Source organism: Simochromis diagramma, unplaced genomic scaffold, assembly GCF_900408965.1.
Source record: "Simochromis diagramma unplaced genomic scaffold, fSimDia1.1 OVJJ01000216.1, whole genome shotgun sequence".
In the NCBI taxonomy this organism is placed as follows: Eukaryota; Metazoa; Chordata; class Actinopteri; order Cichliformes; family Cichlidae; genus Simochromis; species Simochromis diagramma.
Window position 1 is genome coordinate 6,538,666 of NW_024386883.1, and position 288,358 is coordinate 6,827,023.

General features: G+C 40.1%; 8 protein-coding genes and 4 long non-coding RNA genes across 20 annotated transcripts in view; 4 read left to right on the forward strand and 8 right to left on the reverse strand.

Annotated features, from left to right (window-relative positions):
* Window positions 1-26,066: 26,066 nt before the first annotated feature.
* LOC120733627 (reticulon-4 receptor-like 1) lies at window positions 26,067-138,121 on the reverse strand. Its single transcript, XM_040031924.1, has 3 exons — window positions 137,411-138,121; window positions 31,351-31,805; window positions 26,067-29,566 (listed from the first exon to the last, which is right to left on the reverse strand). The coding sequence occupies exons 1-3, from the start codon at window positions 137,421-137,423 to the stop codon at window positions 28,667-28,669; spliced, it is 1,368 nt and encodes a 455-aa protein (XP_039887858.1). The 5' UTR covers window positions 137,424-138,121; the 3' UTR covers window positions 26,067-28,666.
* On the reverse strand, window positions 73,116-94,095 carry LOC120733629. The gene is made up of 2 exons (XR_005695887.1): window positions 92,391-94,095; window positions 73,116-92,302 (listed from the first exon to the last, which is right to left on the reverse strand). It is a non-coding gene; the product is annotated as an uncharacterized LOC120733629 (long non-coding RNA).
* On the reverse strand, window positions 108,229-125,050 carry LOC120733628. Its single transcript, XR_005695886.1, has 2 exons — window positions 113,676-125,050; window positions 108,229-112,399 (listed from the first exon to the last, which is right to left on the reverse strand). It is a non-coding gene; the product is annotated as an uncharacterized LOC120733628 (long non-coding RNA).
* Window positions 138,122-178,135: 40,014 nt separating the features above from the next.
* ovca2 (OVCA2 serine hydrolase domain containing) lies at window positions 178,136-181,170 on the forward strand. Its single transcript, XM_040031928.1, has 2 exons — window positions 178,136-178,558; window positions 180,405-181,170. Exons 1-2 carry the CDS (start codon window positions 178,405-178,407, stop codon window positions 180,926-180,928), a joined length of 678 nt encoding a protein of 225 aa, XP_039887862.1. The 5' UTR covers window positions 178,136-178,404; the 3' UTR covers window positions 180,929-181,170.
* Window positions 181,171-188,927: 7,757 nt separating this feature from the next.
* On the reverse strand, window positions 188,928-194,760 carry LOC120733634. Its single transcript, XR_005695888.1, has 2 exons — window positions 192,471-194,760; window positions 188,928-189,123 (listed from the first exon to the last, which is right to left on the reverse strand). It is a non-coding gene; the product is annotated as an uncharacterized LOC120733634 (long non-coding RNA).
* Window positions 194,761-200,098: 5,338 nt separating this feature from the next.
* Window positions 200,099-220,863, forward strand: smg6 (SMG6 nonsense mediated mRNA decay factor). 2 transcript variants are annotated; one of them, XM_040031926.1, is made up of 19 exons: window positions 200,099-200,227; window positions 202,358-204,737; window positions 204,878-205,070; window positions 205,454-205,564; window positions 205,744-205,868; window positions 206,318-206,396; window positions 208,965-209,075; window positions 209,361-209,576; window positions 211,410-211,471; window positions 213,749-213,894; window positions 214,295-214,408; window positions 216,074-216,248; window positions 216,813-217,032; window positions 217,209-217,388; window positions 217,590-217,754; window positions 217,844-217,988; window positions 218,159-218,403; window positions 218,519-218,600; window positions 218,720-220,863. In XM_040031926.1, the coding sequence occupies exons 1-19, from the start codon at window positions 200,137-200,139 to the stop codon at window positions 218,848-218,850; spliced, it is 4,971 nt and encodes a 1,656-aa protein (XP_039887860.1). In that variant the 5' UTR covers window positions 200,099-200,136; the 3' UTR covers window positions 218,851-220,863. The 2 variants fall into 2 exon arrangements, with proteins under 2 accessions (XP_039887860.1, XP_039887861.1); XM_040031927.1 differs by having other exon boundaries at window positions 205,762-205,868.
* A 1,755-nt stretch (window positions 220,864-222,618) lies between these two features.
* On the forward strand, window positions 222,619-245,568 carry LOC120733635 (serine/threonine-protein kinase TAO1-like). Of its 3 annotated transcripts, none has more exons than XM_040031930.1 (21): window positions 222,619-223,269; window positions 232,109-232,367; window positions 232,724-232,795; window positions 233,045-233,146; window positions 233,223-233,268; window positions 233,355-233,451; window positions 233,588-233,701; window positions 234,019-234,110; window positions 234,566-234,659; window positions 234,856-234,937; window positions 238,316-238,483; window positions 238,703-238,909; window positions 239,142-239,276; window positions 239,491-239,727; window positions 239,846-239,974; window positions 240,878-240,961; window positions 241,131-241,250; window positions 241,342-241,581; window positions 241,690-241,902; window positions 242,102-242,284; window positions 242,500-245,568. In XM_040031930.1, exons 2-21 carry the CDS (start codon window positions 232,236-232,238, stop codon window positions 242,992-242,994), a joined length of 3,042 nt encoding a protein of 1,013 aa, XP_039887864.1. In that variant the 5' UTR covers window positions 222,619-223,269; window positions 232,109-232,235; the 3' UTR covers window positions 242,995-245,568. The 3 variants fall into 3 exon arrangements, with proteins under 3 accessions (XP_039887864.1, XP_039887865.1, XP_039887866.1); XM_040031931.1 differs by lacking the exon at window positions 222,619-223,269 and adding an exon at window positions 223,285-223,854; XM_040031932.1 differs by lacking the exon at window positions 222,619-223,269 and having other exon boundaries at window positions 232,260-232,367; window positions 232,692-232,795.
* Window positions 235,327-236,175, reverse strand: LOC120733637. Its single transcript, XR_005695891.1, has 2 exons — window positions 235,861-236,175; window positions 235,327-235,370 (listed from the first exon to the last, which is right to left on the reverse strand). It is a non-coding gene; the product is annotated as an uncharacterized LOC120733637 (long non-coding RNA).
* LOC120733636 (protein ABHD15) lies at window positions 236,388-252,449 on the reverse strand. Of its 3 annotated transcripts, none has more exons than XR_005695889.1 (3): window positions 247,225-247,235; window positions 237,364-237,369; window positions 236,388-236,779 (listed from the first exon to the last, which is right to left on the reverse strand). XR_005695889.1 is itself a non-coding variant. In XM_040031933.1 (3 exons), exons 1-3 carry the CDS (start codon window positions 252,018-252,020, stop codon window positions 248,233-248,235), a joined length of 1,656 nt encoding a protein of 551 aa, XP_039887867.1. In that variant the 5' UTR covers window positions 252,021-252,449; the 3' UTR covers window positions 246,461-248,232. The 3 variants fall into 3 exon arrangements, 1 of the variants encoding a protein (XP_039887867.1); XR_005695890.1 differs by having other exon boundaries at window positions 236,388-236,676; window positions 237,359-237,369; XM_040031933.1 differs by lacking the exons at window positions 236,388-236,779; window positions 237,364-237,369 and adding exons at window positions 248,986-249,215; window positions 251,271-252,449 and having other exon boundaries at window positions 246,461-248,908.
* Window positions 252,450-254,052: 1,603 nt separating this feature from the next.
* On the forward strand, window positions 254,053-268,520 carry LOC120733638 (von Willebrand factor A domain-containing protein 7-like). The gene is made up of 16 exons (XM_040031934.1): window positions 254,053-254,179; window positions 255,945-256,135; window positions 256,223-256,495; window positions 256,592-256,685; window positions 256,816-256,950; window positions 258,574-258,760; window positions 258,843-259,018; window positions 259,152-259,264; window positions 259,357-259,473; window positions 259,696-259,890; window positions 259,979-260,111; window positions 260,516-260,665; window positions 263,162-263,254; window positions 263,342-263,613; window positions 263,726-264,019; window positions 266,850-268,520. Exons 1-16 carry the CDS (start codon window positions 254,068-254,070, stop codon window positions 267,255-267,257), a joined length of 2,943 nt encoding a protein of 980 aa, XP_039887868.1. The 5' UTR covers window positions 254,053-254,067; the 3' UTR covers window positions 267,258-268,520.
* A 23-nt stretch (window positions 268,521-268,543) lies between these two features.
* Window positions 268,544-282,987, reverse strand: coro6 (coronin 6). Of its 3 annotated transcripts, none has more exons than XM_040031938.1 (11): window positions 282,751-282,987; window positions 279,800-279,999; window positions 277,197-277,319; window positions 273,685-273,814; window positions 273,358-273,536; window positions 272,650-272,769; window positions 272,434-272,538; window positions 272,176-272,321; window positions 271,072-271,129; window positions 270,386-270,613; window positions 268,544-269,891 (listed from the first exon to the last, which is right to left on the reverse strand). In XM_040031938.1, the coding sequence occupies exons 2-11, from the start codon at window positions 279,995-279,997 to the stop codon at window positions 269,769-269,771; spliced, it is 1,410 nt and encodes a 469-aa protein (XP_039887872.1). In that variant the 5' UTR covers window positions 279,998-279,999; window positions 282,751-282,987; the 3' UTR covers window positions 268,544-269,768. The 3 variants fall into 3 exon arrangements, with proteins under 3 accessions (XP_039887872.1, XP_039887869.1, XP_039887870.1); XM_040031935.1 differs by lacking the exon at window positions 282,751-282,987 and adding an exon at window positions 282,328-282,699; XM_040031936.1 differs by lacking the exons at window positions 268,544-269,891; window positions 282,751-282,987 and adding exons at window positions 269,898-270,049; window positions 282,328-282,702.
* Window positions 282,988-286,403: 3,416 nt separating this feature from the next.
* ssh2b (slingshot protein phosphatase 2b) overlaps window positions 286,404-288,358 on the reverse strand; it is a 20,301-nt gene continuing 18,346 nt past the window's right edge. For both annotated transcript variants that reach the window (XM_040031940.1, XM_040031939.1), the window contains one exon: window positions 286,404-288,358. This exon is cut by the window's right edge and continues 797 nt beyond it. In XM_040031940.1, coding sequence (XP_039887874.1) covers window positions 287,860-288,358 — 499 coding nt within the window. In that variant the 3' untranslated portion in view covers window positions 286,404-287,859.

Below are 288,358 nucleotides of genomic sequence, written 5' to 3' on the forward strand. Positions count from 1 at the left end.
TTACTTCTTTGAATTTAATTAGAAGTTGAACATATGCTACACAGCAGTCCCACTGAACAAAAAGCCTATTCACGCCTGTCTATTCAATATACTAGGGGCATTTTTGCTGTGTTGCATATGAATTTCTTATTACAAGAACTACAACCTATGCATGTATTTTGTGTCTTCTTGGCCATCTTGGATCCACACACATTGCAGCTTCTTTTTGTTGCTACTAGATCAGGGAACTTCTGATATGAAGAAGTGCCACGCTGACAGCCATGTGGGGTGACTTGTTCTTTGGGCAAGAGTTTCATAATTTTTTCACATCCATATTTTGGCTCTTGCTGGCTGCTGATGAGCTTGTTTTGGAGCTGCCTGATCTTCAAACTCACTGTCAGAGTCTGATGATTATTGATGATGGTGCTATAGCTCACCTGGCTGAGCAGGTGACCCATGTGTTGAAGGCCAGAGTGCACGCTGCGAGGGTCTGCGTGTGACCCAGACAGTTTGCTGTGTGTCATTCCTCCTCACTCTTCCCCTGCCCTCCTATCCAATGAAGGGGAAAGCCCTAATTTTCTGAAAACTATTCCTATTCATCATCTCCCATGTCTTGTCTCTCTTCAAAAAGCACTAAGGTTCTCTGAGCAGAGAATTTCACCATATTGATCGAGAAGGAGCGAGAAAGGCAAAGCTATTTATTTGTTGTGTTCCACCCCTGATTTTCAGCTAGGCTAAAGTATGAGAAAATACAGAGTAGTTCCTGAAAGTCAGTGGTTATAATATGAAGGAATGAGGGAACAGCCAGGTGTAGGTGCTTGAAGTGTAATGATGTCTGAACCTTGTGTGGGGAAAAAACAGGCGCAAAAAGACAAAACACACTCCGGCTGACACATATATACAGGAGCACAGAAACACACTGACAGCAGGCTACATTGGAGGAGGATGGAGGTGAGGGACATAGCATGTTCACACTTTTATGACACACAGGACACAAACAACAAATGTGTAAATGTGTGTTTCTTATGCTCTTCAAAGAAAATGGGCCATAGGCAAGAAGGCTTCAGTTGAAATAATAATAAATCCCAGAAGTTTTCCTTTTGGTAAACACTGAAAACCCAAATGCCACACGAGGGCTAAAGTAGTCAGTTCATAGTCAACTTGAGTTGATGAGTTAAAGACCGGTGGTTCAATCCCTGCCCCAGTTTGCACACCAGAGTATCTTTGGGCAAGATACTAAATCCCAAGTTGCTTTCTGATAGAGTGTGTGTCCGTTAGGAGAAAAAATGGGTGAATGAGGCATGTTGTATAAAGTATTTTGAGTGCTTAAGTAGATTTTAAAAGCACTATAGAAGAACCAGTCCATTTATCATTTACCAATGACTACAAAGTGCTCAGGTCCTATGGCTGCAAAACATGCCTAAATCACTATTTGTGGAGTGGCTGTAGCTCAGGGGGTAAAGTAGGGGTAAAGTCAACTAATCGGAAGGCTGGTGGTCCGATCACTGGCTGCTCCAGTCTGTGTGCCAAATATCCTCGGGCAACTGAACCTTCTCCAATGCATTCACTGGCATATGAATTAAATAGTGTGTTAGCTAGAAGAGTGCTCGGGTGAATATGGTAAAAAAAAGTCGCGTGAATGCTTGAGTAGAGGATTAAAGTGCCATATAAGAACTATTCCATGTTGACATTTGCTATGGGGGGTTTGTCTGGGTTTCTCCAAATTCAGCACTGTGAATTATGGCCAAATATCTCCAGTCTGGTCTCACCTGTGCAAAGAAATTTGTTCCAGAAGTCTTGTAGTTTGTCCAGTTGGAACTTTCCAAACTTAAGCTATGCTGTCTGTCTGTGTTTTTAGAGAAACAAGGATTTCTTTTGACAACTCTTCCAACAAAGGCGTACTTGTTCCGGTTTTTTTTCTAAACGTACTGTCATGAACTTTAACATTTAACATGTTAACTGATGCCTGTAGACTCTGAGACATATCTTTTGGGTATTTTACAGTTTCTCTGAGCATTGCACAGTCTGACCTTTCAGTGGATTTGCAGGAAGACCATTCTGGGAAGATTGCCTTGACTGTTTTCCATTTGTGAATAAGCTTTCTCACTGCAGAATGATGGACTTCAAATAGTTTGGAAATGTCCTTACAACTTTTACAGATTAATGAGCAATAATAATTGTTTCTCACTGATACTTGCTGCATTGTGTTAACACATACCAGAATGCTCAAAACGTCTTTACTAGATTGCAGACTGATGATCATTTAATCAAATGCATTTGACTAGCAGCACTTGGCACCTACTTATTTTCTTGATTCCTATGGAACCAGCACGAGTGTAGTTTTTCACAAACTGCACGCATCCTGTATGCTTGAAACTTTCTTTTTCACGTGACTAAGGGTGTTTTCACACCTGCTGACTTTAGTGCATTTAAATCGAACTCTAGTTTGATTTCCTGTTTGGTGCGGTTTGTTTATGCAGATGAGAACACAGCAAACCCACCCGGGTGCGGAACAAAACTCCAGAGCGGCTCGTCTGTGGTGTGAATGTGAACCAACCTCAATCCCACCCAAACACCAGGTATGCTTGTTAGTTCGAGCTAAAAAAAACAAAAAAAAACACGTCCTCTAGCAATGTATGCTTTGTATTCTACAGGGAGTGCAGAATTATTAGGCAAATGAGTATTTTGTCCACATCATCCTCTTCATGCATGTTGTCTTACTCCAAGCTGTATAGGCTCCAAAGCCTACTACCAATTAAGCATATTAGGTGATGTGCATCTCTGTAATGAGAAGGGGTGTGGTCTAATGACATCAACACCCTATATCAGGTGTGCATAATTATTAGGCAACGTCCTTTCCTTCGGCAAAATGGGTCAAAAGAAGGACTTGACAGGCTCAGAAAAGTCAAAAATAGTGAGATATCTTGCAGAGGGATGCAGCAGTCTCAAAATTGCAAAGCTTCTGAAGCGTGATCATCGAACAATCAAGCGTTTCATTCAAAATAGTCAACAGGGTCGCAAGAAGCGTGTGGAAAAACCAAGGCACAAAATAACTGCCCATGAACTGAGAAAAGTCAAGCGTGCAGCTGCCAAGATGCCACTTGCCACCAGTTTGGCCATATTTCAGAGCTGCAACATCACTGGAGTGCCCAAAAGCACAAGGTGTGCAATACTCAGAGACATGGCCAAGGTAAGAAAGGCTGAAAGACGACCACCACTGAACAAGACACATAAGCTGAAACGTCAAGACTGGGCCAAGAAATATCTCAAGACTGCTTTTTCTAAGGTTTTATGGACTGATGAAATGAGAGTGAGTCTTGATGGGCCAGATGGATGGGCCCGTGGCCGGATTGGTAAAGGGCAGAGAGCTCCAGTCCTGTTGAGGATGGAGTCAAGCTCAATTCCCAGTCCTACTGCCAGTTTCTGGAAGACACCTTCTTCAAGCAGTGCTACAGGAAGAAGTCTGCATCCTTCAAGAAAAACATGATTTTCATGCAGGACAATGCTCCATCACACGCGTCCAAGTACTCCACAGCGTGGCTGGCAAGAAAGGGTATAAAAGAAGAAAAACTAATGACATGGCCTCCTTGTTCACCTGATCTGAACCCCATTGAGAACCTGTGGTCCATCATCAAATGTGAGATTTACAAGGAGGGAAAACAGTACACCTCTCTGAACAGTGTCTGGGAGGCTGTGGTTGCTGCTGCACGCAATGTTGATGGTGAACAGATCAAAACACTGACAGAATCCATGGATGGCAGGCTTTTGAGTGTCCTTGCAAAGAAAGGTGGCTATACTGGTCGCTGATTTGTTTTTGTTTTGTTTTTGAATGTCAGAAATGTATATTTGTGAATGTGGAGATGTTATATTGGTTTCACTGGTAAAAATAAATAATTGAAATGGGTATATATTTGTTTTTTGTTAGGTTGCCTAATAATTATGCACAGTAATAGTCACCTGCACACACAGATATCCCCCTAAAATAGCTAAAACTAAAAACTACTTCCAAAAACATTCAGCTTTGATATTAATGAGTTTTTTGGGTTCATTGAGAACATGGTTGTTGTTCAATAATAAAATTATTCCTCAAAAATACAACTTGCCTAATAATTCTGCACTCCCTGTAGAGTGAACTAAGGTATTATAGATGTGCAAAGGTCTGTAAGAGCTAGCACCTAGATGTGAAATGAGCATAAATGCTTTCTCAAAAAGACCAGATAACAGCACCCTCTACCTGTATTTACTTTTGTTACTTGCACCCCAGACACATTTGGTCAGTCTGCACACTGACTAGTCATATGTAGTTTGTAGTGATGTGTCTTGATTCGATTAGACCTCACTTGTTTTCTTTGGTGAAAACAAACCAAAACACAGGGAAATGCTACAAGTTATCAAACTTATCGACTGATTTGGATCAGAGTAAATGCACTATAGGTGTGAAAACGCACTAAGACTATCTGCAGATATGCTAACCTTCTTATTTGAATCTTTGGCCATGGTTAATAAGAGCAGCAACCTCAACCTCAGCATATATATGACAGAAAATAAGAAAAAGCATGATAGGTCCAGTTTAACTTAGCTGTGATGTTTTATCTGTAATGAATTTAAACTGAGTGCACAAATACTTTGTCTTTGTGATTTATAAATAAAATTGAAAGTAAAAAAATAGGTTACTGGCACCAGGGATTTGCAATGTTACATGTTTTATATCCAAAAGTTAGATGTACAGTATTATTTTCGGTGTGTTATTTAGGTGGGTGGTGGTAGCAGGGAGTTATGCAGACTATCATGAAGAAGTAGGACGCACAAATAATGTAGGTTAGCATTTATGAGGCAGCAGGACTATCTGTCTCGAACAACTCGCCAGAGACAATGTCTGCATTTGTGTGTATTTCTTTTTGTGTGTGTGCATAACCTAAAGAGTAATCCCTCTGAGGCATATATGTGGATGTATGTGTGTGACCCTGCTACCCAGAAGAGAAAACACAAGCCAAAGTTTGCCAGCCTGTGCAGTAAGTTAGTTGTCATCAGTAAATAGCTGCCTGTGTGGTACTGGGCCAGTGGGCAGGCAAAAATAATGAGGACTGAAGATGGAGCCAGATGGAGCTTCACTTCACACAGCATGATTCTGGTCGACTTTCTAATAGACAGCTTTTTGTAATGTGAAAGAAAAAAACTGAGGGCTTTGGGTCAGTTTTCCCTCAGTTGTCCCTTATGCCCAAAATAGGGGACTTTCATTAGTGCTAAAAATGCTGATCTGGAACAACAGAATATCTTTGCAAAGGGATGGTTTAGCAGCCAGCACAAAGGGACAGCTTTGCACCTGGTCATTTTGGCAGTTTTATCACTCTTGACAGAAAAAAAGTAAAAAAAAAAAAAAAAAAAAAAGAATAACAAAGGGCTGTCGATTCAAATACCTGTCTGACCTTGACTCTACTTTATTTTAGCTCTTATCTAATATGAACTAAAAAAAACCCCAAAACATTCTAATACCCTTGAAAGATGTTATGTAACTGATTGTGACCCGGCTGTATTTTTTTGTTTTTGAGAAAACTTGGTCCTATGTGAGCATCTTCACGTGCATGTGGGCATGTGTGGATGTGCGCCTTTGTTTTTGTGTCTGCAGCACTGACGTGTGTGCTTGCAGAACAAATGGTTTAGTGGAGTGTGCAAGCATGGCCAGCTGTATTTGTCTGCTGTAAACCCTCCAATCTGGTATCACCAGAGCACATTGTCTGAGTCACCCAAGTGTGTGTATGTGTGCTTGTGTGTGCTCGTTTGTGTGACTTAAGCCTGAACTCACTGTGAATTGCAGGAAATAGTATGAAAAGCAAGCTCTCTGTAAAATGTGAGCTAAAGCCACACCACAGTCGCATAGCATGAAGCGATTGTGGAGACGCTGAATGCGGCTATTGAATGCTGTAATACGTTGCCTGCTGTGAGGCCAAACATTACATCAGACTGAAGAGCTTAAAAACAAAGAGTGTTAGCGAGAACAACTATTTTTACTCTGAAAAGAATCATTCGAAAGAGAAGACATTGTGTTAAAAGACGGTATTTGGTTGGTTTGAATTTTAGGGTGGGGAAAATATGGCTGATAACCCTTAGTACTCAATGTAAACAATACAAAATAAATTACCGTTAGTCCATGACATGATACAAGGCAACAACTGGTATCAAAAAATCATAAAATTAAATATACCTTCTTTTAAAAAAATTTAAATCAGTGACAAATACACAGACCTCAGCGTCGTACTCAGCATCTGTTCATAACCATGAAGGTAATAAATCAGGGGAGGTTTCAGAGGATGGGAGAAAAAGTAGAGCACAAATCACAGAAAGTGGCTTTCTCTTGTCATCATTATGGACCCATGTTTCCTAAAAGCTCCTTGTGTTCCCTTACTTCACAATACTGGTAGACTGATTATATGAGCCTCAATTTTAATCTAAAACATCCATGGGAAAGTCATACTATTAGCAGCTGGAAATTGTACTTTGAATAAAACCTCAAACATGAAAGGTTTTTTTTCTTTTAGGAAAAGGTTTCTTGATTTCTTTTCGTCAAATCTTGAACAGAAGTGCAAAAGAAGAGAAGCTCCAACTGTGGGTTGATAATTCAAAATGAAGACATGTTGCAAAATAAGAGTTGGCTGCCTAACCTTTCAAATCGAATCATTTCATATCGAATACAATGTGTGTGCAAAAGTCTTGAGCCACTCTTCATTTCTTTATACCAGCAAAATCCGACCATAGGGCATGTTTTTAAATGATCCATTCTTTACAAAATTCTGTCACAGATACAAATTTTGGTGTCTGTTATATATGACGTGACATGTGAACAAACAAGCAAAAAGGTGCCTGAAGAAACAATTTAAAATGGGTTCTTTGCCAAGTTAACTTTTACCTGCAAACACATGAAAAAGCTTGAATAATTCATGACAGTGAATTTTATTCTACTGAAAAGGTACATGCGCTGAACTGAAATGAGAGAAAAAGCAGCCAATATCCAAAGAAAAACTTTGAAAGAGCTTCAGAACACCTGAAAAATGTTTGCTCAAAAGGACTTTAAAAATGTACAAGTTTGGCTCCTCTGAAGCAAAATATAAAAAATGAGGGGTGTCTCAAGACTTTTAACTCCATAAAATGACACACAAAGATTTAAAATGTTTAGACATGGCATGTGCCTGAAGTAGCATGCTATTTATACGCAATCACATTGGTACCTTGCAACTTGAGACTAGTTTATAGTGACTTTGTCCCAGCAGAACAAAGAAAAAGTCTCACAAAGTAACAGGGAGGGGAGGAGGTGATTAACTTGACAACGATGGGGGAAGTGATGGATCTCAGAAAGCAGCTCTGTGGAAGAAAATATGGGGGGAATCCACAAGGAGGGATGAAGAAGGACTGACAGGGTGATATGGATGGGTGTTGCACCCTCCTCCATTTCTATTGGTCTCAGAGTGATGAAAGTGTCAACAGCGAAGACAGTTATCTAAGAGGCACAGGGGGAGGCAGAAAACAGTGGGAGAAGAAGAAGAAGAAGAAGAAGACATAAGTGACTGAAAGAGAAGGAAAAACCATGAGAATGAGGTGCAAGTGTGAAGGTGGGAGGAAAAAGAGGAGCAGCAGGAGGTATAAACACTTCGAATGTGAATCATAGGCATCTGGCAGAAAAGGAGAGGGAGGTGGAGACTGAGACGTGAGACATAAGGAGATGTGACAGAGTTGGAGAGTGGATGAGTAAGACAAAAGTAGACAGAATGATGGAGAAACTGAGAAGCAGAGACACTTTGATGGAGAGAGCAAAAAGCCACAATTGAGTGGGGATGATGGGGAAGGACCGAGAAGTAAATAGAGTGTAATACATGCAAATAAGTATGTTTATCCTTATGTCTTCCTTCATGGCTTTTTTATGCATTCGGTTAGCGCTTCTAAGTGAAGTAGGCTTCCCCTGCTTGTGTGGGAGCGAGCGTGCGTATGTGTTTGTGTGTGTGTGAGAGACAGAAAGCGAGCAAGAGGAGGGGGAGGGAGAAAAAGAGTGAAAACTGACAAATCTTGTCAACTCGCTGTCCTCCCACATAATTTCCTGACAGCTTCTCTGTCCAGTGGAGGAAAAAAAAGGGAAAAAATTCATTTCTATTCCCCTCCTCAGATATTCAAGGGCTGGAAGCAGTTTTTAGAAAGAAACAGTGACAATCAACACTGGATGCCTTTTTTTTGGAGGGGGGAGTTTTTAAGAGCACTTTACAGCTTCCATTTGTTTCTGATGATATACAAGAAAGTTATGGAGCAATTCCTGCTATTTTTGGAAAAAATCTTTCTCTGTGATTAAGTCAGTCTTTTGCTCACAGTACAGGAAGAATGTAATTGTGCATGACTCACATTTAAATTCATACAGAAGGAGCACGGGGGAGCTTAAACTGTGAGGTTCCCCTTGAATGTACTGTTGCTGGGAGCATAACTGTTTGAATGAAGGTTGAACTCAAGTTCAGCTTCATTTAGAATTTAATGTTTTGTTAACATAATGACCATTAACTATTATGAGTTCATACAGATTTTAAGTACTAGTTTGGTCATGCATAATATTTGTCTTAATATTACAGGGCATATTTACCAAGAGAGAAACAAACCATTGCAATGGACTGTATGATGCAGTGTAATTTTCCATGGTTCCTGCTGATGTAATGTTTATCATTTGCAGAAAACAAGACAGAATAATTCTGTTTTACCAAAAGGTCAAACTAGACCGCCTTGTGACGAGATCACAGCACCTGATATGCCAGTGAGTTGTTGGACTACTCCCAGATTTGAGCTCAGCTTTCATTTGGATGTTAGCTGCACACCTGAATTTCTGTCACAGCATCTTGCACAGTTGTGCCACCAGCAGCTGACAAAATCTGTTCACAGTCATTTAAACACCTGCCAGACTCCTATAAACCACCTTTGTGGTACTTCACACGCCAGTAGACCAAATTTTGCCGTGACAAACACACACACGCAGACTCAGACGATGAGCTGTCAAGGCTGGAAACAAGTTAACCCATTTTTGTGTCTGAATTGCTCTATCGAACCAACCACCCAGTTGGTTTTGACCCTGCGCTTTTCAGTGTGCAGATGTCAACTGACAAAATGGATAATTTGTCACTGTTCTGAAAATGCTTCGTTGGAGCATTTCCAGATGTCATCTCCCTTTTAGCTGTCTTCCAAGCCGTCATAAATCACTCTCACAACAACTAATCAGTTGGCTGTGTGACAAAATAATCCCAACTCACAATGCACTTACTAGCTGGGGAAATAATGAAAACACAAAATAAGACCAAAGGTTGAGATTAGTCACGTGCCGATACCAAGGTCAAGACTGAACTCTGTATGCTTAAGATTCAGTCACTGTTCATCACTTCCGGGGCTTTATGTGCTATATTTGGTTTATGTTCCACTAAAGGCAAAGTTCAAACTTGTTATGCTTTTATTTCCTCCTCAGCTCCTTGAAAGCTTGGTCTTCAATGCAGGAAGCAGCAGCCTCACTCACAGTCTTACATCACAGACAGAAAGAATTTTAATTTGGTTTTAATTTCTCTATCTGAGTCTTTCTCTGTCATCCTTACAATATATTTTACACCAAGTGTACATGTTGTAGTTTTGTATTTATAGTGTATTATGATTTTATGTGATCGAATGTTGTAAAGTTTGTTTGTCCAGTGTGAATGTAAAAGCAAAGAAAGCGAAAGGGATGGAAATTAGTAACAGCTATAATCTCAGTGTGCAGCATGTAAGTTTCATGCTCTGTATTGGAAATATGTTAAACCGCATTGTCCTGTTTAAATAAATTAATTTTAATTTAAAAAAGATATTCACTCAAAAGGACAACGCATGCATATAAGTTATTTTAAGTTATTTTATATAAATATTTTATATGTATTTATATGATTTATATAAATAGAATTACATTTCAGTCTATTTAAATATTGTTTCTATAATATTATTGCAATTCTTCTTATTGTTGTTCTTGTGTAATTTATATTTTACTCTTTTTGTCATTTATGAACAAACACTAACGGCTGGGAGAAACAGTTGATGAGCCAAGTGTGAATCTTGTGAGTGTTGCATAACTACCACCACGTCTCACACCTACACACCAACAAACAAAACAAACAAACAAACAAAAAAAAAAACAGTTATGGAGTAAAAGGATTGTGTTAAATAATAGAAACTATTTGTGTTAACCTAAATTAAATACTCTGCATAGTTTAAAAATGCACAACATTAATCACTGGTGGGAAACTGATTGTAAACACTGGTTAAAATTAAATGTAATATTGTGTGAGCTAATAGTTTCTTTATTTGTTTTTTACTTTGTTTTCACTCACTGATTAGTTTTCTCCTTGATTATCACTATAATCTATAATATTTGTTATATTAAAAAATAAATGCTCTGCTTTATGAGGTGTGAACTATGTGCATAGTTAGATTAAAGTGGATAAATACACTGTTCCCTTGACCTGGAAAAGTACACAAGACCCTAATATTCTTAGAGTTGATCACTTTTTAAGAATTACTTTCTTCTCTAAATGTCTCCACCAAAAGCGACTGAGTCTCAATTTAATTGCCTGAAAAATTATATAACCATAAAGTTATGTGTGAACTGCAGCTTTTGGACAATGACCCATACTTTTTTGCCTCTGTTAGTCACTACAATGAACATTTTCAGAGGATTAAAAGTTTTTGGACAATTAACAGATGAACAGTTTTGTGGCCAATTTAAGCCAATCTGGCATTAAGCACTGAATTTGTGTTTAAAATGTGGGTTTTATCTAACCAAGTCAAAACACTCTATAAGCAGCAGAAGTATCACTGTAAAGGTCTCGAGTCAAGAGACATTATAATGATTGGACATGGGGTTGCCTGTAGCTCGGGAGGTAGAGCAGGTCATCTTCTAATCGGTGGTTCGATCCCTGCCTGCTCCTATTCTGCATGCCAAATATCCTTGGGCAAGATAATAACCCCAAGTAGCATCCATTGGAGTGTGAATGTTAGATAGAAAGCACCTACTTAGAAAAGCAGGTTGTGCAGTAGCAGGATGAACTGTGTAGCATGCAGGGCTACACTGTCTGTTAAGATACAGCCAAATGCTGCAAAACTGATCAGACAGCGCTTCACAGTGCAAAGGGATAATGACCCAAAGCAAACTGCAACAGTTCTCAAAGCAAAGAAATTGGATATTTTTCAATATCAGCCAAAGTAGTTATCTGATCTCAAGCCAACAGAGCATGCTCTTGACTTACTGAAGACAAATTGTAGGTAGGGAGACCGACAAACAAGCAACCACTTGAAGGCCTGGAAGAGTCGTCCATGTGTTTCACACTTCAGGTAGTTATTAAATGCAAAATATTTTCATTAAAGTGTTAAAAACATTCTTTATATTTAGATTTGTGAAAATTTAAAACAAATGGCTGTAAATCATAAATACTTTATGTAATAACACGTTTTAATCCTCTTGAGATAAAGCTAAAAATCTGCATTTCAGTCACAGCTGAATTTAAAATCGTGGTGGAGAGATTAAATATATACAAAAGCTCACTTTCCAAAAACCTGTGGACCTATCTGTGTTGTGTGCCCAATCAGCTTTGCTCTGCAACACATCAAAAGTTCTTTTTCTTTACAGATCTAATCCATATAGAGTAAATGCTGGAGCCAGTCATGATCTCTCTGATTTCTTACATCCAGTAGTCTCTGAAGCTTTTTCTTTTGGCCTACAAGCTGCCCACTGGACAAAATTCATATCTGTAATGATGATAAATACTGCGGAGACCCTCCCTGTGAAAGATTTGTCAATAAATACCATGGCAACATGTTGTCAGTTGAATTCCTGCCTCAAAGATTTACATTATAGCGCTGCATCAGCCCTGCTCTCTAAGGATATAGTGAGTATTCTTGTGACTCGGAATCGATGACACCCAAATACACAGCATTCTTTGTTGTAACCAGCCACCTGCTATGCACAGACAGACAGACTGACACACACACACACACACACACACACACAGGGCTTAGGCAGACTCATAAAAACACATTAAACCATGATGGATCAGGGAATCAGCAGCAGAAGTCAGATAAACACAGCGAGGTTATGAAAAGGAGAAGAAGATAAGGACAAGAATGGCAAGAAGCTCTTGTGTTTCCCCTTTAATTTTTCCCCCCATGTGGCCTGTTTTCTTCCTCATCCTGACAGTTTTGCCAGCCATAATGTGAACAAAAATGCATGCATACACACTGACAAACACACACACATAGCTCAAGGCACAAGCCACCTACACTTAAGTCATTGTTCTTTCTTCCTTGCTCTCTCTCTCTCTGTGCGGTTTTAATTTTCCAAATACTTAGGCTTTAATTAATAAGGAAAACAGAGAAGCCTTTAATTGAAAGCATTCCTGAGAATACCAACTACTACTCCGGAGGACTGCCCCAATTTCTCCCTCTCAACAGCATAATGCCCAACCAAAGCCTCACGCTCGTGCCAGTGAATTCTTTCATCATGAATACTCACTCAGATCCTGAATCTGCGCAGGCACTGATATTAAAAATGTCACTCATGTTAGAGAGGGCTGTAGTTGTAGAAGCAGATTACCTCTCTCTAAACTGCTCTGACTTTACTCATCAAAAGATAATTATATAAAAGTCTTGCCAGTGGTCAGCCATACATTACAAACTACAAAATTTATGTCACGATGAAAATAAAATGCCTCAATCATTGATTTCCATGACACAATAAGTTGCTGAGAGAAGCTGTGTAAGCATTGTCAGAGGCAGTTTCTGAGGCAACTGATCAAAATGAAGCAGCACAGAGTTAAAACCTGCACTCCAGGCTAAGAGGATTACAGCTGAGCATCATCTGCTGTCCACGGCCAGACGAAAGTCATTTTTGACCTTAAGAAGGACAGTCTCAGTATTGTGTGCTCTGAGAGCTTGATTGGACCTATTGTGCATTAGCCTAATGCACTTTGAAATACTCACTGCTCACTACTGTTACAGTAACAGATGTGCCAAAGATCAGATCCTGCATTAGCTGGACTAAAACTCTTTGTTGTCATTGTGTTTGTTCCACTATAATGTAGTCATTTTCTCTGTAATATTGTTATGGAAGCAGTTCGACACTTGCCATCGTGATTAAGGAGATTGAAACTGGTGTCTGCCTGGGGTCTGCTGACTAATGTTCATTATCTTATTTTTTGGAGGAGGATGTGGTCACGTTGGCCACTTAGTGCACGACAACTGGGCTTCTACAGTTACTCCACTCTCTGCTGTTCTCTTTGCTGTGAAGCTGCTGTGTGAATGAAGTCTGATTTAGGCGAACTTGGTTTTAAGAAGTTTTTATTTTACCTTTTACCTGATAAGCACTTTGATGAATCTGCAATACTTACTCAAAACCAGTAGCCGATGGCTTACATGGCTTTATCTGTGCAGAAATTAATATTATTGGATTTGTCAGTGTGTTACACATTACTCGTAACTTAAAGATGCATTGTGTTATTAAATCAGTCCCTGCAGAAAGTAATTTGTTATGCTATTACATTTTGCTTTGCTTTATAATGTGACACAAGATGGATTGTCACAGTACTAAAGTCAATTTTTTGGGTTACAAACGTTCTTCAGTTGCTAATGGGTAGAAAGAAAGAATTTAAAATTAAACATATAGTTTTCATCCTGAAAAGAACATTATGTATATTTTTTTTTAAATGAAAGATGTGTGACGATAAAGTGCAAATCTTATCTAGGAAAGTAACAACTGCATTATACTGTTAACAGTGCAGTTTAATTCAGTCATTTCTATAGCACCAACTCACAACAACAGTCACCTCAAGGCACTTTATATTTTACAGTAAAGATCCTACTGTACAATAATAGAAAGAAAACCCCAACAATCAAAACAACCCCCTTTTGAGCACTTGGTGACAGTGGGAAGGACAAACTCCCTTTTAACAGGAAGACGTCTCAGACAGAACCAGGCTTAGGTAGCCAGGGGCGCCAGCCATCTGCCACGACCGGTTGGGGGTCAGGGGACAACACATGCCCTAACACAATGTCAACTCTTTGCAACCATCTGCACAGATAGCATGCTAACACAAAGCTAATGAAGAACCCAGTGTGTGCTGACATTTTTGGGTACAAAATGGCTTTATAGCATACATGAGAGATGTATTTGCGAGGTTATAGGTCAGCAAGGCATTCGAACAGTTTAAATATTTTTTGGGGCAAATAGTAGAAATCACTTTTTGGCAGATGATCACTTTTGTTGGCATGCCATCACTATGCAGACTCCAGCCAAGCAGTCAGAGCTTGATCATAAACAGGTAACAAAACAGTCACGAACAGACACCTGTAGGATCATAGCTGCTGTTTCTACCTACACTCATGCTTCTAAGAAAAATTCTGCTTGGTTGATTATTTCTCTGTTTCAGCTGTGCTCCTTGGCAATAATTCTATATCACATTTTAAAGGAAAATCAATCGTGGGTCGAGCAACAGACTTGAGCGTATAGGTTATACCCATGGAAAACTTCAAATCTTCTCTGTCAGTCCCAAACAGCTTATTCTGCTATTGACACTTGTTTGGTGTTGTTTATTGGATTGGGTGATTGGAGTCTGAGGAAACAAGACATATTGGCAATTTAACAGTTTAATAATTTAACAAACAGGGGCTTTGGAAGCATGTGGAAGAACCATATATAACTACAATACCCTTGCACCTCTTCATCATGCTGGTCGCCAATTTGGTCACACACTACTGTGAGATGGCATCACATTCATTAACCAGGATGTGTCACAAGTCAATCAATGTGGTTGTGTTGGTCACACTAGCATAAACAGCACGCCCAAGCTCATCCCACAAGTGTTCAATGGGATTCAGGTCAGGTCTGCAGACAGGGATTGCAGAATCTCATCTTGATGTCTCTCTCCATTGAGATTGCTTTCAGTGATAACAAGCCTTGTTTTTCAAGTAAGGGAGATGCCGGCCCACTTCATCATACTGCCCCCACCAAAAGCTGTTACCCTACTGATGCAGCAATCAGTGTGCTCCACGTTTTCAGCACACGATCCAGCTGCTACAGGCAGATTCTGGACTCATCATTGAACATAAGGCTTTTTCACGCTTTTTTTGTTGTTGTTGTTAAAAAAAACCTAGTTCAGAGCCTATACTGTTCTTTTTGCTCCACTATCTTTATGTCTCAACTATAGTTTATTATTATTATCTTAAAACCTGAATAGAAAAACTATAATCACCAGCAACATGTACAGCTGTTACAACCTGCTCCATCACCACCAACTATAAAATGTCATTGTTTTTTATGTGTTGATGAACATTTGGATGGATTGGCAATAGGTGAATTAATAAAGAACCAGATCTATAGGCAGGCTTCCTAATGGCATTTAAATCAATAAAATCTTTAAAATATATTTCCCTGCATTACAAATCAATATGCAGTAATGTTTTAATGCATTTTAATGTACTGACACTTTTAATACAAATCGCTCTTGTGCACTTTTACTTGGGTAAAATGTTACATATTTCCTAATGTCCATTTTTTAATTAATGGTGCTCCCGCTTTCACTTAAGCCAGCTATAGTACATTTGTAATAATACTATAACAAATAAAAGTGTCAAATGTGATAGAGTTAAAGGAATGATTTATGGGGCTTTATAACTAGTCTCATTTCATTGTTTAGCTGTCTATCTGTCCTTTAATTGTTTTGAGTCACTCTCTTGGCTCTCACTGAACTATTTTTATAGCCATCAAATATTTTAGCTTAAAAACCCACTTTTACCTGATGAACAACACACAGCAGAGTAACTAACCACTGAACACATGGAGCACTTGGCAGATGTAGAGACCAAAAACAGAAGTAAAGGAGAGTGAGTACAGGGCTTAGGTTACGTCCACCAGATGGTCCAAAACACAACTCCAAATCAATGATAATACTTTCCAAAACATTTGTCTAAGTAAATAGCCAAGAAACTGCTTGCGATCAGGTTTACTGTGTCAACTTGAAAATACAATAATGTCAGTGGTTCTACTGCTGCAAAGTGAGGAGAGAAACAGAAAACTCGAAAAACATTAACAAACCCGTGCCTGTAAAAGATTTTTACTCATGCTCAATGACTAAGACCATGTGTTTTTAATGTTAATCACATTATTCATTTTATGGCATTTTATTGAAAGCATATAATACAACATATTGTATTTGTCAACCTAATGACAGTGATGATAAACTGTGATCCATGCACGATCTCATTAATAAATAACTGCAGTGTCAGCTCTGCTGCTCTGCATAATTTCAAGAGTTCGATTTTTGGGATGTGAAAAAAAAATTTAACCAGATAACTTTTTGCCAGGATTTCTTTTTTTTTTCTTTTTACACAGAAACTGTCACTATGGTTGTTTCTGTTCTAGTGGTATTGGAGTATTATTTTGCAGCAGGTGGATTTTGAAATGAGAAAACAGAGACCAGAAAATGGACACTGTCTACTATTTAGTTTTTCTCTGTTCTTGGTGCCAAACTCTGCTCTATATAGCATGGGAGCTATCCCACTAGCAATGCAATCATGTCGTTGTAAGTGCTATACCTCATCTTGGTCATGTTAACTTTTCTCAGTCTGCGGGTCCACTGCTCTGCACTGCTGTTATCAGGCACTAGGCATGTAATAATTCATTCACTGTACAGTGATAAGAATCCTCTGCCTTTGAAACTGTGATTCATGGCCCAAAATTGCATTGTACAGCTCTATACATTCATCATGGACTAATCGAAGGTTTGGCAGATGGATTCCTTCCCCCAGATATTCATGACCAACACACTGAAACCTAATAGCGCTTGATGACTAGTTAGTGTATTGTGTGGTAGCTTACCTCCAAGGGGTGTTTTGTGTGAGTAGAGGTGAGTGAAGGGTCAATTGTAAAGTGCTTTGGCTGAAAGCAGGGCACAGAGAGTATTTGTCAGTTTATTTAACAAAACTGCATGCTGGCCTTTAAGTTACAAAAACTACTGTAACAGAAAAGCCACAAATTGTGTTTGAGGTTGTTCAGAATCACCTCCAGAATTACATTTGCCAGTGTAAGTCAAGTCAAAATGTATTTCTATAGCAAATCTTAAACAACCTAAGATGACCAAAGTGATATGTTATACAAAAGATAGACTATACATAGCAATCACTAAATCAACAATAAACATACATTATAAATCATCTAATGAAAGAAAAATGAATAACACTATGTTTGAATAACAAAGGGCAGGGTACCCTGCTCAACTAAAACTAAAAGCAAGTGAAAATGAATAGGTGTTTAACAGTGTTTTAAAATGATTTAGAGAATCTGCATCTCTTTTGTGAAAATGTAGGTTATTCCAAAGATTAGGAGCCACCACTGAAAAGGCTCTATCACCTCTGCTTTTAAGTCTGGATCTAGGAAGTCTTCACTAATCCAAAAATAAGCTACTTTTGGCTGCTCCCTCATTCACAAGGGGTTGCCACACTAGGTAGCTGTGGCAACCCCTATCAAATCAAACTACTAGCGGGTAGTCTGATTTGGTAGATTTCTATGCATTGAGAAGGATCGCCTCACCAAAGAGATTTGTTAGGTGAATGTGTGAACAGCTTTAAATTCAAAATCTGTATCTCTTAGGGTCAGAGACAGTGTCTGCGGCCAGTTTAGGTGATTATTGGTTCATGCCTGTCAAAATAAATCCCCCTATTTAGACATAGAAAGCAGAACTTTCATTTTTATTTGTCTTTATCCGCCTCATTTATTGGTGTTGCTGACCCCTGTCACTGTGCCATGTGCCCCTGTATTGATCTGTGGTGCCGCAGTAAAGTCTCAGCTTTGAGTTTTGAGAAGTTCACTGTCAGTGAATTAGCTTGTTTGATAGGAATTGAAATAAACACCTTTTCCATTTATTCCACAAAGTCAAAGCAACACCTTTTAACCCGAAATACAAGCGGAGGTGCCGTTCTTGCAGGCGTGTCAGTAACGGTGGCGTGCACATGGTGCAAATCTGCAGATTGTCTCTCTCTGCAGTCTTTCAAAACTGAGGTTGCACAAAGTGACTATTGAGTTACAGAGAGGTCACTCACCCCTTTGCTGAAATGAAAAATGATTGATAAACTTTAAAGGCTAGAAACTGGAACTGGTGTTGGAGATGACACAGATGCTCCCAAACTATATGGGAATACTATGTGTTTTTTCTATTCATGTAAATGATTTGAACAAAATGTGTTTCAGTGTCTTTGCTGTTTACTGTGTCATAATTAGATCTTAATGCTCATTGTGAGCATTATGTATGATTCTATGCCTAACATCACAGTATATCCGGGCATCTGGTTGTTATCCCTGTCTGATCAAATTATCAGAGTGACATTGATAGTGTTCTCATATGAAGTGAAGGATACATTTATGTGCATCAAAGGTGGCTTAGACTGATGCTTTATTTCAGGTGACTTGCTGGGTTATGCCTTATCTGTATCAGTTCACTAAACATCAGTTCCCTGCACTGCTTGGAGTTTCCGTGTTGGTGGATAGACACATGTATATAGCTTGTGTTGGGCTCTCTATCTAATTTTGGAGGAAGTTTATCATTGCTGCTGAGACCGTGAGGTTACTGAAAAAGATAAAGTCTTGCAAAGTCTCAGCTCTGTAGATCTTCATGTGTATTGTACATTTGAAATGCCACAGCTTAAAAAGAAAAGGTCTTTTACTGATCAAAAGTAAGAAAGTATGTCTAAAATAGAATCTTTCGAAGTAAGTAAACTAACTGCAAGCATTTAGCTCGATACATGGGTGACCTTGAAAAACAAAATGATTGTGAAAACTCAAATTCTTAGTTCAGACTCATCAGTCGCATAGTTCACACGAATGGTTAGATTTACAGGTTCATAAATTGATAAGTAACAACTCTTAAAAGAATTCTGGTAACCACAAGCAGTTGAGATAGTCGAGCCTTTTACCTTCCGGCTTACCGAGAGAATATAAGAAATACTCTCGATGGTAAAATGTCCCCAAACTGCAAAAGCCAAGTGTGGTGGTTTGAAAGGATGTGAGTTCAGAAGCCAGGACACTGTGATGAGATCAAAACCCAAGACAAGCCTTTATTGATGTAGGGGGTAATCCCGAGTGTCTGGGACTAAAAAGAGAATGGCTCACTGCCAAAAAAAGGCAAATAATTAATCATTTAGAAGGACTTGTGGCATAGGAATTAATTTGGGACAGCATCTAGATGACAGGTAGAGGACTAAAAGTGACATGCTGTCTCCACCAGAAGTGGTTTCAAACCACCCAGTACAGCAGAGCCCTCAGAAATAATACATAGGACCACATTAGTAACGGAGGTCTTGGTGATGTTCCTAACTTTTTTTTTGTTGGAAAAAGTAGAGTTGAAGAATTTTCCCTAACTTCCAGGAAAAACTAAGAAAGTGACATGGCTTCACATTGAAAAGTACTTTCCATGGGTAGGAGATGAGCGCATTTTAGGGCTATGGGCCCTGACATGCATTTACAACTATAAGTAAAATGGAGCCATATAGATTAGAATCAGAACCAGAATCAGAAAGGGTTTTATTGCCAAATGTTGAGCAGGTTTACAACATTAGGAAATTGCTGCAGTACTTAGTGCAAAACATACTGTAAGACAAAACTTAAATAAATATAAAAATAAGAATTAAAAGTGCTAAACAGATTAATATATACATGTGTGCAGGTGATGATCAGTGCAAAAATGAAACAGTAATAAAGAGTCAACTTCCCACATTTGCAATAACTAAACGTCTTTAATAGCCACACAACATCTGGAGCAATAGAGGTTAAGAAGTGAAGAACCCAGTGATTCTGGAGAGGATGGACAGAAGTACCAATCACATCTCTGTGGAACTAAAAACAGGCCATTAAACCTACGCAGCTGTCTTTTAAGAACGATGTGATCTGAAAATTGCAAAACAAAAACTTTGAGAAGATTATGCAGTCACAGCGGCCAACTCTAGCTGTCCTAATGCATTGTGGGTGCACTACACAGCTTGTGCACCTTGATAAAAACATTTCTCCTGCATTGCTCACTATGTTGTCTTAGCAATGTATTACGTACACTTTTGTAAATGTGTCCACATTTCTCAGTATGCAGTATATGCACAATTATACACACTGGTTCTTAACAAGGTTTAATGTACATTTTGTTCATCCAGGAATTTGTTGTGTAGCCTGTAAATATGCCAACTGCATAAATCTGTTAATTATGAGTGTCTCTACATTTTACATCTAAATTGCCCGGTTTCCCACTGTGTAATAATTTCTGTTTCGTGGACACCCACCTCTCCATTACATTCAAGTTGGCTCCCATCCAGTCTCTATGCTCTGGCTGACCCTGTTTACATATGTTGAACACAAATATTTACCCAAACAATATAAGTGCCATAAATTGCCAGCTAAGGGATCCAAACGCAGGCTCTTGAGGCAAACTGGACGAACTGAAAATACACCTTTAATTCAACCAGTGGAAAAGCCAACACAAAAACCCAAATGACAGCACAAAACCATATCCAGGCAGGGAACACATAAGTAAGGGTAACAGACAGAAATTAAGACTGAGGGGAAGACAGCACTATTTATACACCAAAGGGTAATCAGGGAATTGGACAGAGGAGAGTAAGGAGACACAGGTAATGTAATCAAAGACAATGAGCTGGGAGGGGAAGTAAAACTAAACGCAAAACACAGGAGACCAATAACTACCAAAACAAAACAGGAAACGACAGTTAATAACTAAACGCGGAAGCACAGACACAGGAAAAAACTTAACACAGGAGACCCTGAGGGAACATTTTAGCTTTAATACAAACAAAACTGTAACTAATAGCAAAAGGTTCAAAATGCTAAAGAACACAATGAGGATGAAAAAGTGTACACTGTAGCAAACAGAATCAAATAGAGAGCACCTGACAAACTAGCATTTAATGATCCAAACAACACAGGACTTTGACATTTGGACATTGAAAAAGACTGACATTCAGTTACATGTTTACTTAGAGTAGTGGCATTGCTGGAGGATGGCAATGCCAGTCTGTCACTTTGTCACTCAGCCAACTGCTTTGGTCCACACAGAAATATTTAAATAATTAGTGGAGCTTTCATGGTCGTTTTGAGTTTTGGGATCTTTGGAGTTTTTCTGATTTTGAATCTTTCGTTATTTTTGTTTTATAGTTCTGTTGTGTGTATTGGTTAGTTTTTAAATCTCTCCTATTTCTTGTTCATTATTTTTTCTTTGCCTCTGAGATCCTTAGGTTGATCTCCTCTTGTGTTCCTGTTCTGTTCGCTCGGCCTTTTCTTCTGGTTTTTACTTATGTGAAAATTTGTATGCTGTTAGTCTGTCTTATCTCACTTCCTGTTTTACTTTGGTAGTCTTTAGTCTCTTGTGTTTCATGGCTGCATTCCCACCTGTTTCAAATCTGCTTATTATCATGGGTTTGTATTTATTGTCTGTCTCCCTTTGGTCTCTGTCTTCATTCTGCCTTCCTCATAGTGTGTTTTTTTTCCTGGAAGATTCTTGTTGTGAAATATTAGGTCTTGTTTTGTTTTGTATTCAGTGAGTGTTCAACTATAAAGCTGCTTTTAAGTTTATTCTTTGTCTGCCAACACAACACAGCCTCTCCTTAACAAAAACAACCTTTTAATAATGAGAGATCATTGAAAAGAACTAAACATTAAACTATTTTTACGATTAGAGTCTGATTGGAGCCTATAATGTAGGAAAAATAGTGGTGGCGCAGAAGGAAGTGGAGATGAGGTGGAGGTGTTTCACATGAATGAAAGTCTGAAAGGCAAAATGACAGAAGAGCAGTGCAATTTAAAGCCAGGAATGCAGGCAGATGAGTGAATATAGACCCTCCTAAACAAACATGCATAAGCTTCACTTAAAAAGCGCTCAAAAATGTAAGAATATCAGAGAACTTGTATTATGTAACATAATACAAGTTCTCAGATATTCTTTCACACTGTTGCACACTGAGATACCAATTGTGGCGAACTTTAAGTGACAGCATATTAGGATACCTACATACATACAATGTGCTGAAGTGGGTCTCACCGGGCTGTAGCTACAGGCTCTAGTTAAGGTATCCAAAACACATTTTGCCCAACTCTTGGATTGTTTTGCTCTCCACAGCATTTATTATTTATGCCCACAAATAGTTTCTAAGCTATACTCTTGTGCAGCCATGCTTTGTCAGTGAGATTAATTTCTCAGATGGGAACTAGCATGGTGACAAAAACGCCTGCCTACTGTCACTTCCTTTCCGATGTGTTTCAATTAATTTCGACCTCAGTTTCCAGATTGCTTAGTAAAAAAAAAAAAGAACAGTGCATTAAAAATGGAGATAACACTAATATTGTTTCTGCGAGTGCATATGCTGCCACGTTATGGCACAGATACAGATTTTACTTATTTATAACATAAATCCAGGATGATGAAACATTTAATAAAACTGCAGCAAGACTCTAAAATTTAGGAAATCACTCTGACATATGTTTGATTTATAACACATTTACAAGAGGTAATGAAAACTTCAGCTGCATTTTCAAATGTCATTTCTCACGTTTCCTTGTGTAAGTCTCTGCTGCTAAAAGGCTGAAAACGCCTCAAACTGTGTGTGAGTCTTGCTGATTTTTCATATGCACATGAACTTTTATTGCCTTTTTATGAGGCTTGTCAAGTGGCAATAATATGTAGACGCACTTCATAAAGAAGCAACCCAGTACAGGAAGATTACACTGGCCATCAGCAAGTAAGTGCCATGCAAGTGTTAACTTCAAACTTGAAACTTTTGAAAAAGTTTCACATCTAGAAATGTACAGGCTCACAGTTTCCACTAGCTCAGTCACAGTTCAATACTTTGACCTTCTCTCTAATTAGAACCATATATTTGCTGATAATGAGAGTAATGTAGCCTGATGGTTATGGCCATGGAAAGATGGCTGGTGTTAAATGGTGCTTACAGCCAGCAACTGTAAGGCATGTGAGCTGGTGTGCGAGAGATGCAATGCACTCGGATGGTGATGGGAATGAAAATCAAGTAAGATAGTGTGAATTATATTCTTGCAGTCTTACTGGTATGGATTGTATGCGAGACGAACATTTGCATCAGTGTGGTGCAGTTGTACACTTGCGTTTAGCCGAAGGTGTCTCTCATTTCTTCGTTTTTGACTCATTTCACAAAAATCCTCCTCTGTTCTTTCTAGAATAGCTTTATTTCTTTCGCTTTACTCTCCCTTGCTCTTTGCTGCTTTTCTTTTGCTGAGTCTCAACTCTTCGGGGATTCACACAGAGAAATCAATTTTGCCTGGCCTCTTTGCCGATGGAATATATATAAATATTCACATGCGGCTATTTTAGATCCTCAGCTTAGGGACTGAACTAGTGGATGAGCTGTTCTACTGTTTGATCATGAAGCTTGCATACATCTGTCTCTGAATGTTTTCTCTTTCTCCCCCATGCATCCTTCTCTTCTTTAATTTCCTCCTTCCATTCTTCTGATTAACTTTAACGGCATCTGTTACGTCTGTTGATTGCTTTTTTTCTTCTCTCTCTTCTCCAAACTCTTCCTACACTTGAAGCGTGATAAATAATAGGAAGGATCCTATTATTTATCACGCTTCTCTTCCTCACTTTTACCTTTCTTGTTTTATTTTTCCATATGTACTTATTAAAATCTCTAATTTCTACCCAAATTTTCCTGTTTGTTCAGAGATTCCTAACTCTGACATTTGCCAACTTGGTCATTTTTATTAATTCATCATGTTCTTGTCTGTTATGTAGTGCTGAGAAATTATTTTGCATATATGTCACCATGACATATTTCAGATCATCAAACAAATTTTAATATTAGTCAAAGATAAGCTGAATAAATACAAAATGCAGTTTTTAATTCATTCAATTATTTCAGTCATTCAATGGAGAAAAAGACGTAATCTGAACCTGCCTGGACCTGTGTGAAAAAGGGATTTCCTTCCTAAATCTAATAACTGGCAGTAAGAACTACAATACCAGCATTTGCATTGACTGGGGAGGAGTCTTTCACATCACTGTGGAGGAATTTTGGCTCACTGTTCTTTGCAGAATTGTTTTAATTCAGCCACAGTGGAGGATTTTCACGTATGAATGGCCTGTTTAAGGTCAAGCCAAAACATCTCAGGTGAATTTCTTTTTTGAGGTATTCAGAGGTAGACTTGCTGGTGTTTCCCATCATTCCTTTGCTGAATAATCCGAGTGCCAGTCATCAAGAAATTTTTTATCTAATGTAAAAATGCCCCTCTCCCATGGATGCCATTTTTTCTCATTTCTGCTCATTCTCTTACTGTTGAATCATGAACTCTGACCTCAACTGATGCTCTTCTGGAATAGTTTTGGTTGACCAGCCTCTCCTGGGAAGGTTCACCACTGTCCCAAGTTTTCTCCATTTGTGGATAATTACTCTCACTGTGGTTCACCAGGCTGGGTTCACTCAAGGCCTTAGAAATGGCTTTGTAACCCTTTCTAGACTAATGATGTTGTTTCTCAGCTGTTCTTGAGTTATTTTAGATCCTTTGGACGATTTGTTGAGGGATTTCTTAATTCAATAGGCTTTGACGTAATCAGGTGTGAGTTGTGGGGGGTAACTTTTTAAAATTTGCATCATTAGAAAAAACGCACTTTATATTTTCTCACCTTATCTTAGTCTAATATCTTTTTTCATCATCTGAAATTAGTATTCAGTCTTCTTTCCTTCGCATCTTCCATACATCTCACCTCCTGCAGTTTCACTGGCCATTCTTTATTGTGCTCATAAACCTTTTACTTCAACTACCTTTATAATTAATACCCTTTGAACCATTTGACTTCAATTTTAGAAACAGATTCATATTTCATAAATCTCCCCGAACTCACGGATGCAGAACCTTTCTGCTTAATTTAAATGCTGGCTTCTAGTGGTTTGCGTAGTGCCTCTACATGAATGAACACATGTAAGCTGCAACCCAGGCTTCATTTGGGACGCACGCAGCGACCGACTGTACACCAGCAGCCGCTGATGCTGGAGCCACCTGTGTTATGCCGACTTCCTGTCCTCTGGCCGCTGGTCTGTCTGGCGCTGATAACTACTTCATGGACATCCACCCTTCTGCCTTAAATCCTTGTGTCTAATTCACTCTCTCTCTCTCTCTCCCAATTGTCAGCTTTGTTTTACAAACAGAGCAGTGATATTGTCTCTCAGAGGCACACCTCTCTCTGCCCTAGCCGGCTGTCAGGCTAGATCTGAGCCAGTGTGGATACAAGGTACAGCGGTGAGCATGCATATTTAGTGCACAAACACACACGCCTGCATCAATACAACAATTCACATGCGGACACACGCATGAGCATGAACACATTTAAAGCAGGCACAGCGCATGCCAACGCTCTAGCTGACCTCGCCTTGACCCGACGCAAGACAACTCACTGGCACCCTCGCAGCTAATAGAGCTCGACAGGTGAGTGTATTTGACAGTTTGTGCGCGCGCATGTGCTTAGACTCACTCTGATACATATTTAATATGAGGCTGCAGCGTAGTGAGTGAAACTAGGACACGAAGCAGGCCAAAATATATCCTGGCTAAATGTGAGTGTTTCTCTCCGAGCAGTAGATGATGTGCATACTTATTCATTAGCTTTTTTTTTCTTTTTTTAAAAAAAAACTTTTTAACCATTTTCCTCTCCTTTCACTCGCTTATCATTCAGCCCCAGGGCTCATTTTAGACGTATGTCTATTAGCCACACACAGACAGATGCGCATATGCGCTGACAAAAGGGAGGCAAACAAACACAAGACCACCTCAGCTATTTGAGGACACTTTCTGTTTAATGTTATTTATAAACAGCTTTTGAGTCTGGCATTGTTTGATAACCACATACAAAACATTTGGGTTGCACAAAGGAAGAGAGTAAAGGAAAAGAGTTTAGAGATAGAGCTGTGTGTGTGTGTGTGTGTGTGTGTGTGTGTGTGTGTGTGTGTGTGTGTGTGTGTGTGTGTGTGTGTGTGTGTGTGTGTGTGTGTGTGTGTGTGTGTGTTGGGAGTAGCAAGGAAAGGAGCAGAGAAGGAGGAGAAGGAAAAGAGAATAGACAGACAGACAAGGAGAGAGAAAGGATGCAAGTTTTGGAGGGGTGAGGAGAAGGGGAGGGGAGGGAGAAAAGGGGATGAATAGGAAAGCTGGAGGAGCGGTAAGGGGAGGGGTTGGGGGTGGAGCAGTGCAGTGTACCGTTTATCTTCAGTGAGTCAGCGAAAACAAAACAGGAAAGCAAAAAAAAAAAAAGACTGAAAGGGAAAATGATATAATGATAAAAATCATATTTAAAAAATAATAATAAAAGTTCCAGCCTCAAGCTCCCTGTTTTTAGTCTCTCTCTTTTTTTTGAGGGAACTACTGAGACACATCAGAGAATCAGTTTATCCAATTTTTTTTCTCTTTTTTTTTAATATATATATAAAAGTCATCCTCACAGGAATAAACAGACACAATTTACATCACCTCTGGGTTAACAGCAGCACAAACAAGTTCACCAGTAGGGATTTCTAAATCCTACATGTCAGGAGAATGACTCAAGTGACAGGCTTCCCGACATCTAGATAGAGAGACATGAAAAGGCGGGGCTCAGCGGGAAACACACCCAAGCAGGGTACAAATGCGGGCCCTGCTCATGAATTCCCATCAAAACCAGGTATTTTTAGGATGCCAGCAAAACTAAACTCATTATTCTTTGTGCTTTTTGTTAGCGTGCCAATTATTTAGCTTGTTTTTTTTAAGCTTATAGTTCATTTTTTGCATAAAAGGGTATTTTTCTTTTTCAAAATAAGATTTATAACTTTGTAATTGTAAAAGAAACAAAGAGATCTTTAGCATTACTGGCTTGCCAAGGTACCCGGGTGGCCCATGAGTATCTGTACAGGTTTTGTCATTGAGCACTTTGGCTGAGTGACTGAGTCAAAATCTCGGCATTATCTGTGGTGCTCTGTTTGTGATTCAAAAACCTTGGACTCATGGGGTGTTTATAGTGGGACAGGAAGGCTGTGAAGGTGATAGATTGGGCTGTTTTGGGAGGGTTAGAGGGTGTGTGCTTGAACCTCTCAAAGGGCGCCATGTCACACAGTCCTTTCTGTGCTTTTTTTATTTTCTTGAAGATGAGTCCCGAGCCAACAAAAGGCCAATGGGATTCTCTCTCCTCAAACGTAGCAGCATTAAAATCCAAGTCTCCAGTCAGGGCTTGCACATCGATGAGTCCGTCTGTTTCGGAGCACACTAAACAAAGAAAGAAAACCAGGAGTTTGTCAGTCGTCCGGTGATCATCACAGGTTTTGAGCTACTTCTCTGCTCTCCTTTTGATGAACGATTGGATCTTTGCAGAAGATGTCGTGACTTGTGGTGATCATCATCTGATTGAAAGCTTCCGAAGAATATTTGGATTGGATCATCTCTCTTTAGAAGATGTATTTATAGCCTCTGTGGTATGAAAGAGGAAAGTGCATATCTGTTTCTTGGAATTGTGAGTCTGGCTCAGGCCTCAGCTTTTCCTTGACCTGCATAAGCTGAGCCTCTGTTTTGTAGCCACAGAGGTCAAAGGCTGAATGAAATTCCAAAGTTTTGCCCATATTGGAAACTGGCTCTCGATAGGCACTCTTGCTTTCTAACTTCATTCTACCCGCATGGCTTTAGCGTTTTTTAATTTAATTTTTTAGAGGACACACACACACATACACACACATATACATACAAACATTAATACAAAAAAATCGGAATTTTTTTCAGTCACTCGTTCCCATTCATTTACACGGACTGTGACCAGCTGGCTCCTCGAACGATTGGTTAGTTCTGAATGGCTTTTTGAAGTTTCGATGTGAGGGCACAGACAGATTATAGTTTTCAACAGTTTGAAGACCTGAATGGCGAATAGTTGAGTGACAATTTCTGTGGTACTTTCAGAATTTAGACTAAAAAGTTAAAAGTTAAGCATACAGATTCACATTAAACTTGTCCTGATACGTGAAAGAAAACCACTTTATTTGCAGGTATATAATGGTTATAGCTATTACTGCTAAAACGTTTCACAATGACTCATTTTCCTGCCACTTGTGTCAGCGGTATTTTCTTTCTTGATCTTAAGGTGTTGCTGAGTGAGTACGGTGACAGCTACAAATGAGTATGTCTTCCTCTCGGCTTGACTGACAGATGGAGGTTGCGGTTGAGAGCGCTATCGTGTCACGGGGGCTAAACGCAGAGACCGAGCCATGAACTGTTTTGATACTTACTGTGTGTTCCTGTTGCTGAATTATTGGCTTGTTATTTTATGTGGCTGTACATAAATTCAGTGAAGCAGTTGATGCCAGAGACACAAAAGTTTTCCTGTTGTTTCCCTTGGTGACATCATCAAAGCAAGTGGGCAAAATAGTTTTCCCTGACTAACATGTATTGATTATGACTCAGAATGACCCCTGCATTAATACCACAGGGATTTTCAGTGATGTCCTTTGTACACAGTCATTTACACACACATTTATGTGCACATGCCTCATTTAAAGAGCCAGAACAAGGTGGTTCAGGAGAATGAATCATATGGTTGCATCACCAGCACAACAGTGTCCGTTTCCTGTCTCAACGTAGGATCACAAAGTAGAGTGACAGCAGCAGAGCTGATGACAAACACGAAACTAAACCTGCATGATGTGACCCTGCTTTGTTATTAGCTCTCTGGACCCCAATTGGTGGGCCAACGGAAGTTCTGGGGATGCACTTGTTCTTCCTCCTTGTTGTGGCAGACAGGTCATATTTATCACCATCTGGAGTGTAGTCTTTTTCACCCCCCTCCTGAAGTACCTGCACCTCATTGAGCCCCCCCTTTGCCTTGCGGCCACGGCGAGTACAGTTTCGGCGGCCTCCTTTAGGTGGCCGTGGTAGGGGTGAGGGTGAAGGCAAGCTGTACTGGTCCCCGTGGGGCAAGTATGGCCGCTGATGGTGGTTGTGATGGTTTCTGTGACGATTCAGGTGGTTTAAAGACTCCCCGTGCTCAATCTCTCTGCCTGGGGCGCCATGCGCATGACTCTCGCCTGATATGCAACTGGGCAGCTCCTCTTTCTTGAGCGTTTTCAGGTCCCTCCCCGCCAGCTCAGGCGGCGAAACACACATCAGAGAGGAGGTGGAGCCTCTGAACCTCCGCAGCCAATCCCAAAGTGACAGGGCCTTGCAGTCACACTCCCAGGGGTTGTCGTTGAGTCGCAGGTACTCCAGGGCCGGCAGAAGAGTCAGGGTGGCACCAGACAGCTCAGTGAGGGAGTTATTAAACAGGTACAAAGTAGTGAGACGCCGAAGGTCATGGAAGGCCTGACGATCAACCCACTGGATTCGATTCTGGTGGAGAAGGAGCCGGTCTAAGACTCCTAGACCTCGAAAAGTGTTCTGGCGAAGACTCCATAGACGATTGCCATGTAGGAAGAGATGACTGAGGTTCAGAAGGTCGATGAACAAATCATCCTCTAGGAATTCTAACTGGTTATCCTGCCAGGATGTAGGAATAAAAAGGAAAGATAAAAAGAGAAGCTTAAAATGGGTTGCAAGACATCAAGCATAGATTTTATTACCTGAGTATGAGTAATCCATTGCATTTGCCTTTTTTCTGTTTGTTTTAGAATCATACAAGATACAGATAATATGTTAATTTTAATCATTAAATAAACTATACATGTGTGTTTGGTGTGTGTGTGTGTGTGTGTGTTATAGAGAACACATGCATAAACTAACTGAACTGGCTAAATAAAGTGGATTCAGGAGCTCAAAAGTGGACCCTTTGAATTAAAAACTATGTTTTGAGTTTTTGACTAAGTTTGGAGATTACTATATCAAATAAATAATAAGTGGTAATCTACTCTCATTCTACCAACTGATTTCTCTCTATTTTTTTCCCTTTGGGGTTTCTTTGAAAAAACAAACAAACAAACATTTGACGTAAAAGTGCTTCCAAACTTGTCAGTCTGTAGCTGTTGCCTCAGTTACTAAGTAGGTTTGAAACAATGAAAAAAACATTTGCTCATAATGAACCTTTGGACAGTTTTGAACTCACTCATGGTTCCGTACATTTTCAGTTCAGTGAAAAAAGAAAAGAAAAACTTTTTCATTTATTAAAATAATAACTGAATAAATACTCAATTAGCCATAATTCAAATTGCAACAGTTACAGCGCTTAAAAGCTACAAACAGTAAGTACTGTAAGAAAGTAAGAAAAAAGGCTATGAGCTGTTAACTCTCAATATAACAAAAACATAAATCAAATAAAACATATCCATTAAGGAGAAAAACACTCACACAGTCAGCTGTGTAATTTCAGCTTCAAAAAAATTGCCCATAGTAACAATGATTTTCTCTCTGTCAACATTGAGAATGCAGCTCATGATCTGATGAGGCTTTTATCATGAATTTATTCCCTTTGTGAAAGTAAAGTGTGTTGTAGGAACACTTTTAGTGCCAATAAACTGTCCTTTCGAAAATATGATTTGAAAACAGAATTTTCTAACCCCTTCATATAATGTTATGAATTCCACTTTTATTTGGCCCAATATAGTATATAAGTTTTCTCCAGAGCAGTGTATTTGAACACAAATAGGTAAAAAACAGTCTCTTTCATATCTAAACCTGTTAGACTGCTATAGCTCACTGACAACATCTAGCAAGCAAGTCAAAACTACTAGACATCTGACATTTGCACTTAACAGACCCAAAGATATTTGATAAATGGGCTGGCACTTACATAGTGCTTTTGTACTCAATTCAAGCACTCAAAGAACTTTCTTACTACAAGCTTCATTCAATCATCCACACGACACTGAAGTCCTCTTTTTCTATCCAAACCACTTTTAACCTTTACTGTTCACATACTCACACTCTGCATTGCGGGCCACTGAGGGTTCAACATCTTGCTCAAAGATACTTTGCAGTAAATGCACCACTATCATTCACTGCCAATCTTAGCAATTTTTCCATCGTGATATAAATAGATCATCCTTCTCTCTTCATAAACCTACTGTGTAATTAATGAAATCATATATTCAGGCATGGATTCGGATTACATAGTTCTCTTGCAGGGGTTAGCCACAGAAGTTGTACTATAGGAGTATTGTTGTTTCAGGAAAGCTCGTGGTATTTTCATTACACTCAGTTATTTGATCAGGGACCAATTCATGGGGCGTAAGTGCTGAACCAACTTGATTGACAGATTACACCATAATGCGATTGTGGTGGCAGATGCAGTACACAATAGAGATAAAAGGCAGCTGTTATCCGTGTACCTGTAGATAGAGATACTGGAGATTATGTAAGCCTGAAAAGATCCCAGGAGGGAGGGTGATCAGGCCACAGTGGTATAGATGAAGGGCATGTAGCCGACCAAGGCCCAGGAAGGTGTCCGAGGCAATGGCCTTCAGGTGCCGGTTGTCCCCAAGATCAAGCTCCTCTAGGCGGTCAAAGCCATGGAAGGTGGATGGTTGTATATAGGAGATGTTATTGGAGTAAAGCCACAGCATAGTGGTAGTGGGCGAGAAATGCCCTCGAAGTAGCCGCTGGATCTTGTTGTTTTGCAAGAAAACGCGCTCGCTCTGAGCGGGGATGCCCTCAGGCACAGCATGGAAGTTGTGGGCCTGGCAGGAGACAGTGCTAGGTGAAGTGTAGCAGATACAGTGGCGAGGGCAGGGTGAAGAGAGATCCAGGCCCCACAACACCAACAGTAGCTCCACCCCACCGTAACCTGAGAGGGGAGGAGGAGAGGAGGATGGGGATGAAAAAAAGAGAAGGATGGAAAGAGAGAGAGAGAGAGAGAAGCTTTATTAATTTAATTCATACGGCAGAGATTCTGTTATCAGACGCATCTTGAATGAAACACTCATTGCTCTCAGTTTACAAGGGCAACAATAGGCATGGTTCAGTGCAGACGAATTACAACGCTGACACAAATGTCTCTCTCTCTCGCACACACACACACACACACACACACACACACACTTGTGTATGGTTGTGTGAGCTCATTCTTCCTACATATTTTTCAACTGTTTGCTCTCAAACCTTTTCTACACCCACTGCTACCTTCACAATAAACACAATAAACTAGTTCAAACCCCCAATTTTAAAGTCATGGGATCATTTTCTACCAAAGCCTCAGAAAGGCTCTATATACAATGTGCAAAACATGGAAAAATACTGCTCAGGTGTGCAAGCATTTTGTTAAGAGGGGAGAGTGTGTGGTGTTTTTTATCATGCGCTAGTATTGCTGTCAGTGAGGTAAATACATATATATTTTTCTCTTCCTTCCACTAATCTTGACAATATGGCACACACACACACACACACAGCATCCCATCATGCAGTGTTATATCCTTTGGTTATCTTCTAAAGGCGACACAAAATCGATGTTTCTGCTGCTTACAAGTGAACACACACCACACCTGTAATACGTTCCCACAATAAAGGAAACCAAGAAAGGAGGATATTGGGAGAGGGAGGAGGTGGAGGATGAATAGGGGAATCATCTGCAGTGTGGCTGTGAAGTGGATATTACTTTTTGTTTTCAGATTCCCTTCATCTCACTCACATTTATTTGACTTTTTTCCCTGCTCTGGATCATTCTAGTGTTTGATGTGTTTGTAAGGCTGGGGAGACAAAAATGAAGTCAAGCAGAAAGAGATGAGGGTGCAGATCTCGGGAATAACTGCTAAATGAAGAGAACGATGACCTGTGTGTAACTTTTGGTGTGTCAGTGTATATGTCTGCCTTTCAATGTCAATTTTATTTATATAGCATAACTTTAGAACCACAGTCTGTTTAAGGCACTTCAGATTGAAGACCCTACAATATTATAATTATTATTCATTTAAATTTGATTTAGACAAGTCATATACAATACAGACAAAGATGACACAAGCAAGTAAGATTCCTTTTATTTGAAATGAAATGTGTGTGTGTGAATAACTTGTGCTTTTGCACCAGCTTAAGTCTCAGATTGTATGATTAGAAGGGAGAGCTAAGAGGGGTATTGAAATTAAACCAATAAATAAATAAATAAAGAAAGAAAGAAAGAAAGAAAGAAAGAAAGAAAGAAAGAAAGAAAGAAAGAAAGAAAAATAAAGAATAAATAGATTAAGTAGTTAAATGAATGGTTCCTATAATATTAGAAAGAAACTCCAACAGTCACATGACCCCTTAATAGAAAGCATGTGGTGACAATGGGAAGTAAGCACACTTTTTTTTAACAAGAAGAAACCTCAGACAGGAAAGGGCTCAATCTACTCGGTTTTGTTTTTTTTTCCATTACAATTGAGTATCATCTAATTTGCATGTGGTCGTTGTAACAACGTGGCCAAAAGTTCGGTGACGTCATTTGTATGCAACACAAAGACAACACATCAAAGTCGAGGTGACGGTATACCTGCTATAGTGAGTTTAATTTCTTGCGGTTCTGAGTTTTTGAAATCTGTTTTTACTCCATGTCTTTCTAACTGATGGTTTGTAATACTGTGCTCTCTTTGTTTTGTGATTTATTAGATTTCGGTTCATAACTTGTATATTATTTCTAGTATTAGTTGTACAAGTTGTAATAATCATCTTCCCTGTGTTTCTGCCTCATCTCTTCTTTTTCCAAATTTAGGCCTGTTTGTGTTTCCTTGTCTCGTGTATCTTGTTAAGTTTTTGTATATGTGACAATAAAAACAATAAAAAAACCAATGAACAATATTTAACAATATAGAGGGGGAGCAAATTAAGAATGGAATAGAAAGAAAATAACACAAAGACAATCACGCCAAAATAGAAACATGTTTTTGTGTTAGCAGGCCCATGACCAGGGTTTAGAGATTAATGAGGTCCTATCATGTTTCTTATAAAGCACCTTTTTACTCGACCTGAGCACTCAAAGCAATTTATGCAGTATGCCACATTCACCCATTCACTTATCCCATTTGTTTTTATACTTAGGTGCTTTCTATCAGTCACACACATTCACTCTCCAATGAATGCATCAAAAGGCAATTTAGGGTTAGTATCTTGCCCAGGAAAATTTGGGATGCAGATTGGAGCAACCAGGGAATGAATCATCAACCACCGACACTACCTCTGAAGCTACATTTAAACCACACAAGTCATGCTTCCACCTAAACCCCCTAAATACAACCCAATGACAGGGAAATTAGAATTCCTGTCTTTTCAAAGTAAAAGCCATCTAGAGTGTCACACATTGATTCGTGCCAATTTTTATTGTCTTATTTTGAAAAAAGTTTCAGGTTCAGTACTCAGTAATCTAATAGCTATTAACTGGCATGTGTGCGTGATATGGACAGATGTGATGGACAGATGTCATCCTGACCAGGACATCGCTGCTCTGTAAAGAACAACATGTTCTAAAATGTAAGCAGAGGATAGCAGAGTTTTATCCACACACTGCACGATTCTGTATTACTCTAAGCGGGACTGCAGCATTCTGTCCTGCTGTAACATAATGTGTGTTTGTCAGTATATCTAAATTCCTTGTAATAGTTCATAAAGCTCTCAGTGGTTTTTACTTCTTAATTACATCTCTTACTTGCTCACTGTCTGTAACCCAGTGAATGCTCTGAGGTCATCAGTTGCAAACAGTAGTTGCCTCGAAGCCCTTAATGTTTTAAGGTAAAGACCCTATAATAAAACAAAGAAAACAGAGAAAACCCCCAAAATCACATGAATCCCTTTGAGTAAAAGCTTTGGCGACAGTGGAAAGGAAAATATTCCTTTTAACAGGAAGAAACCTCCAGCAGAACCAGGCTCAGGGAGGGGTGGCTATGTGCTACAAGCTACCCTGTTGATTTTTAACTCATTTTCATTAATATACATTATAGTTAACAAAAGTATTTAGGATTAAGTTTAGAGGTTTTATTAATTTTACAAATTATTTAGATAATTTCAGTTCATATCTTAAAGGTAAATTACGCAGAACCTACAAATGCACTAATAAACAAAGACTACAACAAACAACACAATCTAAAAGATTGAACCAGCAAAACTTAGCAAACTTACTCATGGGCAAATAAATAAATAAATCGGCCTTGTAAAACGATCGCCGATAGGGGATAGTCGATATAGCCGTCCAATCGCCGAACCCTGCTTTGTACAGGAAACAATGAAATACTAACATAGAATTTAATTAAGTAATTTTAAGGGGTTATTTCATGGTAAATTTTAAGTGTACTTAAGGGTGTACAGTATACTTGATTAATTGTTTCTTGCAAAAACCACACGTGCTGCCTGCAAATTGCACGTAAGTACAGGGTACTTGCACCTTAGTCACTCCATAACACTACACGCACCCCAGACAGTATACTTACAGTGTACTTGTTTCATTGTTTCCTGCAAAAACCTGACTTGTTGCCCGCAAATTGCATCCAAATACAGGGTACTTGTAGTGTACTTGTTACATGAAATTACACGTAATTACAGGGTACTTGCGGTCTAACAGTGTAATTATTTCAATGTTCCTTGCAAAAATCTTTTAGTCTTACTTATAGCAGATATTTGGGTTTTTGTGTTTTAATCTTTTATGTTAAGCAAATTTGAGATTGCACATGACAAAATCCTGGATTTCTGGATTGATTACTTATAAAAGTAATCAGATATTTCACACAATCTGGCTAAACCAATTGTATACAGACACGCACACTTTTAATGTCTTTATTGCACACACTAAGTAAAAAGTTGCGTTTCCCACCAACCAAGAAAGTGCAGACTATGCCCGTCAAGACTTTTTATGCCTTTATTTATAGGGAAGGAAATCTCTACAACCCACACATCCAATCTCATCTCCCCAGGAACACAGTGGTTCATTTATTTTTTTCCTGCCTTAACTGTGATCGATTGCTTAGTGTGTTCACAAAAAAAGGCATGGAAAGCACAGCAGCTTGTTTCCTTTAAGTTTAATCAGCTTGTTTTTTAGATAGAGATCACATTAGTTCACTTTTATAAAAACCTGAAACTCCAAGGCTTCACAAACTTTTTCTTGCAGAAGTATGTGACATTTCTTCTGAAGGATATACTGAGAGCGCTGTCTGCTCTGTTGGACAAGTCTGACCTTTTTGTCAAAAAAAAAAAGTTGGCACACAGCCTCCGTTATCACAGCAGCCCATCTTCTGTCTTCTCTCATAACAACAACAAATCAATGCTGTGTACTTTAATATTGTATAATGAATATTAATAAATATGGATGGTTAAGCAATAACTACTTAATTATTTGTGGATTTGTCCATGTTTTTACTATTTATCTGGAAATAAAAATACATAATTTATTAAGAATTGAAAGAAAATTATTATGCGTGGTTTGAAAAGTTAAACATGTTTTCTAAGTCATTAGATGCGTGGCAACCTTTAGCAGAAATTAAAGTAGCACCCCCCCACCCCAACCCCAGGTAGTGATTCCACCTGTATGTGCTGGTTCGTGCATGTGACTGTTGGCTCTCTCCGAGAAGGAAGGAAAGTAAGAATGAAAGGAAAACCTTTTTAGAATATTTCATTCATGTTATTTTATGTATATTTATGTTATTTTATTGTTTATTTTATTCCAGCTCAGTGTGAGAATTTTTATTGCTGTTTTGCTGCTCTGCATCGTGACTGACCACGTTCAACACACGAGAGGGGAGCGCAGAGCAGAGGAAGACACACGGAGAAAGAGAATCTGACAAAAAGCAACAAAACAGCAGTAGAGATCTTTATCACAGCGGTGGCCCCGACACAAGTTGCCTTAAAGCGCAGCACAGCCATTCAGTGCAATCCAAGAGTTTGGATTTTCTCACTGCAGAATAAAAGGGAAATGTTTCAATTTGTTTCAGTTTGAGATGGTCTCTGGTCTCGTGCAACATCAGGTAGACCTCAATGTCATTTAACAGTTTTATGTTTATGTTTTATAAATTTTCATATTGAGAATCATAACTAACTTACTAGCAGTTTTTCTTGTCAGTCACTGTCAGTCAAGTATCTATACAACTAATGAATCACAGAACAAGCAAAACTTCTCTTCTTCTGTGATCACTATATAGCCATATAGCATCGTTCCCCAACTTAAATCAATATCAAACTTACATGGTATTTTTTCAGATCAAATATGTGCAACTGCCAATGACTGCAAAACACTGGCAGTGGAAATGTGCTAAAGTGAGATGAAGCAGATATGAAAGGGGTTTTTTTTGCCACTGAGGTAAGGTATAATAGTAATGCAGTAAAAGAAGCAACTCATTTTAAAATGCGTTGTTATACAGCAAATAAGTAAGCCATCGTAAACTAGCCGTTGCTGTTTGTTACTGTGTTGCGGTGCTTTTTGCAGCACCAACAAATAAGATCATAGCTTGGTTTGTGAGCTGTACTAATGTATCTAAATTTGAATATATACATTGCACTGACAGACCCACTCTAGGGTTGAATAATAAATATAAAAACTGATCAATTTTACATTAAATATTAATGTTAGAGTTCCCTTCACATGTGCAGCCCCCAGCTTCCCTAGTTGTCCTTGTCTGTCTCGTTTTTCCCTGTCCTCTTTTCCTTTTCTTTTTTTATCTGTTCCACACATTTTCTTCCCCCCAGTCTGTGTATAGGCTTGACTGGTCATTCGTTATTGCTATAAATGGTAACACATATAGTGGATATTCAGTGTTGCGGGGTATAGAAATGATTTTATCTTAACTTTTCTCTACTCCTTTGCTTTATTGGTCCATCTGTGTTGCCCGTTTTCTTCATGCTTTTCTGCCTTCTTTCTACCGAACATTTACACATGCCTTCCTCCCCAGCTTATCTTCATGTGCTGCTCTGCCCCACCTGCTGTTTCTGTTAATTAGGGATAAAGCTGCTGTTTGTTACTTTGTGTGCATGAGCATGGGAAATAAATACTGTGCATGTACGTCTTTCTGCGTTTGCGTCCTTGTCTCTTTGTGGTTCTTACTGAACAGCATTGCTTGACGGGACTTGACTGAACTCTATTGTCTTTGCTTGAATAGAAGCTCATCTTAATCTTTTGCCTCGAGATGCTTTCAGCTGATGAATTTGTTGTTAAAGCTGACGTGGCAGTGACATTCAGCTCCTCATTGCATAACTTAAGGTCTTCATATCTTGGTAAAGTACACTCAACATTCTACTGGGAACGTCTCCAACCTCAGTTGCATCCCAAATCACATTTAAGATTTCTCAGCTGTTAGTATACTTTAAATTTGCAATGGTAAACTCACCAGTAGCGTGTTCCCACTGGTCCCATTATGTGTATTTTTTCATCCAAATTGTCTTTGGTTCAAGACTCCTTGACACACACTTGCGATAATGCTGTTAGCGTTTAAGTTTGCATTTCCAATTGCTTTTCCTCCCTCGTTGCCTTTTGTTTACCCCTGCAGTCTTTCATTTCTTTTTTTCCTTTTGGTATTTTCATCATTTCTTTATATCTGACACCCTTCTCTTTACCCTTTACCCCCTTCAGTCTTTCCAATTATATCTTCCATCTTTCTGCTTTTCATTGTTCAATATAGTGTGTGCATGTGTTTCCCATTTGAGGGCAATGTCTGCTGATTTATGCTTATCTTTGCTTGCAGATTAACTGTGGGTGTTCAAAGTTTACAGATTGAGAGATGAAGCTGATGATATAAGATAAAAAGATTGCTGACTGCCATATGGCTTTGACACCGGGGGCAGTATAACTCCCACCAGCATCCATCCATCCAGAAGCTTTATTTATTCATCATTTGCCTTGTAAAACACGAAATTTTCTCTGTTCACTTATGATGTTAGACAGCTTTTAAGAGTAAGATAGAAACAGAGAAAAAAGGGCTTGTGAGTCAAGGATTGAGCCACGTAGGCATTTTTAATGATGCATAAGCTGTTGACATTTCTCAAAATGTACGCTACTGTTCTCAGCACCTTTGAGGGAAAATCTCCAATCCTGCATCAACAACAGGACCTTGTTTCCAAGCATGTTTCGAAACATCGTAATTTGAAGTCAGCAGTTCTTTGGACTCGCCACTGCCTTTAGCTTCACAGTACTAGTGCTGAAATACATAAACATGATTGCAAATCAGCAAGTAGCCGAGGTATCAAACTGGAATTGGGCCAAATCTGAAACCCCTAAAAACTCCCAGTATGGAGCTTCAAAGTAAAAAAACAAAAGTCTTTTTCACTGGTAACTGTTTATGATGCATTTCCCCCGTGTGCTGCAGTTAAATAAGAAAATGAATTATGGGTACTTTCATTAAAGTGATTCATACCTGGCTTGAATCTTTCTTGATTAAATATTTTAAAGCTTATTTGATTTGATACCTGCTGCCTTAAGACATTTTTAGAGCTATATAGAGCAGTAGTTGGACAACAGCATATGTTTGCTTGCCCTTGATCCCTAATCACTTACCTTTCACTGGAAGTGCAAAAAACAATGTAAAGAGAGCTTCAGAGGAGTTTTTGTTGCCCCAAATAGATGTTTGTCAAAGAAAAATGTCTTCTATTGAGATTTACGGTATATTGAACCAGGAAGCATCTTGCAAGTAAGGCAGTAAAATGAACGACACAGTCATTAGATGCACAAATTACAGTAGCTTTGACACCAGGACATCACATGTACAAATTACCTTGAGTGATGAGTAACTGTTCAGCTCACCACTTACGATGAACCACAGGTTCTGCTGTGTCCATCCAAAGACCTTTCTTGCATGTTTCTCTGCCTGTCGTCTCTCCACTGTCTGTAATAAAGGCTTAAAATGCCCCATGATACTGAAAAATAATCTGCTGCCATAATAGCCTCCACTCTTCTGAGAAAGCCTTTGATAAGAATTTAGAGCCTGGCTGCAGGGATTTGTATTAGTGAGGATGGATGCTGTTGTTGGGTGATCAGATCTGGGTCCCTGTCATGTTCCCATTTCATCCAGAAGGTGCTGGATGGTGTTGAGGTTGGGATGGAAAGCTGTGTTCAGGTTTACGTATCTCTACACCAAATTGATAAAAAACTAATTTTTAATCTCTTTGTGTGTCATATCATCAAGTTGAAAGTTCAAAGTCTGTATATTTAGCATTCCTGTTTATTTGTTTTAACCAAAATGTATTGCTTTTCTTTTTTGTTTTTTTTTTGTAAGCCCCCGACATAACTATTCTCCACTGACTATTGTAATTTGTTTGCTCACTATTCTGCCGGCTTCAACACTGATAGTTAGCCAGCAGTGGGTAAACACTTAGCCCAGCTGAACTATGCACAGTAGGGACTCCGTTATAATTGGAGTCCAAGGATGTCTTATAGAGGGACCAAACCACAGACTTAGATTTCAGACTTATTATTTGGAATTTTCACAATGGGATCCTCAAAAGACAGCTCATGCTAAAGTGTTCTCCACGTTTCTCTTTTCCAGGACAGTGCAGTATGTGAGAGCTTCCAATGACTAAGCCTGTGTTTAAATAGTACAGGGAGTGCAGAATTATTAGGCAAGTTGTATTTTTGAGGAATAATTTTATTATTGAACAACAACCATGTTCTCAATGAACCCAAAAAACTCATTAATATCAAAGCTGAATGTTTTTGGAAGTAGTTTTTAGTTTGTTTTTAGTTTTAGCTATTTTAGGGGGATATCTGTGTGTGCAGGTGACTATTACTGTGCATAATTATTAGGCAACTTAACAAAAAACAAATATATACCCATTTCAATTATTTATTTTTACCAGTGAAACCAATATAACATCTCCACATTCACAAATATACATTTCTGACATTCAAAAACAAAACAAAAACAAATCAGTGACCAATATAGCCACCTTTCTTTGCAAGGACACTCAAAAGCCTGCCATCCATGGATTCTGTCAGTGTTTTGATCTGTTCACCATCAACATTGCGTGCAGCAGCAACCACAGCCTCCCAGACACTGTTCAGGGAGGTGTACTGTTTTCCCTCCTTGTAAATCTCACATTTGATGATGGACCACAGGTTCTCAATGGGGTTCAGATCAGGTGAACAAGGAGGCCATGTCATTAGTTTTTCTTCTTTTATACCCTTTCTTGCCAGCCACGCTGTGGGGTACTTGGACGCGTGTGATGGAGCATTGTCCTGCATGAAAATCATGTTTTTCTTGAAGGATGCAGACTTCTTCCTGTACCACTGCTTGAAGAAGGTGTCTTCCAGAAACTGGCAGTAGGACTGGGAGTTGAGCTTGACTCCATCCTCAACCCGAAAAGGCCCCACAAGCTCATCTTTGATGATACCAGCCCAAACCAGTACTCCACCTCCACCTTGCTGGCGTCTGAGTCGGACTGGAGCTCTCTGCCCTTTACCAATCCAGCCACGGGCCCATCCATCTGGCCCATCAAGACTCACTCTCATTTCATCAGTCCATAAAACCTTAGAAAAAGCAGTCTTGAGATATTTCTTGGCCCAGTCTTGACGTTTCAGCTTGTGTGTCTTGTTCAGTGGTGGTCGTCTTTCAGCCTTTCTTACCTTGGCCATGTCTCTGAGTATTGCACACCTTGTGCTTTTGGGCACTCCAGTGATGTTGCAGCTCTGAAATATGGCCAAACTGGTGGCAAGTGGCATCTTGGCAGCTGCACGCTTGACTTTTCTCAGTTCATGGGCAGTTATTTTGCGCCTTGGTTTTTCCACACGCTTCTTGCGACCCTGTGGACTATTTTGAATGAAACGCTTGATTGTTCGATGATCACGCTTCAGAAGCTTTGCAATTTTGAGACTGCTGCATCCCTCTGCAAGATATCTCACTATTTTTGACTTTTCTGAGCCTGTCAAGTCCTTCTTTTGACCCATTTTGCCAAAGGAAAGGACGTTGCCTAATAATTATGCACACCTGATATAGGGTGTTGATGTCATTAGACCACACCCCTTCTCATTACAGAGATGCACATCACCTAATATGCTTAATTGGTAGTAGGCTTTCGAGCCTATACAGCTTGGAGTAAGACAACATGCATGAAGAGGATGATGTGGACAAAATACTCATTTGCCTAATAATTCTGCACTCCCTGTATGTATGAAAAACAAAGTCAGGTAGTGGCTGCTTTAATCAGTTACTGAGAATTTGCAGACAGGTGACCACTAATGATGTGATGTTAAAGTAAAGCCCCGGTAACAAAGGCCTAGAGACTAAGCTACAACCACTGGCTGTGAGGAAAAAATGAGCATTCACCCACTGATTGTGGGTGGCTGCTGGAAGCTAATGAAAATTATTGCTAAAGCCCCGAACATATAGACAGGCCTATAGACAGTCTGCCTCTCACCCTATGACTGCTGGGATAGGAATATTGGATAGATGGATAAAGTTATATAAACATTTGCCCGATGCTGCTGTCACAAGAGGAAAATTGCCTATGAAGACAACAACAACAAAAAAAAGAAAAACATTTTGGGGACGGACCATTTAGGGAGCTACATTTTTGATTTTTGTTTTCTCCTCCCTGTCCCATCCGGTAGCTTTAACCCTGTTGTTCTTTTTATTTTATTAGTTTTCATAATGCCATGGTCCTGCAGTTTTAGAAAGCTGTGCTTTGGCTTGATTTTCACCCCCTATTGGTCAAGATCTTTTTTTGGAGTTGGGTGTCAACACACTTTTGGTCATTTCATACTGTAATTCGTGCCTTTCTGAAGTGGTAAAGTTTTGTCTCCAGTGGTTTGCTGTTCAAATTCCAGCTTGACTGCCTCATTAACACACAGGTGACGATGTCCTTTTGTCCTCTGGTGTAGCGTACACAATGTGGTGTTCACTTTACACCAGTAATTGTCTGGTTCGGCAAGTGATGCCTTTTTAATCAAAACTCTTTCTCTCTCATTCTTTTCCCTCTCTGTGTCTGCATCCATTTCCCGCTGGTTGTTTGTCTAAATTCTCATCTTAGCTTCCCTGGTTAGATATTTGCTGAAAGCTTCATCAAGCACAGCCAGGGTTCAATTACAAGATCTGTCTTCCTCTTCTCTCTCATTCTCATTCCTCCATATCAGTAATAATGTACGTACAACACACAGAGAAAGAAGAAGAAGGAGGAAAAAAAAAAACTGCAAGCGCACATGCTGCTTGTCAGGTCGTCGTCAAAACTGCCTCCCAACAACAACTTGGCATCTGGAAGAGACACCTGCCACTCATTCTGGCAAACACAAGGAGAAGGTAACAGAATGTGGAATGTAAGAGCGGGAGGGAAAAGGAGAGGAAGGGATCTGGAGAGGGGAGGAATGGGCAATGTCATGCTCAAAGGGAATGTGGAGCTCTTATAACATGAAAGCAGAGGCAGGAGGAGAGAGGCACAGCGTGGTGGTGTGGGAGGGAAAGAGAGCATAGCAAGTGAGACTGTAGCTAAAAAAAGGATGATGGGGATGACAGGGATCCACTTCGAAGTGTAAACCATTATATAGGTAGGAGTGTAAATGTCTGTCTGCTCAGCACAGAGCACAACTGTGACTTCCCGAATTGCCACCCGATTCAATGACCTTCTGCGTGATGAGTCAGATAAACACTTACCAATAAATTATACATACCACACTTGTATAGTCACTGGCCTAAAAACTGCGAAAAAATAATTTAGTCACAATGAACCACATGTGTGCAATGCACAGGTGAACCACGTTCACATGCAGACAAGCAAAATCAACTCCAATTAGGCAGCAACAGCTGGATTTGAACAGGAAAATAGCACAAGAAAAGCAGAGAGCAAAACACATACTAAAACATAAAGGCAAAGGCAGGGCAAACAAGGCCAATGCCCTGGTTTTCACTTTTAAAGAAACTTGACATTTGGCTCAGTTGATTGTACTGACAAACAGAAAAGAAACAGGAATGATCACGCAGAACAAAAGTCCAGTTTACAAAAATGCAGAAATGCAGGGGGCGAGGAGGGGTGCAGGAGGAAAGATGGCTAGCTCAGACACTCGATATAGATGCTGCTCCCCTCTTGTTAGTGGTTGATTTAGCTTAGCATAATCCCGAAGATCATTTAGTGTTGCTCATTCAAACGGTGATAAATCTCTGGCAGAGTTAATAGGAGATTTAAATGGCGTCATTGCCTCAAAGACACAGCTGAAATATCTCTGCACTATATAATCCTCTCCTCTCATGTAATATAGTACATAACATCCATCTTCATATTGCAGACAAATCAGGTCAATACTGCCGGCTCTGCACCACTGCTTCCCTGTGGCCTAGGAATTATTATTTTGTAGTTTTGAAAGTTTTGTTCATTCAAAGTCCAAGTCTTGTGACCCCAAACAAAAAAATTCAAACAATACTTAAAAGCAAATAACTGGCTATCCGAGTCTGAGTAGGAGTAACAATTGATTTCTTGAAACAGACGCAGCAGTAGCTACGCCCTTGTTTTGATCCTTGATGCGCTGTCTAACTGTTTAAAGAGAATCTTATGAGGAAAAGTAGAAGTGCCTTTGGGACATGACGTAACAAGAAAAGTGCTGCAGATCTTAAAACATTTTACACATCAGAATATTTTTCATTTCTTACACAGTTTGAGGCAAGTTTTACTTTTGAAAACAAAAAAGACAAATAAAACCACCGAAACAATGTTTTTGTTTGAGGGCCAGACAAGTTAAGCGCTCTTATTGTACTGATCAATCATTACAAGCGATAAATCAGACTTTTTTTTCTTTTTGATTGAACCGGGCCATCCATCTATCCATCCGTCTCCATCAAGCTGAGTCCTGTGTAACAACTAACAACCAAAGTGACATGGCTGCCATCTCCATTCTGTTCAGCGAAAACATAATAATTAAATGTGGAGTTTTTCTACAGGTGACTCTCAAGTTTTTGATAATAAAGTGTCCTTGAACACACCACCGATGACACCTTTCAGAAGAGTCCTTGCTTGTGAATATGTGATTACTCCCAGTGTATTTGACACATAAAGTGCTCAGGTTGATAAACTACTCCTTTGGTGTTCACACAGAATTTTCCACATCAAGACTGCCTGGAAGGGAAAGATTACAGAATTGTGTTGTATGACGTGTAGCTACTGTTAATGCACCAAAACATGCATATCCATTTTGTAATCACATTAGACTAAAAACTAGACTCTTTAATCAGAACAGCAATGCTGTGCACCTTTGTCCAGCAGGAAAGCAAAATGTTTAAAGCTGAAATAAAAAATCGATGTTCATTAGCATGAAAGAAGTTCACAGGCTCCTTGCTTGTATAACAAAATCACGAAGGCCTGCTTGAAAGCTATTTTCAAGGTATCTAGGTATCTTATAATTAGTGCTGGTCCTATGAGGTCTATTTTCCACTGCCTGACAGTCTCGGCAGTCTGATTCTCTGCTGTGGCCCCCATGGCCACTGGCCTGGTGTTGTGACATCTGTTCAGCACACAACATACTGGCCCATTAAAAATACACGCGCTCTTCTCCGATCGGTGAGGGTGCGTGCATGGACAACGGCAGAGATGGAGAGACCAAACGCAAATATAACCTCTACCCCTCTTTGCATGCAGTAATTGGGTCATTTGAAAGGCTAAGCTTATCTCAACACTAATCAGACTCTAATTATACTCCGAAAAACTTTGCTCACCCCTCCCTCCTCCCCATATATGCACACACCCACAGTCTTCAGATGCATAATCAGATGATGCAGGTCACAGCTTTCCCTATTTAAATCATGCCTATTAGCGGTAAGATGTGAGCGAGCTCACGGCGCTGCTTCTGCTGCTGCTCTTCATCTTGTCCTGTCTCACTCAAAACCGCGACGATAACACAGAGCGACAGGGTGACGTGTGTCAATGGGAAACAGGGGGTATGTTCAGATTTCAAAGAGGAGGTGTGGCCCTTGCTCCCCAGGCACCCAAAACAAATTCATTAAGGACACAGGAAGGCCATGCACTTGTTAGCACAATGAATGCTTCTCAACAAATAGATTAAAAATGGAACAACGAGGCCATCTTAAAGTACTGAATGTAATATCACCCAAGTATCAGCCCGCCTGGACTTATCTTGTAATTTTGGCTGTAAAATTAGAAAATAATCATTTTTCAGAAACCATTTTAATTTTCTCTCTACCCCAAAGTGGTTGAGAGTTATGGTAGTTACAGTGAAGCGCACATGGTGAAATCTAGCTGGATCGGATTTTTCTATCTGTGTTTAGACACCAGTACCTTGTGAATGCTTTGTGCCATCATAACACACTAAAGTCTAAGAAGCTTGGAAATCTACCTAATCACATGAGCCAAGGTGTGAAGACAGGTGTGGGTTCCACTCAGTCAGGGTTTCGGGTGAGCTCACTGTGAAAATGACATGAAAATTCACTGTGAAAATTCACAATGAGCTCACCCGAAACCCTGACTGAGTGGGACCCACACCCGTCTTCACACCTTGGCTCATGTGATTAGGTAGAGGGGGTCCTTTTGTCCCTATTTGAGGGGATACTCCCACTGGGTTTAAATCTGGGACTCTCCACCATTTGACCCTTAGAACTGAAGAAGCTTCTCGGATGAGAGGTGAAACGTCTTCAAGCAACTTAAAGAAGTCCAGATGCTTTTCTTTCCAAGCTTCTTAGACTACGATGACCTGGATAACTGAGAACCTTCACAGACATAACACACTAAAGCTCATCTTAATACTCAAAATTATTTAAAAAACAAAATTATCAACCTTTAACATGCTGCCTGTTATTTCAATTCAATTTAAAGTCTTAATAATTTGCAAATTGTTCTGTTTTAATTTCGATTTGACACACTTCGCTCTTTCAAATGATAACACACAGGCTTACAGGCATAAATGCAGATGCAAAGTGACACATACAAACAGCGATGTATACCCACAGTGAAGTAAATACACACCAATCACAGGAATTTCACAGCTGACTGACCCTGATCTGGCAGCAGGCATCTGTGTCTGCTGAGATGGTGTGCATGAACAGTTTTAACATCTTTGTGTGTCTGTGTGTGTGCCCATTGATGCACACTTCACATGAATTGTGTGTTAAGGTGCTGGTGCCCCCCTGCCCCGTGTCGCCCCATCGCTGGATCCGGACGTCTCTTTGGCAGATATCCTCAGTGGAAAGTGGCAAGAAATGAGCTTGTCCAACAGCCCAAAGAGAAGAGGATGAGAAAGTGCAGCATGGGGGCGAGGTGGTTCTTCTCTTAATAGCTGTTTGTCCAATTCTCCCAGCACAAGGAAAATCTCTCTTCCTCTTGTGACTAAATCATTCCCTGCTCCCCTCTCTACACTGCCGGGATGAATCACCCTTTGTCACCCTCCTCCGCTTTCCTCCCTCTTGTTCCTTTAGTTTCCCATCTGTCTCTATTACAAAGACTGTTAAAAGTACATCAGGAGTTATTATTGCATACATCTTTCTAGCAATGAGTGTCTGTGCTCTTGCACCTTATTTCCAAAGTATTTGTTTTTGAGGCTCCCGGAGAGAAATTTCTGTCGAGCTCTGGGATTACACTTGTAAATCAGCCACGTGCAGACTCAAGAAAAGACAGAAGAAAAAGAGGAAGGCGACAGAAGGCGAGCGAGATGAAGGGTTACAAATCCAAATATCCAGAATGACAAGTGAAGTGTGCGATTTTAGTGCAGTGACATGTCTGAGGGATCATCTGTCGACGGGCTGTTTTATGCGCTAGCACACTGCTATTGCACATTTGCTGTTGACAGAGCCAATCACAGGCAGGCACTGACCATTTTTCAGCCTGATTGGACGAACAAGAGGGGGAAATCGGCATCAAGCCTCTCATCAAATAAGCTCCCCGTGGAGCACAACTTTAAGTCGCATTGATGTAAACAGTTTTGTTCCAAATGGCTTATGCAGGAGCTGACAAGTGAGACCCAGAGCAACAAAATGATTAATGACTTGAAAGCACAGCTACATATACTGTATTACTGCGCTGGACTGAAACTGATGGATCAACCATCTCAATGTAAACCCAGAATGTCACACTGTTTCTAATAGTTTTCAACTGATCACAATATAACTGCTCTCACAACACTATTGGCATGATATTAGAGTTGCAAAGTGCTACATTTTCCCTTCGGCCTGCTTTTCATGTTGACATTTTTCACACCATAGTGCTTGTGGAAAAATGCATTCAGGTGGAATGACAGAGAAATGGCATAGAGGAGACATCAGTCAGGAAATATGAGACGGGAAGTGGAAGGAAGAGGAAGGATGTATGAGGGGGAAACAGGGAGAGGTGTCACAGATTTTCTCCATCAGCTAAAGGGAGATGGATGAAACGAGAAGAGGATGTCAGTTAAACTTCCCTAATCAGTCATTGGATGTAGCTAATCTGAAGGTTGCCGGTTAAACTCTGCCATTAGTCACAGAGTTTGGCTGCTGTGAAGGTTAGAATAATCTAGAAATGTCTCATCATGCTCGTCTTCTGCGCTTTCTTATAATGATCCCTTCTGTTATTAGTATAAGGGCTGTGCTCTGCTTATAACAGCTATCTGGTGATCCTGATCGTGTTTCCCATTTTAGGGGCTTTTTTAAAATAAAGAAAAATGTGATGCACTGGAAATCTACCAAGAGTATAAAATACTCACCATCTGTAAAGATGGCTTTAAAAAGCCTGAAACTCATTCATTCAGGGTGAGGGTAAGTATGCAGGATTCAGAGGAGCTGTATTCCAGTGATGACTCAGTCACAACATCAAAAATGTCTCTAAACATACCAAGTATTAACAGAAACCTTTGAAATTCCTGCAATGCAACAGTTTTTCTTTGTTGCTTAGCTTTATGCTGGCTGTGCATCAGTGTCAATATACCACTTCACCATGTGGTAAGTATGAGAAGGAGTATGACTATTAGCAATGTTGTGAAAACTATGAGCGTTCCTCTTCAGTGGCATTGTAATGAAGGATTCAAACCTACAGTATTATAAAAAACACAGGAACTGAGATTCACTGCACTGAAAATGCCGAGACCTGGTTCTGTGTCTATGCTCTGAGGTCTTATTACAGCTCAGTGTGTACAGACACAGCACTGTGCAGGTGGTTTTGATGACAGATAGGGGAAAATATCATTTCTGATATGGTTAAACATGACTTTTGTTTGACTTTTCAGGTTATTCATATACTGAAAGAAAGAACATGCTAAAAAATCACAATAACTTCTAATCAGTTTTTCATACTTCTTGTATGTACTGATTTTAAAACAAAATATGTCTTTGTTTGTCTGTTTGACCTTGTTAAGATTGTAGACACAAACACTGTGTGGAACTTATATTCTCCACATATTCTTTCCAGTAAATCTCCAAATTTGGGGATTTTTGTGCATTGTACAATCTGACATTCCAAGCTGTGATTAGCAGGATGAGGTTTAAACTTTTTCAAAAGAAAATGGTCTAAACTTGGATTGTTATTGTATGACTAAAAAAATAAAAACCTGTTCCTCCAATAAATGAATTACATTATTCTTATTTGTTTTTATTTTGTTTGCTTTATTCTCCTTGTCTTAATTGGACGAAAGTGCAGCAGAAAGCTCTGGCTAAATACAGTTCACACCAGAAACAGTATGTTGGGGCTTCAGTTTGCATAATTCAGGTTACGCAGGGGCAACCGTGGCTCAGGAGGTTGGGAATCTGTAACCGTAAGGTTGCCGGTTCGATCCCCGGGCTCTCTGCCCTGGTCGTTGTGTCCTTGGCCAAGACACTTTACCCTACTGGTGTTGGCCAGAGGGGCTGATGGCGCGATATAGCAGCCTCACTTCTGTCAGTCTGTCCCAGGGCAGCTGTGGCTACAACTGTAGCTCGCCTCCACCAGTGTGTGAATGTGAGAGTGAATGAATAGTTGAATTGTAAAGTGCTTTAGGTGCCTTGAAAAGTGCTATATAAATGCAATCCATTATTATTATGCTTGAGAATTTTAAGACTAAATATTCTCACAGTCATCTCACATACACTATATGGACAAAAATACTCCTACATATCACACCTATAGATGATGCTTAACCATGGAAACCTATGCCGTGAAACTCCTGGTGAACCACTCTGTAAGTTTATGCGGTTGCTGAGGTTTCTAAACACTTCAGGTTTATAATAGTACCATTTAGAGCGGAGTGGAGTATAAAGGAGGGAAGAAAGAAAGTTTCATGGCAACTGTTATTGTGATTTGGTGATAAATAAAATTGAACTGAATTGCCTGTGCTCTTTCGAATGACCTGTTCTTTTTTTCATTTTTTAAACCCTGCAGCAGCGAGACTGAAAATATGAATTCTCAGATTAAGCGGTATGGCCTAATAATCTTGTCCGTACGGTATATAATCACTGGGTTTTTCCATTTTTCACATTTAAATGTCAGTGCTCGATATAATTCTTTTCATTTACCTTCAGTTTTCTTTTCACTCTTTGTACATTTTCTGACTTAGTTTTCTTTTTGTTTACTGTTACTCTACCATTTTTATTCCCCTTTCATTGATTGCAGTGACTCTTAGTTTATTGCCACTGTTTATTTTGGTAAAAACTTTTGAAAAGGGTTCACAGAGAGGTGTACGGATTATCCAGGATAACCGGGACACTGTTTCTGGAAAAAAAAAAGACGCATGTGACCGTTTTTTCAGATGTAATTTTAAGCTCTCTGAACATCACAAAACTAAATTTGATTCACCTCCACTGTATTGGGGTGGCAGCAGAGGATTTAGAGATGGATCAGCCACAACATTAAAACCAGTGGCGTGTGGTGACTTTTAGACAAAGGCAAGCAGAGAGGAATGCAATATACACACAAAGAAAAACATCTCGCTCTACAATTTACCAATTTAACAGGATAATTTGGATGAGAGTAAGACATACCATTTGTGCTGTCTGTCTGTCTGCAGCACCTTTCTGTACTACAATTCTGGCTGTAGAATTATACAAACATTGCTTCTACTTTAAACACATTATCATCAAAATGATTTATAATTAGCTGAAAATGACAAGGTGTGGAGGAATTTTTTCAAACCATTCCTTTAGGAAAAGAAGCAATACAGCACCATGAAAACACACCAGAACACATAAAACTATTACTGGAAAACTGTGCATAAAGTATAAAGAGTAAAATTTATTAGTTTTCAGAAAAACGTCCTCTACCAGTGTTAAATAGAAATATTATTAGTACTGCATGTCTTTAAGACTAAGCTCATTTTAGACACTGTATTTCTGTTCAATGCTCAGCATGATATTCTATATATAATCACGCGATCATTAGCACAGAAACACAGACCTACATCTTGTTAATGTACTAAAGTAATTATTAACACCTTTTTCATGCTCCATCTTCTCTACATCACACATGCTGGCCAAGTTGGTTATCAAGAGGAAACTCATCTGCTACGTTGCTACAATGCTAGCTGAATGTAACCAATCTCAGAATAGTAAAAGCTGACCAGCAGCACCTTGCCTCTCATTGTGACCTCCCTTCACTTTACATTCACTGAGCAGCAGTTTATCCACAATGTGGAGGTACAAACCTCTCAGCTTGCCCGGCACCAACCATTGTTAACAGGAGGCAGAAGCGCCCTTGCTATGAGATTGAAAAAAGCTTTCAGCAACCATAAGCTGGGTTATGTAAAGGGTGGATACACATATTAATTGACAGGCAAAGAGCTTTCTGAGATAAAAGCAGAGAGGTGGCTTTGTTTTGGTGCATTTTAAATTATTTCTGTTTTGGAATTGTCAAAGTAAGCACTGCCTGCCTTGCTTGTCCTGATGGAGTGCCACTGACAGGTGATGTGAATAAGAATCATATTGCAATACAGTCTTCTAATGGGAAACCTTCAGACCTACGATTTCCTACGTTGATGCATATTACCTACCTATATGTTGTTGTAGAACAATCACACCCCTCCTTATGGCAATAGTATGGTCTCCTCTAGTACGATAACTTGATCCCCCACACTCCAGAAACTGCACAGACCCAGACCTCCAGTCTCCAATTCCACATATACCAAAACAAGGCATCAAAGGATCTGCTCCCAAAGTCGTGGTGGCAACACAGGACACGCTCAGACGAATTGTGTCCATACCTTCACAGGTCAGAGCTACGATGGTGGGATATACACACCACCAATATTGTGGCTGATAGGAGAAAATATGTTGTCTTAGGCTACGTCCACACGTACCCGGGTATTTTTGAAAACGCAGATTTTTCTATGCGTTTGCACCTTTTGTCCACACGTAAACGGCGTTTTTGGTCACTGAAAACAGAGATTTTTAAAAACTCCGGCCAGGGTGGATATTTTTGAAAACTCAGTTTTTGCATTTATGTGTGGACGAGGAAAACGCAGAAAACGCAGCGTCAAAGGTGTGCGCCTTTTTTGACGTCACACTGTGCGCCACGTTATTGTTTCGGTGAAATGAATTTCTACAGTACTATTACTGTTAATTGTACTCTCTGCAGTGTTTGATTATGCTCCACATTTAATTTATTTAACATACTGAAAGCATGTGCTGTCTGAGACGCTGAACTCAGGGCAGAAATTTCAATTGAATATCTTTTTACATACTCTCCCACTCTCACAGACACGCACACACATACACACACAAAGACAAGGGTTCTTCAACAAAACACACCTTTGCAATTCAGGACTGTGAATTAAACTGAAACATATTATTTCAGGCCGTACGACTCCACTCTACTTCACCTGAGGCGAGAAAAGGAAAGAGAAGCACACCCACAGTGCAGTGTGTCCCTGATCTTTTTCAGCACGAGGGCCAAACCACTCATCACGACTTCATAAATGTTCTGATTTTTCTTCCTGAAGGCCACAGTCATTCTACACAAACACCTCCAAATGCACACACATGTGAGCACACACTAACCAAAATTTTTTTTAAATGCAGAAACACAAAAACATGCAGTCAAGGGTGTGTGTCAACACACCCAGATTATGGTTGAGATGAATGAGTGCAATTGCTGCGGCATGTGCACGCATACGTACAAGCTAAAAAAGCAAACGCGCACTACTTGCATAGTCTTAAGCACTATGCAAGTTCCATCCCACTCACACACATATCGTACATACTGTGCCAGAAACTCACACACAAACACAAATGCACACGCCAGCTGGAGATGAATTATGAATGCATGTCTCCAGCTCAGTCCTCCTTCCCAACTTACTCACCGTTTGCTCAATCCAATCCTTCACCTTGGCTACATAATCCTCAATTTCTCACCGGCTTTGTACCACCTTCCCATGACCCCGTCACTTCGCTCAGTTTCTACTCCTCTATTCCTTCTCTTCCTCCTCCCTGTGTCTGAATTAGAGTTGACCCACGCAGTTTGACTCTGAATTCTTTTGATCCTAGAGAGAGCTGGTCCTGGCTTTTCCCTTGTTTTTACTCCAGCTTAGGGCTGTTGGGCAATGCCAGTAATATATGTGTGTGTGTGTGTGTGTGTCTTTGTGTACATGTGCGTTTTTATAAATGCCACTTTGTACTGCCAGCTTATGGCAGCCCTGAAGACAAACACACAACAATCGTTCTCAGCTGCAGAGTTCTGGTGGTAAAATGTCTCACACTGAGGAAAACTATATGCCAGCACACACCCTCAACCCCCACACACCCAAACTCACGCACTCCTGAATTTCTCTCTCTCTTTATCTCTCTTTCTGTCTTTCCTTCAATTAGAGTCCATATGCTAGAAGGCCCCCAGCTCTCCATGTGCCCCTTTGAAGTGAAGTAGATTTAAAAAACAAACGTTTCGAAAAACCCTAAATGAGCACTTGCAGAGCTGTGAATGGGGGGAGCACACACACAAATTCCCAGAATGCATTTATTAGCATGCATAGACTTACAGTATCACACACATGTGCAGAAACATCCAGATCTCAGATGAGACCGGAATAAATCTGCATAAATACGCACATGCAGAGTCACCGTATTTTCAATATTCCATGTGACCTCTGCCTGTTTCATAAATGTACGATATGAGGCATGTGCTGAGAGATGGGTGGAAAGAGAGAAAAGGGAAGCCTGCATCCAAGTTATGTTGGATTGAAATTATTCTCTCCTGAATGTAAAGCAGGTTTGGAAAATTGGATTTTGAAGCCATTTTGTTCTCATGTTTAAACTCTGGTCAGTGCATTCTCTGCACAGGGATTTGTCACCTGTAGTGTAGCATATTATCTGTTCCTTTTTACAAAACATATACAGCGATTACTCTCTGCCTTTGCATATGAACACACTTGAGTGTGCACACGCACATACGACTCACACGTGCACATACACTTCCTGCTGTGTTCAGCCGATATTTACATTTCATCCCATATGGCCTTAGGATTGTTCTCACGAAGCTCAACAGCAATTAACAAGTCATTCTCAGTAGGGACTGCAACACAATCCACAAATAAACACAAGCATAAAGTAGAGAAAAAATAAACAAAAGATATGAGTCAATAAGTTTTAATTGTCTGAAATGACAGCTGTCACAAGCTAAACTAATCAAAATACCATAATTTGTCTTTTACTTACTACACTATAAAAAATGTGATTATTATGGTCAAAACTGAACAGCAAATGTGGAGATAAACAGGCATGTTTTATGCGTCACGTACAATCAAAAAACAAGTAAAACATGTAATTTTACTGGGTTAAGTTAATCATATGGTTCAGGTTCAGTTTAAAGTTTGGGTATTATTAGTTGTACCGTATTTACCGCACTATAAGGCGCACGTAAAATCCTTAAATCTTCACAAAAATCGACAGTGCGCCTTATGTATGAATTTTGGTTTGTGCTTACTGACCTCAAACCGGTTTTATGTGGCACACTATGCTCAAAAATCTGTCAAAAAAAGATTTTTAGTGCCACTTTTTGGAGCATTACGGTTACCGTTGCCAGGAGCCTCGCGGAGTAATACATACTGTGCTTCAACACAACATTACCGTGTTGTGTGTGTATAACGACTCCAAAATGGCACCCGCGAAGAGACACGCTTACGAAGCTGATTTTAAACTTCGAGCAATTAGTTATGCAGAAGAGAATGGAAATAGAGCAGCTGCCAGACAATTCAGCATTAATGAGTCCATGGTGCGCAAGTGGAGGAAGCAAAAAGATGACCTAAAACAAGTAAAGAAGACCAAAAGGAGTTTCCGAGGGAACAAGGCGCGATGGCCGCAGTTAGAGGACAAAATTGAACAGTGGGTTATTGAACAGAGAACAGCAGGTAGAAGTGTCTCTACAATCTCTATTCGACTCAAGGCAACAGCGGTAGCACGTGACATGCAGATCAACGACTTTCGAGGGGGACATTCTTGGTGCTTCCGTTTTATGAAAAGGCATAATCTCTCAATCCGCACAAGAACTACTGTCTCACAGCAACTGCCAAACGATTACAAAGAAAAGTTGGCCATTTTCCGCACGTACTGCCAGAATAAGATCACTGAAAAGAAGATCCGGCCAGAACACATCACTAACATGGACGAGGTCCCCCTCACCTTTGACATCCCCGTGAACCGTACTGTCGAGAAAACAGGGACTAGTACGGTATCTATACGCACCACAGGGAATGAGAAGTCATCCTTCACTGTAGTTCTGGGCTGCCAAGCTAATGGCCAGAAACTACCACCCATGGTCATTTTCAAGAGGAAGACTTTGCCAAAAGAAAAGTTTCCGGCCGGCGTCATCGTCAAGGCTAACTCAAAGGGCTGGATGGACGAAGAGAAAATGAGCGAGTGGCTGAGGGAAGTTTATGTCAAGAGACCAGATGGCTTTTTCCACAAATCTCCGTCTCTTTTGATCTACGACTCCATGCGCGCCCATCTCACCGAGGCTGTCAAAACCCAAGTGAAGCAAACTAATTCGAAGCTTGCCGTCATTCCGGGTGGATTAACCAAAGAACTCCAACCACTAGATATTGGTATGAACAGGTCGTTCAAAGTTAAATTACGAGCTGCGTGGGAGCATTGGATGACAGAAGGCGAACACACATTCACCAAGACAGGGAGGCAACGCCGAGCGAGTTACGCCACTATCTGCCAATGGATCGTGGCTGCTTGGGCTAAGGTATCAGTCTCAAGTGTCGTCCGAGCTTTCACGAAGGCTGGAATAATCACTGAACAGCTAAGTAACAGCAACGAGACTGATTCGGATAATGATGAGAGGGATCCGGGCATGCTTGATGCCGAAATTGCCCAGCTGTTTAACTCAGACACTGAAGGTGAAGAGTTTGATGGATTTGTGGAAGTTGAATGAACTGGAAATGTAAGTGTATTGTTCAATATTTGATGTTTAACAGCTCAACAATGTTAATAGTTACTGTGAATGAGTTGGTTAAATTTTAACTCATCCGATTGTTTTATTCTGCTGAATGCACTTTAAACGCCTTTTAATCCGGTGTGAGAGGGATCCGGGCATGCTTGATGCCGAAATTGCCCAGCTGTTTACCGTAACTCGGACACGGAAGGTGAAGAGTTTGAGGGAATTGTGGAAGTTGAATGTACCGTACTGGAAAAAGTGTGTATTTTTCAATATTTAATGTGTTACAGCTTAACAGTGTTAAGAGTTACTGTGAATGAGCTTAATAAAGGTCGAGTTATTTTTTGTTTGTCTTAATGCGTCTTATAATATGATGCGCCTTATGTATGAAAACAGAGCCAGTCTTCAACAGTGCGCCTTATAACCTGGTGAGCCTTATAGTGCGGTAAATACGGTAATTACTGAACTACCACTTGAATAGGAAAAAAAAGGAATACTGACCAATTCTTGATAACCCTGAGGTATGTATAGACAGGTAGATACAGAGAAACGCCTGTTTAATATTATAGTAATGCACACTTTCTGATAAAGAGTAGTTTCAAAAACATAATCTTGCAAAGGCACTTCCTAGCAGGGAAGTAACGTCTTCATAGTTAAAAATACTTTTCCATAAAGGCAAAAAGTCAGCCAGCTTGTGATTTGTGTATGGCAGACTTTAGATGGCACTATAGATGACAAGTTAATCATCCACACAAAAGACATGCATTGTTCTTGTATTGTAGGTTGGAGCTAATTAGCACCATAATTCTACAGTAATGCACTACATAAAAAAAATAACCCTTGACGTTGAATATTTATACTTTCAAACTCAATGCTTTACTTGAGCCCAAGAAAGAATTTGATGGGAAGTGACGCAAATAACTGATGTGTATTATTCTACCTTTCTTTCTTTGTTTCTATGATCTATTACAATCAGTAAAATTTGTTTGTGTCTGGGCTGACGTAGCACACATACTGTATCTTAAGCTGAGCGAAGTGTTAAGTATTAAGTCAAGCCAAGATATGAAGGTTCCCAAATAAATGTCGTGTTAGACAAAGGATTGCTGTAAATAATATGTTTAACTTGTTCCAGTGAGGTATAATACTACAGAAGCTATACCTTCACAATATAAATACGGCAAATAGCTAATAGCATGCACATTCTTCTGGAAATCATACATTCTTGGTATTCTTTGTTTCTTTGACCTATTACATTTAATCAGTAAAATTATGGCCAGCAGTACAGAATTACAGAAATTATGTTAATGAACCAGACCTGCTGCTCTATGACTTTGAACAAATCTGAAACTGTTAGTCTAAAGTGCCACAACCAAACCTTTTACACCAGTAAAAAGCAACCTGGATGACATTTCTGAATTTAAAAACAACTCTTCCCCTGCGATAAAGCGTGACAGCACGTTTAGGACAGAGAGAGTGTTTTCTCTTGTTTCTTCCTCAGCCTCCTGGGGTTAAACAATTTGTTGGCCTTCAGTCGCATCTCGGTCACGGCATAATGACTGCAAGAGTGACAAAGAGGTGAGAAGAGGGCGGTGGGAAATGCTTTGAGCATGTATGGCCAAGGTGTGTCTTTATGCATGTGTGTGTTGCGACTTAGTATATGCAGGCTTGTGTCTGCGTGGGCTACACGTGTCAGCAGGCCTCAAATCCAGTTGTGTTTTCTGTCCTTCTGTGTAATTAACTGTCGTCACCTTTCGGCTCAGGTGTAAATCTGACCGTAATGAGACTGCTACTACGAAGGCGACCTGACAGAATAGGAATCCTGAATGAGAGGATTTGGGGGAATTGTGGTGCATATATTCAAACTGACACAACAGAGCAATGAGTCATGCACAGTTAGCTGACAAGATTGGCTTCTCTTCAGTGACAACACATACATGTACATAAGGAACTGGATTGCTGTGAGATGCCAGTTTTATCAAGTAGTGGTTTACAAGTGGTGTAAATACTGCAAAAACTGTAACAATAGTAGAGATTTTTCCTCTAAGAGTATACTGTGCTCTGGTTCTCCTTATGCAAACTGTTAAATTGACACTTAATTAATCTTTTTCAGACTGGTTCAAATTATATTTATGTCAGGATCTATTTGTGTCTGTGTCTAGTTTTTGCACTTGGTCTGTTTTGTTGTTATACTAATCTGTTTATAATTATAATTATAATTATAATTATAATTATCCATCCATTTCTTCTGCTTATCCAACTCAGGGTCCCAATAATAATTATAGTAAGACCGATCATTTCAATTACAGATATAAAAGGTAGCAAAAGCCAGTAATCATCAATGTATTTAAGCTTTGCTCAGGTTGTATTGGAATTTCTCTTCTCATTTTAAGGTACAGCGGCTAAATGTTAAATATCTGTCTCAAACAGTCATGCTAACAGTTGGCGTCTTTGAAGCTCATTCCTGGACATACCCGTGTTTACTTTTTGTATATTGGAAAAGAAGCTTTTAATCTCGCACCGCTTTGACTGCATTAACATAAAAGGTTTAGAAAACAAATGTAGTGCAATGTAGGTAGGTGAGATGCAGACTTCATTTACATTTTTGGCCAATGTAGTGTTATTTTACACCTAAGTACTATGTACTCCATTAAACCCACGCTGCATATGTCTTTATACGTGAGACCATGTGTTCTTGTATATAAAGTTATTCATCTGTAAGATGGTAATGTTTCTCATAAGGTTAAATACTCAGTCGGGGAATTAACCAGTTGTGAAAATTCAGGGTCAGCTTTGAGTTAATAGTTCAGCCAACGCCTTCTGATCTCAAACCAACAATTTTTTCTTTTGTTGTTGCTATTTTTCCCTGACCCAACACCCCTGCATTATTTCCTATGGAAATAAAGAAATCCAAAATTGTGTGCGTGTTTTTTGTTTGTTTGTTTTATTTTCTTTTTCAGATCTTTATCACCACATTCGTGAGTATCACTCTTTGCTAAATGGTAGATATGCTTTCAGAGCATCCAAACCACCACTGCCAGAAACTGCAATAGCTCCTTTCCCCAGGCAAAAAGGCTTTGCCGCACCTTCAGGCCTCTTCCCCCGGATCAAGAGACAGCATGGTATGTCTGCACTGTACAGACTAACTTACTGCAGTATGTTTACATTTGGACACACTGGTAACCGTAGATTTTTACACTCTCATCTCATAATGATGTATGTTATATTCCACTAGCTATCCTATACTATATACAGAAACTTCATATCTACTGTCTAAAAGCTACTGGTACTAATACTGGCAAGTTTGTTTCTACTATTGTGAATACAACTGTCTATATCTGCACTTTAGGGTTGTCATGTGCTGTTAATTGTTGCAACATGAGCTGACAATAAATCCTGCTTTAACTTTTACTGTGTATTTGTATATAAACAGGCTCATAATAAGCCTCTCTTCAATCTTTTAAATAACTTTATAGATCTGTGTCATTACAGTATGTGGGATTGTACATTTATTGCCTTTAGGACAATAGGAGAAATCCTCCTGTAAATGGTGCATCTTCAAACTTCAAACTGTGATTTTTCTTTTAATCCATTTATAAAAACCTAACAAGTCTTAACAATACTTCTAAAAGATTTGGAAATATGTTTTGGAGGAATAAAAAACATATCAGTGTTGGTTTATATATGAATAGCAATGCAAATGTAGGGTGCATGAGCGCATATGTGAAAATGAACAGGAAGACAACACTCGGTGATTTTCACACCAGAAACCCAGATGTGAGTAAATGTGACATTTACACTTTGAGCACACAAACGAGAAGAAAGAGAATAAATCTGTTGCGCTTTCTTTCTCTCAGCAGTTGTTTAAGTTTTTAACATTATTACCAGCTCTATGTTCTGACCTCCTGCAGCCGTTTTTCTGGCTTCTACACAGCAGCAGATGGTGTAATGAGCATCTTCCAAGTACAATAAAATGAATAATAAGATGCCTAATGTATATTTTCTGTATAGAGTAAAGATTACACTTAAAACACAAAGTCTATTTCTAAACTGAAGATCCTCATTTTTTAATTGTTTGTTTGTGTCTGTACTGATGCGATGCACATACTGTGTGCTTGGAGCCCCTTAAGCTGAGCCAAGTGTAGTCAGTCATCAGAACCCACTTATTATTTCATTTATGTTAGCTACGTTAAGTCAAGCCAAGATATGAAGATTCCTCAAAAATTCCATGTCACGCTAAGGGTCTGCTCTAAAAATATTACATTTAAGTTGTTCTAGTGTGCAGATGATATGACCATGACATAACTCTACTGCTCCCAAAATCTAATTTTTTAAATTATTTTTTGCTTTTTTGTACCACCTCCGTGTTCCTCCTCATCCAACATGTACACTTAAATTACAAATAATGAGAAGACATGTTTAGCTAAATTTATAATGGGAGCTTTTTTCCATGCCCAGTTGTTATGTTGTTTCTTCTGTTCTTGTGTTTTGTTGTCTAATGCACTGCCAATGTGAGTATTGTAGGAAACACACTAAACTTTAACTCTACATGGTGGAGCTGCCGTTATGGAGCTCCCAAAATACTGCACAGTGAGTTTTCTGCCTAGAGACAGATACAGTCACACAGAAAGATTGAGTAACCGACTAAAGATGAAAGAGGGAGAACAGCACAAGGCGGGATGGGCCTGAATGAATAATAGGCAATCTATAATGGATGACAAGTTGACCAAGTTCCCCCTCTCTGCCTCTCTCTCTCTGTCTTTCTCTTATATTTCTTATATTCACTTTCTTACTGTATTCTCCCTCCCTTTGTTTTTTTTGTTTTTTTTTAACTTTTCTCCTCTTTCTCTGTGCTCTTCTCTCACTGTGACACCATGTCACTGCTTTGAGGCACATGTTCTGGAAGAAGACGGTGGCTGCCATCCTCCCTTGAGCCTCTTAGCTGCCTTTGGAAGAGAGCCGCTTTACTTTATGGGCTTCTCAAATCTCCTGGAGACGTTCTCTCTTCTCTCTGCTTCTCAGAAAAGTCCGATTAGAGGACAGGCAATGTAAAACAGGGAAAGAGGAAAGGAAGGGCGGGGTGAGAAAGGAGGAAAAATCACTGGTATAAAAAAAACTGTATACTCTTTTAACAAGGATATAAAATGGGGAACTGTGTAAATAGGGACAGACACTCATAATTCAAACATTTGCCACCAGTTTCTTGATCTTTTGCTCTTTCTGCTATGTAATTTGCACATCAAAATCATATTATTGTATTTGCCTCCACTCTTGGTATGTTTAATATTACCGCAGGAACAGACGTGACTCTCATAGACAAACAGTGTGTACACATAAATCTGTGTGCTCATAAACGTTGCACACAAAAATCTTGGATTTGTTTGAATTTGTTCATACTGCTTCCTGTTTTTGCTTCAGAGTCTTTCTTTTTGCAACAACTTCACAGCTTTCTTCACAATCTGCCTCAGGTTAATGTGTTTCCTTAATGTAGAGAAAAAGGACAGAATTCTATTTGGAGATTGCAGATAGCAAGAATCCACCTATCAAGGTATAATTCTGACCCTATATGCATGTCATTAAAAAGAAATTTGGCCAGTGCCCCCATTCCATGACTCCCAATGGCAATTTTGCATGTGCACTTATACCGTATTGCCAAGAGAATTCACTCAGCCGTTTAAAATCGGTGAATTCAGCTGCTCTAGTCTCTTCCATGGTCACAGGTGTACAAATTCAAGCCCCTATGCATGCAGACTGCGTCTACAAAGATTTGTCAAAGAATGGGTCGCTCTCAGGAGCTCAGTGAACTCTAGCGTGGTAGGATGACACTTCTGCAGTCATGAAATTTCCTCACTACTAAATATTCCACAGTCAACTGTTAGTGGTATAATAACAAAGTGCAAGTGACCGGGAACAGCAACTTGGCCACGCTGTGTAAAATCATAGAGTGGATTCAGTCAGTCAATGCTGAGGCGAATAGTGAGCACAGGTCACCGACTTTCTGCAGACCCAGTCGCTACAGACTTTGAAACTTCAGGTGGCCTTCAGATTAGCTCACGAGCAGTGTTTATAGAGCTTCACAGAATGTGTTTCCATAGCTGAAAAGCTGCACCCAGGCCTTACATCACCCAACACAATGAAACGCCTTGGATGTACAGCACACCACTGGACTCTAGAGCAGTGGAGACGTCTGGGTTTGCTAAGTGTAAAGTTTGTTGTAGGGGGAATTATGGTCTGAGGTTGCGTTTGAGGAGTTGGGCTTGGCCCCCTATAGCTTTAGTGAAAGGAACTCTTAATACTTCAGCATACCAGCATAAGATTACTGCACACCAGTGCACAAAGCAAGGTACATAAAGACATGGATGTGCGCGTTTGGTGTGGAAGAACTTGACTGGCCTGCACAGAGTCCTGACCTTAACCCCATAGAACATCTTTGGGATGAATTAGAGTGGACACTGTGAGCCAGGCCTTCTTGTCCAGCATCAGTGTTTGACCTCACAAATGTGCTACTGGAAGAATGGTCAAAAATTCCCATAGACACATTCCTAACCCTTGCGAAAAGTCTTCCCAGAACAGTTAAAGCCGGTATAGCTGCAATGGAGTGGGCTGACATCATTTTAAACCCGGCATGAAGAATGGAATGGCACTCAAGTTCATATGAGAATACTTTTAGCAATATTGCATGTGTTTTGCCCCAGGTGGGACAGTTTCTTGACATTCATCAGTGAATGAGGCACAATAAGAGAGAAAGAGTCAAGTGTGTCAGCAATGTTCATCTTCAGTTTCTTTATTTCTTCCTTCAGTCACACTGTCACTAATACATATTTGCACCTGTTATGAGAAAGCGGCGCGGCATGGTTTTCTATCCTTGGCAGCATGCAGGTAGCAGAGTCGCGAGGCTCCGTGATGTTTTGTCTACAGCAGCTGTGTTGCTTGTCCATAAGCTCCTAAGCTCCCTTCCCTACTGCGCCACTCCCTGTGTTGCTAAGACCTCCCGTGGTTTTCCTCTGGTAAGTTTATTATACATATCAAAACAGAGCACTGAGCGTATTACGACATGGAGTGAGGTGGAAATAATAGCCCGGGCATCTATAGCCTCTCTCTGCTTTATGTGATGGTATTTCAGGCTGAATCCACTTTGTTGTTGAAACAGAGACAGGAAAGAGGTAGGCAGAGGTGGAAAAGCCTCTTTCTTCGTAGATCAGATTTGTGCTTGTTATTGGATTTAAATCCTAGAATTGAATAAGCATGTTTGTTGCAGGTGAAAGGGAGAGCAAGCAGCATTAAGCGACAAAAGGATTAGATAACAGCAACGATAAGAAGAAAACACGGAAAAAAGGAGAGTTGAAAACAAACAACTGCCGAGGTGATTCCTGCATTGACTCTTGTGCAGTAGTCAGCTGGGACCCACAGCACTCAGCTCCCTGGGACCTGCTCATTTTTTCCATGCCCTCTGTTTTGAGTCCAAAACAGTTGAGCCTTTCCATTTCACACAACACTGTGAAAAACAGAGTTTAGAAACGGTTGTTGCCTCATTTTTATTGCTATTTTGGTTTAGTTTGATCTATCCTCATCCATCTTTTAGCCGTTAACCACATCAATAGTCTCTCGCTTTCTCAGTAAGACAAACGCCTGCGAGGACATGAGCTGAAATATTTAACACGGCTCTCCCTGACTCCACAGTCAGCATACGAGCGGCTGTATGCGAGCAACATTAACCCCGCTCCAAACAAATTTGTTGTTGTCTCCACTGTACCGAGCTCAGTGCTCAGCGCTAATTGGCATCCTTCCAGGTTTACAAGGCCAAAACCTGATTTTAAAAACAAATCTGACTTTGTTTTTATTATTATTTATTTATAATTATTGCACCGCGAATGGATAAGCTGAGACCCGCAAATATAATACCCATTTGACACATGAGGCACATTCAGGCTTAATACATTCAATGCATTCTTTTTTGTTTTGTTTTGTTTTGGGGGTTGGTTTTTTGTTTTGTTTTTTTTGGGGGGGGGTAGCAAAAAACAAAAAAATTGAGGCACTTGTCACAGCTGGAGAGTGTTGTTGGATGAGAAAAATAATTGCTTATTGTTTTGCTTTGCACTCGTGTGCAGTGACAATGGAAATTGCGTGTTTTTATTTATATGGCAAACAACACGGAAATGACATTTTAACAATTCAGCACTTAGTGTGATGGATGTTTCTGATGACTGATGGGATATTTTCACAATCTGTTTATAAATGGGACTGTCGGGTTTTTACTTCAATGCATATTTTCCCATTTACTACTGCCATACCCCAAAGATGTCTGTCTGTGTAAAATCATGTACTCCATTAAGTTAATACCAAATCTTTGGCCTACAGATATATTTGCTTTATGCCGTAGTACGCCCACTGCTGTGCCTGTACAACCTCGTGGAAGAATTTCTTCAAAAATGTCATCCAAACCCTTAATTAGTGCAGCATTTTTTTGATGTCTGGCCGTTTTTCATCAAGCGACATCGTCACGTGCAGGACGTGAACGCAAAAAGATTCCCTTGTACAAGTCAGCTCAGACAAAACTGCCCCACAGAGATACTGTGCAGACAAATGCACACAGACAAACAAGAATGCAAATATTAACATTCATTTACAGATTTGCAGCTTTTCTTGGCGCGTAAAATCACACATGGGGGTGTTTCGGGCAAAAGTAGCAACAGAAGTAATTTTTTATGTAATGCAGACGATCCGAAGAAGCAGTGAGTTCACAAGAGTGTGTGTATGTGTGTGCATGTGTGGATGTGTGGACACACTCCTGTTTGACTGACAGCTGAGGTAATTATAGTTCCACAGTGGCAGTAACCCCCGTGCAACCTCTCAGGCTGAGTCCTTGCACTCAAGCACTGATGAACCCCGGCACAGAGGCTAATGCCACAACGTATGCTTCCTCAGCTGAAAACATACCTGCTAAGTAGCTGAGGAAGGAGAACCAGGCGGAGAAGGAAGATAAACAAAGGAAACACACCAGCACTGGCCAACCAGGAGGGGGTGAAAAAGTGATCAAAATGGAGAAATGATGTGAGCGAGTACAAAGAGAAGGGAGGGAAATAGTGAGGGGCTGTCTGCAAAGCAGTGACAACCATCTTATGCTGCTGTGCTAACAGGCAAAGGACTAAAATAAACCTGTATGACTGAGCAGAGGTGAGAAGACGCAACCATTTTTAATAGAGAACGGGGATGGGAAGATGGGAAAGGAGGTGAAGAGAGAGAGCGACTGGGGGGAAGGAAAAACTTGTTAGAATAGAGTGACTGTGAAAGTTGGTGTGGTGGAAAAACAAGAAGAAGAAGATATACTGAGAGAGAGGGAGGGAAAGACAGGGGGAGTATGCCGATTTGGGTTGTACCAGCTATTTCTAAAATCATGCAGCTTCAGGCTTTTTTCAGTGAAACAGCTCTGATAAACAATCTTTATTCTACCCTCTATCTTCTGTTATTCTATCCATATTCAGGGAGGTGGAGGTTTTAGCCACTAAACAATAATTTGAAAACCAAAACGTGGATAGAGAAATGTCAGACGCAGTCGTTACTGGTTCCTAATAATATCAGAGGTTTAAGGGTTTTTTCTTCATATTTTAACATTTTTGTAGGATCATAATAAATCTAGTTAATAGTGTCATATATGACATTCAGAACCACTATATGTCTGACTAGGGCTCAAACTAGTACAAAGCAACATCTCCACTTTTCAGATCATTTTCACTCGGAGAGAATATTTATATATATATAAAAAAGAGGAACAATTATATTCCCACAGCAAAAGAAAACACAGTGAATGATCATATGATGCCACAGAAGGGCTACTTGCCAGTAACAGGGATTTTCTATATTTTGGTCTGGCCTATAGATTTTGGTTGCTGACATCTTAGGTCAACAGTTGCTCAACAACATTTATTGGCCTTTCATCAATGGGACAAGTTGTCCTCAATTTTAAGAACACATCTTCAAGCTGCTTCTCTGCTCTGGAGTGCATGTGTCACAATGACACAGGCACGCAGCTGAGCAGGAGATGGACACACACACACACACACACACACTTGTTTACATGTCTTAGTGAGGATATCGAATTGACACAATGCTTTTCCTAGCCCCTTACTCTAACCATCAAATTTGTGAGGACTAGCATTTTGTCCCCAAAAGTACAGTGATGCACCAAAGATGTTTAAACAAGTGCACACACACATGTATGCAAACACATTTCAGGGAAACTAGTGGAGGAGAGCTGCAAAAAAGACAGACACATGCTAAGCGTAAATGAAACAGGTGGACCTTAATTAGGCAAATAACACAAATAAAAAACATTTTTATGAAACCCTTTAAGGAGCTCTGCTTTCTCCCTCGCTTTTACAGCATAGTGTGGGAGGTCACTCTCTTAGTCTATTTATAAAAGCAGGAAAGTCCACCACACAGATCCCCTGGATGAAATGTTATAGTGAGGAGAAATTGCCCTTTTCTGAACTCATGTAACCCTCTCCAGAATCTTTCCTCAGCCTTAGCATCGTTTACCTTGAGAAACCAAACTCTGACCGTCGCTGCTGTTTGTTTGTTTCAGGTTATGTTTGGATAAAACTGGTTTGTGCATCAGCTTTTTTGTTTCATTTAATTGTTGCAAAAGTCCCCACTTAATGTATAATCTAGAAGTCGAGGCTATAAATCACGCTATACATAAGTTTAAGTGAGAACCCATCAACAGCTGACTTTTTTTTTCTCCACACTCTCTTCACCTTACCTCTCTCGCTCTCTGTCTCGCTGTTCCAGGATTTCACAAGTTTCATTAAATATTCATGTTTTCCTTACGTAGCCCCGCTCTCTTTCCCTCCCTTCCCTCCACCTCTTTGCCACTGCCTCATCTGTCATGAAAATCCAAATTGTTTTTTGCTTTCCTCCTCCCGAACCCATCTGTGCCCCCTCTTTCCATCCGTTCCTGCCTCTCGCTGATGTACAACTAAAATCGTCCCCTTTTTTATTTAGCGATGCTAAAATAATGTGTGGATTTGCTCTGTGGGGTGGCTGTACTGGAAGTGTTTAATGTAAAGAGTTAATGTGACGTACAGTAACAGAACAGCTCTTAGGAGCTTTGTTAGTGATATCTGATATACAGTGGAGTGAAACATGCTCTGCTAAGCCTCGCGGCACTCTGTTGATAGATAAGGAGAAAAATTCAATACAGCAACTTATCAGGGGTTAGAAATAATTTATCATTTCACACTTCATATATTCTGTTTCCAAGCTGCTGACCCACCGTACACACTCTTTGCGCTTAACATGTGTAAGCCACGAGTCAGCTGAAATGAGGCACATGCATCTCATCATTTCATTTGACATATCAAGGTCACATTGTATTATGTTTTGGGATGTGTGCTCCTGATCTTATACAACTGAATTCTGTTTGCCTAGGCTCCTGCTCATTTTCCAGCATGCTGCATCTGTAACTTTTACTAAATGGTGCTAAACCAGCATCAAATATTGTAAAACCTTAAAAAGGCACTGCATTTCCCTGCCAGCACCATACAATCACCCGAGGGTGTTTAAAAAGCAGCAAATGTAAAAAAAAAATAAATAATAAAAAATAACATTAAGACACATATAACAAGGAAAGAGAAGGAGTTTATGAGCTAATTAAAAATCTAATCACCCGGTAAAGAAGAGTTAATAGTTTCTTAAATAATTTGATTGGATTTCTTGCTGAGTTCCAGACTGCATACAAACATGTCTTGGAAATGGCCACCGCCATCTTGTGCAGGTAATGTCACTGCAGCCGGAGTCTGCAAACAGCTTCTTATCCCAGCTTGTCAAATGTTACCATTCTGTCAGAAGCTGCAGGTGTTACAGAGATAATTACAAGGTGTCCTTTTGAGTTTGTGCCTTGACATCAGCTACAGCAATGCTGAACATAGAGAGCTAATAGTTACACTTTAAAGGGCAAGTCCAGAGAAGAAGGTAGGAAGTATAGTGGTGGCAAAAATCACAAAATTCTTATCTAGGAGACAGTTATGGATGCGCTGTTTGGAAACATTGTGTTTTTATTTAAGTTTTGTTTAGTTTTCACTCAATTTATATGTTTATTTTCACTTGTGGTTTGGTTTAGGAAATGATTGTAGTTTAAGTTCCTCTCCAGAATATTAACCCTCCATAGTGAAAAATGATGCTTACATAGTGTAGTGAAATGTCATGGGTCTTCATCGATGTGATGAGCTGGCAGTGAAAGCCAGCAGTGTGTCACAGCACTTATGCCAAAGAACACCTTGAGTGTATACTACTGTGCAAAGGTCTTGAGCCACCACTCATTTTATCTTTACATTTTGCTTCCAAGGAGCCAGACTTTCATGTAAAAGTTATTTTAAAAGCACATTGGTTTCATTTTCAGTCATTTTGACAAACATAAATTAAACAGTATTTTGCACCATGTTGAAAACTTGGTATATCTCAACATGCTGAGCAATGTGTCATTAAAAAATTCTCTGTGACCTGCTGGAGCGGGGGGGGCTAGGAGGAGGAGTTGGCCGTCCGACTGCGGTCTGGAGTGTGGGGCCTCCCTGCTGCTGGGGAGTCGGGGCGGTTTGCCTCCCCCCACCGCAGGGAAAAGGGTAACACCACCTGGGTCTGGGTGCAGTTCCCCCCTCCAGGGGCAAGGGTACCTAGACCCGGTTTGTAGAGTATGCTTGGGGAGTGTGATTGTGTGTACAGCGTCTCTTTATGTCTGTCTCCACGTTGGTTGAGTGTGGAGTAAGTGCATATGAGAGCATGAGGGTGGGAATGGATGTTTGTATATGTGTGTGCCTGTATTTCTGTGTCTATATGTCAGGTTGGGTATCAGGCGCCACCTCTCTGGGGACATCTTAGGCCCTCCAAGGTTTGGAGGCCTATCTCCCCCAACCACCACTTCCCCTGCCAGTGGCGGACTCCCTCAGACATCGGTGCGTTGGTGGTTCTTTGTGTCTGGGGATGGGCGTCCAGGTACACACCGGCTCACTCCTTGGCGGCCGCTTATCGGGGCCTGGAGCCTGGGGCTCGCTCGGGCCACTTCGGAGGCGGGGTGCCCCCGGCCTCTCGGCCTGGGGCTCGGTCACTCAGGCACGGCTGGCTGCCGGCGGAGCTCACGGGCGCGTCACTGCAACTCCCCCTGGCTTCTGCTCTGCGGCTGCTGAGTGAGCCCTCATCTGGGACTCTCCTCAGCTCTTTCTGGCACAGTGGCGCGGCTGCCCCTCTGTTGGTCTTCCTTGGTCTCTTGTGTTCTGGGGGCCTCTAGATGTCTGGAGTTTTGATCTCCTCCATACCTGCTTCATGCCCTGGAGGACGGGGCAGTGGCCCCCCCACACACTCTAGCAGATCATTACATGAAGGAACCTTTTAAAAAAACAAGCGCGTCCATGCTCACAGGTGTACACACAGGTGATCACACCCACAAACTACACCCTTTTTGGCTCCTACCTCAAAGCACACTGTGTTCTGTTGATCTTATGTGCTGCACAATAATGTTTAATATTTAGTATTTACTGTCATATTCCCATATATCATTGTGATGTTGTTTATTCTATTACTCTTGTTCTCTTCTGCTTGTTTTCTTTTTTCTTTCTCAGCAGGTGACCCAGGTGATTGATATATGCATTTTTTTTCTTTTTTTTCCTGCTCATTCTGTTGGTTCTTGTTTTTTGCCCTTCTCCCCCGTCCCTCTTCTCAGCTGTTTCTCTTTCCCTCTTTCTTTCTCCCCTTCTTTCCCCCAGTCAAGTCTGTCCCGTATTCAGTAAGTGAAAATAAAATAAACAATAAAAGGTGAATCAAATGGACCATTACGGCAAGGCTGGGATGGTCAATTTGGTAAAGTAAATCCGTTGGGCATCTTTCTTTGCCTTTAGACAATAATTCTGATGGCAAAAGAGCCAAACGGGACAGGCGCAAAAAAAAAAAAAAAAAAAAAAAAAAATTGAAGAAAATGGACAAATGGAAAACAAAAAAAGCAGACCTTCAGTTTATTAATCTACCTAAACACAGGAAAAAGTGGCCTGTAATAGTCTCGACTCATTTGACCCACTGTTTTTGAATTTCTGCTGTCTCCACTTCTCCAGTTACCCTTCTGTGAGTATATATTGTCTGAGTCTCGCCTTGTCCTTTGTGATGTCGTCCCTCATGGTTGTGTGTCCCCCTGTTTAATGCTTCCCTGAAAATGTCTAGTTTTTGGATTCCTTTGCTCCTTCCCACCCAGTTATTGGTTTGTTCTTTTACAGCTGCATTTTGACTTTTGGATTTTGGTCCACATCCTTCCTGCCACACAGCCAATACATGACACAGACAGATTGTGATCACCATGCAATACCATTTGGAAAGCCTCTGATTGACAATGGCTTCATTTTACAGCATTACAATAAACACAAACACACAGCTTATGTAAAAAAAAAAACAAGCATATAATGGGACACAATCAATCATGGATTGGCCAATTACTGAAGCAGTGTGGGATCATCTTGACAGAGAACAGAACAAAAGGTAGTAAAAATCCAAAGAAGAGGTCTGAATCTCCTACATGGAGCCTAGAGAATTATTCCTGAAGACTACTTAAAAAAATTACAAGAAGGTTGCCCAAGTGAGTCCAGACTGTGTTTAAGATTAAGGTGAACATGCCAAATATTGACTTTCAAGCTCATTCGAATTGTACAAACTCTCCCTGTCACTTATATGCTGGATGATATTATATCCATGTATCTTTGCGCATGTTTCACATTTTACCAGCAAAATGTATAGAAATGATGGGTGACTCAAGACTTTTGCACAGCACCATATTGCTGCCTTGACAGAACAGCAGTATTGGACACCCGAAGAATGAAAAGAGGCTGAGGTTGCACTGTGGTGATCAGGAGTGAAACATTAATGCAATGTTTCGATCCTTCAGTCACTACTGAACAGACTCTGGTTTCAAATGACATCACCAGCTCAAGATGACAATGCTCATTTCCAAGATATTTTGGCTTCACTTTGGTACACTGGGGAGAAGCTAGCGAGGTGTCTATTTTTATAAATTAAATGAGAATCTTGATACCACTCTCAACTCTAAGCAATAATAAATCTGCTCTTTCAGAGGAGAAAATCATAACCAGAGTGTGGCCATACAAACCCTCCATTCTGCACTCAACACAGCTACAGACACTGTTAAATTATGAACAATAACAATGGAAGAGGAGCACAGATTGACTGTATTCCAACTGGGATTTTTTTTTTTTTTTTGCAGCCAAAAAAAAAATCAAATAATTCTTCCACAAAGACATTTCATGCCTCCCCGTGTATTTTTTTTTCCTAGTAAATGAATTCCAAAAGTATCCCAACATTATTGCGAAATGATCCAAGAGACTAAATAGTGTCTTCACTTGGATATTTGCCTTGCTGAGGGATTGCATCACATGTACCATTTTATTGCTTGCAGGAAATCAAATGAGATGAACAAGATGACTGCCATGATGACATGATGGACCTGATGCACATCTCTGCTTCACATAATTAGTTTGGGGAACGGAGTGACTCCATTTCAGTTATTTAGATTCGATATCATAACAGTGGAGTGCGTGGGCAGAATGAGTAGGAAAATGAGCCTGCATGCATGCATTGTACTCCTGAATGTACTTAAGTGTGTCCACCATTGTTCATCTCATCGACTGCATGAAACAGACTCCACAGCTTTTGTCTCCGTATGACACAGAAACTGCATAACGATGCACTCTGAGCGTCTCAGCCAATCAAAATCTCCAGTAAGGGAGGTGGTCCAACGAGGGTAGGAGGTAGAGAGAAAAGCAAGTTGAGATGCAATGAGAGGAGGCAAAGGAAAGAGAGGACGCCATGAGGCTAAATGCTTACATATTTTCTGTTAAAATAATCTCTTCTCATTAAAGCACTGAGACATTTGAAAAACCAAAAGAAATGTACCCATATTTCAACCCTAATAACTGCGGATAATAATTATAATCTCCAGTTGTTTATTAGTTGTTCCCAGCCACTAACTCTGTATTGTAATTGGCTGTTTTCTTGCTGATTGCATTGTTTGTACTCTACTGTCTGACTTATTTTGCTGCCTGCTCATGCTGCAGAAGTTTCAGATACGCAAGTGTGCAATATGATGTGTAAATAAACCATTAGCACCACCGTGAACTGAAACTTTTCCGATTCACTTTCAAAGTGGAGAACATCAGATAGTCCACTTTTTTCCTGATGAATAAATGTATTGACTTCTTTTTTTTTTAAACAGGATGTCAGTTTTCCAGCCCCTCGGCAGAGCTCACAATCTCCCTGTGTCCCACGTGATGTGATGTGCGTCTCCCTAATAGAAATAACTTACATGTATGTCTTTAAATTAAACATGTGCATCTTTCTCTCTCTGTCCCTCCCACTCTCTCTCTCTCAGACACACACACATTGAGGCAGAACTGCTGACAACAGTCTCTGGATTATCTCTGAGCTTCTCCATCCTTCTTTACTATTCACACAACCATCACTCCTCTCTCTGTCCATTCCTCCTTTTGTGGTTTTCTTGTCTCCCTCCTTTTTTCCCCCCATTCAGCCTCTTTTTTGTACATCTTATGCGTGCACGAGGGTACATTATGAGCGATAAGCATAAAAGACCAACATATACGCACAGTACAAAATTAGCAAAGGTCATCTGTTTTTCATGAATCCAAGCAGGACTCATGGAGCAGAATATCTTCACCCTTGCATTGGCAGCAGGGCTGAAATATGTGTGTCATTGCCGTAACTGTCAGGTGCATTTGTCTTGCTGTTGACTAGGGGCTCGGGCTGCACTGGAAAAAGCCAAACTGCTGCAACCAGTGGTTAATGAGGTGTGTTCAGCACACTGGCATCTCTAACCATTATCTAGCGTGCAGGGGAACAAAGCCACGAGAGGCTATTGATTATGTATTTGACATGCTGCTGAAGCCAGGAGGGAGGGGGTCAGGCCGATAAATCAGGTATGCACTAACAGTGATTGTGTTTAAGAAAATCAGATATGAAAAATGAAAGCACTTGACAGATTACTGTAATTTCCTTCTTTTTTGTAATGATGATTTTGAAGATGAGTTTACCTTTATTGAAACTAGATTTGTACCTTCCTCGACAGTTATAAAACCAAGGTGGTGTTTAAAAGGATTGTGAAGCGTGACGAGCAGTGAAAGAATGAAATTGCAGATCTGTCATTTTTATATGTATTATTTTGAATTGGTACCACACGAGGAGCCTCGTAATTGCACAAGGCGGCACCGAAGTAATTTCGCATTGCCACATGGTAACTCATCAAACGGATCAATTACAAACATTTCAAACACTAAGCAGTTTGTTTGGTTGCTGTTATTTGTCTTTTAATTTGGAATTCGTGTCAGACTAACAGTCCCAAAACACAAATCAATTATCAAAATAAATTCTGGTTAATTATCCATTCTGTGAGTCTTCTTAGAGTGACTCTAGACTCAGGCTTTGGTGTCAAACATGACGGCCCTTGGCGTGTAAGAGTGCACCTCTGTGTAACCTTTGGTCCCTCTGTGAATTCCTCAGTCACTGATGATGCTTAATAAAAAGGCGCCTGGTGAAATTTTAAAGCAGAAGCAAAGATTTGACTCTTAGGCATTTTTTTCATCAACTTCCAGCAAATGTTGTTACCTTCATAAAGGACTCACAGACACAGTTCTTGCCCAGCATTGATTATTAATACTGCATCGTTCATGTTGCTGGCTACTCAGGGCAGAAATCAAGGCATTTCAATAACAGGGTAATGATCAAAGCCATCCTCAGTGTGGATGTGAGAACAATAACAACAAAAAAGGCTCTGCAACAAATCTAAATCTACAAAATAACTATAATGATCAAACAAATGTCATTTCAAAGCTACCAATACTCATTCAGTCAGGGTGGAATTTTTTTATTTTTTATTTTTTTATGTTTCTTAAGTAGGACATTAGCATGAGTTGTTATTTGTATCTTTCTCCCACAGCTGGAAACCAGAAAATCAAGACTTTAGTCTGTGATGTTATGCTGATTTCCACCCTGGTGCTGCACGGTTCACAGTTAATCAAGGAGTAAATTTGAGGATTTGTGATTATTTGAAATACATATTCGATTGATTAAAGATGCGTCCTAATAATCCGTTCAGAATCAAGGCTGCCGGCTCTGAAAACTGATATGAAGTTCATTTAAAAACGTGTCGACATCTAGCTGACACCTCTGCCACAGTCTGCCATACAGGACAGTTTCAACATGTGACTGAGAGGTGAGAGAATTTGATTTTACCAGCATAATACTGAATAAATGAAGGAGCAACAAGAGTAGGAATGAGGTTGTGGTGGATGATGGACGAGGATTTTGTAATGTCACGTGTTTTTCTGACAGTGGAAGCTGAGGTGATGCATATCTGTTCATGTGAGATAGACCCCTCAGCCACATAACTGAAACCAGCATAGCAAATAACATTCCCTCCTCATTACGGTGTGATATTCTGCTGGGAAACATTGGAGCCTGGTAGCCAAGGACCCGTACAGACAATGGTACACCAAAACAACTGCAACAACTCCACATAACATCTCAGGAACTATTTGAGGGTTGCAACAAAGAGCCAAAGGTAGCCTAGCTTTCAGTTTCCCCACACTGCAATGTGACTGAGTGCAAGCATGATACATTTATAGTACTGTGAAAAAGTCTGGAGCCAGCTCTAATTTCTTTGGGATTTGCTTTTGAGCCAGACTTTCTTGTAACTTTCTATTCTCTTCTCTGGGCTTCTGAAGGTCTGTCAAAGTTTTCCTTTGGACATTGGCTGCTTTTACACTGATGTTCAGTCCAGTCCTCCTACTTTTATGAGGAATGATCTTTTGCTTCTTAAGCCACTTAACACTGACCTATGAATCATTCAAACATCTAAAGGAACATAACTCAAGGTATAAATCAATGCTGTGTCTTCACATAACAGATGACTTAGCAAAGAATCAATTTTGCAGTTTTAAACTGTATCTTAAGCACTTTGTTATTAGCAGCCAATATGTTTCCATGTCTTTAGCTGAATGTGTGAAAATGCCAAAGTCACCACAGTTTGACAGGCATAAAATAAATAGCATTTTACAAATAGAATAGACCAAAGCAAAGACCTAAGAGATGCAGCTGACCCTTCAATTGATCTACTCTTCACTGAAACCTCATCAGAAAAGGTTTCAGTGGAAGGGTGGCTATCAGGAAGCCATTCTTAAGGAAGGGAAACAGAGAGAGGTTGAGGTATGCTAAATTACAGAAGAACCGGACTGAAAGTCAGTGGCAACACTTGTTATGGAGTGATGAATCCAAATTTGACAGTTCGAAATGTCATCAATATATACAAAGAAGGTCAGGAGAAAGGTACAGCAGTGAATGTCCAGAGCTGTAAACACAGTGGAGGCTCTGTCATGGTGCAGGGCTGCATTTCAGTCAGAGGTGTTGGTGATCTTGTCACAGCTGGTGGAATTTGGAATGCAGAAAAGGTTTTGATTCACCAGTACTATCTGGAAATCATCTAACTGGCATTAAGAACATGATTGGATAGTGTGATTGGGAACATGACACTTCCCAATCATCTTGCCAATGCATGTAAAAGCATACCTGGATAGGAAGTATCAGATCTTGACAGAGAACAGAACAAAAGGCAGCCAACATCCAAAGAGGAGCATTAAGAAGCCTGGAGAACTATTCCTGAAGAGTTATTAAAGAAATGACAACAAAGCTGCCTAAGACAGTTCATACTGTGTCGTGGTATGAAGGTGATCACACCAAATATTGACTTTCAAGCTCATTAGAATTGTATAAACTCAGTTTTTGTCTTACATACTGTATTTTCATGTATTTTTGCACATGTTTCAATTAATCTCTACACCTAGTGTAGTTTCTATTTTGCAAGCAAAATATGAAGGAATTAATAGTGACTCAAGACATTTGCATAACACTAAGTCTCGTACCACTACCCACAGGGCCCATAAGATCCACAGCCTAATGCCAGACAACACAGGAGAGCCCCAGAGGTCCTGTGTCTGTGTCCTGACAGTTTAGAGCTGTTTTGATGGCAGGGGGTTGCTGATCAGTGTCCCTGAGTTCGAAGATATTTTATTGCTTAACAACAACATGAGAGATATTTTCACATCTAGTTGGAAGGGTAAAGCTCCTATTCAATCACCATGTATTTTACTGTCACAGCATTTGCAACTACAGCTGTTTTGTCACTTTGGCCAATGTCAGGTAGCAAATAGATATGGCGCTATGAAATATTACCTGGTATGGTTTGACTTTGCTTACAAAACTTTGTCAACTTTAGATAACCCAACTTTTATTTCACATTTCTATTTCTATTTCCTATACTGTCACACACACTTTCAGTAATTCCAGAAGCAAAAACCTGGAGTCCACCTGTTTCTCTAATGTTTAAATTAAAGTGTGAAATTTCACACTTTCAATTGGGGTTTCATTAATAACCACGCGTGAAAACCATGGACTGCTCCTAAAATAGGGGGGAAAGCCAGTATCACTGCCCTGCACCAAATGTTGTGAAAAATCTAATACTGCTCAGCATTTTGGGAGTGCTGAGGCAGGGCTGTGATAGGAGATGGCCGTTCTTCGTTCTTATCTGGCACCAATTTTGTGGGCCAGAAGCCAACGCTACATGAACCAGCAGCAGTTCGCATGCTTATCTGCCTGACATCAAATCTACACACGATTTAGACGTAGGTACACAAAACATTAGCGCACAGGAGCAGAACAGAGCCTGGATGTGTATAAAAAAAAAAACACCTGTGCATGTTCTGACCAGTCCTGTTATATGAGATACTGACAGCAAAAGAAATTCAGCTGCAGTAACCAGTGGAAATCCGCACTCAGTTAAAAAGTACACATGTTGGATGTTGGAACAGGAACAGGGGGGTCAAGCATTAGTGGAAAGGTCAGTGGCATTCCATTACTGAAACTGTTGTATTTCTGCCCAACACAGCACAATGTGACACACCATCCATTCCTCCTAGCCCCTCAGGGATGAGGTCTCTCCCACTAAGTCTTCTTCACACAGACCTTCCATTATCAAAGTCATCAGATAAAGGCCGACATCAATACGTACAACTGACCGGTGGTGCCAAAGACTGGCTGTGATACTTCAGGGTTATGGGATCATCTTTATGTTAAATGGTCAGTTCCACAGTCACTCAGGTGTAGAGGTCAGTGCTTATCAGACCGTGTGCATCTTTGTAAGTGTGTCGCTGAGACCCAATGAATGTTAGTGTGCAGAGATCTGTAAAAAAAACGTCAAATAACTGGCTTCGCGTTTCATTTCCCAGAGGGTTTTTTTCTCAGGCTTAGCCAAGGTGAGAGGTTATCGTGGATAAAGAAAAATAGGATTTAGTACTGGATGTTATTCTACCTTCAGCCAGGTAGAGACAGAAATTAGAGCAGGATAAAAATAGAGAAGGCGGTGAGAGGAATCCTCAGAAGTGCAGATTATAACACAAAGTGAAACAAAACTAAACAGAACCATCAGGAAAGTAGCTAATTTCGTGTTCCTTCAACGCTACATATGCAGACATTCACAAAATTATTCCTACTTTCAAACACTGCTCCAAAATACATCTTATCTGCTCCCCTCTAATCTAATAACAGCTAGCTCATCTAACTGTGAGCAGTTTGATTCACAGCCTTGCTGCATCATGAGAGTGCAGTGTGTTACCTGAACTTTAAACTGTACAAACTGAGTTCTCAGCACAGAGAAGCATTTAAATACCTACTTCATGCAATCAAAGGCTAATTCAGTACTGGTGTTTGTAAACCGAGAATAGAAAGGAGAGGGAAAAAAGGCTTTGATAAAGCCATAAGCCTTAAATACAGTAGGATATAATAGATGATGCATGTGGGCATTAGTGGAGTAAGATTAGCTAGTGTGATAAAGATATTAGATAATAAAGAGGCCTGCCTGCCAACGTGGAAAGTTCCCATTATGACAGCACAGAACAGAGCAGCTAAATCACATCATGTTCTGTTTCAGAGATTAAAAATTCTACCAGTGTGTTCTTTGAAAGCATACATTGGACATCAGCAGTTTATCCCTAAATCTCTGGATGTTCAGAGAGTTAGAAAGTCTTTGAAAACATAACAGAATCGTGCATCTGTGAAAAATGTGTTCTTAGAAACCTCATGGGATTGAATCTCTTAGCTGTAGCAGAGGTGACAACTAAGGCTTGCCTAGAAGAATCAGAGATGTTTCTGCACACACTCAAACGATTACCTAATGAAGTGCGACATTTGTTATTGGATAGTCGTACAGGAAAAAATGAGAGGTGAAGCGAGACACGGGAAGGCTGAGAGTGAAAAATGGTATCGCTGTAAGGAGGAGGGAGGAACTGAGGTCAGAGTAATGACCTGATGGTGGAGCAAAAGAAAAGGAAAACCAGAAAAATGTAGATAAATGTGATATGGAGGGTGAGACATGTAGAATTTTATTCACTCTAGAGAGTAAAATTTAGTAACATGTTTCTTACTTAACAACTGATGTCATGAAAAGTGCAGCAAACAACTAAATGATGAAGATGAGGACAGTCCTTTATGGTGTTGTTGTAATCAGGTGCCTGTCTAACGGTAGCCTACTGCATGATGGACAAAAATCTAAACACTGCATGTACCTACACTTTTGCACAGTATTGCAAATGAAACATCTTGCAAAGTATTTTATCTCCATGCGTCACAGCACATTTGCGAGCATTAAATAAACTTCATACACGCTGTATTGCATATCCGCATAGTCTCCACAAGAAATCAACCTTTGTACACGCAAGGGCTTAGAGGGAGCTGGTGCTTCTTATTGCCTTAAGAAAAAATGTGCTGCAATGAGCATGTAAGTAATTACACATGATGCAGTGAGCTGCAAAATGCATATACAGTACCAGCATAATTATAAGTTTCAGTTTACATCCAGTGACATGAAAAGAGATGATGATAATTGTGCTGCGCTGTAGGGGTTTAAGGACCATGTGTTTTATAGTGGCACCACTTAACTTAAAGCTCATCTTCACACCACAGGCCTCACATGTTCAGGTTGCTCTAGATGAACTGCATCCACGTGCCGGACATTTTTATGTTACATATGCTAAGAATTAATAGTAACTGCATTATTCATCCATCTAAGCACTGGCAGGTCTTTGAAGCTACTAACGGAGCATTAATATAAATCCAAAGTCATGACGTAATGTCCAGCCTAGCCTGCGCACTTCACTGAAATCTCACACTGTCTCTTTCTTTCTTTTCCTGGAAGAAAAAGCTTGTTAAATTATATATTCTAAAACAACTTGGTATCCACTCTGAGAAACTTTAAAAAGCCAAGAGCTTACTTTTGCTGACAATAAATAAATTTGGCACCCATGAAACTTTACCAGCTGTATAATCCAAATCCATGAAGTTAGCAATTCTCTCTTGAAATTTACTGAAGTTTTTAGGTGTAATTTTTACTTAAAGAAAACTAGAGCATTCTATTCTGCCCTTCCTCCTGTTACAGTACCTGCAACAAATGGGGAGACCAGACGTTCACCACAGAGAAAACGAACAGGTGGCTTTGGATAAGAGGACAGGCCAGTGACTCACTGCTGCTGGGATGCAAGCCAGGACTTCATCAACTCTGGCTGGGTAACCTGGGTGAAGGGTTCTGATGCTGAAACCCTCCCCACCTTTCCCACGATCACACCAGGGACATCTATGTCAATGCATCAGAGAACATCCAAATGCATCGTGCAGCCAATCTAAACTAGCATTGATCGCTCGATCCATGCATGGGCTCGCCTCTTTTGTCAAGCTATGACATTTAATTAGCAACGACCTGGTGATCATAAGAAATGGGGTTCATTAAAGATGATTAAAAAGAAAAATATTGGCTCAAATACAAATATTAAACACACCGCAATTTTCTAGGCATATAAGGAAAGCCACATAGTATACTACTGACTACATTTTTGTTGTTGGCATTGTTACAAAAATAAACAAGACTTTCAATGAAATTTTCTCATTTCAGGTGTACAGTAACATTGTTACAGTCTTACTTCTTTTGTCTATATGCTACTGTTTTACAGACGCTTTCAAAAATGGTTCATATGTCATGTTGTGCTGCTAACATTGCTGACATTTTGCCAACTAGAAAATCGAGAACCTGCTGAAATTATTACAGTTTATCCAGTGAGGAACTTAAAGGCCTGCAACAAGCTTTTCCAAAAGTTCACTCGGCAACCGCTGCAAAGCATTTTACTCAAAACCACATCATAATCATCGAGATGCTAGAGGAAAACCTGTGGGAAATAACGAAATCTGAAACCTGAAACTTCAACATACCAAAAGAAAAGCAGAGAAAAATAAATATTTTCTGAGCCACGACTTTATAGCACAACTCATTCGTGCAAAGGCTGAGGTGAAGATGCTAACAGCGACAGACATGCAGCGGCAGTGATGTGACTCATTTACACCAGGCATCAAACTTCCTGAACAATAATCTCTCCTGAACGTACATCATAGAAATGTACAGCACAAACCAATCTGGATATATATTCACACTGGCTCTGCACGACGTGTGATACATATGGAATAGTGCAGTGGAGCATGTGCCTAATTACACTACGCACCCATAAAAACTGCACGCAAACACAAATATACACATCCTGTTGGGGGATACAAGTGTCCGCTTAGGATACTTAAAGAGCCTACTGCAGTGCTGGAGGCAGATGACAATGGCATGAATATTGACAAGGGAAAATGCTTCTGTATTTTCATAATTGTAGAAATGTGAAAATAAAATGGCTGATATGAATATGGAAATAATCGTGGAAAACAACGCAAACATGTCACAGTAAAAGTTGAAGAATGGCTGCGCTCAGGCTGGAGACAGGTTGTGGGGGGGAAATTAATTCATGTACAAGCACAAAATGAAGGCAGTCTTGGACCAGAATAAGCATGTTTTTTTTTATGCAGGAAACAGCACTTAATTCCCAGAAGAACATTTGCATTCCGGTTTAAGCTGAGAGACAGCAGCAGTACAGCTGGAAGTTAAGGCATGAAGGCAGTTAGAAGAATCAAAGCACTGACTCTTGCATTATGCAACAGCGCATGTTCTGAACAATAATAATTCTATAATATCCCTTTCTTAACAATTCCCTGCTCTGTCTCTTCTCTCCTACAGCCCTCGCTTCAAATGCACATACTGAGGCTTTATTCTGCTAATGTCACTTTACTGTCACACAGTCAGATCACAGGCTCATTCCTCATGAAATATTTTCATTTCATCTGGAAGTGCACCGAATCATTTCATTTACTCAGGACCATGATCACATATTATGAAGCGCAAACAAATCCTGGCACAATAACAAAACACTGGCATCGCAAAAGCCCGAGAAATGCTGAAGAAAAGCGCTCACATGTCGCACAATAGGATTCGTGATGCTATTTACTTCGTTCGTTATCTGGGTTTGTTTTGGGGCTAGGTGACACAGCGTGCTCTCGCCTACTTTGTAAACTGAACAATTACTTAATAAAGAGATTTTCAGCTGTGCCACACAACGATGGCTGAAGTTAAGAAAGCCCAATCATTGCACTAGCAAGATGAAACGGACGTAAGGGTTCAAAAATGCCCGAGCTTATTGCTAAATAACAGTGTGAGAATACCCAGAACAAATGAGGGAAATTGTTCATAAAACCATCTGTTTATGAATAACTTTTGGTGTATCTTCCAATAATTATAAATGTAATTCAAATACTATTGCTCTCTATATTTCATTACTCTCAAATAAAATAGTTGCAGATCTAACGGCTTCTATCCACTGAGGACCTTGGGCAAGTGCAGACTCATGTTGTTGAAGTTCCACAACAGTTTATTCACCTTGTCCAGCTTTGTATTTCCCTATAAAACCATTTATTTCTACCTTTTTTGTTCAAGTGTTTGTAACTGTGATGTGATCCATTGCTTGATGATCTGCCGGTGAGTTTCTTCCACAAAAGTTCTTCAGCAATCCTTACAAGAAAGCAAATAATCAAACTAGTACGCAGAAGTTTCTCACATTATTAAAAGCAAATGATGACCCTGCCACTTTAAGCTATTATCATGTGGAGTTGTTTTGCTGCTATTTGTATCATCACCACATTTCCAAATCAATACGCAAAGCTTTCACACATCCTGTAATTAGCACATCAGTTGAATTTTTCTTTAATGGCACATTAATTCTATGTCATGTTTTCATTTAGGGTGTAGACATTCATGTCACCACACTGTGTAATATTGTGCTTTTAATTACCAAAATTAATAGCTAACACATTTTAAACTGTTGGAGGTCTGTTAGTAACAATTATCTCAAAACTCCATCACTTTTAAATATGCCCATTATCTCCTGCGCATGTTTATCATCTTATCCATATTTTGTTTACAATCATTTTTGTTCACATCTTTCAATAAAAACTAAATTTAAAAAAAATCTATAAAAACTTGTAGTAACTCATGATCTGCTCTCATGATGATCTGCTCTTTGGTCAACAGTAGATTGCCATAGTTGCCAGCGGTTTGCCGGGAACAAACTAAATTTTCTTTAAACGTCACACCAGTCAGTGGTGTAAACCGGAAATGGAAACTGTTCACTTTCAAAGTAAAAGTTCTGCCTTCTGAAATGCCCTGGCTGCAGCGGTAAGCCACAAGGCAAGCATGCTAAATTTCCCATTAGGGCTGTATTTTTTCATGTGTCACTACAGCTTAGAGGTATGGTGAGTGTTTGCAGACTAGTTAGCGTATTCCATCGAATTATAGGCGATCGCAGCAATCTGCTAGCAACATAAGCAATCACAAAGATTGTTTTAGTGTGGTACTTTGCAACCAATTTCACCTGGTACCAGCCACCACCCCTCCAGCATCCGCTCACTAACTGGTCAGGGAATACGCATTTTTCCACAACAACCATAGATCACCAGAGGGTTGCTGATAGATCTCTTGGCCTCTGTGACATAAGTTTTACTGAAAACTGCCTCCTTTATCTGCACTTCTTTTAAATTGATGCAGAGAGATTTACTGTGGTCCTCACTGCTATATCCAGTGTATGCCTTTATATAAATACAGTGTCTGTACCTCAACTTTGTGAGGTCCTCACTGATGAGAAGACTGATTTGAAACGCACATTTTCTTAATAGTATTATATAAATCATCAAGTCAGCAATTTCCTCATGCTCAAAAGTCATGATCATGCACCACTAAACTTATTTATTGTAGAAACTTTGATTCACAGCCATCTACACATTAACACATCATCTCCACCACCTTTGCCAGTCCAATTCTTTTAAAAAGAAATCTTGCTAGAGCCTTTTTTTTCAATTTGGCTGTGTTTCTTTCAATTCATCATCTCTGTATTTTTTCTTCTATTTATTAATTTTGTTTCAATCCACAGAGTGGAGCACACTTGTATCTGCACCACTCTGATTACTGCAGAAACTGATTCTGTCTGGTTTGTGGCGTGGCCTTTTGGTTCAATTCCCCTCACTGAGAATATCCTGTCTGTGAAAGTGAATGAGTAATTTTCATAAATGAGTAGCCTCCCCTTTAATTCTCCCATCCTGCAGAAAGCTGTTTTGGCTATATTGTAGCAGCACATAAGCATGCAATATGAGCCTATAGCTACTATTCTATGCCTCTTTCAGAGGACCTTCTGGGAATTAAAAATGCAGCAGCAGGAGCTCAGCAGGCAGCTATTTGAAGGGAGAACTTTTGATATTTTGAGAGAATAAAGTCAGAAAATTGGAAGATTTTGCAATGCAATGGTGAGCTGCATGAATCACTACTTTCTTCTTTTTTTAACTTAAGATGTTGGGAAGCAAAAAAAAAAAAATGTGTATGAATCTGAAATGAAGCCTCTGGATGTATTGAGCTTTCTTTTTTCTTTTTTTCTTTCTTTTTTTTTTTACACTGAAGAGCATATTGTATCAAGTACCACTATTCCCAAACTGGGGTAAGTGTACCTCCAGGAGAGTTTTGGAGCTCTCCAGAGGGGTATATGAGGCAAGGCTAAATTTGGCATCAAATTATTAACGATGAACCTCATTAACTTTGAGAGGCTTCTGCTTATAATGGCCTCCTTTTAATTGAGCGCTTGTTACTAGAATCTTTAAAATATGTTTTGTTAATAATGAAAAAGTTGAAAATACTGAGCACAACTTTGTGTTTTTTTTCCTTTAACCTGTATTTTGGGCCTTTTGACATAAAGTAAACATCCCGTTCAAGCCCTTTCCAGATGAATCTGTATTTTCCACTCCAATGCTTGTCATGATCCTGGGTTTTGTACCCAAATATTACCTTTTCTTAAGTTAGGTTGTGTTCGCTTTGGTCTGTCAAGTTTATGTGTTTAGTCTCAGTCTGTGTTAGTTTCCTGTTTTATTTTGATAGTCCCTTGTCCTTGTTGCTGTGCATTTCCAAGTGTTCAATTCAGTTTCCATCATTTTTTCCTTGTTCTAAGTTCCTAGTTTCCAGTTTCTCATTTTCCGAGTTTCGTGCTTTTGTATTTCTTTTGAGTCTAATAGTTGCAGCAAATAAAGCTGCCCCCTTTAGTTACCCCTTTGCTTCCCAGTCCTGCGTTTGGGCCCTACCTCTGCCTGCCACACAGCACTACCATGACAATGGTTGTGCCTTGGAAGCAATGTGTTTTAAGTCAAACAGATAGTGGAGGAATCAATTCTTTTTTATGGTGAGACAATTAATATGGAAAAATTTTGAACAGCAGGTTCTAAGATCTAAGCAGCTCTTACATCTAAAAAGGATATATTCCAGCTATATTCCAAACCTGTTTCACTTTATTTTCATGTCTCTTCTATTTTAGTCCTGGACCTACCATGTCAGTCACATTTCCCAACTTTCTCACAGTATAGCAGTCTGCTCAGGCTTATTGTTCGCCTCTATTTTTGGTTCTCCTTCTGTCATAAGATGATGGTATTTCATCAAATGAGAAGTCGTGAAGAATCTTGTTTAAAATCTTGTTGCAACATTGCCTGCTGCTCTGCATCCTTCTGTTGCCTTGGGCACACACAGAAACAGTGCAGATCAAAGAGCAACCTAATGTGCAAACAGTATATCAGTCAGGCACACGCAAGAGATTTGATATTCCTGAATTTCATCTGCTAGTAATCCAGCCTGCAATGACATAGAGATGCTTCCATATTGTTATGCAGCTTGTCTTTTCTATCTGTTCTCAGGAGCTTAATGTATTCCAGGCTGGACTGAGTAACTTGGACTTCGCAGCAAAAACTCCCGCAACTGCCAGGTCGTCACAAAACAAGTCAAAGTGTGTACCGTGAAGAAAAGAAAAAGCGCCCCAGAGAAAGCTCATTCAAGCTCTTTCACTAAAAACTAATGGAGATGAAAGTGAAGTTGAGCAGAAAGAATCAGCTAAACCGAGCTGTGAATCACTTCAAGTCAAGAAATTTCACTAAGTCAGGAAACCACATCTGAACTGCATCACTGGAAATATCTGGCCGTGTCTTCACTTGGATTATTGTCAGCGTCTGGACAAATTCCAGAACACTGGGATGAAGCCAGCTTCAAATAAAAATGCCGGGAGAAAAAAAAAAAAACATGAATACCCGCAAGATGTTTATATAGAGAATTCAGCAAGGCTGTGAAGATTAAGTCTTTTTAAGTGGTGCATTATTTCCAGATCGCAAATTTAATCAACAGTTTCGTCCACTCAAGGTTTATTAGTCCACCAAGGTTAATGGAAGTCTAATTAAAAGTTTTCTACATAGTCCCTTTGTTTAGACCAACACAATAAAAGTGACACTGCTGATAATGCTTCTAGTACTCCTCTTCCTACTTAGAAAGAGCCACTAAACCAACAGTGGCTTATGTGGTTGAGGGAGATGTCCAAATGCGGTAGTTTTAATGGTCCTGTGTGACAAATGACATGGTCACCGTGTGTCAGTCCTACTAACAAATCACCCAAGAGGTCTGTTCTCTAGTTTGATAGAATTCTGCTATTGTATTTGTATGTTATGCAACACTGATTAACAGCTATATGTATCTGTGCAATGGACACCTTTCTAGCCAAGATTTGTAACTGTTTTCTGATTTCACAATCTTGACCAAATATGGTCTCTTCAAGCTCTGAAAAAAAGCCCAAAAATATGGTTTTGGCCAAAGTGCTGACTTTGAAGTCTCAAAATGAGGCTTGGCAAATCAGTCAATAGTGGGATGTGCAGCCAGAAGCATAAAGTTCTCTGCAGAGTCACAACTATACAGAGTTTAAACATGTATCAACACAAAAGCATAGCTATAAGTAAATATAATAAAATATTCTTTTATCTGAATATCTAGTTTTGTAACTCTCATTCACTGAAGGACAAGCCTGATTTCCACTATCAAGAAGCCACAAATCAATACTTGCACGTTATTTCCACTTATTTCTTTGTATTCATGAGCCGGGTTGCCTGTCTATTTGTTTTGTTTTGTCTGTTTTGTTTCGTTCTGCTATGTTGTTGTTGTTGTTGTTGTTGTTTGTTCTTTTTGTTGTTGTTTTGGTTATTTGTTTGTTTGTTTAATTTTGGTGTCAGTGTAAAGTTTAAAACTCAATAAACACACAGTTATAAAAAAAAATACTTGCACGTCTGTCTGCATACTGAAACCTTTGTCTGGCATCAGTCAAGTTGCATCAGCGAGATTCTACAAACTGCAGATGTCAGCAGCAATGTCTGCAGCTTTTTTTAGCCCCTATGTCTTGCACTATATATGGATTTCATCACAAATTCTTGGTAGCAGTTATCATTCAGTCATCATTACTAAATGGCCCACTATTTGTTGCCAGTTCCAACAAAACACTAAATCCCTCATCTTCGGTCTTGGCTGCACTGCTTGCACAATTTTCCTGCACTTGTCTTTCGATGGTTTACAGGATTTTTTCCTATCAGTGGGGCAGAAAAACAAAAACACATCATACAGTCTATCCACATGACACTTCCTTGACAAAAAGCATAAAGGAAGCCACCAAAAAGTAGCAAATTGCTCACATAAAAAACTGAATGCTAAGACCTCAACATTAAATTGATTTTTGCTTGATTTTGAATCTAGCTATGCATTTCAAAGACATCCACGCATTTTATTTGCCTGAGGTATGGAATCTGTTGCTTTTGTGAGCTGCTTAGTATTGTGCGCTATTATTAAATAAAACTGGGGTTGGAATATCAAAGGTTCGGTTTTCGTTTGATTTTCTTTGTGAGAAATCTGTCTCCGTGTGATGGAAATTGATCAAATACACCTCCATTAATCTTACTCTCAGCTGTGTGAGAAAAATCATGTTTTTTAAAAAAACTGCTTCTCTTCACTTTCTGCCTCTCTTGGCTCCTCGGAGTGGTGCTCAGTGGGCAGCCTGTGCTAACACATACATACGCATTGACCGTGTACGCCGTAAAACACACATACACACTCTGCTCCGCGCTCTCATAAACACAGAGGCACACACACAGAACGGGTAATCTGTCTGATTGAAAGAGCTTTCAGACGGGTAATTAAATTTCCCAATGATCCGCTGCGGTGGCTACACACGAATCCGGCTTTCAGAGGTGAGCGGACGACCGAGACCCACAGCAATAACACACGGCTACTGCCACAGACAGAGAGAGAGGGAGGGGGACAGGGAGAGGGGGGAGAGGTTATATTTCATGTTGACAAGGACAAGATAAACACAGGGGCCTTTAACAACCATTAGCTCAACCCTAACCTTCATCTTCTGCGCTTCTGCCATCCTGGCAAAATGCGAAAAATACAAAGAACAACATGCACAGATATACACACGAATACAAACACATGTGCGCACATATTGGTACCAGTGCCTCCCACAACCAGTAATGATAGTACAACCATAGACATCCACAAAGAATAAATAAAATGCTTTAAAAGCATTACAGATATAAAATTGGTCCCTGACCAATAGTGGGTATACTGGTTACTGGAGTGTATATTCACTGACTTTTTGTGTGTACATATAGATTTAAATACATTGTTGTATTGAAAAATGTCAGCAACTTCCAGTACTACCTTTCAAACTCCTAGTAGACAAACCTGTCGTATCATTTGGAATCGCCTTGTTCTCAAGTTATCACATTCACAAGAATTTCAGAAAACTTGACCTTGACCTTCAGATTGAGGTCACCTAGATTCAAACTCCTCTGATATTTTTAGTCGATACACCTATGGTATCAGTTTGAAGCCCGTACATCGTCTCACTGTCGAGTTATCCCAAACTAGTGTGTTTACGGTGCCTGACCTCCTGCCCATCAGCCCTCCCCGCACAGTAGTTGTATCATTTTTTTTTTTAATTTGTAACATTTTTTTTATCTAAAGTTAATCAACAGCTTACAGTTAGGACTCCACTTGACCTTTATCCTAACCAACACCTGCTCTAGCCATGAAATACAATGGGTGCCACTGTAGGGTTGAGCTGACCTATGTACAAGTCTCTCGTAGAGCATTTTTCTATGTCATTCCCCCACTATTCTTGATTTCCTGTCTAATCTTTCTCAGCTGTCGAATCTAATAAAATGTAAAATGCCAAAAAACGCTTTCATGTGCTGTAGAGTGAAAGTGTGGAGACAGAGCTGGACAAACAATGTGATAGCAACATATCCATCTACATATAAATTCAAATATCTGTCACGCACATATTATGATGTGCACATGAGTAATGGAGGTATCTAAGAAGAAAAGTATTCAGCTATTTTAAAAATCTGTGGAAGGTTGAGTTAAAAAATAGGGGTTTATTATATTCTTATTTACTTATTAGGTAAGCACAAAGAAGGTTAAATGTCACTGAGGTGTTGCCAGGTTTGTAGAAGTGTACCAATATTTTTTGGTTGACAACAAAACAACATTTTGTCATTCAGATGTAATGAAGACAAAGATCCGACACAAATTTGCACAAATTCCTCTCACATCTATGACAAGTAGCTAGGTCCTCTTTCTAAAATGCCCAAACAGATGTTTAAACTATATGTCGCCAGTATTCAATCAGTTGCCTTTTTATAAAAAACACCTCACTAGAACTAATGCAGTATAACACGAGTCCTGCAATAGACTCCAATCATCCTGAAGATAGAATTTATTGAAGGGCTAATTTTAGCATTAATTATATACCTCCAAGTGCAAGTTTCCATGCTTCTAATGATTTCAAGCAGTGTAGTGCTCCCTAACCCTAAGCCATGGTACACAATGTTGCTATTCCCAAGCCTTGTAAACATTCATATTTGTTCATTTTTCTCAACTTAAGATTTTGACCTTGATATTTTAGGTTTGATCAGCTGTATTGTTTTTTTCTGAAGTGTTTACTTGAAAATACTATTTTCTTTGAAATAAATAGGATCTGTACCTTGCAGTATAAAGCACATTGACATCACTGTTGTGTGATTATGTGCTATATAAATAAAACTGAAATTGAAATTGTAATATTTAGATTTTAAAAATGTTGCAATTTCTGTTGTTTTGTTAAACACTTAAACTTCTGTCCAATTTCTTTTCTTCTTGTAAATTAAAGAACACACTTTTTTTAAATGCACCGTATGTTCATCAGTGAATACAGCAATGGTTTAAGGGGGGAAAATAATTTGTTTCCATCTTGCCTCTTCCTTCCTAGCAGGTGGCTGGTTTCACTTACAGTATTCATCCTGCCTGGTTAAAATAAATGAGCAGCGTTACTGCAAGAACATGTTACCTCTTCGTGGCAAATGGAGGCTGAGAAAAACAATAACAGCCGTCCATTGGACTAAATGTAGCGTATCGGCGGGAATGAGAAGAACAGAGGTTATAAAAGCCACGGTGTGATTTGATCACCAATTGGCATGGCAACCAGCCCTGGCCAAGCAGCCTAAATTAATTGGGGTCTGCCATGTGAAACAAAGGCCAAGCTAATCGAGCTGTTCGGGGCCAGTCTGTTAAACTCAAAAGGTAATAAGGGCAGGTTGGACACACATCTGGACGTGTCATCAAACACAAAAAGCTCTGGAGTAACTTGGTTGGTGTTTAGATTTAAGTGTGTGGGTTTTCTTCATTCCTGCAGGGAAGCCCTGTAGTTCTCCTCTGCAAAGGAAGGTCAAAGTGGAGATCTCAGAACAGCAGAGGATCCCTGGAGCTGATAGAGATATGGTGTGCTGCTCCAGGACACTTCAAAAGAAGTGTATATGTGTGTGTGTGTGTGTGTGGGAGAAGAAGAGAACATTTATCTCCATAAATGTTTTAGATGATTTTGCTTTATTTTACAAGTTTGCTTCAAGTTTACAAAAAGGTAGGTGATCAGTGTGCCAGACTCTCTCTCTCTCTCACTCACACACAGACACATATAAACACACATACACGTGCACACACACACACACACACACACACGCGCGCACGCACGCACGCACGCACGCACACACACACACACACACACACACACACACGCACACGCACACACACACAGTCTAATACAGGCCCACTTTGAGTTGTGCGCTGTGCACACATTGTCCAGATGGGCGAAGGAGCCAATAATGTGAGCTGTTGTCATTAGCAGATTTGAGTAACTGCGCATGGGAAAAAAAGAAAGGAAAAGAGGTGATGAGAGCATCACTCATTTAGGTGTCATATGTGTGTTTAGGTGTGTGTGTGTTAAAGATGAGAGGTAACAAGAGTTTAAAGGAAGCTCTCTGAGAGAACAAGGGAAGGGCGGCTTGGAGGGGTGGAGAGAGGCCTGTGTCTTGTTCTTTCTTGTTCCATCTCTTCTTCTTTTTTCCCCGTTCCACTGTAATTAGACAGGTCTGTGTGAGGCGCATAGCAAGCAGAATGATAGAGGAGCCACAGGGAGGTGTGGGGGGGAATTAGTCAAGGGAGACATGATGAAGCCAAATACCAGAGCGTTGCAGGGTGCTTAGAATAAGATTGAAAAAGAAAAGTGTCAGGACATCAAATAAACAGTGCTGAGTGGCTCTGATGAGACAAACAAGAAAGCGATGCAATGTGATAGCGTGGTTGCGATGAAAATTCCCTCTTCTGTTTTTAATTGCAGATGCACAAAAGTAGCTTGATAATTGAACAATCAGAAGAGGACGTGGGGCACTGAGGCTCAGCCACTACAGCTACTCCATCTGTGATATACATCTGAGATCTGATTTCACTTGTAGCACAAAATTGGGACAGTAGGAAGGCAGAGAGGCTGGGACAAGAGAAAGACGATAGCTGAAGGGGAGATAGGTGTGAGACTGTGAGAGAAAAAGAGAGGTGAAGAGGGGTGGGACTGGGAGCAATTCACAAGCTTGTTAAAATACCACTAATTACCAGCTGGCCTTGTGATATAATGAGTCTACCTGAGTGCTAAGAGCTGAGGGGCCATAGTGACAGATATAATAGGATAAAAGCAGAGAGAAAAGATATGATAGGAGAGAATGATGAAAAACAAAGAGGGAACAAGGAGGGGTCAATGAGGTACTGTGTTCATGTAAACACAGTGACTGTCACAGAAACAAAAGCGGGAAAGATTAAAACTGTGTATGTGACTGCTGAACACACACCGTTAGAACGGGGAAGACAGATCTGAGACAGATTGAGGAAGGTGGTCAGTGGGAAAAACTGATCAAGTTTAGCAAAACTCGAAGTGGACCTAATTAGGGATGTCTTTATCAGGGCTGCCATGATACTTGAAACCAATACCCAGGTAACTATTAGATACTCAATACCATTTTAGATATCATGAGGGGGAGTTAAAAACTAAAAGACATATTTTTCTTTTAGATTTACAGTTGTGGCTCATCCAAATGTATTCAGCTATAGCCCTCTTTTTGTCTTAGGCTTCTGATCAGTTGGAAAGGTAGGCTGCTACTGTTTCTGACTAGTTTCTGGTGGACTTTTCTCAGCTTTAATCTGGCCATGTTAACATTTGTGATAATTGTTTAATACTTGGGTGTTGTTGCAATAGGAGCTTTACTGACAAAATGCTTTATAATCGCCAGAGTGTAAGTCTTTAAAATGTTTCACAAAGTTTCTTGTGCTACCGCTGATGTGTTCAGCTGCTACCATTGATGTGTTCAGCTGCCACCGCTCATGTGTTCAGCTGCTACCTCTCATGTGTTCAGCTGCTAGCGTTGATGTGTTCAGCTGCTAGCGTTGATGTGTTCAGCTTCTACCTTTGGTGTGTTCAGCTGCTACCATTGATGTGTTCAGCTGCTAGCGTTGATGTGTTCAGCTTCTACCTTTGATGTGTTCAGCTGCTAGCGTTGATGTGTTCAGCTTCTACCTTTGATGTGTTCAGCTGCTACTGTTGATGTGTTCAGCTGCTACCATTGGTGTGTTCAGCTGCTAGTGAAGGAGGGACTGTGTGTCTGCCAGTTTGCAGCAGTGCTGAGTTTCATTATTAAAATGGCACTGTTGGTATTAATATTGCAGCCAATTAGTATCTAATGGAGTCATTTCTTTTAATATAAAAGTGTCAATTAGTATCCGAGTGTTTGAGTTTTTGACAACCCCATACCGCCTACAGTATCTCTGGAACTAAAAAAAAACCAAACAAACAAAAAAAGTACTGTTACAATTTCAGATTTTGGTAATAGGTAGTAATAAAGAGCAGCACTTCACCTATCCTTAATACTCTGAGCTAAATGTTGCTTATAATGACATGCCTGCACGCAGGTTATAGTTAGATCATGTTTTAGCTAAATGCCATAAAAAGCCTCATGTGAGAAGAAATGCCAGTGGATAAATAAAGTTAGAACTCTCGCTTTCAATTCTCAGTGAAAGGGTGTTAAAAAGTGTTACAAATTATCCTCAGTAAATATGGAGATATGTCGCTCTGTACTATAAATGTCCACCTCAGGGTGGTGCTAGAAGGAAAAATCATGAATAGAATTCCTCCTCTTAGGATCATAAAGGTGCATTTATTTATATCGATTAAATAAATGCACCGGGTTATTCTACGTATTGCGCTCTCTTTCAGTTTATTATATATTCAGAAATTTTCTACAGATGTGACCAGGCACTTTGTGGAAAAATTTAGAGCGCACCAAAGTGATCATGCATCATGTGAAGTGTCCAACTGTTTACAACAACAGATTCTAAAGTGAACAGCAGACATAAGCATGAGGTGACTGTTGTGTCATTTCTCTGCTTTATTGGGGAAAACAGTTTCTGCTCCACGGGGCGTGCACACTAACCACTGAACATACAGATTCAGTGGATGGAAATAGACTTAAAAAGGTCAGCGCTTACAGCAGCATTGGCAATGCTAAATGCAGTGTCCTTGAGGAGCATGACAGCAACAGAGAGGGAAACAAAAAAGACTGCAGTACCTTGTTGGAAGCACAGGTTTGAAGTTTAGGAAGTTGTGAGTATTAACACTGACGTTGCAGCGAAGTATGTAAATGAACAACATATTTATTGACCACACAAAAAGAATTTTTGACTTTTTTTCCTTTTTTTTCTTTCATGATCCTCTACAGTAGAGAAAGAGAACCAAATGGGATGACTCTTGACATAAAACAAATGTCACAGACCAGACATGAGATACGGACATGACTATTACATCATAGCTGCTGAGCCAAGTGAGCCACCAGAATGCCCTGAGGACTAAATGTGTGACAGTTTTTACAATGGAAGAAAAACAAAGATGTTGCATACAGTACATTTTCTCTGTAATTTACTTCACATATCACAGGGAGGACAGTTACTTTACATTATACTCAGGGGTGCACATAAGTGGTTCGCAGGTGCGCATGTGCTGTCGAAATAAAAAACGCACAGCAGATAAAAAGTTGCAAAGCGCGTTTGCGTACTTAAGATTTTCTGGAGGAGGACAGACATTTGTTTAGGACTCTTAAAGATGTCGAAGAAGCTAGCTCCTTTAAGCAATTACTTTGGTGTTCCTCCACCTCCAAAGAAATGTCAGAAGGAGTCCGAACTGCAAAAAAAGTGCATATTCTCGGAAAAGTGGTTGCAGCTGGCTTCAAACAAATGATGAATGCACAGAGATGTGGTGCAGAATATGCCGTGAAAATCCCACTTTAGCGGACAACTTCTTATCTGGTGCGCGTCTTTTATTTTGACAGCGCATGTGCACCTGCAGACCACTTATGTGCACCCCTGATTATAATCAGACAAGCAAAGCAACTGCATATGTTTAAATGTACAAAAAAACCAATAAGCATTTTATTAGTGAGCAAACATGCACTGCAGGATCATGTTGACACCAACAAGAACAGCAGTGTTATAAAACTACAGGCAAAATGTTACTTAGAAATGTTAGGGTCCATTTTGATAACTAAGCTCATGATAATTTTAACAGGTTATGAAGTTTTAAAACTGTAACTACTAAATTTCAGCTGGCAAGTAGTACTAACAAGTCAGCCGCTGTTGTCCCGGCTGATTCCCAACTATGTGCACTTGTTCAGCAATCCTAGTAGAGCTGAACATATGAGGCTGCTTTGCTAGCTAATTTAACTTATTTTAATGTGGTGCAGATGGATTGTACAATAATCTAGTGTCCACCAAAATCAAGGCTAGACTAGCAGCATTTAATTATTTAACTATTCTTCTCTGTTATTGTCTTGCTTCACTTTTCTCAACATCCAGTAGGACCACTCCTCTTCATTTTCATCAGGTGGCTTTCAGTTGATTTAAGCACACATGAACATCAGTTGAAAGGAGAGTGAGTCAAGTGGGGCCCCTTCAGGGAGTTTTTTTCTATACTGTCACTTCAAACTTCCCACACTGGTATATTGCTTCTGCTGTAGTTTAAAGTTCATCAGCCATTGGGAGCCTCCCAGTGGCCTAGGAGCCCCAAGCAGTTCTCTGCCTTGCCTGATGGCAACCAGCCTCTTTATAAGGCTGCCCATACACATTTTAGCTTTGACATTTTGCTCTAAACTATAATAATTCATGCCGTATGTTTGTTTTCTTTTTTTCCACAAATAATTGCCATGTTAATGCTTCAAATTACCTCTGCTTCTACTCCCTTGTTGAGAAATCCATAATCTATGAATATGCAAATTCTGTTGATTTCATGTGTTGTGTTTGAGCACTGGGAGCTTCAAGTTTCCACATCACGCTTGTGTAAATTGCATATTGGATTAAGATTGGTTTCCAGAGAGTTGTGTTGTCAAAAACCTGCTTGTATGCACAAGTTAAATTGAGATTTAAGGTGAGCCTGGAGACACATTCCCCCTCAGAAGGTGAATGTAAAAACAGCCTTCCGCTATCAAACTCACTCGCATACATCACTCTGCACAGTGAAGGTGAACCAAGCCACTGAAGTAACAATGAACAAAACACATTTTGGAATGGAGAAGGAATTTTGAGAATAAATTGCAATGTGTTACAAATATACATTATATAATTATGCAGGGGGGTTGAAAGGAAAGAGGCTTTAAAAATTCACCCTCACCTAGAAACACAGAGGGCAAGAAAAGCACAGCGGAGTTAGACCACACTTATCCCTGAACTGAATGTATGAAGAGGCCTGTGGGAATGTATGACACCAGGATATTTGGAAAAAGAACATGTTGCCTCACATTTGTTGGGGAAAAAAAAGTGGTCACGATGTATGTTAATGACTGGCTCAACAAAAAGAGCAAGTTACAAAACGCATGTGATTCATAAGCAACATTCTGCTGCCATGTTGATGAGTAATGGTGGTTCTGCTTTCATAAGTAGAATATGCATAATGAATTCTGGATTATTTTAGTGCATGCGGTTCACGTTGTGCCAAAACACAATGTGAAATAAGCACGTACAACCCTAATGAAGACGTTTAAGACTTTTCAAGCCACAAATTTAAGGTATCACGTTTTTATTGTATGGCTTGTGGATGTTATTTTGCACCAGATTTATCAAAAAAACGAAGGCCAACTGAAACTGAAGTAACGGCAGCTGAATAATGCATAGAAATAAAAATGAATTCAGATATATCAGGTGAGAAATAACAAATCCTTTCTTTTTAATCATATCACAGAACATATCTACATGTTGTCCATGCAAGTAGCCAAGAATCTCTGCTTTTAAAATTAAACAGTATGTATGATTTCAAAAGGCCATTGAGACATACACACCACTTTTGCACCGTTCAATCATCCACCACAGCGGGGAAAGCTGCAAACATAACAGAACACTGTTTTGTAGTTTGTAAAAATTTCTGCCACAGAGGGTTTGTATTCAGCAAGGTTTTTCCATGCTGGGAACCAAGTCAATACTTTAGGGTTAAGTAGAATCCATAGGGTGTTCTCCAACTGTTTGGCATGCTGCACCATGAACACAGGATCAAGGGAGCTCATGCATCTGACAGCCGCACACATCAGAGGGCCTCTCAATCAACTTTTCAGTGATGGTGGCAGTGGAAGAGAAGCACTCCGTGTTCATCTGCTTTAAACTCTGCTGGTTTTCCAGTTTGTTACATGATGCTCCCTCTGTAGCTTTTTTATGCAAACAAAGCAATTTTATTGCACTGTTGTGTCAATGTGGCCTAACTTCAAGATTTAGAATTGGTTTCCACTCTAAGCGTTCCAGTTCCTTTCACTAACAGCTAACACTGGATATCAATTTTCAAATCCAGAACTGTTTTAGCTGCACTGCATTAAAATACCGAACTGTGGCTCAGCCTCAAAAGAGGTGTGAAAAAGGGCTGCCTGCTGCCATGCCACTCATGTGCATAAGCAGCGGTGGCCTTTTCCAAAGTATTGTAGGATGCTGATGAGATAGATGAGGGGCCTTTGACATCCTTTGCTTTGCAAGTCTTTTTTTCTCTCCCTTGCTGTGAATGTAGACCTGAATGCTCCTCGGCTGTTCAATTTTTCAACCATGCATTGACAGAGAACTTTGAAGGAAATCTGAAAGAAAAAGCAATGTGCAAAAACAGCTAGTGGAAAAAGTTGCCAAGTGGCTCTCACTGTCTCTGCTTCTTTGAACGGTCTTAAAGTGTTTCCGTCATCCATCTGATCTGCCTTACATCTTGAGTTCTAATTTAAGTCCCACTGCGCAGTGGCATGCACAGACTGAATTTCAATTTAACAGTAAAAAAAAATCTGGTAGTGTGACCTGATAATAAACTGTGTCTTCAAGTTTACTTTCAGTGTTCTTTGATTTGTTGACAGTAGTGGTGGTAACTTGACCTCATTACATGTAGAATTTACCCAGTCTCTTAGTCTGTTATGTTAGTAGTCTGTTAAGTGTGTTATAATTGATGTTTCATCCTATAAGATGGACAAGAAAAAAACCCGAAGCCAACATTAAGTAAAAATGGTAATTTATTTTTTTCCAACTGTGAAAATATTTCTGAATCATATATTTAGGTATGACTTGCTGCTTTTAATCATTAGTAATTTGTTTTGTTTAAAAAAAAGGTAGTTTTGAGTCGATGAGTATGTTTTGTTGGCAGAGCATACTGTATATATTTATTACATGGGAACCTCTTAAAATAAGACATCTGAATGGCAGCTTTGAAATAATGCATAGGCAAGTCAGTGGTAAAGGTATCTTTAGCTCACTTAGTTCCTTTCTCAAGTCCCCAAATATAGGGATGAGAATATTTAAATCAAGTGGGCAAACTCATTTATTAATGTTTGCCGAATGCGCTTTATTTAATTAAGCCAATATTTATTGCACTTGATATGGCTGTTGGTGTGCAGAGGAGGCATCACAGAAATTTCAGAGCAGATACTAAAATAATTTCTCCATTGTTTAAGTTATATGGCAAATGGAAAAAATTTGTGTCAATTTATTTGAAATGCTAGAACAAGATGTAATATGAATATGTAGGTTAGCAAGCCACCTAACTCACTAACTTGTTGCAAGTCTTCAAATTTTGGCATCGGGTAGTTTTTAAGGCTTCGTGTTCTGTGGCAGGAATTTCACAGCCTGTGCAATGGGGTTCAAAGCGAAATGATTTGAACGAATCTCTCCGAAGAACAGAGAGAACAGAGGGATGACGACGCTGACTTTGGAAACTATCCTTCGATGGCATGGTTGGTTTGAATTGGTTTGATAATTTGAAGTTGCTGCTTGTTTTTGTTGTTGTAATCATTTACATTAATACATTTTAAAAACACATTTTTCCTTAAATAAAATTAAATAAGATGAAATATTGTTGCAATTTCAGCACCATGGATAGTGATTTTCACTGTGATCTCATTAGCTTTGCTCTAACACAAAACTGTTTTCCCACAAAGTTAGTACCTTGCACACACACACACACACACATACACATATGATTTCCCCAAAAAATCTGCTAATCTTTTTTTAAAAAAATTCTCAAAACAATAGAAAAATTGTGGTGATACTGTTAAAGCTACCAGTTGCAGTATAAAAATATACAGTCAGACATATTGGGCTTGTTTTATTGCTTTCAGGGATGTAACCTGTCCTCATACGAGAACATAATGCCTAAATACTGTCACATGGCTTACAGTCCTTTCATTGAAGCCTATCATTTACTGAAGCTTCTTTCCATTATAACACATCTCTCTGCCAGACTGCCATCTTAGGCCTACATTTTTACCAAGTATGACCTACAGTTATACGCTTTTTTAATTACAATTAACAAACTGTACCTATCCTGTTAGTTAAAGCAGCCAAATATCATCTCTAGTTTGTCTCTTGGAAGATTGGACATGTTATACTGAAATGAAGAGACTCTTTGTTCGAAAAACAGTACAACTTTTGTAAATCACTTGAAAAAACTAACCACACCTGTCACCACTATTTGGGGATTACATTCACATGTAATACTTAGTGAATCTGATCCTTAATCATCAGTAATTTGTTTTGGTAATTTTTATCACTTTTTCTACCTTCAAGCACCAATGAATACAACAGGAAGTTTGTTTTGTAAATTATGAAGGCCATTAAGAGTCAAAAAGGTTAAGGTCTTCCTAATGATTGACAAGTTGCTACCACATGAACAGACAATAGTTTCTCAGTAAGATTACCCACTTATCAAATCCATAAAGCACTTTGCCAACCAATGGATGATATTGTTGTGGCTACAATCATCTTTCGTATGCAGCCTATAGAAAAGCCAGCCTTTAAGCTATCTCCCCTCACCCACAACTTAATAATAAAACAGATGCAGGTTTTGTCACAAATATAAAAAAAAGACCTGCTATGATATCTAATTACAGTGCAGCCAAACAGAATCCCCTGTTGTTTTGTTACTATAGAGTTTGTTTCCATGCTGAGGAGTTGGAGTTGTGCACCTGCAACTACTCATCTAACAGCTATTTGCAGGGGGCATCTTATTCATCCATTACATCCTGCAATATTTAAAAAATGTGTCTGCTCAGATAAAATGCATGAAATGCCTTTTGTCTTGTAGGAAATTTTTCATAAACAGTTAAAGTCAGAACTTACTGCAGTGACCAGACACAATAACTAGGTGAGTGTTTGTAATTGTAATGCAATGGCTGCAGGGAATGTTCCATTCGGATTAGCACTAATTAGCTGTATTATTGCTAATCAATGATGGAGCCTGTTATTGATATAAATATATGCATATATACAGTTTGAAATATATGCATTATTGTGTCATGTGAATCCTTTGTCCAGATTTAACTAAATGCAGATTAATTGCTGCAACAGGCTGAGAAAATTTCGATATTGTATCGTCCAGCGTCTATTCTTCAGGACTTCTGTGTGTCGAGAAAAGAAAAAAAACTTTAAAAACTTCTTGTTATAGGAACATTTTAAAGGTAAACTTTACTGCAAATTTACAAGCTCTGAATCCAGGACACAACCTTTCGTTCTTTTAACACTGAGGTGCTGCAAAACCATCTTTTCAGACGGTGTCACTTTGCTTAAGCCTTTTTCAAATGATATGACATCACGCTTGACAACTTTGTATAGCTGAGTCGCTGTCCTCTAAAATAAGATGACAGACCAAAACATGAAAGGGAAGCTGTTTTTGTTCCACAACATGAATAAAACTTTGCAAGTCCAGCGTCTGGAAACATTTGCACCCGAATGCTAGACAAGGCTGAGCATGAGCTGAATAGGAAGCTGATGATCTGAATGCATGAAACGAGTGCTGTATAGCAGCTGCACTTTTGCGCCGAGTCAATACTACTTTCGTTTGTGTTGCAAACAAATTGTGGTAATTATCCCCTTTTGTTTACACCAAGGGTGTCATGTATTGAGCACCACTGATCTACAGTTGACTATTTTACATTGTCTACTTTAGACTTCGTGCTTCATTGGCTTTCAATTTTCCCAACAGATGAAACTCTCCTTGTGTGATGTAAAGGTCATTTTGAAGTAGTCTGAGACCCAAGATGGGTTTGGCCTTGTGCATAACCCTTGAATGCTGAAAGATGTATCATCTTGATTATCATCATCAAAGAGGTTTCTCCAGTGTTTGCAATATGCGCTTTTGTAACCCGAAGGCTCATCCATCCATATTCTTAATGTTAACTCTTTGTTCCTTTATTCGAACTATTTTTCAGACACAGTCAACGTGAAATATCCAATTAGTATGTGTCTTACATTTTTAGCAGCCCTATAATAGACTGATTCTACAGGGTCCTCCTCTTGCTCTGCAACAGAACCCCAACCCAAAAGGATCAGGGATCCAGGTGGATGGATAGCAGAGGTAAACAGCAGCATTTCAATTGACAGCTTTGTAAAGCTGAATTTGAGGTTGTCGGTCACCTCAGTTAAGTCTTTTTGGAGCCATTGTAGGGAAGTGAGATATTTATTAGCTCTAAAGGTTTAGTTTTCTAGCTTTCTTAAGTGTGAAAAAAGTTTAATCAGCTACTTAACACCTCCCACACTTCAGGCGGCCACTGCCAAACACAGCTGCTGCACTATTGTTTGTGCCTGAAACTCATTTTTCCTCCCCAGCACACAAAGTATTCTAATATTACTAATGTTGTTATTGTTGTTGTATATCTGACTTTTTCTCCAAGCGATTTAAATCCCAGGAGAACCAGTGAACATGGTAAAAATGCAAGGTTCTGTTGTCTTGTGTGTTTAACCTGTGTTCAAAGAGGAACTCAATCTCTAAGTAAGTGGTGGTTGATGTAGTCAACCATTTTGGAAATGGGTCACTGTTTACTGAGGGCACAGATGCGTGACAGACAGCAGAAGCTGAATTGAGGGACTTGGCCAGTCACTTCAAGGTTGAATTTTCAATTTCTTTGCTCTTTCTTTTCAGAGGTGCTGGTAGTAGGTATGTGACTCATGTGTTTGAGGGCACAACTGTATTTCACACATTCCTCACATTCACTGCAGCCAGTGTATCCTGGTCAGTGGGTGAACTCTCACAGATTTGAGAAAAGGAGAGGTCTGTCAGCGACATAAATCGAACAGATGAATAAAGGCAAAAAGCCAGTGGGCAAAATTTACATTTTAGTTACATTTATCAATAATAACCAAGAGAACTTCTCAAGTATGATTTTACCAGCATGCTTTGGGTCACGTTGGCAGGATCATTGCAACTCAGTAAAATGCTGATATGAGTTATCACTTTTGTTTTAGTGGCAGTGTTTCAAATTCATTTTTTTTTTATTCTGTGTGTTTTCCAGGAGTTTAGAAGTCATCAGTGGTCATCAATATTTGGTTGATCCTATAGAAGGAGTGGGGGAAAAAAAAGGACATAAAGTGAGAGTCTTTCTTAAATGTACACCGTAGGTATGTTTATGTAACCATAAACCCCTCTGAAACCCTGCAATTTAACCTGATGCACACCTTCCTGGAAATGTAACTACACGTCACAATAACGCAGCTCGCAACATTTGTGCATTTCTGTGAATTTATCAATAAGAAAATACCAATCAAATCCTCTATATAAGGACTCATAGATTTCAGCAAATACCTGGAGGGAGACTGACAAAACTGACTGCAATGAATGTGATGGAATTTACAAAGCAGTGGAAAAATGTGAGGCAGAAATATGTTTGCTTTCAAAATTTAAAAAGAAAATCTAAACTGACCACAACAAAGAGAAGAAAGTCCCAGCATTTTATTTTATTTTTTTCTATCATGGCTAGCACCACATGTCAAACACAGAGATACAGCTATAAGGTAAATAACACATAAAAAAACATTCAAAAGCATGAATGCTGATAATGGAGTCAGTCACTCGTGTGGGCTCTATAAAGATTCACCACAGAAGTCTAAATCACCCATCAGTCCGTTCCAAAATGATGCAAGCAGAGATCGAGAGGAAGACAAGAGCTGAGGTAACAACATGGGACATTCTTACCTTGGAGTCTCATTTTAACATAACTGAAGTTAAAGATGACATTTGGCTCAACTGCATTATAAGTACTTTTCTTTAGGGCCCAACTTTGGCTGTATTTGATGGTGTCAGATGTAACAATGTTCATGACGCTTTTATATTTAGGCCGTTTTTTTTTTTTTTTAAGAAATTCACAACATGGCAAAATGTGATGCGATACCTTATTTTGAATCTTATTGTGAAGTTTGATCATACAGTTGACCAGGTTAATTAACTGACCATTAGAGAAAAAAATTGTTTCCCTCCTGCCATGATTTATATATTCCAGTTATGTATCACACCTCTTGTATGCACTAAAGGTAAAAATACCTATGTAAAGCATACACTTGTGTATCCATTATTATAGCTCCATCTTGTCTCCTCCCTCCGCTGTGCTCCAGATGTGTTTTAGGAATTGAGACATCCTTCAAAATGATGTACTGAGAGTGATTTTCACAGACAGGAGCACAGAGGACACTAGAGACTAGGAGGCACAAATTAGAGAGATGCAAAAAACCTTCTGTCTCTGTGATTGTTGCATATGGCTGACACTTTGAATTTGTTTTTTTAAGTATTTTCTTATTCTCTCAACCATTATCATCCTCTCGCCCTTTCACCACCAATGAATGTAAAGGTGCATTTCTTAATCAGTTGTTATTTATAGTTTAATAAGCATGTGTCATTTGTGTGGCAGCTTTCTCATTTGTTCAATTCATTACTTGGGGGCTTATCCGGGATTCAGACCTTGGACTTCCCAAAAACCAGGCAAAACGAACATTGTTTTTAACAGATGTCATGGAACATTTTGATCTCAAGCTGCCCAACACCTTTCAGGGACAGTGTTAGGTTATAATTAACTAACTGGCAGTCACAGAGTTAAAAAAAAAACATGCAAACACTTGATGAACAAAGCAGAGTGACAGAAACTACCTCAATAATTATTATGGCTCTACAGCTCTGAATTTAGAGATTTCCCTGCTCTTTTGTACTTTCAGATTTGTTATTCATCTGTGGAGGGAAATTTTAATAGTGAGAAAATTGTAAAAAGAATTTCTGATGCTAAAATTACATTTGATTGTATCTGATTGCACACTGTCATTTCCTCATTAATTGCCTTGTTTCCAACCCTTGAAAAGTGCTTTGTGTTCCAAACCATTTCTGCCTGTTGCAATAAATTTCAACCATGAACATTTGTCTCCTATCAAGCCCCAAAACACACCTGTGTGCATGCATATTCTATGTCCACGCTGATCCCACGCATTTTTGAGCGTCTCTGCAGGCTACTTGAGTGTGCTGCAGTGCTGTGATGTGCTGCCATGGCTGTCTTATCATTTTTTAGTTTAGACAGTTGTTTTTTACTGCTGCTACCTCTCATCATTTGTCACTGCTGACGCACTTGCATGCTTGAGGTTTTCTGATTGTGGAGCCCAGTGCGTGTGACAAAATAGGGAGAGAGGTAGAGTAGGTAAGCAAATAATTTTATGATGGGAAAGGCACTTAGCCCTGTAAAGCCCTGAAATAATTGCCAGAAAAATCCAAATTTTTGAAAATTGAATGTTTATTAAACCTTCTGACAATTTTCACAAAAATAATTCTATATTAATTTGCATGTTGCATGAGTTTTAGTCTGTATCATATTTGCTACATCTGTTTTTGGTTTTTTGGTTTTTGCTATTTATTGCTTAAAACATTATTGTGAACATTTTTAAGAGATAACACTAATGTTGAAGAAGCACCCAGAACTCATGTATTACATGTGTTACACTAGGCGTTAGGGGTTACATTTGGAATTTGCATACATACATGTAAAACTGCTTTAATAATTGACACCTTACTATCTGAAACACAATGGGGGGAGAAAAAGTTTGCAAGCACAGACTTTAATGCATTTGTCTCTGTGTCTCCACGTTGGTGCGCTGAGCCTGTTTTGCATAAATGCCTTCCTCCTGCGGCCCTTCCGAAAGGAGATGTGGATTGGGACAATAAAGGAGGATTAGATTGTGTCTGATTTTGTGTGTATGTGTGTGTGCTGGTTCCTAAGGCATATGGGAAAACGATTTAATGTGAAGCTCCAGGCGATAGACCTTAAAAGATGATGAGAAAGCATCTCACACAAAAGGCATTAAATAGCCAATATTACAGTATTTGAGAAGTGCTATTGTGATTAGGGAATGGAGACTAACATGTGAAATAAAATGTAAGGCCCTTCTGTTGTATTACAAAAAAAAAAAAATACTATTTATGAATGCTGGGATACTTGTGTTTATAAACAGAGAGATTATTGTGAGATTATGTTCCTGGGGTGTTGATCCTCACAAATGGGATCACATTCTGACGAATATGACAGCTGAACAATATTCACTGAGGGTTTGAATGTTACGCCTCTTCCTGCTTGTGTCTTTATAGGATTACAGGCAAGATGTCACATCATATAGAAAACTTTGGCACTTAAAATGCCTGAAGACCTGGGACAAATCAGCCTTCTGCATGGTAATACCAGCATTCGCTTTAACCTCACCAACTGTTTGGGGTTTAAAATGTCGGGTCAGATCAGGTGAGTAGTCAGTCATAGTGAAATGGCTTTCAAATGCTTTCCTCTGAGTGGAAAAAACCCTAAATTTGGCATCTCAGAAAGTCACAGCAAACTATGAAAAGTTTCTGTAAATGTGGTTTGACCCAGGTTTGTGTGTACGCCTGAGTATTGCATTTAGTCACTTCAGCCCACTCCCATGTCTGCCGACTGCTTCTTCCTCCCCCTTCCTCCCCCTTCTTCCCGCTCAACATGTCTGTCACAGCTCTGGCATTTCTTCATCCTCTATCTCCGAAGCATCTAATGTCAAGCGCACAGAGCTGAAATAGAAGACTATGAAATATGAAACGGGGTTACATAAGGAGGATTCAGTCAGCTGCAGAAAGCTGAGCTCTGTTAAGCATCTGTGTACAAGAAAACATGCTCCCGCATCCACACAAATACGAATTCAAGCACTATAAAGAATATGCTGTCAGCCAATGAAGTACGCCTTTCAGCGGCACAGTAACCACCAGTCTTTTTCCAAGAAATGTTGTGAACAAAAGGATGATTATTAAAATTTCCTATTTTCCCAAATTATCTTCAACTGCATAAGCTGAGCAGAAAGAAGGCAATTGGCAAGTTTATATCCCCCAAAATACTGGCTGGCATCTCAATGGCAGACAGGATTTTAGGGTAAATGCACCATCAGTAGGGTTTTTGTGGAGCTCCAATTATTTTGTTATCACTCAAAGAAATTTGTTATCTAACCAAAGGGTGGCCAGGATGGCTAAAATGTGCAATCTTTCTTCTATAATGTCATATTTAGGCATGAATCTACATTGTCATATATATACATAAGTTCCTGGAAATTCAACTATGAATGTACACTTAGACAAGTTTAAAAATTCACTATTCGAAAAATCCCTCTTGCCTTCTTCTTACCTGCATCTATCACTGTGCTGCTGTGACGTTACCACCACCTGTTCATTACTGGAGCATGTGAAACTGTTGGCAGCAATGTTCATCACGCCATGTGCATGTGTGTGCACAGGGCCTGCGAAATGATTCATTAAAATGTCTTTCATGTAAAAATGAGTACATTCATTACTGGTCAAAATCTCCACAGGATGCCTTTAAGCTCACAGGCACGCAAGAATCGTGGTCATCTAGTACCAGCACAAACACAATATGATAATTAGTAATTAAATAAAGCAGTCAGCTGCCCTTTAGCATTGTGAAACAATGTATTTGACCAAATTCATTTTTTTACAAATTTAATCATGTAACTAAAAACTAAGGTTATAATGATAATGACAATGCACACTTTTGTGGGTTGTTGTTCTTCCTTTTTGATGACAACAAAGTATATATACAGTATAATGAAGGTACAGCTTCAGTACTGTGCAAAAGTTTTAGCCACCCCTCATTTAATTATATATTGTCTCCAACGAGCCTGACTTTCTTGTAACTATTGCTTAAGTGGTCTTGGAAAATAGTTCTCCAGGCTCTGTGAAGATCTCTCAGTGTTTTTGGACATTGGCTGCTTTCTCCCTCATTTTATTTTCAGTCCCTTCAGTATTTTCCAAAGCATTGTTTGTCCTGTCAAGATGTATCGAATTATGAACCCAGAAAAGTACCATTAGATTTTAATCCGCCATGCAGTACCATGCATGTAGCAAGCATCTGATTGGAAACAGCATGACAATGGTCCCAAACACACTACCAATGCAGTAAAAGCTTACATGGATAGAAAAACACAAAGGAACACAGTAAGTCATGGATTGGCCTCCCCAGAGCCTGGACCTCAAATTATTGAAGTAGCGTGGGATCATCTTCACAAGAGAACAGAACAAACGGCAGCCAACATCCAAAGAAGAGCTTTAAATCTCTTTCAAGAAGCCCGGAGAACTATTCCTGAAGCCCAGTTAAAGAAAGTTCAGGCTGTTTTGAAGAATAAATGTGGTCATACCAAATATAAGTTTTCTGGCTCATCATATCAGAAAAATGTCAAAAATTTAAGATTAAGATATGCTAAACATGGTTAGAGAATTCATTAAAAGCAACAAAAGCCATTTGCCAGGTGTTTAAACTGTATTATAATCAAGCTTTGCAATATAGTTTAAACTATCAAGCTGCCAAGTTATTTAAAGAGTCCAGATCAGCTGTATAATAAACACATGCATGACATTTTTAAGTTTTCTGGTGGCATTTATTTTAGTGCCACTGTGTTATTATCTTTTAATCTGTTTACACAGCAGCATGTTGTTAAATAGATATAAAATCTCCTCACTTCACTCTGTTCTCCCTGCTTTTGTTAGGATGCCTGGGTCGTTGACCCAGGGTTTTGAGTTTATTATATTATTTATCATTTCTAGTCTTTGGTTTCTTTGTTAGAGTTCTATCTTATGGTTTATGTCTCTGTGTCTGCCCTGGTCCCACGTCTCTGTTCCCTCTGTTGTAGTTTTAAGGACGTGGCAGTGTAGACTTCATGGCCCAATATATCCCAGAATGCATAGCGGCTATGGGTATGGATAATTTTGCCGAAAAAACCGGCGGATGAGGGGCGCCCGAAGAGTAAACTTTAAGTAAGTACTGAATATTATGTCACTTATTTATGTGCATTACTGTTGGCTACATGTCGGCAAAGTTATGTGACATAGTGACGTTTGTACTAACTTGGTTTTAAAGCCTTTACTTTAAAATATACGCCGTTCAATAGTTGAGCTTAATCTTACAGAGAATGATTAAAGCTCTTGTAGAAACAAACAAACAAATGAACAAAAGATTTTCTCTTTCATTTCTGTCAAACAAAGCTGTATGAAACGTTTCCAGCTGTTAGTATCATGGTTGCTAGGCAACCTGGGCAGCGCAACGGAGGCTAGTCCATCCCATTTCACAAGCCTCGCACTTCCGGCCTTAGCGGTCTTTAAGTACGCGGCCCTTGAGGATCGTTGAGACTGCGTACTTTAAGGCTGCAGACCCTGAATTGGGATACAGCCTTCGTCTGTAAGCTCAGTCTGTGTTATGTTTCCTGTTTTACTTTGAAAGCCCGTGTCTCATGTAAATGCGTCTGGTTGTGCTTCCTTTGTCTCGTTAGGCCTGATTTGCCCCAGCTGTGTTTCCCTCCTCTTACCCATTCCCTGATTGCTCCCTCTGTGTATTTAAGCCCTGTGTTTCTGTTTGTCCGTGTCGTGATCTAACGTTTACGATGCTGTGTGTTCTGTCTGTTTGCCTGAGTTTTTTTTTTTTTTTTTGGAGTCTCAGTTTTGTTACCTTTTTTGAGTTCAGCATTAAAGCTGTTTTGAGTTCACGTCTGTCTCCGGAGTCTGCACTTTGGGTCCTTTTCCTGCCTGCACACAGCCATTCCATAACAGCTTTGAGTGCAGCATGACTTGTTTGACATGTTACTTCTTACTGTTGTGGAAAGGGAAATGTTTGTTGAGCCACTGGTTAAAATTGATTAAACAAATATAATGCAATGCTAGTGCAACTGTACTCTAAACACTCTAAGGTGTACACAGATTTAATAAAGCAGATGTGATACTCTCCAAATGAACAATAATTTTTTTTTAAAAAGACAAAAAACTAAGCTCACACTGAATTCTGCTCAATTTTACATGGTTATTTTCTGGTTCCTTCCATGTTAACTAGGTAGAGTCTCTACTTTGATAGACATTTATAGCTTAAATAAAGGGAACATTTCTGAGTCCCATAGCAGCATGGCTGTCAGGGATGCTGTGCGAAAAACATCAAAGCTACCGCAGCCCCATTTTCTTTTTACACCTCATCAATTCTGCTCCAAATTCCTCTTTTCACTCTTTCTTGCAGCGTTTTTTAATTCACCCTCCACTTAGCCTCAGTGACAGACACTACTAGACTCGAATATCGCTGCACTTAAAAGTACAAGCATTGTGTGCACAATGGATAATAGCTTAAATGTGACATGAACACAATACAATCAGCATATATAATCATATATGTGCTAAAAAAAAAATAAATAAAAAAAAGAAAGAAATATTGGCTGAAAGTATTTTAATGCCCTTTTAAAATCACATTTTTTATGATTTTTACTCATTCTTTCAGTTCACTAACAACTGCTTTCAAAACATACATAAAGTTGTAAGGTGGGTATAATTATAAACAGAAGTGTCCATTTCAGAACATGTGCAGTAGTGATGTTAGATATTTAATGATATAGTCGACATTCTGCAACACTTTACCTTTGACCGTCTGGAAAGTACTTACAGCCAATCGCATAACCTTGTGGTGAGTGGGTATATGAAAGCCTACCTAAGTGTTCTTGTGTGTAAGTTCAAAGGCATGAGACAAATGGAAGAGGATCATGAACTGTCTCTGAACCAGTTCTAAAACGAACTGCTGTAGAAACCTGTTCGCCCACTGTTCCTTCCTTCTGGTACTGATACTGATATACACAGTTTAACAGAAAGTCCTTGGTTTCTCTGAAACATGAAATCTTCAGTATGCCAAGTATTTCTGCATTTTGATATTTAATTACTGGGATTTCGTTGTTGTTTTTCTTTTCTAATTGTGGCATTTAATAACAAATGTGCAATGACTGAAATAATTAATCTTTTTTTTAATATGCATTTATCCTGGGAAAACATCATTATCAACAAAAGAATTTCCTCTGAATCCCTTTTGCTTTTCCACCTGCTTAAAAGATTTTGTACAGCCAAGGCTACGTGAATGGCCGTGCACATATAAGTGAGCCCATTAACTTTGTATTTCTTTGATGTCCTTCTCTTGCAGTCTTTTTTAGAAACTAGCCTTCAATCTGACTTCAATCCCCCCCCCCCACTTCAAGCTTCCTTTTAGCTCCCTCTTGATCCTCCCTTTCACAGTAGCATCGCCCAGTCCTACCCAAACAAGCTCCTAATGAGGCCAAACCTTCATTTTCACAGTCAGACATTCACATGCATTTTTAGGGTGGTGTTGCAGGCCCCTTATTGGCTTAGGTTCAAAATCTCCTTTCCATCTGTCTGTATTTTACTCTCTCTCCTACTCCCTCATCTCCACCACTCTCTGGGGATACCAGCAAAGAAGTCCCTGTTGAGATTTAAAGCCTTAGGAAAGTGGGACGACACAGATCACAAGTTTAGGTGACACAGATAGGATGGACACGGTGACACAGCGTAAAGAACCCCTGCCCTGCACCTACCCTTTTTAATTCCTCTCTCTAAGGTATTTTCTGGCGACCAGCTTTCCCTGGCCAGGGAGCAGCAGATGTTATGGAGTTAAGCTGTAATCGTTCTGCTTTAGCTGTCGGCGACAGCTGTGCTTATAGATTCTAAAACAGCAGCATCCCCCTTCACTCCACCACCTCCCACCTACTGGAAGAGTTATGGTTATTGGACCAAGCTTATATCACTGCAAAAACCCACTCTCTGCTTCAATACGCTCTTGACTTGAAAGTTGTTCATTTGCATCGATCTCTTTCAGTTTGCTTGATAGGTTGCCTTCTTTTTCATCTATTCAAATCATTCTTTTTCCATTTCTACTTTGTTCAGTGCCATCAGTCTGACTTTATGTGTAGTCTCTGTGCAGACGCTTGCCCATATTTCAGTCTTTTGCTTCAGTGTCTCATTCCCATCCGGGGCTCTGTCTCCGACTCTTAATTGGTCTGTCCATAATGCATAATGCCATAGACAGGCTTAGAGCCTCTCCAGCTTCCTAGCAGATGAAGGAGAGTTGATTGGTTTATTCCAGATACCATGGTGACACAGTCAATGAACATACTTAGTGGAATGAACTTCATTAAGTATAGCCATGGTTTTGTTGTGTGTGTGTGTGTGTGTGTGTGTGTGTGTGTGAGAGAGAGGCAGAGGCTGACGCAGACTCTCAGACAGTTTGGGAGACTAAAAATAGCGCTGTACTTTTTTGGGTTCTGCCTGTTCTATAATAGAAAGTAGCACAGTGAACTGCTCTTTCCTGAGAATACTTCAGCACATTTTATATTTACTAAGTCCTCGCACTTAGCAATTAGCACTATGGTTGACTGGACTCCTCAATGGCACTTTGCTGTCATAAGCACATGTGGGTTGTCAAACATTGGAGTGACGTGACCTGTTTTCGCTCCGTTCACTGTGATCTATTTTGCCTTTTAACTCTCTGGTGATCGAATGACCATCAGGACAGTCAGTTATGTCAGAACCTATAAGCTCATTTGAAATCCTCTTCAGCCTCTGTCATTCAGTTCTAACTGTGCAATTGCACTGCCTCATATCTTCTCAGTTTTATGATGCTAAGCGTGTCATACATTTGCATAATGTCAATGTAACTGCTACGCTAGCATAGAGAGGAAGTTTAAAAACCGCTATAAAATGAAATCCTACTGATATTTAGTGTAATTAAGGAATGGAATGCTTTATATAGCCTATAAACAATTAAAAAATTGGTTTTCCATCACAGTATTTTATGAAGACTAGCAGACAACTGACAGTCTTCTTTTCTCTTTTCAGCTGCTTTCTTTAGGAATCGCCAGAGCGGATCATCTGCCTCCATCTCACTCTATCTCATCTTTCTCTGTCACACCAGCCCTCTACATATCCTCCTTCACAACATCCATGAATCCTCTCTGTGGTCGTCCTCTCTTCCTCCTCCCTGGCAGCTCTATCTTTGTCCAGTATACCCACGATTCTTCCTCTGCACATGTCCAAACCATCTCAACCTTGCCTCTCGTACATCTATCTCCAGTCCACTGAAACTGAGCTTTTTCTCTCATATATTCATTTCTAACCCTGTCTGTCTCGGTTCCCTCCTAACAAAAATCTTAGCGTCTGCCACCTCCATCCAGCACAGCCTGTGTTTTTGTGAGTGCTACCATTTCCAACCATTCAGGTCTCACTACCGCCTTGTAAATCTTCCCTTTCACTCTTGTTGCTTTCCCTCTGTCACTCCTTACAACTCGTCTGCACCCGCTCCACCCTGTCTGCACTACATTTCCCCCTGCTTCCCTCCCATTCACACATGTGTTGCTTCTACTGACCTTCATTCCTCTTCTCTCCAAAGCATACCTCCACCTCTCCAGACTCTCTTCCATCTGCTCGCTACTCTCACTACACAACTTTCACAATGTCATTTGCAAACTTCATGAAATTAAGATATATAATAACTTATTTACAGGGTAATCTTTGTAAACAGGCAGCTTTCTGGTTGTAGTCTGACACTACTTAACAATCACAATTGAGCGGCTTTAGTAGCATGAAAGTTTACAGTCCATATGAAGAGCACAAACTGCACTAAATAACTGTGAAGTGTTATCTGACAGTAATTAAGCTTATTAGCCTTTAGTTACACTGGAATCCTGTACACCCACGCACTGTTTTGAAAAAGAAAGAAAGAAAAAACACAGAACAAAATTGAAAAAGATGTTGCAAAGACTTTTAAGATGACTTTGCCTTTTGTATGAATGAGTGAAAAGTGAAAAGCTTTCTTTCAATTCATTGAAAATACCTCATTTATTTCTTCTTTTTTTATTTGGTATAAAAAGTGAAAAGACACTCTTCCACTTCAGTACCTCTGCATACTGCTCAAACAACAAGCAACTCTTCTTGCTGTGAGACAGCAACACTGTGCAAACTACCGTGCCGCCCTAGCGTGTGGGAACAATGGGCTTTGATTGTGCAGAGGCCCTCAATGATGGGCTCACCACGCAACACACAATGAGACATAACCTGCGGAAAAACATAATTTACATATATAAAATTGATACACACATACTAACAAATTACTGACTGCTAAGATTAGTCTGCATGCGTGAAGTGGATGTTGTTTGGTGGTCTGATCACCACAATTTTACGTACCAATCAAATGTCAATCACATGTGGTAAAAAAAAAAACGGAGACACGTGAATTTGCATTTATGAAATATTAGAGGAATATAATGTAGTTGTCTGCAAATCCTTTGCTTTTATCGAACAAGTTTAAATTCATTATATTATAAATCAGTTTACATAGTATTGTGTTTTTCAGTAAGAAGAGGATGTTTATCCTGGGACTGGATGTTGATGTGGTGGATGAGTTCAAGGACCTGGGCAAACACATCAAAAACAGACTGAACTGGGAGATCAACACAAGGTTGTGTACAAGATGGGATGAGCAGGCTATATCGCCTAAAGAAGCTGAGATCTTTCAATGTGTGCAGAAAAACGATGGAGATTTTCCATCACTCAGGGGTGATGAGCGCAGAGTACATTGTTGTGTTGTGCAGCTGGTGACACCAAGAGACTGGATGAACTGATCAGGAAGGCCAACAATGTGATTGGCAGCTTCAGACTGGGTGCTTTTGAAACTGTGGTGGAAAGAAGGTCCCTGAAGAAATTGTTATCCATCAGGGCCACTTACAGGACAAGTAGAAGAGCATCTTTCATATCACATGCACCATATAGCTGTTTATATGGTGGGTATTTGAATGATGCTATTATTATTATTTTGTTTATATTAATCATCATTTCAACTGATGTAACAAAAGATTTTTCCCAAATATGGCATAAATAGACAATCTCTCAGTCTCATATGTGAAGCAGACACAATTTTAAAGACAAACCAACCAGAATTCTTAATGGGATACATTCAGAGCCGAGCTAATGCTAGCCTACACTTTGAATTGTAGTACTGAATTTCAGAAGTGGAGCCACACCTCATGCACTCCCCTTCCAGTTCTCTGTCTATATATACCTCCTGCAATACAAGCTGCCCCCCAACCCACTTTTCAATTCATTCACCTCTCATTAGTACATAGGGATCTGCCTGGCCCAGAGCTGCTGCCAGTCCCCTCTGAGGACCCTCCCGAAATCATAGCCTCAGTTTATGCTTACTCCATCTGCCATTACCTCCTAGAAATCAAATCTAAATGAGGATGTGGTCCCAGCTAGTGAAATATTGTTTATCATGAGGGGAAAGACATAACAGCGCTATAAGGACTCAAAACAATGTTGTGTTTATGACTGCAAACATTTCAGCGAGCACATTGTGTCTCCGTGTGACTACCTGTCTATCGGGCAGTCCCTTCTCCCAGCCACTCATCTCCTTGTCTCTTCGCATTGAGTCTGCATGAACATTTATGCAGAATTTCTGGAAGTGGTGTTAAAGATTTTTGATTTTTTTTTTTTTTATGTACACAAAAAGAATGTGTTTTGCATATTTTTTGTTAAGATATTAAAATCAATCTGCTGCCATGTTTCTTTCCTGGAAACGAGAAAAAAAAATACATCTTCAAATCTTCTCAGAGGGCATTTCTGTACAACATTAAATACACGACTAAATGAGAAAGAATCAAAGCTAAACTTCAATTAAAACAAATGGTTATTATTTATTAAGCGCTTAAGCTCCATCAGGGCTGCGAGTCTGCAGTTTGATCAGATTTGACTGACAGCGGCTGGCAACATGAGCAAACTAAAATCTAACCACAATCTGATGGGTGTTCAGAAATACGTAACACTGTTAAACTGTGCCCTACAGTCAGTAAACAAATTAGAGACATGAGGACAAAAACACAAATAGAGAAATCTGCCCATGAGATAAGAACTTACTCATTGCATGAAGCTGAAAGAGAAAATAGGTTTTCAGGGTTGCCAAAGTATTTAAAAATAATTGTGTTTCTCAAGAGATTCCGCTGCATTAGGTGCTCTGTGTGCATGTGTGCACCCAGTCCATTTGGGTCTGCTTTTAGGAACCGATATCTGTGGACACACACATGACGCGGATATCAGTGGCTCATTTGGAAATAAACCGATGCACACAGATCAGATAAGGAGCTTATCGTGTCGTGAGGCCATCTAGTAATTAAAACAATGTTTGAATAATCTCTAGAGAACACTTTTTGTCATTAATGCAGTGTGTTTTTTGGTCACATAATGACATCTGTGTCATGCTGATATGATATCTGTGTCAGTCTCCTGAGCACACAGTCTGATAACCCATTCACACAAAGCTCACAAATTCATCCTGAAAGCAATACCTTTGCCAAAGGTGCGCCTATTAAAGTGACACAGCATATATCCACGAAAAGAGAAACAACCCGAAACACGACTTTGTCCCCCAGAATGAATTGATTAATTGATCCTTTTTTTTTTCCCCTGCCCTCCTGGAGAAGCATTCAATTAAAAATGCAGGTCTGAGTGGAAGGCAACAGCAGTGCATGAATCAGCTCGTAACAAAGCGGGATTGATAAACAATAAGCTGTCAGGATGATAAAATATGCCTTTAAAGTAAAGAAAGGTGAGTCTGGCACAAACTCAAAAAACACAACTGCGCGCGCACACACACACAGATGCTACACACACTCCTGTGGAACAGATGAGACAGCTCTGCTTTTGAATTGAAGCTGCCCATCTTTGGTCAGCCCATAAAATTCCCCTCAGAATCACAAGTCTGAACCGTAAAATTCCCCGTGATAAAGGGAATATATGACAGCCTCCCTCCTTTCTACCTCCCCCCCTCTATCCCCTCTCTCTCTCTGAGGCTGCTGTGGATGGGCCATCCCCTTTGAAGTGAGAATAGAGCAAGGGTTTAACTCTACTCTGGCCTGGCTGACTGACTCCGATTCCAGGAGGTATTACCATGCCAACTCTTTAAGGTGAGTCCGTGCTCCATCACCTCTGGACCACAGGGGGCTTCTGGGTTAACGCGCAGAAATTGAAGTCGGAAAGAGAAACCCGTCTGTAGATGGTGTTTTGGATGTACAAACAAGCCTAAGTGGGGAAAATATAACGAACCAAACACAGAGTTTGTGCGCACATTGTGTATTTTAGTATCCATAGTGCACATTTAATCCAATTTATCTACCTTTCCTGAGGTGCCCTTTATATTATTAAAACACCAAACAAGCCTCCAAACAAGCAGCAGTAGTAGGAGGGGATTGAAGGAGTGGATTACATGTTATTACCCTCTTTTCTGGTGACATCTCAGGATGATTAAGGAGGAATTAAGTCCATCCATCTCTGACTCCACCATTTAAACAACACAATACTTTATTTACCCCACATCCCACTTCCCTTCTCGGCATGAAAACACATGTAATCTATTAGGCACGCTTATGACATACACACGAGACTTAATTGGTTAATACCCCAGCTGATCCAGACAAAAATGTGACATCTCTGGAAGCAGACTCAACTCCCACTCGGTGTACAACCAGACGCACACATGCACATGTGACTACATGAAAAACCTCTTCCATAAACGTGTCAAGGGAAATGCCTGTGAAATGACATTTGGAGATGATGTAGCTGTCTCGATCTGTTGCTGAGACGAGCCTGTAAGGTCCCTCACACTAGCAGAGGAGACAGATGGGAAGAGACGGGGCAGGTAGGGGTAGGCAGAGGGAAATGCAGACCAAAACACGTTCTGAGAGGTAGGCAGGGACACTGGCACTCTGCATTAAAGTCATATTCATAAAGGTTTGATATATTTTACACCTGTGATTGGCTACAGAAATCTGTTATTAGCTTTCATTACATTTTTCATGCTTCGTGTTATTTCACTGTTCATTTGTTCTGTTCTCTGCTTTTTTTCCCCCACTCCTGCGTTTCATAATAGTGACTAAAAACAGATTAGTCTTTTGTTTTCCGATACAAAAAATTGCTTTTTACTTATTTTCATTCCCATTATAAGCAAAGACAGCAATATTATTTGTTGTATTTCATGCAGCGAGTAAATAAATAAAATTAAATTTTGCAGCACTACATTAATTCCTTGGAGTTGCCCATATCTATTAAATCTTGTGAGTTCTGAGTCAATGAATGCAAGAGTCGCTGGCTGTGTTCAATACAAACAAAGGGTTTTGCAGGACTGAATGTTGTCAGATCAATGCCTGCTGACTGATTAGCTTAGCCATAAGACTTCATTTAATTGATGAGACATGCTTATCTTGCCAATAAAGCATGTTTATGTTAATATGTAACTTTAATATTCATGCATCAGTGATTCCCCTTTAGCAAAGATTCATAGTCACGCAATGTGAACATAAAGGATAACCTGTCTTTTTACAATATAGACAAACGTACTCATCTCGGTTGCCCTAAATCTTGAGCAGTGCGGCACAAATCTGCCCTGGGGATGAATGATTTGCTCTGAGAGTCGTTGCCTGACATGGTGTTAGTCACACATATTCACAGAGCGAGGAGAGAGGGAGGAAGGCATAAGAGGAATATGATAGATTGTTAGATACAGTCATATGGAAAAAAAAAAAAAAGTACATCCCATCAAAATTGTTTTCTGACATATCTGGACAAATAAAATCATTTGATCCTTTCTGAAATGCCGCTGGTTGACAAAAAGTGTAATGTCAAACAAATGACACATGTAACTGACATTTCTTTATTATTTGTTATAGTAAAAGCCAATGAGAAAAAGGATAGCGAGATCAGTCACATGGAAAAAAAATACTTGAATAATTTCACTGTAAGAACAATTATCTACAAGCTAAAGCAGATTTTAAATGATGGCTGAGCTTTTGCTGTCCAAAGGGAACATTAAATTAAAACTACAGTTTTCCAATTATCAGACCAGACCATTTGGAATAACTTGCCCTGGACTAAAGCCTGATTGATTTATCAATTTGTCGATATTATCAGCTGATATTAACTATTTGTAAACTATCTGCTTCTGCATTTATAAATGATAAATGACAAATGATGATATATAAAAATCAAATAGTAAAGAAGAGAATGGAGAAACACCCTTCAAACATGTTATGAGTGTTAGTGTTGCATAGTTTCTCCACCAGAGGTCACACTTCTCTGGTTTGGACTCCACAAACAACAACCAGTGGATCTGAGCAGAGTCGGGCTTAGCATAAACAAGTAAATAAGTAACTATATATAGCAAATTAATATTGGATTTTTAAATCAGCAAAAATTAGTATCAGTCTCTATCCTGAACAGACTAATCTAATATAGCTTGGTTGTACGTGTTTTGCAGAAAGGACCGTCTTTGTTCCCTTTCTTTCTTTTTTGGAAGACCCTTATACATATATATATATTTGTGTTCAACACAAAGTTGTGTTATCAGACCAGTGCCTGTTGACTGATTAGGTTAGGCAAAGGGCTCCCTTGAACTGATGAGACATGCTTATCTTGCCAAAAAAAACATGCTTATGTTAATACCTAACTTTCATTCATGCTTCAGTGGGAAACGCTACGTCCAGATAAACAGAATCAACCTTTTGGGATTTACTTACCTGGATGATTGAGCATACATCAAGACATGCTTATGTTTAACTTTAATATTCATGAATTTGTTATTTTCCCTTAGCACAGATTCATAATCAGGCAGTGTCAAGGTAAAGCACAGACTGTCTCAGACAAACATTGTGGTGGAAATGTTACGGTTTGGTATCGCTTCACCATCTCAAGGACTGGTCAGATTGCAGTCACTCATTCCGCTATGATATGCTTCAGATCAAAGAGTGCTTGAAGATGATGTGAGGCCATCTGTGAGAAGGCTAAAGTTGAACCAGAAGTGAACCTTTCAACAGGATAATTGGTCATAAGAACACTATCATATCCGTAAAACAATGACTCAATAAGAAGAAATGGAGGAGCTGTGGCTGGGTAAAGCCACTGACATGTTCAGGGAAAAAGTCAATCCATGCATAAAAAATTATAGACATTGTTAAACTCCAGGAATTCTCCATGAAAAACTGCAAGGAGTTGATATTCAGTGGGAACTGATGAAAATCTGCAAAACACCAACAAGAATTCAGTTTTAGTTTTAGCTATGTAGTCAACCAAAAAACCTCTATCTATCCACAACTGACTGGCAAATAGTTACAAGAAAACTGGTGACAGCAAGGTGGTTGCAGCTACCAGGAGTCTGCACAGAAGAAAAATACTGGTCTGCAAATACTTGCCATTTAATGTCTGAGCATTGGAAAAAGGTTTATGCAAACTGGAAACAGAAACTTCAAAGCAAATGTGTCTTACTGCTGTAACAAAAACATTTCAAAACGCACAGATGATCCGGCACCTTCCATGTAAACTATCGGCTCTACATTTTTCCCTGGAAGTCATCGACTGGTATCTAGGCCTGTGTAACTGAGGCTTAACAAAGTGTCAGTTATTTGAGTGAAAGTTCAGTAAATGTAAACATTAGGGCTAATAGGGCCTAGTTAACTTTGCTAAAGAGAGAAACACAAACAATTTCAATAATTGAAAACGTTTTTTTTCTTTGCGGTGGTGTTTAAACATACCACCTATAATAATTGAAAAAACCAAAACATTTCCATGCGATTAATTATTTATAATTTTCACATAGCTTACATGGGTCAGTAGGTAGCAGAGACAGAGAGACTTATGTTTGCTTTAGATTAAAGGTTGCAGTTTAATATTTTCTGGGATTTGTTCAAACAGAGGGATTTGTTCACTGCAGTCCAGCCTTGGTGTTTGTACCGATGCGAGTGCTTGAGTCTCTCAGAAGTTTCTGTCTGCTAAATACAGTGGAATGTGGTTGCCTACTGCTCTTGCTATTACAAGACTGATTGCAGCTGTATTGATCTAGTCGGCTGAGAAATCGACCTAAAATATGTTTGACATCATCTTCCCCTCCTCCCCAGTTTATCTCTTTCACACTTCGCCCTTCATGCTTTTTGTCATTCTACAGTGTAGGCCATTTTCCTTCACCTCAGTTCTTTATTTCCTTTTACAAATCACTCTCTCACCTTTCCTCTTCGCTCTTGCTGCCATCACTCTTTTCACAAGACTCACCTCCCGCCCCATCTTCATCTATCTAGCCTTCGCCTCGGTTTACTTCTGGTACCACATCCTCTTGCATCTCATAAATTTTTGTCTTCCTCAGCCACCCATTCCCCCTTCGTTGAATTGCTTGATTTTTACATCTGCAAGCCCTGCTCGGTCCTCTCTATCCCCCCTTACAAAAAAACCCCAAAACTTGTCTTCTTCTTTATCCCTTTGAGCTTTTGCAGTTTCCCTTTGGCAATTTGTTTTTGACTGCAACATTCTCACCTTCACCGCTTCCTCCTCTCCTCCCTCCCCCTCTGTCCCTACTTTCCTGCTTCCCTCCCAGGGTGATTAAGTGATGGTTGGGCTGGCACAGCTGGTGTAGTTGGGCAGGCAGCCCATCTTCATGACAGCTGTGCTGCAGTGTAGTTGCCAAATTCTTATTGGGGCAGTAGCACTGTAGTAATCATAACAACAACACGGGTCATACAGGCTTTCTGGGACTCACTGTATTATTATGTAGGCATCTGCTGTGCTGCGATTATCTCCTGGGTCATTATATGGCTAAATAACGGGTGCAAGCCAAGGTGTAAAAATTCTTTCCTGTGAAGATCACGAGAATAAATGCTTCTGTTGCTGGCTACCCTTTTCATCCTCTGTGTCATTTTCCTTTCCTTATTCATTCACACTTCCTTTCAGTGTTACAGCATTTGCTTCACACTGCTCTGGCATGCGTACCTTTCATTAGCTCGCACCTGCATGATAACCACATGGATGCCTGGTGTCGTGCGGGGGCGCGCTGACATTAACTTTTTAGGCAGTGGAGCCATCTGGTAAATTGCACATGTGGACGAAAAAAAAAGTCTCAAAAGGTGACGTTCTCTTGGCTGCCCCGATGCACCGAGAGGTCACGCTTTCCAGGTGAAGAGCTTGAATCACTCATGAGTGAGCAGAAACAACTGAGGCAAGCACCTTTCTGAAAGCAAACTTGTGCCAAGATGATGGTGCTACAACTCAGTTATGAACTTGGTGAGCTGTGCTAAACTCACTATTAGTCACAATCTGTTGTCTATTTGGCAGGATTTTTCTTCCCCCTCTCCTCAGCGTGTTTGTGCATCATCAGTTTTAGGTCATGTTGACAGCTTAAGAAGATTAATGCAGTGTTGGTTAAAGGGGAGGCAGTTCAAATTGTGTACTCTCGATGTCTTCACCCATTCTTCCTCTAACCACTGTAATATTATGTGGGCCTGTGGGCCAAACTAACATTGGTGTATGTTTTGTGATAATCACCCCCTAACAGACCCTAACCCTCAACGCTAACTGTGCTGATACTCATGAACACAGATGCTGCAGGGATAAGTCTCCCATAAGCATCACTTACACAGGACAGCAGCACTCCCATGAACCAGCTCTAGCAACAACAGGCACTTTTATTTAAAGCTCACTACATTAAATGTTGTCTCTCTCTCTCAGCATGTAACGCAGCTCTGTGCAAAGACTCAGGTCCATCCGCATGATGATATGAACCTGTAATGATCTCCCTATAATTTAAAAAGCAAATGTACTGTGCCACTGTTAACATATCATAAATTAGATCTTTCATTTTCAGCCACAATCCACCATTTGAATGATGACTGACATAAAATCAAAGCTCGCTACATAAAACAAAATTCACTATGGATTATTACAGCCACTACCTTGAGCCCATCATGTACAAATCATTTCTAATTTGCTGGAAATAAAGCTGACAGCAGCAGGTTCAGTTTGGCATTTTCAATTGAATCCCCTGAAATATTAGTTCCTAACATATTTCTTCTACTTTAATCAAACCAGTGTGACTCTGATTTGGTGACTCATTGTAACAATTTTTTTATTCATCCAGGAGAATGCTATTTTAGAGAATGCCATCCATCATTTTGCTGCTTCTCCAGTGAGGCTTATGTCTCAAACAGATTCAAAGTCCTCTGGACGGCAGCTGGCAATATTACTCCTTGTTCTGCTCTGGATCCACAAGCTGGAGAGCAGCTCTATCCAGATCCTGCAGCAGGTGTAGAGCTGCTTTACATGCTGCTATGCTCCACTCCAGTGCCACTGCAAAGCAGAACAAGGAATTGGAAATGGACTCTGAGTTTATCATTCTTGGACTTTGAATTCACGTTTATTAACCTCTTAAGCCCCAAGCCTACCTGATCTCCTGCCTTTTACCCCCGTATCAGGGGGCGTTGGGGCTTAAGAGGTTAATATCTCTGTCCAGTTATGGGTCTTAAGGTTCATCATTTAAAATCTTTAGCTTAGCTATAGTCCAGGTTTTCCTTACTTTTATAATAAGTCACTCTGTTTAGCCTTCAGTGTTTACAGTTGCTTATATTTGGTTCAGTCTAGCCTCTCTGGCTTCTTGTATCTTGCTGTTGAGTCTTTATCCTGGTCTTGCTTGTCTCCAGTTTTATTTTGATCATCTGTTATCATTAGTTGTACTTTCCCTTGTATCGTCATTTCGATTGGTTTGAGCATTGTTGTGTTACCCCCACACACTTTGCTTTTAGATTGTGCCATTTCATGCCTGTTTGGCATTCGAACTTTTCCACTCAACCTTATTAAAGGCTAGTTTTGTGTTCTTCAAGCCCGCCTTGTGAGTGCTGCATTTGTGTCCTTTTGTCCTGAAAACACAACAAGCTGCAGTCCAAGGCCTGGGAGTCCAGAAAACGGCCACAAATAGAATCCAGATTTTTTGGGAGCGCTAAAAATGTCCAAATGACATGTAGTGCTTTAGTAGATATATTTAATTAAAAAATTATAAATATACAACTACTAAAAAAAATTCCACACCTGAATTCAATATGTCAAGAAAAAAACTTGCTAGACAAAAAATGTATAAAAGCCTATCTGACATTCTCATTCTGGAAAAATAGCACCAGTGATGCCTAAAATATGAATGCAATGTCATGAAAATGACTGCAGGTTTGTGCAGCGATGTCTGCAGTGATGCTGATTTACTTGAATATTAGCGTGAGTGCACATTTATGACTTTTCCGGCTCCGTAAAAGTTCACCACTGATTACTTTTTTTTTAGCTGTGTTCCAGACGGCCTCCTCACTCAGTCCAATAAAAAGGCATCCTGGGATTTATCTGTACAGTGTCCCCAGCTGAGCAACTGATTGTTATGTAAGACTAAGTGTGACACACACACACGTACAAACACCATGCTTCAGTTTTATAATGAGACTCAGACTGAAGACACAAACAAGCTGTGGCAGCCGACAAACAACACTTTCTCACACGTCCCTCATCTCCTGTTCTCTCACATCACTCCATCTTTACTTCCTCCCGTCACTCTGAAGTACATGTCAAACACAGACTCCCACAAAATATTTTGTCTAATTTCACCCATTAAATGTGTGTCTTTGTGTGCTCCTGGCTTTCTCGTCTGAAGTCACGTTTGACTTTTCACTACTTGCTGTCCTAAAGGCTAATTTATTCAAGACTTGGACTGAGCATTACTCATATGGATCACAACAAACCACTGGGGGGGTCTTGGTAAATGACTTTGTATGCATATGTATGATGAGAGTAGAGGACTTTGCTATGGAGTTCAAATCTAGGACACAGGTTTCTGCAATTAAAACAAACAAACAAAACAAAAACATTCGGTATTTAGCAAAATGTGTTGCTATTTTTGACTATTCAACCACTGATTGGGTTTTGCCTCCTATCATAATTTCAAATTTGCATTAAACTGGCAGTCGGGCACTACAGAAACCTACATCCCTAACCGTTAAAACATTTCCAGAATAAACTGTGCTCATTAAAAAAAAATCAGTGGAGGAAGTTGGACATCTTTAGCCTGTTTTCACCTGGTCAGTCTGCTTAAAAGGACAGCTAAGGCGGTCACGCTGGTGTCTGTTCACATATATTCATAATGTGTCATTTAAACAGCCCCCTAACAGTAAGTCTAAGCACCAGTCAGAGGCAGATGGGCTCGTTAATGCAGTGATGTAGTTATGTAAGACTTGCTACTGCTGCCGCTGCTCTCTTTCTATGCTGCAGTAGAAAGAGAGAGGCAGAAGATGTAAAACAGAGCTTATAAGTCGGCGAGCGTCTGAGCAATTACCGCCACACACATGTTTGTGTGCGTGCCTGTGTGTGTGTGGGACAGATTGATGTGGTAAATCAAGAGGAATTGACTTGTTGTCCTGGGTTTGATTAACTTTTCTCCCTCTTTAACCCATCTTCTGCAATTCCTCACATTCTGGGTAACAGCCAATACAGGCACTTAACATTTTCTGCACTCTTGTATCAGCAGGGATGACAGACCAGAGCAGAGAGCTTAGAAGGGGAAAAGTAAAAAGAAAGAAAAATCGCAAGAGAATTTCAGTATATACATATTAATGCGCTAAATATGTTTTGGGATATGCATGCACTCTGAGATTTGTTTTTAGGTGTATAGACAAAACAACATAAATAATATATGAAAAACGACTATGAAGTAAATTAAGGAAAAGATTTTGCTTCAGCATGAGTGGAGTATACAGAATGAGGTCCAATGTGCAGCATATGTTAACCATAAAAAAAAAAATATTAGACTGTTAAATTTGAAATCAAAACATGGCAATTTTTAATGTATGACACAGGCTGAGTATAAAACATAAAACAACTAAGCAATGGCACAATTAAGAACAACCGTAAATTTCCACTGCTCCCAGTGTTTGTTATCTTGATGTCACTGTCTGCAAATATCTGTCAAAACTATGTCTGAGAAATGAGATGTACTGAGCAGCTCCTGATGTAAAAACTGCCTCTGCCAGCAAAATTTAGCCCATATATTGGTGCTTTAGCCTGTGGCAATCTAGTCATATGGGTTGTGGCTGGTCAACAGGTTCCTGTAAATCTAGTGGAGTTTTAATTGTTTAAAAACATGCTACAAGTGAGTATTTATCTATTTGCATTAGGGCTGGGCCTAAAATCCATATCGCGGTATAATTTGAAGCACGTGCGGTAACGACATATATCGCGATATATTCTTTTCTTCTGTAAAATGTATTTTCCACACTATAAGGCACACTTAAAATCCTTCAATTTTCTCAAAAATCGACAGTGCGCCTTATGTTGGAATTATGGTTGTGCTTACTAACCTCAAACCGATTTTATGTGGTACACTGCACGCAGAAATCTGTCAAAAAATGTTTTAGTACGACTTTGGTAAGCTATGAAGGCGCACCGCTTGATGGATTGTCGGAGCATTACGGCCACCGTAGTCAGGAGCCTCGCGGAGGAATCTGTGTCCAAAACTCTGTCCTCTTCAGTCCCAAAGTCAAACGAACACTGCGGCATCACTGAGAGTTAAAAACGGTCTAAATTCTTTCATCTTTAATAAAATGATCAGCATTGCTGATTTCCCAGGTGTAACAATTAAGTTTAACATCCAGGCATCCATGAAAACAGAATTTATTAAATTTAATGGAGTTGGAAGTTAGCAGGAAGTTAGCTCGCTAGTTTCCACCTAAACATGACATACCATGTTCTGACTGAGAGATTTTTGAAACAAATTAAAGCGTACAGCTCTACTATCACTTCCAACATAAATGAAGACAGAAAACTAAACAGCAGTGACTTTTTGTAGGGTCACTGAAGTTGGACTAGCTGGTATAAAATGTTGTGCTACGTGACCGCTAGTGACACAGCTATATCAGCATAACATTAGCACAGTGAAGCTGTAGGATGAACGCTAACTTTTTTCCACTCGATAAAAGTTAACGTGAGGGTTTCTGGCGGTCAGGGACAAATGCAATCGCATGGCAGGATGCTATACACGGACCAAACTTCAGTCAGGAGAACAACTGAGATAATCCATCCACAATATGAGGTTAGCTATTAATATACTGAAACAACATGGGAATAGAGCAGCTGTGAGAGAATTCAGCATTAATGAATCAATGGTACGGAAGTGGAAGAAGCACAGTTTTTGGCTTTCAACATATTCCAAAAGTGCTTCGTCTCTTTGCTATGACTGTCGCCCGGCATAATTTGCAGATGATATTGCTTGCAGCCACTGCCATGCTTTCAATAAAAACAGGCGCAGCTTGATGACACCATCAACATGCGCTATCACGGTAGAGCGGTATAGTCAAAATCTGTACCGTTGGCCAAATTTTAGTGTTTCTACTGTATACCGTTTATACCGCCCACCCCTAATTTGCATTGTTACTAAACCGCAAGAAGTCAAAGAACTGACACAGTTTGACATCTTGAAGTAAAAACTAAGTAGAAAACTAACAAAGATAGATACATAAAATCTGGGGTTTTTTTTAATTTTTTCTTTTTTGTATGTTGCTCTAGAACAGGGCTGCCCAATCCCAGTCCTCGAGAGCTACTATCCTGCAGCTTTTAGATGCATCCCTACTCCAACACAGCTGAATCAAATGGTTTGATTACCTCTTCAGCATGCCATCATGTTTGGCAAAGGCCTGATAACAAGCCATTCATTTGATTCGGGTGTGTGGGAACAAGGATGCATCTAAAAGCTGCAGGACGGTAGCTCTCGAGGACCGGGATTGGGCAGCCCTGTTCTAGAAGTTTTCAGATTTTTAGGGAACCTAAAAAAGCCAGAAATGGCTTTTAGGTTGCTGCATCAAGTCGTAAAAATGGTAAAACTCTGTTGTAATGAAGAGCTGGTGTGCTTCTCATTTGTCACTACTACATCACTGAGTGGTAAAATGGTCACAGATCCAAATTTTTACATCAATTTTATTATGTTTTCAGGACAATGCTTATTAAAAAAAGAACACCTTTTGTCTGCCAGGACTTAACAATAAAAATATTCTGCATGAAAACTGAAAAAAGAAAACATCTTATGCTGACCATCCTTGACCTTGACCCGTTTTACAAGGTTTTCTCTTGTCTTTCAAATTGAGAGCAGTTTGTGAAAGACCGAGAAGTTGTCTTTTCATTGTGCTCAAGGACATCAATTACAGTTTTTCCATACTGGCTGAGCAGCAAACTCCATATTAGGAGGTAGAAGGCTGAGGTAACACCACAAGTTACTATCATTCACTCAAGATACTCTACTTTGTACCCTAGACCAGGATGTTTTTACACTTTCTCTGGTATAACGTTAAAAGTGGAGCTGTGTTTGCACTGACTGTTTGCATAGTCAAAAAAAAAGAAAGAAAAAACTTCTTGGTGAGGTTTACATAAAGACAGTGGATTAGGTTAAAATACAGAATCACCGCCTTGGTGACACGTCCCCACGGAGGAGAATCAAAGACATATGTGCTGAAGCCGTGAAATGTTCTCACTGTCAAAGCAACAATGCATTTCGGCACTTATCTTTTTCTTTGCCATGCGACCAGACTGTGTGACAACACCACAATGCTTCCCTGTGTGGATGCAATGGTGGCCTATGCTGGGCCTTGTTGGATTGTTTTGTATTCTGGCAAATGCTGAGCAACGTTTTCTTGCCAGAGCCCTCTGCGTTTGCACCCCCACTGCACAGCCCCATTCAAATGAACAGAGAACACGACCTGAGGGAAATGAATACACAACTAAACCTACTGTTTACTCACAAGGACAGTCTCAGGACACTACTAATTATAGTGTCATCTTGAAACTAAGAGGGATTGACAGTATAGGAGACGTCCTTAAATTCTGTCACTGGGCATGAAGCCTGCTTTACGCACATTTCCGTGCTTGCTTTGATGAATCAGCCACCTAAGTTGAAACTTTTCCAAAGAGTGTTTCTGTTAATTTGACTACCCTCTGTAAACAGTAGGGTGTACCTTGGATCCCATGCAACAACCAGCATATGATGGCAGGGCTGCTGCACTGTGAGCTGCTTCATGCAAGCATATTTTAAATAGCTTATCCTTCCTATACTTGTTTTTTTGGATCTACTACTTCTGTTTCCATGGTAATATCCCGAGTATTACATTTATTTATGTTCACATGCTCCTTTGTAATCAGAAGAAGATGAATATCAAGGCCTTATCAAAAATAAAACCTGGAACTTGAGCTGTTGGCTACGACATGCACGCCAGCATGTTATCAGAATAACTGCGACGTGGAATAAGAGAAGACACGGAGGGGGAAAAAAGAGGGAGGCAGTGAAGAAGAGGAAGAGAGAGGGAGTAAAAGGACGGACTGAGCTGTGTGATCTACCGTGAGGAAAGCAGCAAGCCCATACTGCTGAGAGCTGTGGACCCCAAACGCCTTATCAGAAACCAAAACAGCTATCAATTATTCAACAGGTACAGAGTGAACCAGCTACAGAGGAGAAGACATGGGAGGCGAGGAGATTTGAAGGGAGAGAGGAGGGATGGAGGAGATACAGCCTGGGAGTTAGACACAAAGGATTTAAATTTTTTATTTTATGTCAGTGTGTTCAGAAATACACTATGTGGTGTACTCGTATTGATAATGCAGCTGTCATATTTTGCACTTTTTGACTAATTCATCAGCAACAGTGAACGAATGCAGGAAGTCACTTAGTTGGAAACTGTGAGAAAGTTTATGGCTTCAGCTTAAAGAATTGTTTGTTTCTTAACTTTTTATAAGCCTGGAAGCTTTACCTCTAAAGTTTTCTATTTGTCTTCCTGCTTCCATAAACTATATGTAAAAAACAGATGCAGTCACCAAAACATCGCCCATTGTTTTGTTTATTTTGTTTTGAAACCAGATATCACGATTAAGGGATGGATCTGACTAAGAAGCTGAGGGACACTGTGTGCTCATGTGGTACAACTTGTCAATCATAACAATTTCCCAAACACACCTTGCTTAATGGTCTGTTTTCCTCTAACCCACAATTTATGTAATGACCATCATTCCACATTCAAAAAGTCCTCAAACTAGTCGTCAAGACATTCAGGGAAGTGTTTACTTAGGTGGGTAATAGTAAAGCATCATAGGTTCAAATTTCTCATAGATTTCTATACAACTATGAGAAATTTTAAAGTAAAAGTTCCATAAAGACATGGATGAGCCAGTTTGGCATGGAAGAACTTCACTGACGTGCATAGAGTCCTGACCTCAACCTGATAGAGCACCTTTGGGATGAATTAGAGCAGAGCTGTTATAGCTGCAAAGGTTGGCCGACATCATTTGGATTAAGAGTGGGATGTTAGTCAAGTTCAGATCCCAGGAACGAAATCCGAGATCTTTGTCGAGAAGACCGCAGTCCTGGAAACAGCAAAGATACTGCTTCCTTTTTTTTTTTACTTTGTCTATCAATTTGTTCCTAATGATGTCACACTTTTGCAGTCTCAGGGGACCACAGTAAAAGGAACTCAATATTGTTTATGTAGTTTTAATAAATTCAACGATTGGGTCACTTACTATTTACCATAAAGAAGAAAAACTGTTGCCATCGCTGCCTTCATCAGCTTGATGGGTACCTTCCCAGACTGGAAGGTGTGATATCGTTGTAGAGGTCGCTGGATCTGATGTACCTGAGAGAGATGATGATGCTGCAGTGTTACAAGCCCTGATCTGAGCAGCAATGACCCTCCTGGGAATGAGCAAAGCTCCCACTGATGACTGCCTAGTCCTCAGGTTGAAGACTGATTCCACAAAGCTGTTACATTTGTTCCTGAATCACAGACATGAAGGTAGCAGCTGCTTGCTCTTCCTGTCACAGGACCTGAGCACAGCATGAAAGAATTTGGGTGCTATAGCTGCCTATTGTGTCTGTTTAGCTTTTTTTATGTTTAGCTGCTTCTGGTCCACTCATACTCATTCTTTTAATAACATTTATGAGCAGAAATTCTAGGTGCAGCCCAGGTGTGGACGGTTTTATGGTTTCAGGATCTCATATCTGTTTTTTGTAGATGATGTGATTCCATTAGTTTTATCGAGGGTTAAGGGGAGAGCTAATCGAGGGATAAGGATCAGCACCTCTAAGTCTGAGGCCATGGTTCTCGGCTGAAAAAGAGTGGAGTGGCCTCTTCAATTGGAGCAGGAGATTGACAGAGACACTGCTTCTGCAGACGCTCGGCTGTGGTGACAAGAGAGCTGGCCCTCAATCTGTCAGTTCATAGGTCACGATCTCTGGGTAATGACTGAAAAAATGACATTGTGGATACAAGCTGAAATTAGCTTCTTCTAAAGGTTGTCTGGACTCTACCTTAGAGGTAGTGAGATAGAAAAGTTTGGTCATTTGGGAGGGATTCAGAGTAGAGTAGTCCTCTGCATAGAAAGGAAAGCCACTGAGGTGTTTCAGGAATCTGACCAGGATGCCTCCTGGGCATCTCCTTGGTGAGGTGTTTTGGGCATGTCCTAGGAGGAAGACGTGAGGAGGCCCCAGGGCAGAGCTGGAAAGAGTACATCTCATGATACTAGGGATTTATGTCTATTTGAGTTTTTCATATTGGGGTCAAAATGGATTCATCATAAAAATTTAACACAAATAATGTTTGTTTAAAACTACTGAAAAATAAGTGACACCAGAGCAAAGGTATGGTAAATACAGTAAACTTTTAGCTTAACTTAAAAGTTGTAGGTTGTATCAAAGAAAAGTATAGAATTTCACAAAATGTGCAAATAATTATAACTTTGCAAAAATAATAACAATGATTTTTTTTTTTTTTGTTTGGGTTGGGTTAGGATGCTTCTCACAGTAAATTATTCTTGGGGTCCCCAGTTGGTAGTCTATATATTTCAAAATGTCGATAGGATTGGGGTTAAGACACTTCTGTGTTGGCTTATAGTATGTGTTCAAGTGTATGTTTGCAAATGCATGACAAATGCTTGATGAGATGTAGAAAAACAACAACTTTTTAGCGGGAGTAAAATGATGGATCTGTTTGTTGGCCTTGCTTCCTGAATAAGTTGGAACACTTTGTATCACTGTGCCTGTATAGGGCCAAAAACAGTCCTCATAAATCTGGCAACCTGCATTAAAGCCAGATGGATGAGCTGCTGTTTGTTAAGAAATACCTCAGACACACACACACAACTCCCCCATACAGTCCCCTTTTTTTTTTTATACATTTCTGTTGGTGCACAAGATAAACAAACAAGATGCAACCTGTTATTTAGTAAGCTTTAGAGATTTTGGTTGGTGTACTTTTTTCTTTATCTCTGAACAGAGCCAAGCTTCATGTTTCCCCCTGCTTCCAGCTTTACTGCTAAGCCAAGGTTCTCCTTCACTGTACTTAATGCACAGACATGAGATGTACATCCTTCCTTTCATGTCAGTCTCAGAAAGAAATGTCTCACAAATGTTTCCAAAATGTCTACGTCTCATTCGCTTTCAGTAAGAAAAGGAGAGGGCTGCTTCATCCAACTGTCTCTCCCTCTGAAGACGAGAAAATACCAAAGTTACTTCATCAAAGCGGGTGACACCCGTAGCACACATCCGCGCAGTAAGCTCATATCAGCTCCACTACCTTTACCTGCCACTGGCTCGCTCTGTGTGTATCCCATGTAAATTCTTTTTCCTGATAACCACTCCTTTTCACGTGGTGTCTGTTCTCTCTGCCGCATCAGCACAGTATAACTCCCCTCTCATGCATCAGCTCTGACATTTACAATAATGATTCCTGAGGCTCGAACACACTTAAAAATCTGTATGAGCACCATGCTCTGACTATGTGATCACTGGCATTTGCATCACTTTCATCTGAAAACTTTCTCACACTCACATATGCAGCCACATCCATGTGCATGCTCATTCACACACAAACATATTCACAGAGAGAGAGAGTACATGCAGTAAATGCACAGCTAGCCCCAGCTGTTGCTAAGTGAACCTGCAATCAGAGGCCTTCACAGGACTCCTGATAGGGAGTAATGTCTTCTTTGATTGGACACTTAATTCACACAGGACCTTCCTGCTGTGTGTGCCGCCAGCTCTCAAGGTAAACCGTGGAGATCCATAAGCAAATTAGTGCACTGTATTTACCAACAATCAGCAGCCACTTCACTGCACTGCCAATTAAAGAAGTAGTATGAATCTAATTCGAGGGAACTGAGGAATAAACCACTTCAGCTTTGTTCATTCTGCTTGGCAGCCTTATGGGTTTTTTAAGGCAGAAAAATGGCTCCTTTCTTATAGCTGTCTTAACTTGCACTTTACCCCGGTGAAAAATACAGAAGATGCAAAAAGGGGTATGTTTGGTATAAAAACAAATGTGTAATAAAGCTTTACTTGGCAAGAAAGTTGGAATAAAACACCACAGGGCCATTGTGAAATGCCATTTCATGCTCTGTACTGCATAATTTGTAGCACTCTGTGTTTGTTTATTTAGCATCAAAACAATTTCTGCTCATTAAAGGTTTTTTGTGGGTTGTTTTTTTTTTTTTTGCATTGTGTTTGTGAGAGTTTGCCACTTTAGAAGCTCGGAGCTGTAAAACACCAGCCCGTGTAATTATTTCTACGCATTTCTACGAGGCACGTCGATTGTAAATGCCGTGCACGTTCCAGAAAATTGTGGCGAGACGTAATGATAAAATAGAATTCAGCAGGCGGACCACACTGAGCTCAGGATAAAGCAGAAGAAAGGAAGGAGTCCGTGAGTGACCTTGAGATCAGGCAGGAGGAGCGGTGCAAAGATGTGCAAAGGTCATTGATATGCACAGCCATCACATGGACACTCGCTGCGTGGCGGTGTGTGTGGCGATGCGTTTCATCCTGCTCTCCACTGTGGCTTGCATTAGGGATGTAATTGATTATGATATGACTTCCATTCCTGTAATCAAATCCCAAGATGATTTAGTTCTCTAATATAATATATCCACAAAATCCGCACAAAGCATAATGTTCCCTATATTGTCCTAATCTGTAAAATCTGTCTGCTGCCTCAGGATGTCGGTGCAGCAAGAGCAAATTTGGATCAATCTCAGCTCTCAATTACTCCACCATTTGGTGCTTCACGACCCGAATAAACATTTTGTCACCAATCCATATGTTATTATCATCTACCACAGCACTCATCTACAAAACACACACACACACGCATGCATAACAAAGCAAACGGGCAACAGCAGCTTCTAATTGTGTGACTGTGGACTTGACAGTGGCCTGCAGGCAAAATGTATGCGTGCCAGTGCAACTGTCATCTCACAGAGAAAGTAAGGATGTGGCATTAGTCTTTTGTCACAATGCCATCAGATGTACTTCATGATACTGTGCTTTATCCGAAGAGAAAGCAGGCTCGGAGGTGACAAATGACAGTCAGCAATCCGTAGTATAGTATGCAAATAAAAACTGGAGGTTTAATCAGGAATGACTTAAATTTCATAACGCTGCTAAAAAGTCTGTTAATCAAATGAGGGCTTTATTCACACTGGGGCCCAGAGAGAGCCTGGAGCGAGTCTGAGGCTATAGCCTGTATGAACAGTGACTTGCAATTTTAACATCATATATTGGTATTGATCAGTGAAATTCAGTACAGAGCTGACGTTCGTTATAGATTATCATGGCTGAATGTAGAAACACAGAACATTTCAGTATTTCAAATACTGCTAATTTTTTTCTTTCTGGATCACAGGGTGTATCCAACGGCAGGAATGATGACGAAAAGTGAGAGGATGAAATCGTATTGCAAATGATGAGAAGCAAGGAAGACGTTGTCATGTTTTTAAAGGCTGGAGTTCACAGCTTGAGTAGGAGCTGCACAACCGTGCTCTCTTCCATATAGATTGAACTTGTCCATCCAATCCAGGCAGCAACTTTTAGTCTTCAAGAGTTGCGTAGGAAGAAGGCCACTGAGGAAGGCACGTGAGGCAAAGATATTGCATCAGGTGAAAGGAGCGCATCGACATGTTTACTCCTCTGAACCATTACTCATTTAAATCTCACGCAGAGTAATGTTACACACAGATGAAGACTTAGCTTTGCCGATCATATCATTATGTTTGATGTGCACTTGGAAAAAATGGGAATAAATCAGCACAGAAATCATAAAAAGAAGATGCTCATGAAAATTTGTTGGGGAACGTTTGTAGTTTTCTTCTGTCTATGACTGATAGTTGTCTGTACATCACTGGGTACTTCCAAGAAAGTACTTTTAATAGTTACTTATGCAAGCCTCTCATCTTTTCGTGGTACCAAGTAGGAACACAACAGTATTGTTTGTTTGGTTTTTCGTACCATAGGCAATGTGGGCATGTTTTTGTCCATGCTCACATATTTAGAAAAAGAAGACTGCCCACAAAGACAGCAAATACTACATGATTGACACGGCAGCTAGTGCAGCTGCAGCAGCTCGTTGCTAAGAAAGTCAGTAAGCATGTGGAAGTACTTTGGATTTAAGGGAAATGACCAATGGATTATACTGATTCACAAAAGGCAAAATGCAAATAATGCAAATGATATCATTTTGCCTTTCTCCAGAAATACAGAGTTAGGGCTACTGCCAGTGATGTCTTAACCCTCATAGGGTTAATCAGATGTGCTTAATCCATTTTTTCCTCAAAGGATAAAGAAAAGAATATGTCTTAGGATTTGCTAAGTGGTTACCCAAACAACACCAATGGGGAAATCCTTCCAATTCCTTCTTATGTTATCCTGAATTACACGGTATTATTTTGTTTGAGGAAGCTAGCATTACCGAACGTTAGAAGTGGCTAACATTATTTAAATGTCTAAGCCATCGTAATGTATTTAACGTGAGGCCATTTCAGTCTGTGTCCCTTAAACAAAGTATAATCCAGCCTTTTAAATAAATCTTCTGCCCACACCAGGTCAGTGACTTTAAATTAATTTTTAATGATTTGATGATTTTTTATTTTATTGTCATGTCAAATCAGTTTTGAGAGTTGTGTAATTCTACTAATATTGATTTGGGCTGTAAGGTTTATAATGGTATAATGGCATAGCTAGCACCAAGGTGCAGCAAAGAGGTTTCATTTAACAGAAAATAATAGCTTCTGATGGGCTAACAACAATTCTTGAAACAGCACTGCACTGTTTGGCAAACTGTACTCTACACCTGAGAAATTTATATGTATTTCTCACTCCAGTTAAGCCACCAGCAGGAATTTTCTTCTACAGCTCACTGACTGTAAATGTTGGCAGGTTGTTTTTTTGTTTTGTTTTTTCAAGAAAACAGCATGAAAGTTTCTTTCTTCAACACAATGTTTTCAAATTCGTGAACATTTTAGTGCCAAATTATATGGTTGGCCCCCTGATATTCAGGATTTGAGATACAAATTGCTTCCTAAAGTACTTACTTGTGCTTAGCTGTGCTAAACATTGAATGGGCTTACCTGTGCTTTATGGGTATAATTGCTTATTAGGTGGACAAACACTTAACCCTTTGGGGTCTAAGTCATCATCTACAAGTATCCTAGCCCTAACTTTAACCCTAGAGTTCCCAGAGTAATGAATTTGCCTTTCTCCAGAAATACAGGGTTAGGTCTACCGCCTATCGTGTTTTAAACCTGAGAGGGTTAATCCGATGTGCTTTAATCCAATTTTTCTCAGAGGGAAAACAAAAAAAGAATATGTCTTCGAATTTGCTAAATGGTTATCCAAACAAGTCTCCATTGGTTAGCAACATTAGCACCGGTTCTGAAATAGTCTAAATTTCAAAATGTGATGAATCAGCTGATAAAAATATTATCTGTAGCTGATAATTGACCAATCATTTTAGGTTTTAGTTAAAATACCAACTGTTAACTAATGTACCCACTAAAATGTAAGAATTTAACATATTTCCTAGCTGCGTGTGAGAAAAAGGTCTTTCAGTTTGTGGGGTTTTATTTTATTACAATGATCTGATATATGAATAATTCACTGATTGTTTGTTTTATTCAGAAGCCATGAGCATCCATTAAATAGCTGACAATAAAAACCGGTCCGCACTTTTGCAGAACATAGCAAAGCCTTTTTTTCTCTTTTTTGTTAAGTGGCCATTATTCTTTTTGTGACTAATTTTAAGGTTTGTTTTGGTTTGTTCAGTGCCTGCATACATCTTACTGCAGGAAAAAAAATGTAGATAAATAGGGAAATTGACAAGTTGGGTAACAGAGGCAAAGTCAAGTAAGGGAGACAAATCCAGCTTCAAACACGCTGGGAAACAAAGCTTCGGCAGCCACCCAAACCAGCAAGCTAGTAGCCAATCAGCCTGCCAGGCCGCTCTCAGTTTGAGGCTGGCAGCAGGAGCTGGTTGGCCAAGCAGAGAGAAAGAATGAGAGACAGACACGGAGAGAAAGAGAGAGGGAGTTTTCATTACACAAAAACACTTATCCTCTTTCTCCTCACTCTCTCACTCTTGTTTTATCCCACTGCAGAGAGATACTGTGGGTAAAGGTGACAGACAAAGATAACTGTATCTCAGGCAGACTGCACAATTACTCTGGATTTTATTATTGCGACTGACAGTCACATATTTGTAGGAGGAGATACAAAGCAGCGCATCAGCCATCACCACTGTGTGTTTTTTGCTGTGTGTGCGGGTAGGTGGGTGGGTGGATGCTATCCATCTGAAATTACAGGAAGATTAAAATTAAAGCTTGTCTCCCTCTAGCCAGCAAACTCTTTTCTCCCTCTCTCTTGTGCTCTGTCTCTCTCTCACACACACACACACAGTGACAGCACTAATCAGCCCTCTGTCAAGCCCATTAGGTCCCACCCTTAATGAGGAGATCGCCCAGCTTGTGCCCTGACTCAGGCCAACCAAGTGAGCTAATAGATTATGATGTGCATGGATGTATGTGTGTTGTTTCCCCACTCTGCGCTGAGCTGCATGGAAATGACAAATGACAGACATCCAGTGTCTCTATTAAAGAATGTTTTTCCATTATGTTCTCGGGGTTCAGTCAGCCGCGGACTGCATTCATTTCCAAACAGTTCTCAGACAAGCTGTCTTTCACTGGAGCCCAACATGCATACATGTTTTGGGGGGGCAATTGGCAGATGAGTCACCACTCCACACCACAAATACTCTTCTTTAAAATGTGTGTGTGTGTAAGTGTGCGTGTACTTTCCGTACACTTTGCATCACAGTACTATTTAATAATTTCAGAAAGGTTGATATGTTGTTTAATACGAATATGAATTTGTGAAATTGCTTTTTTTTTTCACTGGATTTGTCAGTCGTGATTTTTAATTGTCAATGCGCGTGCACGCACGGAGAAAGAGGTGGCGGGAGGGAAATGGAGCTCTCCTTTATCAACACATGAGCAGGCAAGGTCATCGTGGTAAAACTTAATACCTTTTCTCACCGTAACACGGAAGCGTGTGAGTGTCAGAGTAAACAGCGCACAGCTATTCTCTGGGAGACACTTTTACACCTGTTTTTAGTCTCCCTGGGCCCGCGGAACCCGTGGGGAGACCCACCGTCTCCCTCCCTTCAGCGACAAGTAGAAATACACGGGCTGAGCGCCTCTTTCTGTCACGCGGATTAACACAAAGCGCCAAAAAACGGGGTAAACTTTTGTAGAAAACCAGTCAAATTGTAAACTTTTTTTCAATTTCACTCTCACGTGCTCTCTACCCGTTTCTCGCTCGCGCGTAGCAACAAGCCACCCTCGTGCAGACAGGTTCTACAAACTGCAGTGCGGCAGCGGTTCGCTATTTTAAGAATAATTTTTACATGAAGTGAATAAATATTTAATCTGCTTCCCAGTCGCGGCCACCACGGCGGATAAGAGACGACTGGGAAGTTTGAGAAACACCGAGAGCCTCGTCTGTGACTCAATTTGCCCAAAATTGAACTAAATTAATTTCTCAAAAGAACAAACAAAAAATGTATCGCTCGCACACACCGACTGCGCGCGCTCCACATCCTCGTCAGCAACAAAAACAAGTGGAGCCCTCTTTCCTTACCTGGCCTGAACATATTGGCAAAGGCTGTTTGGACCGTCTAGTAGCCTCTGTGCTGGAGTAGCATCCTTGTCAGGGTCCAGTCCTGTGCTGATGTTGATTAGATTGTTTTGATTCCCTTTGAACGCTGGCGGGTAGAGTGTAGTCGTGTCTCCTTGGTGGCTTTCTTTTTTCTTTTCTTTTTGTTTTTTTAAACCAAGTGAAGACGGTTGGAGGAGGAACGGGAGGAGGAGGACGAGGCGGTAGTGGAGGAGGGAGAAGAAGGGGGTCGGATAATGTCTGACAAAATTAAGGACAAAAATAGCCTAGAAGGTCCGCCACTAGTGGAAAACAAGTTCTGTGTAATAAAAGACAAGGAGGGGAGAAGAATAACACCGTGTCCCGTCCCAACACACTCAGATGTGTTTTAGTGATTTTTCAGCTCACCGCCATCTGGTGTTTATAAATCACTGATGTACATTCTGACTTTATTTGATGTCCGAATTTACGGGAAAGATGGTGAAACAGCCTCCCCCCCCTAAAAAAATCTGAGGAAAGTTCTCTTATGCCTTCATAATCGCCCTCCTGTCGGATCTTCAACTGCAGGTCAGGTAGAGTCTAAAATGTGCTGTCCGTGGATCGTCAGCGTGAGTCAGTGCCGTCTACTGTCTCTGTTACCGGAGAGCTCCGAGGCAGCCGCTTCAATCCCCCTCCCACAGCGAGATGTGACTGATGAAACCCAGAGCATCTCTCTCTCTCTCTCCCTCTCTCCCTATCTCTCTGTAGGATGTGCTTTATTGGCATGACAGAGGAGTGTGTGTTTGTGAAACAGTTATAGGTTATCATATTAAAATCCTCCTTGTATCAGTCACCCTCTCGTTCTTTCACTTATGTCTGCACTGCTTCTTTATCTCCCCCAATTCAATTTCCTTTTAGCAATCCAACACGCTGCATAAACATTATTACAAAAGCTTCCATTACAATTCATTTTCTCCTTTTCTGATTTCTCTCCTCTTTGTAGCACTGCCACTCAAATTTGAAATTCCTTTATTGGCCAAGCCATAATGGAATTGGGTACAAGTAGTTTAAAATGAGTATTTGAACATTCTGAATTAGTGGGTTGGAAAATAAAAAGTCATGAATTAGTTTGGTACTTAGAAAAGAAGAAAAACATTGCAAGGAAATTATCACATGAAGAAGACAAAGGGCTATGGACATTTGAGATATAGTCTTACAAGACTTTTTATTAGGTCCACCTTGCTAGATAGCATCATACAGTTGCTGCTATTGGCAGCACATCCATGTTGCGAATCTCCAGTTCCTCCACATCCTAAAGGTCCTCTACTGAAGTGAGGCAGTTTAAGTACAATGAACTGATTGTCAAGTACAATAAACTAGCTTGAAATACTTAAAAACAGCTATAGAAGAACAGTGCACTGATCAGAAAGACATGGACATGGTCAGCAGCAATCCTCAGGTAGGCTGTGGCGATTGAGTGATGCACAGCTGGTAGTAAGGGACCTAAAGTCTGACAAGAAAACATTCCCCACACCACACCAAACCTGCAGCAGAAGCCTGCACAATAGATAGAAGACAGGATGGATCCATTCTTTCATGTCGTGTATGACAAATTCTGAACCTACTGTCCAAATATCACAGCAGAAATTGAGACTCATCGGCAACGTTTTTTCCAATATTTTTTTGTTCAATTTAGTTGAGCCCATGCTTCTATAAAGTTCTTTACAGATATTCTAGGTATGCGGTAATAGCAATTTCAATATTTATGTGAGAGAATCAGTTATGTTGAGGCAGTTTTAAGCCAAATTCATTTAATATTAAAATCCACTTTGGCAAGAACTGCACAACATAGTAAAGATGCAGTTTGTTATTACTTTAAGACATAAGCAGACACTAAGTTTGTCCAAAAATTTCAAGAATTTTTGTGTGCAAACAATTAAAGAGTGAACACATGCTTACAGGTATTAGGGATTTCTCTTTTGAACGACTATAGGTTAACTCATAATAATACAAATAGTACAGTAACTAATTAGCTATATAATAATAGCAATAACGTAATGGCACAATAACAAATTAGTCATTGTACATCAGTTATTGACATCTATATCACACATGTTAATAAGTGCAAAAGGTGAATCCACTTGCTTTCATTACCCTTTGGTTGGTCCACTTTGTACAAGGCCTGTGCTCTTACTATAGTTCTCATTTTCACCAGTTTTCACCTCTGGTTCGAAATTTAATGATCCTTACTATTAACCTGTCAAAGCAATAACCCACAGCTAACTCTTATATGAATGATGTTGATAACTTGTATGGGTGAATGTCCCCGAATGTTTATTTGAATGTGTAACAGATCAGTATAATAGAATCATTACATTTATGTAAATCACACAAATGGACAAAACGTTGATGAAAGTAATTACAGTTTCCCTGCATTTCTTAAGTGATATTTCTCTTTGGTTGTAGTGTGTACTGATCTTTGGGGAGCATTTCTCTCACAGGAGGCATTGCATTTTGATTTGATCAGAGGATTTACTAGTCTATATAATTTTCCTGTATTCTGACCATGCTAGCATTAACATGAATAATTAGTATGAGAGTTCATGTATAGGTATGAATTCGATGTAGTCTTTAGTTTTGTTGCAACCATTATCTGGACATGCAAGATTGTATTTCCTTCTCTGAACCTCTTTAAAAATAAATGCAAGTTTTGTCATTGCTTAGTGTTATTTGTGTGCATTAGAAACAGGAAGGCATTCACCGAAGACTACAAACTGCTTTCCCCCCCTACTTGATAGAAAAAAAGCTGAAAAAAAAGAAAAAGGTTGTTACTGTTAACATGTAAGTTTACAGGTTACAGACCCAGCAGACATAAACATTTCCTTTGAATCAGAATCAGAATCAGAAACTTTATTGTCATTGTCACAGGTACAACGAAATTAAGAATGGTCCCCGATCATTGCATCATGATTAGTGTTTCTATCCTTGTGGTAAAATCGAGTATCGGCTCTCTTGTAAAGACTGTGATGGTCTCACCTTATGAACTCCAGTGAAAAATATCTAGCTCCTTAGATGCTTAACAGTTTACTGTGTTCACCATCTAGTCACTAATTGAATCTTGATCATAAGCTTCCAGCTGTGGCTGGTACAAATGTGACTCATTTGCTAATTTGACAACTGACATGGGTCTGGTTCCAGCCAAGTGTAGGATCAAAGAGGTCGCCTCATCCTATATAGTATGATTATTGGAAACGTACATCCACAGAACAATGGTGCAATAAGTAGTCCTGTAAATATGCCCACTGACCTTCAATTAATACAAAAATATGAAGAAAAAATCCCATGAAAAATATTTTTGCTCTGATGGACAATGATCAGTGTGTAACAAATCATTTAAACTAGTATATGTGAATACTTGTTAGCCCTGTTGTGCTACATGCATAAATGTCTGCAACGCTCTTGCTTTGGAGACTCTCATCACAAATCCTGATGCTAAAGGGAAGCTAGTGAAAATGCATTTGTTTAATGAACGCAGAAGAAGACTCCTACAAACAGCTGCAAGCCAAATACACAACCTTAGCTTCTGTTAATGTTTTATCAGACTTATGTTGTATTCATTATTGGTGTCTCGTTAAATGACATACTACAGACAGGTCTGTCTGTGGGCATCAGGGCCACGGGGAGATTCATTACATTAAATCCTAAACTAACATGGTGAGCATGGTAAACATTATGATCAGCATCTTATTATCTATTTTTGAATCTTGCTTGTGAATATTTTCACATATTTTTAGCGTGGATTATTAAAAAAAAACAAGATGTAAATTTCTATGTAATTGGCAATAATGTACATGATCAAAAATGATAGATACACTCACCAATATCATAAGGACAAAAGAGAACTTGAGTGATCAAAATGGCATTATTTTGTTAAATGAATGTCTAGACTATGAGTTGATTTTTTTACATAAAACAAATCCCTGACCTTCACAGGTCACACACACACACACACACACACACACACACACACACACACACACACACACACACACACACACACACACACACACAGGTGTTTTCAATTACCCTGGCTGATTAGACCTTTAGTTGTGTGGAGGTTGCGTGCAGCTCAAAGATTAAATAAGGATTACTGTATTATAGTTCAGTGGGGATTTGTACTAGCATAAAAGTCTAAGTTGTCTCACACTAACAGGTGAAACAAAAGTAAGAGGCTAGTGAGGCTGATTTATGTATTTAAACTGTGATTCTGTGCTCTAGCTTAGCTAGCAATTTATGCTAGAAATGTGAAATGAACTCCTCTTGTGTATCTCTTTTATCAATGCACTGGACTATCTGCCCGTTTTTTTTTTTTTCTCCATTTATGAAATTAGATTATTCACATTTGGAGTAATTTGGTTGAAATTCAATGTGCACAGATTTCATTCATGAGAGCAAAGTAAATGGTCAAAGCTGTAATATTGTACAATCAGTCTATACACATGTGGGATATCTTGCTCACCATTGGGCTCTGACTCCAGCAGCCAGGCCAAGCCTGAGCTGGTTTACAGGTTTACAAAAACCTGTGGTCTGGTACTGCCCAGCTCACAACTCTTTACTGGTGCTTTACTGGTGCATTCCAGTACTTAATAACATAGCCCTCCACTCCACATTTTTCACAGTTTCATCAGTTTTCCACAACAAACCACTCAATGTTAATGATTATTGATATCAGATTTGTAGACTGAGGTGGACTGAGCTTGGAAAAGGTCAGGTCTTTAGAAATGATTTCTCACAGAGCATCACTTCTGTGTCGTAAATGTCTAAATTGTCAGTTGACTCCTGTGGTATCATATAACATGGTTTTCCATTTGATGAGAGAAAGCCAGCGTGATGACAGTTTCATTCACCGAAGAAGTAAGGAACCAGCGGATTACTTGACGACAGGATATTTAGTCCAAGTTAAGGAATGGTGTGCAGGTTAGTTTTTAAGTCAACGCCTAGATCCATCACAGAGATATTACATGAGTGTTAAGATCCCAGACACAAAGACATAAAGCTAGTGACTAAACTAATAGAAATATAAAGCCAACACTAAAATATGAAAACTTTTCCTACTTTTAACTGCCTGAAAGGTAATTGCTTTCACTATCTGCTCTACTGTCCATCAAAAACACCAGTTTTTCCTTGTTTAGATGCTGTTTGAAGAAATGGTTGTTTAAATCATATCGAATCTGTTGTATTAAGGCACAACTTTTACTTTTAAGGCAGAGCTTGTCCAGTTCACTTTTCCATGTTTCACTAAGTAGTTGGTGAGGTTTTGCAGACAAATCTCAACCAATTTCACCCAGCAACATCCAGCTCCCACTTGCCTACATGCCAGGAAATCCATATTTTTCCTAAGGAACAAGTCACTGACTCAGCTGAGGCCTGTGTGACTGTTGCCTTAGTTTGTCAATATCTTACTGCTGAATATAGTAAATACAGCAGGATCACATCATGGAAATAATATCAGTATTTCTCTGTTTTTTTCTTTATAATTTTGTTATGTTCTCCAATATCTATTTATTTCTAATCATCTTTTCCTTCTCTCAACAATACTTTTAAAAAAGCTGCCTGATTTATACTGATTTTCTACATTGCAATATGATTTTTTTTAAAAAGCAACTCTAAAGCATATACACTGTTCTAAACAGCAGCAGCTTTTTCAAAGATGTTCCTCCTGAGTGAACTGGCACGGGAATATTATGGGACGCAAATCATGAGTGTTAATTTTACCCCGAGATGTGAAAGTAAACACTTCAGTTAATTTAACTTTTACAGTGTTTTTAAATTGCTGGACCAGAACCAAATCAACTCTGAGTGATTGAGTAACACAACAATCACAAAAAAGGAAGGAAGGAAGAAATGGAAACGGCCATGGCAATAAAATACAGATAAATGTGCTTTTTAAGAGCATAACAATGTTTTGTTTTGTTAATATTCAAAATGAGAAATGGAAAAATTGATTGCCCTTTATGAAACAACCAGAAAATTTGAAGGAAGATTAATCTCAAGACCAGGTCAAAGATTTTATTTTAAGCTTGAAATATCACACAAACAAGTATTTATTAGTATACAAGAAAGGGAATATATATATATATATATATATATATATATATATATATATATATATATATATATATATATATATATATATATATATATATATATAGCTTTTGTCTAGCACTATTGTAAATAGCAGTCCAAAGAACCGTATTAATTTGCACAGAGTATTAAAAGCACTTGTGTATATGACATGGCTCCATGTAAGGAAAACATCAACATGATGCATTTATTCTGATTATGTTATACTTAGACAAATATGCATGTTGTCCTAGAAATATATATGTTCTGTATTTCTCAAAAATCTCCATGCATCAATGGATTCATTTTCAGCAAGAAAAATAATAGTAGTAGTATTTATATAGGATATTTTAAAGAACCCAATATACTACACAAGAAAAGAGTCGAAGCCCAAAGGCTAGAGTGAATAGGTGACATTTCAGCTGCTTTTTGAAAATGTCCAGAGATGGGGAATTGCAGATCTTAGAGGTAAGCATGTTTCAAGAGTGGGAGCAGCAGCCTCTGTCCCATGGAGAACGCCGTGTCTGAGATGGGGTGTAGAGGAGAAGAAGGTCCAGTAGGTACTGTGCAGCAAGGGCATTAAAGAATTTGTTGGTGAGGAGCAGGATTTTATAGGAAATATGGGACTTTACCAGGAGCCAGTGGAGGTGCATAAGGGCCAGGGGTGATGTGTTGTCAGGACTTAGTTCAGGTACGAATACAAGCAGCTGAGTTCTGAACAGACTCCAGCTTGTAGCAAAGGACTATAAGCCACGGAGAAGCTGTGGTGTGTGTTGCCATAAACTTAGTTGTGTTTCTTCATTCTTACATTTCACTTTCACTTCTGAAAGTGGTACCTGCAAGGTACAGGCACCAAAAACTACTTGGTTAGGTAGTAGAAACACACACGCTGCAGTTTTTACTTGCAAGGGCAGTCACAGAGCGCTCAACCGAGAGTGGGGTCCTGTGATGTGCGCTCTGAGATTGCTCCTGTCTTTATTTATATACAAGGGTAATACAATAATGAATACGTCTGTTCACAGACAGAGGAATGTTGGTGCGTATGTAGGTGTGTGTGTGTGTGCGTGTGTGTGTGATTCTGAAGGACGCAGCCCCTCTTCTTGTTAGGGAGCGAAGATAAAAGTGTTCAGCTTTCCTCTTCCTGGTAGGGAGTGAAGATAAGAGTATTCAGCTCTTATTATTGCTATGGAAAGACACTGATAAAAGAGAACAGAACAAGTCTTGTAGTGAACAACAGTCTAAGTCATCAAAAGGTCATCATGCAGTATTCTATCATATGTAAACTTATATCATTAAAAGTTTATACTGACTACTAAGTACAATTCTCCATTGACACTGCAGAATGAAAGAAAATCACACTTAAATATTGCGTATAATATCACACCAAGTGGCCCTTAAGGTTAAAGTTGACACAATCATCTCAACGTTGCTTAAACCTGGGGTGTCAGTTGGTGCGAAGTTGGACACCTTGTGCATGATATGGTGACTTTGACAAAACAGCAGTATTTATGGCTCTGGGAACTAGATCAGGTTGTGTCACTAAGACATCAATAATGTTTATGGAGCCAAAAGTCAAATCAGATACAAAACTGCTTAAAAATAATATCTAAGAACCTTTTTCTTTTCTCCCAGAGGTTGTAATTTTGGAAAAGAAGTTTATTGCGATTATTCATGTTGGTATAAAAAAGCCATCAGATTCAGCTTCTTTACCACATCCCACCTGAGCACTGTACAAACACCATGCTTATTTGGGAAGAAAATTATGTATTATAATTATAATTACATATTAACTACATATTTATTGTTATAATCAGTAAATAAAGCTGCTACTGCACAGCTAAAACTTTAACTTAACACGGTTACCAAGTACCATGTGCGTGCGTGCATATAACTCCATTCTTAACAATCCATTCAAATTTGGCTTACATCCATCAAGGTCTTCAAAATCAGCTTAATGATTAGTTGGTTAAAAATTGACAAAAGGCCTTATAACTTAGAAACTATGATTTTTACAAGTGTGGTATGCATTACCAACATGTAAAAAGTACATGTACAGTATAAAGAGTATAAAGATATTATGTCACACTTGACCTCTGACCTCTCCTTAAAGGTCAATAGATTGATCTGAAAGTCAAAGTGGTGATAATGCTTAAAAAAACATTGTAAAACTGTTTCTTACTACCATTGTTTGTACTGACAACATATAGGCACATAGGGAATTATGGAATTATTTGTGTATTCTAAATACACGTTACTGTCAAGACTTTGTTTTATACATTACAATAACAGAGTATAACATTTGAATAGTGTGGATCAGGGAAATTATTTTACTGCTATTGTTAAATAATCATCATCATTACCATTGCATTAATAATATAATCTACAGCATTGATAGTGCATTCAGATGTTTAAACATTTTGGTACCCAATTAGCCTTTATTACAGGTGCAGTTATAACCACTTTAAATTGTTGAGTTGAATCTATGATCTTAAATGTTTTGAATGCTTGTTATAATCTTAAGTGTGTATGTGCTGATTTTGTTGATTTTGAGTACATCCTGTACAGAGTCAGAGTGACCTTGGCACTTGTGCAGGTGAAACCAAAGGGAAGATATGCTTCATCATATTTTATAGTCTTTGGCTTGAAGGAAGTTGGTTTGGAAACATATTCAGCGATGCTTCATCTCCTGCTTTGCGTTTGTGTGGGAGCCCCATCAAAAACCTGTCCATTATGCTACCAGTGTCCAAGTGTTTTTTTTCCCCTTTTTATACCCAAAGTACCCATTACTTTTAAGATTGGCCTAAATGGTTTTTTTTTTAAATCAAAATTATAGTTAGTGCTGGATCAGGTCACCCTGATCCAGCACTTAGCTGTGCTACTGTTTTTGTTCTGTTCTTCCAGTACAACCTGTCAATAAAATTTTGTCTTCTCTTTGTGTTTGTGTTTTGTCCTCATGTCTCTATGCTCTTCTCTTCTATTTTCCATAACAGCACAACCTTTTGCTGCAGATGGCTGCACTTCTCTGAGCATGGTCGTAATGAAAGGGAGTTATTTTGTCCCCAAGTACTGGTCACAGAGGATCGTGTAAGTGCTGGAGTCAATTATCATATGGCTTTTACCTATAAAGCGTCTTGAGGCAACTTTTGTTGGGACTGGTCGCTAGTAAATTTAGTAAAGTTAACTTAATTTGATTTATAAAGCCCATTAAAGCAACAGATGTTAACTCAAAGTAATTTCCTGACACACTCCTATTTCAACCCTGGTCTCCAAAACCCAATTACAAAATACAAAACTCCCATAAACAGACAATATAACAGCATTTATAATTAGAAGGAAAAAGAAGAAAATGTCAAAAAATACAAATTAAATATAACTAAAATCTGACAAACAGTCAAATAAAAAGAACAATAAAAAAACATTTACAGTGAGTTCAACCAAACTATGAGAGCTACAGTTGAAGCAACTGAAAATAGGTAGGCCTTCAGAGCCAATTTCAAATTGTTAAAACAGTTTCTCACATGGGAAGCCAGACTATAGCAGAGCCTGGGGGCAATAAGAGCAAAGTCCTGCTGACCTTTAGATTTTAGGTGAGAAGAATGGACTAAGAGAAGTTGTGATGATAAGCTCAGAGACCTGGAGGCAAAATACACCATTAAAAAAATCTGTAATACCTTGCAAGCTAATCCATGGAGTATTTAAAAAGAATCTTTTCCAAACTTAATAGTTATCCAGTGCAGCTGAGCTAAAATAAGAGTGATTTAGTGTCATTTCTATCTTTCTTCTATGGAAGATGCTTTGCTGTGCCATGCTCCAGCCTCTTACAGAAGCTGTGTGAAATCTCAGACATAACATGGTAAATGGACGTATATAGCACTTTTCTACACTAACTGAGTGATCAAAGCACTTTTTACTACAAGCCTCATTCACATGAGAACTTTATCTGTGCCTAAGCATTTTGTTTTATGCATTATTCAGTCTGGATGTCAAAGGATAGTTTGACATGAAAAGTAGCCAGGCAATCGATCCACTGACCGTGTGGCCTTAGACGACCTGCTCTACCTCCTGAGCCACAGCCACCCCAATATGTAGAAAAAACTTATAAAGAGACTGTGAAAAAGCATCAATCAGAGAAGTCACATCCTATTTAACCTCTCCTACACTCATAACAGCTTCCTGTGCAAGATGATGTTTGCGCAGTTTGCCATTAGAAGATCATTATGTTGTCACAAGTGTGTTTTTGATTTGTTGTTGGGAGAAAAGCCTGAGAGTTAACCTGTATTAAAACCCAGTGCTTGCCCAATAATGTGTATACTTAGAACAGCAAAGAAACTAAATATTCAGAATACTTTTTCATAAGGAACAATTTGCTTCCTTTGATAATTTTTTTAATGGGTTGATTCCATTTTTTAAAATTCACATCAGACGCTAATTGTGATTCACAGCCAAATAATTTTTAAATATCTTAAAACATGTCTAGAGGGGATTTTTAAACATCCACTTCTCTGTACCTGATATGAGCGTCAGAGAGTCAAAAAGGGGCTTCTCACATAAAACAAACAGAGCGTCTCATCCATAATTCATGGCTTCCACATCTCCTGTCAACTGCTATTTGCTATCAAAATAAGATCTGTAGTTATGTAACATGAAAAAGTGAATAAATTATCGCCATATCAGGTTTGACTCCTGTGAAATCTCCTAGCCAAATATGGTCTTTTCCCCTGCTTTAGATGTCAACACCAGTCAGCCACCATCTGTCTGCCCATTCACTCATCTGCCAAATGTTGTTTAGTATCTACTTACTGGTAAGTCTGGCAGGTGACCAGTCATTGTTTGCCGATTTTATTCCATGATTAAAACCGACTGCTGGGTAAAACAATCACAGTCTTGAGTAAATACTAGGAAATGTCAAAGTCTGCACTCTGACCTAGTACACGGCTTTTTTTGGAAAAATGTGACTTTTCCTTATAATTCATAGAAGTTGCTTGCATCAGTAAAAAGGTGATGTGGGATTTTATTCAAAAGATTTAAATATTTAAATATCATATAAGGTTCTTATGTCTTGTGAGGTTTTTTTTTCTAATAGGCAGTCTGTTATTGTTTCTGTTAATCTTTTCAGAGAAATACATATTGCCGCATGTTATCCAGAGAGGGAGTCTTCTGGGTTGCTTTAATTGCAAACATATTTTTTCCATCTCGCTTCCATCTGTCTTTCCTGCAGTCCTGCGTTGCTGCTATAAATTACTTTCTTCCTTTCTTGTTATCTCCTCTTATGAGGCTAATTTCTATCCTGGCCAGATGAGCTGTGCCTATTTTGAGTAAATACTGTGCAAGCCTCACCCAAGAGAAATGTGTTCGACACTGAGGCATTAACAGCTCTCCTCCGTCTCACTCTCTCACTCACCTTGCAAGGATAGGTCATCTACAGGGATGATGGACAGGTGATCTGTTCTGGGTTACCATGACCTTTATAACCTTTCAGTGACCTTTCACAACCTTCTGACCAGCCGATTAGTGTCCACCACGTCCCTCTCTGATTAGCCTGAAAATTGGAGCTATTTGGATGACCTTTTCAGCTGAAAGGTCTGCTCCCTCTTCTGCTTTCCCTCTACATACACTCATATGTCTTTTACACTGCCTTCATTTGCAGTACTGCACAACTACACACATGCACGCACACTTCGGCACTCAATCTCAAAGGCCCATCTTCTATCTCCCCTTTTTGCTTCTGAAGGGTAACATGATGAGGCTTATCGACCACCGTGTTGTTAACCACAGCAAATTTGTAGCTGCGTTCTCCTACATTTCACTGTGTCCTCACTGTGGACTCTATCCTGAGTATGTTCTTCAATTACTCTTCACTTCCTCCTGCTGTTTTCATTTGCAAGATTCCAATCACTCTTTTTTTCACTTTTCTTGTTACTTTCAAACGGCAAAGAGTGACAGTTTCAGCTCACGGGTTACTCAAGAAAACACAAACATGCAGGGAGCTGGACTGTGAGGAAACTAAAGAAACCAGAGCATAGGTAGCAAGACATTATCCAAAGACCACCAACGGAGCTCTCAATGCAACTTCATCCTGTGTGGTCAATCAACAGTTCGGCTAGACTCAATTTCAGGTGGGAACAATAGCACAGTTGCAGATGGAAATATTCAATAGATTATATAAAGTGGTTACCATTGGCTAGATTGTACACTGTCAGCAAAGTCTGCCCACACACTGCCTTTATTCTTCCAAGACTACCCCCAAATGAGTTATTTTATCTCCTAAATCCATATCTTTCACTTGTCCTCTCGTTTATCTTTTTCTCCCTGTTGTACTTTATCCCTGTCGATCTTGTTTTACGGGGTTTGGGGAAATGAGATACAGAGAAAGAGAGCGAGAGTGAGGGTAAGAGGAAGACAAAGTGATATGTTTACTGTGAAGCTTCACAGCAATATGCACTCGCTGGTCCCTGTGGGGTAGCCTGCTGGCCTCCACCTTGGTTTGTGCACATACTAATAAACATGCTCCGGCTCAAACATTGAAGTTGATGTTAGTGGACACTAAAAAAACAGTTTGGGTTATAGACACTGTAAACCTGAATCTCAAAAGACTTAAAAATGTCTTTTTCTTTTTCAGTTAACATGGAATTGCTTCCTAAAATGGCGATAACAATGATGTATCAAACGATAATGGAAAACAATTTGAAAATCTAAAAGAGGCTGTTTCAAGTGGATGCCCCACAGATAATTATACTGAATCTCCAGTTTTATCTCATTGTTCGGTTATCTTTTCCCTCACTTAACCGATTAGGTTCCCTCTTATAGGACTCATTGTAAATATTTTGAAAGGAATGAGCTTGAAAGTCAACTGTAAACTACCTGCACTGAACTAAACAATGATGTCCTTGTGAACAGAGAGTAGCATTTACCATCTATTTACCATCTACTCACATCAGCTCAATTTTGTTTATAAAGCACCAATTCACAACAACACTCGCCTAAAAATGCTTTATATTTTAAGGTGAAGGCTTTAAAACATAAAAGAGCTTCTTCTTCTTCTTACAGCTGCCTTCTTTAGGGGTTGCCACAGCAGTGTCTGTCTACTTCTCACCTTATCCTTAGCATCTTTCTCTGTCACACCAACCCCTCTGAATCCTTCTTCACTATATCCATGAACGTCCTCTGGGGTCTTCCTCTTCTTCTCCTACCTGGCAACTCAATATTCAGGTTATCCACTTATATCCACTACCTGTCTTCTGCACATGTCCAAAATATCTCATAACTTTGTCTCCAGACTGTTCCTTCTGAGCTTTACCTCTGATGTAGTTTTTTCTAAACTTATTCATTCTGGTCAAATGGTCAATCTGGTCAGTCAAAATCAGAGCATCTTCAATTGTGTCTCCTGTATTTTAGTTAGTGCCACAGCCTCCAACCATACATAATAGCAGGTCTCACTACCAGTCTTTGGTGTAACACATTACAATGTAATGTATAACTCTAACTGCTCACTGCTCAGCATCTTTGGACTTTTCCAGTCTCCTGTGTTATCTTGATGACCTACTGGTATTTGCATCTTCAGAGGAGGAGGCCCATAAAAGGACTGGAAATTGTTTTCTCTTGCCTGGGAACCAGCAATCTGAAACTGGTGCAGAAAAAATGTCATTTTCTCATGCATGCTGTTTGGTTTCTGGGTCATGTATTGGGTGCTGGTGGTGTTTCGGTTGATCAGGATAAAGGGAGGGTTATGGCCAGTTTTCAGAAGGCTGACCTCATGAATGTTATGGTTGCGGAGGAGAGGAGAGTGAGATCCTTCCTTGGCATGGTAACATTTTACCGGCATTTTAAAGCCACTCTTTGCTCTAACAGCTGGTCAGAAGAGGAGGAATAAGGGCTGCCATAGTCGCGGGAAAGCTGGAACCTTTTGTGAGCTGACCCCTCATGACTGCTTGCGAGAAGGCATTTAAAGGAACACAAAGGTGCACTCCTGATCTACATGGTGCTGGCACATCCTGATTTTGAGAGGCCCTTTATCCTTTCTACTGATACTTCCACAGATGGACGATGGACTGGGTGCTGTCTTATCCCTGGTGCCAGCTGCTGAGGAGAGAACAAGACCTATAGCCTTCGCTGGTAAGCCTCTCAGTCAGGATTGCAGCCTGTTTCTACCTGTTCATGTTTCTACAGTATCACTGTGGTGATTGCTTTGAAGTGTCTTTGGGCTGGTTTTCAACTTTACTTTATGCTTTCAGCTTTGGGTTTGTACCTAAATACTTAAAGAAAGATCCTATGTGTGTCCTGTAGGATAGGAGGAGAGATATTATACCCCTTATGCCAAACAAGTCATTTAATAAATATGGTTTATGACCTAGGAAGTAATAAAGGGAGTAATAAAACAAATGGCGGCCATAAAAATATGTTATTAATAAAATAATTATATTAATAAAATCATGATATTTCACAACTCATTAATTTAAAAAAAATATTTGATTATTAAAAATAAACAATTTTTATCATCAATAGCATTTTTCTCATTTTAAGCCAAAAGTTTATTACATTTTATTTGCATTTGTTTCATCCGAACTAGGAAATCCAGAGTCCGAGTCACAAACATCTCCTACAATCCCGGGAAAAAAAAACCCAAGCATAAACTCACCACGTATCCCCTCTATCCCCAAAACCTTAGATAAGTTAACAGGGAAAGCAAAGTGTTCACAAAACCAGTTTTAGAGAACTTACACACCTTTTTCCACAGTGCTTGTATGCCTCTTGCAAAACTGTACTTTTCACCATAAGACACAATAACTCACAATTATCTAAGACCAGCCATGAATTGTCCATCGCTTCTTCACAATCATTTGTCCCAGCTGCTGCCCTCAGATCCAAATGCAGTCTTCTGTACTGGGGGGTAAAATGGCTCTTTTGGTGGTTTATAAAAAATATCTCAAAAAGTGATGTTGGTGAGGAGCAGTTGGTAAGGACTTGTATATTTCTGGAGAGTCTGAAAAATCTCAAAAGCTGTTTTGGTTGTTTTCAAAAACTCTGATGCTCTTCACTCGTGAGAAGGCTGTAAATTCGGTCCTGCTCCTGATTGGATGTGTGGAGCCCGGCTCTGATATCTCACTGGTAGCAGCTAAAGGTAGGCACGCCTTGGAGGCGGAGTTCGTCTCTGGCGCAATCTTTCGAATGAGCCTCACGGCATTTCAGGCAAACTCAGACCGGAAACAAGATCTGGTCACTCGGGGTCAAAATCCACGCAGAGCTGGTGTTTCGCAGGGATCAGGTTAACACGTTTGGCTTAAATCAGAGTCTAAAATATAAAGAAAAACAAAAAGAGTAAAATATCAAAGGAGCATAACATAACATGAAAAAGATGGTATGAGATACCTGATAAGGCCATGATAGGTGATGTAGACATGTAATGTATAAACTTTGACGGGAGTTAAACTAGAGTTTTTATATATTTTTTAAAAAGTGTATTGTATGTGTTACAACCCATTGTGATGTCTTTTGAAATGAAAGGATTGACAGAATGGTCAAAAGGAAAATGCAAAAATGTAGTTAGACAGGAAGATTAACACTTACTTAGCAAGGGTTTTTTTCCTGTTAACTTATCTAAGGTTTTGGGGATAGAGGGGAGACGTGGTGAGCTTATGGTTGGGGGTTTTTTCCGGGATCGTAGGAGATGTTTGTGACTCGGACTCTGAATTTCCTAGTTCGGATTAAACAAATGCAAATAAAATGTAATAAACTTTTCCCTCGGGGCATGCAGCCCCTACCTCTTGCCATCCTCACTGTTACAAAAGCACAATTTCAAAAAAGCACTTTTACTATGGTTTAACACATTTTCACACACACACAAGCATGGGCCCAGACACAGGCGCGCACATATGCACTGGCCCAGGAATAGATGGCATTTTTGCCCATAAAAAAAGTAAACTTTTATTTTTGGCTTAAAATGAGAAAAATGCTATTGATGATAAAAATTGTATCTTTTTAATGATCAAATATTTTTTTGAAAATTAATGAGTTATGAAATATAAAAAAATTATTAATATAATATTGTTATTATTAACATATTTTTATGGCTACCATTTGTTTAATTACTTCCTTTATTACTCCCTAGGTCATAAATCATTTTATTGGGAGTCATAAATCACTCGTTTGACATAAGGGGTATAATATCCCTCCTGATAGGGATTTGTGTTGGTGTGTGGAACGTAAGATAACGTAAGGTTCTAAGATAATGTAAGATTTATCTTGTTAACTCGTAATTATGAGAAATGTGTTCCAGGTCATTTTAAGGAGTAACAATAATATAATGTAATGAGTAACATAACATATTACTGTCCTTGGCAAGTAATTAAGTAACATACTGCAATATTAATATTAATAATATATATTAATATATATATTATTGTAGGGCCTTAACCTTTTCATATAAAGCACCTTGAGGCAACGGTTGTAATTTGGCATTATATAAATAAGTTCAACTAAACTGAACTGAATTACTTTAAAGAAAAGTAACAAGCAATGCATAATACACTGCTGTTCACTGCCATCTTGTAAAGCTTGCCCTTCATGTTTGCTGCCATCCTTCAGTCATAAATCATACGATATTAAAAAGCAAATCACAATGAGGAAACACTTGGTGACTATGGGAAGAGAGGAAGCTAACAGACTTAACAGCTAAATATAGCAGCAGTGGAAGAATATGCAGTGTTTTATAATAATAGTGCCTGAGAGAAGCAGGTACAATATAATGTAGTCCCAGTACAGAACCTTGTGGGACTCCTTTGTGTGTAAAGAAGATTTCTTGTTTGTATAAACAAACTGGAATCTATCAAATAAATACAATTCCATCCAGCGCAGCACTAGCCTTTCATACAGTTCTCCTGCAGATGGATTCTACTCTCTTTTGTTAAATGCTGTATCACATACTGCATTGGAGTCTACCAGGGCAAGTACAGAGACAAGTCTACTGTCAGGGGCCATAAGAAGATCATTACTAACCTTCACTAGGGCTGTTTTTCTGCTATGATGAACTGTTGAAACAAACCAGTCCTGTCCAAATGATCACACAGCCAATTTATAAAAACATTTTTGAGAATTTTTGAAATAAGAGGAAGGTCAGAAATCAGTCTATAATTAGTTAAAATAGCTGTTTAAATTACAGCAACTTCAAAAACCATCTAAGAAAGATGTTTCCTCACATGGTAGCAAGTAACTTTTCATTTCATTTCACATGAATAAATTCGAGGTGCATAGTCTATTATGAATATCACGTAGTACTACACTGTGACATATACATGCGGGACAAGGGAAGTTTATAGAATAGGTTTCTCATTTATTAAAGTAATTACAGTAATTTATTTTAATCCAGCTTGGAAGCCTATTTTGGATTCTTATGTAAAGTTCCAGTTAAATTCCACTCATGTAATGGCAGTTCTCAACAACAGTCATCTCAATGTACTTCACATTCTGAGGCACAAACCCAACAATATTACTGGGAGAAACCGAATAATCTAACGATTCCCTGTGAGCAAGAACTTGGCAATCTCTCGTTTAAAACAGGAAACCTCCGGCAGAACAAGGCACAGGAAGGGGCAACCATCTGCTGTGACTGATTGGGAGATGATCAGAAAGAGAAGGCAGGAGAGAGAGAAGCACAGACAGACCACAAGCAACAGACACAAGAAAACAAAAGTTAATGACATGCAAGAGTGGTGTATAAATACATGTGGACTGGAGAAGAGGGGAGTGGAGGAGAAGTGCTCAGTGCATCACGGGAGGTCCCCTGCAGCCTGAGCCTAAAGCAGCATAACTAAATGATGATTCCAAGTCACGCCAACTATAAACATTACCAAAAAGGAAAGTTTGAAGCTAATCTACAGGGAGCGTATCTGCGTATCTGAAGGCCGTGAATCCCATTGGACCTCTCTGTAGGGACCACAAGCAAGCCTGTAGTCTCTATTGAGATAATGTTATACTACAAGGTCTTTAGGGTGTGATGTGTTATGATCATTTGTAATTTTTATGCAAGGAGAGGGGATGAGGAATCTTAAGTTCATGCTCGTAATGTCACCACATTTACTCTGTTACTACATGTTGTTTTCATTTGTTGTGGCTTTTCCGCAAGACTTGTAAAAACAGTGTTCACAGGGCAACAGTGTCACCATTACAGGGGAAGCTGAAGAAAGACTGCTGGACGACGCAATTATCTTACTGGTATGAAAACTGCAAGGAAACATTTGCAAGCCGAGTCCATCACCCACCACGGAGCGCAGTGCTTCTTTGCCAGGAGACCATTTGGCCCCTTACAGCTCCACACATTTATTCTACTCGTAAACAGCTAAATATCACAGACCAGAGCAAACAACTATAATTCACATAACTCCCATCTCCCTCCAGTAATTAGCCTCCCCCACCATTCCCTCCTCTGCAAGTACTTAATATTTCCAGAATGCAGCGCTGTCTCACTAATTGTTTTAAACAGCGCGTCTCTTAACATCTTAATGTTTAGCTTTAATTTAATGTAAAAACTTCCTACATAATAAGATAATAGTCTTGACTCAAACATTTTAGCAATAATAGGCTTCATGAATAATTCAACAGTACAAAGATATATAAATAATGTTTAATTAAATACCACGGGGAAATTAGAAGCCAGCAGTACCAAACAAAACACATAACAACATCCCTGATAACAGTTCTGTTTTTTATGGCCTATTGTTTTATTATTTTGGAACTACTGATTTTTAGTACAGGTTTTAGTGGGAGAACTTGAAGCTCTTATGAACACATTTACAGTAACAGCTTATTTTTAAGAGTACACATTTTGAGAGAATAGTCATAATAATAAAACCTTTAAAAGAATCTGCAATTTGCATGTTACTATGTGAATGTTAACTTTTGTTAATCTGCTCTTAACCTGCTCTTTTTGATGCGTGCCTCCTATCAGCTTTTATCCCTAATTTCTGTTTAGTGTTCGGGCGTTTTGGAGTAGATTGTTGGCAAGGCTGCCTGAAATCTCTTCTTTATGCAGAGAGGATGATGCGTAGCTGCCATTTCAAATCTTTTCTTTCCTGAGCAGCAATCCTCTTTCTGCAGCACACCACTTTTAAGGTAATTTGAACATTAATGTTAATGTTTAAGGATTTTACTTTGCATTGTTTGCATTGCAAATACTGAACCTATCCACTCCACCCATTGACAGCCCGCTCCTCCCCCTATTTAGAAAAAATAAATGTAGGGCTCTTTAAACAAACACATTTGACTTATATTTAACACATGCTTCATAGATGTTATCATTGTGACTCTAAAGTGCCTTCACCCATGTATTTGGTTTGTATTTCAAACCTCTGGTAAAAATCTGTTATCTATTATTAGGTTGCATGTCTGTTGCATAATTTGTGCAGCCTTGCGATGCCGTGCTTTCTCAGTCAGGCCTTCCTTGAAAAAGAGATTTAAATCTTAAGGGACGTTCTGGTTTAATAAAGGTTTAATGGAGAAAGGCCGGGGGAAGGTTGTGTGGAAGAAGGGATGCTCGGTCAGGGTGGACTGAGAGGGAAGAGAGGTGAGAGAGGGGGAGGGCAGAGACTTTAATAGAGTGTGGGTGGAGCATCAAGGAGACGGAGAACTCACTGATTTTCAACTTGAGCTTGTCTCTCTTTTTTTTTTACAAAACTAAAAAAAAGCTTTATATTTAAGCTGCAGTTCTTTACACATTCTCCACTCTCTCATTCTTCTGTGTATTTATACTTTTACTTTAATTCTTTATACTTCTGCTCTTTGTTCTTTTTCCTGTTCTTCAGTTATATGAATGTCTTTGTCATTTTTCCTTCACTTCACCCAGCTGTTTATACAGTTCCTCCTCTATTTTCATTCTCCTGTTCTTTTCTGATAGTTCCTTATACCTTTTCTCCATTTCTTTGTCCTCCTGCAGATCTTGCTTTTGATTATCAATTTCTTTCTTCAAGTCTGCAAGTTCTTCCTTGTGACTAATGTTTTTTTTTGTTGTTGTTGTTTGTTTCTTTGTTTTTTTATTCAACAGACCACCGGGGAAACAATTAATACACAATGAAAAGAACAGGCAACAGTAAAAGCTAAGGGTTAAGCCAGCATCACAAAACTCTAATGAAACTAAGTTCAGCTGTATACCAGGTTTAAACAAAGAGCAACACAGCAAACAGGTTTAACAAACAAGCTTCACATGCAAAGCAGATGAGGAGGGCACTGCATGTTCACTTCAGAGCAGCAGTTCCCCCATTTTTATCCAGAGGTCCTTTGGCTTATTTACTCGCTCATTTAGTATCCACATTCTCCGAGGATGAGGTTATCTTTAGATGTTTTCCACAATCCAGTGATTTTGTTTGGAACATCTTGGTGAAGACTCGAGTGCGGAGTGCCAACAAATCCTCCGTATCCATATTAGGTTCCTTTGGACACGGTTTGGACACGGAAACAAAGACACTTCTAAAGTAAAAGTAAACTTTGTTGGACTTAGTTGGATGTGCATAAATTATAGACGGACATTTATCCAAACTTCCAAACATCCAAACTTTTTGAACCAATGCAAATGATTTGAAATCACATGTTGTTCTTACAAAACAAACCAAAATACACAGGAAATGATCTTTGGTTTGCAAGCATTAGGAGGCTATGTGTGTTTGCATGATTGTGAGTCAGTTTCCTTCAAAAAGTGTTTAAGTTGCTATACCTGTTCCAAACATCCCAAATTATCGAATAGTAGCTGGGATGGAAAAATTTGAGCTTTTGATTATTTTGAGAACCTTTGTAGAAACATGTATGCACAAAGTTTTTGCTTGGGATATAAAGATAACGCTTTATGACGAAGTGACGCTGTGTAATTTGGCTCAAGTTTTCAAGTTCATAAGTCAAGCTCAGCTTCAGCGCTGTCACCGTCTCACCAGTCTGAGTCTGTAATCTATGTGTAAACTGAAAGCTGACAGCTGATTCCCTCAGCTTTAGATTTCACACAGATTTCTATAAATTTTTAAAAATAATGTAGGTTTTATCAATGAAGTTACAATCCCTTTATTATGCAAGCCAAATATTTTAGCCAAGTGTATAGGCTTGCAAAATCATGCATGAAAAAATGTATGGTAATATTCCTCTAGTCAAATTATGCAACTTTAGTTTTTTGAGATCATTACATAAGATGTCCTCTCCTAGTTTTTCCACCCAGGATTTCATAACACTTCAGCTGAGTCTTCTCTTTCTGTGAGAATTTCAGACTTCTGGTGAGATGCCTGCATGCTATACTGTACTCTTTTTACCATTACTGCAAATATAACCACTGTATTCACAGTGTGTGGTTATATTTGCAGTAGTTGCAAAATGACGTTATAGTAAATGTGACACAAGGTATATGTCAGGCTTTTATAAACACTGGAACAAGTGTCTGTATAGTTTGTGATAGTTTTGTCTGCTTGAAGATTGATTTTTTTTTAATGATATGGACTAATCTTGTCTGGAAAAACGTGAATTAATTAATTCAATTAATTCAATTATTATAACAAACAAGTACTATTGTAAAAAGTAAGGAAGTTGTGAAATGCTGGCTTTTGTGGGGGTTTTTTAGCTTCAATAAATTAAAGTAAAGATGAAAGAGAAAGAATTACATGTTGCTGGCAGTATTTCTAATAACAAACGTGGATATGTCTACTGGCAGCCCAATTTAGAAACAAAAGGCAAACTATATTAGAGATGTTAAAAACAGGCTCAACACACTTGCTGCAGCCAAAGCAGCACATGTGTGGGTGTGTTATAGGAAAAGCATTTAATGAAAGTGTGTGTGTGTGTGTGTGTGTGTGTGTGTGTGTGTGTGTGTGTGTGTGTGTGTGTGTGTGTGTGTGTGTGTGTGTGCTTTAAGAGCTTTGCGTGGTGAGTAAGACTTGAAAAGTTTGCTATAGCCTAAAGTCTATTTAAGGGAAGGATGGAAAGTTGGAAAAGTCGCCTAAATTAAAAAATAAAAAAAACCGCTCCTTATCACTGCTATCTTTAAGACACCAAAATATGACGAAACAATAATTACGTTTTATTTTATGCATTTTTCAAAAAAAAAGTAGATATTTTCACAAGAGAAAGTCATATAGACTGAAATAGCTTCACATGCAGCGAGAAAAAGTGCAAGGTATAAAGTTGCTCCTAAAAATCTATATGTGTTAGATGCTCATGGGGGAAATAGAAAAACTTTAAGGTCTACTAGAGACCCTTTTACAACCCCGTGCACAGGGGTACATGAGATTTCCAAGGAATGGAGTTGTTATTTTCCCGAGAACTGTTTGGTCAGTACTCAGTGGTTTTGTACTTATTGATCTCCAATTTCAAACATAAGATGAGGTCTGCCGTTACCGTGGTGACTTTCGATGGGTTAAACCTGAAATGACCCCGCTAAGCTTTAATCCTGCTTCATTTCAGGTGTGCTGTTTTCCGTTTATGCGTTATTGGCTGGTTCATGTGTTTCTGTGCCGTTAAACAACAAAAAGCACAGCTTTTAAGTCACGGCTCGCAATTTTTGAGGACATTTTTCTTGACATTCCCAGTACTTTAATCACTTCTCAATAAAAGTGAAATCCCCAGAAATGTAATAGCTTTCTATTACTGAGATCTAAACTTGAAAATCCACTTTCTCGTTGAGAGTTGGAAGAAAGCTCTTAATTGTCTATGCTAGACATACAGCCAGGAGTCGAGTAGTTTAGTTTATCCCTAAATATGTAAACAACTCAATAAGAGAAACAAAGCAGAAAAATGATAATTTGTGGTTTTTCAAGGAATTTGTGGCAATATATTTGTTTGTCAGTTGAGGACTTATCTGGGTAACATTTTCCTCCTGCCTTTAATCTTTATGCTAAGCTAGTGGAAACAATATCTTGGCTGTAGCTTCATATTTAACAGACACATATCAGAGTGGTATTGATCTTGTCATCTAGCCCTCAGCAAAAGAGCTGCCGCAGCCATTTAATTTATCTTGATCTAAAATATCCTTGGCTACAGAGAGCATGCTATTTTTTCATCTGTCAGTCTGACCCATGTCTTAATAAGGAGATAAATATAAAGCATAAACACCATTCCATCAGAGCAAATAGCAACATGTATGTGTTGAAGAGTGCTTTTGTTGCTTTAAACCAAACACAGGTTGTGGATAGGAAAGCTGAGCTCTGGTGTGAGTCATACATTTCATATGCTCACTATCCATCCTAATGTTGTGGAAAAATTACTAAAATTATTAAATAAAAAATAATAATTATCAATGACAAGGCTGAAGACATAGGCAAATGCAAAAACAAGTGAAGGCCTAATAGAGCATCTAAAGAGATCATTTGGTGATGCCCAGGGATTTTAAAGTTTAGGAAGCCATTGATCGCAAAGTATTGAAAACAATCCTTTCACTGGAAATCATGTTTGTTTTGTACAGTTACCTTTGAGAAAATGGGGGGAATATGTATAAAAATATCTGTAATTTCCAAACAGTGCAAACATTATTGTTAAAGCCCTTGAATTAAAGCTGTATATAATATAATCAATCAATATAATCAAAGAATTTTACTGCAGGGACTCCATATGAGGTGTTTGGAAACTCCAAGAAAGAGAGAGAGGAGAGCTGAAGGAGCCAGGACCGTGCTGTCTTCAGTCCTCTCATTTGTCAGTCGTATTGACCGAGTGCCACTGGCTCCAGATCTGTATCACATTTAATGTAATCAACACTGTGTTTTCTGTCTAGAGAAGACTCGGGACGCATACAGATAAAAGTACTCTTAGTGGAGTCCTAAGATGGTGGAGAAGAGCCCTTAAAGCATCCAGCAGTGAAACTGAAGGTGACTAAGGAGCAAGTTCTCACTGTACTCAGTGGTATCTTGCTCTTTTTCTTACTTCTGTCTTTGACAGCTGCATTGTCTATTACCAGTCCACTCAGGCCAGGGACAAGCCTGTGGGGAGCATTGTTTGTCACAATTTCAGACTTTTGACTCATAACTTTGTGCCTGAAAATAGCAGTGGACTCACTTTTATACTCCTGGTACTTCTAGTACAGAGGTTCCCAAAGTGGGGGGCCCGCCCCCGCAGAGCCATTGCAGTGTGTGTGTTGGAGGATGTGTTTTTACATTTTTCTTGTAAAACAAAGTTTGGGAACCACTGTTCTAATATACCAACTGTCCACTGCTTAAAAACTAAGTGTATACGTATCAGCTAGACACTGTCGACCGTTTGTGTATAATGAAAAGTTGCTATGCACGATATTATGTTTGATTAAACATACATAAATATAGTACAATAGGATTCCATAACTTTCATTATGGTTCTATATGTACATGCTTTATGGTTTATCTAAATGTTAATGACATGCATAAAATGAGTCCAGAATAATTTACATGGCTTCAAATTCCAGATTTATACAGATTTATCTGACAGTAAACTTTTTCTCTAGTCCCTATTGTCATGACAAAAAAAGTGATATCATGCTTTTATAGGTTATTGAAGGTGTATACGCACTATTTTAGCCCATTGGTAGGTGGCTGCTCGGTAGCATGATGATGTCATACCGTAATGTCTGACAGAAAATAATCTCCAGAGGCCTAAGATGTCTTTTAGGAGGAGTTGATGAACAAACAGAAAGTCAGGCAGACAGAGATTTAATATATTATGTTAAGCAAATGTTCAAATGATAATTGTTGTTGTGAAGTCAAAGTGCCGTAACTACCTCAGAATCACATTATTTACACATAAAAGCCATAGTAACATTTAATTTAAGTTGGGTTTCTTGTTAGAGAAGTCCAATGTTTGCTCTTTTTTTAGTCTCCACTTAGTCTCTGAGGAAATATCTAGCAAGGAACAATCTGGTACTAAATGCTCATTTTACCAGTTCTGTTATCCATCTTTATCCGAATCAGAATTTTAAGTATAACATTAAAACAATGAGCTACAACACATTGTGGCTCACAGAGCTGAGGGAAGCTGCAGAATTAAACAATGACAAACAATGTCTATCACTCACTCACACTCACACACACACATCATATCATATATTGAAGTTGTATAAGGATTATCAGGATAGTAAAAGACACATGCTAGGATGCTAGGAAACACATCCTCAATGAGCTACCTGATGTTCTTGGATTATCATACACTCTCACTCAGATGAGTTTTTCTTTTTCTTTGTTTGTGCCGCAGCAGCACTGGGCCATGATTTTCCTCATTTAAAGCCATTTTGAGGGCCTTTCTGCCACCTCCGTGGTAGATTTGATGGCTCTCCTTTTCGCAGCTCCTGTGATTCAGAGCAGCATATAGACCTTGCACGAGTGTGCCCTCTTCATCCCCCTTCGATGGGCTCACAGAATGCTTTCCAGCTGCTCCTCCTGCAACGCTCCACCAGCTCCTGATGACTGAACCTCTTCCTTTCACTCCATGTGTTTCTCCCAGGACACCACCAGCTCTAATAGGTTCACCTGCTTGCAGGTGACTGATGTGAGTGCCACATCTGACCTCAGTTAAGTTTCCAAAGCATGCTCTGGGAATGTTAGCTCCCCAGACTGAAATCACATATCCCAGTTCAACACTAATGTGAATAACTCAGCAGCTGTGGTTTGGGCAGCTAGCTAGTTCTGACAAAGGCAATGTTCCTCTGCTGGCAAATACATATGCCCTTCCCATTGCTTTGGAGATAGTAATCAGCAATGGACATCAGCATCTGAACACTTTTTCCAAAGGTACATTGAAATACACATTCACTTCATGCCTCTTTGGATAAAATGTTATTTTACAAATGAGTGATAATCACTGAAAATATTGGACAGCATGAATTTCATGAATTCAGACAGCCTGTCAGTATAAATGCCTACTTTGTAGCTAAACTAAGACAGCTAGGTCAGCTAATTTCCTGTCAGATGCAGTGTGAAAAAATGTGTAGCCTGCCAACAAATACAAAAGGAGTTTAATTGCTGTACCTGAAAAACCCACATCTCCTTGATATACCTATAGGTTGCTCCTATAGCTTCTTTGCTTTATTTCTCAGCCTGCTTCAGTTTATTGTCTGCACTGTAAGAAAAAAAAACAAAAATTATTCATGAAAAACAATCAACCTCTCTGCCTTATGCAGTTGTATAATGCACGGTCACTCAAAATTTGAATTCTACAGCAGCAGCAGCGGCAGCAGCTCTGGACTCTCAATCCTCTCCACAGAACACAAAAACACAACAAATACTACTAATGAACAGTGAATGTTCCCATTTGCTAAGGAGAAGGGAAATCGTCCATATGCTATTTGAGCAAACTTGCAATTAGGCAAACTTCTTCTGAGAGAGAGTGAAGGAACAAACGTAAGATTATCAGCCATTCTGTCAGATGTAAACATCCATCACAATTTAGACACCAAGATCCTCATTTAACTTTAACCTGCTGTTCTTACAGAAGTTGTGAAAATATTTTTTTCCCCTGTAATGAAGGATAATCAGGATTTCAGCTTTATACCTGAACTACTGGCTTTTTCACAGCCTGCCTGGTTTTGCCCTGTCAGACTTTATTGTCTGTTACTGTGTGGCTCAGCAGGAATCCGTGGACCAAACGAACATGGGCCAACAGGGATTCATGTTTTGCTTTGTGTGTTTGAAAGATAGCCTTGTGAGATATCTAACCGGGGACATTCACTTTGGCTAAACTTGAAACAGAGTGTATGTTTTTCATGACTGTGGATTTTGTCACCGATCCTAACAATGACATCGCTAAAAGGGATCCTTTTCCTGCCACGGCTGACAGGAGGAAAGACTGCAGCAACCAACCACCCCTCCAGTGTTCGCATGAGCTTTGGAGTATTGTTTTTGACAAACTTTTCTTTCTCTGTGAATAATAATCATCATAATAATAATAATTTAGCCAGACTTCAGATTGCATTTGTTGTTCAATCGGTTGTCAAGAAGTAACCTTTGGTTCAATTCAGTTCAGTTCCACATATACACAATCAGACTGCTTGGAGACAGTGAGAAAGAAAAACTCCCTTCTAAATGGAAGATACCTCCAGCAGAACCAGGCTGAGGGAGGGGCAGCTATTTGCCACAACCACTTGGGTTTGAGGCGAAAAGTACAAATAAGTAAATAAATCCAACGTAGACAGCAGCTTCCCAGATTAATACCCCACATTTAATCACACACACGAACATGTTTAGCATAGGAAACTGTTTTGGTCTTTGCAGTCAATTTTATCCTTTTCTGAAAAATTCAAAGCACAATTTTTTTGAATAATCTACACACTTAAATTTGATAAACATTATTAGAATAAATTGGTGGCTGTCTGTTAAGCTTTACCTCGCCACATTGGAGTAACCTCAAGTCCCAAAGGGCAAAATACTTTTTTAATTCAAGTACATTTGCTGTTGTAAAAATGCATTTTATTCTAGGACCCGTACAGTGTTATTTTTACAGACAAACTATGTCGCCATGTACTGCAATGTGCTGAAAAAGAGAAGCACAAAAAAAGTAGGTTGGCGTATGCTCTGTTCATCTCTCTCACTCTCTCCCTCTCTCTCTCTTTTGTTTTATAACCATCTAACCCAATCTGATAGCAGCTAATGAGTGTGATTACTTTAGACGCTGCTAATAGCTGTAGCTAATCCCCTCTCTGCCCCCTTTCATTTCATCACGCTCCCCTCCTCCTGCATCGCTCCATGCATCTCTTAGCTTTGTGACGTTCCATGCCATTTTTATCAGATGTGAGGGCCCTGAGCGTCCTCCTGCCGTTACCCTCCCCTTAACTATTATCCATCACTACTGACAAGTGGAAAATGTTGTGCTTGAAGTGGAGTTACTTGTGAGGTGTGTGTGAGATGGGAGGTATGTTAATGTCGCTCTGTGCAGCACACACGAGCCACACCTGTGTGGGAGTCAGACTGGCTGACCCATAAGCGGCGTTGTGTGCCGCCCCCGCTGAGCTGAAAGTGACATTTTGCTTTGTGGGAATATTTTAACCTTTCTGCAAACTTAAGAAAGACTCTTTCTTTTCGCTTCCTCTCACTTTGGACAACCGCTAACAAGCCGAGTGGGCCCACGGAGCACAGCGAAAATCACTTTGCCTACATTTCTTTGGCATAGGTGAGAAAATTAGGTTTTGAAAATAAAAGTTAAAAGGGAGAAGCCCCCAAAGGTGCGAGTGAAAATGAAGCGCTATAGACATAAATGTAAATGTTCTGCCAGAGTGAATTAGTGATTGAGCTTATGGGTCTGGGTATTCTCATTAATTGATATGGGCAGGGGAAACCAATCTGTGTATGCCAGTGCCAGTATTTCTTTATGAAATATAATCTGTATTACAGAAAATTAAATTAACTCTCGAAAGAGCCACTCCCGTGTTGGAGAGTACTTAAAGCTAATAAGGAATGTGTATGAAATTAATGTATCAAGCCTTCTAGCAAACTAGGATGTATACAACAGAACATACTTGTATGTGTGTGTGTTGCTTCATCTGCTTAAATTGATGACTCTAAAGCACTTCCTTACTGCACTTTTAGCCTTCACGCACACTTACTCAGGGTTCAGTATCTTATAAGAACATGTTAGAAGAGGCAGGGATCAAACCATTGACCTGCCTTAGTAGACAGCCTGCTCTACCTGCTGAGAAGGAAGAAGGACGTAGACAGAAACCTGCTGTCAGGGTTATCACTCTTTCCATACTGTCGTCCTTTTCTCTCGGCTCATGTTGCGCTATGATAAGGTTAATTAAAGCCACATAATATGAGATGGATACATGTAACCTACGCAACTCCACTGGTGCATGCAAACTGAACTGTGAACCTGCTGGGAGATGAAACCTCACATTAAGGCGTGTGCAGCACTCACTCACAGACCAGGAAGTCTTGAGCAAAAATATTCAGTCTTTATTCTGACCTATAGAGAGGATCATGCTCAAATGCAAAAGGCCACTGAGTTTTATTATTGCTGTGAAAATCCATTAGGAGTCCCACCTTTACTGCATAGAGAGCAAAGCAAACATTGCATGCATTTAAACATGGTGGTGTGGTGTTACCTTAGCTGTAGCATGAGTGTGTATGCACACGCAGGGATATAACAACAAATCAAATCCACACAGAAGGGGTGTGTGGGTGCAGAGGAACAGCGTGCCACATATTGTTTTGCCGTAGTTTTCTCTCTGGTTTTGGCTAATGTATATTAGCCCCTCTGCCTGACTTGTTTGTCTTAGACACACACACACACACACACACGAACACACACACTTTAAGCCTCTGTACTCCCTCCCTCTTTGCTCCCCTTTCTCTGATTTGCAGCAGGAATATTATAATATTTCTTTTCCTCATAAATCACTGTGACAGGGAAGGGCCACATTACACCTGAGTATAGGAACTCCCTGCTTTCTTTCTTCTACTCTTCCTTTTTTATCACACTCCTTATTTTCACTCTCTCTTGCTTCTTCTCTGACTCCCTCGAGGACTGACACATGGCTCCTCATCAGTGCGGGGAGAACGTCAACAGCAGCCTTGTCCCCTGAGTGTGTTTTTTAGCTCTCCCTAATTGGCATGTGCATCATGACACAACAGTTCTCCTGTGTGCACTTTCACAGTTACAGAAGACCTTTAGTAGATCTAACTAGCATAGCCTTTGTGTGACACCTATCCAAAACCAGCATCATATACTTATGAATAAAGAACTCGAAGAGGAAAACAATCATGTCTGCTGGGAAGAGGACAGAGGCACCGAAAGCACATTCTCATTTGGGAGCTGCCTTGCCCTGAAGCAGGTCCAGAGACCACACTTATTAAACAGTTGGTGCTATCCCTGCCTACCTACCAGGTCCCAGCTGGGTAATCATTAACCCATGCAGATGCTCACAAGATACAGGGTGCCTGCAGCATACAGCTGTCAGGCACATTAGGTCCTTCTTTAAACATACAAGCCCTCCTTCCTAAAAATTTGTGGCCTGTCAAAAATGGACAGATGAGATATTGAAGGCGACAAGGGCGTGCTATGTGGTGGATGATTTTCTCTTCACCTTCTTGTGAAGGAAAAATGAGCCAGAGTGTCAGCAGGAAATCTGCTTTCCACTGGTTTCAGCACAAGATGCTTAGAAAACTTGTTTCACACAGCAGGTGATCTGACTGCTTCTTATTAAAGTTCTGGGTTTTTTTAGGGGAATTTTATAAGATCTATACATAGTATCTCCCTATAAAGTGATTACAGCTAACTAAATGTTCTGGAAACATTACCTTATCATTGATGTTTTCCTAGAGAAAACTGATGTGCTCTTTAGTTTATTCTAAAGAAACACAGTTCTATTAAATTACATTGATATAGCTGTATAATGAAAGGTATTAGAGAGAAAAACACATGAGCAGTGTTCAAGAGTTGAGTGGTGAGCAGTGAAGAAGTCCCTTAACAATTTGAGCCTGTAGCAGCATAACTAACCATTGTTTCAGAGTCACCTGACCCAGCCCTAAATATAAGCTTTATCAAAAAATGAATATTTTAAGCCTAATCTTAAAAGTGGAGATGATGTCTGTCTCCCGAATCCAAAATCCTGACACCTGAAGGCTCTGCCTCCCATTCTGCTTTTACAAATTATGGTAACAACAAGTAGAGTTGAACTGAAGTGCTCAATAGGGATAATATACTATGGAGTCTTTAAAATGGGTGGAGCCTGATTCATCAAGAGGATTAAATTCAGTTCTAGATTTAACAGGGAGGCAGTGCAGAAAATGTATGGTCTCACTTTCTAGTGCTTGGTTGAACTGTCATACAGTCTAAAGAAAAATCTGATTTGTTAAATATTAAAATGATTTTCCAGTATTACCAGTTTGTTACCAGGGGAGTGAACTGTATAATAAAACTTATTGCAAAATAAAAAAATCTAAAATAGTCTTAAAATCCTTTGACTTAATATCAAAGTTAAAGGAAATGTTACCAACACATAAAAGTTTGATTGCACCAGTTCTTTTACAGCATTAGTGATGTTTTAAACACAAGATTATTTTTAAGTTCACCACAGGTGTCAGGTTCAATCAGGTGTTAATTCACTTTATGCCATCACCAAAGGTGTTTTAACACATAGATCACAGCCATTAACTTTTTTTTAGACATTACCTGTAGGGGCTATATGTGACAATTTTAATCTGTGACTCATGACTGAAATTTCAGGATTAAGCTTTTAGTATGCAAATACCTGAGTACAAAGTCTAATTATTGTGAATTTATAGCTATCCAGTGGGCCTCGGGCAGTAAAACCTCAACTAAACCTTTCCGTTGCGCAAAAGGCTGTGTTCTACGTGACAGGGGACATTTTTGACACCAGTGACTGTACATTTCAAGTGTATGTGAAAAAAACAATCATATGTGTCAGTGCTTGAAGTAGTACATCTAAAAGTAAGGACTAAAGGAATAGACCTGTGTTCACTTAGAAATATGGAAAAATGTACAGTGTAGCCAAAAAATGCTGAACAGTTTGATAATATAGAGGTAATATTTAGTACGTTTAACATTAAATGGTTTAAGCAGAGAAAGAAAATCTGTCTGGAAATTTGGAAATTTTTTTAGTATCTAGTTTATGGACTTGAACATCTGGTCATTTCACATTTTCTGAAATTCTGGGGGGGGGAAGCGGTTTAATTGTTTTTTGTGCTTCCTTTTGTCTTTCAACCAAGAGCTATTGAGATAACTCATTTTGGGTAAGAAAATATAAGAAAACACAATGTGTAACTTTTTCCCAGGCCTCTTTTGTGAGCCCCCATTAAGTTTTCCATTTGCCCAAGGCAATTGAAATGCCAGTAGGCCTTTCACTAAAAGCTCGACAGGAACGTCTATCTCCATTACATGTCAGTTCCTCTCATCAGTCTTCATCTTCAGTGTCCACTATGTCTGCTCTTCTCCCTCCCTGGATACGTATGCTGCTGCAACTTTCTTTGCTACAAGCTGGTTAAAGTTCTCTGTGCAGCTCAGAGGCCCTCATATACGATTCTGTGCAGGTTCAGAGTCATTTGTCTCTTTGAATGCCGGGGCTCTGTCCAGAAAACAATAGACAAACCTTTTGCGAGGAGATCATCAAAACCAGCTCAAGCCACTGATTTATGCTAGCAGAGAATTGGGATTGGGTTAATGTTTTTTTTAGATAGCAGTGGTTGGACTTCAGTCACTTGATCTTCAAATGTCTGTGACATTAAATTAAATAGCTGAGCAGCATGTGAAATGGATGATGGCGTGAGGGTAAAAGAGCGGGATTTCCTATGTTCAGTGTTTGATTCCCGTGCGCCTGATCATGAAATTTAATTTCTGGTGGCGACACGGTTTATCCCTCCCTTCTAGACTTTTATCAATTTGATCTCTTTGATCTATATTTTAATGAAAGCCTGCAGCCAAAAGCATCAGGACCACTTGCAATCCATTGAACTTCTGCTAGCTCGGCAGCAGCTAATGGACTGTGAATTTGAACAGTGAGGCGTCAGTGCATCATTTTGAAACATACACCAGAGACCGGTGCTGGGTAGCTTCCCACAATGAAAAACATCTTCCCTGCTGATACACAGATTTTCTTCTTCCCACATGTTAGAAAATCTGAAGACGAAGAATGTGTTGCTTTTTTTGATTTTTCTTTTCTTGTATTGTTGCACTTGCTATAAAGAAAGCCCAGGTGAACATGTTTCCGGTGTAAACAACACCCACCATCATCACATAACGTATATAAAAAAGTAACATGACAGAAAGCTATGTGCTCATTCCTAGCTAGATAGTGATATTCTTGCACTTGGACTAGCTTTGAAACTTTATAATTCAACATAATTCCTATCTACTAATAGTGAGCCTTGGGGCAGCCACACATTTCATCCATTGTCTGAAACAAAGCTTTCTTCCGATTAACCGCTATTGAAACATAAGGGCTAAAGAGTTTAGATGACCATATTAATGATTAATCACATCACACTAGAGTAAAAATAGACAACCTCCCTGTCTAATACCTAGCAAAAATATATTTTTAAATGTACTCACCCAGAGGTTGAACATGCAACACCTCTAATCGCTGGGAGATCACTTCTGATCACATAGTGTTTGCCCAGTTGCCAGAAATGTGTCTCCAAACAATTGTGGTCCGACTCAGACTGACTGCAATCACTCTTAGACAGGTTGGCAAAGGTTTGCAAATAACTGCAGTCTAATTTATCAACATGGTTGACATATTGCAATCAGTCTGAGCTGATGAGCACCTGTGTGCAGTATAATCTCTTTGCAGTTGAGTTCAACAGATTGCCAACTGGTTGTATTCTGGTTATTTTACTATATAAAAGCAAAGTTGCCCGTGTCATTTTGTAGTAAAATCACTGTGCTGCAGCAAATATGTTGCTATTTGTGGAGTCATTTCTGTATCAGATCTATGAGGTTCTGGCTGCACTCTGAATTTAAGTAGTTAATGTGAATTTCTGTGAATTTCTGTGTATGTATACAGGGAGTGCAGAATTATTAGGCAAATGAGTATTTTGTCCACATCATCCTCTTCATGCATGTTGTCTTACTCCAAGCTGTATAGGCTCGAAAGCCTACTACCTATTAAGCATATTAGGTGATGTGCATCTCTGTAATGAGAAGGGGTGTGGTCTAATGACATCAACACCCTATATCAGGTGTGCATAATTATTAGGCAACTTCCTTTCCTTTGGCAAAATGGGTCAAAAGAAGGACTTGACAGGCTCAGAAAAGTCAAAAATAGTGAGATATCTTGCAGAGGGATGCAGCAGTCTCAAAATTGCCACCAGTTTGGCCATATTTCAGAGCTGCAACATCACTGGAGTGCCCAAAAGCACAAGGTGTGCAATACTCAGAGATATGGCCAAGGTAAGAAAGGCTGAAAGACGACCACCACTGAACAAGACACACAAGCTGAAACGTCAAGACTGGGCCAAGAAATATCTCAAGACTGATTTTTCTAAGGTTTTATGGACTGATGAAATGAGAATGAGTCTTGATGGGCCAGATGGATGGGCCCGTGGCTGGATTGGTAAAGGGCAGAGAGCTCCAGTCCAACTCAGACGCCAGCAAGGTGGAGGTGGAGTACTGGTTTGGGCTGGTATCATCAAAGATGAGCTTGTGGGGCCTTTTCGGGTTGAGGATGGAGTCAAGCTCAACTCCCAGTCCTACTGCCAGTTTCTGGAAGACACCTTCTTCAAGCAGTGGTACAGGAAGAAGTCTGCATCCTTCAAGAAAAACATGATTTTCATGCAGGACAATGCTCCATCACACGCGTCCAAGTACTCCACAGCATGGCTGGCAAGAAAGGGTATAAAAGAAGAAAAACTAATGACATGGCCTCCTTGTTCACCTGATCTGAACCCCATTGAGAACCTGTGGTCCATCATCAAATGTGAGATTTACAAGGAGGGAAAACAGTACACCTCTCTGAACAGTGTCTGGGAGGCTGTGGTTGCTGCTGCACGCAATGTTGATGGTGAACAGATCAAAACACTGACAGAATCCATGGATGGCAGGCTTTTGAGTGTCCTTGCAAAGAAAGGTGGCTATATTGGTCGCTGATTTGTTTTTGTTTTGTTTTTGAATGTCAGAAATGTATATTTGTGAATGTGGAGATGTTATATTGGTTTCACTGGTAAAAATAAATAATTGAAATGGGTATATATTTGTTTTTAATAAGTTGCCTAATAATTATGCACAGTAATAGTCACCTGCACACACAGATATCCCCCTAGAATAGCTAAAACTAAAAACAAACTACAAACTACTTCCAAAAAAATTCAGCTTTGATATTAATGAGTTTTTTGGGTTCATTGAGAACATGGTTGTTGTTCAATAATAAAATTATTCCTCAAAAATACAACTTGCCTAATAATTCTGCACTCCCTGTATGGCAACAGTTCTGAAACAGAAGGTAAAAGATGTGAGATTTTCGCCAAGTTATTACAGTTAATTATAGGGAAAGGATTGCAGGAAGTTCAACTAAAAAACGAATAGAAAACTGAAAACAGACTGACTGTCTTATTGCGGCTTTATCATTGCACCAGAGTTGCTTTGAAGATAGCAGCTGACTGCAAGTTGTCGCAGACCTGGTCCCTGTCTTTGAAGCAAACTTTTCAAAAGCACTGAGGTTTCACAAGTTCATTGTCAGCTGCTGATTTTGATGGTCTACTACCGACCTGATTGATAGGACAGGTTAAACTTCACAGCCAGAGCCTGGATGGATGGATCATCTTTATCTTTGTGTGACTGTGTAACATTTGGAGGCTTTTTAATAGACTACAATAATTGCTATGAAACAAGTATATTATTTCCCTCTAAAATGTAATGGAGCAGAAGTGTGAATTAGCATAAAACTAATACTCTGAAGGTACTACAAACATTTTCACAGCAGGGATGTACGATGAGTATCATTAAAAAGGTAATTTAATTTGAGCCACATTAAGCGGGGGCACATAAATACATATGCCATCTTTTTTTCTAGATTTGTTATTGCACAGTTATTGTCAATTTGCTTTCTGATAAAATTAACAAAGGAAGTCCAAATCTTAGCAAATTTACAGCATGATTCAAACATAAACAGCTAGGCTCATGAGGAGTCTTTCCTGTATGAGTCAATCACAATCAGACTGATGCTTAAAATAGATCCTGTAGCACTTAGACGTCAGAGCTGGTGAGAAGAAATAGTGAGTGGGTAAACTCAAGCATCATCTTGTATGAACAAGGTGTGAGGATTTTCATTCAGAGCACTGAACGTATCATCTAAACCTGATAAGAGGCTTTCACACAGACTGCACTGAAGGTTAAAGGAATGTTTTAGAGATTTTTTTTTTTTGAATTGTAAGATCTTAGTGATAAAACTTTGTGTGACTTCTTTATTCTTTAATTGAAGTGGGGCATCTGTTTACTTGAATTTTCCCAAAATAAAAGCATCGTAATGTCATTCTGCCGCTCATACTTCATATGTGATGTATTCATGAATGAAAACATGTCAATCAAAGCACATGGGATTTTTTTGTTTTTTTAAGAAACACGGGGAGATACAGTTTCAGCAACCATGAGTCTGCATCCAATGCCTCACAGATGAAAGCTCCGAAATGTTTCAGGACGAATGGGAAGCTTTGGAAACGTTGCCCGGTAAGAAAGCTGTCTTGTTTTTTGTTTGTTTTTTTTCCTATTATTTAACAAACAAATTATAATAGTGTCACACCTGGAGTAACTGACATTTTCAAGTACCTGAGATGACAGGTCTAGAACTTCTGCCATCTCGCCCGTCAACTTTGTGCTACCCCATAATAATAACTGTCAGCTGTCAACAACCCGACAACAAAACAGCCTTTTATCACATTGTTTTGCACTATGCTTGTCTCGCTAACAACCATAGTGGCGAGACCCTGAATGGAGGGAAACACTTGACGATGAACACTGTGAATAAGCATAAAGATGCTTTTTTGGATAATCCATCTGCTCTCCTACAAGGACATGCACATTGTGTATGGCCTACATTGCCAGCTCCAGTGAGGATCCGGAACAGACAGGACATTCGTCATACTCTTCCCTGTCCTCCTTTATGTGCCCACAGACTTCAAGGATTGCACGGCAGAATGACAGCGTCTCTAATAATGTTGCTGCAGAGGACAGCATCCCAGTCCTTCTGCTATAGGAAACAAGCTGCAGGCCATTTTGACCTCTCTGACCATAACTGCTTCCCCCTGTTTTGGCTCTTGGCTCTGGCTGTGAAGTTTAACCTCTATGTCCTATTAATCAGGGTGTGTAGCAGGCCATCAGAAGCAGCAGTTCACAGTACAGTAAGAAAAAATGTAAAATCATCACATTGCAAGTATTACAATTCTAGATCTGTAGGGTTGATGTGGCATTTTACTGTGAAAGCTTTCATTCGGAATCATGGTGGATTTTTTTTTTTTAATTTTGTTTTAAAATATTCAATCAATGCACATCAATCATGTATCTGTGCAATAACTATGTGCCTGTTTCCTCATACACACATGCTAATGATTCCCCGTTGCATCTCGATTGCATCTTCTACATATGGTGCACCGCTGCCCCCCTGTGGAAAACAGTACAACGTGATGTTGTGCAGGATTTAATTCTATTATTAAATCTAGTTTGTCAAAATCCAGCAGAATATTGTTTGATTTGGTAAAATGTATTAGCCTGGTTAGATTGGGGGGGGGTCAGTGATCATCACTTCATCTGTAACATATTGAAAACTGGTCAAAATGAATAAAAGGTATGATTTAACAAATGTGTTTGTAAGGATGTAGGAACTGCATTGATTTGACAACTGCTCCAAACCTTTAAAAATTCTAAATTTTCTGGGAGGCAAAATTCACAAAACTGGTATAAAAATAGAATAAATTAAACTCGGAAAACACCCAGAGAAATCGTAATTAAGTAGTTAGTCACTTTCTGCATTCAGAATTCCACTGGCTAAAATGCAAAGCGTCTGTAGGTGGCAGATAGCTGTAGACACTCACAGTTGTTCCTCTCTCCTGACCACCTCTGTGCACAAAATGTTGTAAAAATAAATAAATAAATAAATAAATAAAACTTTCCAATTTGGAGTCATGACTGCAGATGTGTTCTCACTTATTTTCTTATGTAATTGTGCATACCCCATCCTTTTCTCTCTGTTTCCTTTCCTTAAGAATAACTTTTTGACAGTCTCTCTTCCACTGACACCATTTCATTTGGTGAACAGTGGATGGATCAGCTGAAGGGTAAGCTGTATCTCTTAGGTCCTCTGCCAGGTCTTTGCTGGATTTTTTTCCTGTTTCTTAAGGACATGACTTTCTGATAGTTTTTTTAGACCTGACACTTCTTCTTTTGTCCTTTACTTATCCAGTTTCTTAAACTTTTTTTTTAAAAGACCTTTACAAAGCTTGAAGAACTATTGCTCAAGACTACTTTGAAAAATTATAAGGAACTGCAAAATCCATCCATCCATTCTCTTCCACTTATCCTTATCAGGGTCACGGGAGAGCTGGAGCCTATCCAGCCCTCCCTCCCGCCCAGCTACCATAGTTAGAGAGGTGAAGTACGCCCTGAATAGGTCACCACTCTGTCACGGGGCTTCTCCAGAATATGACAGTATATTACATCAATGTGTTTTATGGTTGATATTCATATTCTTCCATGAGCTAATTGAAATACTTAACAAAATAGTGTTGATAGTTTAGATAAAATGTGATTTTTGATATGTGGTAATTTATTTGAATGTATTTATATTATTTTGTTATTTTTGCAAGTATGGCCATATTGTTGCGTTTAGGATGCTCACTTTTGCATAACAGGAAATGTGGCACTGGGATAGTCAGTAACATGTTGCAGCAGCCATTCTGGAATGAATTAAAAGTTAAGCAAAAATGAAAAACAGCAGATCAGTTTGCAAAGCTCTCCCCTTCACTCCCTCCCTTTGTCTCAATAAGGGACAAAGTGAGCAGATGGCTCCTCACCAGTGCTGGTGAACATCAGCAGCAGCTTTGTCTCTTGAGTGGGTGTGTGAACGTGTGTGAGAGAGGGAGGGAGAAAGGGAATGTGAATTTTTTACATTTCCTAAGTGGCATGTGCATCAGAGCAAGGCAACATGTGGACTTTCTCAGCAACAACCACAACAACAATAACAAAACGTTACTAAGACAAAGACCAAACTACAACATCATCATCAAAGAGAGCAATCACAATCTGCCAGTCTGTCTCCCCATAAAGACCCTATGAGGAGGAAGGAGTGAAAATGCATGCTCTGAATCAGAAGTGCCTACATCACTTCCTAGTTGAAAAAAATCCTGAATACAGAGATTTCTCAAATTTTCACGAGTCACCCTAGTAAATATTCTAGGGCCACATAAACCATTTTTAGATTTACTAATTAAAAGTAGCAGTGATAAATTAATAAGAAAGGACACATTATTTGTGTTTTGGTTGTCTAGGGATTCAAGAAATCAGTAGGTAATTAAATAATGCCTCTCCACTGGGAAAACTGGATTAAACTATTACCTTGAATATGTTCATCACTGCTTTGGGCCATCCGTGAACCCTTAAGAAGACCAGCTAAATGGCAGCTATCACTCTGGAGCGAGTGGGGGGGGGGGGGCTTTCATATTTTTTGTCAAAGGAGACTCGTGATCAAAGACAATGCCAGAATTTTTGACAGAGTCCTTTGGGAGAATGGTACTGCCACTGGAGTTCAAAGATGTTCTGATAAGCAAGCTTCCTGCAGTCTCACATTTGAATTTCACTTTTATCTGTGCTGAAATTCTTTGCTGTTATTTTGTGTTTTTGCAGTTCTCACAAATTTCTTGACTTTTACAGTAGCTGCTCGAGACATTGCAGCAAAAGAAATTCTCATTGTGTCTTTAGAGGTCGGGCTCCCACAATTTACTCTAGGCAGCTCTTAGAATTTTTGCAATTCACCTCACAAAATTTAAAAGGTGTGTAATTTTCTGCTTTTAAGATCCATAAATTAATATATAAAAGGTCTTATGATTTAACTTTTTGCCTAAGAACTGATCAGTCATGCAAAAGGAGAATATCTAGTGCTGTATGATAGTGGCCATTGACCAGCACAGAAAAAACACCATCTAAGAAGACAACGTTTGTTGCCTTGACTTATCAGAGTTGACTGTCAACACTTTTGCATTAATGTGCAATTAATTAATGTGCAATTTTAAAAGGGATGCAAGTAGCATTTAATGGTGACCTAGCATTCTTTTTTTCCTAAACCCTAAATCCCTGACCATGTGACTTAACTCTTCAAGTCACGAGATGTCAACACACAGAAACCAGGGAGCTGGTGGTAAATTGAAGTGTCATCAGTATGCATCAGAAATCATTTCCTACCAAAGGAGAGCAAAGCAGGCAGGGAGTAAGAGGGAGAGAAAGGGTGATCTGATGGGCTATGAAAGCATTAGTCACTACAGTCACTGTAATAATGTAATATATTCAGTCTATACAAAGCATTTTAGACTCTAACATAATATATTTAATATTGACGTAGTAAGATATGATTACCATCATTAGATCAACAAAATTATATGATAATGAAACACTCGTTTGAACTGAAAAATACTTCCAGGTGATGCTTTTTCCTCTCTGTCCTACCTGCTTTTTGCAGGTGCTTGTGCACTTCAGGCCTTGTTTTCAGGCGCATTAGTTTAGAGAATTTTGAAAAAAAACATGACCACTCTTCATCACTTATTATCCCTTTAACAGCACGATCTTCTATCTTCATACAGATGCTCTAAAAAGTGGCAAATACTACCTAGTTATGCATGAACAGTATTCTTTTTTTCAGAATCTTCAGTACAAATTCTCATAGGAATTTCCATATGCAATTTTTTCCTAGGTTAGCTCTTCTTTTTGTTATTTCAGTTATCTATAGCATTCACCCCATGATTGTATTTTCAAAAACCCTTAGATGGTACCATACCACCTCTGAAAAGTTATGAAAATAACTAATCTGACGATATAACATAAAGTTGTGGATAATATATATGTAGTTTGTGACAGAGTAATTGTGTGTTTGCTAACTTTCAACTTAAAAAGCTATTTGTTTGTTTGTTTATGTATTATCATTATTTGTTTGTTTATTATTTCTTAGAAAAATCCCATTGGTTACTATGAACAGTCATATTTTGAAAAGACTAAACGGAAGTAATAATCATTCCTTCCTGCTCTGACTAGGCTCGTGAACACTGTAGCTATTTATTACATTTGATTGATTTCAACAACTGTTTAACTGTTTTCTCCTGGCTGTGTATTTCAGCAGACGAGTTACAGTGGTTAAGCTATAAGATCGTGGCGTATTATTGTCATATATTCATCAGCCACGTCAATATCCTCAGACCCCGTAAGTGAAACTAACTTCTCGGGCTAGCTTTAGCCAAGTTAGCTCGGCTGACTTGTCCATGGCACCTCTCCGGGTCTTGTGTATCCATGGATACCGTCAGAACGCCACCTCGTTCCGTGAGAAGACTGGGGCTCTGCGGAAGCTGCTGAAAAAACACGTAGAGCTGGTTTACGTGAGTGCACCCCTCAGTGTGCAGCAAGCTAACACGGAAGGTGGGTCACCAACACCTGTTGCTAAGCCTATAGCTAACTGTGTGTCAATAGAGCTTAATAATTATTAAGTAATAGTTGTTATTACCCAGTTAAAGTAAATTGTGTAAATATTTGGGCTATCTCTCATTCAAGTTTTTCTACGAAAATGAGATATTGGGTGCAGTGATTTATTGAAACTTGCAAGTGTCCAAGGAGACATGGAAAAACAGTATATGAGGCAAAAGCAGAGTTTGTTCAGTTCTAACATGCTTCAAACTCAATGTTTGCTATGGCCATATTTGGTGTGGTTAAAACTCTACTGAGTTTTAACAAGACAGCTAAAATATAGCCCCAAACAATGACACAGCCTCCACCATGTTTTAGAGATGGCTAAAGACACGCATTGTTGCACCTCTCTCTCGACCACCTCTTTATATACTGATGTCTAATTGAATCAAAAATTCAAAGTTTGGATTCATCGCTCTATAAGACCTGTTGCCATTCATTTTCAGTCCAGTTCTTGTGTGATTTGCCATACCTCAGTCGTTTCTCCCTGTTTCCCTTTTCTAAGAACTCCTGAAAATATTTCTAATAAGGCTACAGTAACCAATAATTCAGTTCAACTCAGGTTTATTTATATAGTGCCAAATCACAACAACAGTCACTTCAAGGTGCTAGAGGGAAGATTGATCAACTGAAGAGTTTCTGTTGGATCTTTTAGGTACTGTTTACTGCTGTAGATATTTTTTTATTAAGTCCTGGTGCTTCTTTTGTTCTCCACTTGTCTAGTTTCCTCTAAATTTTTAGGGACGCAGTGCACATCATGATAACTTTTAGATTAATAGCACTTCAGAAATCACCTTGTCGGTGAAAAAATACGATTTTTATTTCTGTCAAACATTGTTGTCTTTGGCATTTTTCAAAAATTCACCTAAAGAAATTGTGTTTTCTTCTGACAAAGTGCCTAAAGATACAATTTAAAATTGTTTTCATATGTGTCGATATAACACTGGTTCATCTCTTGAGTTAGGTGCCTGTTTTTATTCTTGAATGATTCATAAGAACTGGAGAACTATTGCTCAAGACCGCTTTAAAAATGACAGGCAATAATTCAAATACTTAACATTATAGTATTGGTTTTAGATTAAATGCTGGTTTAGGTATGTGTCAATGATTTATTTATATTAGTTTGTTATTTTTCAGATACAACCATGTTGTTGTGTTTTGTCATCCATATTCAGGATGCTCACTTTTGCATAACAGGAAATTTAGGGCTGGGCCGTTTAGTAATATGTTGCAGCAAGACTTTCAAAAAGCCTGGAGAACTATTACTCAAGACCACTTAAAAATATACAAGTCTGGCTGCTTGGAAGTAAAATATAAAGAAATGAGAGGTGGCTTGAGACTTTCACACAGGATTTTACGATAGGTGCATATATAACTGATCTATATCTGATCAGAGTTTTTTACCTGTTCTGTGCTCTCATTTTAAATTCCACAGGTCAAATTCCACTGTTGACCAGGTCATCTGTGGAATTTGGCTGAAAACTCAGGACAGGTTGTCTGAAAACTAATTTTTATGTTTCTTTAATCTGAACATACCGTCCTGGTTTTATGTAATCTAATATATGTGCCAGATATCACTGTTAGTCACTGTTTTGTTGTCTGCTGTCAGCCTGTTGCATTGGCCCGAGTTATTATGTCACATCAATTTAGTGCTCGCTAAATGTTCAAAGATGTTTTGAAGAAGAACTGAGAGACTATAAAAGTAGAAACAAATACCCACAAAAATATCAGCATCTGCATCAACCCCAAATCTCTGTTGCCTTCCTTTGAAAGTAGCCACTTTCCTCTTCTGTCCTTTCAGAAGTTGCAGATAAACAGAATGATTCAGCTCCTGAGTCTGGAGGTGATGAGGACCCCAGGGGTTGGTGGTTTTCTGACATCAAGGCTCGGAGTTTCAACGCTCAGCAGCAGTGTGAAGAAAGCCTGGGGCTTGACGAGAGCGTGACAGCTGTGAGAGAAGCTGTGAAGGACCAGGGTCCATTTGATGGCATCCTGGGCTTCAGCCAGGGGGCTGCTTTTGTCGCCATGCTGTGCTCAATTCAGGAGCAAAAACTGGAGCCGGCGTTCGGCTTTCGCTTTGCCATCATCGTCGCCGGTTTCCGCAGCGCATGTACGCAACACCAGAAGTTTTACAACTCTCCCATCCAGGTGCCCTCCCTGCATGTTTTTGGACTGGAGGACAGAGTGATCCCTGATAAGATGAGCAGGGAGCTCCTCCCCTCCTTCCAAGACCCTCAGGTCCTCATTCATCCTGGTGGTCATTTTGTTCCTGCCGCATCTGCTCACAGGCAGACGTACCAGGACTTCCTCAAGAGGTTCCAATGAAATTCACAGCCACAGGAAGTCTATGTGAAGATTAACAGAAGTCGACTCAAACTCTAAAATGTGGCTGGTTGATTTTTTTTTAATGTTCAGAAACATCTTGTGAGAAAATAATTGATTCCAGATGCACACTGTTTATTTAAACTACTCTGCTCTGTGTTTCGCTTTGTGAGCTAAGCAACAGCCTTATTGTAACCCTCAGTGAAAATTTATTGCCTTAATAAAGATGAAATTATGTCTTTGTATATGTTTGAGATGCGCTTTAATTCACCAGCATTGAAAAAGCTAAATCTGATTAGCAGCATGGCTTTGTGCCAGTAAAGGGTTATTATATTTGTCTTTTTAGCTGAAATATTGTAGTTTCCGGTCACTCCTTAAAGTCGGTACAATTTTATGTAGTTATTCTTTATTAAACCAGGGACATCTGACTCTCCAATTCCTTATGAAAGTGTCCTAGCCAGGATGCACAGGAGTTCAGTGAGCAATGTTTACTTGATAATACACAGTATGCATACAGAAATACATAAATGCAAACCAAAATGATAAACTTCAAAGCTAGATAAACATAAAACAAATGTACAGTCTCATGCAGCAACCTCCTTGTCATTTAAAATGACTTTGAATTTATTTACAAAGCACTCTAAAGATTATTTAGAGTGACAGATGTAGGTGAGATGAGGGGCGCAAAAACACAAGTAGCCGAGTCTATCCCTGGTGTTATTATACTGTTGGACACTATTCTACAAATTGTGCTGTCAGCAGGTATGTTCCACACTGAGGTGATATGAGATGTGCTATTATTATTATATTAAAAAGGACGTTTACCCTCGTTCAATTCTACAGTTTTCATATCAAGGTGTCATCTAAAGTTGCACATTATTTATTTAATAAGACCGGTCAAAATGCAAAACCAGTGTGTGAAAAACAAACACCCCATTTTTCAGGAGTTTGTAGGACCCCCTTTATCAGGAATAATTTGAAATAATAGTTTTCTGAATGACTGTCTCACATCATTGTGGAGGAATTTTGGCCCACCCTTCTTTACAGTGTTGCTTCAGTTCAATGAGGTTTGCTGGCATCAATTTATGCACAGCTCTCATGGTCCCTGCACAGCATCTCAATCAGGTTGAGAGCTGGACTTTAACTGGGACACTGCATCACCTTGATTTTTTTTTTCCCCAGTCATTCTGAAATTGGCTGCTGTTCTTGAGATCAATGTCCTGTTGCATGACCCAATTTCAGACGAGCTGTCAGACAGACAGCCTCACATTTAACTCTAGAATACTTTGGTTTTCAGAGGAGATCATGCTCGACTCAATGAGCGCAAGGTGCCCAGGTCCTGTGGCTGTAAAACAAACCCAAGTCATCATCCCTTCATCACTGTGCTGACAGTTGGTATGAAGTGATTTTTGCGCTGAAATGCTGTGTTCGTTTTCCACCAAACTGCATTATAGCCAAACATTCAGTTTGGTCTTGTCTGTCCACAGGACAGAAGTCTTGTGGTTTGTGCAACTTTGCAAACATTAGCTGTGCTACCATGTTCTTTTTAGAAAGATGAGGCTCTCTCCCAAACAGGCCTTACTTGTTCAGTCTTTCTCTAACTTTGCAGTCATGAACTTTAATATTTAACATGCTAACTGGGGCCTGTCGAGTCTGAGATGTATCTCCTGGGGTGACCTTGGGGTGAATTTGCTGGGACGTTCACTCGTGGGAAGTTTAGAGACTCTTGAATGTTTTCCACTTGTGAATAATGTTCCTCACTGTATAAATGATGAACTTCAAATTGTTTGGAAATGGCCTCATAGCCCTTCCCAGAGTGATGAGCAGAAACAGTTGCTTCTCTAAGACCCTTTGCTGACGTATTTCCTCTTTGGCATTGTGGCAACACACACCTGATCGCTCCAGACCTGCAAACTGCCAAAACATCTGCTTGTATAGTGGTGCTCAGTTAATACATTTAAACAGCATTCCTTGGCTGTAACTTACCCCCTTAATTCCTATAGAAGCAGGTTTGATGCACATGACTATATGTAAGCTGCAGGTATAGAATTTGATGAAAGTTACCAAACCCTCAGATGTCAGTCCTCTGCAGATGCTGCAATCAGCAGGGATATTCCACACACTGAGGTGACACAAAAATCACTTTGATGATCACTAAGGCCTTTATGTTAACATTTAATGGGCTATATTAAGAGCATATAAAGGGAAGTAAGGAACGTTATAAATTTCACACTATATACTAATGTTGATATACTTTTTTTTTTTTACGCCTGTAAATTCAAGAATAACTTCTACAACAATTTTTCCTCTTCTACAACTATTTTAAAACCAACACTACACCAAAAGAGGGCTGACATTTTTAGGATCTGGGTACACTCCGCCATGATTCTGGAAAGTTATGACAGGAATTTTATATCAGCGTGACAGAAGAAACCTCAGTTTAATATGTTTGGGAAATATTTTGCATAAGAGCTTTGCACAAATTCTTCCCTTTTGTGTTGCATCGAGGCGGCTGTGTCACAATGAAAGCTCCCTCTTACAAAAAGACCTTTGTGCTAAGAAAGGTCCACGGTGAACTGGACAATGCTTTACTCCCACTTTTAATTAATACATCTGTGAAGGAATTAACAAGAAATCATCCGGAGAGGATGTAGCTCAGTGATCGGTTTAGTTGTTTCAGATTTTCCGGGGTGCATGAAGGTGTCGTGCAGACAGGTTTAAGCGCACAGGGAAATGTGTAGGACAAGGACATGTTGTTCTTTTATAGCAGAAGCATGTGCATGTCAGCCTGTGCTCGTTCAATTGTTTCCAGATGTGCGCTCTCTCCTCTCTACCTCTCTTGCTCTCTCTCGCCCCCTTCCTTTCCCTTTGCTTTCATCTCCCACCACACTCTTCCTCGCTTCGAAACCTCGTCAACATCCTCCTCCCGTACACATCCTGTATGTCATCGGCATTGGGTGCAACATACCCTATCGCCGTGTCTGTTACATTTATGACATGGACAAAAATAGTTTTGTTTGTCTGGATGTCTCGGAAATCTCCTCTAGGCCCGAAACACCAGGCAACCGTGGGCTCATGTAAGTGCTGAATTGCCTCATTGAGATTAAATTCCACTTTAAAACTGCTTAACTTATCTTTAGCCTCGGCTTCTTCTCATAAAGAAAAACCCCACACTGACTCTCTTAATCAATCAGCCTTGTGTTTACAACAAACCATCTGATGATCTCTTACAGCCTCTCACACGGCTCCTTTCACCACTGTAGTCCTCATATTCATTCTCCCGTGCTCCCCTGTGGCCCCTGTGTCCCTCCAAGACCTCACAGCACACACACACACATGGTTTTGATAACAAGTAGAGATGAACGGAGAGAGTGAGTGAGCAAAGGAAACAGTAAAAGAAAAACACAGAGGGTCACTCTTGCCAGTAAGTTTTACAACAGAGCCGTGACTCTCGTCTCAGGAATCCATTCCCCCTGTTGCACAACAACCGGGAAATAATGGAATGAGAGACAGAGACGCACGAGGGTGGAGCCATCCACACTCTCTGCCTCCTCATCTCCCTCTCTTACTCGGCCCCACTCTGGCCACTGCGGTTAAAAAGGGAGAGTGAGGGTACATTCAAGGCTTTTTGTTTTTTGAGGGGGGGGGGGGTTGCCACAACTTAAGTATCACTTTTTCCCTCTTTCCCTCTGCGGAGGCTGGGGGAATGGAGCAGGGGGCACAGGGGTGTGTCATAGCACAGATGGGGCTCTATTTTGATTATGGAGCGTTTGTTGTTATGGGAGACGGAAGAAGGGGCGGGACAGCAGTGGCCCCTATATAAGACTTGTACTTAAACTCCAAAGAGCCTGGTCATCCCATGGCCCATGCTCATCCAGAGACTGACAAAGTTGACCAACTCTGCCTTGTTATTACAGCCTCCACCGCTGACAGCTCTGCGTGGAATAACCTGTGATTACTAGACACTCAGCTGAGGACTTGAGATTTTATTATCTGGCTTACAACTTTTGGATTTACATCTTTTTCCCCTTCTTTTGGCAGCCATTCACCATCTGTTTTGTTTTCATCATCTTTATAATCTCAGTTGCTCTGATCCCAACAATGAGAAGATGCTGAAGACAGAGGGATTTGTGAAGAGTTTGGATTTTTAACTTTTTCACTCCTCTGCGAAAATCAAATCTAATGTTGAATTATTATAAATATAGTTCTTATAAATATATGCATGTCTGCATGCGTTTACATGTGTGTTTGCACAGTTACATTGGTATGTTGGTGCAGAACGGGGTGATATAACACTGGATGTGTTCCAGAGATATGGCGTGTGTCCATTTTCTTGTTTGTTGTGAACAAGAAATAGAAGAAAACTTCCAGCTTTCTTGAATGCAACTAAATATTTATATTTTATTTTTATTTACTCATGAAAGTGGATCCTTTTGCGGTTTTCGCATTCATGGGAATGTTTATTTGAGATCATATTGTACAGGAGAAAAGTGAAAGGTGATACCTTTATAGGAAAATGAAAGCATGAAACACGCAAATCTTAAAAGATCTAGTATACATATAAAACATACACGCTTACTATACTTTATTTCAATATAGGGACCCTTGTGATGTGAGAAGTGGTGTGCTTGATGCCTGTCACGTGTGCTGACATATTAAAGAGGGAACAGAGGGAGTATATTTAGAGTTGTCAGTTGAATTGCTATTTAAAGAACAGAAAGCTGCCACTCAGTTGTTGTCCGTTAACGACATGAAAGCGCACAGTGACGAAATCTGCGTCGTGTGATTCCGAGGCCCAAACAACGCACAGCGGGTGTTTACGTCTGGGAGTGCACGTGCATGTTCATAAGTGTGTGATTTGGTCATTTGTTATTCCTTGGTTTCACACTGCATACTTCTGGTTTTCCCTTACTTTGTGGTTTTCTTGTTTGTGTGGATGAAAGTGTACTTTCGCTGGGGCCAGCGGCTGCTTCGTTGCCTGTCTGCTTCCAGTCATGCGCCCAGAACTGTGACAACTTTACTGCACATTATTATTATTTCTTTGAATAATGGCTGGATGATCCTCGCACCTTGAAAAACAGTTAGTCCCAGGTGGGATCTCCTGTGACTGCTTAACCTGTTCAGTGTGAGCCTGTCTGGTTGACTCTGTAACTGTAATACCAGATGTAAATATGATCACAGGATGTGCTAATGTTCTTTTTTTTTTTTCCTTTTTTTTGGCAGAAGGAGGTACAGAGGTGAACTGAGGACACGGACGAGGCTTTCTTGAGTTAGGGCAGCGGTCGTTTGATGTATGATGTCATCTGCAGGCATTTGTCTGCTTGTCTGCTTTACTGTGCTGCTTTAGAGGCTGTGGCTGGGGCCTGGCGTGGACAGCTGTGGTTTGGCTGTCCTTATAGGTGCCTGACTGACACTACTGGGGTAAATATTAGTCATCATGGCCATGAGGCAGGACTGTGGTGGAGTCAGTTTAAGATAGACACACACAGAAGGAGAGCAAGAGGCATGTTTTCACATTTATTTATTTTTTTATAAGTCAACTCTGTTGCGCCGTTATGCACAGTTATAAAGAGGCGTGGAGCGTAAAAGTGGTCATCAAGACCAAGATGATATGTGCAGAGGAATAACAACAGCAAGAACAACAAAGTTTGATGATTGCATTAGACTGAAAGTGTAAAAGAAAACAGGGCCTAAGACTGTTAGTAGGAATAAGTGGGAATAGAAGTTTTTATCATTTGCTCGCACAAATAGGGGTGCATTGGTTAGCAGCATCACCTCGCAGCAAGAAGGTTCAAACCTCCTGATTGGCCTACTTTCTCTGTGCAGTGTAAAGCTTCGTTTTCTCCTCATGCCTATGATTTGCATATTAGAAGACCACACGTGAGTGGTACTCAATTCAGAATAAGTAGAATGACTTAGAGTAGACACATGCTGATCTGTTTTTGTAGAAATATGCTTGAAGAATAAACACTTGAACACTGTCACTTGAAGACTGCGCCTTGTTGTTCTCCGTTGGTATACTTACATACCAGCAAGATGTCCTGCATTTATTTTTGTTTGTTTTCTTTTGTTTTATATTGGATTCATTTGCGGAATGTGCATGTGAGTGTGAATGTCTCTCTGTTTTAGCCCTGATTCAGTAGCCTGTCCAAGATGTACTCCACCTCTTGCCCAGTGCCAACTTAGGATGGGCTACAGCTACAACCCCAACCAGTCACCCCCAAAGCAAGCTGTGGTATGTTCCCTTTTATGTAGTTTGACCTGCAGCGACTTCTCAGCCCTTAACAGTAAGAGTTTATGTGCTGTTCTTTAACTCTCAGCACATGAGCTTTTACGGTGCAGGGAGGTAGAGGATAAACAACTGATCTTTTTTTTCTTGTCCTTGTTCCCTTTCCTTCTATTTTCCTTTGGCAAATCAGCGAACGACAAATATTTGAAAAGATCAGGTTCCAGCTGGAGTGACGCAATGCAAAAATGTGATTCCTGTAGTGTTTTCTCTGCAAACTTCTTTGAAATGTCTTTAGTAATGACCCTTATGTGCCTCATCGGCCTCCTTTTCAATAAAGAGCATTTTTAAATAAAAATAAGATTTCTTTTTAACTTGTGTTTATTTGATCTAATCTATAAAGGCTGGTATGGTTTACATAGGATTTTTGCTCTGTGTGCTCACTTGTATCCCGAATCACTCTGTTTAAAGTTTTTTTTTCTCTTTTTTTAGAAACTTAAATCCAACTATCTTCATTGTCTAAGGGTTTGGGCAGCTGCAGTGCACAAATAATATGAGAAATATATCTTACTGTCATGGAGGAATCTGGAGGTTTATAAAAACATTAGTCTTGTTTTGATTATCTTCATCAGCATCCACTTTTTCGGTTACAAAGTAGGAAAAGCTAACACATCATTGCATTGAAAGGCAGATAATTTCGCAAGTATCCACACACCACTGGGATAAAGCTTTTATTTATATTTCATTTGCTGCAGAACTTTTGAGTCTGGGGAAAAAAATGTGTTAAGCAGATGACCTTGGCAAATTCAAGCCTCTAGAGGGCAGTATAACTCTAAACATTACCGAGTAATGTTTGAAGTAGAGTAGCCTAAGTTGGAGTGCAGTCTTTATGAGTGTGATGTGTTTGTTGTAAGCATACCAAACGTGTGTGTGTGCATGCATGCGTGTGGGTTAGCCCACCTGTTAGGACCCAGTGTGTGTTTGTATGTGCCTGCAGGTTATAGCGTTGCCCACAGGGAATTCTTGGCTGTGCTGCTTTGAAGTGAAGCTGCTCTTGTCTGATAAACAGAGAGCAGAGCAGGTGTTGGAGCTGGCTGACTCATCCGTTCAGCATGTGCTCTGTGCATTCATCACTGTACTCACTGATCAAAAGAAGCATCCTATGTGTAATGAAGTTAAAAAGGAAGGCAGCGTGTATCTACACGTGTCGCAGCTTAACTTATCGTGAAGGTGCTGGGTGTAGCGAGCAAAACACATTATTAAATAAAGTCAAAACACCATAAGCAATGAATGACATGAGTCATTCCTCAGTATTCACAGACATGAATACATTAAACTGGCATCTTTTCACCTAAACAAATAAGTGACGTCTCACCAACTGCACGAGACACCTTAACTGTGAAGTTCACCATGAGCTGCAACTTCTCTCTTTCCTGATGACACCTGCCCCTAACGACCATGGCTGTAGACTGTTACCATGGTGCTGTTGCTAGAGTAACAATCTAAAGCCACGGTCGCCATGGAGACAGCAGGGTGGAGGAGGAACTGGAGTTGGCATGGTAACAGGAAACCTGCAAGGTCTCATTGGCTTGAGTGTGAATGCTACGTGCTTACATTGTGTAGGTCTCCCCCAATGCAAGCCCACACAGGTTTCCTCTCTGAGCGGGTGGGTGGCTGAGTGGGTGGGTGTTTTGTGTGTGTGTTGGGGGGGGGGGATCTCTAGCAGAGTGAACTCCTGCCATCACAATTAAAAAAGAATGGGATAATATCTTTTTCTTTTTCACTGGGTGTTCATGTTGCCTTCACTGTGGTTTTTGGTGCATTGCCAGGCTTCAGTAGCCATGACTGTAGACTGTTACTGTACTTTGATACTGTATAAGCAGTAAGCAGTCTAAAGCCAAGGTGCTGATGCTCTGGCAACAGGACAGGGAAGAGATGGTGAGAAGGACAAACAATCCCCTCATGGAAAAACCTGCATCAGCAAAAAGAGGAGAGGTGTGAGTGTAATTACAGCAGTAAAACTTGACACATTTCCCAAAAGGCCGATCATTGGTACAGTCTTTGTTGACCTGGGGAATCCCAGTAGCCTAAATAGATGATACGGAAAGACTAGAACGAGTATGCAAAACGATTCATTTTTGCTGCTTTAACCATCTTAGTGGTCATTGCTGCTGTTTGGGCTTCAGGTTTCCCAATGTAGCACCATCTTTGCATACAACGCAACTGTTTAAACATCAGGTGAGACGAAATTAGCTTTTGCTTCTGTGCAAAATTAACTGGGAAAATGTGAATTCTGAAACACCCATTACAACGTTCACAAGTGGAAGTCTGCAGTACTCTGGCTGATTTACTCCCTTAATTACTTAGGCATATAATTCTGCTGCGGGTGAGAAAGAACAAGTGAAGGGTTGTGGTGATACATTTTTTTAAGGAAGCTGCTGTAATTCGCGTCTACACTTCAACACCAGTATAGTTTCTATATATGTTTCATTCACTTATATAAGGTTTAAACAGTTTCTACAAACATCCTAGTTACAAAAAAGATCACCTAACCCAAGAGGCAATCAGTTAATCTCCTAAGCCAATAAATCCCGAGAGCAAAACAAAAAACTGTAAGTCAAATTTTGTTTAAAATGAGTCATCCAGTTCATCTTTTTATATAAACACATTCAACACTGTATAAACATTTATTAAAAAAAAAAAACTAAAAAAAACTGAGAAGGGTTGGTATTATTCATCCTCCACCCACTGTTTTCCTGTCTCTGACCTAGTTATTGTTTGTACCTATGAAAGTGCAAGTGTAGAGCAGAGAGGGAGGGAGGCAGAGCGACACCAGACATTAGGGATGTCTAATAAACTGGTGTTCACATAATAAACTGTCTCAGAGGAGCTCTGGACATATTTAGGAGTCTCCTCCAGCAGTGTAGGCGACACCAAGACTTGAACCACTATTGGGATCATACTGTAAATGCCCTTGGCTTCTTTAACCATCCCTAGATAGGTTTTACTGCAGACTGAAAGATTTAGCATATTAACAAGCGAGCAATTAATCACAGAAGACTAAAAAAAAAAAAAAACTCCTTTCTCACCCTCAACATCTTTAAGCTGCTGTGCTTTCGACCTGGAAAATGAAGATGTACCTGATTAGAAGTGATGATTATGAGACTTAGCTGGTGAGTCACTGCCCAATCACATGGGACGTTTCAGAGTTATGCAATCATAGCACTGTATACTGAGGAGGGCTAACACAAGACTACTAACTGTGTAACACTTCCTTATCAGCTCATAATAATGACACATCAAAAACCTTTTTTTAAATGAGTTTTTCCCCATAAGCAAACTATCTCTGCATCAGCTTCCTTTATATCTCCATCTTTCTATCCCCCCCCACCACCACCACTACTTCTTTTTTCAGCACTACGACGCTGGGACAGCGACACAGCCGCGTCGTGGCTCGGTGCTGTCCGCGGTGCTGAACAGGACGTCACCTTTCATCTGAAAGGCATCGCTAAGGTCTAGTTTTCTACCAGCTGTTTGTTAAGCATCTTTCTTCTTGTTTTTTAGCGTTTAAATAGTTTCTTACATTATGATCCTGATTTAAAACCATAAAAACCAACTCTACACGTTTGCCTCGCGCTGCAGCGCGCTCTTTTCCACAACCTCCCAGGTCCCCGCTCTAATTTCTTTAATAAACGGCCAGGTGACGAGTCCTGTCACGTGCCTCAGTGCTCGACTAGTCTAAGGGTACGGGCGTATGACGTCCCATCGCGAGCGCACCAATCGGCTCTCGTCCCATTCTGCCACCTGGCTTATCAGAGCGCGTGGGCAGTGTTCAGTCTGGCTTGGTTTCCATGGCGCTGGGGAGAAACCGCGGAGACCGTGTGGGCTGAGGGTGCGGGACCATCTCGGAATCATCTTGAAGCTGGACTTTGGATCTTCACTATTATATTTGTTTTTAATATAGAAAGCCTACATTAAATATAGACTCATCTCTACGGTTACCGAGTCTAAGCGTCACACTCTTACAGTTTATGCCCGCACAACTCTGGCCATGATGAATAATATCGTTCACGGCTTTCATTCATGTAATGCACGTCACTAAGTCTTCCAGTGTGATAGATTAGTACGTGATCTCGGCTAGCTTTGCCTTCCTAACACAAAAAAACCTCCGCTCCAAGTCCTACAGGAGCCCGGGGACAAAGACTTGTGAATGAACAAGGGGCTTCATTGACTCGCTCCACCCACTCCTCGCTCGTGTTCTCCGTGCACGAGCCTCTCACATTGCGCATTCACAGCTGCACACCAGAGGATCACACACTGCGGTGTGCGCGTGCGCGCGTGAGCGCAATGCCTATAAAAGGGTTATAGTAGGTGACTGCGTATCATCTGCAAAGTGCGCAAGAATGACGCAGGGGTGACTTCACTGACTGACTACGTCACAGTACTGGGACTGGGGGGGGGACAAAAAAACAAAGATAAGGGAAACGCCGACCGGAAGTGCAAGGAGGGGCGAAAGATGTGAGGGGGAGGGGAGGCGAGGACTGCAACGCCACACCGGAAGAAAGTGATGGCTATAATGTCATCACTACCACCGGAAACCTCCCGGTGCCACGCGCTCCCGAGATTGTAGATGAGGTGGGGGCTGGGTGAGGAGCACTCCCCCACAGCCACACTCCCCTTTATCCCACACGCAGCTATAACCAACTGCGCAGCTACACACACGCACTCACACACACACACACTGAAGCACAAGAGAGTGTGCGCGCTTTTATGTCAGTGCACGTGTCAGTGTACATTGCACAGTGGGATTTGCACATCTTTGTTGGACAGAGAGCCGGGCAGGCTACAGAGGACCCGGAGCTGCCTTAGAGGCAGCCTAACCAGCACCTCTCTGTTTGATCAGATACCTGATGTGACCTGGATGGCAGGTGAACGTTAATCACCGGCAGTGAACGGTGGTACGTGTCTTTAAAATGCGCCTCGAGACCGCACAAGACGGCAAGGAGGTACTTATTGAGCGATTTTTTTTCTGTCTGTAGATTTGATTTTCTAGATATCAGTGATTCTCCCTTTTTCCCAGGTTTCGGGCTGAGTGCTGCCCACATGGGAGTGAAAATGAGTCACACTGCAGCAACTTCCAAGTAAAGATGAGACTGCTGTCAAGCGCAGACTTCTGGGTTTCTTAAAAGGATGGCTCGTCAGTTATACTGTCTCCCTACATTTAGCCTGCTGCACAATTCTTATGTATTTCTTTTAAAGTAACACAAAAAACGAACAACCCTAAAAAAAAATAATAATAATCATAATAATTAAACTTACCTTATTCAAAGCTCCCTGAGTGTCTGCGGCACTTGGCTGTGGAAATATCTCTGTCCCCCCTCTCTCTCTCTCTGAACTCGCTGTCTTCATCACCACAAGACTGTCAGCGCAAATCTGTGCCATGCTGTCTTCGCGCACAGACTCTGCCGTCCCTCTTCTCCAGAGTCGCTTTCCATAGACCGGGCTCTCCCATCAACCTTAGGCTTTTTATAGAGATCCCGTAGTAACTAGTAGAAGGCACGGAGGAGGGAGGAGGGGAGAGAGGGAGGAGAGGGGAGAGGGAGCGCTCATTCAAAGATTCACCTACACATGTACGTGCGTATCCCACGTCATTGAGCGGAGTGCAGCTATTTATAAAGGGGAGGAAAAGTATAGCCTGAATCACTGTGCAGGTCTTTTAAAAGGAGAGAGTGAAAATAGTACGTTTGTTGTGCATGCGTGCTCCGGTCTAAGATTATCTCAAATATTAAAAAATAAATAAATAAATGTTTAAAAGAAATCTCAGGGGGGCTCGGAGGTACTCAGTGACTTCAAATTCTATTTCCATTTGTGAATGAATAAGCGATTCATTACATAATTGCTTTGTAACATTTCGCAAAGGAGGCATTTTGATCTAAATGTCTATTTATTTTTACCAGGAAGACTCGCAAAAATGTGCCGTAATTGCTCCCGTCGGGGGATTCAGCGTTAATGTCAGCTGGCTCGTTTGAGAAAATGTTATTTGTACCATTTCAAATCAATCCGCATTTCCAGCCTCTCTCGACCGAGCATGTGAATATGTAAAGAGACTTACCAGAACACAAGCATGTAAAGGCTGGAAGTTATGGATGAAAATGTGTTCACCAGTTGCTCGCCGCCACGAGCAGATCGTGATGTGTAGATTTGGCGGTGAATCACTGCGGCTGCCTGCTTAAAATTACAACGAAAACGTTTGGCGCAGAGCACCGACTTGTTTTATTCATTGAATTTTATTTTAATTGTTTTAAGGTGTAGATAACCCTGACTCCACATATCTGTATAAGCCTCACGAGAGATGTCACAAGAGTCGTGCGTAATCTCAGCCCGATTTTATTCCACTCACATATTTAGGGAGATTTGGGGGAGACCCTCGTGCGTAAAGAAGTGTGTCAGACATACGTAGGCGTGTAAAGTGAGAGACTCGTGTAAAGCTGTGGTGGAGGAAAAAACGGAGTCACGCCACAAAAAGAAGTTGAGAGAAAACTCGATGTCCCCGCATGCCTTTAGGAGGGGCCAGGTGTGGCTTGTGACCTGTGTACAACCCACTTCCCACCTCCACACAGCCTCCGCCTATGAAGCAGGGATAATTTCCCTATTAGGAAATGTGGATTTCAAAAGAAAAAGTCTCCTTAAATTGCAATTCACCTTTCCCTTTTAAAGTCCAAATCAAAGCAAGATTGTTTTAAAGGTAGCCCACACACTCTGGGAATAAACTTTATTTCCGTTTCAAAGCCCTATACTTTCTCACAGGAATGAATTTAAAATAAAAAAATTAAAACAACAACAACAACAAAGAAAATTAAACACTCTAAAAGGAAATGTACAGACCCTTAAAAAAGTCACAAAGACGTGATACAAAACACAGAGATGCAGTGGTAATAGAGGTGTACATTTTCTTGGCCAGGTGTCAATGGGTGGCTGGTTAAATATGAGTGAGTTCATTTCTATTCCAATCCAGAGAGCATCTTTGAACAGGAAGGGTTACATCCATGTGTCAGGGACCAGAGCCTCTGCTTTCTATCAGCCTACACCTTATACCAGGGTCAACCAAGGTAATGTAGAGCTTATGAAACCATGACGTTCCTTCCATTCATTCCAACTCCAGACCTTTGTTGCACGGTCAGCCACCTCTCTTACCTACACTGCTTCCTGTTTGGAACTTATGACAAAACTTCAGCTAACTTTAGAAAGTTCTAACCATTTGAGGGTTGATTTAATCACATATTGTTTTATTTGATTACCCGCTTAAGTGGAATGTTTCTAGTAATTTTAAGATTAACAACCTGTTTTGAATTTGAACATATTTTTACAGACTTTATGAAATGTGATCAGTTCTGCGTGGTGTTTCTCGGATCAAGGAGATCTATGACACAGTACGACTATGAATATTGACCACTCGCTCCTTATTTTAAAAAGAGTAGCCCACCGAGAGATATAATTAACACAGTACTGATAGGGGGAGGGGACTTCTTGCAGCAAGCTAAGAAATCAGGACAACAATACACCCACGTGAGCCAGATCAACACTTTAACACCGGGAGTCATTTTATTCCCTCTGTGATTACGTTTCATTTTAGGTCTCGACTTTTTACTTCCTCTTTCAGAGAAAGCGTGGCTGAGAAATTACGACAAAAGAGGAGGAGAGGAAAACTTTCAGCCCCTGGGCCTCAGAACTATAGCATCTCCGCCGACTGCAGCCTATCATTGCTTCGTATGCACGCTGACGTGTGGTAGAGGGTAAGTTCTGGGCAAGTGTGTGTACACAGGCATACACAATCCAATTTCCTCTACTACACCCCACATGAATATGCGAACAGTGGGAGTCGGATGGGGAGGGTGAATAATTGAAAAAGTATGAATGAAGTAATTCCCCACTAATTCCCTTCCTTAATCTTGCACTCCTTCTTATTATGATGCCTCACAAACACGCGCGCGCGCACACACACACACACACATCAGTTGCATCATGATATCTTTCTTATCTTTTCACCATTTAAAAATGATATCCAGATGATTTCAAATTGTGCTCCGGATGATATATTCATCTTCTACATGCTATAAATTCCTATCAGACGCTTCTGGATCTATCATCAAGCGATCAGTGCAGAGGCAGCTCGCTCTTATCTCCAAACTTGATCACAAATCGGAATGCAGATCATTTCCTGCTCAAATCTCTCATCTGTTTGTCATGCCCAGTTGTTGGCTGTCTTTCTATCTCCTCATCTGTATTCCAAACAGAGAACGCAGACAGATAAGAGAAAAAGAAATTTAAAATAAAGAAAGACCTTCTTCTATCCCTCCCTTACTCTCCTTCTCTCTCCTCACAACCGCCTACCTTGCCTTCCCACCTCCCCTTCTCCCATTCTGACTCATACTGAAATCCCAGTGAGCATCCTCACTCAACCCCCCCCTCAAGCCCCCTTCGCTCTCATTTGTGTTTTCTCTCCCTTTGATTGCCAAGCTGGCTCGAACGCAATGAGCAGGGCAAGAGAGAATGAGCAAATGAAAACGACAGAGAGGGAGTGCAGAGATGGAGATGGGGAGGGAGAGGAGAAGAGAGGAGAGAGAGACAGAGAGAGAGAGGAAGACTCGGTGCTGCCAAACGTGCCTGTAATGAGGATTCTGTCAAAGGAAAGCTGGGGGGGAGGAGGAGGAGGAGGAGGGTGTTTGTAGCGGTGTGGTGGGTGTATGTGTGTGTGTGTGTGTGTCAGAGTGAGATGGAGGTTTTGGAAGGAGTGGGTGTTTATTAGTGAAACCCCTCTCGCCCCCACATCTTCTTGCCTACAAGATTTGTGAGATCACAAAGCCACACTCGCACACAGTGGCAACTCCACATCCACCCACTCTCGCACAAATGCGCGTTCACCTAAGCAGTGACACACAGTGTGAACCCATTCCTACTCAGAAACTTTGAAAAATGTGCATTTTCTTTTTCAGTTTTAAATGTTGCGTGAATCAGAGGAAGTAATGTGCAGTCGATTAAAATGGCCCAGGCAAAACCAGCTAACCCCGTAATGGCATCGGCATCAGCATCAGCAAGGTCGTTCCCAGGATTAGGTCTCATGTGCCAAAAGCGTGGGGGGCAACCCGTGCCCTGAGGCGATGAGCTCCCAAAGTCGCATGCCATCTCTTTTCATCAGCTGCAACTCTGACAGTGACACACGCAAAAACTTCCCACCATTACGCCAAAGTCATATGCTGAATGTAATTAATGTGAAGTGCCAGCTGTGCGTATGTGTAGGCAGCCATTTGTGCGCACACGGGTGTGTCAAAGGGGAGTGCCGGTGCTGGAGTGAGCACATCTGTTTGCACGAGTTAAGCGTGGAGATGACTGGAATTTAATGCGTGGATCACAGGGACTATTTCAGCTGGCATATGATTCCATATGTTGGAAGCTTACAGACTGACCACATGTCATGTCTGCCTGACATGCATTGTTTAGTAAAAGCAACGCAGGATTTTCCATGTGTCTGAAAATCAGATCCAAAAAGAGATTTCCTAGATTTTATTTGTTAACAATCACTGAGGTGGGTCAGTCATTACAAAGTCATGCTGCACAATCAATTTCCATTTGTTAAGTTTACCTGTAGACCATTGTTCCCGTGCAGACAGCTACAAGTGGTGCTCTGTGACAGTGGAATGTGCATCTGGAGCCAAACATCAATAAGATACACAGAACCTACAGCAATCCCAACCACATTTCCACAAGAACAAGAGAAGAACACAAGAAATCAGACACATAGTTTTCATCTGAAGCCAAAGTTTGGTCACTAATATAATTTAGGGCTTGACCGTTTCACCCGACTTCAGCGAAGAACTGGGTCAGGCTAACACAGACACAGTGTGCAATAAGAAATTAAGAAGTATTGTTCTTTGAGGTATGAAATGTGATTCATATTTTTAATACAGCTTTGATCGTATAAGGTTGTAAAACGCAGTCAGTGAGCTTTCCCTGCTTCAGCCTTTGTCACACTCTACCTCCTATCTCTTTGTTTAAAATTCACTGTCTTCTGTTTGGCTGCTCTGTTGACACATCACTCCATGTACTCATATTGTCTGTTCGCTCATCACTCCCCTGTCACTCCTTCTATTTCTTTTTGTGAATTATACATTAAAAAAACAGTTGAAATGGATAGTCTCCAAACATCTAGTGCCAGCAAATATGCGTCACACAAGCCTCTGGCCCCCAGTCTGTCTTACTCTGAGTTTTCCTGTCTGTCTCTCCTACACATTGCTCCTTTCATTTATGTCTCTCTCACTACTCGAGATGTGGGTCCCATTGCAGTTGCCTCACTTTCATCCTCCAGCCATTTTTATTCTCTTTTATTTGGACCCCAGTCCCGGCATTTTAATTCTGCTCCACACACTGTTCTACTTCCAGCGAGCGTATTCCCCCATCTGTCCCTCCTCCCTCTGCACTCCAGTCATCTCTAAAAAGTCATCTCCTCCCACCTTCCAGTGTCCCAGTGGGGGGAGGCCAGAGAAAGAGAGAGGCAGAAATGAGAGGGAGAGGGAAAAAAATTAGATTGGGGGGGCAGAAAAGATCGACACTTGATTGGGTCGGAGAAACTCCCCGGTGTCAGAAATTCACCTGCAAAAGCTCCCAGCTTCCCCCGCTTTTCTCATCTGTATTCATGGTCTTTCCTCCTCCTGTTCTCTCCTCTCCTCCTGCATCATGCCTCCTCACCTCTTTCCCTCTTTCTCTTGTCTGCCTCCCTCACAACCTCCCTGCCTCCCTCTCTCTCTCTGTCCTTCCGTGTCTCTTGTCATCCTGCATTGCTCCACCTGCACCGTGGTGCAGCACCGACAATCAGAACTCTGCACGCATACACATACACGACGGGCACGCAGGCACCCACACTTACAGACTCATACACACACACACACACAGGGAGACACACACCCACCACTTCCGGCAGCCCCCACCCTCTCTCACATCTTTCCACTGCAGACACGAAACACTCTACAACCCCTGGTGTGCCAGCGCTTCATCAAGAGACATTGCCAGCATTACATCACAACTGTATTCTGCATTTACACACCATTCGATACCACATATGAATCATTGTAATGAAAAATGAAAAATATAGACTCACTGAGAAGAGTGAGAGGATAATAAGATCAAATTACTGATCGATTAGAAATATGCCTTGTTAATAAAAGCATTCAGTCCAACCATTTTACTAGTTGCCAATCAAATCCAGGCTACACCATGGACATGTTGGCAGTCAGTCACAGGGCTAACACACAGAGAGGAAACCACACACTCTCATATTCACGCCTTCGGCCAATTTGGAATCACACTTACACCTGACAAGCATGTCGAGTGTGGAAGAGAGAAGGCCAGCCGACCTGAAGGTTCGAGCCCCCTCGCTGTGAGGCAACAGTGCACCGCCTTGTCGTGATCAGCACAAAGAAAATAAGACAGCGCCATGACAGTGTAGGAAAATCCTTTTGCTAATAGAAAACCACAACGTAAATCTGAAAAATGAAGTGTGTGCAGATCACTGTGTTAAAAAAATGTTTCTGATTTCTTAAAAGTTAGATTTTCTCAAACAGCCGTATGATTGCTTTTGGATTTGGGTTTAAACTTAAGTGGCTATTTGACAGAAGTAACTTCTTTTAATTTGACACATATAAGAGGCCACATTCCTGATTACTATGCCAAAAAGGTGAGCCAGACACCTTGGATAAATAATTTAGTGACATTAGAGAGGAATAGTTACAGAAAATAAAGTTTAGTTTGCCTCTGGATTAAAAAAAAATGTGTGGGAGACTCCACGAAGGACAAGAGACTCTGGCCCTTTAATTTGGTGTTGCTAGGGAAATGAAGCTGTTTACTCTAGCATCAACCACACAGATGATCTCTGCTTAAACTGTACACATACTACCTCATATGCAGATGACTGCCCCCCCCCCCACACACACACACACGTGCACACGCGCGCACACAGAGCCCCATCTTCATGTATATTTGCTTTGGCTGTTCCACATTACGCCTTCTCTTCACATTTCCCCATCATGCAGCTTGCAAGTTCACATGGAAGCTATCAGTAGAAGGCGTGAGAGAGAAGAGAGTGCATTACATTCATATAAATTACTACAAAGTAGTTAGGGGAAAGTTTGTTGGGCCAATCAGAAGTATAGGACGAAAGGACAGTTCGGTAAAAAAAAAAAAAAGGAAATAGATAATCAACCCTGACACCTAGTGGTCATATATGAAAGTCCTGTGCTGCCATGTATGTTTGACGCTAGATACGATCTATATGTCTGTTAAAAAATCTTTATATAACTTGTTGACCTGTCTCTTCCACACAGGCCTCACAAGTAGGTCAATGCCTACGTAAAATTTACATCAGAATGACTTCTATAAAAATGTGATAAATCTATCTATCTATCTATCTATCTATCTATCTATCTATCTATCTATCTATCTATCATATAATAGAAGGATTTTCACTATAAAAGGCACATCTTATATGGTTTATGTATAAATATATGGTATATTTATACATAAACCATATGTATATGTTACATTATATTTTAAAGCAAGCAACCACAAAATAATGGTTTAAATGTGTTTATGTCATGTATCAAATGTTTTTATACAGATTGTTGGTAAGTAACTTAAGCTAATACAGTAATGAAACTGCCTGACTGATTTTTTAAAAAATTTAGAACCACAAATTATGTAAAAAAAAAAAAAGTATATATATATATATATATATATATATATATATATATATATATATATATATATATATATATATATCGAAAATTTTGTTATTCATTTCATTGCTTGATTAAAAATATGCACGGGTTGATGTCACTGTGAAGGAACAGTACTGCTGGCTGCAACGTCACCCGGTTAAGATATTTGAACCAGCGGGGCCACCGTATTTGTTGTGTTTGTTCGAGTGAAAGCAAAGATGGCGGCGGAACTGGATAGAGTGCGAATCTCAGCTGCGGAACTCCGAGCTGAAGCGTCGAATTCAGTCAGCGTTACTGAGTGTCACAAAGGTGAGAATAAGTTAATCGGATACGTGTAAAGAACAAATTGCTGAAAGAGTCTTGAAATTCAAGCGAAAAAGTATCCCAAGTTATCTGAAAGTGACCGACGGGAGTTACCAAGTTTGTATCTAGCTAATGTTGTTAGCTAGCTAGCCGTGTGCCTGTCCTCTCCATAGTCCCGCGCTGCCTGTTTTAAACGCCCCCTCTACAAAACGCTCGTCATAGTCTTGTCACGATTTAGTATTTCTACTTTAAACATTTAATCAGCTCTTTCTTACGCGTAATGTCTGCATTTAAAGTACGCTACGCTTTTTTTTAAACGAGAACGCTAGACTCCCGTTGCGGTTAAGTTAAACGATAGTTAATGTTACAGAATTCGCCAACTCTTCCAACCGTAAACTTTAAACTTGCACATTGCAGCTATTAAGAAAGACGTCAAAAGGGTGATGCGGGTTTCTTAGTTTTGTGGGAAGTTTTGTGGATTTATCTGTACCTGGTCATTTCCGCTCATTCCTGCAAGGCGGATTCTGTTTGACAAACGCTATGAGCAGGTGGCTGTGTGTGAAACTTACATGATCACCATGATATCGGCCGACATCAGCCTGTTAGCAAGAAGACAACATTTACTTTATTTTGCGCCTTTTAAATGTTGAAAATCTAAGCGACGTTTAATTATTTTTGACATAATACAAGTGTAGTTATTTCCCGAGGAAAAAAAACAAGTACAGTATGCAGAAAAACAAAATAGCCATCCATCTATTTGTTTTCGCTTATCAAGTTCAGTGTTGCGGTTGGGCTGGAGCCTATCTTGGCTGTCACAGGGAGAGAGACGGGATACACCCAGGTCGCTACTCTATCTATAAATAAACTAACAAAAAAGTGGATAAATTGTTTCTTAAATGTTTTATCTGCGCAGAATTTAACAAGTGGTGCATCACTAAACAAAAAGAAACCTCAAAACTAAACATATCAGTGCTTTACAATATGTTCATAGGAAAAAAAAACCTTTAACTGATAATGGTTTCCTGTTATAAGTGAAATATTAACTAGAACAGGCAGGGCTAGAGAGAGTTTGAGGTTAGTCTATGGTTAAAGAGCTAGTGGGAGAAGTTTGCATTAAAGGCTTCTTGGTAAAAAGGTTTGTTTCATTTTCAGTAGATATTTAGTTAGTTTGGGGATAACATATATCCTTTCTGAAACAAGCTGGTCAGCGACCATGTGGCAGCCGCTGTTTGTGAGGGGGGGTGAAAAAAAAGTGTATTCCCGAGTGGTTGCTGGAAGTGGCTAGAAATTAGTCACGAAAATGTATAAGATGGTTCACGAAAGAACTCCTGGGGATTTCTTTGTTTTCTTGCAGTTTGCTGCGGTCACCAGTAGTTTGCATTGAAAATGCCAGCTTGTCTGCAAACACAAAGTACTCGCCAAGCAGTAGGGAAAAAATAAAATAAAACTTGTGTCTTAACTCTGCAACCAGTATTTTTCAAAAGGTGAAAATAAAACTCTGAGACAAGCTATTGGCACGGTGCTAGATACCTGAGCAGTCACAGTGAGGTTTTTGGTCCAGCAACTTCCAGTATCCTGTTTGAAAACCAGTCAGGAAAATACGACTGGAGGTTGCCAGTTGGTCGCTGATCAGTCTTTTGGCCTGGGTGACTGATGCCTCACGTGAGTTCGTATACTGGATGTACAAAAGAAGTTTGCATGCTTTAAAACAGTTAATATGTCCAATATAAGCAAGCTCTAAAAACCACCGTATTTCAGGATAGAGAGTTGCTAAATGGTACTAGGAGGATGATGGGACTAACATGGCCAACTGCACTTGACTTAATAGTCCTTGGATCAGCCTGTAAGTTAAACTTTGTGGTTAAAAATTAGCTGACAAAGGAACTTGTAAAAGTTCATATCGGAGTCGATGTATCTGATAACAAGTAGTACTTTTCATACAGGGCCGACTGGACTAAAAAGCCAGAGAGACCTTCCTCACATTTATGGTGTACTGACCCATTAGTTTGACATCTTTTATAATGTCACACACTACATTAGCTCTGGGTTTTGTAGGACTTAAATGCTTCTTTGGATTATTACCATTACAGTGGATTACAGTCCATTAAATATAAACTTAATTTGTTCTTTCTGCAGAGGAACAACAGGAGCATCACACACACAAGCAGCACAGAAGGCGTGAAGGAAAGCGTCCTGATCTGCAACGCTACCAGCCAGTTCCTGGACATGGACGACGTAACCATGACAGTGAGGGAGAAACTGGTCAAAGTGAGCCCCTAGCTGCCGAATCACATGAGCATGATCAGCCATCCCAGAGTGAAAAAAAGGCTGTGTCTGGGGAGACACCTTTGGAGAGACAAGGGTGGACAGACAGTGGGACAGGTACCAATAAAAAGGATGAAGACAGGATGAGAGGCGATGGTGGTAACAGTCAGAACTGCAGAAAAGGGAGACATGTGCAGAATAAATCAGATACAAATGATGAAAAATTGTTTGTTGAAAAGGAAAATGAACATCAAGAACCTGTAGGAGCAGCTAAGCCAGCAAAGAAAACCCGAAAACCAGACAGAGAATTTTATCAACCTGGGAGTAGAAGAAACATTCAAGGGAAGGACAGTGGGGCTGGAAGAGAACAGGATAAGCCTCCTAGAAAGCAAGAGCAAAAAACCGAGCCAGAATCTCAGCAAAGTACGAGGGAAAGTGGAGTGGACATAAAAAACTCTATACAGAAGCAGAGTGGAAAAGATAAAAGAGTAAAAGGCACACAAGAGAGTGCAAAGGTGTTTACTTCTAGTGAGGCAAGTAGAAAGCAAGGAAGCCAAGATGTGGAAACACCTGAAATACCCGTTGATGCTTCAGTGGAGAAAATTACTAGCAAAGTTGAAAATCTCAACATACAAGAAAAGGATAAAGTTGAATATACAAGTCAAGATGCTGGAGAACTAAGTTGCAAGGGAAGGGAACCAACTGACAAGAAAAGGCGAGGTCAAGGGTCAGGAACCAAAGATGAGGAAGAAAAGTCAGAGAAGAAGAGAGAAAGGGGAAACCGAAGGAGGAGAGGCGTGGAAAAGACTCAGGACTCCAGAAAAGAAGATGAGGCAGGTGATCAGGGTAAGAATAATCAAAGGAATACTGAGAGGGAAAAAGACAAGAGAGCTGTAGAAGCAGACGTCGAGAAAATGGATAAAGCAAAGCAAACACACCAAAATAAAGGAAGAGAGAACTGCAGAGAAAACCGAAGTGGCGAAACCAACAACAGCAGATCCAGAGATGCCGAGAGAGATGCCAAGACAGAAAAAAATGTAAACAGAAATCGATCCAATGCAAATGTCACAACACCAACCTCAACCTCGAAACGCTATTCCAAATCAGATATTCGGCGCTCACGTAATCGAACTTACAGCAGTAGCTCAGCGAGCAGTGTGACCAGCCTGGATTATCCTGGACTAGGAAAGGATGTGGAGAGTACAAAGTGGTCACATTCTAGAGACAACAATAAAAAGGGGGCTCTTGTTGGTGGAGAAGGACAAAGGCATCATTTAAAAAGTTGGACAACAAATGAGGAATCCTCTACAGAATCACTGGAAGGAAGTGAGATGAGTGACAGAGCAGACGATAGGAGGAGGAAGAGAAGAGGTGGTGAGGGCCAGTTAAGTAGAGAGAGACAGAAAGGCGAACGAAACAGACAAAAGGGAAACAAAGGTGGGGGTCGAGGAATCCTCAGGGTCTCGTTGGAAAAACAGTCGGACACCTCGTCACATAGTGGGGATGCACAACATCGCAAGGAGGGCCCCGTTCCTCGTGGCCGAGGTGGGGGCATCCTGGTACTTCCAGCCCGGACAGATATCTCTAATTCACCTGAAGTGGGGCAAAGGCTTCTTTTTGGTGGAATTAGAGGTGGTGCAGCTGGCAGGAGTAGAGGAGGTCGAGGAGGAGGAGCAAGGCGACTCTGGGATCCAAATAACCCAGACCAAAAACCTGCTCTTACCAGCAATCAGTCCTCACAGCATTCATCTCTTCAGCAGTCTGTATATCTTCAGACAGGTACAGGATATGGACAGCTTCATTTTCTGGACACAGATGATGAGGTAGCAGGCAGCCCTCCAGTCACGCAGGGTGAGCGCTTTCGATCCCAGCAGGCTTCTGCCATGGCCTACTACAAATTCCAAAACTCGGACAACCCGTATTGCTACCCTGTGCCCTCCAGCGGCCCACATAATCCTAACACCAACCAGCGCTATCCATTTCCTTATCATATGGGACCCTACCAAATGGCTTACACTAATAGCATGTATCCAAGCCCTGGTGTGGGTCAGTTCTGCAGTAATTACAGGGGATCAGGTTATTCCCTCCCGGGTGCAGGAGGCAGTGTAACATTTGAAGAGGCAGAGCAACACACCAGAGGGGAGCTGGGAAGACTGCTGAGGGCTGCAGATGCACAGGAGCTTCAGCTCAGTAATCTGCTCTCCCGGGATAGAGTGAGTGCTGATGGACTGGATCGCATGGCCCAGCTCAGGTGAGCATTCAGGGACAAAGCTAGACATTTTTCTGTTTTTGTGGTTTGTTGTCCTAATGCCAGTTATTTGTCTCTGTGACAAGTGAGCCAATAATCTAGTTGAAAAAAGCACTATCATGTTGTTTCCTTCCATTTTAAAGAGCGGACCTTCTGGGGATATATGAGCAGGTCATCCTGACAGACATCGAGTTCTCAGACTCTCAGAACGTGGATCAGGCTTTGTGGAAGAATGTCTTTTACCAGGTCATAGAGCGCTTCCGGCAGCTACTCAAAGAGCCCACCTATGACAATGCCCCTCATATCAGAAACAAGCTCCTTACACTGCTTGATGAGGTAAGGAACGTGTTGGAAATTTACATAGGAAAAGGTTTCCCAAGAAACATATCTAACAATCACTTGGGCACTTTTCTGCCTGTATGGTTTAGATTATGGGTTCATTCATAACCCAAAATTAGTCTGTGTATCACTAGATGACGCAAATTGTATTTGTTGCCTAAATCAGGGACAAATTTGTTTCCAAATCCATTTTAGAGAAGTAATTCATGTAATTTTAACAGAGAAGAATAAATTAATAATAAATATAAAATCTTGTTAAACTTTTACTTCCTTTGCAGGACTTTATGACTCTTGGGTAGGGAGTTGAGTTTGATTTCATAATTAAGGGGGAAAGTTCTTCTAATTTTTATAATATTTTTCTATTCTTTTGTGTTTTACAGGGCGAATTATTCTTTGACGCACTACTTCAGAAGCTTCAGACAGTATACCAATTTAAGTTAGAGGATTATATGGATGGCATGGCTATCAGGGCTCGTCCATTACGCAAAACGGTAGGGAACCGTTCCTTTTAGCTTTTCTGCTTCTGTAACATGTTCAATGTTGTACTGAATACTAAATGTTCAAAATGTAGTGAATGAGTTTCCATTGTACATGAAAACATCCAGTAAGTCACCCTGATTTCCATGTTACAACAAATGTTGCGACAATTTCTTAATTTTTTTTTATGTAGCGAATACATTTTTTTCAGGTGAAGTATGCACTCATTAGTGCTCAGCGCTGTATGATTTGTCAGGGTGACATAGCACGTTATCGGGAGCAAGCCAGTGACTCTGCCAACTATGGCAAGGCTCGCAGGTAGGCTTGAATTTGAGATTTCTCTTGGCATTGTAAAATTTCTGGCAAACATTCAAGAGTGTGGGATGTGTCTTGATATTCAAATTTGAGTTTGAACAAGTGAGTAGACTGATATTTTAAAAATCTGACAACTCCTGAATTAACGAATGAGGAGTCACAACTACCATTTCTATTTCTTTTTTTAAGCAGTACAGATGTTTTATACCCGTTTTCATGCAGTGCAAGTGGCTGATCATTTCCATTGTTTCTCCCAGATATGCACACCTACAGTTCTAGACTGGTCACTATACTTTGAATCTTTGACTTCTTTAGATGTTTCAGTTATTATATGCTAAAGACATGATAACTTTTTACCTATATGTGACAGATTACTTAAACTTTTAAGGTAGAAACTGAAAACGTTTGTCTCTTTATTGATGTGTCATGACTGCTTGTTTACTTTTCCACAGCTGGTATCTGAAGGCCCAGCAGATTGCCCCAAAAAATGGACGCCCGTACAACCAGCTGGCTCTGCTGGCTGTTTATACAGTAAGTGATATAGATCAGACTCTTAAGTATTGAGAAACTTCACTTTTTTATTCTCATAGCTCCGTGCTTTGACACATTCATTTTGAAGTGGTCCTAATCCTAACTAATTTATCCTACAGGAAAGTTTTAAGTTCAGATGCAACTCTTGTAGGTTGATGCAATATTGAATGAATGGTGTTTGAGAGTTATTCCTTTTAATACAATGTCCAAATTGTAATGGTTCAAAAGAATTAATGAAAGAAACCCCCATTTATAACTGCATAGCAAGTCAAAAATGTTCTCTATGATGTAGGCCTTGATCTTTACTTGTCAAGGATCAAAGGAAAAAATTAATGACTAAACGCTTAGAGCAGGGGTGTCCAAACTTTTTTCACTGAGGGCCACATACATAAAAATATAGGAGGGGCTGGGTCACTTACTAGAAATTAGGTATATAGCCTTAACTTTAGTGTATTAAAGTTAGAAAAATCAATTAAAAGTGGTCAAATGTGTTATATTGTTGAATATAATTAAAGACAAAACTGCCTTCATCACAGCTTTCCATAAATGGATCTTTACTGATTTATTCAGAAAAAGCTTTGGTGGCTCATTCTCAGAACAGCAGCCTCAGATTTCTTCTTAGACAGAAGATTTACAGTACAGAGAAAAAACAAAGGGGAAAATGGGACGGGTACATTTCGAGTTTGTTATTAAAGTTATTAGGCTTAGCAACACACCTATTAACGTTCGTTTGAAACGGTTATCGACATTAACAGATTGAACTGGACTTAATTACAGGAGTTCATATAATTTTAGTAAATTTTTCTGGTGAGTATCAGCTGCGCTGGGTATGTAAATCGGGCCATCCAGCTGCGGTGCTCCTCCGACGCCCCTTGTGCCAAAAATCCAGACAAATGTCACTTGATTAAGGAGCAAATTTTTTACTCACCTTAAGTGGGAACGCCATTGCACTCAGTGGGAGCAGTGATGCTGCACTTTGGACCGAAGGATGGCTGGCAGCCAGGTCTGGATCATCATAGACACCATTCCTTTGTGTGCACCTGCCATAGCTGGAGCCCCGTCTGTTATAACTCCCATTGTCCCATTTAAGTCTCATTTTGTCAATTGAGTCTGACACAGCTTCAAAAATATCCATACCCGTTGTTGTGCCTTTTAGACTCTTAAGATCGAGCAGCGCCTCTGTAACTCCAAAGTTCTCGTCCACTCCCTGCAACAAAATTAGCAGCTGTGCGGTGACTGTGGCATCAGTGCTCTCATCGCATGCGATGGAGTAAAAATCAAAGGCACAAGCTTTATCAGACAGCTGCAGTTTAATGTTGGCTGACGAGTCTTCAATGCATCGCACAACTGTATTCTGGACATGCTGACGTTGTTGAAGTCCTGCACTTTTTCCGGGCACATTATTTCAGCGACTTTAACGAGGCCGTGTTTTATGAGGTCTCCATCTGAAAAAGGCTTGCCATGTCTTGTGATGAGTTGGGCGATCTCATTGCTGGCTATTGTAGCCTTTTCCCAGACTTTTTGAGCACGAAAAAAATACTGTTGCTGACCCTGCAGGAGAGCTACCCTTTGCTTTACTTTCTGCTCTCGCTCAGCACCAGTGTAGGATGCATAGGCCTGATGTTTGGTTTCATAATGACGTCGTACATTATACTCTTTCATAATTGCCACAGTTTCAGTGCAGATCAAACAGACACACTTCCTCTTGAATTTTTTGAAGAAATATTCACTCTCCCACCGTGTCTGAAATTTTCTGCTCTCACTTTCTACCTTTCGCTTCTTTGGTTCTGCCATGTTTAGTAACTTGGGGTAAATTTCTTCTGTGATTGTCCTTTTTGGTGGAGCAACTGGCTTGATCAACAGTAGCTCCCCCTGGTGTTAAACCTAAGACGTGCAATACACTCAAGCAAAAGTTGAAGTGCGGGCCATATTCTATTCTATTTATAAAATTTCTTGCGGGCCAATTGGACACCCCTGGCTTAGAGGATTTATCCAGTGTCCAACCCCCCAGTATGTATCTGAAGCAGAAAGACAAGGTTTCAGTTTGCAAGGTAAAAAAAAGAAACCAGTGGAGCTGTTTATATTAAACAAAAACACATAAGGTGGTTAGTCATAAAATCATACTGATGATGTAGATGTCTCAAAAACTTGTGTATCAAATTTGATACATTTGGTGTTACATGCCTTCATATTCAACCAGCTGAATCTAAACTCATTGGAAGGCAGGCCTCTGTATTTGATCATTTCTGAAACCCTAAACCTTTGGCTACTTCTGTATCTCCCACAGAGTTCTCTCAGTCTTGATGCCCTTGGGTTAAAAATGAGACCTGCTGTAATGTAGTATTTCAAATTGTAAAGCACAGTACCCTAATAATGGAAAATGCATTGCTGTACTTAAGTTCAGGACTCCTAAGGGTAGAAATGTTACAGTTTGAATTAAGTAACTGGATTTGTCTTTTAGTGACTGTACGTCTGTTTGCATGTCCCTGAAAATGGGGAAAATATAACTGTGTGTGTGTGTGTTACGTCCCTCTTCTTATTTATGTCTTCTCCATTTCTAACCTACAGAAGCGGAAGTTAGATGCTGTGTGTTATTATATGCGTAGCTTGGCAGCTTCCAATCCCATTCTGACTGCAAAGGAGAGCCTCATGAGTCTTTTTGAGGAAGCCAAGCGTAAGGTCAGATACACGTTTCATGGACATTAACTTTTGTCAGATTTCTACAACAGAAAACACTTGAGATCACATCAAGTAAGATCTCAAGAACTTAATTTGAGAAGAACTGTCTAGCCAGTAGGGATTCATGCATAATTATAATGCCAGTTTTTGCCACAGGGTGTTTTCTCACCCCGCCTAATAGACCCTACAATAAATTTGCTTAATAAATTGCTTTATGAGAAAAATTAGGACTTAAGGCACTGCAAGTGTTTCTTGTTGACAGACTGTTTTTATCTTTTTTTGTAGGCAGAGCAGCTTGAGCGAAGGAGGAGGCAGGAGCATGAAGGAGGCTCCAGGGGTCCAGCAGTGAGAGGAAGAGGAAGAAGGGAGGAAGGCGCACGTGTGGAGATCTGGATTCGCCCCAGTGGACAGGCAGCAGCACCTTCCTCTCAGAGAGGAGGTAGTGAGTCCAGCAGAGATTCTGAACAAGATGGAGAGCTGGGCAGTCTCAGCGTTGCTGACGTAAGTCTCTGTGTCTATTCCTTAATACATATCAGCTCAAAGTCCTCTGTTTTTCCTCTGCATACTTTTTAAATTTGCACAGCAGCCAGACTTTGGGTTCCTTGAAAAAATAACACCGTGTCTGCAGACATCTCCAATAAGGTTTTATTTGTAATCCGATGTAGTTTTTCCTCTAATTTATTTCCTCTCATAGAGTCTATATGAATTTGTTTTGGTGCTCATTTATTCCCTCTGTCATCATTTTTTCGTTTTCCCCCTAGGCTGTCATTCGGTCGATGCATATTTTCATTTCATTTTCATTTCCCTGCCTGAATTGAGTAATGTCTTTAAACCTCTTTGCTGTTTTTATTTTTATTTACATTTTTTGCTCGCAGTGAAGCACCATTATTTATTAATTGAAATTGGTATAGACAGAGTATTGCTATTTCATCATTTATCACAGTGCTAGCTGAGAGAGTACGGTAGATTAAACCGGGTCTATGAAAGCATATTATGAGCAGCTCATAAGAAGAGCAGCAGCGGCTCCAGTACTGTCTTCGGCTGCAGGAACAGTATTGAGTAGCTGGACTCCAAGCACTTTTTTCCCAAATTAATAAATAATTGGGTTCAGATCACGTATATTAGGGTTGGGCGATTGGACAAATATATCGACTATCATTTTTACAAGGGCGATTTATTAATTTATTTCCCCATCAGTAAGTTTGCTAATAATGATGGAGCTAATAGAAGCAGTCAACAGGTAAAAAATAATAATAGTGCTCTTTCATTTGCAAGTAAATGCACCCTCCTCAGAGTGCACCCAAATGCAGCGATTCATTTACTCAAATTCATAACAGAAAGAAAGAAAGGCAGTAGCCTATGTTCAGAAAAAAACATTCAGATGGTGGACACGTACATGCTCATGCAAGTTAGTCGTGTTTGAGTCCTTTGCTCGCACTATACGTCTGCACAAGCGTCACACCGCTTTGGTTATATCCTTAGGTTTACCTCTGTCATCTGGTTTAAAGCCAAAGAAATCCCAAATTAGCGACTTTATATTTTTTGGGGCATATAGTCCATGTTTAGACTTCTTCTGTGTTGTAAACGCGCAAATCAGTCCATGCATGATTACATTGCTCCGCCCATCAAAAAGTCTGCGCATGCGCAAATATATCGCCCGTCATCAATTATTGGACTTACGATTGTCGGGTGTAAAACTTTTATATATTACCCAACCCTTATGTATATGCAGTGGCGCACAGAAAAGATAAAGACACTATCTGCTTTTTCTACATTATTTACAGTGTAAAACCTGGGCTATTATGCTGACGCTGCCTAGTCAGCTGATGTAGGTACTGACAAACTCCCTGTAACTGCAAGGATGATGAAGCTCTGATTTAATTTACAATTTAATATTACACAGCAAAAAATATGCTGTTATAATTTATTACACACCTACATTCCAGTATCATTTATATTATGATATATCGGCTGTAGCATCAGAAGAAGCAGGAGCAGCCTTTTTCTGTTCCCATTTTATTTTATTTTTTGGCCTCCTCCACATAATCAGTCTATTATTTGTCAGTGGACACTGTTGAGAGCCATATGTATCCTCTTTGCTGTCTCTTAGTCCCATTTCTTCCTAACCCTATTGTTCAAAATACCAAGCGCACTTAAATGTTGACGTCATTTCAAAATGTGCGTCGTCTCTGGATGAAAACATGTTTTCTTGCAATGTGTTGCACTTGTGGATTAGTAACTAAATAAAACTGTTGCACGAACATTAGTAATCCTTTCCCCCTTTCTGATTTGGCCTTGTCTTTTTTTTTTTTTTTTTTTTTTTTTTCTCTACAGCTCAATAAGAGATTCATTCTGAGTTTCCTGCATGCTCATGGGAAGCTCTTCACTAAAGTGGGGTGAGTCTTTCAGCTCTTAAGTTCATAGACTGACTATGTTTAAAAGAATGATGATGATGAAAAATAGCACTGAGGCTAGCCCAAGAAAATGTGCTTGACTAAAATGTTGCCTAGGCTTTAACCAGAAGGTCAATCTGCGTGTTTTGTAGGTTAACTAAATTAATCAACAATATACTAGATTAACTAAATTGACTGCAGTGCACTAAGTGCACTCTACCTGCTGCCTCATTAACATTAATTAGTTCTTAATAAACAAAAAGGTAGTGTTTGTAGCAAATTAAATGATTTAACATTATTTCGTAATAATATGAAAACTGCATATTTAGATGATTTCTGAAAATAGAACTATATCAGCGGGTGAGCACTATTATGGAATAATGCAATAATGCTAATGGCGCTCTTGATCTGAGCAATAAATTGGATAATTCCCATTATGTTATAATGGCTTCTGTTTTGAGAACCAGGATGTAGCTGCTGCCTTTGGCAGCGGCTGAAGCAGTCAGAGCTGTGTGTGCCATTATAAAACAATTATTACTGAAATACATCAGTTCACATGTTTTCACACTCAAAGCCTCAGGTGTCTGCATAAAATAAAATTCTTTATTTAGACCAGATATTGAGAAATTCCTCTGTTATAGCAGCCAGAATGTCAAATACATAATATAAATAGAATATAGTAAAGTGTCTACTAAATGAAATGCCTCAAATACAAGAAATCCAACACAAACGGAGTGCAGGCAAGCAGTGCAGATGTCAGATGGCATTAAAGTGGGTCAGTATAACAGTGGAAAGAGTGGTCAATATAATAATGTGACTTGGTGTGTGGAGAATGTTGGGTGTTGTGACAGCACAACGTTAAAATAGAGATCGACAGAGCACGTGACTTTCGCGCATTACATTGTAGGTAAGAGTGGCACCAAAATCAAAACACTGCATCAAGCGCTAGCATTTCCTGCACCGGTAATCATTCATTCTGCGGTTTTAATCCCTACTTGCATTTTATTTGCCCCAAAAACAGTTATGTACAGAACGACGGAGCTGCCCAGCTTTCGTCACGCACATATTTATTATTATATGGTCCTAAGTGTGAGTGCATACACTCACAAAATGTTTAGTAACTTCAGATCCCTGCAACAAGCCCAGGTCCAGTTTACTTCGATTGGACTATTCCATTTCACAGCTGTTGTTAAATTTTTTCCTTTATCTCCTGTACAGGCCAATGCAATCTATTTATCGTTTCAGGTTGTAGTATTACACAACATTTTCAGATCTAATAGAAATAAAATGAGTGTTTTGTAATTCATTCAATGTATTGTCTTTATTTATAACTGGCATTGTTTCATTCTATTATAGCCTCTTACAAGAAAGAGGCAAAATTGTATTCCATTATGCTTTATTAGCTGCTTTGGTAAAAAAACAAATCAACAATGCAAAAACAAAACAAACATTGCAAAACAACATACTGGAAAAGTTATTTATCACTTGATTGCTTCAATACAACACTTGGGCACATATATGCCTGACTTTTTGTGGCTGTTTTGATCTCGCTCTCTCTCTTAACCAAATCTCGCTGTGGTAGCAGCTTTAAACTCTGTATGACCCAAGTTGATAGAGGGTGCCCAGTCTGGATCGCATTCCAGCATTTTGTAGGCTGGTTTTCCTACAAAACACAACAAACATTAGCCCGCAAAGCCACAGTGAACAAAGCAGCATAGCGCAACAAATTCAATTCAAATCAATATGAGACTTATTTGTAAACTACATGAACAATTATGTTATGATAAATTATGTAATAACTACAACAGAAGACTTACCTTTGTGGAAATGCTTGGAGCAGACTAACATGTGAGCTGGAGTGTTCTGGGACGTTATATTTGGTCTTCGAATGGCTGCAATCCAGGCCATCCGTCAGCTCTTTGTTACTTCGGAAACACGGCTTGAACAATTTCTCTTCCACGACGTAATCCGATTAAAAAAACAAAACAAAAAAAACACACATCTCTTTACCTGTCGGCTAGTACTGCTTGCCACTCGTACCTACAATCCTTTGCGGTTTTACCCCGAAATGACGTCACATTTTCAATCTCTATAAAGTATTAATGTGAGCGAGCAGATGTAGTACATCCTAATGTAGCCAAGTTTCTATTTCGACTGAATAGCTCCGTGAGCTTACAAAAGCATATCGACTCAGAGACTACTACATACTGAAAACTGTATTTTTCTGTTTGCCTCTGTGCCAGTGACATATCATTGGAAATGTGTGTCTTATCTGTATAGCATGGAAACGTTTCCTGGAGCTGCGACCCGTGTTCTGCAGGAATTCAGGACGTTGCTCCAACACGGTCCACACATGCTGGGAAGTACACACATGCTGCAGATCATCACCATTAATATGTTCGCCATACACAATGCCAACAGCAAAGGTAATATTGTGCACAACCTAATGATAATGATGATGATAATGATAATCATCATTTTCAAATGTCAAGTTGTTTGTGGTAGTAACACTGGAGGTTTATTTGCAGTATTATCAGAAATGGCTGGTAAAAATAGTTTTCATGAAGCTCTTAACATGGACTTTATTTGCTGTAAAATTTGACTCCGTTTATTAATATGTTGGCATGTTTGAACACGATTAAGTTTAGTGACCACTGCAGACTGATTCTAACTGATTTTAACATACTTTGATTCTAATCTTTTCAATTCATGTCTTTTGTTATGCAACTGAGCATGGAGTTCTTTTCCAACTCAAATATGTATAGACCCAAGCCGTGGTTTCACACAAGGCAGTGATAAACGACTGTTTGAAATTCTGTCTTTCAGGTGAAGAAGGAGAAGTGCGATCTGTTTTACAAGAGCAGAGCACTGCCCTGGGTCTCGGTATGTTTGCACTGCTGGTGCAGCGCTGCACAGAACTTCTTCAAGAAATTCCTGCAGGTATTCACGCTTTACACATCAAGCTTTTGATCAACAGCATTTTTTTTTTTCTTACAGTTCAGCCACAATATTCATATCATAAACTGTTCAAATAAATTAAAGAAGCAATTTTGAAAACACATCAGATCACATTGTTTGATGGAAATGAAAATTCTCAACCTGCAGATGACTGAATTCAAAGACCCTAAAAATCAAGGTGAAAAAAATGATGTGCAGAAACTCAGATGGAACTCTGTTTTTATGGCCCTCACATGCTTCTATAACTGCATGACGAGATGTTGGGAAATGCACCTAATGAGAGTATGGATGGTCCTCTGGCGGATCTCCTTCTAGATCTGGAGCAGGGCATCATTGAGCTCTTGGACAGTCTGAGGTGCAGCCTGGGAGCATTGGACAAACCGAAACATGATGTCCTAGAGGTGTTCAATTGGATTTAGGGCAGCCAAGAATGAGGGGCTCCAGTCAGTGGTCTTAATTCCTTCATCCTCCAGGAACTGCCTGCATGCTCTCACCACATGAGGCCAGGCATTTTCATACACCAGGAGGAACACAGGACCCACTGCACCAGTGTAAGGGCTGTCACATGTGCTCAGGGGGAACCTGTGAAAAGCACAGGGTGCCACTGGTGGATCTGCCAATTCTGGTATTCTGTGGCAAATGCCAATTGAACCTCATAATGCCAGGCAGTCAGCACAGGGCCTACTAGATGAAATCAAGACCTCAGGCCACCCCCGTGAAGTCTGTCTCTGACCAGACAATCAGAAACTTTCACACTAGTGGTCTTCTTGAAGTAGTTTTGTAGCTCTGGTAGTCCTCATCTTGTTCCTCCTTGCACAAAAGAGCAGACACCGGTCCTGCTGATGAGTTAAGGACCTTCAACAGCCCTGTCCAGCTCTCCTAGAGTAACAGCCTGTCTGCTAGAATTTCTTGAGACTCTGCTGGGAGACACAGCAAACCTGGGAAGTCTGCATAATGTAGTACCGTCTTGGAGGAGCTGGACTTAACTTTGCAACATCTGTAGGGTCCAAGCATTGCCTCATGCATCCAGCAGTGACGCTGACCAGCTAAATGCAAAACTGATGTAAAACAGTCAGAAAAGATGAGGAGGGAAACATGTCTGTCTCCACCTGTAAAACCATTCCTGTTTTTGGGACTTATCTCATTGTTGCCACTTTAGTGCACCTGTTGTTAATTTCAAGACCACCAAAGCAGCTGAAACTGATTAACAACCCCCTCTCCTACTTAACTGACCAGATCAGTTACGTACTATAATATATCTGCTAATGCCTACTATAGAATTAGCAGGTAAAAGCATTCAAACATGTAGTCAGCCCTGTCTCCCTTCGTCTGTTACTTATCTTTAGACAAAAAAAGTTCAGTTACGCTGATAAATGCTTTTGGAAAACTTTAAATGAATCCTAAGATTTTCTTTAACCTTCTGTGAATAGTGTAGACTGCAAAGTGAGATGTGGTTTGCTTTTGGTTGGACTTGGGTCGCACCATTACACTTGATTGAAGATGCATCTTCATTTTTACAGCTGTGATAACATTTTGTAAATTTTATGTTTGGACTTTTTTCCACTTCTGAAATTGCCCATAGTGTTAATTTCAATTGTTTTTATTTGTGTGATATTGAAGACTTCAGTTCGAAAAACTCTCTTTCAGAACCAGTCCCAATGACAGATGGAGAGGAGGAGGGTAAAGCGGAGGAGATGGAGGGTCTTGTGAGAGTCTCTGCCTTCCCACTAGAACTAAGGGAAATGCTGCCAAGCATCAAAGTCTGGTCTGACTGGATGCTGGGACACCCAGACCAGTGGAACCCACCACCATGCAGTATAGAGTGCGAACTTTAACCTACAGTAAACTTTTGTTATTTTTTTTTCTCCACCTGACGGCAGCAGCAGAAACAAGTTGTAAACACATCACTTAGATGACCTAATAATACTTATTAACTTTCATACACCAGCAACAACAGAACATCGCCATCCAAGTCATGTTTCTGGCTACCAGGAAATATATTTAGTTTCTAAATTGTTGCCACTCTTTAAACAATATAGTTACTTTTCACAGTGTGATAATGACCAGGTAGTATACTATGCCTATTGCCGCCACAGTATACTATACTTACAGTATACTTATTATTATTATTCCTCGCCCCCCCATTGAACTTCAGCAGGTCATCTTCAGCATTTCTGCCCTATACAATGAGGTGCTGCCATGTTAGAGGCTGATTAAATATTTTCAAAAAAATAGCCAGAAAATTCAGATTTTGTACCTGATGTACCTAATAAAGTGATCAGTGAGTGTGAGTTTTAGGACCACAAATAGTTACTGTTTCTTTAAATTTACTGTTTAATTTTTAAATTCATTTTTATTTTATCCCTTTCTCCTCCTTTCTTTAAAGTTGCAGCCCCAATGTCTGGCAGTGCCTGGCTGATCTGTGTAACTTGCTGGCACACGTGGACCATGGCGAAGTACCCCTGTACAAAGTGGATAGTGAAGAAGGAGAGGGGGATGAGGAGCTTATGCTGCTTCAGTTGAAGGAAGACCGTCTGCTTGCTGGCTTTGTACCGTTGCTGGCTGCACCACAGGAGCCATGTTACACAGACGGACACACTGACATGGTTAGTGGAAAGGAGAGCTGTATTTCATTACATCATAACTTAAATGCTTAAGTTAAGTTCACTTATTGGATATTCCTCTGTTTAGTCTTCTGTCACCTACTGAGTGCCAGGCTTTGTATTCACGCTCATCATCTGCTTCTCTGTCATGTGCATAAACCCCAAACTTCTTTCCTCAGGCTATAGCAGCAGATTGTAAGAGAGTTACTGTGCTGAAGTACTTTTTGGAGGCTTTGTGTGGACAGGAAGAGCCTTTGTTGGCTTTCAAGGGAGGCAAATATATCTCTGTGGCAACTCCTCCTGCACCTAACCACTCAACAGATACAAGAAGCAGGCAGGATTCTCTAACAGAAAAAGAGGTGACTTTCTTCTCCTACGCATCCTCCAATAATCCTTCCACTTCTTCACTCTCTCCCTCTGGTCTTTTTCTTCTGAGAGCCTGATTGCCTTTCACGCTTTTACCTATATTAAATTTATGTAAACACTGGAGTTAAAATTTCCAGAGGCTGTTGAAACAAGAGGTAGAAAATGTCTCATTATCGTCTGCATCTGTTTAACAGGGAGATGATGTCATACTCGAGGCAGTGTCTTCTCTCTCTGCATCAGAGGAAGAGGAAGTTGAGGAGGCCGGAGACAGCGAGAATGACATCAGAGAGCTCAAGGCACGACGCCATGTCCTCGCCAATAAACTGGCACAGCAACAAAAGCGAAGGGATAAAATAAAGGTAAAACAGGCTTTCACGTCCTAATATAGTAGAGTCTGAAGTTGTCGCAGAGTTGAATGTCATGTAAAATATAAATGTGTGTGTTCCAGGAGGTGCTGCAGACTGGCGGGCAGTTGGAGCTTGAAGTGAGGCCTCTCTTTCTGGTTCCAGATACAAATGGATTTATTGATCATTTGACAGGGCTGAAGAAACTCCTGCAGTGTGGAACATACATAATAGTTGTGCCACTCATCGGTAAGAATAACAAACACAGACAAAGAGAAGAGGAAATGAATAAAAGCAGGTGGAGGAGGATTAGCTTTTAGTTCAGTGACATTTAAAATGATAAGGATTCCACATACATCAGCGTTTCCATGTAGAAATCATATGTATGCTCATGACATGGTCTGTTTTCTCTCTGTCAGTGATTACAGAGTTGGATGGCTTGGCTAAAGGCCAGGACAGTTTTGGTGGAGGAGTGGAGTCAGGAGGGCGCAACTATAGTGTCAGTGCGGCCCATGTGAGGGCTGTGCAGGAGAAGGCTCGGATGGCGGTGGCTTTCTTAGAAAAAGGATTCGAAGCCAGAGAACAGTGCCTCAGAGCTCTAACAAGCAGAGGAAATCAACTTGAGTCTATTGCCTTCCGTAGCGAGGATATGTCTGGGCAACAGGTAGAAACCCAGATTAATTAAATACAAATTAAAGCCTGTTTCTTTTGCTTAGAAGCAAAGGTTGGCTTCTTAAATCTACTGTTTTTTGCTAACTGAATGGTCTCTTCCTTTTCAGGGTAACAATGATGATATTATTCTGTCCTGCTGTCTTCACTACTGCAAAGACAAGGCTAAAGATTTCATGCCTCATCAGAGAAGTATGTAGCATTAACCTACCATTTGCTCCATGTGTGCATTCATATTTCCTCACATTCATGCAGATGCATTAAAAAGTGTTTATTTCTTACTCCTCTCTGGCTTCCTGCTTCAAAAACAGATGGCACCGTGAGGCTTCAGAGAGAAGTGGTACTCCTCACAGATGACCGTAACCTCCGTGTCAAAGCTTTGACCCGTAACGTACCTGTGCGAGACATCCCTTCTTTCCTCAGCTGGGCCAAAGTGGGCTGAACCAGAGTAAGCCTAAATACAAGGAACCCAACTGCTGAAGTCTGCTTGTCAGTCAGCCAAGAGAGAAGACACACTTGAGCGGAGGAAGATAACAGGGGACAGGAAATGATAAAGAAAGTAAAGAACCACTTCTTATGAAAAACAAGCAAATGTAGAGAGAGCAGAGTGGTTTCAATTAGCTTTTCCCCCTTGTGACAAAGTAAGTGTGTGTATGTGTGTGTTAAGATCAGAGAGCTTCCCCGGAGAGAGGCAGGAAAGACTTAAGTCTCAGAAAGGCTGGAGTGGAAAGGAGGAAAAATGGAGTGAATTGATTTGTAGGTTGCCCTGTCCAGCCGCAAACCTCTGCTCCTATTTATCGTATGCTCTGCAGGCAGTGTTAAAATTTGAATCTGATGATAGAATGAGCCAGAATGGGGGAAGAGTGTCTATGGTCATTTAATTGATTAAAGACAGCATCACTGAAGGCCATAAATGGCACTTGTACCCCTCTCTGAGGGCCCAGGCTTAGATAAAGCTTCAGCCTAAACAGCAGAGCTAAGAGAATGGCAGGAGGAAATGGCCACAGCTGGGTGGTCTGTGTCAATACAGTTAAAAAAAAAAAAAAAAAAAAAAAAGCAGCTGATATTAGGTGGGGGGGTTAATCAGGAGCCTTCATGCAAACTCAGCACTTCCACGGAATCCCATGCAGATATGGCATTTCCTGCTAACCCAGGAAATGCTTGATGCCTGTTTGGTATCTTGGGTTATTCCTCCAGATTGACACTAACAGTTTTTGTTTGGTTTTTTTTGTAAAGTCAACGGCAACATCGGATATGGTTTAGTTTTCTGTTTGTACTTTTTTTTTTTTTTTTTTTTTTTTTAACCTGTTGTAAAATATGTTGTTCTTAAAAGCTGTTAGCTCTGATAATAAACATCTGCAAAGTTTTCCTAAAAAGATCTGCTAATTAAGCAAATCCAGTTTTAATTTAAGTCAGGGTGAAAATAGAGTTATAAGTACTCCGAGAGCATCATTTTATTGATCAAACATCAGCACCGACTCGAGCCGTTGAAGACAAATTAGACGCTATTCTGAAATGCACATAAATCTGTGTGATGGAATTTGTGCTACAAATATAATGGGAAGGGCTTTGATTTCCTGGCACAAAAGGGGAGTAAATAAAAACTCAGACATCAGAAACCATCACCCTTTTTGTCAAATTGTCATTTTGTTGCTTTGAAGGGTGGATTTGTTTGTTTTGTGTTAGGTTTTCAGTTCTAGAAAATAGGATTTCATTTAAGTGGCATTTGGCCCATATATGGCTTTAAACAATATGAAGCGCAGGATTACAAACGCTCGCTGACCCGGCCCATCGTGTCATGCTCTGATCCTTTGCAAAGACTTTGCAGAATTTTTATTATCAAGAATAGACTTGTGAATTTATTTGTGCTGTTTTGTTTAAACCACCGCAGCAGGTTACGATTTCAGTAGCTTTCCTCTCATTACATTATTTGTATAGTTAGTGTTCTTATTTTCAGTGTGACTTTGCCTTTCAGTTTACAATCACGCTTTTCTAGTAGCTGAAATACATAAACATAGGTTTCAAAATTACCATGAAAATCAGGCAGCAGACATGTAACAAAAAAACAAAGAAAAAAAACAGTGTTGTGCTTTTTGTTGTAGCTTTAAAAGACAGTCTGGATGCTTTAGATTTGTATTTGTGTCACAATATATGTCAGAAACTACACTTATTCATCATTCACTCATCCCAGTTCAGATCTTTGGATTTAAAATGTTATTGGACTTCTTTCCGTCTTCCATCGCTCATTGACGTTTATGTATTTGTATGAGCTGTCTGCTAGGTTTACTCGTCTTTTTCAGACCCTCTGTTTTGGTGCTGCTGTAGTATTAAGTGCAGCCTGTTGTGTTAAGTGGGCATTGCTGCTGTGTTTTAGTGTTGGAGCAAATGTAGTGCTGTAAGCAGCTTAACTCAAATGACTTTTCCCTTCATCTGTCATTAAAAATGTTTTAAAGGCTTTGTTTTCACCTCATTGGCGAGCAGATGAAGAATGCCAGGATGTAGAATATGTTTTTCTTGGCCTGTAATGAACAGACAAGGTAACATCCTCCTAGCAATGACTAACAGCGCCTCCATTGTTAGTCTGCCAGTATGTGTACAATGCCAGGACCCTGAAACTGAACAAACTAAATGCAGATCATTGATTTTCTTCTTCATACATGAGATTCGAAGAATGTCTGTATTTAGGGGTCTTTGTCCTCATTTAAAGCCGGCTATGGAATACCAAAAGCTTCACATGTGTGCCCTCGTGTGGTAGCTGAAGATTACACAGGTGGGAGTGATGGAACAACAGCCGTTATGTATATAAGACCTGTGGGTGTCTTGATAAATGTTTGCTTTAAACAAGAAAAGTGGCAAACTGATGAGTCAGGTAAATCAGTTATCATAAACAACATAAATTGGAAATCTCTAGGAGGGGAAAAAAGGTGTAATGTCCATAATCCTCAGACACCCCCAGAAGACAGTCTACATAGTTATAGACTTAATGTGGTATAACTTTAAATTTGTGGTGTAAATGGAAATTCAGCTACTGCACTTTTAAGTAGCAACGGTGTAAAATGAGTGCCCGTGGGGGGTGGGGGTGCTTCCTGGTAGTCCCTGCCACATGACCACAAGCATCTGTTTGTGCATGTATCTCTGGGAAACATGAGGGCAGATGATTCTTCAGTGCATCTCTACACAAGAACACATCTCAAATATGTTCAGTTCTAGTTTGAACAAACCCAAATGCGTCATTACACTCTGAGTGGTGGGTGAAAGGGGGGGGGGGTGATGATTGATTGATTGATTGATTGATTGATAGATAGATAGATAGATAGATAGATAGATTTATTTATCTGCGCATCATGGGCTGCGAGTTCTGCAGCCTATCCATCGGTATCAGTGTACTTCTGCGCCTGGATACAGACCACACAGGCAGGACCTGATTCCCATCATCATGACAACAGGGATGCCAAGCAACCAATCATAGCCCTTCGAGTTCTGCTCTGGAAGCTGATTGGCTTCCCAGCCTGCAGCCTGTTGTGGAATGTCCATCTTTAACCTCTCTGCTGCCAAGCACAGCGCATATACATCCTATATCGCAGTACGGAGTACTGCTGCATGTGTGAGCTTCCTCTGAATTATTGGTAAAGCTTTGTGTACGCCACAGCTGGAACATCTGAATGACATCCATTGTTTTTTGGCAGCGTAAACAAAAACCCACGCGTGTGCTGCTCCCCTGATGTAAACACAGCATGACTGATCATCTGTCATCTGCACGAACCTGCTTCGTATTTTATTCCAGGTCGACTCGGAGTATTCCGTAAATCTCACAGAGCACAAACTGGGGAGGAGGGGAATCTTGTAGTTACACAATAATGTCATTATAATAGACTATGCACAATTTCTCCATAGCTGTATGCTAGAATTAAGTCCTCGTAAATAAACTCTACTCTTTTTATTTTTCCACGGACGTGGTCTGTTGTCCACAGACAAACAAATGTTAAACAATTACTATATATATATATATATATATATATATATATATATATATATATATATATAGCTACACAGCTATACAGCTCAGTGTCTGAAAGTGCATAAGGCCGAACAAATCGCGGGGAAGGGAATGTTGACAGTCATTATGTGTATTACTTTCTCCATCCACACACACCTCTGTGTTTGGAGTTGTTGGATGGCATAGCAAACTGTAGGGAGGGAGAGAGGGGGCAACATTTAGCCCGCGGGGTGCAGCAGGACAACCTCGGCGAGTCCCCCACCCCCCCACCTCCAAAACTGTCACACGTGTACTCTCGCTTCAGTTAAAGCTGGCTCCTGAGCCGCTCCGACTCCTGTTTGTTTCATTAGCTCCTCGGTTCCTTCACGGTGGAAGGGAGGTGATTCTCTCCGCCGCCATTTTTGGGGAACTGCTTATTCGTAAAGAAACTTTGCTAGCTGCTTCCTAACGTTAGCAGCTAGCTGGTTGGCCAGTACCCTGCCTGCCTTCCCTGCAGCTCGTTGTGACAGTTTAAGCTTGGCAGTCAGTCGTTATCCAGCTCAGCTCTTTGCTTCGCTTTCATATAAATATTTATTATTTTCACTTGCTGACGAAAATCTGTTATTGCTAAGGAGAATAATCGGGCTGGGCAGAATGACCGTCTGTATTTGGGTAGGGCAATTATGCGGTTAGATTAGCGAATTAGCATTGCTAACTTATCGGCTAGCGAATTCCGCACTCTGATTTGCCCGGATTGCTTTGCCTGCCCGTGATTTAGCCACAGACACCTTGCCCTGCTCTGTTTCCGAGTAACCGGATTAAGCAGCCGTTCATACCCCCACTTCATCTCAACCTGTGTGGATTCATTTTTCTTTTCTTGACAAGGTGAGTTGATAACCAACTTTAGCGTTCTGCTAACGTTTACTCTGTGTGTGTTGATTTGTTCTCCCAACGCTATATACTGCAACGGAGCTTAATTTCAATATATCTTAGCTTACGAGTTAGCCAGCCAAATAGGATGCTATTTTCCAGCTAACCAAAAGTTGCTGTCACAACTTCTACAGTGTGTCACATCAACAGATTTTTTTAGTCCGCTTATTGGGCAAGTTGAGTCACCCATTGTTAGTGTGAAGACAGTATGTTTTTAATGGTGACGTGACATGTCTCTAATTGATCCAAATGTACAAGGGGAAATGCTGGGGAGCTAAATCGAGAGTTGTTATCATGGTAGTAAAAGGATGGGTACAGATTGCTTTACCTAAGCAGCGTTAGCTAGCTGCTTTAGCATGCTAATCCGCTTTATGCAACTATGGTTGAAAGCAGTGCCACTCCCTCGTTTTGTTTTTGTCCACTGTGGCTGTACGGCAACACTGAGTGAAACTCGCCTCTGAGGAGAGGAGGGTGTCTGCTTGGCAAGTTTGTTTACCTCTAAGGGACATCGTACTGTCTGAAAAGCTATGCAGTGTGGCGGTAGGTGACATTGGTCCAGGCTCATCCTATGTATGTCGCACGTAAGTTGCTTTCACTGGCTTTGTGTTTACAAGCGGCGTTGGCCAGCAGAATCTGACAAATCATCGTTGCCGTGTGCAAGAACGGGTAGCGCTCACGTCGGTCGGCGGCTGGTGTTTTTTTTTTTTTTTTTTTTTTTTTTTTTTTTTTTTAGTGCATTGACGTGAATCGCATTCTTCAGTTTCCAGTGTTGATATTGCGTAACGGTGGATATTACTCGGCAAGCTTCCCTTCTGCCTGGCTTATCTGCGTCTTTGTCGCCTAACTTATGCATTACACAGAGGACCAGCCGCACACGGAGGCAACACGACACTGAATGTGGTTCAGTAACGCCGGAGTTGTGGCACCAAGTTCATCATGCATCCAAGGCGTTGCGCTTTGTTTGGGGTGATTTCTCAAATGTCCCAGGCTTGGTGGCTGACATGCCTTCTCTAGATCTTTGTGTGCAATGTAGCAGGACTTTCTCTGCTACTCACTGATCACTAATTTTTCTGGCAGGCTGCCTGTCTGTCTGCTTTCCAGGTTCATTATAACTTGGTCTCATCTGATCACCTGCCAGTTGTTCATTTACATGTCTGCATGACTGTCAGAACAACAGTGCGTTCACACTGTCAAGCTACAAACCAGTGAGTGGTGCCCAGTGTCTTGATTGCTGGAGAAGTTGTTGCCAGTGTTATATCAGGGCGATGTTGAATATGAGCAAACTGCATAATGGATTTAAGCGCCCTCAGGAAAACTGGATTAGACACCAGAGCAAAGCCTGCAGTGGTTGCTCAAGTTGAGATCAAAGGCAGCCAGTAGTAGTCTTGCCTTATTGTAGTGAATAATATATAATACGCTTTCACATGTAATACCATGAACCTTACTTAGCTTATTGATTGTACAGTGCCTTATTATTGTATTTAATCTTTTTTTAGCTGGTATAAGTGAGGGCTACTCACATGATAGTGATCCTCAGGTTCCATTTGTGGTGTTCAACATTCAGTATAATGGTAGAGAGGGGAAAAAATGATATGATCGTGGAGATGTAAACCATAGCACCTATACCTTTTTTAAAAACATATATTACATCTGTGTGCATCATGGGTGTGTTTTAAAAAATCTTTTTACATCAGCGGTGGTCAGTGACACAGATAATAAGACTCATTTTTTAATGAGATTCTTTTTTCCATAATAAGGAGAAATAACGGGAGACGTCTGTAATTGAGGGTGGTTGCTTAACACTTGGAGACCAACAACATATTTGATGAGTCAGAGTGAGAGCAAGAAGTCGGGGGTAGGGAGGCACATTTATTTTATTGTTTTCAGGTGATCAACTGAGGATACAAACTTTAAAATGAGACAAAAATGTCTCAAGATTGACATTGTGCATCCTGTATCTTAAAACCAATCATAATCTTTAAGTTCACTCTCAGATTTTGCTAATTATTTTGATTACAATTAACTGAAGGTTTAAAGAGTCTATTTGACCATGTTTTAAGTAAGGGATGTGAATGAAGAAGTAGTTTGTACTATGGAAGTGTATGCCTTAGAGCTTATCAGCTCTTCATATTAGGGCTAGCATGTTTTTCTGACAGTTGTGCAATACACAGCAATGACGTTAAACTTCTAGCAGTTGAGCTTTTGTACACCTGAGTCACACGCAAGCCCATTTTTCCTGCTCGGGTTGTATGCTTTTTCAGACTCCAAAAATACACCTGTTCTGTTGTTGATAACCCATTGAGACCTGCTTTTATTTCAGCACAGTAAATGGATCAGGAATCAGATGAATTTAAAATGTGACCTGTAGATTAGGTAGTAATCTAATGTTATCAGAGCTCATGCATATTCTCAAATCCAAAATGTCCTTAGACCAAGCAGCCCATCCGGTTTGACGAACCACATCCACTGAGACGTATGAGTATTTTGGTGTGTGGATGCCCGTATTTGCTGTTAAAGGGGCCATTTTAAATGCATTTGTTTTCCCTTCTCTTGTTCAGAGTAACTGTGGCATGTCGTTGACGCTCCTGACACTTGTCGCAACTGGAGGGGTGTAAATAGAGCTTTGTGATAGAAACTGGATGGTTCAGTCTTCTTAGCGTTTGGTCACTGCGTCTCTCCTCTCCATCACCAGCTTTGCGATGGCACGAGAAATTGAGATGTGTTGTTGACATTAGGTAGCTTAGCTAGAGAGCGTTCACTTCCTCCACTCAGTGCAAGCCACAATCTGTAATCGGTCTGGGAGGCAGGAGCTTGGACACCCCACCCTCTATCCCAGAGGGATACAAATGTTGTGTGTAATAACATCACATGCAGTTCATTAAATTAACATTTTCTCTGAACAAACAGTTATATGATGTTGCAGTGCTGTTGTTATTGTTTTTCTTTTTAATGGGGCGGCTGAGTAATTAACAAAGCATGAACTCAGGTTATTGACTGGTTCAAGCACAGATGAGTTACACAGGACAGATTTAATTTTTCATTTTTAAAATTAGTACCTCACTGGGCCTGACTGGGGTCGTTTATGAGCTGTAACTACAATCATGCTTCTCTTTTGGGCTTGAGAAGATTTTAATTATTGTGTGTTAATTAAGCGTGTGTTTTGAGAATGTTCTAAGAAATGAATGAGGAGGAGTTCACTAGGACCAGTTACATCAGGCTGATACATGATCACGTCATGAGATGTATCAACTAAGTGCATTCCTATTTTGAATTATTTAACGGTACAGCATAAAGCATCTTCTAGGCACCATTTGTATGAATATGTGTGTATATATAACAAACATAACGAAACTATTAAATTCCCGCAGTTCTGTTGAGGGGGGAAAGCATATCCATAGGTGATCATAGGTATTCTGGTTAATAACTCCAGTCAAGTACAGTAGGCAGTGAGGGGGTGTAATCGCCCAAAAATAACTAAACACAAGCATGTGGGTGTAACATGGATGTGTTGAGGAACTAAGGAAGAGTAATCGCTCCAACAGTATGTTTAGTGTGGTGGCTGCCAGAACATGTGGAGCAATGTTAACCTTCATACTTAATCTGGTATTACATTTTGTATTCAAAGCCATTATTGGTGTAATTGCAACTTGCCAAATAAGACTATGAATCATCCGCTTTCAAGAATAAAAAAAGGTTAATTGGAGTCTAATTAATAACAGTAATTAAAATGTGTTATGTTGTAGTAATGGATGTTTTAGGATGGGTTTCAATTGGCTTTTATTAAAATTCTTTGGAACATCCTGTACATATTTTTCTCTGCTGTTGGTGAGCCGTCTGGCCACAGCATTGCTCCACTGTAGCTAATCCTGTGGAGCTGAGAGAAATTCACTATGGAATCAATAACTTATTTGATTATTTATTATCCTTCTCCATTTCTCTCTCTCGCTCTCTCTCTCTCTCCCCCCGCTTCTCAATCACACCCATTGCTACTCAGGTTTGTGTATTGCTTGCGTCTTCATTAGGCATCATGGTGATTTTTACAGTGCAGAGGAAATCAATTCGCATAACTCTTCAAGAGAGAATCCATTTTCTCAAGCAGTAAAGCAGAACAGTGTCCAGCACTTCTCCTCTTAATAATTGCATGTGCTTACACACATCTAGCAATGCAGCTCAGATTTTTCCAGTTTTAGTCATGTGACAGCGTTCAGTGCTTGATTCGCTCTTCTCTGCAGTGTTATTTAAATTAGAATTAATCTTTGCTCCTTTTGTTTCTGTATTTCCCCTATAATGCTAAAATATATACATATATAGGCTCCTGCCTACGATAGCCGTAATGCTCCAACAATCAATCAAGCAGTGCGGGTTCGTAGCTTAGCAAAGTCGTACTAAAATATTTGACAGATTTTCGAGCACCGTGTACCACATAAAATCGCTTCGAGGTCAGTAAACACAGCCAGAATTCATACATAAGGCACGCGGGATTATAAGGGGCGCTGTCGATTTTCAGAAAAATCAAAGGATTAATTTTAAGTGTGCCGTATTTTCCAAAAAACACGGTAATAATGACGGCCCGCTAGCATGCTCTACCAAAAATAGTGCTTTGTTGTGTATCTGACGGACAAAAGCCAAACCAGTTCCACATCACTGAAGTTGCAGCATTTTTACAAACCAATTCTGGTTCATCCGTTTCATTCAACGATCCGCTTTCGCCCTTCTCATTCTCCGTCGCCGCCATGCTTTTTCCGCCATGTGCGTATGAAAACAAAGGCACCGCGCATGTGCGTTTTACCCATATTCTAGTGTTTAATATATTTATTATTTTCCACAATGAAATACAAAAATACAAAGCAGTTTTACCCATATTCTATCGCGATATTTCATTTTCTTATCTTTGTCCAACATTATATCGGTATTACCGTGAACGGTATGATATGGCCCAGCCCTAATTGCAATTAACCATTTTAACTGCTGTTTTTTAAGTTATGCTTCATTACACTAACAGAAAACCTGCATCTTTTACATTTGAAAGTGTAATAATTATGTGAATAGAAAAGCATCTAGCATGAGAGAGGAAAAAATTGCCACTGTAATAAATGACCACTGCAAAACACTATTGAGAAATTATGTAGTTACCTTTGTATTACCTTTCGTTACCTTTCTAACTGCTAGACGGTATACCAGATGTACCAGTTTTAACTTCCTGGATGGCACACATTTTCTAAATACCACCATGACGGTGAATAGTCAAAAGTTGTAGCTTTAAAGGTTCCACTGAGACAGTGATTGCATTAACTGGCCATACTTATCAGGTACAGTTCTAATGCGGTTAAAAAAATATATAATTCATTTACACTGAATTATATTTAACATGAAAAATTTAAGTAATTACAATGTATATAGTTTGGAAAACTAGTAACTGCACATTTACCAAATAACACTGCTAAAGCCTTAATCACACAGGTCTAGATGCCAGTTGTTTTGTATTAATGTGTAATATGTATTCCCTGGTTGGTTATTGAGTTATTGATTCGTGATTGTTTTTCTGTGGCCTTCTGTAGTTTACATGGAAGATACCAACATGTCTGCAAACACCATGTATTCTAGGTGCACTTGAAAAAAGGGCGACATGTCTGCAAACACTTGGAAAATACTTGCCAGGTGGGAGTGAGACTAAAAGGCACAACACAAACCAGAAACAGAAAATGTTTGCCTTCAAAGTTAAAGTTGTGCCTTACCAATAGAACCAACTTTGAAGGAGAATCTTTTCCATTTTGTATCTCACCTTTCACACTATTGCTCGGTGAATAGTTTCCAAATGTTTCCAAACAAGATGGCATCTTCCATATAAATTACTGATGACCACAGCAACTTGCTAGTGACCAGAGCAATGTAAAGCAATTTTCAGTACAGGACCGTATACCTCTCTGTCATCAATTTCATGCTAGCGAATGCCAGCAACCTTCAGCAACCACTGACCATCCGGTTCCAGAAACCATACTTTTCCCTTGTCACCAGTTGCTGCCAGTTGGTTTCAACAGATCTCTAGGGCTGTGTGAGTGAGGCCTAAAGGGTATGCTGAGTAATGCAGGGTAGTAAGTACTATCACCGAACATTAACAGCTGTGAGGGGCTCTATGGCTACTTTCATCAGTACAGTAAAGACAGATGGGGGATCAAAAAAGAGTGCAGAGGTTCAGCAAAATGAGGCATCTGTGTTCATTTTTTAAACTGTTGAGAGAATAAAGTTTGTTTCAAAGCTGCCATTCAACACTACCAAATATACTCACCTATAGAAAGTGCTGCCAAGTATCACTTCTGTAAGTATAGTTTGCCAAAATAATGTTATTGTTATGCATCTAATAAGTTTAATAATAATTTATTTATTTTGATTAAAAAAAGAACCTAAGAGTAGATTATGTATTTGAGTTTTTGTTGTATGTTTTTTATGTGTTATTTTTCTATATTTTTTTTTAATATAATGACTAAAATGGTTTCATTCTAGTCCGTTTTAAATATATAATTAAATATATATAAATGACTTTGTTAATATTGCTTATGTTAAATAGAAATAAAAGGCTTGTTAGCATGTAATGTAGCCGTGCATTGTAGCAATCTGTGAGATCAGTGTGGTGCATTTATGAGGAAGTGTAGTCACATGTCTGCTAGAAAAAATCACAGAAAACTTTGACAGCAGACTGTTGTTAACATTTTTGGTTGTTGCTGCTGCTCTGAATGCTTTGTCAGTATATCGTTCTGACTTTGCGACGAGCTTTTAGGTTAGAGCTGATATTTTTCTTAATTTGTCAGCAACACTGGTTTGAAGCTTTTCTACTTTCACGCACAAAATCCCTAAAATCTCAGAGTACACGGTACATGTGTAATCACATCTCTAAGCGTTAACTTTAAAGTTAACATGGCCGTGCCATCTGCTTTTTTTTTTTAATGCGGTAAAACTGCCACATGTAGATGTTGTTGTGTACATGCTACATATCGTTACTGAAAAATGTTGATGAGCTTGATTGGCAGCACATGACATGAAGATGTTATGCACTGCCTTTCATTGGAACACTAATGCATAGTTTCGCTTTTCTTTGGCAGTCCAGCACTCCTGTTGGGCCTTTGACCAACATGAGACTGGATGTCATGTGTATTTTGGGAAATTCACACAAGTTCACATTAGCATCTCACACCAAGTAAAACCTTGCTGTTGAGGTTCCATGCATGATGTCAAGTATGTGCTTAAGAGTTGTCTACCATATTGCATGTGATATAATCACTGGTTGCTATGGAACAATGTTAATTCCACAACTGGTTGGCAAGTGGTTCCTGGAGTTTGTTGGCTGTCGCTCGGTGAAATTGATTGCAAAGAAGGTGCTGCACCAAAAAAACTTTCCATATTTGTCTTCAAATACTCCCTAACCACCAGCCAAATGAGAAATAGAGAAGGTTTAGCTTCAGAATAAAAGTTGTGCCTTAGCGCTGTAGTCAACATGTTTCAAAAGGTGCAACTTTTACTTTTGAAGGCAAACCTTCTCCATTCCCGGGTTATGTCCCACACTCCCAAACTGAGAGCAGAGCGGCTGGCCAGTATTTGTAGACAAGTCTGTCACATTGATACAATCTACAGGCAATCTCACAATATGGTAGCAACCAAAGCAATCACAAGGAGGTTTTGCCAACTGGTTGGAGAATGCATTCTTTTTGGTAGCGACAGGTGGTTGCCAAGCAGTCACTGACAGGTGTGAATGGGGCTTGAGCACTTATTTTTCCAGCAACTGCTATCAAACTTCAACTACTTCTGCTGGCTTAGAAGTTAATGTCCCATGGATGGTGGTCACATGTATGCAAAATGTCAATACCTGTATATTAAATGTTTCTTGTATAGTTAAATTGACCCCTGTTTATTGTTGATGAAGCTTAAAAGTTTGCTTAACAGCAAAGTTTTAAGCTTATTTGCTTTTTTTCATTATGGCAGAATTAGAAAAATCTGAATCTCTATTCATTAGAATCCAATAGAATAAGACTGGTCCTCTGTTTTTCTTACTTAAGCATGTTTATATTAACAGTTTGTATTTCATTCTGTCCAGAATATTTATTGTCTTTGAGGACTCTGTTTCCCAATTCTTTTTCTTTCTTTTCTTTTTTTTTTTTTTAACAGTCAGCTGGATAGCTTTTTTTTTTTTTTTTTTTTTGTACATAATTTGAATGAGGCTTGTAAACAGTATTAATCTTGCATATGTAAATGTGTTAGTTGTGAGTCCGATGATGCAGATATTTAGCCCTATGCCAGGATTGATCAGTCAGTGCAGCTCACCCTTCATTTCTGCAGGCCAGCTCATAGCAGTGGACATGAAATCAATTCTTGTGTTGGAATATTTGTATTGTCCAGTCATCCCAGTAGTTTAAAGATCTACAGTAATTGCTGAGGCAGTGCTAGTGATGACTCAGCGGTTAAATTAGTGTCAGTAGCTGAAGGCCAAAATCACCAAGTATAATATAGTTCAGAGGTGACCTTTCTGACCAACTCGGTCTTTTGTGTTTTTCTTTTCATGAAATATAAAGCTATATTCTTGCCCTGTCACCCTGTGAGCAAACAAGCGTTTGAGAAAATATTTCATTTTTGCTTTCTTTTAGGTCAAAGTTGTGCTCAGATTTCCTTCTTTCCTCTTTGAAGGTCTTTGACTCATCTTGCTGGTATCGTCAAACTCTTGTTCCTCCTCTGCAGGATCAATGTGTTTCATCTTGTCCTTGCTAACACATCTCGCTGTCTCTGTCTCATTTTTTTGTCCATGCAGGCGCCCATGTACTGGTTCCTTAGGGTCATCGATTACCGCAGATGAATCTTCAGCTGCTTTGCCATAGCTCAGCAGCCAGATAGTCCCATCGCCTTTGCGTGGGTGATAAGGGACTACATTAACCAGGATGCCCTCCTCCGTAAGGGCAGGGAGCCTCAAGGATCCGGAGGTGGCTGAGCTTTTCTTCAAAGAAGATCCAGAGAAGCTTTTCTCCGACCTCCGAGAAATTGGCCATGGCAGCTTTGGCGCCGTCTACTTTGTAAGAGAACTGCATCTTTACTCTGACACAAACAAAAGACAGAGTCACTTTGGATTAGATGAGTGGTTTTTAAAAAAAACCCGTTCACTTTAAAAAGTGATAAAATCAGTTAAATAGTGTAACACTGAGCCCATAAACTCCACAGGAAAGTGTAAATATCCTCAGAGGTGTCCCTGCCTTTTGGCCATTATAGAGAATGCAGGTTAATCATACTCCTGGCTTCATTTTTCAGACTCGAAAGTTACTTCCATCTTTTAAAGAGATCTTGATAAACAACATGTCAAATGCAGATAATTAATGTTACAGTGTATGTTCTGATTGCAGCATGTACCAACAGTGTCCTTCTCGTTTCCCAGGCACGGGATGTGCGCACAAACGAGGTGGTGGCAATTAAAAAGATGTCCTACAGTGGCAAACAGTCTAATGAGGTGAGAAAATTGTGGCCAGAAAATAGATCGAAAAAAACACAAATTGATGCAGCAAATCATGAAGCATTGATGCCAAATAGTCCAAATCCAAATATAGAAAGAACGTTATAGGTGAACATTGTGCTGTTTCTGAGCTTCCAGCAAAGTGGAATTCACTTTCTCGAATCAGTAACTTTGCTGCAGACACAGCCACCTCTGGTTCGTTAAGCCAGTCAACGATTGCCATTTAAAACTTTATTTCACCAACAGAAATGGCAGGACATCATAAAGGAGGTGAAGTTCCTCCAAAGGATCCGGCACCCCAACAGTATAGAATATAAAGGATGTTACCTCCGTGAGCACACAGCATGGGTGAGTCTAGCTTACAGGCATGCATAATCTCACGCTGCCTAGCACCGCTATTCTTAAAATGATGTCATGTTTCCAGCTGGTGATGGAGTACTGTCTTGGCTCGGCCTCTGACCTGCTAGAAGGTGAGAAGCAAACAGTTGTTTTTACTCTTCTAAATGGCATGTGGATATTTGAGTGAGTTCACATTGTTCTGGTTGTTTTCCTGCAGTTCATAAAAAACCTTTACAAGAAGTTGAGATTGCTGCCATCACACATGGTGCTCTGCAGGGGCTGGCCTACCTTCATTCCCATAATATGATCCACAGGTGAGTGAGGTCCTCCATCAACTGTTTATTTTATTTTATGATATTTTAAGTATCTTAGGAAGCAACTGTAAACACTACATCTCTCCACTTATCCACATGCTGTGATGTTCTCTCTCTCTCTCTCTCTCTCTCTCAGGGATGTGAAAGCTGGCAACATCCTGCTGACTGAGCCTGGCCAAGTCAAACTGGCAGATTTTGGCTCTGCCTCCATTGCCTCACCTGCCAACTCTTTTGTGGGAACGCCATATTGGTAAGTGAAATCTGTATGAAGTTAAAGTGTAAGCGTGCGTGTGTGTATGTTTTGCGTGCATAAACCAAAACTGAATTTATCGATTCTTTAAGTGGGTGTCTGTTAAAAGCAGCGATTGACCAGAACTGATTGTATATTTTCACATTCATACCCATGCCTGCCGATATAGTCAAATGCTTTGATACTGTAATCAGTAACAGCATATGATAAGGATTTTGACCTTGCCTTATTTACTATTAATTTACCCAATATTTATATTATGTGGCTTTTTGTCTGATCCCTTGTCCTGATTTATGTTTTTCCTTGAATTTATCCAGGATGGCCCCAGAGGTGATTCTAGCTATGGATGAAGGCCAGTATGATGGAAAGGTGGACGTCTGGTCCTTAGGGATTACCTGTATAGAATTAGGTGAGTGACAGTGTGTTTGTATGATTGAACTGACATTTATAAAGCTAATTTTCTAGTCTTGTTGAGCACTCAAAGCACTTTAACCTGCAACCCACATTTAACCAGACATTCATACAGTGCTTTATTCTATGTGTCTTAACTTTATCTACCTCACACCCGTGGGCCAATATAGAATCAACAGTTATCTTAACTTGTTGTGTGGTGCTAGTGCTAATAGTGTACCACCACGCCACCTCTATTGTATCAATAAAAATGTAACAGCAGGAGAAAGTTACTTTTACTGGAAATGAAAGATTAAGGATTTGCTTTCCCTGACAAAGTGATTGTGATGTTTTGTTGCATCAGTAGTGTTTACTGATCACAGTTGGGTATTTTTTTTTGCTTTAACCCTTCACTTACTCATACCAGTCACCCTGTAATTAAATTGGTGTCTGACTGATGTCGTTCTGTTCCAGCGGAGAGGAAGCCTCCCTTGTTTAACATGAATGCAATGAGTGCCTTATACCACATAGCGCAGAATGAGAGCCCCACGCTGCAGTCCAGTGAATGGTGAGGTGTCACACATGCACTCACACAGTTTATCGTCTGTGTAGTTAAATTCAGATGTCTGCTGGGGATGTGAAACAAAGGTGTATATTTTTTGTGGATGCCAGCAGAGAGTTATTCTATCTATATCTAGTGTTTTGTAGCTGAAATAATGATGTTTGTTTTTTGACAGTTTCTCTTCTCCTCGTCTTTGTTCCAGGTCAGAAGATTTTAGAAACTTTATCGATTCTTGCCTTCAGAAAATCCCCCAGGACCGACCGCACTCTGACGACATGTTGGGTGTAAGTGTGCGCACATCTGCTGATGTACCGTACACTGCAACACAGACAGAGAGCAGCAGGGTCACTGTGCTAAGATGTGATACTGACGAGCCCTCTGGTGATGAAGCTCCCTGTGATGTTTGCACTCTGTTCTCTCCTCACATAAGCTTCTATTTTGATTCTTTAATCCTCCGTTTCCGGATAAACTGACAGAGACACACACAACCAAACATGTACAGACACACACACATGCACACAGAGCTTGCTGTAATTACTATGGAGATGTGACTTCAGTGTCCATCGTTAAGTCACTGAGCAGCTGTTGTTTAGCCTGCTAATAGACTCTCTGTTGCTAATGGAAGTTGCCCTTAGGGTATGAAAACACTGCACATTGTCTTTTTGTTTTTTTGTTGTTGTTTTTTTTTTAAATGTCAACTTCTAAAACTGTGCCTATCTCAAGATCAGCTGAAATGTGTTTTTAGCTGCTGCTTAGTGTGGTTTTCCTGTATGTGAGTTGTAGCCCAACTTGACCACCTTAAGCTGAGCAAACACTGTGCGATTTTTTTCTTTTTTTCTTTTTCTTTTTTCTTTCAGTCACCTTATTCAGCTTCTGCTCAAACTGCACGATTGACTCGCAGGGGTTAGAAGTTTGTAGGTCACGATGCAGGGTCTCACACTATACAGCCCGATGCTGTGATGCGATCTGAGTGCTCACACTGTGCGTCCATAAAATGAAGGTTATAACAGAAAAGCTTCTCGTTACCCCACGTATACTACACGATGCACGACACACGATGAAGGCGAAACTCGGGCCGATCACCAAAACGGTCGCATGACTGAAAAATCGGCTCAAAATAAGCCAAAAATCGCACAGTGTATGCCCAGCATTAAAGTGCGTAGCAAATGCCTTTTAATCTTACGAGGAAATGCGTGACTTTATCTACTTGGGTATTATTCTTAGCTGTCATAGCTGTCATAGCTTCACAGACAGTCGTCTGGATGATCTGCTCTTGTGCACATTTCTTCCCCTTATACATGGGGGTTTCTGGTAAGCAGGCACATGGTAGGAAGAGTCATTGTCAAAATGTAATAGTAGCTTATGCGCTGACATTTTAACTATTGTGGCACTCATTCTGGGATTTTAATGTTATATATTAAGGGTTAACTTTTATCTCTGACTAACTAATATAACACATGTTCCTTTTGAGGATCTTGGGCTTAGGGTTAGTGCCAAACCACAACCGCTCAAGGGGCTTTATATTTTAAGGTAAAGACCCTACAATGAATACTGTCGCGAAATCAATCAATGTAGAGCAGTGTCACAAACCACGGAAGCCCCAGAAAAGTGCAATCAAACGATGAGTTTATTAACAGCCCGGAGAAAACATCAACATATGTCTTCTGACCAAAATACATGTTGTGGATACTTATAAAGCAGTGGGGTACACGCCCCCCCATGGCATCAATTGACAGATTAAAATAGGTTCCAGACATTAGTCACAGTTAATCGTACATTTTTAATAGCTATAAACAGACATAGAACTTCTCTTTTCTATAACACCTTCCATACAAGGTAATAAACTTCAAGCCCTCAGGGTCTCTGAGGCTAATTATTGACTCTGATCATCTGTTACCAAGTAGAATAAAATATAGTAAGACACCAAATGAGTTAAGGCCTCAGGCCGGACACATTCCTAGATTATATGTATTATATGTACTGTAAGCATGCATTGCAGTTATCCTTCTATGTTCTAGTTTCCCTCAACATGTATCACCTGGACAGTCACGCCAGTGAAGCTTATGACCCTTAATGAACTGAACATCAACTCAAAATAAGCACAGATATGCAATGTGTATAAAATACTTCTAACCGTACTTGTAATAAAAGTTAACATAATGGAAGGATCCCCAAAATGGACATCTTCAATAAACAACTTAATGTCAGTAGCAGTACTGTAGAAATATTAGTAGATGAATAAGGCGGTAAAGAATGTTATTAATGCAATTATAATGATGCAGATTATATGGCAGCAATAAAAGAATTTCTGTATCTCCACAATACAGAGAGAATCCCAACAATCAGACGCCCCCCTATGAGCAAGCACTGGCAACAGTGGGAAGGAAAAACTTCCTTTAACCTCCTAAGACCCGAACTCTTTCGTGGCATTCTTAGTTTCTTTTTGCTATTTGGGCTGATTGGGACCTGATGAATGTAAAAACAAAGAATTACCAGATTTTTTTATTTTTTATTTATTTTTATTTTTTTACCTGATTTTTGTTTCTGAGAAAAATGAGATCCACATATTAGGACATTTGTTTTAAATTTTGATAGAACAGTGGCAGTATAACATCCTCGTAAGTGGATATCAGGCCCCTGTAGAGCAAAATTTTGTATTTTTGTCTAGACAACTCAAAATGTGATGTCCAAGAGGGGAGAGAGACAAGACGGAAGACTCACTGTGGAAGAGAGCCAGAGATTAATAATAACTAGTATTAGTAACTAGTGTTATTAGTAACTGGAAAGTATTAAGGTATTAAGCTGCACCTCTTGACCTCTGAATTCAGGTGTTTTCAGTGTTGTTGTCACAGGTGTATAATAATCAAGCGCCTAGCCCTCTGCTTTTACAGAGGATGCAAGTTAAGTTCCAGCAGTTTTATTTGTGAAATTACTTCCCTCCTAGATAATCCACAGTCTGTCAGTAGTATTAGTGCAGTGTTGAAGTGTTTGGGAACTGTGTGCTGGGAGCTTCGTGGCATGGGTTTCCATGACAGAGCAGTTCGTGTAGGTGTTTCTTTTGTTTGCAGATACTGTAACTTATTATTATACGCTAACTTGCAAATTTCATCTAATGTTATGAGACTGCAGTGTAAAAATCCAAGCTTCACTTGTGTATCAGTAGAACTTCTGACATGTAAATATATTTGATCAGTCAAGAAAAGACTCTTCACACATGCAGCTTATTTCCCCTGTTTTTTGCCTGAAAACAATTAATTTGTGTCATTGTCAGACAAAGAATATACATATTAATATTCAGGCATAAACACACACCAATGGGATCATCACTCTTAGATTGACACTAATCAATCAATGCCTGAGCACCTTTGTCCCCAATTTAACTGGTGTGGTTGCTCTTGAGTTGCTGATCCTGAAGCAGTATACCCAGGCCTGGGCTGTAAGGCTTTTTTCGGTGCAGGTGAGCATAGAGGTTAGGGGCATAGGGAGACACTATGGACTCTTTATAGGCTTGTCTTGTTAGTCTGTTTCTTTTCCTTTTCCTTTTTTTTACTAAGGCTCTCTGATGTCATTCTTATGTTATTTCCCCGTCTCCTGTCACGTTACTTAGAAACCTACCAGTTAAAAATGGACATGCAAGTAACTTTCCTTTCACTGCCCCACAGCACGAGTTTCTGCAACGTGAGCGTCCAGACTCTGTGCTGATGGACCTCATTCAGAGAACCAAGGATGCCGTACGAGAGCTGGATAACCTGCAGTACCGAAAGATGAAGAAGATCCTCCTTCAGGAGGCCCACAATGGGCCCACTTCAGAAGCCCAGGATGCAGACGAGGTGTGTGGACGTTTGCTGGCTAGCATCCAAACTTGAGCGACAAGAACAGGCTTCATGTGGGCACACAAATGAATTTGCCACTTTAAAAGGGCTTTCCTCAGTAACTCTAAATGCCTTGTTTGTATGCATGTCTGTCTGCGTCTCCTGTGTCTTTCGTTCTTCCTCTTGTTCCCTCGCACGCCGTCTTTCTCTGCGCCACTCTTTCGGCTTTGTCTTCAGGACCTGGAGCCTGGTGGAGGTCGGACAGGAACGGTGAACAGCGTTGGCAGTAATCAGTCCATCCCCAGCATGTCTATCAGCGCTAGCTCCCAGAGCAGCTCTGTCAACAGCCTGAATGAAGCAGCCCAGGACAGCCGCAGTGAGCTGGACCTAATGGAAGGAGATCACACAGTCATGTCCAACAGCTCAGTCATACACCTCAAACCGGTAGGTGAAACGACTCGGACACATGCTAACAATTTAAAGGTGGATTCTTCTGATCTCAGGTTATAATAAAGCCTCACATGGCTTTGCTGGGAGCTTGGGCTCAAGTTACATCACTTCACTCTCTCAGACCATGCATACATGTCAATGCTCCAAGTGTCTTGAATGTGCTCTGTCCACGGTTACACTGTGTAGTGTATCTTCTCAATTATTCTGTTGTCTTACCCCCCTCCAGGAGGAAGAAGAGAGTCTCTCTTTGGAACAAGCGGCCACCAGTGAGCCCACTGAGCCCCAGCCAACACCAGCTCAGGCCCCGAGGAAGCACTACCGCAACAGAGAGCACTTTGCCACTATACGCACAGCATCACTTGTAAGAACACATTTGCTTACTAAACCTTCCTTTGATTTGACAAAAGGACTGAAATATTATGTGTTATATGTTTAGCAAATGTTTAAAATTCCTTGGTGGAGACTTGCGAGTAGATTTGTTTACCAGTCACAAGCACAAGTGTCTAATCAGATAAGTGGAATGTCCTAGTGTAACAACAACGTTCTGATAATTCTTCTTCATCGTCATATTGTAGGTGACACGTGAGATGCAAGAACACGAGCAGGACTCGGAGCTGAGGGAGCAGATGTCAGGATACAAACGCATGAGGCGGCAACATCAGAAGCACCTAATGGCCCTGGAGAACAAGCTGAAAGGGGAAATGGATGAGCACAGGCTGAGGCTGGACAAAGAGCTGGAGAGTCAGAGGAACAACTTCACCCAGGAGATGGAGAAGCTGCTTAAAAAACACCAAGCGGCCCTGGAAAAAGACGTATGTAGACAAACGAAACTAAAATATTAATTCAGAGGAAAAACACAGTTAATAGTCTGTAGAGACAACAGCGAAATGCTCACATTATGATATTAAACTACATTCCTGTTCGGTTTAGCTGAAGACGTTTGCCAACGATGAGAAGAAGTTCCAGCAGCACATTCAGGTTCAGCAGAAGAAGGAGCTCAGCAGCTTCTTGGAGTCGCAAAAGCGGGAGTATAAACTACGCAAAGAGCAGCTCAAAGAGGTAACGCACATCCGCCTCAGCAGATAATAAATGCAGCCTGTTTATCAGACTAAATAAAGATAATTATAATTAAATTATAATTTAATATAAATAATAATTAGTAAATTTACAATATCCAGTACTGCACAAAAGTCCTGAGTCACCCCTCATTTCTTTATATTTTGCTTCCACTGAGCCAGACTTGTAATTTTATCAATGTGGTCTGACTCAGTGGTTCTGCAGATTTTCAGTTTTTCTTTGGACATTGGCTGCTTTTTCATTCAATGTTTGTCTCAGTTTTATTGAGTTATTAGCTCACCATCTACTAATTTACAAGTGCTTTTTAAATGACTGTAACTGCGTTTGTGCAAGAGACATAATTGTAATGGGTTTGAAGAGAAGACGAGCTTTACGAGGAGATTGCTGCCGTATCTCATAAAGCATTCACAGGGTACTGCTGTCTGAACAAAATCAGCTCTGCCTAGATTTTACCATGTGCGCTTCACATTACCATGACTCCTCCACCATTTTAGGCAAGAGAGGAAATTCAAATGGTTCCTGAAAATTGAGAATTATTTCGTAATTCTCCAGCCTAAAGTCCATGTGGCCCGGATGATTAAGACATGGGTACAGTGGATCCCACCCCCGTTTCCCATTTTGCTAGCAGGGTAAAAACAAAAACACATTTCACTTCAGTCGAGAACTCAAATATTTTTAATTTATTATCATCCAAGACAAAGACCGGGAACACGCTTCATTTATTTTTGCTTGAAGGTGGGTTTAAATAGTTATTTGTGAGATGTGAATTTTGACCGGCGCAGGTTAAGGAATGCAGGGCTTCAAACGCTTTTGTGTCAAACTGAATCCCTGCATATTTAAAAAAAAAAAAAAAAAAAAAAAAGCTAAACGACACCTGTGTGGCAGGAGCTGAGTGAGAACCAGTCAACACCCAAAAAAGAGAAGCAGGAGTGGCTGTCCAAGCAGAAAGAGAACATCCAACACTTCCAGGTGAGGATCGCTCAATATGTACCCTTCAAAGAACAAGTGAGATTTTTACTCGTCTGCCCCACAAAGCTTTATTTGCCGAGTCTCTTTGATTTATTTATTTATTTATTTATTTTTGGCAGTATGAGTTCTATGGTTATTTATTACAAAACCATAATATGTTTATTTCCAGGCTGAGGAGGAGGCTAACCTGCTGAGGAGACAGAGGCAGTATCTGGAGCTGGAGTGTAGGCGGTTCAAACGCAGGATCCTCATCGCCAGACACAATGTGGAGCAGGACCTGGCCAGAGAGGTGTGAAGAGAAACATATACCCAGCAGCACACAGTCTCACTTTAGATCACAGTTTTATGATACGTATTTGAGTTTTTGTTTGTTTGTTTAGGAGCTGAACAAACGTCAAACGCAGAAGGATCTGGAGCATGCAATGCTGCTGAGGCATCACGAGTCCATGCAGGAGCTGGAGTTCAGGCATCTGGCAACAATCCAGAAGGCCCGGGCAGAGCTGATACGCACCCAGCACCAGACAGAGCTCACTAACCAGCTGGAGTACAATAAGAGGAGGGAGAGGGAGCTGAGGCGCAAGCATGTCATGGAGGTCCGGCAGCAGCCCAAAAGCCTGAAGGTATACAGAAAGATGGGGACTGTTTCTTTTTCCTTTAACAAATCATTTACTACCAACACTTAACTGGAATTAATCTCATCTCATTCAACTTTTATTTTTCCCCTTTAGTCTAAGGAGCTTCAGATTAAGAAGCAGTTTCAGGAGACCTGCAAAACGCAGACTCGGCAGTACAAGGCCCTCAGGAACCATCTGCTCGAGACAACACCCAAGTCCGACCACAAGGCTGTCCTAAAGAGGCTGAAGGAGGAGCAGACTAGGAAGCTGGCCATCCTCGCCGAGCAGTATGACCACTCCATCAATGAAATGCTCTCCACACAGGCTGTAAGTTTCATAAAGGAAGATCTGCAACATTTATCAAACATAAGTCATTTCTGAGCAACATAGTGAGCATGTATCTATAGATTATTCAAAGCTAATTTGTTTAATATATTTGTGAAGGGCATCTTTAATGTTTTCTTAATGCATAACAGCCACAGAAGAACCTGTTTATGTAGGTCTGTTTCTTTGCTCCCTCCCTTAGCTGCGGTTGGATGAAGCTCAGGAGGCGGAGTGTCAGGTGCTGAGGATGCAGTTGCAGCAGGAGCTTGAGCTGCTCAATGCTTACCAGAGCAAAATCAAGATGCAGACAGACGCACAGCACGACAAGGAGAGAAGGGAGCTGGAGCAGAGGGTGTCTCTGCGGCGGGCTCTGCTGGAGCAGAAAGTAAGAATAGCCTTTGTCTAATGTCGGGATGTGGCTGAGTGCATGTTGGGAAGTGACAGGACTGCGGTTACCTCTGCATTTATATGTAGGTGTGTTGCACATACAGTTTGTGTTTTATCTTTAGTACGCTGGGATTGTTCATACGTTTGGCCAGTAATACAAACAATGTAGTTGCCTGTTTTTTCTCCGGTGTCAAATTGTGTTTATGTCCCCAGATCGAGGAGGAAATGCTTTCCCTGCAAAACGAGCGTCTGGAGCGAATCCGCTCACTGCTGGAGCGCCAGGCCCGAGAGATCGAGGCTTTTGACTCGGAGTCCATGCGACTGGGCTTCAGCAACATGGTGCTCACTAACCTGGCTCCCGATTCTCAGGGAGGCTGGGGAGGAGGAGGAGGAGGCCAGGGGGCTCAGGGGGGAGGCCACTGGCCGGGAGGAGGTGGAGGAAGCAGTCACCATAGTCATCACCAGGGGGGCTCCAGCTCACAGCAGTCCTGGGGTCACCCCATGCTGGCTGGGGGCCCACCACCCTGGAGCCTCCACCACCCTGGTGGGGGTAGTCAGAGGGGTAGCCAAGGAGGTGCGGGAGGGGTGAGGAACAGCCCGCAGGCTATGAGGAGGACGTCATCAGGGGGGAGGAGTGAACAGGGCATGAGCAGGAGCGCCAGCATCACCTCTCAGATCTCCAATGGATCCCACCTGTCATACACTTAAAATACACACGCACACACAAATTGTCTTAAAGCTAATATCTCGCTCCGAGATAACTGTACACAGACACGCATCACGCACATACCACAGTACATCTCGCACTGCACAGTACTGAGGCTGGGTTTACCTGAGCCCAGCCGCTCTCCTGTCACCACTGCTCTACATCAGTGTACTGCTAGCAGCAGTCTGTGGAAACCCAGAAGACTTGAGACTAATAAGATACCCGAGGGCCATTTACAGTAGTGCAATAGTAGTTTTCTTGTTGTTGTTGTTTTTGTTTTTTTTTTTACTGCAGCATACACTACTGTGTGTGTTTGTTACTGCCGTATTAGTCTCTGTTGCCACAATCCCAAACTAGTGTGTTAATTCTCTATTGAGAGTGGTTTGTTTGCCATCTCCTGTTTCGCAGTATTGTTTTAAACCCAAGTGGGACCGATTGTGCACAAAGGTGCTGAGCTTGTCCTTCAAACCAGATTTAAACTGATGAAAAGTTAAATTGGATTATTTATGTGTAGTTGGGGGAAGACTAGAGAACGGAAGGACTGTTTCAAGCGACGCTTGACGCAGCTGAGGAAGTTAATGGACCGAGAAAGAGAGCGAAGGTCGTTGTAAGTGAATAGCTGTGGGTGTTGCTGACTGTTTAGCTGCAGTGCAGGGGGACAGTTGTGGTGACAGAATTAATTCCAGCTCCAAAGCTAATCCAGCTGACTTGACGTGAGAAGTTTCAGCGAGATCATTTTCATGGAAAACAAAGCTGCGTACGTTCTGGTGCGAGTGCCATGCAGGTTTCTTGAGGACCGTGAGCCCAGCTGCCAAAGGTAAAGGTGCAGAGTTGGATTTGTCGTTATAGCTACTCATGCCAACAATACTGTGGTGTAATGAAACACATTGTGCCAGAGAAAGGCAGTTCAGTGGACATTAATGCCACGTGGCCAAGGGAGCCACTTGTCCTTCGTGTTCAGCTCCGTTATCTCAGCTCTTGGGTTTCCACAGGCCTCTGGCCTTCACTCACGCCTGCCCAGTGGAAGGCCAGTCTGAAGGGCACTTGGATCCTTATTAGTCTGCAGGCCCTATGACAGAGATGGGTTTTCAGCAGCACCTAACCTCAACTTTGAACAGTTTCAAAACTGGTGTTCACTCATCACTTGTTTGCAATACAATTTCAATCTGATTTGGCACCATTTTAGTGATGCACTATGCAGTTAGAAACAACAAGAAAAGAGAAAAAAAAAAACGACACAAGCCTTTTGGCCTACCTCAAGAACACTCAAGTTAGAGCCTTGAATGTCTTGATTTGCACTTTGGCGTAGGCTTTCACCCACTCTTAATTGTTAATCGGACACATTTACACAAACACGTAGTGGCTATTCATTTTATTCGCCCAGGCAAACATTACGTAAGCCTGGTTTATAAATGCATGTGCGTTGAAAATAGCACACTTAGCCTTTGTGAGCTGAGTTGGATGTAAATTGGCAACACAGTCAGCAGCAGCAGGCAAATTTATTAATGTATAAAAACGTCCGTGAAGCTTTGGGAAGTATTATTATTCACAGTTGCCCGAAATGCCTTTTTGTTATTTCTGTTATTTTCTTTATTTCTTTATTTTATTTTATTTTTTTTTTTAAACCTTATAAGACCCTACAGTGAAAACAAATGAACACAGAGTGAGGAGGAGCTTCACTAGCCCTCAGCTTGGTTGGTGACTGCTGAACGTTTTTGAAGAGTGGATGGGTGGTGATGCTGGGATCTCCGCTGCCATGCCCCTGCAACCTTCCCCGGTCTGACACCCCGCTCTGTCTCACCCCTGATGACCACAATGTCACATTCTGACCACCGATCTTGTCCCCCAGCATCCCTCCGCCTACGTTTCCTCCCCTCTGGAGCCTCCTTTTTGTTTTGGTTTTTTTGGTCTTCGCTCCTTCGCTCCCCTCCTGGATCTTTGTGGAAAGAGCTCTCTCAAGTAAAACAAAAGAAGAAAGAAATATATATAAATGTTCTAAATCTATAAAGAAGGATTATAGAGATGTAAAGCTAAAGGTGGAAAGTGTTATTGTGAAACAGAGTTTATGCATTATATGTTGCTGCAGAGGTGGAATGTACAGGAAAAGCGTGTTAATATTGTATATTTTGAATCTGAACATGTGGAGATCGAATCGACAAATCAGAGACGAGTTAACTTGCGATGCAGGCACAGCGGTGCGTGGCTTTAGAGCGGCGGCAGTTGAACGATGGATCGATTCGCGGCTGCTGAGTTTTTCACTGTCTTATTTGCAGCTGCGAGTTCTCGAACTTGTTACAGATATGCTGTTGTGAATGATAACAACACAACTGTAGGTCAGATTGCCTCGAGTAAACGGCAACACTTTGTTTTGTAGTGTATGAGGATGATTTTGCACATAATTTGAAAACTAGTTAGGTGGAGCCTTTGCTCGAGCACTGGCTATGTGTTACTGACATTGTACCCCGTAGTGAAGACTCAGCCTCTCTGCTTCATATCTTGGTGGTTTTTAAAAGACTTAGAGCTAAAGTAAAGGTTATAACATGAGGGGGAAAAGTCTTTTTAAAGATTTATTTAAGGAAAAAAAAGAAGTGTTAAAATCTGAAATGGCTAAAATTGTTTCCAGATTCTTGCTGTAGACAGTAAACGTTTTTGTCTTGTAGGGTCCACTGACCTTACATTTTCTGATCTGTGCACCAAGAGCCCTGTTTGTTTATGGTTCGACACAAACCATTTTCACACTGCACTTAATGATTTGCCTTTGGTGTGGGGGGGGGGAGTACCAACCTGTACTCAATAGTTTGAATCTCTTTTTTGGCTCAGAAACAAAGCGCCAGTATGCCATTGTACCAACTTTCCCCCCAGGTCTTTAGTGTTTTTATGCCAGAAGGGGTGTTTTTAATTTCCAGATGATGTCTGCAGAGGGCCAAACGAGCAGTGGACTTTTAGACCTTCTCTTGTGTTTACTAGAACTCCCAGGTGTTTTGCGAGGCAGTCTACCTTTAGACCTCGGTCACTCTGAACTGGATCAGTTGCACTGATTGCACAAGTGACTGACCAGATTAAAGAGTCTACTGTGATCCACCCCCCCCAACTCTCAGTGTTTGGGTTGGGGGAGGAGGTGACTGCTATTGCTGAAAGTAGGTGGGAGGCAGGCTTATGTCTCTGTACAGTCTGTTTTATCAGTATTCCTTTTATCTCCTGTCATTTGGTGGATCTTGCTGTTTTATTCTCCCTGGTCCAGAGATCTGTATTAAACTGTATTAAATGTATAGATTGTGCAGAAAGCTGAATGTTGCATAGCAGAAGAGAAAAGATATTCCTTACAGATGACAAAGTAAAATGTATAAATGAAACTCAAAGGCAAAGTTTAGGGGATAAATGTAATATTTTGTTTGTAATTACTATTTTTTGTTGGAAGAGGGCTACTGGATAAAGAATCATCTGTAATAAAATAATTTTAATATTTCTTTGTCCTGTGGTGTCTTGTATGAAATAGGAAATACAGTCATGTATGGATATGAAATGGAAAAAGTGTAACTGTTTCATTTTAAGATCTCCGGAGACCCCGGTAGAGAATTTTATTCCGCTTAATGTTTCTTCCTGTTAAAAGGGAGTTTTTCCTTCCCACTGTCGTGCTTGCTCATAGTGGGTGGTCTGATTGTGGGGTTCTCTCTGTAGTTCTGTAGGGTCTTTACCTTACAATATAAAACACATTAAGGTGACTGTTGTTGTGATTTGGCACCATATAAATGAAATGGGATTGTTTATAATTTGGATGTTTTTTGCGGGATTATTGCAAAATAGACATTTGTACTATTGTACCAAAGAAAGTTCAGGGAGTTTTGCACCAACAGCCACCTCCATTGTACAGCACAAGCTTTTGTACAGTTTGGATGAGTTTTACTATATTTAAAAAAAAAATCATTTAACAATTTGTTGCCACAAATAAATAGAAATCATTTCAGTGGGCAGACTGTGAGAGAAGCAGAAAAACTGATTAATAATTCCCTTTTAACATGTTCGGAAGCCCGTGGTTTCACTATCCAGTCATCATTTTACCAACAAATCGTAGGAAAAGTTGACGTTTTGCAAACAAAGTCATCTTACAAAAAGCCAGGAGCAGTATGGTTTTGATTTGTAGATACTTTCGAGTAGTGCCACCGATCTGTAGCACAGAAAATCATCAGGGTTTGGAGAAGAGCAGAAACATTTCTAGCACTAGGAGCACAAACGCACACTTCTGTAAAGCAGCTGAGATTCCTGAGTGTTCTCAAAGTAAGTGGATAAGAATTACAGTTCAGATTTATAAGCCAGAGGAATACGGAGCCTCTTTCGAGAGAATTTTGTTACTTGGTCACAGTAACTGCAATAACTGGTGATTTTCACTACTGCTTAAGTTAAACAGGTAGAAGAAATTGATGACAAATTACTCACCTGAAAATGATCACTGATTGGTTGATTAACCCCCACCACCCAACTGATAGATACTAAAGATGTTTGTGTCTTTCAGACAAATGGTCCAAAATAATAATAAGATCCTACATGTACCTTAAGCCCATCTACACCAGTCTGTTCATGGACGTAAAGCACAGGAGACACAAACATATATTTTGAGGCAGTTATGTGTTTGCAGCTTACTTGCCCCCTTAAGGTCAGAGTTAATGGGTCAATAGTAAGAAAGAGACTGGGTGAAAGACTCATCTCCCATTCTCCAAAAACATGTCAGTAATCCCCCAAGACTGAGTTAAACCTTTAGACTTTTTGGAAGGTTTGTGACCAGTTAGATCTGGTAAAAAAAATCCTGTGACAGCATTTCATAAAAAGAACATACCAGCAGTCAAACAGGGCCGAATAGGTTTCGATAATTTGTTTTCTCCCTTTAACAAATGAAATCATGATTTAAAAACTGCATTTTGAATGTATTCAGGTTATCACTGACACATGTATGTCTCATGTTCTCAAGTCTTTTGATAACAAGAAATGCTTAAGTCTGACAAATATACAAAAAAATAGAAAGCGGACAAATACTTTTTCACATGATGTGACAGGAAACATAAAGGTCTTTTATTTGAAGACCAGTGTGTTTTGAAAAAATGTCAATAGGCATTAGTCAGCTAATGTCATTAGTTATGCATTTTTTTTCTTGGTTAAAAAAAAGTTTTCTTTTGTCTGCTTGTATTTGAAAGACTTGTTTTTTATCTTCTCAATACCACAATTGGGAATAATCCATCCTCTCCCCTTCAGCGTGTGTAGGACCTCTTCCAGGTGAAATTCCCTTCTTGTGCATCCATGGCGCATTGATCAGCAGCCTGTGGTCTTGGTCTTCTCATCTCTGTGGCTTTTCTCCTACGAGCAGGAGCCATGCTCCAGCCCCTCAGCGTAGCCTGACTATTTTCTTCCATTAGAGCACTCCAACTCACCCTGTTCCTCTCATCCCCACGCAGGAATTCAGCTACGACCCTAAAGTACTCCAGAATTGAGATATGACTCCAGATTTCTCCCCCCTGCTCCTCCAGAGCAAATCCACAATGCCCTCCCCTGTCTGTCAACATCAGAAAGAAATACGGATTGCTCATAAAAAGGGGGAGGGGCAAAGTGGAGGCAGGCGGGAGGAGAGGGTCATCACTGCTGCGTACACAGAGCACAGGGACCGCCACCTCATCTGCATCTCTCAGTGGCTCGTTTCTCTCCCAGTAGCTTTCCCAGTCCTTGGCTGGGTAAGCCCTCTCATCCAGCGCCCAGGCTGCTGAAGATGCCAGGCCCCACTGGGAGTGAGATCTTGAGCTCAGTCCAGAATTTAAAGGGCTTAATTGAGGCTGAGCTGGGGAGCAGAAAAGTGCTTCCTCAAAGTCCCTGAGGGACGAAGAGCTGAGGGCCCGATCCACATCCCGGACGCCTCTGAAGGAACTCGCATATCTTATAAAGAAAACCAACAAAGATATCATATCCATGCTTCATTTATGTCTGTGCTACAACACTTTTACTGTTCTCACCTTCTGAGCTGCTGTTTTCGGTGAAACAGTGCCCCCCAGCGGTAAATAGGAGGCATAGGCGTTTCAAACCACAGTTGGCCGAGAAGCACAGGTGAGATTGCTGCTGCTGCTGTCAGGTACGTGCTCGATCCACACTCCCCCAAATATGAAAGAAGAACCCCTGAGCCTGACCCCTCACTCACTGCAAAAAGCACAGAGGACGGGTGGCGGCTGTGGACATAAGCCACCGCCTGATCACGGAAGACATGAAAGATAGTGACACTGTGAGATCATGGTCAAAACAAAAATAAGTGACCGGTATCGATTTTACAACAACATGTCTAACTCAGTGTTCGAATTAGTTTCTTGAGGGATTTGATGCAGACGTGAATATTATCCTGGGAATAAATCTATTTTTTTCTTTTTACATTTTTTAAACCCAATTTTTCTATTTTGTTTTTAGTTCTTCCTTTTTATTATTTTTATTTATATCTTTTGAAACCCACAGACGATTCTGTTGGTATTCCTTAGTGTGTGCACCTTGGACACTGTAGTGACACCAGAGGGACAGAGCTGCAGGTGCACCTGACGTGCATAACTTTTGAACCATATGGCCACTGGCTGAAAATGAGCTACTGTTGTAATTTTTGATTTTAAAAAATTAATAACTAAATATTTGCACACCTACACCAAAAAATAGGGCAGGTGCTGGGCCATAAAAGAGTCAGAGCAATAAATATGCTAATTTAGTAGCAGTGTGCCAGCTGTTGGTATTTTTCACATACACAGTTGAATTTTTTTTGCTCACATTTCTTAAATGTTCATCATTCTGCATTTTCTAAAAAGTTTTCTAGACCATTTTTTTCAATCTGCATCAGGCAGATGATCTTCAGAGAAAATATTGCAAAAAAAACCAACAAAAAACTCCCAAAAACAAAAAAACAAAAAAGTTTCAACTGTAACTAAAAAAAAGTTGAAATGCTTTGTAAAATTCACAAAAGCAAAAAAGGTTTGCAAATCTCATGAATGCATGTTTTCTCAGAAGGTCATACAAAAACATATGAAATGTTTAAACTGAGAAAATGTGGCTGAAGCAAAATCTTGTGTGTGGGAGACTTTCAGTTGGCCTTGAAATGACTCCAATCGTCAAGTGACTCAGCTGACTTGTTAATCACTGAAGGTGAGGCCACTCGGGTAGTTTAACTCTTATGTGGCCTTGCCTCTGGGGTGGACAAGGTTCAGCCTGTGTTCCTAAAAGCTACAGGGCTGAGCACTCCTGAGCTTCCCTGTGAAGACCTACACCAGGGAGCCAGTGAGCAGAGTACATCCAGTAGTTGAACCTGTGATTCAGAAGGAACAATCCATCTCTCACCTCTCGATTCTACTTTTTGCACATTATGTGGTTCTGTTTCAGCAGGTGGTGACCTCCAGCTCGCACCAGAGTGGAACTAAAAGAATGAGATTGTGGATAGAAACAGCAGAAATGGGCTTTCTCTGACAGATGGCTGGGCGCAGCCTTAGCGATAGGGTCAGAAGTTCAGTCATTTGGGAAGGGCTCAGAGTGGAGATGCTACTCCTCCACATCAAAAGGTGCCAGCTGAGTTTGTTTGGGCATCTAGGATACTTCTTGGATGAGGCTTTCTGGGCCCGTCCTACCTGGAGATAGCTCTGGGGTAGATACACTACATACTGAAGAGTTTATGTCTCTCGGCTTGCCTGGGAATGCCTCAGTGTTCCCAGGTGTTGAAAATGAGCTAACATCAGTTTTAAATTGATGCATTTTCTCAGTTTAAACATTTGATGTGTTCAATTGTCTATTGTGAGTAAAATATGGGTTTATGAGATTTGCAAATCGTCACACTCAGATTTTACTTACATATTACACACTTATTCGAATTGGGGTTTTAGATTTGAAATTTTCAAATGCATCCATACCTCAAACACAAACAAGCAAAACCAAAAGCAAGCACAAATGTCCTCACAACCAACACAACGGATCTTTTTTTCGTTCTTCTTTTGCTTTCTTTTCTTTCCTTTCGTTTTTATGAATGGCACAAAAATGATGTCAGACAACCAAGCCGTGCAAAACAAACCAGTTGAACAACCGAATGCATTGTTCTAAGTGAAAGTATATCTCAGCCAGACTGCTTCACGTAATAAACATGTATTCTTACTGGTCCTGGCTGTCATGCCTTTAACACGATCAGATCAAGTGCCTATGGAAACTGTGCTGTAGCCCCTCAAAGGTATTCGGAATTTTCTTTGTCCAACAGTTTCTGTTTGATGATGAAATTGTCTTTCTTTACCTGCTCGAGATCAGCTGGGTCTCCAAACTCGGTTACTCGTGCTGTGGTCAGCGGGCACCCCTCTGTGCCCCGAGGGTGAAAGACCACCACATAAAAGCCCTGACACAGAGCCTGTTGGCACAGCATCTTTAAGTGGGGGGTCATCCCTCCCCAGTATTGAGGGATGAGGAGGAGGACAGGGGGTGCTGAGGTGAAGCAGCCCGGTGCCCTCACCCCTGACTGGTGCTCCTTCCTCACATCCCACTTCTTTCTTGTGGCAGCCTCACCCATCTTTGTTCCTACAGCCCAGTCCACAGCTATGATTCCCCCATCTTTCAGTAGCAGGTTGTCTCTAGTGAACTGCAACGCCTCTCCATGTTGGCCCCACAGCAGGCTGGACAGTGTCTGGAGGTGGGGGTCTCCCCTCGGCCAGGTGGCCAGTCTCGGCTTGGCCAGAGAGCCACAGTGCCGGAGCAGATATTTAGCCAGCGCGGTGGGTTTGCATATGAGTCTGGATTCATCTGAGATCTGACCTGACCCTGACAAAATATTAGTCCCTGCTGATTTGACCTCTTCAGCCCTTGCACTGGTGTTCTTGTGAAGTGGCAGCCCCAGGATCAGGCAAATAATAACCCAGAGTCTCCAGCTTAAAGCCCTGACTGCCAGCCCTGTCCAACAATGCACTCTGGGCAAGCGGAGAGTTAGAGACAGCAGCAAAAGTAGCACGGATGGGAACAAAAAGAGGAAATAATCCCCTACAAATGATGCCATTTGCAAATGCAAAATGATGTATTTTAATCCAGTGTTTTCTTTGAATATCTTGACTTTTATTTCTTCAAAAACAGTTAACGGCCATCTTTCTTGTTTCTCCAGGAACCTGAAAATCCAGCCTGACACGCAATCTGTTGCTCTGTATCGTCGTCTCCTTTTTCCAATTCAGAGAGATTCAAGAGAAGTTTTCAAAGATTGCCAAAGAGAGAGAAAAAAGAGGGCCGGGGCAAATGTTAGTTGTTCTGCACTTGCTGCCCCTGCTTTCTCCTCCCTCCATAAATCATTTACTACCAGCTCACATAAAAATCAAGCAAACAGAAGCCACATAAATCTGACCCATTAAATCTTAAATGATCATAGTCTTGGACCTTATTCTGTTCCTGGAATCATTTCGACTCTATTTTTAACAACAGCTTAAATGCAAATATCAGTATATTTTTGCACTGAAGAACAGTCACTGTAAAATTTCATTCAACAGTTTTATTCTCATTAAAAATCTGTAAAGAAGTTTTAAAGTAATGTTTTATTTTCTCTCACAGTTTGAGTTTGGAAGAAGATTTATATTCTTTAATCAAAGATGAATGCTTGTTAGTGTTGGTTTATAATCACGGAAGATGAAATATAACTATTTTTAATTACCTGCAAAAATTGTATTTTCAGTGACTCTTACGGTTCAAAGTGTGTAATAATTACCATTAGTATGCAGTACATTACTGGTAATTTGACTGTGACATTTTTTTTAAAAAGTATACACAACTGAGGACTGACAGGTAGGACTGGTTGGGGTAGTGTACTCCTCCCCTCTAGGAAAGATAACCATATGATAACCAGTAAAATGTTACATTTATTGATTACAAGCAAAAATACTGAAATCCTCCTGAACCACTTCAGAGGCTCCTAATAAGGATTTCATCCTGAGTCATTCATCACCTCATGACACACAAGTCATTCTTCAATAAGAACAGAACAGAAAAGTGATGAATCCAAATGAGCTTTTACAGAAAACATCAGAATAAGAAAGACAAATATGTAAAATCATAAAACATCATTGCAAAATGTAATAATAATATTTTTTATTATAATATACACAAATTAAATAAATGTATGTGCCACAAATAAGGTTACAGAATTATGAAGACAGGAATCTTTTCAGCATGGGAATTATCCCCAACACACTGCCTATTTTTATTTAAATCTAAATAGAAAAACACACAGTGGAATCAGTCATGGATCGGCCTCCCTGGAGCCTGGGCCTGAACATTTGTGGGATCATCTTGACGGAAAACAAAACAGTAGGCAAGCAAACATCCAAAGACGAGCTCTGAATGTCCTTCAAGAAGCCTGGAGAACTATTCCTGAAGACTACCTACTACTATTTCCAATTTTCCTAACAAAATATGAAGAAATGAGGGGTGTCTCAAGTGTTCTGTCTCCACATGGTGTACTTTTGTGCGTGAATGCCAGTCTACTTACATAACAAAAGTAAATAATAATACAGTAGCTGCTGATAAAAATCATAGATTAAAATTCATGCCTGCAGAACTAAAATGTACTGCCTTCACTAAAAGTCTCACCCTCCACATTATGTGTTAATGTAAGCTTGACCGCATTTTCATGATGTTCAGCTTCTCGCTCGGCGCAGTGCTAAAATGAAAGTATGCACGTTGGTATTTCTACAAATAATAACGCCCCTGCAATGAACCTCCTAAGGGCACAGTGGCAGTGGAGCGAGTCAGGGCAGATGTAAAGGTATCCAAACTAAGACAAATACACTCCATGCATTTGAATATATTTTACTCTATTATATTTTCACCTTTCAGTCTGTTCAAGCCAGTTAAAGTGTAAAAGGGTAAATTTAAGACTCCATATTTCTCATTTTTTTCAAAGTGAATGGAAACGGAAATTTCTTAGAGTTAATATACTATATTAAAATAGCAGTTTAACAGTAATAAACTTGAAGTCTAAAGTTTAAAGCGCACATATTTCTGATTCAATTGTGTTATAGTGTATATTAAAGCTAAACGCACAATAATCTTACTGACTGATCATGACAAAGGTTAGACAGGTAGAGCGAGTCCTTCTAACCCCGCCCTGGCAATTAGGAAACATAAAAGCTGGTGCTGACAACATAACTTTCCAGTTCACAGGACAGCAACAAGGTCAGTAATCCTTTAACTCATTGTTGGCAAAACATCTGAAAGATAGAGGCTTGATTTTAGTAGATGTTGTAGCAGCATAAAAATGTGGTAGAAGTATTTCTGAGATTGTGTTATTATTATTGATTTATTATAAAATTTTAGAATAATTTGGCATTTTTGAGTGTTTGAGTCAGAGTTTAACTATTTGAATTACTGCTTTAATTTCAAAATTTATATAGAATTGAATTTAAAGAGAATTCAATAAAAATAGTTTATTGCCAGAATAGTATATTGAGAGCTTAACGCTTTAACTAAAATAATTGCCAGAAAGTTCTCATTTGTCTTTAGACAACCTCTGACAATTAAAAAAAATTCTTATCATACACGTCTTCCGAGGAGGAAGCAGAGTCTGGGGATGAGGGGAATGACCCGTCAATTTCCGGAGGCGAGGTCACTGAGGCAGTTAAACAACTCCTTGGTGGCAGAGCCCCTGGTGTTGATGAGGTCCGCCCCGAGTTCCTGAAGGCTCTGGATGTTGTAGGGCTGTCCCGGTTGACACGCCTCTACAATGTTGCGTGGAGATCAGGGGCAGTACCCCTGGACTGGCAGACCGGGGTGGTGGTCCCCATCTTTAAGAAGGGGGACCGGAGGGTGTGTTCCAACTACAGGGGGATCACACTCCTCAGCCTCCCTGGGAAAGTCTATGCCAGGGTGCTGGAAAGGAGAGTTCGTCCGCTAGTCGAACCTTGGATACAGGAGGAACAATGCGGTTTTCGTCCTGGTCGCGGAACACTGGACCAGCTCTTTATCCTTTCAAGGATACTTGAGGGTGCTGGGAGTTTGCCCAACCAGTCTACATGTGTTTTGTGGACTTGGAGAAGGCATTCGACCGTGGCCCTCAGGGTGTCCTGTGGGAGGTGCTGCGGGAGTATGGGGTGTCTGGCCCATTGCTACGGGCCATTCGATCCCTGTACAACCGTTGCAAGAGCTTGGTTCGCATTGCCGGCAATAAGTCGGACTCGTTCCCGGTGGGTGATGGGCTCCGCCAGGGCTGCCCTTTGTCACCGATTCTGTTCATAATTTTTATGGACAGGATTTCTAGGCGCAGCCAAGTGGTGGAGGGCTTTCGCTTCGGTGACCTCAGAATCTCATCTCTGCTTTTCGCGGATGATGTGGTTCTGTTGGCTTCATCGGGTGAAGGCCTCCAGCTCGCACTGGAACGGTTCGCATGTTCCACCGGGAGGAGGCCCCGGGGCAGATCCAGGACACGCTGGAGAGATTATATCTCTCGGCTGGCCTGGGAACGCCTTGGTGTTCCACCGGATAAGCTGGGGGAGGTGGCTGGGGAGAGGGAGGTCTGGATAAAGAGGATGAAGATGGATGGACGGATGGATTCTTATCATATTTGTGAAAAATATGATAAAAAACGAACAAAAAACCCCATACTGACGATGTAGAAGTCTCAAAAACTCATGTTTTAAATATGATACACTGGGCATTAAAGGATTAAAGGATTCCTTCTTTTCTTCTTATTAAAATAGACAAGTGCTTTAGAGGATCGCTGTGACTTTGTTCTCGTTGTTGTTTAATCCTACTGTACAGTTTGAGATGTACAATTCAGCATTTATTCTAATAAATGCTCAGGTTGATGAGATTGATGGTGACAGTTGTGATTCCTAAAAATCAGCATATCTCAGAGCAGTGCCAAAAAATATTTACTTTTAACCTGTATGCATCATACGCCTGTAATTACATGTTTATGTTGCCACTTCATGTTGTGTGACAGGTGGAGCAATGAAGTCTGTGTGGCCGTCTGCATTGTTGCTCTCGCTTCTTTGCACTGGAGCTCTGGGTTTTGAAATTCTGCCAGGCAGTTCTCTGACTCACCTGGACATCACTCTGCAGGCCCTGTTTAATGTGACTGTGCAGGTGTGCCAAGCATTTGCTAAGGCTGAAGGGACAGACTTCATTTTCCCTGTAAGAACTCAAATCATTGAAGTTAAATGAACAGAAACAAGGATTTTTAAAACAGTAATGTCAACATGATTTCCTTTGTGTGTTTAGGCACAGCCTTTCACCATACAGGGTGTTGCTACGGCCTGTGGTGCACCTCAGTCATCTAAAACTTTCGTTCGGTCCATTCTGCACATCATATACAGGAATGTGCGTGTGGACATCCGCTATGCCTTGAATGCCAGCTTCCACTTTGATGATGAGATGTTTGTTCAAGGAAAGAAAATCATCACTGAGGGAATACAGGCGGTCAAAGCAAGCAACAAGCTGGAGAATTATGAGGCAGCGAGGCAGAACCTGGGAGAAATTCTGCATCCTTTGCAGGTATTTATCATTACTTACTGCTGTTTAAAAACAACAACAAAAAACCAAACAAAAACAGAGTAAAATAATAACCTTATTTTTTTTCATCGCTTGGAGGATTTCTACAGTCACAGCAACTGGGTAGAACTGGGAGAAAAAAGCCCCAACTCCAATCTAATCAAATCTGGCGCCAGCATTGGGAACATAGCAGGTAAAGAGATAGTATGATGAGATCCCCATACTGACATACAGATTATACAGATAAAACTATCATTCAATCTCAGAGTAGAAAGATTTAAAAAACAAGGCCATAATTTAAATGCTGATTTACATGTTCCCAGCTAGGAGCAGGGCGACCTGCCGCAGCTGTGACGGCAACAACTGCAGCAACAACATTTTGGAGGATATCATAGCGGAGAAGATCCTGACGTCTGGATACTTTAGTCTCACGCCTGTATTTGCATTGAAACCAAAGGGTAAGGGCTTCGCTCTTCTACAAAACCATCATTGTTTTCCCACACTCAGAAGAGGCTTCACATGTCACTGATTTTCCTGAGATTTACCTAAAGCTTATATACTAAAATTTATTTTAACTCTACTATTACTTATTCTTCTAATCCCACTTCACTGCATTTGAAATTGCAGTTACAGAACTTTTTAATGGCTTTTTAACCCACATTTGTCTTTGAAGTTTTATCAGCTCATCTGGCTAAACGATCAGTGAGCTCATGCTGTGGCGATGCATGTCTCATCGTTCGTCCACAATTCACAAAAATTGCTCCTCCTCCTCCAGTATTGGTCATTAATTGCATGCACAATGTCCTCAAGGTCAAAGTCACATTTGTCCTTTCACTGGCACTTTGAAAAGACAAATGTGACACTTCTTGCAGTTTCGCTAAATTCTCGTCCACCTGACGTACTGACCAGTTCAAATTATTCATACTTACAGGACAGGACGGTTTATCATGAGTGAATGAAAAAACTAATTTAAATGATGTCAGCATACTGTAAACTATACTCAGTTTATAAAGAGTCAAAGCAGTATTTAAAAATAGCTGTATTTAAATGGGCAAATACGATTGCACCATTATGATCCAATAAAATATCACCGACAGCAGCCATCACTCTGCTCTTCAGATTGTGTGAGTTTTTGAATGGAAAAAACAGACTTTAGTTATTGGTTCTTGCACATGAGAGATAAACCAACATCCTTGTGAAATAACATAAAAAAGTATCCTTTAAATAGTATTTCATTAGTACACGTTACTTAAGTTAAAATATGAAACAAAAAAAGTGCCTTTAAAACCCGTCTCATCCAAAATCACAGTGTCAGTAAAACACAATCACAGTTTCTTGAGGATGATTTGAAATAAACAGCAGCCGTTCACTCTGAGATTTTCCACCCCCTCCCCTTATGGACAAAAGGAATATTATTCATCCTGGCCTTCAGTTGTTGCTTTAGAGTTTATCACACTGAGTCAGCATACTGCACATCCAACTGACACACAGCTTACTGTATGTCCTCAAAGGATCCATGAGATAAATCAACCTAAAAACTTTTTCTAACTGCTGCAGAGACACCAAAGCAATGGTGTAAAAGTAATTCCAGTTCATGAACCAAGTCGCACATTGCATAACAACCCCTTTTTTTTATTATCATGTGTTAACTGTGAGGATCCAAAAGCAGATTCACAGGGAGGAGGAGTTACAGAGAAAACACACCATTTTACTGAGACCAGAATACAAACAAAAAACAGAAAATAAAATTAAGAACTCCAACTTACAGAACCTAAACTGGGTAATTAACACTGGTGGTGGTAGCCACAAGGGATAGGTGAACAGACACTCTGGCAAAGAAGAAGCTGAGACAGCAATAATAAATTAGGGTGTTCAGGGGGAGTGGAAACAGCTGAGACTTATTAAAGAAATGAGACTGGGGAAGAACAAAAATCATATACTAAGCAGACAGGCCAAAAGCTTACCAAGACAAAAGTAGGAAGTCAGCTTCAGTGAAACAAGCCCTTAAATACACAAGTTAAAAGGAAAAAGAGCTGTGTTTAAGTATTCATCATTCCTCTCTCGCAATATTTGCTGAACAGGAAAATGCAGTCATGGAGGGGCAGTTGATCAGACAAGTAAGATCGAGCCTATAGGTGGGATCAACAAAGACAAAGAGAGTTCCAGCCATGGGTATCTCCACACTCAAGCTGCAAACATTGCAATAGCTGCAACAAGTGAGCTTCTAGAGGACATTCGGGGGGCTGCTGGTGACAGACCATTCTTACGGTACAAACGCTCTGTGTGTTTCAGTTCATTGTGGTGCAGAAGTTCATTTTATCATTTATCTCTCTCCATCTCCTTCCCCCAGGATGATGGGTCTCTTTAAAGGATCCAGTAAGGCTCTTTGTTTTGTCATCGACACCACAAGCAGCATGAAAGATGACATTGCAACAGTGAAAAATGTCACTTCCACTATAATCAACCGTGATGTGGGAACAGCCAATGAGCCCTCGCTGTACATTCTTGTACCATTTAATGATCCAGGTAGGATCTCTGGGATGCTACGAATTTCTTTTCTGAATGTTCTGAAATGTTACTGTTCTGTCCGATTCATAAGGTGACAATGGACAATAGTAGTATATACCGTATATTGACTTTGACTCATGTCATCAAACAGGCTTCGGACCACTGACAAAGACAACAAACTCAGCAGTTTTCCAGAATGCGATTGATTCTCTTGTAGCCACCGGTGGAGGAGATCCACCGGAGATGAGTCTCTCAGGGCTTCAGGTGAAGTGATATATGTTCTGTAATTTTAAAAGCTCGATGCATGTTTGTTGTTTTACCTAAAACTATTATTCAAAGCGGTTTTCCTCACACAGCTGGCTCTAAGCGCTGCTCCATTGAATTCTGAGATCTTCCTCTTCACGGATGCAGCCGCTAAAGACAAAAACCTGAAGAGCACAGTGATCGCACTCATAGAAAGGACCCAGTCGGTGGTATGTAGTAGTTTAAGAATATAACACACTTATCTTAATGATGATTACATTTTTAAACGTCATTGAAACAGGGATGGGCATGTTTTGCTACAAGCAGATGTATAAATAAAGTAGTGTAATGGTCGTATTTTACCTTCTTTTTTTTTTTAACTCAGTCTAATTGTTTGTAAAGGCTTTATGATTTGGTTAAGCTTGTTTTCATGCACCTTTTTTTCTTCTCAGGTCAATTTTATGATAACTGACACATCATCAGTCAACAGTCGGAAGCGGCGTGCTCCATCCAATAGGATAGCAGAAGCTGACGCTCAGCTGTACAGAGATCTGGCTCAGGCTTCAGGAGGCCAAGCTATCGAAATCACAAAGAGTCAACTTCCTCAGGCCACAGCCATCATAAAGGAGTCCTCCAACGCCTCTCTGGTAATTTCACAAACATCTCACTACTGGCTGGATTTGTCATTTCAAAGATTTCAGCTCTTTAATGTAAGTGCTTACTGTAATGTTCCAGGTGACCCTTCTTCAAGCAGCCAGGAACCCAGGAAAGGCTGAAAACTTCACTTTTATGATTGATGACTCGGTAACAAATCCTACAGTTTACATTACTGGGGAATCCATCACTTTTACTCTCATTAGCCCCACAGGTATGCTATTCTGAAGGACTGTTTGTGGAAAAATTGAATTGAAATTTTTTATTTCAGTCAACTTGTTGTTGTTGTTGACTGAAATAAAAAAAAAATACTCTTCCTTATTTGCATGAGTTTTTACTATTCGTCGGTCATGACGTCATTTCTGAGCCTGCCCAACAAAGCAGTGGCAGTCTATACTGTCCCCTACATTCTGTTTACACAGTAGTCAAATTCAGAATTTGCCTGATTTTTGAACAAAACAGCATTTATCATGGTGATAAATGCTGTTTTGTTACATAAATATTGATAAAGATGTTTAAAACTACTAAATGCAGTAACCCTAATTTTTGATGTTAAAAAAATTATCATTTAATAATAAATTCCTAAAAGTAGTCTGTTTTCTATCTGTGTTCTAACAGGTGAATCTCAACATAGCAGTGACACAATGGGGTCACTGATCATTACATCCCAGTCTGTGGGAAACTTCTGGTCCCTGCAGCTAAAAAAACAAACTGGAAAATGGGAAATGAGAATGGTGTCAAGTAACCCCTACACTCTGAAGGTCATAGGTGAGACTGTCAGTCGGTACTTTTGTTTCTTATCCCTGGGGCCTTGAGGTATAGGTTTGAATGAACTAATAAGCTGTCAGAATGGATGTACTAAATTACCATTACAACAAAGTTTTTAATAAAAACGAATAGAGTTTGCATCTATTTGATGTCTGGCGTTGTAGATAGGAAAGCAGAAAGGTAGGGGGATAACATGCAAGCAGTTTTAGATGGGTCTAAAACCAAACACTTGCATCATCTTCTGTATCATAAGTAACTGGCTCAACCGGGTGAGCTATGACAACACCTAAAAGGATCTCTTAAAATATGATTGGCATGTCATGTCCTGTCTGAGCCAAGTTCAGTTCAGTTACCTCTCACCTGAGTGGAAACGTTGTTAAAAGTGAACATTTCTCCCTTTGTTTCCAAACTATAATTGCACTGTTATTAGTGTTCACATCCTGTAGCTGTGTTTTGTGTAAAAACATGAATTTATTTTGTTATTTGACTAATAATGCTATATCCTAGGAGATGGTGAACATTTCTAGCACACTTGCTATGATGCTAGCACATGTACAGGGAATGCTTACAGTAACAATACAGGTTAGACATACCTGCATTATTACAGTTAGCATGTCAGTAACATGGCATCTTCATGTATCTCATATTTTGTTGATGAATGAAAGGAAAAAAATCTAAAATACTTAGATTTTATCAGCCAGAGTAGAGCAATGCAGAGAATCTATTGTATGTATATTTGAACAACAGAAAACCAGAAATGGTTTTGCTGTTGATTCACTAGAACTAAGCCAATTCTATTATTTAAAAAGTTCTTTAAGGGCTTTTTGATTTCACATAAAACAAAGTACTGGCAATGACAATGAAATTCCAGTGGTCCTTGTGTTGTATAGGTCAAAAGATTACACTTTTACAGTATGAAAACTGCTACATTCAAGCACAGACATTCGCCTGGTGCTAATTTCCATCCATGTATATGGATGAAGACTCCTTTACCAGTGGTTCAAACCTAGAACCATCTGCTATGAGGTGGCCACAGTACCATCGTGCTGCCCGACTGTTATATAAGCTAACTTAAGATACTAATCTAACTACACTATCAAGCTTTAAATTTAGCATGTTCATGTTCTGCTGTAATTAGTTTATTCTATGCTAAATTAATATTGTTTTACCAGTTGATGTATAAAAATAAGTAATTCAGAAAAAATATTAGATTACTTTACAAGCTAAACGTTAAACTTACAAGCTTAAAAGTCTTTCCAAAACTAAAATAATCTCATGGCTTAGAGTCCAAATTCCTGTAAATTTTGTATGTTGCTAATAGATTAGTGGAGCATGAAGGGCTGCTAGCGTTAGCAATGTTAGCATGTTAGCTTTAACACATTATCGGGCGAAGAGCAGAAGATGCGTCTCTCCACCAGTGGATACTCTGTGAGGATCCATTTCACTGCTGTGTTCCTTAAAATTCTTTGCCAGAAATGTTGAGAGAGTGAATATGAAGGCAAAATAGCCTCATGAAAGATCTCACACTTATTTAAAAAGTTTCCTTGGCAGCACAGGTCTTTGGGCAGCCTAGAAAAACGTAAGTAGTCTGTGAGGATTTATTTTCCTTGTCTTAAAGGCTAAATGGAAATGCTAATGACTCAACATATTCAAACACCAACAGGAAGTGGAAATAGAAAGAGGAAAAGGAACTATATTTTTAAAAGTCTGAATAAAAACAAAATTCTGTATTTTTAATTCCTGGTTCTTGAATCTATTCACTATGCTTTAGATTTCATTTTTAAATTATTAAAAAGGTTTTTTGAAGTTTTAATTCAAACTCTTTATTATTGTTAGTGTTTAGTTTTTCCATAAACCCATCCTATTTGAACCTCTTTTTTATGGATTTATATATCCATCCATCCATTCGCTTCCGCTTATCCTTTCCAGGGTCGCGGGGGGCGCTGGAGCCTATCCCAGCTGTCATGGGGCGAGAGGCGGGGTACACCCTGGACAGGTCGCCAGTCTGTCGCAGGGCCAACACACAGGGACAGACAACCATTCGCTCTCACATTCACACCTAGTGGCAATTTGGATTATCCAATTAACCTATCCCCACAAGTTGCATGTCTTTGGACGGTGGGAGGAAGCCGGAGTACTCGGAGAGAACCCACGCAAACACGGGGAGAACATGCAAACTCCACACAGAAAGACCCCGGCCTGATGGTGGAATTGAACTCAGGACCTTCTTGCTGTGCGGCAACAGTGCTAACCACCGTGCCACCGTGCTGCCCGATTTATATATCATTTAGAATTTAAAAAAAAAGTCTTTAATTTTATTTTAATCATATAATAGTTAGAATTTATTTAGATATTATGTTATTTGTAAGTATTTGTCGTATTCAGAATTATCAGTTCATGAAATGCATTATTTCCATTGCCATTAGTCTCCAGGCCCTCCATATATTTGACTTTTTTAATTTTTTTTTTTTTTTTTTACCCCCTCATCATTTTTAGGTCAGAGTCCTATCGACTTCTTCTTTGACTTAGTGGTGGTGTCACAGGGCCCTTTTGGAGGATTTGATACCCTGGCGACACGTCCCAGTGCTGGTAAAGGCAACTGTTAAGACTTGGTGATCTGCAGATGTAACATACCATTAAAACATTAGACGTAATGAATTGACTTTTTCTTGAAAGGTGGCAATGGTAGCCTGTTGATGTCTTTAACGGGGAGTGACACTGCCACGGTGACAGAAGTCACTCTGGTTGGATCATCTGGGTCAGAGGTGATTAAAGGAGTCTTGGTGCCGCAGAGCAATGCAAGCATCTTGGTTCTGGTTGACAAGTTTCCATCAGAGGACTTTGAGGTGCAGGTGAAGGGACAAGCTGATAGTTTCACCTCCAAGGCTTTAATACTCTTCCAGAGACAGTCACCAACCAACTTCAGATCATCAAATCTGACGATAAATGTGAGCTGCAATCCACGACTTGTTTTGTGAAACAAAAGCATCAAATCAAACATGGAAAAACATGCAGCAGCTCAAATAAGTATCTCTATAAATGTACTCTCTCTTTGTGAAGGCTAATCCAGAGACCATCATAGTACCCGGAACGCTATTTTCTGTGCCCTTCACTCTGATGACGAGTGGAACAGGTGGAAACTTCACAATTCGATCCACCAACAGCAGAGGGTTCGACTCTACATTTCCAACCAGTATGTTCCTGGAGCCTGGAATCACTAATAATGGCACAGTGACCCTCTCAGCACCTCTGAATACCCCATCTGGAACTGATGTCACCCTGGCCATTGAGGCCGAGGCTCCTGGGGGCACAGACAGTAACTACATTGTGTTGCGCTTCTCCGTTCTTAACACGGTAATACTATAACTGTAAACTTTTTGTTTTAAGCTTTTTGGGTATTTCTTTTTTTTATTATTATCTCTTTTATTGGGACAGCTGTTGAACATAACAGTAGTTTACCTTTTTACACTTTCTTTGCTGTCACATTTTAACTTATAATTGAAAAATAAAGAAAACAAAAAAAAGAAGAGAAAAGAAAAGAAGAGAGAAAAAAGAAAAGAAAAAACTAGGGTTAGGAGGCAGCAGGGCAGGAAGGTTTACGTAGTACTCAGGGTTGTAACATCATATACAAAATCACACCTCATATGCTTAACATAGTCTGTCCATTTAGACCATATTCCGTAGAAGGTATCTCTCTGAAGTTTAAGAGAAAATGACATTTTTTCCATCGTATAGATCTCTTGTACAGAATGTATCCGGTCTTCTATCGTTGGTGGTTCAGGCTTAAGCCATCTTCTCGTAAGAGGCTTTTTACTTGCGGCCAGAAGGATATACAGGAGTCTTCTGTCATTGGAATTCAGTTTATCCGCTGGTGCATTGCACAAAAACATGGTCTCAAAAGTTGAAGGAAAAACAAATGAAAAAACATTTTGTAAATGATCATGGATTAGAGACCAATACTGGTGAATAGCTTTACAGTCCCAAAAGATGTGGAAATGGTTAGCTCCGTCTCCCCCACATCTCCAACATTTATCACCAATTCCTCGATATCTTTGTTGAGCAGGGGTAATGAAAAATCTCATAATGCTTTTCCAGCAAAATTCACGCCAAACATTAGATCCAGTGGTAGCCCACTGTATCTTGCATGCGTGAGCCCAACACTTCTCTGTAATTGTCAAATTACCCTCCTTTTCCCACTTCGCTTTAATATACAGAGTGCTGTCGTTTTTACACCGCTGGATGCTGTTATATAATTTAGAAATAATTTTACTTTGCACTTCAGATTTGGTTAGTAATAAGAATGTTTCTACAAATTGTAATTCGTTTAGGTTCACTTTTAAGTTTTGATTAAAATAATTTCTGATCTGTAGATATCTAAAAAAATCATTTGATCCCAAGTCATGTTTACTCCTTAAAGATTCAAAGCTTTGAAATGCACCCTTATGGACAAATGAATAATAATTAGTTATACCTTTTGAAATCCAGTTTTTGAATCTATTATCATATTGATTTGGAGTAAAATCTGAATCATATGCACACCATCTTAAAACCTTAGAGGCATTTTCCAAACCACCAATTTTTATTACTTCTTTCCAAGCAGATATCATTATTTGTAGTATAGGTTTATCTGCCATATGTATTTTATTCTGCAAGTTTATGTCCGATATTAAAGCTGAAACTGGTATTTCTTTTACTATTGTTCCTTCAACATCTTTCCATCCGGCGGTGTAGTTTGGACAACAGAGACAAATCAGCGGTCTTAACTGAGCTGCACAATAATATTCTCGTAGACAGGGAAGCCCACGACCTCCCTTTTCTTTCTTTAATTGAAGCGTTTTATATTTAACTCTAGCTTTTTTCCCATTCCAGATATATTTTGACAATGTTCTATCCCATGCCGCAAACTGTTTTTGTGGTATGGCAATCGGTAGAGACTGAAACAAATACAGCAGTCGGGGAAGAATATTTAATCTGATTGATTCAATCCTGGAGTGTAGGTCCAGAAATGGAATAGTGTTCCATCTTTGTATATCTGATTTTATAGATTCATTTAGAGGGGCATAGTTGACATTGAACATTTTGGTGAAGTCACGATGTATTACCACCCCTAAATACATAATGCTATCTGCATCCCATTTCCATTTATAACGATTCTTAATTTCAACTGGTAGTTCATAGTTTAAAGTTAATACCTGCGTTTTATTTATATTGACCTTATATCCCGATAAAGAACCATACTGTGATAGTGCTTCCATGAGATGGCCTGTGAGGGACAGGTTAATGTTAAAAGTAAGTCGTCAGCAAATAATGCTAATTTCTGTTCCCCTCCTGGCGTTCGTACTCCTGTTATATGCTGATTCTGCCTAATCCACTGACTTAGTGGTTCTATAAACAAAGCAAAAAGCAGCGGTGAAATGCAGCAACCCTGTCGTGTCCCTCGTTCCAATATAAATTATTCGGTGAGGTCCCCATTGATTTTGATTTTGATTGTAGCTGTTGGTTTGTTGTATAACTCTGAGATAATATCAATTATAGATTTATCAAAATTAAACTTCTCAAGCACTTTGTATAAAAAGGACCATCTCACTGAGTCAAATGCCTTCTCGGCATCTAAGCTTAACACTAAGGTCTCTAATTTTTGTTTGTCAACTTGCCGCAATATGTGCAAAACCTTTTTGATGTTGTCCCGGGCCTGTCTATGTTTAATAAAACCCCTTTGGTCATTATGTATTAACCTAGGTAATATCATTTCTAGTCTCTTAGAGATAATAGATGTAAACAACTTGTAGTCAATATTCAATACACTGATTGGGCGATAGTTGCTACATTCTAATTTATCTTTTCCTTCTTTTGGTATAATGGAAATTATTGCTTCCCTCCATGAAGGAGGGATCATTTTCTTTTCCATTACCCCTTTTTGAGTATTTCATGAAAAATCATTAATAAAAAGAATTGTTGGGGGAAAAAAAGTAAATTGTAATAAATTTTATCATCTCTGTTCGTTAAACTACAGGCCTGAAGATTTTTTTATGCTTAGCTAACCTGCTGTGCACCAACTAAAATCACTTTAAGCCAATCATAAGTAACAAAGAAACACATTTCTATAGAGCAAATATTGAGGAAGTTGCAGTTCCTTTAGATTCAGGCTTTTTGCTGACTTCATGCATTTTCCTTCCCCTTATAGGTGACCGATTTCAAGGCACCAGTGTGTGAGCAGCTCAGCCTGCAGACCAACTGCTCTGTTAACTGCAGCATGAGGATGTGGGAGGTCTCTAGCCGGGTGACTGATGGAGCTGATGGGACGGGCGTTGATCTTGTCACCCTCAAGCAAGGAAACGGGACCATAAACACCACCCTGGATTCAAGCAATGAGAACATAACACTGGTGTACTACAGCGCATCCTGCTGTTCACCTGACATGGAGATAGAGGTTGTGGATCGCGTGGGTAATGTAGCCACCTGCTCCTACAGCGGAAGGCAAGGTACAATATCTCCTGTCTCTGAAGCCACAAAGCTCACTTGGTCGCCCTTATTTTGTCTCAGCATTGTGATTGTGGGACTCCACATTCTGACAAAAATGGGCATCCAGTGACTCCATGTCAGTGTGGTACAGCTATAATTTATATATGTCAATATATATGTATAAGTTATATCAGTTCTATTTTGACATTTAACTACTACTAGTATATTGGCTACTGTGGTATGGAGGCACTTACAAAAACTGATGCCTTGAAATATATTACAGCACTGTGCACAACCATTATGCCACCCCTAATTTCTTTAAAATTTGCTTACTTTCTTCTATTTCACTTGTATCAAGTAGTCCTGATCAATACTTCTCCAGACGTTCTGAAGTTTTTCTTCGGACATTGGGTGCCTTTTCACTCTTTTTCAGTCCAGTCCATGTACCTGATCATTTTCATAATAATGTTCTTTCTGGTCAGTTTACACTGACCTATGAGTCAATGAAACATAAGAAAGGCAGCTAGCTCAAAGCAGACATCCTATCAAAGAATTTAAAACCCTTTATTACAACAAAACCTTTTGCAAAAACACAGAATTTGATCTCACTTTTTTTAGCCAAATCTACAAAAAAAAAAATGCCAGAGTTATCACAGTTTGTCAAGTTGTGCACCAGCAAGTTGAGCTACGAGAATTAACTGAGATGGAAAGAATAACACAACAGAAAAAGACAGCAATCATAGATTGGCCTCCCCGGAGACCAGACCGGAACATTATTGAAGCATTTTGGGATCCTGTTCGCAGAAAACGGAACAAAAGGCAGCCAACATCCAAAGAAGAGCATTGAATGTCTTTCCAGAAGTCTGCAGAACTGTTCCTGAAGACTACTTAAATGAACTAGCAGAAAGCCTGCCTAAGAGAGTCCTTAGGGTCTAGTAAAACGCTATACAAATACATGCCATTTACCATTTTACCAGTGCAGGCTGTGTTATGTTGACACATAGTTCGTTTTCATAGCAAAATATCATGAAATGAGTCAGTGGCTCAAGACGTTTACAGTACTGTGTATATTTCCATAATTACGCATAAAAACATTATTCATCCATATTATGTCTTTTTGGGGGGATTTTGATCATACATACAGCTTCATATCTTAAACCACTGATTTCTCAGCTAATATGGGAACTGATTTTTGATTGAAACTTGACGTATTTAATTCTGTCTATCTGTTATGAAGCTAATGCTCTTCTTAATGTATCATGCTCTAATTTGTACTGCTCAGTTTCCACATTTTCACAGTTCGTGAGAGTTTTAAAAAAGGTAAAAACAGGTGTTTTGGAAGCTCTTTGGATGGAAATTTTAAAAAATGTTAATGGTGGAAATGGGGCAACAAGAAATGAACAAGTCAAGCAGTAAAAAAAACAAACACTTTTTATTGTTGTCATAATGTGTCTAATGTATAACCTTTACACAACAAAACGTTTCTCTTTTCACATTTTGCTACATTTTCTTCTCCTGTTTCCTTTTATCACTATTTACATATTGAAAATTTTTCTGAGCATTATTTAAATAAACTGGTCATCTGCGACACAGGGGGTTGAAATGCTGAAATGTGTCCTTGTTTGTTTGTGTGGCTTTTTGTGAGTGTTTAGTGATGGTGCGAGCATGTCCACTGCAGCATCCCGATTCCAAGCCAGCCCGTGCACACTCTCACGCCGCTTCGAGGGTCTCCTGCATTAACTTTCTAAACTGATTTAGTTTTGGTGAGGTCACGAGGCCCTCGACATGAGTGCACAACGATCACAGGTCAGCACGTGTTTTGTGTAGGAAACAGGAAACAAATCCCCATAAATACTATGAGTTCTGTCATTTGACATGAACTAGCTCTGTAATACGGCATGTGATGGTCTTAGCATGTGCGTAGCACAGCAAACACAAATAAAAGAATGAATGTGAATTCAAGCTTCAAAAAAGGATCTTCTAAAGTAATGTTTATTTGTGCTTTTCATGTTTTTAACTTTTTTCCTGAGCTTAAGAAAGGTTGTTTTAATTTCTGCAGCTGAATCAGAACAGGCAGCTTAAGCCAGCTGAGGAATGATCTTAATTCACTCTATGTGACGACTGTATTAATCAATCCAGATCCTGATTTGAGGGGAAATGTCTCTGTTAATGTTTCTTCTTAACTTCGAGACCCTCCAAAGCTATAAGCGTGACTCCACATGCAGTGGGAGGATGTGTGGGCAGGTTTGAAGCGGGCCTGTATTTTTTATAGAAGCAAATTATAAAAGTCTTGCGCTTGCATTTTTTTTAAACCTGTTTTCTACATTTTTTTTTCTCTAATAGAAACCTTTTTTTTTATCCCTTTAACCCAACTTACACTCTCAAACTTACAGTGCCTTCACACAAACCTCACCTCCGTCCTTTTCGCTGTAAAATTGTGACTATCCCAAAAAATATCCTGCAGTAGAATGAAAGGTAAAACCGGGATAAAGATTTTATAGAATCAACCATCGAAAGGGGTACAGATGCAATTTCCTCAAATCTGTCAAATGGTCACTTGTACACATTCATAAGCATTCACAAGAGTGAATCCTCGTCAATAATATTCAGACCAGTTCTTCAGACCATGTTTACATGCACATCAGGCACTGCCATTGGTGTACTGGGAAAGCTTATTCTCCAGGTCACAGATTCTCTTCTCCTGAGACAACACTGTGGCCTTCAGATTCTGAATCTCTTCCAGTAACCTCTCAAGCAGCTGAGGCTGGAAAGGAGAAGAGGGGAGACAAGTGTGCAGAAGGATAAAAGGGAAACAGAAAGGAAAAAAGACTGTGATAAGAAGGTGAAATTAAGGAAAATGTTTGAAGAATAGGTTAAGGAAGATGACTAGGACTAGAGGAAATCAATGAAAACAGGTGAAAGCTTTGAACAAAAAAGGTTGTGGGCAGATGGAATTACAAGAGAAAAGAAAACAGAAAAGGGTTAAAACAGAGTCACTTTTTGTTATTGTTGTTGTTTTCTTTTCTTTCTTTCTTTCTTTCTTTCTTTCTTTCTTTCTTTTTTTACCACCAGTCAGATTACAGGACTAAGAAATCATTCAACTGTGCTGTACATGGTTATACATAAGATGTATAAAAATACATCCAGGCTTTGGGAGCCTATAATGTGAATGCAGATTAGTAGAGAGGAGTCATTTTATACTGCTAAATTAATGTTGAAAAGTAGTTCATGTGCAGGAGGTGCAGGAAGTGGGCTTACCGGCAGGCTGTTGGTGTCCAAAGTGGACATGCTGCGTCGGGTGGTGGGTCTGGAGTCCAGGACGTTCTTCTTCACCACTTTGAGCTCTCTGCTCTTCGGCGGCACGTAGCCCTGCCTCATGGACACCAGGATGGGATCTTCATCTCGGCCATCAAGCCACTCCTCGGGTTCCATGGCGGGCTCGGGTCCTGCTGTGTCTGGGTACAGATCATCTTGAAAGAGGTCCGACTGTGCAACAGGGAAGATCAAGGGGACAACAGAGACGTTTGTGTGAAGTAAAAAGTAAAGCTGCAAGTTCATCCCTAATATCAAACGTGTATTTGTCCTCCACTGGATAGCATCAGAAACAATCCACAAACACTGGGAGCAGTGTGTCGAAGAAGCCTTTCGTTGCACTAAACTACAGCTAAGAACCAATCACTGTGCAGAAGGAAGCCTCACAAGGTGCTCGTGGCAGGATGTAAACATTAATGGTTTTCCATTCAGCTGAATTGTATTCAAATGAAACTGCAGCGACAAAGGTTGATTCATGTTTGAGTTTTAAGGAGCCAGATAAAAGTGTGGTGTGACAAGTCCAGGATTTCTATTTCGATAAAGTATAAGACTGATATCTTCATCTTGCACCATTGTCAAAGTCAAACACAGCAGAGCATGAAGACCATAATGGAAGGGTGAGTCAGGCTTACTTTTCTGGGCACTGTCATTGTGATGGGCTCACATTTCTTGTCAAGCAGCTTATACAACCTGATAAGATGAGAAAAGAGGACACGGCCACAAGTTATCACAGTTGTCGTTGTACGTATTTTTAAATGTCTGTCTATAAGAACTGAATAATCAATCTCACCTGCAATCAGTAAGTCACATAATTGTTTATCACACATGGAGATGTATATGAGAACTATATGGAAAAAGGACTACTTTTGCAGCTTTCTGCAAAGACATAAACTATCATTTCTGATATTTAGAAATGTCCATGTCAGAGAGTTTATGGTTCATGAGCATTTAGCAGTGTTTAGAGAATACAAAGCATTCAGTGGTGAAGCTTTTAAGGTGAACAAAATGGAAATTTCAAATATGAACACTTGTGCTAAGTAGAAAATTAATGGACCAAATTGTCTGCAATAATAACTGATGTAATAACTACTGCATATTTGTTTCATTTATCTGAAGGCTAAAATGGCAACACGTCCATTAAATCAGTGGAATCACTAAAACATGAAAAGGGCTGTGAATCGCTGCTGCAGATATGCCCAAATATAGTCGTGTGACTATTTATTCTTTGACATCTTGTGATATTGATTTTCAAAAACTAGATTTCAGACAGGACCAAAGATTACTATTTCAATCTGCGAGCACACGAGCGCAGGCATTACCAAAATACTAAAGACAAAGTAAAAAGGCACAAAAAGGAGAAGCTGAGATGGAGGTGGGTTGCAAAGCAGTTTGCAGAGACAACAGCAACTGTAGGGACGCTGGAGAAGCTAAAACTTTTATAGCAAACTTTATAGTGGTCTGGTACTTATACAGTTATTTTCTAGTCTACCTGAGCACTTAAGGCACTTTTAAATACAATTCCTAAAAGAATTTAGTTTTTGTTTTTATATACCTAAGTGTGTTGACCTCATGATGACACTGACACTCCAGTGGATGCATTAGGGGTAACTTTAGGCTAGTATCTTGCCCAAGGATACAACCCAGTCAACCTCCAGCTGAACCACAGCTGGCTCATTCACCTTCTTACACGGTTAAGTTGCACTCAAGTTGAAATCATTGCAAGATCAGCATCTTACCTGGCAATCTCACATTTGCTGACATCAACACCTCTTTTGGGCATGAAGCCCATCCCTCTCTGGGGCTCCTTGCTGCTAAAGGTGTTGAGGTAGTGAACATACGGTGGTTCCTCTGTGATTTCAAAGTACCGGACACTGCTGTCCCCCTAAACACACACACATGAACAAGTGTAAAAACAAGTGTGACTGTGTTAGCATTAAGGCTGATAATACATCTACAATTAAGTGTAAAAATAAGTCACAGTTATATGTCTGTACCTTTCCACAGAGGTAGACCATATTTGCATCTGGATCGTAATAAGGTAACAATACTCCATTACTTGTGTCCAACTCCAAAAGTGCAATAGGTTCCTCAAAATTTGTCTGTGGACAATAACAAGCTGTGAGGAAAACTGACAGGTTTCTGTGTAGATTCATATTATAGTGTGTGAACATATTTTTACAGCCACTCTGTGAAATGTAGTCATTTGTTACCGGGTCCCAGAGGCCGAGCTCTCTCTGACTCATCCTGGTGAATCCTGTAGTGAAGATGTTTCCATCTCTGGTGAAGATTGCTCTCATTGGCCTGATGCCCTCATGTGGAGCCAGACGTTCCTGTTGGTCAGCAGAGAAACAGACATTAGTAACATAACTACAACAATGTAAGAGCTAAAGATTTCAAGTTAATCCTTATTTTCTGTCTCTGTGCCTGTAAGTTTGTGTTTCACTGTTTCCTGAAGTCAAGTAATTATATGGAGCTAATATATTCTTGAACAATAAGAAAAATAAAAATATAGTCACCAGAATAATTGTGCTAATTATTTATAATAATATATACCAATAATATATTTTGAGACAGCTTCTGCATTATATTAGTTTATACTGTGAAACAGTATACTTTTTACATGATTTCTTAGTTTTTTGCATATTTGTCTCACATGAAACTAACACAGCCTTTGATGAAAAGAACACTAACACCAACAGTCAAACACGGTGGTGGTAGTGTGATGGTCTGGGGCTGCTTTGCTGCCTCAGGACCTCAACAATTTGCTGTGCTTTCACATGAGCTTAAACAGGCTATTCAGCCCCTCCAATGTGGTTGAATTAAAACAATTATGCAAAAACAAATGAGCCAAAATTCCTCCAAAGCGGTGGGAAAGCCTTTTTGCCAAGACGAGCCATCTGTAATTTCTACTCACGCACCGCCACCACTTCTCTCTTGCGGGGATCACAGACACGCAGACGTCGATCCTTACAGGTGGTGCAAAACAAGCTGCCGTTACGGTTCCAGCTGACGCTGTAGATGAGGTCTGGATGGTCGTCCATGGAGATGAGGGGTTCACCTGTCCCCACGTTCCAGATAATTATCAGGTTGTCACTGCCTGGAGGGTGATGGAGTCGAAACACAGATAGACATCCTATTCAGGTTTTGTTCTAATTTACTGTCACATAGGGGGCCCAAAAAAAGATATGAAGGATGTCATGAAAACATAAGAGGACACTGGAGGTTTGTGTGTTTCTGTGTCCTGCCTGCAGTGAGTAGTATGTTGCGTGCGGTGGGGTGCCAGCTGACAATGCCGACTCGTTTGGAGTGTCCCTCCAAGACCACCACCGGGTCCGACAGGGGGCGGGTCAAAGCGTGATCTGGAATTTGCCACACCTGGAGACGACACAGACACAGCAATGTGATGAGTTGTCCAAAAATATTATTAGAAGTCATTCAAAATTTGACATCAGCAGAATAAAATACATTTCTGTCTGCATCTCAGGAGGAAGATGTCTGCATCACAACACTAATAAAATAAAATAAAATAAAATAAAGAAAGTTATCCTGCAATAGAGAATCAATAACATCTGGCATTACGTGTAATATCGGAGCCTTTCTGCTTTGTTTCTCTTCTTTTCACTTACACATGACAGAATTTTTGGTATTAAATTCACTGCCACAGATTTATTGTGGAGCTCACTCATTTTAATTGAACCATAACTCTACTGACTGTTATTACAGAGTTATATTTATGTTGCCTCACAGCCATCTATTAAAGCTTACACCTGTGTGCAGCTCCAGTACACTGACGACTGTGCAGATAATCGGAAAGGGTTTCCCTTAATGAAACTGTTTGTGCTTTACCTGCTGCTATTCGTTAGAAGATAATTCAGATTATCTATAAAAAGCTGAACTGCTGCCAGACTTTATCTGTTGGTAGATATTGCGTTGGCCCGTGTCTGTTCACATGGGCTATTTAGTTGCACTCAACCAAAGCCTGCTCAAACATAACTGATCAAAAGTAGCGGGACGAAACATTCAGAAAGGTTCCAGTGCCAAAGATCTCTCACTTGCTGAGCTGATCTAAATACAATACTGAGGTAGTGGCTGTTTAAACCATAAACATATCCATAATCAATACATAAAGCATTATTTTATCAAGCCCAAACGTGGCTAAAACTCTCACTATTGGGCTACTGAGTCACAAAAACGTGCTTTATTTAAAAGCAGCTGCTCGTGTCAATGGACATTAGAACACACAATACATTATTCTCAGTACATATTCAGTTTGTTGGAACAGGGTCTTTACAGTTACAACACACAGCTGTTTAAGGCACATATGTTCAAGAAGTCGCGCACAAACACAGACCCATACTCACGACTCAAACGAGCCTGTGAGATGACACAATGACGAGTCTCTGTGAACTTGACGGAATGACATCACAGCTCACAGCAGCTGCACACGTCTGTCTGAGCGCCGGACACAAACAGAGCTCACAAAGGCAAACACACGGCACTCAAACAGCATCGGAGCAGCTGCTGCCACAAGAGAAGCCACGATTCAATCACTCGATCGCGCAAAGATTCCTGCAATGTCACTATGAACAAGTGGGTGACTTTTGGTCTCCGTGACAACTGTGCTGGTGCACACATGCTGAGACATGTTGTCATTATACAATCCAGAAAAAAGTACAAAGGGCACATGTATAACTAATGTACAATATATATTATCTAAATATATAGTTTATATGTTTTATTCTACCTCAAACTACTTCAGCCATAGGAATTAGGAGGGTAAGTAGCATCCAGGCAGTGCTTATCAAATGCACTCGGTGATCAGCAAGTGTGAACGCCTCTAAAAAGCAGAAGTTTGGAGCAATCGGTGTGTGTTAACATGGGGTGCTGGAGCCTATCCCAGCTGTCATAGGGCGAGAGGCGGGGTACACCATGGACAGGTTGCCAGTCTGTCACAAGGCTAACACACAGAGACAGACAAGCATTCACACCTATGGGCAATTTGGATTAATCAGTTAACCTATCCCCACAAACTGAATGTCTTTGGATGGTGGGAGGAAGCCGGAGTACCCGGAGGGAACGCATGCAAACACGGGAAGAACATGCAAACTCCACACAGAAAGACCCCGGAAAGCCCTTCTTGCTGTGCGGCAACAGTGCTAACCACCGTACTTTGTTTGTTTATGCAGTCAATATACACCATTTAGAAAATCAAGTAAGTAAAAAATGACTTGGTCTCACACCTGCAGTATGAGGGTTTCCTCTAATTTATGTATCTTAAACCTGAATATATTTGTTTGATTGCGGATTGGATAAAAGAAGACATCAGATGATGTTGCCCTGAGGGAATTTTTGTGAGCTCAAACAGATTTCCATATCAAGGCCAGAAATATTTCCTATCTGCTGTCCAAATCAAGATCACCCAGAAATTATCTTTGGAGTGTCATTTTTGCGTCAGTGGAGCAGCTCATCACACTGTGAACACTTAACCCGGTTCTCATCTCGTGCTTTTAGAGCAGCTTACAGCTCTTCACATACTGTAAGTAATTACAGCCTTTTACTAGTGTGGATTTTGTCCCAGAAATAACAGTTTAACACTTTGTCTGACCGCAGCTCGGCCAGGAAACACTGTGGTCCAGGGAATTATCCAGACATTAACTAGTCTTATCTGAAGAGCTGAAGCCTGTTTATATCTAGATTAACTCCAGAACAAGGACCACAAATATGTATTATTTATTTTAACACAGTCTTAGAAGAAATTTGAAACAGTGCAGGAATGCTGAATAGTAAAATTAGCTGGGACACACAAAATGTCATGGATTATAAAATGTTAAAAAAAAACAGCTGCTATAATGGGTTTAAAGGATGTATAACCTTGTTTAGTTTCACATCAAGTGCTTTCATAACAGGCAAGTATCATGGCACAGAAATATAAAGACCTCACAGTGACCCCTGCTGACTGAACTCAGTCATGAGACATCTGCAGTGTATCACAAACACCTCTAAAACTCTTCTGGTTTTCGTCTGCCATCCAAAACTGAGCAACAACAATAATGTAAGATGAGAATGCAAAGTGTGTTTACAAAGCCCCAGCTGCTAAACAATATGGAAAAGATAAGCCACATAATCAGTAAGGTGACGTGATTTTAACACATTAAAATCCCATTCCTGCTGATGTGAGGTGATCAGCACCAGATGGAGCAGGACATGATCGCAGATACCGATACTTTAACTATTTTCCATATTTCTTGCTCACGTCTCCTTATTTCCTGCATGTTTGAAGAGAGATTTTTGCCCGATATGATAGGATACTGATAGGAAAATGCTTGACAACAAGCAGGGAAACAGGTCATGAGGAAGCTGTCGTATTGTGGACGCCACAGGTTTGTAGATGCATTACAGCAATGAAGCCGGTCACAGGCAGAATGCTTTGATCAGCCTTACAAAATATCATGCGTGGCCTGATGGAGAGATAGAGATGACGCAGAGCAGGTGGGTGGAGATGCAGACAGGTAGACGCACTGACGCGTAGACTGGTTCTCTTAACTTGTTGTTCATTTAAGAAGCAGGAAGACGTGACAAACTCAAGCTGTGAAGACCTCTATGACTGCTATCTGAGTCACTGAATAACAAACTCCTCCACATGCATCTGCAACTTGTCTCTCCCACACACACACACACACACACACACACACACACACACACACACACACACACACACACACACACACACACACACACACACACACACACAGATTACCATTGCAGTGCAGTCCTCCGAACAACTGGCCAGGATATTGTCGTCATGAGGGCACCAATCGATATCCAGGACGGGTCCAGAGTGACCAATCACCAGCGGGTAGTTCTTATCCACACGACCTGTCTGCAACACAGAGGACTGAGTTAGGACTGTGTTTGTATAACGGGTCACCATTAATAATCAATATTCATTCATTTCTTTAAAAAAGGTCAAAATAACAGCCTTAAGTCCAGTCAGACATCAGCACAGCTAGGTTAAAAAATTAAAACAACTATTTTCCCTCAATGTGAAACAGTCCTGGAATAATTAGCTTAAAAGTTAATTCTTGATCTCAGACATAGTGGGTATAACCATGAGGTCCGTTTTAATAGCTGTTCTCCAGATTTTTACCATCTTCCTCAGTGGAAGACTCTTAGTTTTCAAGAATAAGTAGATGTTATATGTGAGATCAAGAGCTGTGATGGGCCAAGTGATTTTTGTTCAGGTCTATTTCCTGATACATAAACTCATAGAATTGAAATAGGGTGTACTTTATTCTTCAGATGACTGTACATGACTGAGATTTAGTTGGATATATTTGGAGAGCTCCTTTTAAGCTAATATAGATTGGAAATGGGCAACCGTTTGAGAAAACATATTTAATACCATCAAATGTTTTTCTCAAAGGTGTATTTCTGATCTTAAGTGAACCAGATGTGGCAGCAAGAACCTTTTGAAACTTGTCTCAAAAGCAGATGTTTGAAGACAACCCAATGTTCCCATGTTCCCTGTTCCCATGGTTCCTTTCATGTGAACATGTGTATCAGCTCTTAGATATAACTCCGTCCTGACACACACTCAGTCACACTCCAAGAGTGGTGTATTTATAGCCGAGTGACGAGGCGTTGAAAGGGGAGTTTTTCATGTGGCCTGTTGGGGACTCAGTGGGGGGAAGAGGAGGATGGAGAGCACATTGGTGTGTATTAATAGCGCGTCTGTTCACCGTGACTCCAGTAAATAATCATGTCCATTCCTCAGTGCCTCAAAAAAACCTCTGCATTGCTTTGTGTCCTGCTGCTCTTTTTAATTAATTAGCACCTCTGAGATGCTGAAGAATCCCAGCGGGTATGACCTTATTACACCCACATACTGTTTATGTTTTCTTCTTAAATCTCGGAAATGTAAAAACCGGTCGCTTAACCTTTTGTAGTCGAGCTGAAATACTAACCTTTGTGTAAGCTTAAAACACGAAGTCAAATTTCCCCCCCAAATTTCTAGACTGGATAATGTTAACTTGTTCTTGTAACTCTGGGCAGTGATTGGCTGTGTAGTTCAGTTTAATTTCTGCAGCCTTATTACAACAGTGTGAAGTGCGCTGAGCTCGAGCATGAACTCTCACCACGTTAGATGTAAATCAAAGGTGGATGTTACATCACGCTGAAATAAAACCCAAATCCAAATATATTTATCCAACTTAGCCCTGAAAATGAATTAAACACATTTCACTAACCAATATCAGGATCACTGGGTCACTTTTACCCTCCCAGTAAAATATTCACACAAGTTAACTACATTTCTGGTGTCAGCTTTAATTCAGTGTAGCCACCAGGCTATTGCACTGTTAGCATCACGTCTAAGAAAAGCAGCTGATTTCATATGAATTGCATGTCTCAAAGGAACAAACACTGACTCTTCTGTGTATTTCAAAATAATTACTGGACCACAGGACAAAGGAATTTGCCAAAAACATTGCCGTATACAAGCAACACTTCAGCTCCTTGCGAAAGCTAAATACTACCAGACAGTCTTTTACTGAGACTAATACTCATGAATGAAAGTCCACCTCTGATCACTGTGCTTCAGCAATACTGAGAAACAAAAACAAAGTGTATAAGCTGTTTGTAGTTTGCTGTTTCTGCTGTTTTTAAGGTCTAATTCTGAGTGTTCTTCTTTAAGGATACTATTTATTGGATGGCTGGATTTCCTGCTGTAAAAGTTGTGTATTTAAACTTTAGGCAAAACTACACACATCAAAAACAGTGTCCACACTCATTTAAGCAGTGCTTTCACTTAACAATGCCAATTCACGTACACCAACATCCAGAAAAGCACCAGATATGCACTTCTTTTTCTTTTCTTCCTCTTATAGAGCAATAATAGTCTGCTGTTTCTCTTTTAAAACACAGACAAACACGTAATAAAAGTATATCTGCTTGCAACATGCACACAAACACCACTCAGCAGCTCAACGACCATAAATAGCTCGATATAAATAGAAAGAAAGAGCCAGATGATCAGCCAGAGTTCATCTAATGTAGATCATGAATATCTGTACATGATTTAATGTCAGTCATTTAGATACTCCTGCAGATCAGCATGAGACATGTAGAGCCATGCTGTCAATGTTCCTAGAAATCCTTTTTCCCAGAACAGAGCTTATTACAGTCACACTTTCATTTACACTCTACATCACACGGAGAAGCAAATGAGGTGCTATTAATTTTTATTGTGATTTATTGGAACGCTGGTCGACTGAGAATTGATTCAAGCACAAAAAAGCTAAAAACATGTCAGATATTTGAGTGTTACATTTGAATCCCTCCAACCCTCTGACCTTTACTGACCTTAGAAAGGGGCAGGACCAGAAACGCTCCTCCTCCACTGGATTCAACGATGACTGCCAAGAACTTTGGATTGACGGCGCAGAAGGAGCTGTCCCATGTCACCTTGGACACACGAATGTCATCGTAACCCTGCTCAGCCTTTACCGCCTGGCCGAAGACGTGACGAAACTTGCTCTGCCGCACGATGCTGCGACTCATGGCTGAGGAAAGGAGAGGGCAGACAGGAAAGAAATGAAGAAGAATTAGAGACCGCAGAGAGCGGCGATGAAAGTTTAGATAAAGATAAAGGAAGGAGAGGATGAAAAAGTAGAGCTATCTGAGGAGTTTAATGTGTCTGCTGTACATGAATGATTTCAGGGGATTTCATTTGGAATGATGTGTCATAAACGGAGACAACAGAGAAATGTGTTAATTACAGTGAAGCACACGCCTCAGTCTGTGCTTTTAATCTGTGGGTTTAAGTATTTATATAACTGCTTATTTAATGCTTAATCACTACTGTAATATGTTTAGGCAGTTTTTGCTGTTTTGAAAGTTGAAAATGACTAACTAACCTCTTTTTGGTATTTATTTTATTCGTTGAAAGTATTTGCAGATCAAACATAAATACAGGATAGTCAAAAGTTATATAAAGCGTTATTTTTTACAACATGAAGCAGGTGCAGAATGGCGAGATTGAAAGTTTGTTCTTTGACATGTCCTGCGATGGACTGGCGACCTGGACTGGTATAACCTGCTTATACAGTCTATGACACAGTAGGCTGTGTAAGCAGTCTTTTTGTATTACACTCACTTTTTCATAATTACTGTTAGGCAGTAAGCTTGAGGTTCTTTCACATTAAACTGCAAACTTAACAGACTTAATAATATCGTATTTCCATTTACTGACAGTACATTTTCTGCACTGTTTCATTTAAAAATGACAACTTGATTTTCTGACTGCCGCCTCACAGTGAGAAGTTTCTGAGTTTGAACTTTTGGCGTGGAGTTTTCATGTTCTCTCTGTGCTTTCATGGCTTCTCTCCGGGTACTCTGGCTTTCTCCCACAGTCCAAAGACATAAGTGTTAGGGTAATTAATGGTTCTAAATGTGTCATAGGTGTGAATGATTGTCTCTGTGTTAGCATTGGTATTTGCCTGGTGACCTGTCCAGGGTGTACTGCTGAACTAGATACGCAGTTAAGAACATGGATGGATTTCTGTGTGTGGACAGTTCTCACAGTGGTTAGTACAAAAACTGTGCTGTGCTGTATGTTGTTACTATTATTTTCAACATTACAATTTCTGAGCTTCTAATTAAAAAAAAAAGTCTAATAAGTAAATAAATAAGAAGAGCTCACTTATTTTGCCACAGCACACAAAGTTCATGACTTATTTATTATTTATATTAGTTATACTGAGTTTGCATGCTTTTTAAGTGACACCGATTCATTATAGTCTAATCATGCTCTACAATGATTAATACTAACATCAGTGTTGCTTGTTTCTTAATAAACATTTTAATTGCTTCAAACACTGTGACTTTTTCTCCTGTAAATGATGATGAATTCTGTAATTTGATCTTAGGCTGTTTGTTGCTATCCTGTGGCTGTCGCAGGCAAAAGGCCAACCGGACTGTAATCCTCCGAAACACGGGGGATATTCTGTAACAGTCCTTGCCATTACTGCAGATATTAATAGGTGATTGTCCCACCAAACACTATGTGGCAGCCAAACATCAAAGACAAACACTAAGACACAGAGAACAGATAAAAGGTAGGAGGGGGAGAGAACTTGACAGATACAGTGTCACGGCCCAGCACTTCAGTCACACAACTCCTGTGAGAATATGCCGATTCAAACAGACCTAACATACTTGCAGACTCCACTGGCTTACATAAGGCTAAAACTGAAAGCCCTAGTCTAAAAGTAGGTCTGTATGGGGCCCCTAAGAGATCTGACTAATGCAGTGACTCTGTGTGTTAGCAGGATTACATTAAACTCTAAGCATTAGACTTTTCACTATTCAGATAAAACCTTTGTCAATGATGCTGTCTGACTTTCACAGTAGGATATATCACAATCTGCCCCAAAGTTGACTTATGAGGGGAAAGAAGCTCCTGGAACCTCTGTGAAAGAGTCACATCCCAGAGACCACTTCAGCAAAGCCAACAGTGGGGCATTTAACACCTCATTATACATATTATATAGTTTTTACAATAGGATGTCAAAAAAGAAAAGAAAAGAAAAAGAAAGAAAAGACTGTTAATGATCACATAATGACGTTCTCCTGGTCTAATGCTTCTTTTTCTAAGTACACTGATTTCTGTGCTCTACTGTCAATGTCTTGTCATGTAATATAAGCCAAACTAAAACTGAGGCAAAGAGTAGATTTTAGCATCTGTGAAAAACCTCTTGCTATTAATTCCGCCTCAGGTTAATGAGATGGGTCTGCTCTGTCGCGCATGGCACGGCCCTGGAGAATCCAGACAGCGAAAGAATGACACTGGCACTTTCCTAATATAGACATGACAAACTGCACTGTCCTACCCGGGCCGGCCGCTCCTCCCCGGCGATCCCAAATGGTTCCAGAAAGAAGGTCCCGCACCCTGTGTCGTTTTATCACTAATGAGCTGACTGTAAATCTGATCTGCCACTGCGCACAGCCTGCAGAAAAACGCATAAAACACGGGAACAGAGACTGGCAGGGGCGCAGGAGGAGGTGGAGGTGGTGGGGGTAGTTATGTACAAAGTACTCCTTAAAGTATCCCGCAGCTGCCACAGCATGCACGACTTAAGATCAGTTGCCAGAGGCAGAAAAGTGCATAGTCACAACGTCCCGGCTCTGTTTTCGGGGTTTCCAAATGTAAGGACGCGCTCGCTCCTCTCCAGCTGCGCAGTAAAGAAGCTGACGCACCTCTCGCCCCACTGCAGCACAGACACCGACACACATATTAAGAAACACAGTCTCACCTCAGGTTTTGGGGAGACCCCACTTCCCTGGATAACGGTCACGGTTTATGTCGAATGGACTGCTACTCCTCCTCCTCCACCCTCTCCCTCTGCTGCCTTTATTCCTTTTGGATTATATTCCCTGCAATCAGCTGTCCCGGAGTCGGTGCGGACTTTTAGTGAGGAGAGAGCTGGAAAACTGCGCTACGGTCTTCGGCAGGGAGAGACAGAGGGGAGATGCCGGGGGCAGAGCAGGAGAGAGAGAAGGGGGAGGGTGCGGGTGGATGGGTGCAGGGTGGGTGCCGTCTATTTTGGAACAGGTGCGCCTTTGACAAGTGGGGGAGCGCGTTCCCGGGGTCACTGCTTGGGATAGATGAATATGAGTTAAACTGGTAAATGAGCACACCGCTCAGCTGAGCTGGTTTCCAAAGCTGCTTTTAAAGTCCTTCTATTGACAACTCTGGATGTTGGGCAGCCACTGTGAACACCCCCGGGAAGTTATTTGGGCACTTATTGTCCGAAAGTAGGTTGTTTTTAATTGCACTGCGGCTGACCATTGATTCAAAACAAATAAAACTTGACTGACATAGTCTTTATTTTATTAATAAAAGATTTTATTACCTGATAACCAAACAGCCCTTATCACAGCCCTTCCTTTCACCTCTAATGGTACACAGCATTAATTAAGGTGACCTTTGACCTTTTAGACACTAGTCAGATAAAGTTAATAGATTTTTGCACCTGTTGTACTAGTTGGTAGCTGAGGACAGACAAAGGGGAAGTTGGTTCTCTGGTGTTATTGCACTCTCAGCATACCTGGATACCTGAAGTGCGTGCTGATCCGGCTCTGGCTGTCTTTCTTTGTTTCAGTCACGAGACTTCTTCAGCAGGGAGAATCCATTCCAACTCAGAATCTTTCTGTGATTCTCTGCATCCTGGTGTCAGGACTTTCATAAAGAAAAAAAGAGAACATCAGAGAAATGATTTCTTTCCTGCGCTCCATTAATTTAACACGGCATCATGTTTGTGCTCAAGGTCTGAAGATCTGTATGTGATGGTAACCAGAATACATTACTGGTTTCAGGTCCTGCTTGTGCCTTTTTTTTTTTTTTTTTTTTACTGTGGAGCCAAAGTGTGAAATTTGTTCACAGTAACAGCAAAATGCTTGACTAATAAAAACCTAGAATGACAAAACAAACCAAAATGTCATTTTCCAACGGCTTTACATTTAAAATGCATTAACTTTACCTCTGACTGTAAATACCAAACATGTCAGTATACATAAAAAAAATCTTTAAGTTACTGTTTTTTCGACTTTGTTAGGTACTCCTCTTCCCTTGCTCATTTGTGCAATGTAATTAGCCGATCACATGGCAGCAACTCAATACAGGGAGTGCAGAATTATTAGGCAAATGAGTATTTTGTCCACATCATCCTCTTCATGCATGTTGTCTTACTCCAAGCTGTATAGGCTCGAAAGCCTACTACCAATTAAGCATATTAGGTGATGTGCATCTCTGTAATGAGAAGGGGTGTGGTCTAATGACATCAACACCCTATATCAGGTGTGCATAATTATTAGGCAACGTCCTTTCCTTCGGCAAAATGGGTCAAAAGAAGGACTTGACAGGCTCAGAAAAGTCAAAAATAGTGAGATATCTTGCAGAGGGATGCAGCAGTCTCAAAATTGCAAAGCTTCTGAAGCGTGATCATCGAACAATCAAGCGTTTCATTCAAAATAGTCAACAGGGTCGCAAGAAGCGCGAAACCAAGGCGCAAAATAACTGCCCATGAACTGAGAAAAGTCAAGCGTGCAGCTGCCAAGATGCCACTTGCCACCAGTTTGGCCATATTTCAGAGCTGCAACATCACTGGAGTGCCCAAAAGCACAAGGTGTGCAATACTCAGAGACATGGCCAAGGTAAGAAAGGCTGAAAGACGACCACCACTGAACAAGACACACAAGCTGAAACGTCAAGACTGGGCCAAGAAATATCTCAAGACTGATTTTTCTAAGGTTTTATGGACTGATGAAATGAGAGTGAGTCTTGATGGGCCAGATGGATGGGCCCGTGGCTGGATTGGTAAAGGGCAGAGAGCTCCAGTCCGACTCAGACGCCAGCAAGGTGGAGGTGGAGTACTGGTTTGGGCTGGTATCATCAAAGATGAGCTTGTGGGGCCTTTTCAGTAGGACTCCCAGTCCTACTGCCAGTTTCCGGAAAACACCTTCTTCAAGCAGTGGTACAGGAAGAAGTCTGCATCCTTCAAGAAAAACATGATTTTCATGCAGGACAATGCTCCATCACACGCGTCCAAGTACTCCACAGCGTGGCCGGCAAGAAAGGGTATAAAAGAAGAAAAACTAATGACATGGCCTCCTTGTTCACCTGATCTGAACCCCATTGAGAACCTGTGGTCCATCATCAAATGTGAGATTTACAAGGAGGGAAAACAGTACACCTCTCTGAACAGTGTCTGGGAGGCTGTGGTTGCTGCTGCACGCAATGTTGATGGTGAACAGATCAAAACACTGACAGAATCCATGGATGGCAGGCTTTTGAGTGTCCTTGCAAAGAAAGGTGGCTATATTGGTCGCTGATTTGTTTTTGTTTTGTTTCTGAATGTCAGAAATGTATATTTGTGAATGTGGAGATGTTATATTGGTTTCACTGGTAAAAATAAATAATTGAAATGGGTATATATTTGTTTTTTGTTAAGTTGCCTAATAATTATGCACAGTAATAGTCACCTGCACACACAGATATCCCCCTAAAATAGCTAAAACTAAAAACAAACTAAAAACTACTTCCAAAAACATTCAGCTTTGATATTAATGAGTTTTTTGGGTTCATTGAGAACATGGTTGTTGTTCAATAATAAAATTATTCCTCAAAAATACAACTTGCCTAATAATTCTGCACTCCCTGTACATTTATGTAGACAAGCATGGTTGTTGGTGCCAGACGGAATAGTCTGAGCATTTCAGAAACTGTTGACCTACTGGGATTATCCCACACAACCGTCTCTAGAGTTTATAGAGAATCATCCAAAAACAGAGAAAATATCCAGCCATCAATGCCTTGTTGATGTCAAAGGTCAAATGAGAACGCCCAGAATATTTTAGGTCTGCAGAAGAGCATCTCTGAACATATGCTGACCTTGAAGCAGATGGAAAGGAAACAGGAAATGATCACAGAGAGTCACTTAAATTAGATGTTAGAAAAACATCACCTGGTCTGAGTTTCTTGATTTCTGCAGCAACATTTGGATGGTAGGTTCAGAATGAGGCATAAACAGCATGGAAGCATGAATCCAATCTGCCTTGTAAAACTGACTCAGGCTGCTGGTGTAATAGTGTGGGGGATATGTTCTTGGAACACTTTGGACCCTTTAGTACCAACTTAGCATCGTTTAAACACCACAGCCTACCTACTGTACTGTTGCCAGGTTCATTCATTTATGACCCATCTTCTGATAGCTGCTTCCAGCAGGATAATGAGTCATTAAAAAAAAAAAAAAATGCTGAAAAATGCTAAACGGTGTAGCTGACTAAGAGAAAAACAGGAAGAGTCATTTTTACATACATTCACAGTAAATGTGAATGTATGTAGAATGAAGCCAAATTAGTTTGTTCATTAAGAAAACGTGAGGGAAAGAATCACAGTAAGCCCGACTCTTAATTTCCATTGTTTAATGGTCACAGTTAAAGCACGTGATATAAAATAATATTTACACAGACAATACACACACACCCAACAGTTCCTACTACATAAGCATGCTCCCCCAAAGTAGCAAAACACTTAAAAAAAAAGCCACAATTAAAATTAAAAAGGGAGTAAAGTGCATGTATGACACACGTCTCTGTACAGACATTTCTGATAGGCTGCAGAGAAGCTTCACTTGCCAATCACAGGCACGCTCCTAAAAAGTTTACAAAAGACATAAAGATCCATTAAAATAAAATAAAAAGTGCACGCTCACTTGGTAAAGTTGTGCTACACAGTCTCACTCACACAGACACAAACCAGATCTAAAAAAAACAAACAAAAAACAGGGAGATCCTAAAATATCAACAGTCACAATATACAACCTTTACATCCCCAAAGAGAACATAGCCAAAAACTCACAAATATACACTCTGCCTTTAAACCCCAGCACCCTGACCTACTCTCTCTCACACAGTTAAACATAAACAAAACTCTAGTTTGTGTGGCATCTGGAGTGTGAGGAGAGACAGTTTACTGAGTGATGAAGTCAAACGTGTTTCTGATTGAGAAGTACATTCCAGGAACCCGGAGTCGGATGTTTGTGCAGGTCAGATTTGGTTGACTTACTGAGGTATTGTGTAGTTAAAACAAACTAAACAAAAAGCAGGCCTCTTCTCTTTTCATTATGCTCAAATAAACTGGTGAAAACCTGCGTATGCAGCTTACACTGAGGGAAGAGTCAGAGCTTCACGACTGACTTTCACTGGGATTATTCTGTCGCGACGAAGAGTCTCCGTCCAACGACTTTTATGCTCAGGACCAAATCAGCCGGTTTGACAAGCAGGTGTTGGTGTGATTTATTTATTTATATTCTTTTTTTTCTTTCTGCCAACATAGTTACCAGATTATACAAGAGGGACCGTTTTCTCCAGCATAAATGGCACATTTTTCTGAAGAGACGTCAAAGCATGAGAAGAGGGGAAACAGAGGCTACATTCCAGCTAACATTACGTTTGACAGCCAAAAATATCAAGTCGACTAAAGGAGAAACCAGCAACGATGTGATGAGTATGTGCACGCTTGGGTATTATTAACATTTCAAACATGTGACCCATGTACATCTCTGGATGACATTTTCTTTTCTTTTTTTGTTTTATCTTCTCAAAGTGTTTTATTTCAGTCTCAGTTAACTGGGACTGTCGTAGCCTTGCCGCTTTTCCTGTGCCGAGACCAGATTCCCATATCACGGATTTTTACAGAAGAGGGAAAAAAGAAACTACTAAACACATCCCTTAAGGCAAGAGGCGTCGGCTTGTTTTGCTAAATAAATCCAAAATATGCACTTGACTTTCGTTTCTGACGGGCACGTTATCTCTCTCTCTTTCTCTCATGCACACGTACACAGATGCACACCTGCTGAGGGTTACATGGTGTGGTAAAGGGTGCTAACAGTTCTCTTCTTAAGCCGCCTCAGCGGGTGAGTCCTTCCGTATTGCTGCCTTGTTGTCAGAAGTGTTGGCCCAGGTGAGTGCAGAGATTCTCGGCCAAAGTTTAAAGGCTTTCCACTGTGAGGATTCGGATTTGATGGTGCAGAGACTGCTGAGGTTTCTCCAGCTTTAGGAAGCCTCTGAGTGGTTGTCTCAAGGATCTCTGGCTGCTGGACAGTGGAGGAAGGAGAGTTGTGAACCCGCTGCTTCTTGGATTCGTCGCTGGCTGAATGGAGTGGGTGTTGTGCCGAGGGTGAAGCTACAGTGGAACGGCTAAGTTCCCAGTCACTCAAGTCATTGGCGAGCAGCTCCAAGCAGCCCAGTTTAGCCAGGGAGGCTGAGCGCTTCATCATGGATGGAGGGGTCAGCCCTGCCTGACGAATCCTGGCTTCCACCTCTTGAACCCTCTTCTGGATACTGCCACCTCGCTTCTGC

Coding starts and splice junctions, on each gene's coding strand:
- LOC120733636 (XM_040031933.1), bottom strand. CDS start 252,020: ATGGCATCATTTGTAGGGGATTATTTCCTCTTTTTGTTCCCATCCGTG. Junction 249,216..251,270: donor ACCCAGCTGATCTCGAGCAG/GTAAAGAAAGAC, acceptor TTCCGTGATCAG/GCGGTGGCTTATGTCCACAG. Junction 248,909..248,985: donor CGAAAACAGCAGCTCAGAAG/GTGAGAACAGTA, acceptor TTTCTTTATAAG/ATATGCGAGTTCCTTCAGAG.
- smg6 (XM_040031926.1), top strand. CDS start 200,137: ATGGCGGCGGAACTGGATAGAGTGCGAATCTCAGCTGCGGAACTCCGA. Junction 209,076..209,360: donor TTGAGGAAGCCAAGCGTAAG/GTCAGATACACG, acceptor CTTTTTTTGTAG/GCAGAGCAGCTTGAGCGAAG. Junction 216,249..216,812: donor CCACCACCATGCAGTATAGA/GTGCGAACTTTA, acceptor CTTTCTTTAAAG/TTGCAGCCCCAATGTCTGGC.
- LOC120733627 (XM_040031924.1), bottom strand. Junction 29,567..31,350: donor TCCAGTATCTCTATCTACAG/GTACACGGATAA, acceptor ACATCCTGGCAG/GATAACCAGTTAGAATTCCT.
- ovca2 (XM_040031928.1), top strand. CDS start 178,405: ATGGCACCTCTCCGGGTCTTGTGTATCCATGGATACCGTCAGAACGCC. Junction 178,559..180,404: donor GCAGCAAGCTAACACGGAAG/GTGGGTCACCAA, acceptor CTGTCCTTTCAG/AAGTTGCAGATAAACAGAAT.
- LOC120733635 (XM_040031930.1), top strand. CDS start 232,236: ATGCCCTCCTCCGTAAGGGCAGGGAGCCTCAAGGATCCGGAGGTGGCT. Junction 233,269..233,354: donor GGCCTCTGACCTGCTAGAAG/GTGAGAAGCAAA, acceptor GTTTTCCTGCAG/TTCATAAAAAACCTTTACAA. Junction 234,111..234,565: donor GATTACCTGTATAGAATTAG/GTGAGTGACAGT, acceptor GTTCTGTTCCAG/CGGAGAGGAAGCCTCCCTTG.
- LOC120733638 (XM_040031934.1), top strand. CDS start 254,068: ATGACAAAGGTTAGACAGGTAGAGCGAGTCCTTCTAACCCCGCCCTGG. Junction 254,180..255,944: donor GTTCACAGGACAGCAACAAG/GTCAGTAATCCT, acceptor GTTGTGTGACAG/GTGGAGCAATGAAGTCTGTG. Junction 256,496..256,591: donor AAATTCTGCATCCTTTGCAG/GTATTTATCATT, acceptor CATCGCTTGGAG/GATTTCTACAGTCACAGCAA.
- coro6 (XM_040031935.1), bottom strand. CDS start 282,460: ATGCGTTTTTCTGCAGGCTGTGCGCAGTGGCAGATCAGATTTACAGTC. Junction 273,815..277,196: donor CGGAGGACTGCACTGCAATG/GTAATCTGTGTG, acceptor TGTCGTCTCCAG/GTGTGGCAAATTCCAGATCA. Junction 270,614..271,071: donor CAATGACAGTGCCCAGAAAA/GTAAGCCTGACT, acceptor CCTGTTGCACAG/TCGGACCTCTTTCAAGATGA.